General features: G+C 50.2%; 2 protein-coding genes and 1 long non-coding RNA gene across 3 annotated transcripts; 1 reads left to right on the top strand and 2 right to left on the bottom strand.

Moving 5' to 3' along the window:
• Positions 1–90,899: 90,899 nt before the first annotated feature.
• On the bottom strand, positions 90,900–221,392 carry LOC146336844 (heparan sulfate glucosamine 3-O-sulfotransferase 4-like). The gene is made up of 4 exons (XM_084819171.1): positions 221,216–221,392; positions 220,878–221,089; positions 94,552–95,227; positions 90,900–92,091 (listed from the first exon to the last, which is right to left on the bottom strand). Exons 1-3 carry the CDS (start codon positions 221,390–221,392, stop codon positions 94,591–94,593), a joined length of 1,026 nt encoding a protein of 341 aa, XP_084675297.1. The 3' UTR covers positions 90,900–92,091; positions 94,552–94,590.
• On the bottom strand, positions 194,590–198,163 carry LOC146336845 (uncharacterized). Its single transcript, XR_014785644.1, has 3 exons — positions 197,933–198,163; positions 196,922–196,971; positions 194,590–195,157 (listed from the first exon to the last, which is right to left on the bottom strand). It is a non-coding gene; the product is annotated as an uncharacterized LOC146336845 (long non-coding RNA).
• Positions 221,393–223,203: 1,811 nt separating the features above from the next.
• LOC146336843 (uncharacterized) lies at positions 223,204–227,321 on the top strand. Its single transcript, XM_084817891.1, has 2 exons — positions 223,204–223,585; positions 226,982–227,321. The coding sequence occupies exons 1-2, from the start codon at positions 223,204–223,206 to the stop codon at positions 227,191–227,193; spliced, it is 594 nt and encodes a 197-aa protein (XP_084674017.1). The 3' UTR covers positions 227,194–227,321.
• Positions 227,322–287,465: the final 60,144 nt, after the last annotated feature.

Below are 287,465 nucleotides of genomic sequence, written 5' to 3'. Positions count from 1 at the left end.
TACATTAGAACATGTATCTTATTTAACTTGTGATGAATTCAGTATCCTATACGCAATGGCTATTGATTCCCTTCTTAATCCAGTCTGATTGGCTGTCTTCAAATTTGACCCTACCTCCAATTTACTTATAAAGGTCTTTTGAATATCTAGATCTAGATCATCTGTCAAGTATTTATCATTACTTCTTCCATTCCTGACTGCCTGTTTCTTCATGAATACTTGCCTCATCATTTAAAGCTATTACTTCTACATTTTGTATATCAAGCTAATCAAAAACATTCAGCAAACTCTCTCTTTCTTGTCTGGTCTTCCTCTTATACTTGAATGAAATTTTAAAGGGAATATGCCAGTTATATTCAATACCTTATTTAATTAATATTCCTGTCAGAAACTTAATTCCATCTCTTCTGTAAAGTTATTGGTAGTAAATCAGCGAAAAGTTGTAATTCTTGATCTCTAACTTTTAATTTAGGATTCTCCCATGCTGCTTTCATGAGACATTCTTTAACATATACCCTTTGGAATGTAACTAAAATATCTCATGGTAATTTCTTATTTCTGGTTGCATGTGCTGAAATTCTATAAGCCTTTTCAAATACAATGTTTTCTTCAAAATCAGATCCTAAAATCCTGCCAGTGGAGGTGAGGTTCGTTCCCCGTCTGCTGTCCTTACACTGGCAGGCAAAGGCCTTTTTATTCAGTCAGGTCTTTGGAATGTAAGTGGGTCTCTTGGGTTGGATGTTGTTTTTATTCTGTTTTAATGCATTTGTTTTATTATTGTTTTAATCACGTTTTATTTATGATTGTAAGCCACCTTGAATGCCATTTTTCTTGGTAGAAAGGTGGGGTACAAATAAAATAATAAATAAAAATTATCCTAAATATGTCAAATTCTCTCCCTGTTCTTGTTCTTTAAGTCCTCTTATCTTCATATTACAACTTCTTCTGCTGTTATCCAGTTCTTCTCATTTGTCTTCATTATTTGTGCATCTGTCAAACATTTATCATGTGACATACGAACAAATCTATTTTCTGATTCATTCTTTTTCCATCTTCCTAAAATTTCCTTCTGGCTACTTTGAGTACTTTCTAGTTTCTAGGATTGCTGTTGAATTGTTTCTTTAGACTCTTCAAGGTCTGTAATACATTTTTCAAGCTGTGCAAACCTACCATATATTCCCTTTTTTATCTCATCTATCTTAGCTATAATTTTCTCCTCAGGAGAAATCAATTTGTGTGCAGGTATGGTGGCGGAAGGAGTAGAAGGTGTAGTCAGGTAGACCAGAGTACATGAGCAATTCCCCCAGGGCTGTGGATGCATTACAGGCTTGGGGTGGAGGAATGAGCTTTGATCAAGTTTCCCACTGAAGACAGCATTGAGATCCCTACCCAGAATCAATTCTCCAGTTTGGAAGTGATTCCGTTTTTTAACACGAGTTTTAACTTATCCAGGGCCCCTAAGGTTTGAGCACTTAATGTTGCTCCCATGAGCTATCACCAATTCAGGGCAAGACAGTTCTCTTCCCCCAGTGCAATAATTCTCACTCCTTGTCAGAAAGACAAAACATAATGCAGGTTTTCATTTCATTTGCATGCTGCCTTTTCACAAAATGTGCCAAAGCGGCTCACATCATTGCTCACATCAGCAATACAAAAACAAGAATACATAAATTGCAATATTACATCATTAAAATAATAAACAACCCAAATAATTCATTTCACTAATACTAACATTTAAAAGTAATCACAAATTAAGAAATATCACCAATTACAACACAATATTATTATTTATCAGTAAAGGGTAAGCCAGAGCCAAATAAACCAAACCTTTCCAAGGCCTTGAGGCATTAACAAACAATGCAACCTGCAAAGAGCTACCCTCAAAGTACCAAATACAGGAAATAGCAATCAGATTTCTTACAGCCTGTAGCAGCTGATTGTTCCCATGACCCACTTTCTCATTCTGGTGCAGTTCTCACGGCTCCAGCAGAGACCAGGGTGGTGGTGTTTAGTCTCTTCCCCTGTGCTCTGGATGTTTCTGCTACTTCTGCTTATTTTAAACATGTAAGAAACACAGAACAAAATAGCCAACTGTGGGAAGTGGCATCTTACATTAGACTCTCTACTCAGTGGCTCAGATGTTGTTTAGGGATCTCGTAGTTTGCGCTTGTGCAAAACAAATAATGATATCTCAGGGCAAGTCTGTTACTTGAGTCTGAGGACTGAGCACATGATGAGCCTGAAATCTTGGCTGGAGAGCTGCAGGTCTGGGCAGATTTCTTCAAAATAGGTGAGCAGAAAGGTTATCATGTCACCCCCTTCTTCACATTCATTCCACCAGGCAATGGATATGCACATTCAACCACCTACTCCTGTTTTTCAGGTCCTCTGCCTTAGCTTGCAGGTCTTGTGTGATGGCTGCTAAAGTTTTTATGTTGTGATTTTGGGTGAGGCTTAGGTCCGTAGCTTCACCTGCTGTTTTGTTTAATGTTGGTCAGTATTACAGACTGGGAGGGGGGACAACTTTTCCTCCTGGTGCATGCCTTCTTTGCAAGAGTTCCCTACACTCCCAAGAACGCCTGATAGGCTGCCGACAGTCAGGATGAACCTCCTGACCCACAAGTGGTCTTTCCAGTTGCCTGGGAAGTGTCTGAGCCCTTTGTCCCTTCAGCCCAGCCCTCAGAAAAAATAAGGTGCTTTGGGAAAGAAAATCCAGAAACAAAACCTCAACAGAAACCTTGCAAGGCTCCTGAGGACACATAATATTTGTAATTGTGCAGTCCGTTGAATGGGAAAAGGTTTCGTGAGAATTCCCTTTTTAAACAACTCAGCCAGATGTCCAAATATTAAAAAAGAAGGGGGGGGGAGAAAAAAGGGAAGGAAAGAAAATCACACACACATACAGAATTTCAGATAAAATCAAGAAGTCAATCTAACTTAGCTAGATTCATATTACCTACTTGAGTAGAGTCTTGGGTTCCAGAGCATATACAGAGTTAAATGCATAAAAGATAGTCTGGGAGAGTGTATCATGGCTATCAGTGAGATGGTATAAGGCAGTCTTTCGGGGGGGGGGGCGGTGAGGTGTGAGGAAACTCTGACTTTTATAGGAATCTGAGGACAGTAAAAGCCAGCCCTTAAGAGAGACTGATTGTTGTTTTGGCCAGTCATGCATTAGCCTTTATTTCTGATGTCAGTGGCCTAGCCATCAAATCAGAAAATTACTTATTGCCTGAACTCCCCTTCCTAATGACTTTAAACTTACATCTCAAAAGACCAAGCCAGTTTGAACCAGTTAGCCTGTCCTGCAAAAGAGCTAGATAGAGCTATGTAAAAAAGATATGTATTAGGAAAGAAAGAGATGAAATAAGCCTATTCTGGCATCCCGGCACGGTGCCGATTTACCAGATGTTCTAGGGAGCACTGCTGAGCTACATCAGAACTGTTCTTGATGTGTTTGTCACAAGTCAGTTATACATCAATGGGCTGCACTGCTGTCACCCAGTTTTACTGGAGTTTGCTTCTGCTGGAAGAGATCTTTCAGGTTTTAATTGGGCTGGATGTCATCCTTAGTTTTGGTGCCCTGAGCTGTCTTAGAAGACATTGGCATCATTTTGGAGGTTTTGATTTTTGCTACGGAGCTCAGATTCCCTGGGTAAGAAGTATGCTGTAAGGTACCATTCCTTTCTGCAATCTAAGCTCTGTTTCATTATCTGTGGTAAGCAGAGCTTGAAGGAGTTGAGTGGGAGAAAAGCAGTTCTAAGCATCCATTTTGCCTTCATGCAGGCCATATCCCCAACTCACTGCAGTCTGTGAACAGTCTTCAAAGGCAGCCCCATGCACGGTGCTACTGATACACACAGCATAATGTCTTTGTGTGGCCAGGTGATGTCCCTCCTGGTTGCACTGTCCAGGGGTTCCCTTACCCCATTGCTTTTAAACTGCTGGACTCAGCTACTGTGACATACAATAAAGGGAAAGAAGCAGAAATTTCACATTGCTTCTCTCCAGCCCATCGAATTCCAAGGAGTAAAGACTGCATGAGTTCTTGCTGTCTGGGGTTGCTGGAGGCAGTGAGAGGCCTGTTGGGATAGCGCAAGGACCTCTCCCTTCCCCAGCTCTGTGACAACTGCTACTGCCTTGGCCATGCAGCCAAGTGCATGTAATGTAATTACTTACAATGAGATGTAAGTGCTCTGTGCAGCCTGACTGAGGCATCCCTGCCTGGAGCATTTGCGTGGGGAGAGTCCTGCCTGCCCTCAGGCCACTAGCATCACTGCCATGTCTGTGGCCCTGTGCAGCTGACAGCTGGCAATGTACAAAAGATTGCAACTCTGAGCACAATGCTAAGGGGAAAGTCCCACAGGACTGCAGGGGACGTTTATTTGTCGTTGTTGTTCTGTTTTCCTGCCCACTGGGGCCATCAAGGTGATGCACGGTTTAGGACAATAAATACACTAAAATCACAACAAATAAAAACAGAAACAGAACATTTAAAACAGGCCCAAACTAGATTGTTCTTGAGTAAAAATTTTAAGATCTTCATCACAATCCTAGATCAGTAATGCCACCCACTTTTTTGCCTCCCCTGTGGCGATGGGCACTGCAGGATGTAATGAGGGTCCATAGAGTGCTGTACAGAACCACATTTATAATGGTGCTTTCAGCTGGTCGTGGAAGAGCAGTGCCTCCGCAGCCGTCGAAGGCCCTAGTGTGGCAGCACCCAAGAGCCCATTCTGGGAATCAGCCATGTGGCTCATCCTCCAGGCCATGGGGCAGGGTGGGGGAGCTCTGCCTCTGGCATTCACCGCGCACACTGGCTGCTCCCCTGCAGGTTGCCTCAGCCCTGGCAGTCCCATCTTGACAGGATTACAATTTGATTTGACATGGCACGGGGGCATGGCTGGGCAGCTCTCGCACACCACACAATGGAGTGTAGCTTATTGGTTTCTCAGGGTGCTGGCAGGCGATCCAAGCACCCTCCTTTCTCTTCCGCCCAGACACACGCGGCTGCACTGTTGACTTAGCCGTCACCGTGATGGCTGCTTTTGGAGATATTCCTGTCTCATCTGTCTAGTGAAAATCAGGCGAAGGCTACAAACATCAGAGGAGACAAAATGTAAAAGCAATAAACCGTTCCACTGAAGAAAAACTCCTGGCTCTGTTCGAGCCTGAAGTCAGTCTGGTGTGACCACTGGCCTTGAAAGATTTTGCTGGGCTGGGGCGGGGGGGGGGGCAGTTGAGCAGAAGAAATATGAGCGTTGAGCAGCAGCTGCAGGACACTTGAGCAAAACCCACCGTTCCTGCCAAGCGTGCTGCTGTCTCCTCCCTGCCCTTGTTTCCAAATCACCTTCATCTGCCCTGGGGGGCAGGTTTGCCCAGCTTACTGCTCAGAAATAAAAGGCACCTGGGAGGGAATCGGTCACTTGTTTACATCATAGAACCTGTTGCAAATCAACTGGCTCCGCAAGTACCAAATCAGATCGCATTTTGCTAGCACTCAGAAGGGCTGGGCTGTGTGCCCCCGCCCCAGTCCTGGTATTCGGTCCTTGCTTAATGCGTCACTTGCATGAGGCTTTTAGAGTAATTGAGAATGAGCAGCCATCCTCCTTATTAATATTAATCCTGACATGCTTGGGAAACTCTGTCTCTGTGGAATGAATGTTTAATGAGCTTCATAATCTATTGCGTGGACAGAGAAGGCAGCGGGAGCCAACTACAGCCAGCATCTGAGTCCCACTTGGGAACTGGCACCTCCCGCCCCAAGGCAAACAACGGGGCATGGGCAAGAGGCAGCTGCTGTGAGGGGGGCTCAGCGGCAGCCCCCCATTTCAGAGCAGGTTGCTCTAGAAAGAAGGTCCGCAGCCCTGCTGGCCACTTGGCAGGCTTGTCGCTGAAACCGAGTCCTGGGGCCAAAGGCAGCCCCAGAGAGGGGGCCAGGGCCCCTGCGGCCAGGAGCTCGCCCCCACCTCACCGCCAGACCCTGTAACTACGCAGAGAGGCCCTCCTGATCGACTCCAGAGCGCTTCTCTCTGCCGTCATTGTCAGCACCATCCTCATCATCCCCATCCTCTATGAAGAGCAGCTCCCCAGGGGCTCCCTTCCGTCTGTCACCGACCGAACTGGACTTGGAAAGAGAACTGGAATGCTGGCTCTCCTGAGAACTGGGACATTTGGCTCTCCCATGTAGCCTAATTAAAATAAGGCTGCAACCCTAAACTGTCTTACCTAAAGTGAACTCCATCGAACTCAGCAGGACTTATTTCAGAGAAAATGCATTTAGCACGGGAGCATTCCTTTGGAATGTAGCGTCGTTTGTTCTTCAGAAATCTAACATGTGGGACAAAGCCCTCCCCAGAGAGTGTACTTTGCCTCTTCTGGGCATAGCGCTGCAGAGCAGGGCGGGGAACTGCTTTTGCTGGGGCTGAATGACGACAGTGGGCTGCCCCCCAAGTCCCTCCCCCTCTGCTGATGCCCCCCAGCCCCCCCAATTCCATAGAAGTCGCTTCCTCCGTGCAACCGCCGTGCCCCCCCACGGCTGGAAGAAGGCAGCCCCTCCCGAGTGCTGGGAGAGGAGACCTCTGCGGGGATCTCAGATCACAGAAGAGCACAGCTGGGGAAGAGCACAGGGCTCTTCCCCAGCTGCCTTTCCGAGTGCTGGGAGGGGGGCGGGGGTCACGATGGCCCGAGGCACCCGCCCTGCTGCAGAGCCCCCAAGTGGTGGAGGTGGGCATTGCGCTATTCTTGCAAGGCAACCCAGAATTCATCACTGTGAAGGGGCCTCTGTGCAATTTGGTGGAGCTGCGAGATGCATTTTACTGCGGCTGCTGGAATATGTTGAGGAACACACGAGTGCTTGTTGCCTTATGTGTCTTTCTTCTGCAGAACAGTCTGTAGTGCAGCACTCTCAAATGTCTGCATCCTCACGAAGCATGCAAGGGACCCCTGCTCATTGATTGCACCCTTGAATTAACTGTGAATAAGGCCAAGGGACATAGACCTCCACTGGAACAACTAGACCTTGAGCAGAAGTGGGACGTTTTGGACTTATGGATGTCTTTGTGCTTTTGAACGTGTAGCTAATCCCCTGTTGCTGCACTGCGGTTCGTTAACTGGGATAAATGGTCTGGTTTGCCCACATCTTGGATGTCTATGTGACTATTCCAGGTTTTCCTGGGTCGGTACTTCAGCCAGAACTTAATATAAAAGAAGGAGAATAACCTTTAGACACGAAACCCACCCCTGGGTGCAGACCCAAGGGTTACATTTCTCCACCCCTGATATTTGTGGAGGGGTTGGTGTTGCCACTGTCTGGGGCCCAACACCTCTCCTCACCACAGAGACAACCATCCATTCTCATTCAGAGACTGCCCCGTTCTGCCAACCCCATATGTCGAATCTGCTGGGAGAGACCAGAAATTTTCTTATGGGCAACACAGCTACCTTTTTTCTTTTCTTTTCTTTTTTTGTGAGACTGGGGAAATACTGTATTCAGCTGTTCCTCTACAATGGAGGAGGGGATTTTATACCACCAGAAGCTGGGACTTTATTCTGTGGGGTTCATCCCCTCCAACTACTAGGTAATGCTTTGTTACTATAAAGACTGTGCAATTCCTCTCTGTGATCCACTGGCAAAGGAGCCCATGTGCTTCAACCAGGATCGAAAACACTTCTGAGAATAGTTAAATGTTACATTCTTCAAAATGGGGGGTGCAACATTCCCCCCAGCCTTCTTCCCAGTGCAATCAGGGGCAGCATCACCTTCCTGTAGCCATCACATCACCTGCCGACCTGCAGACTCCTCCTCTCACACGACACCTTGGACTAGCTTGAACTTGCAGACAATGTGACTTGACCTCACCATCTAGTCCCCTTTTTTTGTTTTTTCCTCCCCATTTTCTCCCCCCCCCCCCGCCGCCGCCTTTCATGGCATCTTGCTTAAAGAAGAGGTCTGGGGATCTCAAAAGCTTCCACTATTTTTTGTGATCTTTTGGTTAGCCTACTACAGCCTTAACAGCAACATGGATTGTGGAATGCACCCCGTCTTCTGACGCCCGATAACATCCCGCCAGGCTCCACCCACCAGTGCAAATGGCAGGTCATGTTATGCAGTAAAAGAAAAGCTGGCTGTGTAAAGAACTGATGTAAATCTCACAGAGAACCTGGAAGAAGGTGTGGTGAAGGTGCGGGATAAAAAGCCTGGTGTGGTGAAGCCCTTAGTCTGTCATACTGCTGGCCAGCCCCCCTGTGGGGATAGCCCAGAGCCACTCAGACTTTCTGGACTGGAGCTGGTGGCAGTAAGGACTGCATTCCTTCATGGGTTTGGGTCCCTTGTATGGGACCATCAGAGCTGCTGCTGCTCCTGCTGTTGAGGCCTTTGATAACAGGTTTCTTGTGTTCTGGGAGAGAGTGCTGAGGTAGAAGCATAAATAACATCCACCTTCTTCCCACTCCCAGCGAGTCAAAGTGAAACTTCAAGATTCAATTACCATAATAATGATCTGACTGCTTCCAGCTCTTGTTGTTCAGTCGTTCAGTCGTGTCTGACTCTTCGTGACCCCATGGACCATAGCACGCCAGGCCTTCCTGTCCTGCGCTCTCTCCCAGAGTGTCTTTACAGCATCGGACTTTGTTTTCACCACCAGACACATCCACAGCTGAGTGTCCTTTCGGCTTTGGCCCAGCCGCTTCACTCTTTCTGGCGCTACTTGGAAATACCTTCTGCTCTTCCCCAGGAGTATATTGGACCCCTTCCGACCTGAGGGGCTCATCTTCCGGCGTCATCTCTTTTAGCCTTGTGATACGTTCCATGGGGTTTTCTGGGCAAGAATACTGGAGTGGGTTTCCATTTCCTTCTCCAGTGGACCACATTTTGTCAGAACTCTCCGCCATGACCTGTCTGTCTTGGGTGGCCCTGCACGGCATAGCGAGTCCTTCAATGAGATCAGTGTGACCCTAGAAGGTTCCTCATGAGGTTTGCAAGGCTGACGTTTGCTAGGAGCGTGCTCGGCTCGCACAGGGCTCCAGCTGAAGTCCCTGGAAGGTGGAAATGCAGCCCTTGCGGTGGGTGCTTGCCTTTTGCCCCTGAACGTAGAAGCCTGCCATTCCGCAAATCATGGCAACCTGCACAAAAGTGGATCAGGTTGCCACTCAGTCAGCAGCCTTGTCAGGGCAGCATGGAAAGAGCGCAGGATGAGAGGCAGGCTGGGTAGTTCTAAGGCAGAGCCTGGAACACGCGGACAGCTGGCCACTGGTGTCCAGCAAGGCGACCATCAGCTGAGCATGCCAAGCAGATTAGGAAGGGAGATCAGAGCCCTGTGCTGGCAAAGGCCTGCTGCAGCTCCCAGCGAGAGATTCAATCAAGCGAGCACAATGGGAAAACTTGGCCCACTCCATGGATCGTTGGCATACTTAACCCCTCCAGGGCACAAGGGCTTCAAAATGCAGCACGGGTGATTCTGGAGGTCCTCCCCAGGACCATTGGCCTGTTGCTGACCCTAACAACTTTGTGACACCAGGTTTAAATTATTTCATTTGTCCAGGCCTTTGAATGCAGGAGTGCAATGGTTTTATCTGCCACTACAAGATATGTTTCCATCTGTTACAAACATAGTTTTGCCCCTGAATGTCAGAGTAGCAGCCCTTCACTTTCCACCATGGTAAATAGCAAAGTCTTGCAGTGGTGACCAAAACATATCAAAGTGCCTATCCGTAAAATAAAAAAAAGAAATTTCTCTCTTTCCTTGAGCTAAATTAATGTCCAAAGCTACCACACAAGTATCCTAAAAATCCTCAACAGAAATTGGAGAACAGGGAACATTATGGGATGAATACACAACTCTGTTTGCTCATTGAATCAGTTTGTTGCAAACCTGTCTAGAGTCAGCTGTTCATATAAAAATCTGGAGTAATGACCACAATAAGCAATTAATTACACTTATTTCATTTGCCTTTTTTTTTTAGAGTTTTTTTTTTAGAGTTTTTAACTCTAGCAATAACTCTGCCTTCTCATTTTTGCTTGTTCCAAACTGGGCTGGCCACAAGACATTTTGATGCCTGACATGGAAGATAAGAAGTGGCATCCCCTCCAGTCTTAACATGGGACACAACCCTGTACAATCTTCAGCACAAGCCTCATTGACATGAACAAGGAACAGACAAGAATACGACAACAGAGCTGTGCAATTCTAGCAGGGGCCCCGCAGGAGAATTTCCCAGTGGATTGAGCCCCTGAGTCATAGGTGTCTGTCACCCACTCTTTCCCCCTTAATGGCAACTTAAATCCATTGCATGAAGTAGCCACCTCATCTTGCACATCATGGTGGAGTCACATATAGTTCTGGACTTGTCTTTGGAGTACCAGCTCCTGTATTTTCACAGTTCTCTTACTCCATTGTATCATAGCTTTGCGGAGCAACATGGTGTCCCTTGTCTAAGGATTCTTCCCTCTGTAGAACTCAAAGGCTCTGTACATCTTAGAACAATACCAGTATTTATACAGCCTTTTTCACATTCTCAAAGCACCCCACATATTTTATCTCAGAGCTACACATTATGCTGAATGTGTAGCATGCAGCTGCATTCCCCTCCCCCATCACCACTAAATTAATTTTTAGTGCAGGGGGAATACTTTCTGGGAATGCAGCATGTGGGAGGAGGAAGCTTGTGTCTTCACTCCCCAACTGGAATCAGAATGAAATCCCCACCACCACCAGGCATGGCTAGGAGGTTGAGAAAAAAGCTCCCACTGATACCAAGATTTTAGCAAGAAATTGAAGATTTAGAATAAAAACATCAAAATTAGGCTTAGATATAGATTGACAGAAATTAACTGCAACAAAGAAAATAACACACATTCAGAAAGGTTTTTTGAAAAGGGTAATAAGCCAGGTAAAAAGCTAGTACACTATCTCAAAAAAAGAAGACAGGGAATATAATTTCACCAGTTAAAGACAAAAAGGAGGAGTTGGTTGTAGTGAGAGACAAAGAGATCTTAACGGTATTTGAAAGGTACTATACTGATCTTTACTCTGCAGATAAACCAGACCAAGGATCCTATTTAAACATTTATTTAAGGTTTTTTAAAAGACCAATAGAAATAACAGCAGTTAGTGATGGGCTGTGGAACTGGATGAATTTCCATATGAGGTTTACAAAACTGTAAGTTTCATCAGAGAGTTTCTGATGAAAGTGATGAACAATATTATTGCCTAAAGCAAAATTCCACATTAATGGAAAGAAGCTAAAATTAGTTATTCCACCCCATGAGAAAAGGACCTGTTTTTACCATGCTTGTACTCTCCGATTTCTCCTTTAAATGTGACTACAAAAATTTGGAGCAGTAATAGCAAATACATTAGATCAAATTATGCAGTAGATTATACATCAGGAACAATAGGCTTTTATTAAACAAAGAAAGATGGTCTTTAAGAAAGTTTATAAATGTCATGGACTATGTTAAATGGAAAAAGATAAAAGTGACAATCCCATTTGTTGATGCAGAAAAGGCTTTTGACCACATTGAGTTCCCATCTCTTTTCTATTCAGTTGGCTTTTGGTCTGAAATTTAAACAATGGATAGCATCGGTTTACTCTTCTCCACAAGCATTTTTTTAATTAATGGGAAGTTGATATTAAAGTCTAGGCTGTCATGTGGTTCAAAGCAAGGTTGCCCTTCATTCCCATACCTGTTTAATTTATATTTATTGATACTGATAGCCATCAGACGTAACCATAAGGCAGACTCTGAGGTATGTCAGTCCCAGGCTTTAAAGTTAAACTGGCAGCTCCTGGTCCTCCTGCAAGACTGGCTAAATATGTTCCAAGTTCCTCTGTCTGACTCTACAGCTTCTGCCAATTCTTTGGCCCACCATCTTCTAAAAATTACTGTGATGTGTATGAAAACAAACATGCTACAGAGTACTGTTGCCATAATCATAGCCTGGAAACTTTTGCTTGAATCTGCCAATGTGGCTGGTGAGGCATGGGACAGTGACTGAGGGGGTGGGGGCACATTCTAACTAGAGGGAGATGCAGAGAAGCAACTGAGGCAAAGAGTTCTGTCAGAACTGTGAGGAGGTTCTGTCAGAAGAGGTTCCGTCAGAACTGTGTAGGTACCTGTCTGGTGAAGGGCCAACAGCCCAAGCCACCAATGTCAACAGCCCATGCCGTTTTCTGTTGGGCAGTCAGCAGCTGCACACGAAGTGCACAGAAGACTAGTCAGCATGAGAAATAGAGCTAGGGCTGCAGAAAGCCCAACAGGAGACAGTCTGGCAGTGCCTGGAGCAGCAGGACTTACCAGCGGAAGAGCTGCAGCAGCACCACTGATGGCCAAGGTGATGCTGTTGGGCTTGGCCATCAGCAGCGGTGGAGGAGCACCAGCAAGCATGGCAATGATGCTCCCACCTGCCCATGCATCAAGGTCTTAATTGGCTACCAGACCTGGACTGATGGCCCTCGAGAAGCAAAGCCACATGTAGGCGTGCCTGGAAACTAGGGATGGCAGAGAATTCCACCACGAATCTCGGGGAGGCTGAATGCCAGTGCATTCGGCCCCCTGAAATCTGTGGTGGAACGGCCTGCCCCCCCGCCCCCCGCGATTCCCCCCGGGACGAGACTTACCTGGGGCGGATCTTCCAGGCGGTGGCAGCTGCGGTGGCAGCTTCGGTGGTGGCGGCTGTGGCAGCTGGTCTTCCAACCGGCTGCCGCCGCCGCCATTTGCAGTTTTTTGGTTTGTTTTTTTACACCGACGTGATAGGCTACGTAAGTTTTTATGTAGCCTAAAACGACTGGGTAAAAAAAAAAAAAAAAAAAGGCGTACACAAATGGCGGTGGCTATGGCCGCCACCATTTGCGTTCCTTATTTTGGGCCGTCTTAGTCTACGTAAATTATTACGTAGACTAAGACGGCGAAAATAAGGGGAACGCAAATAACGTCCACTACGCTATTTGCGTTCCCCTTATTTTCGCCGTCTTAGTCTACGTAAATATTTACGTAGATTAAGATGTCAAAAATAAGGAACGCAAATGGCGGCGGCCGTAGCTGCCGCCATATGCGTACGCGTTGGTTTTTTTTTCCCCCAGAGCCCTCCGCGGCCGGAAATCCGGCTGCAGACGGCTCTGGCCTGGCTGGCCAAGGAGGATTCCGGGGGGGAGGAACAGAGCGCCTCCCCCCCGTCCAGGATTCCGGGGGGAGGGACGGAACGCCTCCCCCCCCCCACCATCAGCATAATCCGTGAACAGGTAAGTGATTTTCATACATCCCTACTGGAAACATATGCCCCACAATTGGGGGCTGTCATCTTTGTATCCTGGGAATTTTCAGCTGAAGGGGGTATAGACAGATGTTTTAAATAAAGAAATGTCCAGCATATCATCATGGATCCGCTTATCCTTCACCACACCCACCCTTCCTCTCTCTCCTTATATGAGCTGGTTGTTTGGGTGTTTTCGAAATATATATTGTAAAATGCCTGGGAAAATTGGAATTAAAACAACAAGAACAAAAGCAAACATCTCACACAGTGAGGCCCTCTTCTGAATTCTATGTGGTGGGGAGGCTGGAGCAGCTTCCGGCAGGAGAAGGGTTTTTTCTGCAGCAGCCATGATGCCATGGAATTCTCTTCTAAAGTGACATTCAAACAACCTCTTCCCTGCTGGCTTTCCACAGACAAGTGCAAAGGGGGGGTTTGTTTGTTTTTTTGTATCTGTTGCCCTTTGGGAATTACCTCTGTTCTATTTGCATGGTTGTTTTCAGATCATTTTATATTACATTATTGTAATTTTATTGTTATTTTAATGGTAAACTGCTATAGAACTTTGGTGAATATCTCTATAGAAATACTTTTAATTCATAAATAAATAATGGATGAATAAATAATGGGAAAAGTTGCAAAGCTCTGCTTATTAGAGTTGCTCTCTTTCTGTTCTCTTGTTCTAGCAGTCTTCAGTTTACCCCTTAATGCCCTAAATAGTAAAAGTAATTCTTGCCAGGCCCAAAGCAGTGCTGTGCAGTGTGTGGGTGGTGGTGGTGGGGAGGAGGAGGAGGAGAATGGTTTCTCCTCTTCAGTATGGCATTTGTTGCTGGACTAGATAGATTTTCTCTATTTGTCTTTCTTGGTCCGCCTTTTGTCACTGTGTGCATTTCACAGGACTGCAGTGGCTTTACTGAGGCTGAGTTATGTCTGTGCTGGATGCTGTAAAAATCTGACTCCCTCTGTGTTCCTCCCCAGCAGGCCACAAACAACCCAAATTACCTCTTTCAGAGGACTAATCCCCTGTCTAATGCTTTATCAGTTAGCCAAGAAAGACTTAGACTGACCTGCCAAACCATACAGAATATATTGAGAAAAGCCATATTGCCCAATCCAGCACTCGTCTATAATTCATGAAACAGCACCACTAGTAAAATTCTAATTCTTGTTTTCCATAATGAAATGTTTTCCATCGCTGAAATTTCTCCTTCCTTCCTTCTCTCCCTCCCTGCAATAGTTGCAACCAAACGTTTCCTCCAAGGGGGGGGGTGAGGCAGGGCCGGCCTCAAATGTAGGCATGGCTGGGCACCTGCTGAGCGCCCACACCACAGCAAGAGCCCACTGTCACCCCTGGGGGGTTGCTGCTCCCCCTCCTCACTGTTGAAACTTGTTCATCGGCCTCTCGCTCTGGCCCACCCAGGGGGCGAGAAGGAAGAGCAGCCGAGTCCGCTGCCCGCCGGCTCACGGCATAACCCAATCCATCCTGCGTGTGTGCTGCCTGACAGTTTTGAGCGTTGCATGTGCGGTACCTCTCACGTAGCGCATCACACGCGCCACTCCATTCCAGGCACACTGAGATGGCTTGGCCACTGTCCTGCTCAGGATGCCCACGGCTGCAGCCATGTCTGGTCTGGTAACTGTTGTGATAAATAACCGCTTACCGATCACCCTTCGATACTGCTGATGATCCGGCAGTGGAACGTCATCATTTTGCCCCTGTGGTCATGGGAGTCTTGACCCCCTTCGTCTCTGCCATTCCAAACTCCAGCAGCATCTCCGCCCTTCTCAACCTGCATACTCGGATAGGGCGCTATTGGGCCCAGGTCCTTGACTTCAAAACTCTGCTTCAGTCTGAGCATAATTTCCGTGCCATTGCTTTCCCGATCATAGCACAGGACCGAATCGCCACATCCACCAGCGTGTATGCCCACCCACCCCGCTTCTGCCTGGTACAGCGGCAGGGGTCTGCTTTCCCCTTGGTGAAGCCCAGGTTTACTAGAGCCCCATTAATTTTTCATTCCAGGCCCTGGTGGCCTGCTTGAGTCCGGAAATGCTTTGGTGCAGTTTGCATGCTTTGCTTGCCCCTTCTGGATCCGCAAACCCTGGCGGTTGCACCATGTACAGGTCTCCCTCTCTGTACAGGTCATCATGTACAGGTCTCCCTCTCCCTCCCTGGCAGTCCAGGTCCCATTTTCGTGTAGTGAATCCATCTCTTCCTGTGCCACCTTCTTCCACCTATCTGCCTCATCCTTAGGTCCTCCCACCTCGCTGGCTCTTGGAACTGCTGTGCTCTGGCTGCAAAGTAATAGTAGCCATGCCTGGCTGGCAGCATACCTTTGCTGGTCCTCTCCAACCTCCTGGGTTCCTGCTGCTCTGTTGCCTTCAGCTTGGGCTCCCCAGTGTCACTGGCTCACTGTTGGGTTCAGGTGTGTTGTCTGCCCTCTTGTCTAACTTGGGCGCCAGGGCTCCCCTCCTCCATTCTCAGGTGTGCTCAGGTTTGCCTCCATTGGATCCATTGTTCCAGGCCTCGCAGTCTCATCAAACTGCACACTTCAGCTGACTGTGATGCTGCAGTCTTGGGGATAAGGATTCTGTTGCCTTTACTGTGGGGACTGTATCCTGCCAGGACCCCTTCATCGAAGGCTCTGTCAGCCAGCTTGGTCCTTTTCTGTTCTGGGACGTGAGCATAGGCCTTACACCCAAACACTCTCAGATAGCTCACCTTTGGCTTGGCCCCATGCCACAGTTCGAAAGGTGTTTTACTAGTGGCCCTGGTTGGCAACCTGTTCTGTATGTAGGCTGCCGTAGACACCGCCTCTCCTCAGAATTTAAATGGTAGATTTGTATCTGACAGCATGCTTCTTACCATGTCTAGGAGTGATCTGTTGCACCTCTCAGCCATGCCGTTCTGTTCCAACGAGTAGCTGACCATCTTCTGGTGTGTAATGCCTTGGGCCCAGAGGTATGCTTCCATCTCTTTTCCAGTGTACTCTCCTCCATTGTCAGTACGAATGGCACCCAGTGTCTTGCAGAGTTTGTTCTTGGTTTCTGCGATAAACTCCTTCAGCTTGCTCAGTACTTGATCCTTACGCTTGATGATGTACACTGTTGTGAACCTGGAATAATCATCAATGACAGTGAGGAAGTATTTATGCCCTCCAGGGGTTATCACCTCCATAGGTCCACAGAGGTCAGAGTGGATGAAATCTAGTGGTTCTTTAGCTCTTCTCTCACTTGCCTTGGGCAGTGGGGCTCACATGGACTTGGTCTTGATGCAGCACACACAGCTCATCCTTGGCCTGCACGCTGGGATCTGTAAGTCTGCAGTGAGTTCTTTGGTCCCCAGCTCCTTCACTGCCTCCATGTTTCTGTGCCCCATGCATCTGTGCCAGAGGTGGATGCAACTGTCGTGGGGTGTGTGGTCTGCCCTCTTGGCCTCTTCTCTGCTGCCAGCAATCTCATACATAGAGTTCCTTACCCATTGCCCCACAGCCTTCCTTCTCTGGAGATGGTATCATATCTCCCCTCTACTGAGGGGAGATATGATAGCGCTCTTCAAGTACTTGAAAGGTTGTCCCAGAGAGGAAGGTCAGGATCTCTTCTTGATCATCCCAGAGTGCAGGACACGGAATAATGGGCTCAAGTTACAGGAAGCCAGATTCTGGCTGAACATCAGGAAAAACTTCCTGACTGTTAGAGCAATACGACAATGGAACCAATTACCTGGGGAGGTGGTGGGCTCTCCCCCACTGGAGGCATTCAAGACGAGGCTGGACAGCCATCTGTCAGGGATGCTCTGACTTGGATTCCTGCATTGAGCAAGGAGTTGGACTCGATGGCTTTATAGGCCCCTTCCAACCCTACTATTCTATGATTCTATGAGATTACCATTCATCTCCTTCAGAAAGTAGGACAAAACCATCTGCTGTAAGCTTTCTTACTGAAAGCAAGTTCCCTTCCAGGTCTGGCACAAACAAGACATCTTTTAGCTTTGTTTTCCCACCATGTGGTGGGCTACAGTCTATGGTGCCGTCTCCTATTCCAGCTGCTTTTATCTGTTTTCCATTGGCCAGGTAAACATAACCTTGCTTTTGGTGATCCAGTTCCTCGACGAACTCCCTCTGGCGAGTCATGTGGCTGCTGGCTCCCGAGTCCAGCACCCAAACTAGGTGGTGCCTCTGAGCTCTGGTTACTCCGAGGTAAACAGACAGGCAGGCATGGGCCCCTTGTGGCTCATAGTTTGCTCTGCCTTGCCCTTTGTTGCCCTTTGGCTCCTGCTTGTGGCCATTTTCAGGACAGCCTCTCTTGAAATGTGTCTTGGCCCCACACCCGTAGCATTCCTTTGTCTTTGCCTTAAGGGCTTGTTCTGATTCCCTCTTGGCCTTTGCCTTTGTCCTCTTACATGAGGCATCTGCTGTGTTTTCCATCCTGTGATTCCACTCACTAAAAAAGGCCTGGCCTTTACATGGTCCTTTTTTAGCTCTGCTTCAGGGCGTGCTTCCAAGGCTGTTATGCAGGATCCATAGGAGTAATGTAGGCTGCACAAAATGATGCCTCGGCATCCTCCTCTGGAGTCTCTGAGCCAATTGCTCGCAGCTCCTCAACAACTTGCAAGACAGCATTTACATGGCAAGCTGGCTCCTTTCTTGAGCCTCATTTTAAACAGCTTCCTCTTCAAGAAGAGCTTTGCATTTATGCTAGTAGGCTGGTGCACCATCCGCAGAGCCTCCCACACTTGCTTGGCTGTTTCCTCATTTCTGATGTGGCGCAACTGGTCATTTTGGACTGATAGAGCAATTGTTGCCCTTGCTTTTTCCTCCCTTTTATCCCAATCCTGGGGGTTTTCTGCAGGGCGAGCCAATTCCAGAACCTCCCACAAGTCCTCTTTTACTAGCACCATTTCCATCTTGAACATCCATATCTGGTAGTTCCTGGTGCCTAGTTTTTCCATGGCTGCACGTACATTTCCTTCAGCCATCATTCCCCCCTCCGAGATTTTTCTCCCTTGTCTATCCAATGGGCAGTACTACTCGCAGGTTTCCAGGTGATTCCTTGCAAAAGCCTTTTTCTTCTTTATTGGCTGCTGGGCCCATAACCTGAAGTCTGAATCAGCTCCCAGTGAGTAGCCACAGATGTAGACAAAACACACTCGAGTGGTAGGTTAAGGCCAGACTTTACTTGAGATAGAACAAGCTTACATCTCGAGGTAAGTTGGCTGAGGTCAGCCTCATGGCCAGCCTCCCTTGCAGGAGGAAGTAGGAAGAGTAAGAGGAGAGTAGGGGGAGGAGACAAGGAAAAGGTAATACGATCTCCCAGAGATCCATTCCCACCCAACTCAGGTACATATACATATAGGTACATATAGGTACATGTACATATACTTCAAGTTCAGGTTAAGTGACTCATGACCTGAGTCCCTCCAACATATGGGCCCTTTCAGTGCAACAGTGCCCCTCAGAGGGGGCAGAAAAAGAGCATCCCTTTGGCTGCAGTTGGAATTTGCTATCTCAAGATGGGGGGACAGCCACCAACATATATGGCTTCAAAAGAGGATTAGAAACATTCAGTGGCATCTGGTCCTAGTGGCTGTACTTAACCTCCAGTGTTGGAGGCAGCAAGCTCTGAACACCAGTCACTGGGGAGCATAGCCTTCCTGCCTGATATGTGGGCATCCTGCAGACATCTCGCCAGCCAATGTGGGGAAGGGGATGTTGGACCGATCCTTATGTCCTTAAAAAGACAGTGCGAATGAAAGGGGAGAAGCCTGGCCCCAGCCTCCAGGGTCAAATGGAGAGCCGAGATCCCCCCTCCCCCAGCAACCATCAGAGACCCAGAAGGTGGAAGAAGCTGAGATGGCCCAGGGACCTCCAAGGCCTTACCGATTTCCAACCCTCCAGGGGCTCTGGGCAAGAGAAAAGATCAGTGGCAAAGGTGGGAGCTTGTTTTCAAATGAGTAAGAGGTGAAACTCAGATAATTTGGTGGTTACTAAAGAATTCCTTTATCGACTGGAGGATTAAAGTGCCACTAAAACCAAAGTACTGCTGATCACTTGAGATTCTCGTTACTATGAACGCGAATAATCCCCAAAGGGAGGGAGGGAGGGCACTGAGCTGCCTCCACCCACCAGTCAAATGATCTGTTGGAAAAATATTTTATTTTATGTATTCATTAAAACATTTTAAACTGCTCTTTATCCTTACAAAAACAACAAGTCTTGTGGCACCTTAAAGACTAGATATTAATTATGCCAGAAGTTTTTGTAGACAACAGTCTATTTCATCAGATGCATCATCCTTGCAAGTGCCAGGACTGTGTACAAATGTAAATGAAAATGGGACATAAGGCAATAGTAACATTAAAGCCACCCCAAGATGACAAAGACAGCAAATAGAATAGAACAGTCAAAATCAACTGATAAACAAACAGAGGGGCTGAGCTGGCACCGAAAATATTGCCATGGTGGCACCAGCTGCACATCCATAGGCTGTGTATTCCACAGTCAGGGCACCACAACTGAGAAGGCTCTGTCCCTTGCTGACACATACTGTACCCAAGGAAATGAAGATTGCCTCCCTTGACAGTCTTCAGTCACAAGCAGGCTGGTGCAGGGAGAGGAGCTCCTGCAGATACTCCAGCCCCAAGCCATTCTGGCCCTGAAAAGGAAGCACCAGCACCTTGACTCAGGCTTGAAAGCAAATATGCAGCTAGTTCAGCTCCTTCAGAATCGATGTAATATGATTCTGCCTGGCTGTACCACTTACAGTTCTGGCTGCTGCACTCTGCACCCTTAAAGGCAGCCCCACTGTCACAAGGACACCCCCTCCACCAGGCAGTCCGGGAGGTGTTGGGGTCCTGAGCCATGTAGAGCTTTATAGGTCAAAACCAGCACTTTGAATTTGGCCTGGAAACAAATTGGCAGCCAGTGTCGGCAAGCCAGGACTGGGCTTATATGTGCACATGGCCTCGTTGCAGCTGCTGAATTCTCTAAACCATCTTCAAAGGCAGCCCAATGTGCAATGCATTGCAGTAATCTAACCTGGAGAGTACCAAAGTATAGACCACTGATACCAGGCTAGCCTCAGACTCACAGCTGGGCTACCAGCCAAAGCTGGTAGAAGACGCTCTGTGCCACGGAGACCACCTGAGCCTCCAGTGACAATGATGGATCCAGAAATACCCACAAGCCGCACACCTGATCCACCCACTTCCCTCATCTGGACAGAAGAACCACCCACCAGCACACCCTCTGTCTTTTTTGGAGTGAGCCTCAGTTTGCTGTCTCTCAGCTAGTCCATTCCCAAGGCCAGACACTGGTTCAGCACATCTCCTTCCACACCTGTCCAAAATGAAAAGGAGAATCATAGAATAGTAGGGTTGGAATGGGCCTATAAGACCACTGAGTCCAACCCCCTACTCAATGCAGGAATCCAAGTCAAAGCATCCCTGACAGGTGCCTGTCCAGCTTCATCTTGAATGCCTCCAGTGTGGAGGCACCAGCCCAGCACCAGCCCAGCACCTGTGCCCAGCACCTCCCTAGGGAATTGGTTCCATTGTCGTATTGCTCTAACAGTTGGGAAGTTTTCCCTGATGTCCAGCCGGAATCTGGCTTCCTGTCATTTGAGCCCATTATTCCGTGTCCTACACACTGGGACAATTGAGAAGAGATGCTGGCCTTCCTCTCTGGGACAGCCTTTCAAGTACTTGAAGAGCGCTATCCTATCTCCCCTCAGTCTTCTTTTCTCAAGGCTAAACATGCCCAGTTCTTTCAGTCTCTCCTCACAGGGCTTTGTTTCCAGTCCCCTGGTCATCTTTGTTGCCCTCCTCTGAACCCTCTCCAGCTTGTCTGCATCCTTCTTCAAGTGTGGTGCTCAGAACTGGACACAGTACTCCAGATGAGGCCTAACCAGTGCTGAGTAGAGGGGAACTAGTACTTCCCGGGATTTGGAAGCTATGCTTCTATTGATGCAGCCCAAAATAGCACTGGCCTTTTTTTGCAGCCACGTCACATTGTTGGCTCATGTTCAGCTTGTGATCTACAACAATTCTAAGATCCTTCTTGCTTGTAGTATTATGAGCCAAGTATCGCCCATCTTGTAACTAGGGGTGCACGAAAGTCACTTACCTGGACTCGCAGCTTGCTTCACGGTGGGGGGGAGGCGCTTCGCTGCTCCCCCCGAAGTTCAGGCCGGGGGGGGAGGCTTCCCTCCTCGCCCGGCCGAAATTCAGGCCGGGGGGGAGGCTTCCCGCCTCGCCCGGCCGAAATTCAGGCCGGGGGGGAGGCTTCCCGCCTCGCCCGGCCGTGAAATAAAAAGTTAAAAAAAAACACACGCCCCCGTGATAGGCTACGTGACGATTTACATAGCCTATCACAGCTAGATCTGCAAAGTCAGCCGTGATAGGCTACGTTAATCGTCACGTAGCCTATCACGGGTGACTTTAAAAAAAAAAAGCGTGTACGCAAATGGCGGCCCCCATAGGGAGCCACCATTCGCGTTCCTTATTTGGTCACTGTAGTCTACGTAAATCTTTACGTAGACTACGGCAAAAATAGGGGCAACGCAAATAGCAAATAGCGTTGCCCTTATTTTCGCCGTAGTCTACATAATCTTTACATAGACTACAGCGACCAAATAAGGAACGTGAATGGCGGCTCCCTATGGGGGCCGCCATTAGCCGTACACGCTTTTTTTTTTTTAAGTCACCCGTGATAGGCTACGTGACAATTAACGTAGCCTATCACAGCTGACTTTGCAAATCTAGCCATGATAGGCTACGTTAATCGTTACGTAGCCTATCACAGGGGCGTTTTTGTTTTTGTTTTACTTTTCTTGTAATGGTGGCGGCGGCAGCTGGTCGAAAGACCGGCTGCCGCCCCCGCCCCTGACGAAGACCTGCCGAACCGCCGCCAGGACCCGCCGCCTGGAGGGACATTCGGGAAAGGTAAGTCCCATCCCGAGGGGGGGGGGCGGAGAATTTCTCCCCGAAACTACTTCAGGGGGCCGAATATGTTGGCACTTGGCCCCCCGAAGTTTCGGGGAGAAATTCTCCCCCATCCCTACTTGTAACTGTGCATTTGGTTTCTTTTTCCTAGGTGCAGAACTTGGCATTTCTCCCTATTAAATGTCATTCTGTTGTTTTCTGCCCAGCGCTCCAGCCTGCCCAGATCACTTTGAATTCTGTTTCTGTCTTCCAGGGTATTAGCTATCCCGCCCAATTTTGTGTCATCTGCAAATCTGATAAGCATTCCCTGCACCTCCTCCTCCAAGTCATTAATAAAGATGTTGAAGAGCACTGGGCCCAGGACTGAGCCCTGCAGTACCCCGCTTGTTACCTCTCCCCACTTGGAGAAGATCCCATGGATAAGCACTCTTTGAGTCCGATTCTGTAGCCAACTGTGGATCCACCGGATCATTGTTTCATCTAGACCACTTTGAGCTAGTTTGCTAATCAGGATATCATGGGGCACTTTGTCAAAAGCTTTGCTGAAGTCAAGGTATGTTATGTCCACAGCATTCCCACAGAAGTAGAGTTGTGTCATCAGCACACAACCAGTGACAAGCCCCCCACAACTCCACATGACTCAGTGGTTTCATGTACCTGCTAAAGAGCATGGGGGATAGAATGTACCCCTGCAGAACTCCACCATGCAGGCTCCCTGGGATCGAGCAACATTGCCCAAGCACCACCCTCTGGAAATGACTGTCCAGATAAGAGCAGAGCCACCGCAAAGCAATGCCCACAACCCACAACTTGGACAGCAGCTCCAGAAGGGTACCATGACTGATGGTATCCAATGTCACTGAGAGAGAAAGGTGTATCAACAAAGACTCACACCCTGACTCTCTCCCAACACAAGTCATCATAAATGGTGACCAAGGCAGTCTCGGTACAAAACCAGGCCTGACCCATGATTGTCTGGATCTTTTATTAATTTCAAACACCTGGGTTTGGATTGGTACCCTGCTTGTTACCTCTCCCCGTTGGAGCAGATCCCATTGATAAGCACTCTTTGAGTCCGAGTCTGTAGCCAACTGTGGATCCACCAGATCATTGTTTCATCTAGCCCACTTTGAGCTAGTTTGCCCATCAGGAGATCATGGGGCACTCCTGCAATGTTTTTTTTTTCTAATTCAGGCATGATCTTCGAAGATTCAAAGTTGTGAAGCTTCACAACTTCGAATCTTTGAAGATCATGCCTGAATTAGCAAAAAAAAATCGTGGAGAAGCCCCAATTCTGCGAGGATAACACGTTAATTTTAAAAAAAACATCCGGAGTGGGGGATAGGAGGGGGTAAAACTTGGTGTCATTTGAAAGGATAGAACAACCCCCTGCTCAGTGCAGGAAGCCTGATTCCCAGGCAGTCACCCATCCAACTACTGACCGGGGCCGACCCCGCTTAGCATCCAAGATGAGACAAGTGTGCACAGGAAAACAGCAGAGCGCCCGAGTGTGAACCGAGCTCGTGCATTCGATGAAGCACTGCAATGGGGAAAATGGGTGAGTGTGAATAATCACGTTTTAATGCGAGAGCGTTTAACCCGACGGGACACCGAATTCATTGTGATGGCGGATGCAATGTAGACCGGCCCTTTGTCTGTCTTGGGGTAATGACAGAGACAGAGTTGCCAACCAGGAGGCAGGCTGGCAGCCACATACGCACTACTGATATTAGACTTGCTTGTCAGCCTGCATCTGGTCTCTCTCTCCATGCCTCCTCCTCCTCTGGCTTCTGGGGGGCAGGGGATGAGATAAACAGAGATGCTGACCAGTAGGCATGCACACATGCGGATTAGTGGAGAAAGAGGGAAGGGGGAGGGAGGCTGGCAGGGGGTGGCCATATTGGGGGTTGGACTCGATGGTCTTGTAGGCCCCTTCCAACCCTACTATTCCATGATTCTATGGTCCTCTGCTCCTGCCACACCCACTTGCTCTGGCGCCACCCACTTTTGGCTCTGACCAGGCCCACTGCTGGAATGCAGGCCCCCACAAATGCCAACTGAAGTGATGTGGAGGTGAACAGGGAGAAGGTTCGCCACCGAGCCTTAGGGCCTCCTGACGCTCTCTCAGTGCCAGCTGAATGCGGCGCTGCTGAGGCGCAAAGCCCTGCGCTGAGGGAGGGGCCACGTTTGTGGGCAGCATTCCAGGACTGGGGCATCAGCGTGTATCACAAGTTCACGGGGCCTGACTGAAGCTGGGAAAGCCGTTTGGGTCATCCCAGGTTGACAATGGGGAAGAGGGAGGGAAAAGAAAAGGCCCCATAAAGTAGGAAGCAAAGCTGTAAGGAGATGCTTCTGCTCTGGGGTACTTTGCCATAGGGCAGTGAAGGGCTGGCTCCAGCAAGTCTTCCTGGTGCAAAGTGTGTTCAGTTAGGATGCACATTGAATAGTGTTTAATAGGCCTATTAATTTAGCACCTGTTCACATAAGTGGGTCACAGAATTTCTGTTGGCTTAGAGTATAAGGGCTTCCTGTTTCCCATGAATTGTTATTAGCTCCTGTCTGGGCTGGTGATGATAAACCATTAGCAGGGATTTGTTTGAGCACCATTTAGCTGTGAAACTGTAATATTAATGACTGCCTTATTTATGGCCATATTACCCCAGAGCAAGGCCTTGATATTACCCAGGGAACCATGGTGGACTTCTGCTTGGGTCATAAATCTTTGCCCAGTGCTGAATCGAAGGAGATTTCTGGCTAACCACCAGGGCTGAGCTGGAATAGGGGCCCAATTCAGGAAACATTTCACATATGCACACAGATACATGAAAACAAAAGCCTGTTTTGGCAAACTTTCAGGGGATATGTGAAAAGGAAATAAAATGTTTTCTTCCTTTAAAGTGGATGTTGCTGTTTTTAAGAAGATAATTCACAGTGCAAGTGCCATGCCAGGAGAGAGGGGTCAGGGTGGGGGCAGCACCATTTTACAGCAAAAGGTGATATTTTTTCTAAAGAAGCATGGCTCATTTCAACAAAACTGCACTCCCCCACCCCCACTTTCCTTGTGCATAGCAAACCCCATCAAAATGCATGCAGCCCTTCTAACAGCAGAGTGCTGAGTGCCTAGAATCATAGAATGGTAGGGATGGACGGGGCCTACAAGGCCATCGAGTCCAACCCCCTGCTCAATGCAGGAATCCAAGTCAGAGCATCCCTGACAGATGGCTGTCCAGCCTCGTCTTGAACGCCTCCAGTGTGGGAGAGCCCACCGCCTCCCTAGGGAATGGGTTCCATTGTCGTATTGCTCTTACAGTCAGGACGTTTTTCCTGATGTTCAGCCGGAATCTGGCTTCCTGTCACTTGAGCCCATTATTCCGTGTCCTGCACTCTGGGATGATCGAGAAGAGATCCTGGCCTTCTTCTCTGGGACAACCTTTCAAGGACTTGAAGAGCGCTATCCTATCTCCCTTTAGTCTTCTCAAGGCTAAACATGCCCAGTTCTTTCCATCTCTCCTCACAGGGCTTTGTTTCCAGTCCCCTGATCATCTTTGTTGCCCTCCTCTGAACCCTCTCCAGCTTGTCTGCATCCTTCTTCAAGTGTGGTGCTCAGAACTGGACACAGTACTCCAGATGAGGCCTTACCAGTGCTGAGTAGAGGGGAACTAGCACTTCCCGGGATTTGGAAGCTATGCTTCTATTAATGCAGCCCAAAATAGCATGTGCCTTTTTTGCAGCCACATCACATTGTTGGCTCATATTCAGCTTGTGATCGACAACAATTCCAAGCTCCTTCTCGCTTGTAGTGTGGTTGAGCCACGTATCCCCCATCTTGTAACCGTGCCTTTGGTTTCTTTTTCCTAGGTGCAGAACTTGGCATTGATCCCTATTAAATGTCATTCTGTTGTTTTCTGCCCAGCGCTCCAGTCTGTCAAGATCACTTTGAATTTTGTTTCTGTCTTCCAAAGTATTAGCTATCCCGCCCAATTCTGTGTCATCTGCAAGTCTGATCAGCAAATTTGATCAGCCTAGGTGAAACACTGCAAGAGATGAGGAGGCTGGGGTCCCTCTGAGCCCCCGCCCCCATAATTCCAGCAGTGACCTGTGCTATAGAGCCATAATGCAGCCCCCTGGCTGAGCCAGATTCAGCTGAGACCCTGCTTTAGTGTGGTGTGTAGGGGAGATTTATTTAGTGCACAGTTGGGAGCACAGGTTAAAGTAATTTCATAATGAGATCCAGGTGGTTCTCACCACATTTAGTGCCCTTTAATTGTTATTTTACTTTAATGGTCAGTCTAGTTTTTATTTTAAACACCTGAGACCTGCTGCTCTCCCTGGAGGCCTTTAATAACCCGAATGCAGGGTTGGGTTTCCCTGAGTTGCGTTTGTCTCTGTTCTGAGTGGCTCAGTGTCGTGGATCACTCAGCCAGCAGCTTGTCATCATTGCTGTTTGCATTTCGTAGTCACCTTTCTCTTAAACAAGACTTAGGGTAACTTACAGCTAAATTAAAACATACAATTTTAAAACAGCTGAAACGAATTTCCACTAAAATACCACAACTAGAAAATCAGTGACAACCAAACATTTCAACGGATGCATTAAAAAGCACAGCCCCTGCCATCCAGTGGAAGCTGGTGGCTCCAATTTCAGTGGGGCTATAATTCCATTCCGGTTTCAGTCAGAACCAGCCAGAATTCTAAAGGAGCTGTCCAAGCTACTGAACTTATTTGGGGGATAGGGTTCAGCACTTTGGATAGCTTCTTTAGAGCTCTGGCTGGTTCTGACTGAAACTCGGGATGGCTTCACAGCCCCACTGAAATCGGAGCCACCAGCCTCCACTGATGCCATCCACTGATGGGACAGAGATCCTCGTTTGAGAGGAGACTGAGCCAAAATAGGAGTTTTCCAACTTTTCTTTGTCACCTTGTCAGCATTTTGCCAACTTCACTGAACAGCTGGTCTACCATTACTTTAGTCCTTCTTTTACTTCCAACATATCTGCTAATTCTGAACTTTAGCCTTCCTGATACCATCTCTGCAATTCTGGACTATCTGCCTGTACACTTCCTTAGCAATCTGTCCCTACTTTCACATCCTATATATGCCTTTTTTTTATTTTCAGAGCATCACTAAGCTTTTTGTGTAGTTATATTGACTTCTTCTGTTGTCTTCCATTTCTTTTCCTCATTGGGATTGTTTCTGATTGCACCTTTGTATCTTCTTTTGTTAGGAACTCCCATCTGTCTCGAACTCCTCTTCCTTTCAGGTTTTCCTGCCATGGAATCCTACTTATCATTGCTCTGCGTTTATTAAAATCATCTTTCCTGAAGTCCAAAGCACATGTTTGACTATACTCAGCTTACGTTCCCCTTAAAATCAAGTACTTGAGCATTACATGGTCACTTTCCCCCAAAGATCTTGCTCCTTGAACCCAAGGATGTCTGGGGCATCTGCAATGGAACCAAATGAGTTTGGATTTTTATGACTCTGACCTGCGGATTCTGCAGTGGACTGGCTTTCCCCCTATTGGGTGGATTCCATGAACTTGTGGACTGTTTTTCTAACCTTCAAGAATTTTGTGCCAATTTTGTCATAGAAGAATGCACGCACGCACGCACACACACACAAACATGGCCGAAAATGCACATTTCCCCATAGTCTAAAGTATGAAAATGTGCATTTGGGGGGATTTGCAGTTTTGTATGGGCGAATTTATGCACATTTGCATTTGCACAAATGCAAGTTTGCACAAATTTGGAAACTAAAAGAAAATCCAATTCCGTTGATGGGCGGATGACAGAAGAGAAGGTGCCTGACAACCCGTGAAGCACAGATGCAACAGGTTTTACACAATCTGTACATCCCTGCTATCACCTCATCAGCTATCATCACCTCTTTCCTATTGGTCAGAATCAAGCCAAGGATGGCTGGTCCCCTCTCTCCTCCCTCCATCATCTGAGAAAGAGAGCTGTCAGCAAGGCAAGCCAGGCACTTCCTGGAGAGGCCGTGCTTGGCAGAATGGTCTCCCAACAAATATGAGGGTAATTAAAGTCTCCTATTACTGCTACTTAATGCTTCCTTGTAGCATCTGCAATTTGCTGTTAGAAAGTATCCTCCACATTCACTCCTTGATTGGGTGGTCAGTAGTAGAATCCAGCCACAATACTGTTTTCATTTCTTCTTCCATTTATTCTGATCCAGACATTTTCAATAGGGCCCCCATGTTCATTCTCTTGAATTTCCATGCAGGTGTGTACATTTCTAACATATAGTGCAACTCCTCCCCCATTTTTATGGCTTCTGTTACTTCTTGAACAAGTTATATCCTTCAGTTGCTATGTTCTACTCATGGGAGTCATCCCAACAGGTCTCAGTTATACCTATTAAGTCACATACTTACCTTCTTGAATCAAGAGTTCAAGCTTGTCCTGTTTATTTACCATACGCCGAGCATTAGTATAAAAACATCAAAAGCCAAGAGCTTTATACTCCAATGACCTCCCTGCAATGTTATTGCTTAACAGGCCCCATCACAGCTGCTCCCCAGCTCCTGCTACAGTGCATGAGCCCTTGTCTATAGTCTTCACCTCTGCGCTTTCATCTCCATTCCCCACAGGATTCAGCTTAAAGCCCTTCTGATCAAACTTGCCATTCTTCAGCAAACACCATCTTCCTGGCCTTTGTGATGTGCAGTGCATCTCTTGCCAGCAGCCCTTCATCCAAAAAGTGTAAACCATGATCCCAGAAACCAAGTCTCTACCAGTGACACCATAGCCAGTTGTTCACCCGCAGAATTCTTTCCCTCTCTAGTCCTCTTCCATGGACTGGAAGGATGGATGAGAAGACCACTTGAGCTCCAAAGTCCTTGAGCTTGCTTCCTAGAGCTTCATAGTCTGACACAATGTGGTCATAGCTCTGCTTGACATACCATTCATTCCCACAGGAATAAGCAGGAGAGGATAACTATCAGTGGACTTGGGAAGCTCTTCCGTCACATCTCCAGTTCCTGCTCCCAGGAGGCAACATACTTCTTGAGCCAATGGGTCTGGTTGGTGCACATATCCCCTTCTTTTCCTCACAGTAGGGAGTCACCAACCACAACTGCCCCTCTGTTCCTCTTGCTGCAGGGAGCAGTTCCATCCCCTCTGATCTGTAGGCCTCCAGCATCTTGCTTCTTGTCCTGCAAGGTTTGTTGTAGATCTTGTTCTGAAGGCTCAGAGCCACTCTCTTCTTCAAGAGCCTCAAAGTGATTCCTTAGTGTCAGAGGTGCAGAGGGCCTTCCAAATCTCTTCCCCCAGAGTGTCACTGCTGTCCATGCAGGTTGCTGCTCCTTTCATTCCTTCTGCTCCTCTTTCTGAGTGGCCCCTACAGTTGTCCTTGCAGCACCTCCTGTGTTCTGTCCTAGAAGTCTTCAACCTCTCTTATCCATTGGACTATGGCACTCTTACCTTTTCTTCTAGTAGTGCAACCAGCTTGCACTTGCTGCAGTGTGCACCATCTCATGTCCAGGCAGAAAAACAAACATACTGCACATTTTGCAGACTAACACAGCTGAATTGTATCTGTCTTAAACTGAATCCCATGGGGAAGGGAGATGTAAAGTTGGGGGTAACAATGGATGAAGACTCATGCACCGCAATGGAGAGGACAGCTCTAATAGCACCTAATAATAGTCTTCAGACACATGTAGGAAGAAAGCCAGACCATGAAGCACGTGGTCTTCGATGTCTGTACACTAATGCCCAGAGTATGGGAAACAAACAGGACGAACTTGAACTCTCAATACAGGACGGAAATTATGACTTGATAGGTATAACTGAGACTTGGTGGGATGACTCTCATGACTGGAATACAGCAACTGAAGGATATAACTTGTTCAAAAAGAACAGGAGGAACAGAAAGGGGGTGGAGTTGCACTACATGTTAAAAATGGGGACGGGGTCATTGTGCCACGAAATACAGGTTAGGATCGTGGATTGTATCCAATATTAGTCCTACTAATTATTTAAATAAATGGGACTTGTTAGTCATGACCAGCTTACACCCCATTCCTTTCAGTGGGTCTACTTTTAAGTAGGACTAACATTGGATACAACCCATTGGAATCAGGTGCACTTGGAGAAATCTATAGCTTACTCAGAGTTCTTAGGTATCCCTGGGCTTGAAAAAGGTGGGCCTTTTCTGCTGTGGCACCCCAGCTGTGGAATGAACTCCCTAGAGAGGTTTGCCTGGCACCTACATTGCACTTCTTCTGGGGCCAGGTGAAGAACTTTTTATTCTCCCAGTATTTTAGCATTCTAGTTTCCTAATCTTTTAGCTCTGGTGTTTTAAATCTGTCTTTTTAATCTCTGCATTGCTGCTAGGTTTTATTCTGGCTGTACTGTTAAATTGTGGGTCTAAGCTTTCGTATTTTATTTTGTTTTATGCTGCACTCTGTGGTTTTCATTTTTGTCAACTGCCCAGAGAGCTTCAGCTACTGGGTGGTATAGAAATTCAATTAATTAATTAATTAATTAATTATCTCTTGGCATTGATCCCTATTAAATGTCATTTTGTTGTTTTCTGCCCAGCGCTCCATTCTATCCAGATCACTTTGAATTTTGTTTCTGTCTTCCAAGGCCATCCCGCCCAACTTTGTGTCATCTGCAAATTTGATCAGCATTCCCTGCAGCTCCTCCTCCAAGTCATTCATAAAAATGTTGAAGAGCACTGGGCCCCGGACTGAGCCCTGCGGTACCCCACTCGTCACCTCTCCCCAGTTTGAGAAGGTCCCATCGATAAGCACTCTTTGAGTCCGATTCTGTAGCCAACTGTGGATCCACCGGATCGTTGTTTCATCTAGCCCACTTTGAGCTAGTTTGCTCATCAGGATATCATGGGGCACTTTGTCGAAAGCTGTGCTGAAGTCGAGGCATATTATGTCCACAGCATTCCCATGGTCCACAAGGGAGGTTACTTGATCAAAAAATGAGATCAGATTCGTCTGGCAGGACTTGTTCTTGACAAATCCATGTTGGCTTCGAGTCATCACTACATGGTTTCCAAGGTGCTTCCAGATGGATTGCTTTATCATCTGCTGTAGAATTTTCCCAGGGATTGATGTCAGACTGACTGGTCTGTAGTTCCCAGGTTCCTCCTTTTTGAAGATAGGGACAACATTAGCCCTTCTCCAGTCATCTGGCACTTCCCCCGTCCTCCATGATTTCTCAAAGAGAATAGACAAGCGGTTCTGAGAGCTCTTCTGCCAGTTCCTTCCTACATGTGTCTGAAGACTATTATTGGGCGCTATCAGAGCTGTTCTCTCCATTGCAGTGCATGCGCCTATGTCCATTGTTACCCCCAACATTACGTCTCCCTTCCCTGTAGGGTTCAGTTTAAAGCCCTCCTGATGAAGTTCTTCATGCTGTGGCCAAACACATTCTTCCCATCCTTTGTGAGGTGCAACCCATCCCTTGCCAGCAGTCCATCTTTCAGGAAGTATAGCCCGTGGTCCCAGAATCCAAATCTCTCTCGTCGGCACCACCTTCGTAGCCAGTCATTCACCCAAATGTCCAGGCCAGCTCCGCTCCGCGGCAATCCTGTGGAGCCAGCCACCGGGTCCTCATCGCTGGTGATATGGCCGGCTGCCATTGCTGTGCCGTATTGCTGGGCTAACTCCGGATGCAAATAGCATCCACTACACCATTTGCGGCCATAAAGCTGTTAGGTTAACCTAAATGCAGCCATTGAATCTAACGGCTTTACGGCCGCAAATGGCGTCCACTACACCATTTGCATCCCTGTTTTTTCACGCAATAGGCTACGCAAATATTTACGTTGCAGAGCCTATCACATGAAAAAACAGGGACGCAAATGGCGTAGTGGACACCATTTGCAGCTGTAAAGCTGTTAGATTAACCTAAATGCAGCCGTAAATGGCTACATCTAAGTTAACCTAACAGCTTTACAGCCACAAATGGAGTAGTGGACGCCATTTGCATCCAGAGTTAGCACAGCAATACGGCATGGCAATGGAGGCCAGCCGTATCGCCAGCAATGCGGACCCAGCAGCTGGCTCTGCAGGATTGCTGCATGGAGCAGCCGGCCCAGATGGATTCCGGAGGGAGGCAGAGGTGAGTGCCCCATTCCACCACGGACTCCAGAGGCCAGATTCTTTGGAATCCGGCCTCATTGGGGTCCGTGGTGGAATTCTCCGCCATCCCTAATGAGGAGAGAGTGAAAGAACTGGGCATTTTAGCCTAGAGAGGAGAAGACTGAGGGGAGATAGGATAGCGTTCTTCAAGTCCTTGAAAGGTTGTCCCAGAGAGGAAGGCCAGGATCTCTTCTCGATCATCCCAGAGTGCAGGACACGGAAGAATGGGCTCAAGTTCCAGGAAGCCAGATTCCGGCTGGACATCAGGAAACACTTCCTGACTGTTAGAGCAATACGACAATGGAACCAATTTCCTAGGGAGGTGACGGGCTCTCCCACGCTGGAGGCGTTCAAGACGAGGCTGGACAGCCATCTGTCAGGGATGCTCTGACTTGGATTCCTGCACTGAGCAGGGGGTTGGACTTGGTGGCCTTGTAGGCCCCTTCCAGCCCTGCTATTCTGCTATTCTGTGATTCCGTGACTCCTTGATCTTCCCTGTGGGTCCCCCTTCTTTGCTCTGGTGCACGGGTCCTCCCTTCTTCTTATTCCCTTAGCTGCTTAGTTGGCGGGCCTTCCTTAGCATGCACTGTCCACTCACCTTATGGAAAAATCTTGTTAGGGAGCGCCCTCCCTGGGGGCTGGCCGCTTATATACCTCTGGCCTGATTGATGCAGCCTCTGCTGGCTAGCAGGAAGCAGCCCTCCCATCACAGACAAGGAGCAATCAAGCAGCTATTTCAGGACACCCCCTTTTCAACTCTCACAGCTGAGCACACGGCCCATCAGAGCCCACGGCCCCTTCACTCTTCTTGGGTCTGCACCTGCACAGCTTCCTACAGAACTTCTTGGGGGTGTCTCCAGGAGCGATTTACTCTGAGCCAGCTGTGTGTGGAGTTCACTAGGGATACATGACGTCGTGGCCATCCAGCAGCCACCCTGGAGCTTATCAGGGAACAACCGGATTTACTGAGACTGCTTGCAGTCCGATTCTTTTCCTCAAGTCGGGTTCTCCCCGGTATGGTTGCTGTGGGGCCCAATCCCTGCATTGACCTCAGGCATGCTAGCCCTGCCCAGGGGTGTGCCTTTCCCCTGGTCAAGGGGTATCTCCTGTGTGTTTCCTGTCCCTGCACAAACCTATTAGTGTCTCCTCAGAAGTAACTCCCATTGTGCTCAATGACGCTTGCCCTTGAATGCCCATATCAGTACTTATAGAGATCCCCTCAAATGAAATAACACATCTTAAAGCACTAATTCCCTGAAGGCTGTAAAGCGCTTTACCAAGCTGCGGTTCTCCTTTGTTTGGCTTGTTGCCTTCAGAAGTCACTAATTCAGACCTTCGTTTTGTGCAGCATCAGGTTAGAAAGGGGGCTAGTTTCCCCTCCCTTTGTTTCCCCTCCCTGTCTTTCCCAGCACAAACATATGTGTGTCTACTCAGAAGTAACTCCCATTGTGGTCGACGAGGCTTGTTCCTAAAATGCACACCGAGGTTCCCACGAATCGAATAACCCATTTAGACAGCCTTGATGCTGAAGCTTCGAAGCTTCAAAGCTTCGCTTGATCACAGGAGGGCCGCTAGAACACTGTGTCCTGGAAAGGTTTGTTTATTTAAGGAAGTAAGGGTGGGGGGAGAGAGTGAACCAAACAAGCTCTGTCTCTTTCATAGCCATGGCCATGCACCAAGGGTGGTGTCTAGGTCCTGAAGAGCCTGCCTCGGGCTTCGCAGTACTGGCTACCTGCCCCTGCATTCTTAGCTGCTCCCAGTTCAAGTGCCTGAGCCTGACTTAGCACACCCATGGGCTTCACCTCAAATGCTACAGAACAGCAGCCTTGCCCTCCTCAGGCGAACCAAGACGCCACAACCAATCTGCCAGGAAATGCTCAGTGTGCCGGTGGATTTATCGACCATCTCTCCTCCGGCATATGGTACTGGGGCCAAAGCAGGGCACATCCTCTGCATCAGGGTTCAGTGAGAAAGGGGTTTCGCTGTTGAGGTCCAGATTTGCAGGGTCATGAGATGTGCTTGCACACGTGGCCTGGGGGAGGCTATTGGTATCTGAGTCCTGTGGCTTCTGGGAAGGGCATTCTGGGCAGCCCATCAAAGGGAAGCAGGAAGCTGCCTTATACCGAGTCACACCCTTGGTCTATCTAGCCCAGTTTGTTGACACGGCAGCCATGGCTCCCCAGGGTCTCAGGCAGGAATTTTTCACACCTTAACTGGAGACACCAGGGATCAAACCCGTGACCTTCTGGATGCAAAGCAAGGGCTCCACCGCTGTGCTACAGCCCCTCCCATTAGAGGCCACCAAGCCAACGAATGTGACCGAGAGGCATCCTGCCCCACCTAATGTGCTCAGCACAGCAGCCAAGCCTTTTCATCAAAAACTCTGGTGAAAATCAATAGCATTTGAGAGACCCCGGGCTCTGCTCCATCACACTTCCCAGCCCACAAATTAAGCATTCATCAGGGAGCAAATTGCACAAAAGCATCTTCACCTGAGGAGTGCGGGTGACAAACTCATGCAGAGAAAGCTTTGCTTCCCCTCCCCACCAGTAAGCAAACAGGACGGTCACCGTTCAGCCAAGTATCCCATTTTTTTAGACGACTGTGTGCAAATCCCACCACTCATGAGTTCAGAGTGAGGGATTTTCAGTCTAATCTGCTGTTAACAGAGCTGTTAAAGAAAATGTTTAAGCTGCAAGGATCTAACTGATTACAATATTTAATCGTCTTGCTCCTAGACAACTTTAGGGAAACAATCCCAGCAATACCCAGAGATCTCCTGCCTGCAGCAACAAGAGGCTGCCTGCCAACTGGCCCTGCAGACCCAGGCAACGGAGGCTGAGGGCGCCAGACGCCCTGAGCACATGCCCTGAGCTTACTAGTGAGGCGTCCTGCGGAGGGAGCCTGAGGCCCATTGCTGCCTCCCCTCCTAGGGAACCCAGCGGTCTTTACCCATGAGAACATCCACAAAGGGGGGAAGGGGGTCACCCCCTGATGCGCTGCAAACTCTGGGTTCCCATCTTCACTGTGAAAATGGCAGGTCTCCAGCCCTTGTAGGATCTGAGATGCAAGCAACAGGTGCAGCCATGGGTGGAAAGACACTGCCTGGACACCAGGTCAACCTGTTGACGGGCAGCAGGTCTGCCCACTGAGAGACTACGGAGGGGTCGATCTGAGACACGATTGCCTCAGAGGCCAGGCTGATCCCCCTTGGGAGACCTGGTGCCCAGGTTTCACTGCTGTGCTATCACGGAATATGCCAGAAACAGCAGGCCTGTTCTCTGTGGCTAGTTGTGCACATACTTTGCCCCCCTCCATCCTGGAAAACCCCCTGTGGATGCTGTGCTCAAGGGAAGCTGGATGCTCTCCCTGCAGATGCTGGAGGTGAGGAACACGAGTGGGTTTTTCTCACTCCTGCACAGACACCCAACTTTCTGCCAGCAGGGGCCAGTTTTTGTCTCTTGAGCTGCTCTGTGGTTTGCAGGAGGTGCTGCCGAGGGACACTTCCTGGAGATTCTCCAGACCCCCCCACAGCCACAGTCTCGTGGGTTACTTGTCTGCGTCGGGTAAATAGGTTTGAGATTGGACTGTGCATGTGATTAGTTTCAGTTCAACTTGCCTGCTTGGGGTAGGTTTTCTTCTGCCATGACGTCTCACTTGAACATTGAGATCTCAGAATGATGTTCAGGACACAGGTTTTCTGCTCAAAATTCACATAGCAGCATGGCCCAGCAGCGGCCCATTTCCAGTGCTGGTCCCACCTGTTTTTTTTGAGGGGGAAGATATCTGAAGCCAGGCTTTGCTAATTTGTGCTTTGCTTCGGTATATGCACCGTCTTTCCTTACATGCCCAGGGAACATTCTGGAGTTTGAGAGGTGAGCCAGTCTGGACACATGTGAGCCTTTAAACAAGAATTCCAAAAGAGCCCTGAGAACTCATGTCAAAGGCCCAGGTGGCCTATTGTTCACCTCCCATGATGGCCGATCGGGTGCCCCTGGGAAGCCCTTCCCTGCCGCGGCCGGCCCACCAGCAGTGCATCTGGAGGCCCAGGCTGCCTTGGGAGGCTCCAGTTAAGGGCCATCGAGGGCACCTCTCATCAGGAACCGCCTCAGCCATGTCTTGTGGTGGCATATCCCACACGTTGGTCACGTGCTGTGTGAAGATCTCCTGGATCTCCTGACCATTACTGACCCTGAGTTCCAGGACTATGAGATAAGGGGGGAAACCTCTCTCCCCCCTTTCGCCACACCACATCAGTATTGTGCATGGAGAAGCTGTTGTCTGAGGCAGATGAGCAGTTGGAAATGTGATGCATGCTGTGATACTGGGATTGAATAAAAACTCTGGCAACAGAAATACCTCTCGGGTGAGCTCTGACAGGCCAACAGCTCTCTTGAATTGCATGCAAGAGGCTCCTGGCCTGGGTGGGCAGGTAGAAGCAGCAAACACATCTCAGGAGACTGTGAACTTGCCAGCAACAGAGTAAAACAAACCCAAACTGTAGCCCTGAGCTATTGTTTGTATTCTCTGAGAGATATTAACTGTAGAAAATCGGAGGTCAAGGCAGTGTCATATAATTTCATGGTTGAAGACGCTGGGCCTCAGCAAAGCACTCACTGATAAGGCGTTCTGCTGCACTGGCAGGGAAATGTCATCTGAGCAGTTCCGAGCGCAGCTGGGGCCAAGGAACAAAGCCCCAAATGCACTGAGTATGGCTCCTGCATAAGGCCTGGGGAAGGGGAAGGGGAAGGCCGGTGGTGAGAAGGGACAGCACCAGGGAAGTTTCCTGTGACCAGGGGGGCAGGGCGTGCTTTTGGATATCGTGCAAAGGGAGAACACGTCCTCGTAGGAATGATGGAATCTGCAGCAGCCCCGCCCGCAAGAACCCTCCGTGTGAGGAATGAGGCTATGCAGCTTCCTCCTAATGTACACAGCCAAGGCGGCAGTGTCTTCATCTGAGGATGAGCAAGGAGCATTTTCTTTTGCAGGTGCTGCGTGCTTTGGCCACCATGCCAGGCTATTCCAGTCAAAGCCTGAGAGCTGCCCTGGGGCAGAGTTGAAGGTGTCCAGATTGCAAAGGACCCAGGCTCCATCCTTGCCTCCCTGCGTGTGAAAGCTGGTGCAGAGCCCTGTTGCTATGCTGGGTTCAGTGGTTAATTGATAACAAGCAGAGGCGACAAGGGGCTTCATCACACAGAGCTTTTATCCTGCGATTGAGATTGCCCCTTCATGGAAGTTTGCCGACTCTTTACATGACGCCGTGACCCTGCCGTGACCCTCCTGCACGAAATGCCCTCTGTTCCGTTTTGAAATAGATCGCAGATAACGAGATATCAAATTACCCCGCTGTATTCTGCTTCAGCTCCCTCCGTGAAAAGAGTTAAAGTGGCAAGAAGAGGAGCGAGTTCAATGAAAGATAATGGGAGACTCAGATATGGGGAGAAGAGGGGGGAAGGGGAGGGCGTGTAAAAGGAGTCAGCTGTGATCCTGCATTTAAAACAGAAGCAGGAAGCCCCCTTTTAAATGCAGGATTTTAGGCTGGTGTAGAGATGCCCCGGGCTTCCCCAGCGTGTGCGCATCAAGAACAGCACAGACACACACACCACATGGCCCTCATCTATGACAGGTCATGGTCATGATATTCCAGAATAAATGGGGATGGGATATCAGAGGCAGGAGAAATGCACCAAACCACCCTTCAGATTTCTTTGTGGATCGTTTCTGCTTATGTAGCTAACCAATACTGGATGCACTTGTTTCTTACAACAAATGGCCCCAAGTGGAGAAGAAGATAATTAGAGGGAGGGGATGGACCAAGCATGTAGACCTTTGAGAAGCCCAGCTCCTGCATTATATTATTCCTGGATGGGAGTCTGGGCCACAGAGCAAATTATGGCAACCCATGAGAGTGCCACACGGATTCCCTATATCCTTTATTTCCCCCAGTGACAAGAATTACAGGCCTCTGACATATATAGCTAACATATTTTCATGCCTTGACTGGAGAGGTGCTCAGTGGTCCAGTGGCGAGATCTGAAATAAAAGTGGTACAAGCAAATACAGAACTGTGCTAGCCCTGAAGTGGAGAACAACGTGGCACTTCCTGGTATTCTAGTCTCGCATCCCTAGCAGGGGTGGGTGGTGCTGCTTCCCCAGCACCACGGGCTGTTCCCACGGGGGGCAGTTTTGTGTCCCGCTTCTCCCTCCTTCGATCCCATGAGGGCAAGCCCTGCTGTGGGAGTCATTTCCTTTCCCCTGCCGGCTTGATCTCTCCGCTATTGCGCTTTATGTTTGTGCTACAGGCGGGCGGGGGGGGCTGTCATTGAGAGGCGAACAGTCCTGCTGAAGCCGCGTAGTGTGTGCAGGAGCCGTGGCGCAGGAGCCCTTCACTGCGTTGCTTCTGCCCAGCAGCTGGGGCTCCGCTTCGGCCCCGGGTGCTGAGTGGCCATGGGTTGCGCTGTGCCCCATGAGCGAAGCCCCATCTTGCTGCTTGACAGGCGGCACAAAACAGGATCTGCTGCAGGTGTGGCGAATGATTCGCTGGCAGGGTTCCTGGTGAGGTCTCCAGCAAGTCGCATTAGAACGGTCTCCTGGGCTGTTGTGGAGCAGCATCACACATCCTGTGGAGTCTCCACAGCTGCCCAGATGCGCTTCCTCTCCAAATCTCTTACTTCCTCCAGGGATCAAGAGCATAGGAAAAACCATGCTGGAGGATCAGACCAGAAACCCAGCTCACTAGCATTCTGTCCCCATGGTGGCCAGCCAGCTTCCTCTGGGAAGCCCATGAGCAGGACGTGAGTGCCACAGCCCCCTCCCTCGGAGGGTCCCCAGCCACTGGCACGCAGAGGCCTCCTGCCTCTGATCCTGGAGGCCGTGTGTGGCCATCATGATTGGCAGCCACTGATCACCATCTGAGCCACTGATCACCCTTCTGAGCTGTATTCCAGCTGGATGCCTTCGGAGGAGCTTCTGAGCCTCTGCAGGGCAGTTAGAGACTAGCGGACAGCCCAGGAATAGGCGACGCAGCTGCAGAGAAGATCGTGCCTATGGGCATCTTTGGAGGGCCTGTTGCTCACTCAGTGGGATCCACCATCCAGCCTTTCGGTGCACAGGATCTAAGAAGGTGCCAGGGTGGAAACTGAGCCCATAGAGCCCCAGAGCAGTTCTGATTCTGAGGAAGAACAGCTATCTCTGGGAGAGGAGCTCGCTCATCTCTCACAAGCACAGCAGCTGGCAGAAATTCCTCCCGCCAGCATTCCTGGGATAGATAGTGGCCCTGGCAGCAAGAGGGTGCTGGAGGGGGGCTTGCTGGATGCTCGGCGCAGGTGCAGGGAGCGTCAACAGGTGGAGGGCGCCGAAAGGAGGCGCTCTGCTCATTTGGTGCTCAAACAACGGTCGCGTCCCGAGGACCCAAGGGAAAGAACGAGGATCTCTCCCTAGCCCATAAGTTCAGGGTCTTCCCGTGGTTCCCCTTCAAACGGGGACCAACTGTCTTACCTGGAGCTAGGGCTACTCTGCTATCTTTCCCAATGCTGTTCCTTGCTTAGTCGCTGGTGATTAGCATCTGAAAGAGTCATAAAGGAATAAAGGAATAAAGCCTTGGAAAGAATCCTCATCGTCTGTGTCCTGAGTTGGCTATTGGAAGGGACAGCAAGAGGCAGCTAGGGCGCTCCTGACAGCTTGGTCCCTGTTCCTCTTTTTTCTCTCTCTCCCTCTCTGCTCCTACTGCCTCTGGAGGCTGCCATGGACCCAGCGGTGCAAGCTCTCATGCAAGAGAACCAGGCTCTTCATGATCAAGTGGCTCAACTGACGACTGCTGTACAGAGTCTGCAAGCTGCGGTTCAACCCCCACCATCTCCGATTCCCCCCCCCCTGCCGCAAGTGCCTGGTGGCTCTGCCAGATAAGTTTTCTGGTGAGAAAGAACTTTTTCAGATTTTCCGTGCCCAGTCGGAGCTGTACATGCGCCTACGACCTGAGGATTTCCTGACAGAACGGGTTTGTGTGGGCTTCATCATTAACCTACTTTCAGGAGTGGCAGCTAGATGGGCTTCAGGACTTCTCGCTAATATCCCCCTGCTCGGGGGTTTCATGACAGCGATGGCCAGATTTTTCAGTGACCCCCTGCGCACGCAGATGGCTTCTTGGGAGATTCGCAGCCTCAGGCAGGGCAAGGACTCAGTTTCCAGCTATGCGACAACTTTTCGCTTGCTGATGCAGGATTTACAGTGGAATGATGCCGTGCTCAGTTTTTGGACAGTTTGAACGACGAGATCTTGGATGACTTGGCATGCACTCCTAGCCCGCCTACTTTGGAGGACCTCATCCAGACCTGCCTCCAGATAGATAGTCAGCTAGATGGGCACCGGCAGACCCGGCGGGGCGCCGGGGGCCGAGGTTTCCCTCCTCCCATTCCCCCACGTTTCCTGCCCCCTCCCCACCCGCTGCCTCTGTGGTGGGGGCGGAGGAGACCCCGATGCAGCTGGGAGCTACCTGAGCCCCACTGCCACCGGAGGAAGTAGAGCGGCGGCGCGCTGAGCACTGATGCTTTCGGTGTGGAAAGCTGGGGCATTTCACCAAAACCTGCCACGCTAGACCTGCAGCTCCTCTGCCTCCCCCTCCTCTCCTTCCTTCTCCTCCTCCTCGCCCCCAGGCCTAACTAGGCTGCCCCCCAAGCCTGTTGGGGGTCTCCAGTGTGGGGGTCGGTTCCACACCCTTTGGGTGCCTTCCGCAACCCCCCCACCCTCCCATCTGCTATTGCATGTTCACCTCCGCTCCTCCCAGTGGGGTGGGGTGGAAGCCCTGGCTTTAGTGGACTCGGGGGCTATGACCAGTTTCATGGATGAAAACTTTGCCCTCTTTCATAAGATTCCTACCCTGCCTCTTCCTGCCCCCTTGGCAGTGGAGACCATCGATGGGCATCCTCTTTCTTCGGGCACGGTGACCCAGATTACAGCTCCACTCACTCTGCGCACCCAGTCCCACCTTGAGCAGATTCAGTTTCACTTGGCCAAGGTTCCCCAGTACCCACTCATGCTGGGTGTTTCCTGGCTCTCTAAGCACAATCCTCAGATTTCTTGGGGGCTTCAGCAAGTGGAGTTTGCGTCTCCCTACTGCTGGGAGCATTGCCTCCTGACCCAGGCGCCAGTCCCAGCCCAGGCCTTAACCCTTTCCTCCCCCTCCTCGTCTGCTTCTGGCAGTTCTTCAGCTACCGTGATCCTCCCAGATAAGTATGCGGCTTTTCGGGATGTTTTCGACAAGAAGGAGGCCGACCAGCTCCCCCCACCACCGCCCTTTTGACTGTGCCTCATTAATTACCCTCATTCCGGGGGCGACCATCCCCACCAGCCAGCTGTATTCAATGTTGGAACCAGAACTTCAAGCTCTGCGGGAGTTTTTGGACACAAACGTCAGACGTGGCTTCATTCGCCCCTCCTCCTCCCCCGCCTGCGCCCTTACCATGTTTGTACGCAAAAAATCGGGAGAACTCCACCCGGTGCATGACTTCCAAGCATTGAATTCAGTCTTGATCACTGACAAGTACCCCCTCCCGCTCATACCGGAGATGCTGGAGTGCCTGGGGCGAGCCAAGATTTTCACAAAGTTGGACCTGTGTGGCGCCTACAATCTGATTCGCATCCAGGAGGGGGATGAGTGGAAGACCTGTTTCAGCACCTGGTACGGAGCATATGAATACCTAATGATGCCGTTTGGGATCGCCTGCGCCCCCCCCCCCCCGTTTTCACGTTTTATGAATGCCATCTTCTGGGAATATTTGGACACTTTCCTCATTGTGTATCTCGATGATTTACTTATATTTTCTGAGGACCCCCACGCCCATCAGCACCATGTCTCCACTGTCCTCCAGCGCTTCCGCAAGCACCATCTTTATGCCAAGCTGGAGAAATGTGTGTTTGAACTAACCTCTTTGGACTATCTCAGCTACATTATCTCAGCTGACGGTATCTGGATGGATCCTGCAAAGGTCCAGGCTGTCCTCTCCTGGCAGGCTCCATCCACCAAGAAGGACTTGCAACGTTTTCTGGGTTTTGCAAATTTTTACACGGTGGGGCCTCATGGGAGCGGGGATGATGTCAGGGTGAAAACTGAGCCCATAGAGCCCCAGAGCAGTTCTGATTCTGAGGAGGAACAGCAATCTGTGGGAGAGGAGCTCACTTATCTCTCACAAGCACAGCAGCTGGCATAGATTCCTTCTGCCAGCATTCCTGGGATAGATAGTGGCCCTGGCAGTGAGAGAGCACTGGAGGGGGGCTTGCTGGACGCTCGGTGCAGACGCAGGGAGCGGTGACAGATGGAGGACGCTGAAAGGAGGCGCTCTGCTCGTTTGGTGCTCAAACAACAGTCACATCTTGAGGACCCAAGGGAATCATAGAATCATAGAATAGTAGAATAGTAGGGTTGGAAGGGGCCTACAAGGCCATCGAGTCCAACCCCCTGCTCAATGCAGGAATCCAAGTCAGAGCATCCCTGACAAATGGCTGTCCAGCCTCGTCTTAAAGGCCTCCAGTGTGGGAGAGCCCACCACCTCCCCAGGTAATTGGTTCCATTGCCGTATTGCTCTAATAGGAAGTTTCTCCTGATGTTCAGCTGGAATCTGGCTTCCTGCCACTTGAGCCCATTATTCTGTGTCCTGCATTCTGGGATGATCGAGGAGAGATGCTGGCCTTCCTCTCTGTGACAACCTTTCAAGTACTTGAAGAGTGCTATCATATCTCCCCTCAGTCTTCTCTTCTCAAGGCTAAACATGCCCAGTTCTTTCAGTCTCTCTTCATAGGGCTTTGTTTCCAGTCCCCTGATCATCCCTGTTGCCCTCCTCTGAACCCTCTCCAGCTTGTCTACTTCCTTCTTAAAGTGTGGTGCCCAGAACTGGACAGAGTACTCCAGATGAGGCCTAACCAGTGCTGAGTAGAGGGGAACTAGTACTTCCCGGGATTTGGAAGCTATGCTTCTATGAATGCAGCCCAAAAGGGCATTTGCCCTTTTTGCAGCCACATCCCATTGTTGGCTCATATTCAGCTTCTGGTCTACAACAATTCCAAGATCCTTCTCGCTTGTAGTGTTGTTGAGCCACGTATCCCCCATCTTGTAACTGTGCATTTGGTTTCTTTTTCCTAGGTGCAGAACTTGGCATTTATCCCTATTAAATGTCATTCTGTTGTTTTCTGCCCAGCGCTCCAGCCTATCGAGATCACTTTGAATTTTGTTTCTGTCTTCCAGGGTATTAGCTATCCCGCCCCATTTTGTGTCATCTGCAGATTTGATCAGCTTTCCCTGCACCTCCTCCTCCAAGTCATTAATAAACATGTTGAAGAGCAGTGGGCCCAGGACTGAGCCCTGCGGTACCCCACTTGTTACCTCTCCCCAGTTGGAGAACATCCCATTGATAAGCAGATGAGGCCGGATGCTTTTCAGTTTCAAAATTCTCCACACCCCTTGAGTGATCTGGAAATGCAGGGGCTTGGTCCACCCCAGCCCTCAGCTTACTTCCCAGCAAGGGGAGCATTTTGGAACCCAGTGCTGGAATTCCCCTCTGAGTCTGGCATGATCTGGAGCCAGAGGAAGGCCAGGCCTCAGAAGCAAAGGCCCAGCAGCCAGCCACACACCAGTGGCCAGTCCTCCATTGTGGAAGCAGCAGCAGCAAGTCTTTGGCCAGTTCCTTCTGAGGCGAAGAGAGCAGGCTCAGCTTCAGTGGGACTGGGACCAGCATGCTTTGGACCTGCAGGCAGAGCACCAAAGACTTGATGGAGGAGCATTGAACTGGGCTTACCTTTCTCTGCCACTTCGCTGTGATCAGCTCCCAGCCTGGACTCATGGTTGGCTGGGAGATATATATTCATTTATTTTTACATGCATACCCTGCTTTTTCAATAGTTTTCCAAGTAGCTTACCAAATATAAAAATATAATGACTAAAAAACACAATTAAAAATACAAATTTTAAAGCAGCAAAATCAAAAAGCACCCTCCCCACAAAAACCCTTTAAAACAACAGACATCAATAATAGAATACCTTCCAAAATAAAAATGTGTTCAACACCATTCTAGAAACAAGAAGAGAATGTGCTTTTTGGATTTCCCCAGGGAAAGAACTGGACACCTGAGCCAACACTACCAAGAATGCCCTGTCCCTTGGGGCAGAAGGAGGTGTTCTTGGTCACACACATTGGATGATGTTCATTCATGCTTGGCATTTCAGCCCAAATTGCCAGATGACCTCTCCCCACAGTTTCACGTCCTTGTTTAAAAGCACTGACCCCTGTAGTACACCACAAGCCAAATGGCACAAGGGGGGCAGTAATCCTCTAGCACACCTTCTGAAAATGACCCTCCAGGAAGGAGGACAGGAGCCACTGTAAAATAGTGCCTCAAAGCCCTATCTTGGCAAGGTAATTCAGAAGGACATCGGGGCTGATGGGTCAACAAAGAACCCCTTCCACCACATGCACTCAAACCTGGACATTCTTTTTGGACCCATGGTCAATATCCCAGGACTACCTCATTGCTTTTTGCTGGATTACCAGCATTCTTGCCTTCCTATGGACAACCTCTCTTGGGTTCCTTAACCGCAGTGGCTGCCTGGAGACCCACAGAATGTCTCCCCAGGCCCCCAAATACCTGGAGGAATACCTCCTCAGAGGCTGGCACCCCCCAAAAAGGAAACACCAAGTTGCAGCAATGAATCACTTGAAATGATGTTTCCAAAGTCATCTGGGCAATACAAAAGCTTGCTTCCCTGTTGGCTCACCTCCTCTCCTACCCTAGTTCCCAATACATTTGTTTGTTATAAACTTTGCCTTAATTCCATGTTCATGTTTACGAATATACAAAAACACAGACACATGTAGAGCTACCAATTGGACTCTGAGAAAGAAACAAGAGAAGATGAAAGTGGATGGACTGTTTCCTTCTGACAAACTGAGTCAGAATCAGAGAGTATAATGAACAGGGATGAACTCCTTGGCAGATACATGCAAGTTTTGAAGCTTGTCTGGAAAATGGAAACCATCATTCCAAAAACTGCAGCTATCCTTCCTTCCTTCCTTCCTTCCTTCCTTCCTTCCTTCCTTCCTTCTATGATTCTTTGCCCTTGGTTTGTAAGGTAATTTGGATAACCATTAACAAAGCCCAGATTCTATCCAACCATTGGTGAATAAAGGGGAGATGGTTATTTTTTCCATTGCATTATTAATGGAAGCCTTGCATCAATGTTCACATATTAACAGCTCCTAAAAGAGTGATAGAAATCCAGGCTTTTAGCCGAAGGTGTAAGAGCTACAGCACACAACCATCCAAGTTTGAAAAACATGGTTGCAGTTTTCAGATCAAAGAGAATTTAGCTGTCCAGACTCATAACAAAATATTTTAGAAAAGCATAAAACATAGCACAAAATGTAAATTAAAAAAACAATTCTGTTGCAGTTGTCTGGTCCCTTAATTCAATAGCAAATAATTGCACAGGAACACTCCTTCCACCCACACCCCACCCACTCCTGAGCCTCCAGATTTCTGTCCTAATTTTATAGCAGGAATTGAAGAATGAGAATGTCTACTCCCTCCAGTCTTGTCTTTCATACCGTAAGGTGTGCCCCCCCCCCCCGCGTGTGCTTAAATCTGCTGGAGTTTAATATTCAGCTCTGTTAATAGGAATTCAATTATCCCTGAAGATTACACAAAGATGATCAAAGTTGTAAACAGCCAAATATGCTCTAAGACCAATGAAGCACAACAAAGACCATATTTAACGGGAGGAATAAAAGCACAGATGTGCCAACAAATGCTGACAAGCAACCAGGATGTCACACCATCTCAGGCGGAAGGTTAGAAAGTAATTGAAATCTCGGTTATAGCACAATCCAGTCCAGCACACAGCACCGCAGCCTGGGAGCTGGTTTTCATTTCCATATGGAAATGAAACTCACACCAGAGCAAGTGAACAGGGGGAGCAAACAGGAGTTGGCCAGGGGAGTTGCAGTAGTTGAAGAGACAAAGGAGACAAAAGCTAAGAGGTAAGTGGGCTGCAGGAAGCCCAGGGGGCTGCCCTTTATCCTTCTGAGTGGCTGTGAGCTCACCAGGTGCTCCCGAGAGCATTGGGGGGTGGGTGGCCTGAGTACTCCCAGCAGCTTCCATCTGTTTCCCGCCTCCCAGCTGAGCAGAGCAGAGCAGAGCAGAGCAAGCTGCTCCAGCTGGTCCAGGGACTACAGAAGCAGGCAAGCTCCCAGAGAGCGAGCGAACAGAGCGAGCAGACAGGGGGAGCAAACAGGAGTTGGCCAGGGGAGTTCGGCAGGGGAGGTCCAGGGGGAGGCCCCTAACATGTTTTTTTCATTTTTTTATTTTTTAACTAACTTTTTTCCATTTATTTGTCTTGTAACACACCCTTCCACACCAGTGGGACTCTGCTTTTATCCTCTACTGAGTAGAGGAGCAGGCACAGCCTAATCTAGAACAATCACAAAGCTAGACACAAAAAGGGAAAAGAGGCAATGGAAGGACAAGACTCTCCAGTGGTGGTGACCTGCAAGGGGTGTGCAATGTTTGCTTTCTTGCCTAAGAACAACATGGCCTACTCTTGCAACAAGTGCAAGTTGATCACGCTGCTGGAGGAAAAAGTAAGTGGACTGGAGCGGCGACTGTCGACCCTCCGGGGAATAAGAGAACATGAAGAGTTCTTGGACAGAATGGGGGAACTACGGCAGCAAAGGGAAGACCAGAAGCTTGAAGAGCAACAGCAAGATGAGGCAGAAGTGGGAAATGCTGAGGTGAGGAAAAATGGAGTAGAGGATACTCCTTGGAAAAGGGTGACAGTTAGGAGAAGAAGAACTAGACGCTATTCTGCACCAGTGGAAGCAGTGGAGCTGTGGAACCGATTCCAGGTACTTGCGGATGAGACTGGAGGACAGCCTGCAGAGGAAGAATCACAGGGGAACCTACATGAGAGTGAGCAAGAGGCTGAAGGTCAGTCAAACCAAGGCGATGAAACCCAGGCCTACAACAAGAAGAAGAGAAGAGTGGTAGTAGTGGGAGACTCCTTGCTGCGTGGGATCAAGACCCAAGTATGTTGCGAAGACCTGTGGAGTCGCCAGGTATGTTGTCTCCCGGGAGGTCAGATTAGAGACGTGACTGAAAGGTTGCCTGCACTCATAAAGCCCACTGACAGGTATCCCTTTCTTCTCATCCATGTGGGAACAAATGATACCGCCAAGCGGAGCTACGAAGAAATCACATCAGACTTTGAAGCTTTGGGGAGGAAACTCAAGAACTTTGGGGCCCAGATAGTTTTCTCATCCATCCTTCCAACAGTTAGTAGAGGAATAGAAAGGGAACGAAAAATACTCCGGGTGAATGACTGGCTACGAAGGTGGTGCCGATGAGAGAGATTTGGATTCTGGGACCACAGGCTATACTTCCTGGAAGATGGGCTGTTGGCAAGGGACGGGTTGCACCTGTCAAGGGCTCCTTGGAGGACTCTCTCAGTCTAATCCAGTAGCCAAGTCCAGACACAGACAAAGGGATTCCTTTCAAAGCTTTATTCTTCTTTTACAACTTAACAACTCTACAGGTAGTAACTAGATCTGAGCAGCAGAGTGCCTATGCCCTAAGTTGGAACAGTTGGTCCCCATTTGAAAGGGAATTACTGGCAGACCCCTGAACTTAAGGACTAGGGAGAATCCCTCCCCTTTTCCCTTGGATCCTCTGGGTGCAGCCATTGTTTGCGCGCCAACCGGGCACTACGCCTCCTTTCTGCGCCCTCCATTTGGCGCCGCTCTTTGCGTCGGTGTCGCGTGTCCATCAAGTCTACTTCCCGTGCTCTCTCATTCCCTGGACTGCTATCTAATCTAGGAATGCTGGTGGGAGGAATCTCCGTCAGCTGTGGGCCCTGGGAAAGAGGAGCGCGCTCCTCTCCCAGAAGCGACTGCTCTTCCTCAGAATCAGAACTACTCTGGGATTCTATGGGCTCAGTGTCCACCCTGACATCACCTCACAAAGGATGGGAAGAATGTGTTTGGCCACAGCATGAAGAACTTCATCAGGAGGGCTTTAAACTGAATCCTACGGGGAAGGGAGATGTAAAGTTGGGGGTAACAATGGACATAGGCGCATGCACTGCAACGGAGAGAACAGCTCTGATAGCGCCCAATAATAGTCTTCAGACACATGTAGGAAGAAAGCCAGACTATGAAGCACATGGTCTTCGATGTCTGTATACTAATGCCCAGAGTATGGGAAACCAACAGGACGAACTTGAACTCTTAATACAGGAGGGAAATTATGACTTGATAGGTATAACTGAGACTTGGTGGGATGACTCTCATGACTGGAATACAGCAACTGAAGGATATAACTTGTTCAAAAAGAACAGGAGGAACAGAAAGGGAGATGGGGTTGCACTGTATGTGAAAAATACATATGTCTGCACAGAAATACAGGAGGATGAGCTTGGTTGCCCCATCGAGAGCATCTGGATTAAAATAAATGGAGCAAAGAATAAAAGGAACCTGGTGGTCGGAGTCTACTACCGGCCACCCAACCAAGGAGAAGACAAGGATGAAACTTTTGAAAAGCAAATAGCCAATGTTTTAAGGAAGCATGATGTAGTAATAATGGGGGACTTCAATTTCCCCAATATTTGTTGGGAGACCAATTCTGCAAAACATGGCCCCTCCAGGAAATTCCTGACTTGTGTGGCGGATAACTTCCTCCTACAGAATGTAGAGGAAGGAACTAGAGGATCGGCTATCCTTGACTTGATCCTAACCAACAGAGATGACTTAGTGGATAAAGAAGCAGTTACAGGAACTCTGGGGGAAAGCGAGTTCTTGAGTTCACTTGAGTTCTTGGTTCTAAGGGAAGCAAAAGCAGAGTGTAGCCAAACGCGTACCCTGGATTTTAGGAAAGCTGATTTTAATAAACTCAGAACAATGATCAGTAAGGTCCCATGGCAAGCGACGCTAACGAGAAAAGGAGTCCAAGATGGATGGGGGCTTTTAAAAAAGGAAATTCTCAAGGCACAATCACAAACAATTCCAACAAGAAGAAAAGGTGGAAGACAACAGAAGAAGCCAGTGTGGCTTCACAAAAAGCTTAGGGATGACCTGAAAACAAAAAAGGACACATATAGGAAGTGGAAAGAAGGCCAAGTAACAAAGGAAGAGTACAGGCAGATAGCACAGAATTGCAGGGATGGCGTCAGGAAGGCTAAAGCTGAGAACGAGCTGAGGTTAGCGAGGGAGGCTAAAAACAACAAAAAGGCTTTCTTCAGCTATGTGCATAGTAAAAGGCAGAGGAAAGAAATGGTGGTTCAGCTATTAAATAAGGATGGCAAAATGATAACAGATGACAAAGAAAAGGCAGAGGTGCTCAATTCTTACTTTGGCTCAGTCTTCTCCCAAAAGAGGGTCTATGACCCCCCTGGCAAAGGCGAAGTGCAGGCTGAAGGGGCAGGATTGCAGCTTGGGATCGATAGGCATATGGTCAAGGAACACCTAATTACTTTGAATGAGTTCAAATCTCCAGGGCCAGATGAACTGCATCCTAGAGTAATAAAGGAACTGGCAGAAGAACTCTCAGAACCGCTGTCTATTCTCTTTGAGAAATCATGGAGGATGGGGGAAGTGCCAGATGACTGGAGGAAGGCTAATGTTGTCCCTATCTTCAAAAAGGGTAAAAAGGAGGAACCTGGGAACTACAGACCAGTCAGTCTGACATCAATCCCTGGGAAAATTCTGGAGCAGATCATAAAGCAATCCATCTGGAAGCACCTTGAAAACAATGCAGTGATGACTTGAAGCCAACATGGATTTGTCAAGAACAAGTCCTGCCAGACAAATCTGATCTCATTTTTTGATCAAGTAACCCCCCTTGTAGACTGTGGGAATGCTGTAGACATCATATACCTCGACTTCAGCAAAGCTTTCGACAAAGTGCCCCATGATCTCCTGATGAGCAAACTAGCTCAAAGTGGGCTAGATGAAACAACGATCTGGTGGATCCACAGTTGGCTACAGAATCGGACTCAAAGAGTGCTTCTCAATGGGACCTTCTCAAGCTGGGGAGAGGTAACGAGTGGGGTACCGCAGGGCTCAGTCCTGGGCCCAGTGCTCTTCAACATTTTTATTAATGACTTGGAGGAGGAGGTGCAGGGAATGCTGATCAAATTTGCAGATGACACAAAATTGGGCGGGGTAGCTAATACTTTGGAAGACAGAAACAAAATTCAAAGTGATCTGGATAGACTGGAGCGCTGGGCAGAAAACAACTGAATGACATTTAATAGGGATCAATGCCAAGTTCTGCACCTAGGAAAAAGAAACCAAATGCACAGTTACAAGATGGGGGATACCTGGCTCAACAACACTACAAGCGAGAAAGATCTTGGAATTGTTGTCGATCACAAGCTGAATATGAGCCAACAATGTGATGTGGCTGCAAAAAAGAGAAATGCTCTTTTGGGCTGCATTAATAGAAGCATAACTTCCAAATCCCAGGAAGTACTAGTTCCCCTCTACTCAGCACTGGTTAGGCCTCATCTGGAGTACTGTGTCCAGTTCTGGGCACCACACTTTAAGAAGGATGCAGACAAACTGGAGAGGGTTCAGAGGAGGGCAACAAAGATGATCAGAGGACTGGAAACAAAGCCCTATGAAGAGAGACTGAAAGAGCTGGGCATGTTTAGCCTTGAGAAGAGAAGACTGAGGGGAGATAGGATAGCGCTCTTCAAGTCCCTGAAAGGCTGTCACAGAGAGGAAGGCCAGGATCTCTTCTGGATCATCCCAGAGTGCAGGACACGGAATCATGGGCTCAAGTGACAGGAAGCCAGATTCCAGCTGAACATCAGGAAAAAGTTCCTGCCTGTTAGAGCAATACGACAATGGAACGGATGACTTAGGGAGGTGGGGGGATCTCCCCCACTGGAGGCATTCAAGACGAGGCTGGACAGCCATCTGTCAGGGATGCTCTGACTTGGATTCCTGCATTGAGCAGGGGGTTGGACTCGATGGGCTTGTAGGCCCCTTCCAACCCTACTATTCTATGATTCTATGGTCTGGAAGACAGTTCTACTTCAGGAGAACTGGTGGCTGCCTCAGCGTGTGGGGAAGGACTTTTTTCTCCCAAGGAGATCTCAATTCCCTGACTACCGAGTGGGGGGAGCCATCTCATTTGAGGGATGCTGCCTCTCCCAGGAAGGAGAACCCACCAGATACAAGTGGTAGAACGTCTGCATGCTACTTTCTGTGTGGAGTTTGTGCAGCATGGTCAAGCCACACTCTGCCCCGATTAATATCACATTCCATGTTTCTTGGCCCCTTGAGATCCAGCCAGAATTCCAGCCTTGGCATCAGAGTGTGGCCTGCAGGAATAGGAAAGGGTTTATAATGGCTTAGGATCTCAGGCACATGAGGCAGAGCCCCAGGCCAGGATTTCAGCTCAGCACCACTCTGTGATTTGTGCCCTGGACAAAGCAGGACATCCTGACTGGGCGAGGGGCAGAGCGTTCTGGCCCTGTTCCTTACACTTGCATACAGGGTATGCCCAGATGAGGCTTTCATTGCCCATCACCCTGGCTCATTCACAGAATTTTGCAGGGGGTGGGGTGGGGTCCTGATCATGTGTGTCGCTCATAACCCTCTTGTGTTTCCCCACCACTTCTGTCTTTTTTCTACTGAAGAAAATCCATTAAGGAGAAAACCATGGAATACCTACGAAGGACCTGCACATTGGTAGAACTAGGAGCCCCCCTTCCTTCCGGAAGCATCACAGCAAACAAGGCCTCGTTCACAGTTGGAGCTTGATCTACTTATGTGTTGATTTGGGTCCTCTTAGATGCTCTTCCTGCTGTGTGTGTATCGCCATCTGTCAGCAGCTCAGTAGAAAAGCTGCACCTTGGGCCCTTGCCCATGAGGCTGGGTCACTGAAGCCACATGGGAGCAGCTCGCTGGAGAATGTCTAGGCAGCACCTGATTCAAGTAAGGATGGATGCTACAGACCCTTTGGGAAGGCTTTGCTTTTCAAAGGTATAGCCGCGTGTGCGTGCGTGCGTGCCCAGTTCAGCTCGCGGAACGGAGGGTTTCATTCCAGGAAGGGTCAAGGTCTGAGTGCAGAGGACACTTCTGAGTCATTAAAGGATGTGAGGGTGTCACAGCTGCAGACTTTGGAAGCCAGGCAAAGGCTGCCATCCAGAATGGAGTCTGGGGTTCCAGATGGCCCATGTGCCTAGCCAGAGCCCCCTGTACAGGCCAGCGGGCCTCATCAAATATGCACTAACCTGACTGCTTTATGTTTATTTGGACAAGCATTTCAGAATACCTCTTAAACTGGCCATTGTTCTGCCGTCTCTTCCTCTGCTGTGATTGATTGATGCTCTGACTTGGATTCCTGCACTGAGCAGGGGGTTGGACTCGATGGCCTTGTAGGCCCCTTCCAACCCTACTATTCTATGATTCTATGATTGGCGCTTCCTGCCCCCCCCACAACTCCATCTGCGAACATGTCCACCTCATCAGACCCCTTGTTTCTTACCGTGCACTGTATATATTTAGCTTTTTTAACAAACAAAAAACCCCAAATCTAAATGCAACCCGAAGAAAAGTCCACCACTTCCACAAAGAGGGCACACAGAAATGTGAAGAGTGTATGCTTCCAGACAGATGGCTCCTAGCACTTCTAGTCAAAAGGGCTTCAAGGCATTGCACACCTATTCTGTGATCATCTTTTCCTCCTTAATGGGTAGTTTGTGGGAAGAAACAAAGAGGAAGAAGCTTTGGGAAAACAGAGGAGGATTACAAATTCAAGATGACAAGTGTTTGGGCTCCCTGTGAAATTCTGTGGTTGAGGCAGGGTGATGGCAGAATAGAAGCCTCATGTGGGAGCCCCGTGTGTGTGTGTGTGTGTGTGCGCGCGCACGCGTATGCGCATGCGCGTGTGTGCAAACCATCCCCCAAACATGGCAAACTGCTACATGGGGCTGTGGGTCAGGTGTTGATCTGTCTCCTGTGCCCCAGCAGTCTTGATCACTGGACCACAGACCTGGGCCCCATCAACACGAGACATTTACTCCGGGGCCACTGCAATTTGAGGTCCTTCAGGACATATGACACAGTCACCACTTTGCAGCCTAACCGTGGTTTTCACCTGGAAAATGCAGATGTCCAAAGACACGTTTTGCTGCGATGTTTTCAGTTTGCTGCGGGTTTCCCACGGTTGCGAGCTGTCTGTCCCTTCCCTGAACCGACTTTCCATTTTGCGGTGGGTGTGTGGTAGGCGTGCCTAGTGCTTGTGTCACTCTGTGATGCCCCTTCACTCCTCCCCATTCCTTCGTGGCTGCGCAGTACAGAGGCCATAGGGAAGCGTGCTCATTTCTTCAACCACACTTTTGCGCACCTTCGCAGCCTCGTATCTTCGCAATGGCTGCTTTGGAGTCGGTGGCCAAGGGCTGGGGGGTCTCGGGGGAGCTGAAGGTCCAGGACCAACTTTGCTCCAGCCACCATTTGGGGATGATGGGTAGGCACGTCCCTCGCATGGGCACATGCCTCGGCGTGTGTGAACCATCGCGAGAGTCTCAGGTGGAGAACTGCCAAACACTTGGCATGGTAACGAAGGAGCAGACCGCCCACATTTTACCTCACGAGGAACAGACACAAAAGAACCCCTAAACCCCAAAGTGTCGCACCCCCACCCTGCGCAGCTGCTCAATTGAATTCCATGGTTAAAAAAGGGCAGCACAACTGCCGCAGTTTACTCCGCTTCAGCGGCCGTGTGCCAGGGCACAGCGGATTCTCCCGCCGGAGAGGTCCACAGTCAATCACACATGTACCGCAGCAGCAGCTAATTCGCAGCTGCGATGCTGCGCAGTGACGACGGAGTGATGGTTGACAGCGGTGCTGTATCGCTGGCCCCCTGGCTGCTGAAGCATTCCCGTGTGTGTGTGTGTGGGGGGGGGAGGCGTGGCTAACTCCATTTCTCTTCCACAGTAAAATGGGGCCATCCATTTCCTCCCCACTGCCACCACTGCCAATCTTTTGCCTGCCTTCCTGCAGGTATGATTGTACTCCTGGTGTTCTCACCTTCCATGTCCTGTAGTTTCCCCTGTCACTTGGAATGAGATTCAGCCACCTGCTTTTGCTTCCCTTAATATATTGCTGCTATAATACCAAGCCTACCAGAACAATGAACTTTACAGGATGGAAATACCAGGTCTCCTGCTTTGCAAACTAAACATAATTTGTACTTGCAATCAGATTTGTGGTCGCTGCAGTTGGTGAGTGATGGTGGCAGCAGCAGAGAGCGAGAGAATGTGAGAGCAAAATATACAGCCAGGAATGGGGTCTGTGTGCGCGTGCACCTGTGAATAGAACTCCCTGGATGCAGTCACATGTCTGGGAGTGTCATTCTCTCTGGGGCACAGCATACAGCAGACTGAGGTGTGTGCCTTGGTCCCAGTAGGTAAAAATGACACCTTAGGATGGTTGCATGGGCAATTTACAACACACACACACCCCCAACTGTAATATCGCTAAAGGGTTATTTGCAGAGCTAAGGCGTGGGCGGCCGAAATCCTTTGTGTATAACCCTTTGTATTATACACATTGAGTGGGTTTGCACATCACAATAAACCACCCTGAAAATAAGCCAAGGTGTCGCTCGCTAAGCCACAGTACTCCTGACAGACAACCCAGTGCTCCGTGGCTTGCTGTGGCTGGTTTCCCCCTTAGCCGCATGGCACAAAAGTGTTTAGTAAGCCAGGGTGGCTAGTTGGGCACCCCTGCTCGCCTATTACCATTCTCTGAGCCTGACAATGGTGGGTGGCTGGTGTGGTTCACAAGCCATCCAAAGCCCATGGCTTGCTGTAGGGTTGTGGGGTGGTTTGTTAACCAGCCAGCCAGCCACCCTTGCCAAGTCTGGATGTCACAACAAGCTGCACCCAGCGAAGACATTTAGGTGCATTGGGTGGCATGCAACCGGCCTGCACAGGGGTGCCTGACAAGCCACCCTGGCTTCGCAAGCACCTTCGTATTGCGCAAACGGGCCTGTTGCCCGCAACCCCCCAACAGGAAACTGGACACAGCTGTGGTGACAACTGAGGGGCCGGCACAGCCACTCATGGCCAGCAAGCCCGGTGCTCTGTCCATCTAGCCTGGCTCTGCCTTCTCGGACAGGGAGCAGCTCTCCAGAGAGGGGTCTCTCACGTGCCCCTTGTCTTAACCGGACATGCTGCCAGGATTGGGCCTGGACCTTCTGCATGCAAAGCAGGGCCTTGGCCTCGGAGCGCAGGGCATGCCCCTGGCTTGCTCTGCATGTCTGCAGTGCTGCCACCGCTGCCTGTCCCCACGAAGCCAGCAGCACACGTGCACGCACCTCCGTCCGTCTCCGTCAATCCCAAGAGCGCACTAAGGCCACGGTCCTGCACACGTGCATGGGGACGGAAGCCCCACTGGACAGGATTACACTCTCAGGCTGCTGCCTACCCTGCACAGCCTTCCCCAAGCTGCTGCCCTCCAGATGCTTTCCACTCAAACTCCCATCAGCCCCAGCCATGGTCGAGGTGCTGAGAATTGTGGTCCAAGTCACCTAGAGGGCACCAGGCTGTGAAAACCTACTGTACATTTACCTGGGGGTGAATCCAGTTGAACTCAATGGGGCCTAGTTCTGAGGAGACATGCCTAGGATTGCACTGTCAGCCAACCACCTTGGAGTATGCCTTATAGAATCAGAGAATCAAGAGAATAGCAGGGTTGGAAGAGACCAAAAAGGCCATCTAGTCCAACCCCCTGCTCAGTGCAGGAATCCAAGTCAGAGCATCCCTGACAGATGGCTGTCCAGCCTCGTCTTGAATGCCTCCAGAGTGGGAAAGCCCACCACCTCCACAGGTAATTGGTTCCATTGTCGTATTGCTCTGACACTCAGGAAGTTTCTCCTGATGTTCAGCCGGAATCTGGCTTCCTGTCACTTGAGCCTATTATTCCGTGTCCTGCACTCTGGGATGATCGAGAAGAGATCCTGGCCTTCCTCTCTGGGACAGCCTTTCAAGTACTTGAAGAGCGCTATCATATCTCCCCTCAGTCTTCTCTTCTCAAGGCTAAACACGCCCATTTCTTTCAGTCTCTCCTCACAGGGCTTTGTTTCCAGTCCCCTGAACATCTTCGTTGCCCTCCTCTGAACCCTCTCCAGCTTGTCTGCATCCTTCTTAAAGTGTGGTGCTCAGAACTGGACACAGTACTCCAGATGAGGCCTAACCAGTGCTGAGTAGAGGGGGACTAGTACTTCCCGGGATTTGGAAGCTATGCTTCCATTGATGCAGCCCCAGAGAGCACTGGCCTTCTTTGCAGCCACATTGTACACAGTTGGGCTTGTTTCTGAGTAAACATACATAAGGCCAGTGTGGTGCAGTGGCAAGGGTGTTGGACTGGGACTTGGGAGATCCGGGTTCTAGTCCCCACTCGGCCATGGAAGCTCACTGGGTGACTTTGGGCCAGTCACACACTCTCAGCCCAACCCACCTCACAGGGTTGTTGTTGTGAGGATAAAATGGAGAGGAGGAGGCTCATGTAAGCCGCCTTGGGTTCCTTGCAAGAGAAAAAAGGCGGGGTATAAATGCAATAAATAAATAAAATAAAATAAGGCTGCACTGGAAGTTTCAAGCTCTTCATTGATTGAGTCACTGACTGCTCCCCCCCCCAACTGCTGTAATGTCCCCGAATCACTCCCCCACCCCACCCCACCACTGCTTGGTTAAGGGAGTGGTGGAGCTTTGACTGCTGGGTCACTTGACTCAGGCTGTGGCTTGTGGGTGGGCATGCCAGCTCTGAGGCCAAGCTCTCCGTTTCCTGGGTGAGGGTCAGCAAATGGGAGTTTGGTGTGAGAGTTTAGTGGGACAGCTTGTGGGAGAGTTCATGGAAATGGCAGTGACATTTGGAATGTCTAGCCCTATGGAAACAGAGGGAATTTTTCCAGGGACCAGCAAGATGTGTGCCATGTTTGTTTTCCTTCCTGAGGACAACAGGAACTGCAACTGCATCAAGCTAGTAGCTCTCCTGGAAGAGAAAGTGATGAGACAAGAGGCCCTCCTGAAAGAGCAGCAGAAGGGCGAGGTTTCCAAGGAAGAGGACGAAAACAAAGGGCAAGAGGTAGGGGAGTGACAGAATGTGACACATAGGCCAGAAGAATCAGAAGACATTCTGCACCATTGCAAATACACAACAGATACCATGGTCTTATATGCCCCTTCCAACCCTACTTTCTATCATTCCCATGGAGGGTGACCCTGGGCCACCTGAAGATGGGACACCACCCTGCACTCCACAGAACATTCAGGAAGGCACTCAGGCCCACATGAATGGGAGGAACAGACAAGTAATAGTGGTTGGAGATTCCGTACCGAGAGGGGCGGAGGCAGCTGTCTGCACACCATACATGACATCTTGGGAGGTCTGCTGCCTTCCTAGGGCAGACATTTAAGATGTGATGGAAAAGTTACTGAAATACATCAGGCCAACTGACTACTATCCTCTCCTGTTGATCCATGTGGGAATAAATGATACAGCCAGCAGAAATGTCAAATGGATCTCTAAATGCAATGAGGCTCTGGGTAGGAAAGTGAAGGTTTGAAGGCACAAGTGGTGATTTCATCAGTCCTTCCTGTCAAAGGTCAAGGCATTGGTAGGGATAGGATACTGAAAGTGAACAGCTGGCTATGCAGATGGTTTTGTCAGCAAAAGGCTGGTTTCATGGACCATGGCCTATGATACCCATAGGAAGGACTCCTTGCAGATGATGAGGTACATTTCATGGGGACTGGGAAGAGTGTTTTTAGCACAAGCCCCCCCTGATCAAGAGGGCTTTCAACTAACTCCTGGGTGTTGGGGTAAAAGCCCTAAGCCAAGTAACTACTGAGCCAAGTCTTAGGGAGAAGAACACAAGGAACAAAGGAGGAGACAAGACAGTGGAGATGGATCCCAGTAATTTGCAGGTAAATACAGGAGGGAAACTGAGAAGTTGCAACGTTCATGGCCTCCAAGGTCTAGCACACAGAACATGGGAAGCAAGCAGGATGAACTTGAATGAGCAAGTGGGCGAGTATGATCTAATAGGTATCACTGAGACTTGGTGGGATGAGGCTCACAAGTGGAATGCATCAATGGAAGGGCATAAATGAATAGACCCTACAGGAAGGGGCAGGGAGTAGAGTAAGATGTAAGGAATGTGTACACCTGTGTAGAAATTCATGATTCTGGGAATGGAAGTGTGTGGGTGAAGACGGAAGGAGAAAGAAGTGTGAAATTGTTGTGGTAGTTGAGCACAGACTAGCCAGCCAGCCAGAAGACATGGATGGCAGGGCTGTGCGTGGACCCCCAATCTGCTTCGGGGGCTGCTTCAGGGCTTCCAAGGAAGGCCTGACTAGCTTTGGGCTGATTCAGGGCCCCCTGACCCGCTTCAGCCTATGGCGCCAAAGGGGGACTTGGACATCCAAATCCTGCTTCACCCTCTCTCCCCCACGCATCGCCCAGCCCCCAGCTCCTTACCCGGGCCCTTACACTACCAGCCATCTTATTCTGGGGGGGGGGGGCCACCGCCACTGCTACCGGGGGGCTGGCACTGCCATGCCAGGGAAGCTGACCCCGCTGCCACTGCCAGGGGAGCCGGACCTGCACCAGGAGAGCTGGCGCCAGTACTAGGGAACCGCCACCAGCTCCCGGGCCCTCCGAACATGTGCCAGCTGCTGTCTTGCTGTTCCGGGGGGGGGGGGGATTTTTAAAATGGCTCCCCGCTCCAGAACAACACGGCTGCTGTCACACATCCAGAGGACCCAGGTAAGGAGCTGGGGGGTGACGCGCAAACCACACCAAAGCGCTTTGGAGCGACCCGGCCCACTTCGTGCCACTTCGTGCCCCTTCCACCTTGCTGTGGAGGCGTCCTGAAGTGGCCAGTTGCAAACTGGAGATTGGGCTTTGGGCCAAAGCACTGCACAGCCCTAACGGAGGGTGCGTTCCTGGAACAGATGACAAAACCTTCATAGAGGCAAGCAATTAGAGTAATGGGGGAGTTCAGCTATCCTGCTGGATGTCCAACTCTGCTAAGAATGGAACATCCAATACGTTTTTGACTTCAATCAATCAAAGCTTTTATTGTTTCAACCAGAGGTTACAACAAGCAAAATAATAACAAAGATAAAACATACATAAAAGAAATCAAACAAATCATATTAATTTTTAATTTCCTGCAAGATCATAAAATTAGCTCTATGCGATTGGGCTGTGAGAACAAAATTGGCCAATGCCAATAAGACTGTCTTACTTTTCGAAGTAAACAAAAAGTGTATTCTGTCTAAATCGGACCAGCTGGACTTTTTTTCCAAGAAAACAATGCAAATATTTACAACGAATTTGGGAATAAGGAGATCGTTACCTTGTTGTGGTGCTGGAGCTTGAGCACCTCAATGACGTCATGAGCTAAACCGTGAAGGGACACCCAAGACGGGAAGGTCATGGCAGAGAGGTCAGACTAAATACGATCCCTGGGGAAAAAAACGCCAACCCACCCCAGTATTCTTGCTGTGAAAACTAAATGGATCAGTACAACCAGAGATATGTCGGTATACCATTGAAGATGGAACTCCCAGGTCGGAAGATGGTCAAAATGCTACTAGGGAGGAACAGAGGATAAGTTCAACTAGCTCCAGATGTGATGACGCAGCTAGCTCAAGCCGAAAGGACGGCTAGCAGCCGATGGTGCTGGTGGTGAACGACGAATCCAATGTTCTAAAGATCAACACACCATAGGAACCTGGAATGTAAGATCTATGAGCCAGGGCAAATTGGATGTGGTTATTGGGGAGATGTCAAGATTAAATATAGACATTTTGGGTGTCAGTGAACTGAAATGGACTAGAATGGGTCACTTCACATCAAATGACCACCAGATCTACTACTGTGGACAAGAGGACCACAAAAGAAATGGAGTAGCCTTCATAATTAATAATAAAGTGGCTAAAGCAGTGCTTGGATACAATCCAAAAAATGACAGAATGATCTCAATTCGAATTCAGGGTAAGCCATTTAACATCACAGTGATCCAAATGTACGCCCCAACCACAGATGCTGAAGAAGCAGAAGTAGATCAGTTCTATGTGGATCTGCAGCACCTACTGGATAGTACGCCAAACAAAGATGTTATTTTCATTACAGGAGACTGGAATGCTAAGGTGGGTAGTCAAACGACACCCAGAATTACAGGCCAGCATGGTCTGGGAGAACAAAATGAAGCGGGACATCGGCTGATAGAATTTTGCCAAGACAACTCACTGTGCATAACAAACACTCTCTTCCAACATCCTAAGAGACGACTTTATACATGGACTTCACCAGACGGTCGACACCGAAATCAGATTGACTACGTCCTTTGTAGTCAAAGGTGGCGGACATCTCTGCAGTCGGTAAAAACAAGACCTGGAGCTGACTGTAGTTCAGATCACGATCTTCTTATTGCACAATTTAGAATCAGACTAAAGAGAATAAGGAAGACCCACAGATCAGTTAGATCGGGAGGTTCCCCTCTTACACCTCAATCAGCATTAATAAAAGAAACTGAAGAATTGAAGAGTTGGGCAGAAGATTTAATAAAATCGGCAGTGACCCTTAAAAAGATGTGTTCTCACAAAAAAAAGGAGAGGCGAGCTCGTCTACTGTTCAAGACTTGCACCCCCTTGAGATGTATGTCAAACAAAGAAGGAAAAGGGTTTAAAAAAAAAAAAAAAAGATTCAGAACAGAGAGAGAAAACAGCAAAAAGCTCAAGGTCGAGCTGAGAGGAAAAAAAGAACAAGATCTGAGGCTGTTAATTAGAAAAATGTTGCAGGACAGTCTGGCTTTTAACAAAGCGTGGGAGCGTGGGAGTGTAAGGCCGAAGAAGTGTAGTGTAGTGGTGAGAGTGACGGACTGGGAGCCGGGAGATCCGGGTTCTAGTCCCCACTTGGCCATGGAAGCTCACTGGGTGACTTTGGGCCAGTCACAGACTCTCAGCCCAACCTACCTCACAGGGTTGTTGTTGTGAGGATACAACGGTGAGGAGGAGGATAATGTAAGCCGCCTTGAGTTCCTTGCGAGAGGGAGAAAGGCGGGGTATAAATGCAATAAATAAATAAATAAATAAAAAGTAGCTGTTAGCCTAGCGCGCCGAGAGGGGGGGCAGGAAAATTGCCCACAACGTTCTGAGTTGTGCAACATCATCACCTCGCCTAATTGAGATGAAATCCCTAAGAAATGGAAACTGAAAATGAAGACCCAGAAGATGAAGGCACAAAATGGAGAATAAAGGTGAAGAATCAGCCCCCAGGGCACAGGCTAGACCCCTCTTCGAGTGAAAAGTGTGCCATAAGACTGTCCCAAAGCAGAATGAAGCGGAGAGACCACGTTGAAGATCTCTGTCAAGGTAACCGTGTTTAGCTTTGAACTGTGTTAGAATTGCATAGAGCCTGTAGCTACTGACCATCGGCTATATGATTTCTGAAGAGCGTAACCATTAAGCTTTTGCCGTGGGATTCCCTGCAATGAAGAAATCTCACTGATTTGAGAGTCCGGTGTTACACTGCCTGAGTGTGTGTGCTGAAGAGACCGAGAAACCAGACAGCATGTTCCTGGCCAAGCCAAAATCGCGCTACTACCATGCTCCTGGAAGCTGCAATAAACTGTGTAAGCTGAGAGACCCAACCTGATTGAGAAGAAAAGAAGATATTGGAGCAACTGTCTTAAAAAACAATGAGATCTGTGTAGCTGGCTGGCTGATGCTGTCAGTGATGTTACAACTTTAAATTAAGACTGTTTTCCTGTTTGAGACCGCAGCGAAGAAAGCTGACCCGAGTTATTTGTTGCCCGTGCCAAAGCAAGAATTTGGCTGCCCTGTACCTCATCTGTCCTGTTTTAAGCTTGGGATTTACAAATACAAACAAACTGAGAAGCTTGCCTCTGAAGTCCTGCAAATCACCCCACCGCCTCCCCGAAGATTAATGGCTGCCTGAAAAATGCAAGTATAAGGTGATGCCCATCACCCCCCAGCGTCCTGAGTTTCGGCACTCAGTGTTTCAGTGCTTTCGTTTACCAGGTTAGAAGGGAAAAAAGAGTAAGTTTTTAAAATGTCTCTGAGAACCTGACAGAAGTAGAATAAAATTTACAGAGGAGTTGCCCAAGTTAAAGCGTCACGGCTAGAGAGCTGAGCTGTGCCGCTCTGTTTAGACAGAGGCCTTGCTAAAAAGTTAAAGGCCCTTGTCTGTCAGAAGGGGTGTAGGGCCACACTTTCCCTTTTTAAACTGATGCAAAAGTGGAGAGCCTTTGCTGGAAACATCTCATCTTCATTGCCCAGAGCCTTCTCTGTTTGCCTCCATCATTGTCTGGGCTTTTTAGAGACACTCTGCACATGGACTAAAATTTTAAATTGTCAAAGACTTGCCATGGACAGTGCTGTGAAGCTTTTGATAAACTTGAACTCTCATCGCTGTAGACTGTGTGTCTGTGTTTGTAGTCAGCTCAGTGTACAGCAGGCTGAGTTTGATCTATGACTTTTAGATTTCCTTCTGCCAGAACTCATGCAGCATAGAGTTGCCGATGCAAAAATGGTGACCTAGAACTCTGTGCGTGTGCGAGTATGCCCGTCCCTTGATTTTAATGGGCTCTGAGCATGCCAGAAAAGCAGTATAATTGCTGGATCTGCTCCATCATGCCTTACCGTGCTAAAAGTGCTTTCCATTCATTGTGTTAAATTGCAGAAAAAGTTTATTGTGTATATTTTATGATTTCTTAGATAGCATAAAATATACGTGATATTTGCAGATTAGTGTTAGTTGCAACTCCAAATAATACTAAGTGTGGTTCCCAATGGATGACAAGGAGAAAAGACAAAGTCAAGTAGAGAAAGACAGAAGCAAGTAGAAAAGAAGCAATAGAGAAAGTAGAAGACAGATAGAGAAGGGGGAAAAAAAGAAGAAAGAAGAGGCAAGAGGGGGGAAAAAAAGAGAAAAAAACATTTGTAGAAAAGAAGCGTGGCCATAGTTGCCCCCAGGGGAAATTAAAAGCAGCTGATTGTGCCTGGAGCTTATTACCTGGGGTAAAGTAGCCACAATAATGTAATAGTTCTTTAAGATGAAGAAACATGATCTGCAATACAGGCAGATCAGCAAGAAAAAGAAAGCAAAAGAAATAGAGATTTCTGTTCCCATACTAATGAATGAAAGTGTTATCAAGCACTTTGGGAAGCGAAGTTGTTTACAGGAAGCTGTGCCTGAGAACCAAACACTTCTAGCCTATGCTGAAAATGCTTGCTAGTGTTGTGCTGCCTCATGGGTAACATGTATGGTATAAAACCCATTTAGCCCAATAGCTCGTGGTTCAGAGAAGCTGTCTGATCCAACCATTAAGTACTCCTGTGTGCTGTAAGTTACCCAATAAAGTCTCCTTGTAAGTAACCCCCCCCCCCCGCTGGAATCCCAAAACACAAGTGGGGCTAGAGCGCCTCACCCAGTATCAAACCCTGCTGTTAGAAGCCATGAAAGCAGGTATGAAGAAGTCAGTTAATATGACCAAAGTGTCTAAAGTGCTGCAAGGTGCCACCGAGGCCCTAGAGCGTACTTGGAGCGTCTTTCAAATGCCTATCGCCAGTATACCCCCCTCAACCCAGAGGCCCAAGAAGACGTGGATGGAAGAAAAGAAGAAGAGCCGGCAGAGGCAAAAGATTCTTAAAAAAGAACCAGTGTGCCCAGTGTAGACAAGATGGACATTAGTGGCATGAATGCCCAAATAAAATAAATCAAATACACAAAAAAGAAAACCAAAGGGGCCAGAATGGGCGAAGAGGGAGACAGCTTGAGAGGGGCCGTGACATTGACTGTGAGGGGCCATGACATTGACTTCATGATTGACACTGGAGCGGCATCAAGAGCAACCAAACGTTAGCCTTAAACAACAAGTCCAAACACTGAGCAAAGTTCTTCAAGCCCAGCGTCGCTTTGTCTTAGAAAATAAGCCATTCCCATCACAGAAGTTCATCCTTTCCAACCAAGAGTTAAAGTATGAGTTAAAGAGGGAAAAATAACCCTTTGACTCCCAGATGGAGAGGACTGAGAACTGTCATACTTTCCACCCCCGCAGCTATGAAAGCAGCTGGAGTTAAACCCTGGATACATTGGACACAAGTCAAGAGAGCGAGAGGGGGAGAGTAGACTATAAACAGAAATCCTGAAAATCCTTTAAAAATCATTCTGAAAAAGCAGTAAGAAGACTCAGGCTAGACCTTACTGTGGACACACCGGGAGACTGTCCCCCTGCATACGGTCAGATCCCAAAGAAGATCAAACATGCGTGTTGTAGTGTTAGTAGTGTTGCATTGTGTCTCCTTAATAAGGTGCAAAAAGGGGGGTCTGCTCCTGGAAGAAGTTTGTCCCAGTGATTTGCTGATAATTACTGGCTTCACCTGGCTAACATCACGAGAGTAAAACATTTTTGTTTGCCAAGAGATATACCTGCAAACAGGCTTATTAGCTCTTGCCTAATACCTGTCTGTAGACATCCTGGGAAAATTCAAAAAGATACCATGTTAAGAGTTTATGGTGTAAGTTTAACTTATTCCCAAAATGCTAATTGGGGCGTGGTTGCAAAGATCCTACCCCCTACAGAGTTCACTCTACGCACCCCCATCGTTGCTGAAACAAACGCTACGTGTGCACGAATGCTTAATTGTCAAAATTTTTTCCAGAAAATATAAAGCTATCCCTGGCCCCCTTCCACTGTAATAAAATTCAAAACGTATCTTTTAATGATGCCCACATGCTTTTGCCTCATGGATGGTTTTAGACATGTAGTTCCTGCACTTGGTCATTCATTCCTGCCAGCTTGTCTAATAACCACCCATGTTGCCTCAGCCGCCAATTGAACTGGTGCCAATTCTTCCCCTGTAGCCCGAGAAAATCCGTCGACGGCAGCCTCGAGCACTCCAACTAACTAAGAATTGTAGTAGTCATGTGCAGTTATATTCTGACTCAGAAAAATTGGCCTTAGCAATGTCACTGGTTGGGGTTCCAGGTTTAGCCTTGGCTGATGGTCTGCAGATCGACCGGTTAGCTTGCAGCTTAGCCAAAAGCAGAAATGCCACCTCACGAGCATTGTCATTGTTAAATAAAGAGTTGCGTGATCTAAGAGGTGCAGTTCTAGAAAACAGAGCTAGTATAGATTACCTCCTCCTTCTTCATCATTTAAGTTGTGAGACACACCAAAAGCTCTGTTGTTTTAACTTAACCGATAATGGCAATGCTGTAGATGAACAGATCAACAAGCTGCACAATATAGTAGCTAACAAAACAATTAGCTCAATTGGTTAGCCCCTTGGCTTCCAGATCTTAGCTGGTTTAAAGCATTGTTCATCCTAATTCTACCAGTGTTGTTCATAAGAGTTCTGTTATGTCTCTGCGTTCCTTGCCTTATGCGCTGTTTAACCAATCTGTTTTATGTCTCAGCTAGTAAAACTGCTGCCCTCTACGCTCTAATAGCCCAACAAGAGGCTAAGTAATATGTATGTCACAAAAAGCTTTGTATGGTTATCAGAAATACTATAATTGTAATGAAATTATGCATTTAAGGGGGGAATGTAGCAGCCATATTGGGGGTCAGACTAAGTAGCCTCATGCAGTCTCATGCTTCATGTTCTTGCTGAGCTCTTTCTCCCTTGAATATATTGTTGTAAGCTGACGAGACACAGTAATTCCTTATCTTGTCAAAGGTCATACAATTGTATATCTTGTTCTCTGCTGTTCTCTCCTTATCATGGCTACCCTATAACCCAGTTCTTGTATTATAAACAATGGTGCTAGGAGAAGAAATGTTGAGGACTGCAACCCCACGCGGGAGGGGGAGGAGGAGCCGTTTCATATGTGTCACAATGTCTATAAAACCAATGTGCTGATGTATTTCGGGGCTTCTGGCTCTTTGGAAATGATTCCAGCCTCAAGCCCGTGCATTAAAGAATCTCTTTTTCCTTCACTCCGTGGTCTCTCTGACTCTGGTCAGAGAGACCACGGAGTGAAGGACGATACTTGCTCAATAGGGTGGGTGTTTATTCTCCATTTGTGTAATAGGGATCTATGTCCAAAGACCATGACTTTGGTTTTCCCATAATTTATAGATAGTAAGTTTTTATGGGAATATTCAGCCAATGCTGATAGTAATCTCCATGAACCTATCTGGGTATATGAAATGAGAATCAGATCATCAGCATAAAGAAGAAAGGACAATTTCCTTTTTTCTAATTTTGCTGGGAAATAGAAGTCACCAGTCAAATCAAAAGCTATATCATTTATGAATAGATTGAAGAGAAGAGGGACCATGACACACCCGTTTAACTCCTCAAGATACTGCGATATTATCTGTCATGTGTCCAGCAGTAGAAAATCTCACCTGAATGTTTGAGTTTTCATGCAACAGTTGTAACAGAATCAAGAGACGTCGATCTAAATTTAAGTCTGCCAGTTTTGCCCATAAGCTGTTCCTATTAATTGAATCAAAAGCTGCTTTGAAATCAACAAATGCTACATACAACTTTGATTTTTTTTATTTTTATACTTATTAAGCAGGTGGTCTAGTACAAAACAATGGTCCTTGTACATTTTTGACTTGTCTTGCTGACAACTTCATGTCTCAGAAGGTGAAAGATGGAACGAGGGGATCTGCTGTCCTGGACTTAATCCTGACCATCAGTGAAGAACTGGCTGATGAAGCGAAAGTGGCAGGAACCTTAGGGGGAAAGTGACCGTGGGCTTCTTCACACGGTGCTATTGGGATGGCTCTCGCTTGGAAGTTTGTGGGCTCTTCAGATGATGCCGTTACCCTCTAGGATGTCTCCCGCCATTTTCCCCAGCCTATCCCGTGTTTTCCCCAAATGCAAAACATGTGGTATTTTTTCCAGCCCACGGAACAGGAGCGCCATGACCTCATGGAGTGAAATTCTCCAATAGTGAGAGAAGCCGGCTGTGGGCATTTGTTTTCAGTTGTTGGGGCGTGGTCAAGATGATGAAGGCATTGAGAAGGGGCTGCCAGCAGATTTGACAGGCCTGAGGGCTTCCTCCCTTCTGTGCAAGGAAGGGAGGGTGCACGGTTTGAGGGCAACTCCTGCCTCCACTCAAGTCTTGCTGAGGAAGGAAAGATCTGCACCCAACCCTCTACCCGCCACCAGCGATTTTCCCCTTTGCTTCAAGGTGACCCCCCCGCCAAACTGCCTAAATCCTGGCCGCGGTGCAGCACGCCACCCGCTCAGCAACAGCAGCACCCAGATGGCACCAAAGTGCACTGCTCTCAAACTCGGTGTCTGCCATGTAAATGCTTGAGCACATGTCTTGACTGGAGGGAGGAGTGGGTAAAATGCCTCCCTGCTCTGATACTCGGCCCCACCAAGCTCAGAAGCAACGTCCTCTGTTGATTCAGAGCGCCCCATTAAGTTCAGCGGGGCTTACTCCCACGTAAGTGTGCCGAGGGCTGCAGCCTTACAGTGTGTCAGTCCCCATCCACCAGTAACATGCAAGGGGAGGGGAAGGGGCAGGAACCAGGGAGGAATTATCGCTACACCCAGAATACCACCCCTGTGAGAAGGAAAGAAATGAAAAATAATGTGACGGTGGCAGCCATCTAAAGAGAATGACCCAGTCCTGCAGTGATGCTGGATGGGGAAAGAACTGGCCTTGATGTGGAATTCTCTGCCTGTGTGATGGAGCCCCGTGTCATCTTGAATAGAGAGGACTGTGAAAACTGAGCCTAGTCAGGCACATACCTTGGACTTTAGGAAAGCCTATTTCAAAAAGCTCAGAGAAAAGTTGGGTGGGATCCCATAGCTAGATATCCTAAAGGAGAAAGAGGGTTCAAGAGGCACGGAAGATCCTGAAAACTGAAATACTGAAGGCACACTCCCAAACTATTCCCATGAGAAGGAAAAACGGGGTTCATCTAAAGAAGCCTGTGTGACTGCACGGGGAGCTCTCCAATGAGCTGAGACTCAAAAGGGCCTTGTACAGGCCACAGAAGGACATATCACCACAGAGGAGTGCAACGGAGTTGCCTGAACCTGTAAGGATGGCGTCAGTAGGGCAAAGGCCCCAGATGAGCTGAGGCTGGTGGGGGATGCTTTAAACAACAAATATCCTTGTCGCCAAATGGTAAAATGTGGGTTGGACAATACTAAAATTAGGTGGATCCACAACTGGTTGAGCACCCCTACCCAGCGAGGGCTAATGAATGGCCCAGCATCTTCCTGCAGGGAGGTCTCTCTCGAGTGGAGTGCTGCGGGTCTCTGTCCCAGGCCCTGTCCTGTTTGACATTTTTATAAATGACTTGGATGAGGGTGTAGAGGGGTTGCTTATCAAACTTGCAGATGGCACGAAGCTCAATGGGATAGCCAACACCATAGAAGACAGGATCAATATTCAAAAGGACCTCTACAGGCTGGAACACAGGGCTGAATCCAACAAGATGAGATGCAAGAGAAATAAATGTAAAGTCTTGCATTTGGATTCAAAAAATCAAAGACGCAAGGATAGGATCGGGGAGACTTGGGCTGGCAGCAGCACATGTGGAAAGGATCTAGCTGGCTGGGGCATGCTGGGAGTTGTGGGGCTTTTTTCTGTCTAAACATGCATGGGATTGCATCCTTAGTGGCTCACAAGCTGGACAGCTAATACATTCTTAGGGCTGAACTAACAGAAGCACAGGGTCCCAGTCATGGGGATTATAATAGCCTGCGTTAGTCAGGTCGCATTTTGGGCACCACATTTTAAGAAGGTCAGTTACAAAGTGGAGCATTGTGATTCTACGATTTCCTTGGAGAGTGGGAAGGTCTCAAGATGCTCTCAAGAGAGTGGCTTTTATAGGATCAGTTGCTTTGAGAGAAGAGAGCAATGTAGACGTATGGTTGCTTTTGGTAATAAGGTGTTCATTTACAAATGTAAAAGTTGATGAGAGGGACAGGAAGAAAAACATGTAGCAAATCATGGGCCCCTCATAAGCATCAGCACATCGAATGGATGCCAAGGCTACTTCTTGCTGGCCAGGTGTGAAAATCACAAGAAGTCTTTTCCTTTTGCCTTCCTGGTTTAGTCCACCCACTGGTTTTAGGCAGCTGGGGAGAGAGTGGCATTCCAGGTTCCAGAAGCATCAGCTGACAACCAACCTTTAGCTGCCAACCTATGTTAAAGCCCACAGAGATGGCTGCCCCTCCAATATCCACGGACAGGGAGTCAGGAAGTTATCTGGGCAGAGCCTCTTCCAGTTTGCCCCAGGACCCCGGCTGGCTGGCTGCCCACCTCCCCTGCTGCCCCAGGCCTGGAATCTCATTCCACTTCTTTCGTTCTCACCTTGCCCTCTACTTACTTCTGCTTTAATCTGCATATCACCTCTCGAGTAATGCCTGCCAAATGATACCTGCTTTTACAAAACCCTCCATGCTATTCGATCTTGCCGCCTTCTAATTTGTGTTGGCATTATAACTACGCATCGCTAGACAAGCAGTATTACGTTAAGAACATGATAAAATGCCAGCAGCCCCATAACGGCTTCAGCCAAATGGTAGCTTCTGCTTCAGAAATTGGTCATTTACGTTGCTGGTCCAGCCCGATGTCCGAATGAGATGAAGTTTGCCAGGCTGCAGAACCGAAAGCACGCGCCCCTCTCCGGCCAGCCCGGCCCGCACGCCGCGCTTGACGGCCCCCACGACCCTCCAGACGGCCTCCGCCTCGAGGGGGCGCCCCTTGTGCCGGGCGCTCGGGGGGCGGCGGGCAACATCCTCCGCGCTCCCGCAGGCGCGCTGCAAGCCGCAGTTGGCGGGAGCCGCCTTTCCCCGCAGCAAGGGTGCGCCGGCAGGGTCCCGCGGCCGCCGCCCGGCGAGCGCCTCTCCCCGCGGCCTCGCGCGCCCTCCGCCCCGGGCGCCGCCCCTCCGCAGGCGCGGAGCGGACGCCGGGCGAGCGGGCGAAGAGGCCGGAGGGCTCCCCGCGCGCCTGCTCCCGGCCGAGCGCCGGCGCCCCTGCCCGCCCGCCCCGTCCGCGGAGACGCCGCCCAAGCGACCCCGCCTCCGCCGGGCCGGGCCGGGCCGGGCGCGCGTCGCCGTCGGCGCTCCCCAGAGCGGCGCAGGCGCCCGGGTGCTGGGAGCGCCGGTCCCCGCGCCGCGGCCGGCGAGCGAGCGAGGGCGTCTCCAGCTCCCGCGGGGAGGGACGCGGACGAGCGCCGCGGCTGGCCCGCGCGCGCGCCGGGCGGGGCGGGGCGCGGCCCAGGGCGCCGACGGGCCTCGCTTCGGCGGGAGCGTGCTCGGGGCTGCCTGCGGGGCGGGGCGGGGGCGGGCCGCGGCCAAAGGGGCGGCGGGAGCGGCGGCCGCTCCGTGGGCCCCGCCCGAGACCGCTCCTGGCGCCGGGCTGGCCGCGTGGCGCCCCGGGCCGGGCCACATTGGCCGGCGGCAGCGGAGCTGCGCGGGAGCCGGCCGCGAGCAGGCCGCGCCCAGCCTCGCCTCCGGCTGGCCGGGGGATGGCCCGGAAGCGCCGGCGCTCGTCGCCCGAGCGGCCTGGGCTCCCGGCCGCGGCACGCGCTCGCCGGCCCCGGCGGCGTCTCCCTCGCGGCTGGCGCGGCGTCCTCCGCCGTTGCGGGCCGCGCTGGACCCCGGGCTGCGCCTGCCCCGCTCCGGGCGCGTCCCCCTGCCGCTCGCGGACCGCGGCTCCGCGCTGTCTCTGCCCGGATCCGCTCTCGCGGCTGACCGCGGCTGCGCCGAGGCGCCCCGCAGGTCCGTCCCCGCTCGGGCGCTCGCGCGGATCAGCGACGGGCGGCCGTGCGCGGGCAGGGCAGGGCAGGGCGGGCGCGGGCCGCGGGAAGCCCAGGCTGGCCCTGCCTGTCGCTCTCCTGGGGCCGCGAGCGGGCGCCGGGCGCTTCGCTCCGCTCCCTGATGGGGACCTTGTTTGAGCGCTCCTCGCCGTGCGGCTGGAGCCCTTCTTCTCCCCCGCCGCCCCGCCCGGGCCTGGGCACGGCTGGCGCAGGCCGCGCGGAAGGCGACGGACCCGAGGCCGGCGTCGGCATGAACCCGGAAAGCGGCCCGGCCTGGCCTGCCCCCCAAGGGCTAAAGCGCCTGGGTCGGCCACCAGCAGCAAAGGAACTTTCCCTGGGCCTGGAGAGGAGTCCTGTGGCACCTACTCCTAGCGGCTGCCTTTATGGGCCACGTTGTTCGTGTGGTCGCTTGTTCACTGAACTGTGGCCACCGCACCTGCCCCGGCCCAGCAGCTCGCAAGAACCGCAAGTTCAAAGACAGTGGTTGGACTCGATGGTCTCGTAGGCCCCTTCCAACCCTGCTGTTTGATGAGTGGCAAAATAACAGTAACCCTACCAAAACTAGAAAATGGAGAGTCAGCCACCCTCTGTGGTTCTTTGCAAACTCGTTCGCTTGCTCAGCACTTTGCCCCAACGGGCCCACCGAAGCCTTGGCAGTGCGGACGGGGCCTCGGAATCTGCTTGCTTGCGTTATGCAGCTTCATCTGCTCCTTCCTTGACCTTTCTGGGAAAGCTTTCCACTCTTGGATGAGCTTGGGAAGTATTTGCATTGCATATACTAGCAAGAATGATTTGCTCAAGTCAAGGTTAAGATGTTCTGCCAGACCGGAAGTACCCAGCAGCCCTGGGGCTTGCCCAGGCCCTGCTCTCGGAGCCACAGGCGCCCATCCTGCCCTGCCCTGCCCTGCCCTGCCCTGCCGGCTCTAGCGGGTGCTGTGCATGTGCTCAGCTGGTCTGGCGCGCATTTGAGACTCCCCACCAGCAAGCCCAGGAGAGCTTCAGCCACTGCATGTGATTCCAGGCCTCCACGGGGAGCATGCTGTGCACTAGAGCCCCTTTCTTAGACTGTAGCAGTGCCCCACTGGATAGGTCCCACGACTGCTGGGGGACAGGCAGGGCACCCGTAGCTGTGCACTCGGTTCTGCCAGGTAACCATAATCCTACTCCGCATTCGTGAGACCCCTTCAGTTTAAGAGAAGAGTTTAAGCCGGCACTGGCTAATTCACTCGTGCTCCAGCAACTGCAGTCCAGGCACTAGAGCTTAACAGTTAACGCGTCCTGCACCCTCACATATCGTGCTTGCTTGCAGCTTTGCCTCTGTGTGCCTACACTCTCCCTTGGTCCTTCAGCCCCAATCCACACATACCCACACAAGCACTCACGAGCCCTAAACACTTCTCTCTCACCCCAACCCCAGGGTCACACACACAGCTCCTCCACCCTGCTTGCCAGCGAGCAGCCCCCTTCAAAGTTGGTGGCGTCCATCCTTGTCCAGGCAAGAGGCTCCACCCAGAAATCAGATACTGAGCAGCCGCTGCACTGATGCACCCTGACTGAAAGCGCATCAAGGTGTGACAGCTCAGAACTTGATAAATACGCAGTGGCATCTTCTGCCTGGCTGGCAAAATGGTCACAGATGCAGAAAAATGCACAAAAGAATTTTGAACTGCTGTATCCCAGCCATTTCCTAACATACCTGTCCAGAATTTGGTCAGTTTTCTCCAGATACTCCATGCCAAATTCGACAGTTTAGACAAATCTTAATTTTACAAACACTGAGAATATTCAGGGCTTCTAACGGTGGGGCTCAGTTTGACCCCTCCATGAGGCACTCCTTTCTCTGTGGCGCATTCCATTCCATTTCCTCTGTGTTCCAGAGACCGCGCTGGCCCTGTGAGCGTCCTTGCGGGGATGCACGCAGCTGGGCTCCTGATGAGCAGGCAAGATAGTTTGTGCCAGACCAGCTGCCGGCAGGCACCATGTTTGGGGGTGATCACAGATCCACCGTTTTCACTGGATGCTCAAGCAGTCTCGGGGGCATGAAGCGCCTATTGCCAGACTCTGGCCTCTCCAGAACAGAGATCACTCAGCCTTAGTCACCCATGCATTGGTATCATGCGTTGGTATCTTCCGGGTTTGGTTACTGCAATGCACCCAGTGTGGGGCTGCCACTGAGGACAGTCCAAAAGGTCCAAGTTGTCTAGAATGCAGCTGCTACACTGCCAGCAGGGGCCAGGATGCGGAACACAGGAGTGCAGGAAACGGCCTCCCGCTGAGTCAGCTCCTGGGTCCGTCTAGCCAGCGTTGTTGGCACAGACTGGCAGCAGCAGCTCTCCAGAGCTTCAGGCAGGATCCTTTCCCAGTCCTGCCTGGAGATGCCGGAGATTGAACCTGGACCTTCTGCAGGCCAAGCAGGTGCTGTGCCACAGATTACGTTGTGCTTGTTTCGAAACAATGCGATTGGCTCCTTGTTGCTTCAAGGCTCGGTTCAAAGGGCTGGGCTGGAGCTTACCTGTCAAGCCCTGCGCGCCTTAGGACCCAGGAATCTGCTAGCCATCTCCTGTATCAATATGCTAACTTGAAAAGTTTTCGTCTTGAGCTGCTCTGAGTATTTATTGTAGTTTTATCTTTATGTTTTTGCAATTTATGTGTTTCTACTCTTTTACAAGCCACCCTGGGGATGCTGATTGGCCATTGAATGATGGAGCCTAACTTTCACAAAATAAATATATTAAAATTATATGCTGCTTTTTGGCCCAAACAGCCCTAAATGCAACTCAGAGCAATAATAAAACAATAATTTAAAACAACAATATATATTAAAAACAGAAAAAACATAAATTAAAAGGCACCTGGCCTTAGCACTAAAAATCCACACAATGCCCAGTCCATCAGAATAGGACAGCCTTCATTATTTTTGCAAAAGGTGACAAGGGACTAGATGGGCCTCCTGGTGGGGCAGTGCTGCTGCTGCTGGTGGTGGTGGTGGTGTGGGAGTTCCAGGATCTGGACATCACAGCTGACATGGCCTAAGGGAAAAGAAGCACTGAAGTTCTCCCAGGGCTGCCTTTCAGACTTTCTCTGCCTGGGGCACTCCCTGGAGAAGGTGATCTCCCGACATGAGATGTCTTGTAGGACCAGTGGATCCTGCCTACAGTCCCAGCCCTTGGTGCCCCCACATTGCCTGCACCCACCAAGCACAGCAGAAGAGAACCCAGACAGCTTCCCTTCATCGGAGAACTGAATTCCCTCTGCGACCAAGCTCCTCCTGGAAAGAGGTTTCAGCCTGTCCCCCTCTCTCCTTTAGGGTCTGCTCCCCCCTCCCCCCCACTCTTGCAGTTTGTCCCAATGGGGCGCAGGCACATCCCCCCACCCTGCCGCCGCCGCTGCTGAAGCAGGTGTGTGGTTGTATGTTTGCCTTGGGCTGAGACTGCGCTTGCTCCCTTTGCGCAGCCGTCTCACGACCGGAAAGTAAAGGATGCAGATTAGCTGCGTAACTGAAAAGCAGCACAGTAATTAATTCAACAGAGTCACTGTTCCACAACATCAAAAACCTATGTGGCAAGACTGCGATGGAATTGGCTTGTGCCTAAAAGTGTTTCCTTGGGGAAAAGAAGATGGCACAAATGGATTAATATTTTATAAAAGTTCAATTTTTTCATTTGCTCACCTCAAGAGCTCTCAAGTCAGCTGCAGGTTCCTCAGAAGAGATGCAACTGCAGAAAAGTAACTGGCCTGGATGGGAGGAAAGCAGGAGGCCGACGTGCGAATAGGGAGCACTGAAAGGTCGAGAAAAGACAGAGGCAAACAGGACTTCACAAAGGGTCCGGCCGCCATTTCAGAAAGGCAGCCCAGGCAAGGCCTGGTGGCAGGGTGGCCGTGTACCCTAATTTACGGAGGACGCAGCTCTCTATGTGACGGACCAGTGAACCCTCATCGTATGCTCGGTGTCGGAGCCCAACCCCAGCGTGGCAGCGCGCCCTATAGCTGACAGTCAGATTTGGATCAGAAGTGGTCCGGAGGGGCCCTGGACTTTGGCTAGGCCTCGTCACTCGTGGAATGGCCAGAGGAGGGGAGGGGCTGGTTTGGGCCTGTTCAGCCAGTGGAATGTCAGGCTCTGCGTGAACGTCTCTCTGTCCATGCTCTCAGGAGAGCGGGCGGGAGTTCGGTTCCTCCCATCCAGCTGCTGGCTTCGACCTTGACAGGGGAGGGAGCGGGCAGCCTCTGCGAAACTAACAGAAGAAGTGAGGCTGGGGGCGGGGGGGAGTCGGAGGTGTCACACAGGTTGAAGCGTCCACTCAGGGCAGAACAGAAGCACCCTGTTTGGGCTGGGGCCTCGTCGATGGGCAAAAATCTGGTCGGTTGGTTGTTCAGGAGGGGGGCCATCGCAACCGCACCTTCGCTTTTAAGCAGATGCCCAGGCTGGGAACCCTTGTTAGGACGTTCTTATCTTTACTGCCCCAAATCCTCTATGTTTGGAACTTACTACTGTCTGAACCACTCAGAGAACTCTTCACATGGACTCTCCATCCAATTTGAACCCTTGACTCTTTGATCTTGTTAAGAACCTGTCAGAAAAGTATTGTTGTATTTTTCATAGATCTTGAATTCTGGTTTGCTAAGGATCACTGCCTTGTTGTGGCGAAGGGGCTTGCGTAACTCAGTGAAGCCATAAGCTATGCCATGCAGGGCCACCCAAGACGGACAGGTCATGGCAGAGAGTTCTGACAAAATGTGGTCCACTGGAGAAGGAAATGGCAACCCACTCCAGTATTCTTGCCAAGAAAACCCCATGGAACGTATCACAAGGCTAAAAGATATGACGCCGGAAGATGAGCCCCTCAGCTCGGAAGGTATCCAATATGCTACTGGGGAAGAGCAGAGGGTATTTCCAAGTAGCGCCAGAAAGAGTGAAGTGGCTGGGCCAAAGCCGAAAGGACACTCAGCTGTGGATGTGTCTGGTGGTGAAAAGAAAATCCGATGCTGTAAAGAACAATATTGTTTAGGAACCTGGAATGTCAGATCAATGAATCAAGGTAAGCTGGAGGTGGTCAAACATGAGATGGCAAGACTGAACATTGACATCTTGGGAATCAGCGAACTAAAATGGACAAGCATGGGCGAATTTAATTCAGGTGACCATCATATCTACTACTGTGGGCAAGAATCCCTTAGAAGAAATGGAGTAGCTCTCATAGTCAACAAAAGGGTGGGAAAAGCAGTACTGGGGTACAATCTTAAAAATGATAGAATGATCTCAGTACGAGTCCAAGGCAAACCATTCAACATCACAGTAATTCAAGTCTATGCCCCAACCACTGATGCCGAAGAAGCTGAGGTTGATCAGTTCTATGAAGACCTACAACACCTTCTAGAACTAACACCAAAAAAAGATGTCCTCTTCATCATAGGGGATTGGAATGCTAAAGTAGGAAGTCAAGAAATCACCGGGATAACAGGCAAGCATGGCCTTGGTGTACAAAATGAAGCAGGACAAAGGCTAATCGAGTTTTGCCAAGAGAACATGCTGATCATAGGAAACACTCTTTTCCAACAGCACAACAGGCGACTGTACACATGGCCATCACCAGATGGCCAATATCGAAATCAGATTGATTATGTCCTTTGCAGCCAAAGATGGAGAAGCTCTATACAGTCAGTAAAAACAAGACGTGGAGCTGACTGGGGCTCACATCATGAGCTGCTTGTTGCAAAATTTCGGCTGAAATTGAAGAACGTAGGGAAAACCACTAAACCATTCAGGTATGACCTCAACCATATCCCTGATGAATATACAGTGGAGGTGAGGAATAGATTTCTGGGATTAGACCTGATAGACAGAGTGCCTGAGGAACTATGGACGGAGGTCCGTAACATTGTTCAGGAGGCAGCAACAAAATCCATCCCAAAGAAAAAGAAATGCAAGAAAGCCAAGTGGCTGTCTGATGAGGCTTTACAAGTAGCTGAGGAAAGAAGGGAAGTGAAAAGCAAGGGAGAAAGGGGACGATCTATCCAACTGAATGCAGAGTTCCAGAGAATAGCAAGGAGAGACAAGAAGGCCTTCTTAAATGAACAATGCAAAGAAATCGAGGAAAACAACAGAATGGGAAAGACTAGCGATCTCTTCAAGAAAATCGGAGATCTCAAGGGAACGTTTTGTGCAAAGACGGGCATGATAAAGGACAAAGAAGGCAGGGACCTAACAGAAGCAAATGAGATTAAGGAGAGGTGGAAAGAATACACAGAAGAACTATACAGGAAAGATCTGAATGTCCCTGATAGCCATGATAGTGCGGCCACTGAACTTGAGCTGGACATTCTCGAGAGTGAAGTCAAGTGGGCCTTAGGAAGCATTAGTAACAACAAAGCTAGCGGAGATGACAGTCTTCCAGCTGAGCTATTTAAGATCCTAAAAGATGATGCTGTTAAAGTGCTGCACTCAATATGCCAACAAATCTGGAACACTCAACAGTGGCCGCAAGACTGGAAAAGGTCAGTTTACATTCCAATTCCAAAGAAGGGCAATGCCAAAGAGTGTTCAAACTACCGCACAATTGTGCTCATTTCACATGCCAGCAAGGTGATGCTCAAAATCCTACAAGGTAGGCTTCAGCAGTATGCGAACCGAGAACTACCGGAAGTACAAGCTGGGTTTCGAAGAGGCAGAGGAACTAGAGATCAAATCGCCAAGGTTCGCTGGATCATGGAGAAAGCAAGAGAATTCCAGAAAAGCGTCTATTTCTGCTTCATTGACTATGCTAAAGCCTTTGATTGTGTGGATCAGAACAAACTGTGGCAAATTCTGAAAGTGATGGGAGTACCAGACCACCTTACCTGTCTTACACCTGTACAGAAACCTGTACGAGGGTCAAGAAGCAACAGTAAGAACCAGACGTGGAACAACCGATTGGTTCAAAATTGGGAAAGGAGTACGACAAGGCTGCATATTGTCACCCTGCTTATTTAACTTATATGCAGAGTACAACATGAGAAACGCCGGGTTGGATGAATCACAGGTCGGAATTAAGATTGCCGGGAGAATTATCAACAACCTCCGATATGCAGACGATACCACCCTAATGGCAGAAAGCGAAGAGGATCTCAAGAGCCTCTTGTTGAGGGTGAAAGAGGAGAGTGCAAAAGCTGGTTTGAAACTCAACATTAACAAAACGAAGATCATGGCATCTGGCCCCATCACTTCCTGGCATATAGAAGGGGAAGAAATGGAAGCAGTGACAGATTTTACTTTCTTGGGCTCCAAGATCACCGCAGACAGTGACTGTAGCCATGAAATTAAAAGACGCTTGCTCCTTGGGAGGAAAGCTATGGCAAACCTAGACAGCATAGTAAGAAGCAGAGACATCACCTTGCCGACAAAGGTCCGTCTAATCAAAGCTATGGTTTTCCCAGTAGTAACGTATGGCTGTGAGAGCTGGACTATAAGGAAGGCTGAGCGCCGAAGAATTGATGCTTTCGAACTGTGGTGCTGGAGAAGACTCTTACGAGTCCCCTGGACTGCATGGAGGTCAAATCAGTCAGTCCTAAAGCAAATCAACCCTGAGTGCTCATTGGAGGGACGGATACTGAAGCTGAAGCTCAAGTATTTTGGCCACCTAATGCGAAGAGAAAACTCTCTGGAAAAGACCCTGATGCTGGGAAAGACTGAAGGCAAAAGGAGAAGGGGACGGCAGAGGATGAGATGGCTAGATAGCATCACCGATGCAATGAATATGGACTTGAGCACGCTCCGGGAGAGAGTGCAGGACAGGAAGACCTGGCGTGTTATGGTCCATGGGGTCACGAAGAGTCGGACACGACTGAACAACAAAGGATTAGGTATCTTCTGTGTCAATTAGCCCAAAGCACCCACTGGCTTGGACTGTTCATGACTCCTGGACATTTATGTGCCTGGACCCATGTAGCGTGGGGACACCAAAGCAGAAGCTAAGCTTGTCAAAATCTCTCTCTGTGTGGGATTACTTTGGACTTACTTTTGAACCTGTCTTGGCTCTTGGATTTGATAGGCCTTGGCCCATGTAGCATGGAGGTTCCAGTGAAAAGTTCAAGGTTGGACTCTCTCTCTGGATTTGTTTCAGTCTTTTCCCAGAACCCTTGTCTTGGATTGTGTGGGATGGTTTATGCCCAGAATCATCCAAGCCCCTTGCCCTGTACTCTGAGCCACAGAGATTGCAGTGGGGAGAACAAGTTGTATGGCTCTCTGACACAGTTATGGTTATTAGCTTTTGAGTGTTACAGAATTACATATGGAGCCTATAGTTAATTACCAGCAGCTATATGATTTCTGAAGAGCGTAACCATTAAACTTTTACTGTGGGATTTCCTACAATAAAAAAGTCTCACTGATTTGGGGTGTCCTGTGTCGGAATGCCAGCGTGTGTGCTTGGAGGATCAGGCCCATGACCCTCAGCCTGTATATGTGTGTAAATAAACCTTATATCACAGAAAGGGCATGCGTCTCCAGTAGCCTCCTCCTAAGGAAACTCAACCCTAAGTAAGTGCTGGAACCCCTGAAACTTCTCACTGCTCAGAAGTGGGGTGCACAAGTGTAACAACATTATCTCTTGGAGCACCAAGAGGACAAATAAGATCTTTGGCATAACTAGATGAGTGGCCAAAATGGCGTCCTGTCGCCATATGTTTGCTTGATGGAAAGACTGAGGACATTGGACTGTGGGCGGTGGACGTGGCACCAAGCGCTGGCCTCCTTTTGTCTTCCATGGATATGGGTGATGGAGATGGAGGGAGGTGGGAATAATAATCACAAACGCCATGCTTGATGGAAGGCATTGCAGAGTCCATCCCTGTAGCATAAATCCTCCCTGATTGCAGTCCACAGTGTGCTTCTTTTGAGGAAGTTGGGAGAGCCCAAGCTGGACCCTCCCCCCATGGCGAATATGAATGAGACAAGCGTTGCTCTGCTTTGCATATGGAACGTGTCTGGAATGCTATTAATTTGGCATCTGTACTCATCAGCTTTCAGGAAAGAACGCACTCTGCTTTACTCAGACAAGATTTCATAATCCTGTATCTACATACAGGAGCTCTCTCCCTGCCCCCCCCCCCCGCCCCAGACTGAAAACAACTTTGTTCAACGATGTTTGTAATGCAGCACCATGAAAACCAGTATGAGAACTTTTTATTGAAAAGTAATATATGAATATTCTAAACAAACAAAATGACTGGTACTAATGATTAATAATAAATGCAACACGAGAGTCTTTAAGGGATTCCTCCCTTTCTGCCAGAGGGGCATAAAACAACATGGACTGTTGAATTGCCCCATCAGGGGTTTATGATCATCTGAGACTGTTCTCACAGCTAGGAGGGCGTTGCTGGGCAAAATGCTACAGACACAGAAACAGCAGTTAAGTTGCTGTTTTCATGCAAATAGTTTTCACAATAAAGAAAGTCATGAAAATATGCATTAGGTGCCGCCAACAGAATGGCTTCTCCCCCCCCCCCGGGGGGGGGGGTTATGGGCATATTGTCAGACTAGAGCCCATTGTGCTTAATGGCTTTTGCCTTGAAATACAAATAGCTACATCTCCTTGAACTGTTTGCTCCAAAAAAATGTGTACACTGGGGGAGCAGTTGGGTATTAAATCACTGTTTAGTGCAGGAAGCTACCACTGAACAGGGATGGCTACGTACTGAGTACAGGAACTCCAGCTCCCCTCTACCCTCCCTCCCATCTGTTTCAGGCCAGGGGGGGATGAAGGGAGTGGTTCATGACTAGGTTCAGCATGGGGCCATTCTTAGACCGGAGGTGTGATGCCAAGGGATCTACGGGCTTCCAGTCTGTGGTATACTGAATGTGTCTTTAAGGGGTCTGCAGTGGGAGAGCCCAGCTTCCCCTCGGACACTTGCCTGCTGTGGGTCAGTCTCGTTAGGTATGGCTCTCATTTGTTCCATGCCTCTGTGTGTTGCACTATGTTGGAGCACATGGTAGTCTGCATAAGCAGCTTTGCTTTGCTTGCAAAGGATGATGTTTCCATGTGTTGTTCTTTAATAATAATAATTAATAGTAATAATAATAATTGAAGCTGGTTATCACACTGGTGCTTGCTGAGCGTTGCCCCGAGAGCGGAATCCATTGTGGCCTGGAAGCCAGAGCGAGTGCTCCACCCCGGGACCCGCAGGCAAATGGCAACGTCTTGCCTATGGGGGAAGAGTGCCTTACAATACCAGTTCACCTGCGTGAGGTGTGCGGCTTGTGGGCGCGCCTGGATCCGCCCTTCGCCGGAGGCTCAGCTGGCCTCCGACGCACAGAGTGGCTCCACCAGCTTCTGCCCATTGCTACCGTATCTGGACGGGGCTAGCCTGGCATCAGTGGTCTGTGCTCTGGTCACCTCTAGGTTAGATCACTGAACGGTATTATACGTCGGGCTGCCTTTGAAGATGGTTCAGAAACTGCAGCTAGAGCAGACTTTGCCAGCTCAGATTAGGCGATGTGCGCATATAAGCCCAGTCCTGGCTTGCTGTACTGGTTGCCAATTTGTTCCTGGCCCAAAATTCAAAGTGCTGGTTTGAACCTATAAAGCCCTACATGGCTCAGGACCCCAATACCTCGAGGACCACCCCGCCCCATAGCGACTTGCCCAGTCCCTGAGGTCAGCTTCAGAGGCCCCTCTCTGTGTGCCCCCTCTGAGAGATGCGGGGAGGGGGGACAGGAATTTTCTGTGAAAGCCCCACGTTTATGGAACTAGTGCTATGCCAACATCTTTTGTGACCATTCCCACTCACTTTAATACAAAAGAAACTGCTTTCAAAAAGAAACTCAGAGGAGGAGAATATTTCAGAGAAAGCCTCTTGGGCTCAGTGTTCTTGCGCTTACCTCGCCTGTGAGGTGGCTGAGGAGTGTGCGCGCGCGTCCGGTCTTTCATTGTCTCTCCGGCAGCCTGAGGCCTCCTTGGCTTCCTGCACTTCAGTTAAAGCCCAGGGGAAGACAGCATGAGGTCATTCCTCCCACAGGGCTTTTTCGGATCAGGCAGTGCAGGCAGCCTGGGAGGCTGCAAAGCCATGGAGAGATGTGTAACAGAAAGAAACACACACGCTGCACTCTTGGCCACTGCCAAATTTTCTCCACCATGTTTGTGGTTGTCCCCTCCACCCACACACGATGCCCTTGGATGACACAAGGTCTGGGGCGTGGTGGAGGGTGCAAAAAGGGGCCCGGCTGCCAACACATCTGCTGCTGTCGCCACTTGCAGTGGCAGCATGAAAACAAAAACCCCCGAGGAAAAAAGGGAGAGGCTGCGCTGCAAACGCTGCAAATGGTGAGCGCCGCCTATGAGGAACTGTTTGGGAATGTCTCCTTCCTCTGGAGAAATTTGGTGAAATCATCCCCCCAATTTCTCTGCCCGCAAATGGGACAAAGAGTTTCAAGATGCCATTTGTGCACAGTTCTGCACAATGGAACCCGCTCCCCAAGGAAGGTTGTCTAGCACTGACAGTGATATGTTTTTGGTGCCAGGCAGACCTACTTCTTTTCCCAGGCATTTGGACAGTAGTTATGGCCCAATGTTTGTGCGCAACTTTTGTGGTGTAGAGGGGGTGATGATTTTGTGGCTGAACACTTTTCATATTGTATTGTTTTTAGGGTATGTTTTATGGTTTATTGATTGATTGATTTGATTTGATTTATTAGCCACCCATCTGGCCGGCTACCTGGCCACTCTAGGCAGCATACAATACAAATAACAACACAAAATACAAAGAATTTACATAATCAACTGAACAAAACAACATTGCTCTAAAAAACCCTAACCCACCCCAAATGTGTAGTGCATGCCAGGTCTGCACCCTCATCCTGGATCATGTCGTGGATCAGAGATGTTTTATGAGCAATGGACTTGGCAGTACACAGCAGCAGACGAAGGCTAGAGGACGGGGTCACGCATCCCCCAGCCATCCTTCGGCTCTGGACAGGCCCAGAACGGGACAGACATTACGTGTCTCTCCCTTGCTCTCCTTACCTGGCATGGCCTGCCACAGCACTCCGCCAGCACCTGCTGCCCAGCCTCGCTTGGTATGTTCTGGCCCCCAGAACCCTCCTCACTGCCTCTGCCAGGTGGACACATGCCTCCCTTGCTTCCGCCTGTCAGGTGGGCACCCCACCCCTAAAACCACAAACACAACCCCATAAGCCCGCCGCCCACCAGCAATTTTTAAAAGCTACAACCCAGCCCCTCCACTCCCTTGTGGCTCCCCTGAGTGGCTCACCCAAGTTATAAGCCTTTCGGGGTCGACTGAAAGCTGTGTGCTCTTTCTAGCTGGGAGGGGCGGAACGAGTTCCCTGCAGCTCCTCCCTCTCTGGCCGATGTGTAGGACCAGGCTGGCCTCCCCCCGTGATGATGATCTTCCTGGGAGGCAGGAGGTGCAGCCCCCCAGTGGCCCTTGGTTCTCCAGCCAATGGATGGGGCCAGAGCCTGCAGTCCCAGGGAACTCAATAATATTTGTATTATTGTGCTGATTATAGTGTATATTGATTTTTTTCTGTTTTATTAATTATGGATTTCTGTATTTATGTGTTTAAGTTGTTTCGAGACTGCTTTTTGTGGTGGGAAGTGGCACATACATTTAATCAATCACAATCAATCGAATTTCAAGCAATATCTCAAGGGAGCAGCTTGCTGGCCTTGCTGTCTAGGAGGGCTGCCACATCTCCAATATGCAACCCACCATGCTGAACATGGCCTACCAGCCATGAACGGGCAGACTCCGTGAACGTTCTTGATTGGAATGCCTTTTGAGTGACTGCCAAAATTGGTGGATTGATTGTCAAACTTCTAACAGGCCACAATCCAGGGCTGAAGGGCTGTATTCCGTTTGGCGAGTTGCTAGTTATATACAGTCAGGGCCAGAAATATTGGAACAAGGATAACTGTTTTGGCAGTTGAAAGGAAACACACCCAGATGGGAGCAAAGTCAGGACTTTCAGCTGTAATTCAAGGGGTGTGACAAAAGTGGGGCACTAACCATTCAGGAAGGACAGCCAGTGGCATACACACACACACCCATCGTTGGTGGCTCATAAGTAATGGAACGAATGGCTGACAAGCAGCTGCATGGCCAGGGGTGGCCTGTTTCCAGGGCACCCCATGACCAATCAAGCAGATAAAAGGCCTGGAGGCGGTTCTGAGTGTTACATTTGGATTTGGTAGCTGTTCACTGGAACCCCCAACATGAGTTCCAAACAGGTGTCCATGCAAGTGAAGGTGGCCATCATTAGGCTGAGGAAACAAAATAAACCCATCAGAGAGAGAGCAAAAACATTGGGAGTGGCCAACACAACAGTTTGGAACGTCCTGAAAAGGAAAGAATTAACTGGCAAGCTCAGCAACAGCAAAAGGCCTGGAAGACCACTGAAGACAACTAAAGTGGATGATTGCAGACTTCTGCTCATGGTGAAGAGGAACCCTTTCACAACATCTAGCCAGGTGAAGAGCGCTCTTGTGGAGGTAGGCATGTCACTGTCAACATCTACAGTCAAGAGACGGCTTTATGAATGTAAATACAGAGGCTTCACAACAAGGTGCAAACCACTGGGAATGCTCAAGAACAGAAAGGCCAGATGAGCCTTTGCCAGCAAACACCTAAAAAAAGCCTGCCCAGTTCTGGAATAAGATACTTTGGACTGATGAGACCAAGATTAACTTGTACCAGAATGATGGGAAGAGAAAAGTATGGAGAAGGAAAGGAACAGATCCAAAGCATACCACATCTGACAAACATGGTGGAGGCAGTGTTATGGCATGGGCATGTATGGCTGCCAATGGAACTGGGTCACTGGTGTTTATTGATGACCTGACCCGATAAAAGCAACAGGATGAATTCTGAAGTGTATAGTGCTATACTTTCTGCTCAGATTCAGCTGAATGCTGCCAAACTGATAGGATGGCGCCTCATATTGCAGATGGATAATGACCCAAAACATACAGCAAAAGCTACCCAAGAGTTTCTCCAAGCAAAGAAGTGGGATGTTCTTCACTGGCCAAGTCAGTCACCTGATCTCCACCCAACAGAGCACGCTTTTCACTTGCTGAAGACAAGACTGAAGGCAGAAAGACCCACAAACAAGCAGCAGCTGAAGGCAGCTGCAGTAAAGGCCTGGCAAAGCATCTCGAGGGAGGAAACGCAGCATCTGGTCGTGTCCATGGGTTCCAGACTTCAGGCAGTCATTGACTGCAAAGGATTTTCATCCAGGTATTGAAGGCGATCCTTAAGTTTGAAATGGTGTTGGTTTGTTCCGTTACTTATGAGCCACCAACGATGGGTGTGTGTGTATGCCACTGGCTGTACTTCCTGAATGGTTAGTGCCCCACTTTTGTCCAACCCCTTGAATTACAGCTGGAAGTCCGGACTTCGCTCCCATCTGGGTGTGTTTCCTTTCAGCCTCAATGTGGTGGTGTACAGAGGCCAACAAGTTATCCTTGTTCCAATATTTCTGGCCCTGACTGTAGACTTGCTGTATAAGGAAAGCTGCTGAGATGCTTGACAAACCTCTGAGAATTCTTGGCTTCCCTTATTCTCGTATGTAGAATGCATTTTGGCCTAAATCCTCATTTCTTTTAACTGGTGTAGCAGCAGATGGTACTTGACTTTAGATTTGTGGTGAAGGACAAGGATTAATGCTTAATTAATTACCTTTAGGAGGATACAGTTATAAATGGCTACTAGTCATGATGGCTATACATTACCCCCAGCATCGGAGGCAGGAGGCCTCTCAGCACCAGTTGCTGGGGAAGACAAACAGGAGGGGCTCTTGCACTTGTAGGCTTCCCTTTGGGACAACTGCTGAGCCACTGTGGGAAACAGGATGCTGGACTAGAAAGGCCTTTGGTCGGATCCTGCACAGGTCTCTCTATGTCCTTGTTTGTTTGTTTGCTTGTTTGTTTGTTTATGTACTGCATTGTAAATTCACTTTTCAGATATTTGTAGAGCATTTCTACATGAAGCATTTATTGTGCACTCATCACTCCTTACTCATGGCTGTTTATGGGTTCTTGAGATGATGCTGTGACCCTCCACTTTCACTTCTGTTAAGAGCATGTTCCTGTTGTTGTTTTTTAAAGCAGATAAAATGGAGTATTATTTCTGAAAGTGAAAGAAAATGTATTTTCCTACTTGTGTAAATGTGTTATTCTGCTATAGCACAGCACCACCTAGAGGTTATGTAGTGGAAAAGCAGCTAAGAAAAAGCCCTTTGTGCAGAGCTCAGATCTCAATTCTGTGACAAAACTGAAAGTAGATACAGCGGATTAACAGCCTTGTGTAGAAAGGCTCACTGTCTCCCAAAGCTTCAATTAAAGAGAGAGAGAGAGAGAGAGAGAGAAGCTCTCCCATTGGGATTCCAAACTAGAATGCCAAAACACACAAGGAGGGAAAAGGAAGAGGAGGGAGGGCAGTTTTTCATGGCTAGAACACGTTGGTGGGCTAGAGGTGGGCCTTTAAAGGCCCTTCAGGCTGGGCTGCTCTTCCTGTGCTGGGGCTCCTGCTTGAGCAGTGACTGGTGGCTCTTGTTCCATCGGCCAATGGATGGACGGACAGGGCCAGTGGTCTCCGCTCCTCCTGCTGCAGTCCCAGCAGAGTCTTTCTGGCAGGGAGGGGGAAGCCCCTTGGCCAGGTGTTCTTTGGGGAGGCGAGGGTGCAGCCTTGTCCTTCCCTTCTGTGATGTTAGTAATCAGTGCAAGTGAGCCTGTCCATCTTTTGACTTGTGACCAACCCATTAAAACCAAGCGGGGGGCAGGGAGACGAGCAGGGGCCTGCTGGCCAGAGGTGGCTTGTGGAGCCTCCCTAACCAGTCCCCACCCCTGTAGCAGCAAGGCTTGAAAAAAGGCTCCCTGGGCTCCAAATGTGGGGGAGGGGGGCTTTCCCTAGCCTTATTGCCATGCAGGGGGCATTTGGAGAGGGTCACTCAGGGAGGGAAGGATTAACCCCCTTTGCACGCTGCACTCCCATCCCCCTCAACCTCTTCCCCACTCAATTAGGCTTGGAAAAACCTATTTTTCCAAGCGTAATTGTTGTATGGAGTGTGTGTGTGGGCGGGATGCAGATAAGGATTAACCCTTTCCACTTGTGATGACTCCCCCCAATTGCTCCACAGGCTGCAATTTGGCTTGAAAAAGAGGGTTTTCATGCGTGTGCATGTCTCTGATCTGTAAGAATGGGGGTGGGGTGGGCATGCCATGTGTTGTATGAATGGGAAAAGTGTGTGGCTGCTGTTGTGTGACTGGGGGAAGCATGTAACCTCAGTCCCACCCACTCCTGGCATTCTGCCACTGGAGGGTTACCCAAGAGGCTGAAAAGGGCTCCCTACCCCTGAATTAATTGTGTCACTTGGACCTTTGTGGGACAGGAAGCCGTTCTCTCCCTGTCCCATCTTTGTACACTCAAAATGCCGCCCAGCACGGCTCCGCCTGAGCACCACCCGTTCGGTTCTTCTGGCAGGCACTACCGCATCTGGCTTTCTTACACACGGTAAGATACCAACGACCAGTCTGAATGCCGATTACTAATCTCCATTATAATGGAGGTGGTTGCTTATAGCCGAGCATCAAGCAGTGCTAAGGTGAAAAGAACTGTGTGACCGAACACACGTCGTGCTGATGTGTCTGCACTAGATGAGGCAAATCTCGGAGGAAACATCCATTCCCGACCGAGGGGCTGAGCAACAGAAGCAGCGGCTTGTGTGTCTTCACCAGTGTTTCTCATACCATGCACAAAGCAGAACGGAGCACACACTCCAATCAATGTTGCCTTTTCTTTTGATTCTTCAGTGTGGGGCATTTCACTTGCCGCTGCAGTTTGCTGTGGGGTGGGGGAGCGTGGAGCCCTCTTGCCGTTAACAACCCCACACGCTTCTGGGCAAAGGCTCCATCTGCAGCGCCCTGATCCAGGGAGGGACACCAGGCGCAGGTGGAGAGGCACACTGGCGGAGAGGCACCACTGAAGTGTTGGTGATGACTGCAGCTGGACACGACCACCCGCCTGGACGTTTGTGAACTGCCCAGAGCGCTTCGGCTATTGGGCGCTACAGAAGTGTAATGAACAAACAAACGGACAAGCATCTTGGCCAGCCTCCCCTGCAGACATGTTGGACTGCAACTCCCATCAGCCCAGCCAGCAGGGCCCATGCTAACTGGCCATGCTTGGAGTTGCAGTCTACCACCTCTGGAGGGCACCAGGTTGGGGAAGGCGGCTCGAAGCACACAGGGCTGGCTTCCCCAGTGCTCAGCAAAGAACTTTCTGTCTCGTTCCTTTTTTCATCGTAACTCTGCAATTATTTTGTGCAGCTGCAAAGAACCATCCAAATGGAGCTTAAAATCTCACTCGAAATAGTAATGCCAAGGGGTGAGTCAGTTTCCTCGCACAGCAGTATCATAATTTAAAAAGCAAAACAAAAAACCTATCATAATTTGAACTTTAACTGTTGTGAATCGCTCAGAGAGCTACTGCTATAGGGCAGCATATAGGGCTATATACAGGAGAGGGCTATAGGGCAGTAATAAATGAAATAAGTTGATCGTTTGATGACTTCTAAAATATCTGACAGAGGGCTGAGGCATGAGGTCATTTTTGAACCGGGAGCCTCAGCGCCGAAATCCTTTTTATCTGCCTGCTAAGTATTCCACCCTGCCATGGTAACACCCACTGCTAATGGTGCTTAATGGTGCCTGTAATTGGTGTCTCAAGTTATTTAAAAGTAAATTTACTAGAAAATAATTAGCAATTTTATAGTTCACTACTTCTCATTTTGTTGATTAAAAAAAATCCAGTTGCTTTTATCAGATGCCACAATAGCATGAGGCTGTGAAATAAAGTATCCCAAACTACTGGATGGGGACATGTTCATGCCAGCAAGGAAGCCCCCTGACCTATTTCCCTTTTCATTATGCAGCTGGAGGGGGCAGGAGGCTGCAGGCTCCGTAACGGAGATGTTGAACTGAACTGGCCAGGCTCAGGGTGAGGTTGAGAACTCTTTCATTTGGGCCAGGAAAGCACGACAAAACACCACAGCGGCATTCAAGAATGTCACATCAAACCATGGTTTGTTTTCACGTCTGAACTCATGTCAGCTTGTAAGTGCACAAGCAGCTGCCAAATCAGGGTATCAGTGTGAGGCTCATCGGCACTAACTGGTTTGTCGTTATGTCTGAATTCACAAGCCACCGTTATGGCTGCTGCATTCTCCATGAGGCTGCTGCACCAGGAAGAAAGAAGTGGAATTATCAATGAATGAAGCTGAGTGCTGAGCAAATGGAAAAAGAAAGCTCTAAACCATGGTTTGCCTATTGCACATTTGGAAGCTCAAACACGATTTGGGTTCTTAGCTGTGGTTAGTACAACAAGCCAGGCCTGGGTGTGATGCTTAAACTGAGCCTCATTAAGAGGAAGGCACCTTTTCTGGGCTGTACAAGGAAGGCAGCTGCCCTGCTTGTGCCAGAAATGGGAGAGGCAGTGCAGTGTCACCACTAGGCTTGGACTGCAAGGCCTGGATTCAAATCCCCACTCAGCAATGAAGCTCCCTAAGAGGACCCTTTGAGACAGTCAGTATCACTTAGACTAGACGACTTCACAGGGCTGTTGTACTTTGCCTGAGTACTTAGGCGGGAGGATGGGGTACAAATGTGATACATACATGTTGGAATTGTTGTCATATTCCCCGTTCCCTAGTTCTGGACCCAAGAACCACCGACATCTGGCTAAGACACAATAGAGTTAAGAGCCGAGACTTCCTTTTGCTGGTAGGAGTAGCTCTGGCTAAAATTAAAATGAGTGTGTAAGAGATTTGTGTGCTCCTTCACTACCCCATATTTGATGTGCACTTCCTTGGGCAAAAGAGGGAGGGCCTCTTGTCAGTTCTGTGGCCTCTGTGGTGGTTGAGAAAGCCCCTCCCAACCTGGAAACAGGCTGGTATACCAACTACGCCCTTATCTGGACAGAGAGAGCCTAGCGACAGTTATCCATGCTCTGATCACTTCTCGTCGGGATTACTGCAATGCGTTATATGTGGGGCTGCCTTTGAAAACGGTCCGGAAACTTCAGCTGGTCCAAAATAGGGCAGCAAGATTGTTAACAGGGACTGGCCTGCGAGCTCATATTATGCCAGTACTTTTTCAGCTGCACTGGCTGCCAGTCCATTTCCGGGCCCGATTCGAAGTGCTGGTATTGACATTCAGAGCCCTTAACGGCTTGGGGCCAGGTGACCTGAAGGATCACCTCCTCCCATATGTGTCTGCCCGGACCTTGAGATCATCCTCGGCGGCCCTCCTCCGTGAGCCCCTGCCAAAGGAAGTGAGGCGGGTGGCTACTAGGAGGAGGGCTTTTTCTGCTGTGGCACCCCGGCTGTGGAATGAGCTCCCTAGTGAGGTTCGCCTGGCACCTACATTGTATTCCTGTCGGCACCAGGTGAAGACCTTTTTATTTCCCCATGTGTTTTAGCTTTCTAGACTGTTAGCTTTGCTGTTTTAAATCTGTATTTTAAATCTCTGCATTGCTGCTAGGTTTTATTCTGGTTGTATTGTTACACTGTGGTTTTAACGTTTTATATATTTTATATTGTTTTATTGTGTGCTGTTTGGTTTTAATTTTTGTGAACCGCCCAGAGAGCTTCAGCTATTGGGCGGTATAGAAATGAAATGAATGAACAAACAAACAACAGTACAGAATACATCAAGCCCCCGCCTGCACAATCAATACACATGATCAACAGAGCAGAGAGCTGCAGCTGCTGTTACACGGTTTTATTGTTTGGCTCCAGATTTGCACTTCATATTTCCTTATCTTTCAGGTAGAGGGTGATGACACAGACAGAGGGGTGGAGGTGATGGAAGGGGGGAGCAGCGTAGCAATTTCGGGATGAATTCTTCTATTGTCAGTCTCTCAGCTAAAATATCCCCAGCTTTCCAGGACAATGAGTCATCCAGTCTCTGTGAGCAGAAAATTAAACATAATTTATGCTTTGCTAATTGAAATCAAATACAAAATTCAATCTCCTGTGTGCTGGGATGCTGACATTTAAATGGGGGAGACGAAAAGCAAAATTTAACTGAATGCTTTCTGAGTGGGTGGCTTCCTCAGAAGAGATGCCATCTTCTTGTACTGCAAAAGCAGCACACTTGAGCCATGGACATTCACAGCTGTGGTTGGTGTGTTGCCACCCACTAAACAAAATAACTCCCACAGGAATCAGCTTTTTGTACTGAGAATGGCCCGGTCTGTCTAGACTTCAGACATCCCCTCTGCTGCAGTGATGCAGAGAAAGGGTCACACAAACCGTTTAAAAAACAAACAGCAAACAGAAACAGCCCCACCCACGTTTTGTGCTTGGGAGGAACACTGGGATGGTGGACAGATTTCTTGAAAGGGTCCACGTCCACAGGGCAGGCCCGCCTCTGAAGAGACCCAGGCTGGCCTTCCCTTCCTTGGGCTTCTTGGAGCCCCACTCAGTCTCAGTAGTACAACCCATATCAAAAATAAACATCTGAAAAGATGGTGCAGGATGCAGGGCGCATGAAATGGCTCTTCTTCCCCGCTCCCACTGAGAGGGCATTTCCTGGCGTAGCCGCTGCTGCCTCATGCAGAGAGGGCCGCCCGAAGTGATCGAGGCTCCCAGCATCCCTTGCCGGGCTCTTGGTTCCTTCTCCTCTCTGAGTGCACGAAGACCCTGGCTTGCTTCCACAAAGAGTGTGAAGGGGGCCAGAAGTGCCCCTGGATACATCCTCTGCTCTCACAGTCCTGCTGGTCTAGAAATGTGGGATGGAGAGAAAAGCGACAGTCCTTCCTCCAGGTGCGAAAAGGAAGTTTTGGCTCCCACGTGTGTGTGCTGAGCAAATTCCCTCCAAGAATGGTGGCAGAGTCTGGTCTTGGATTCCAGGGCAGGCCAGCCAGGCCCTTTCCCAGCCTCAGGCAGATTCTGCATGGAGGGAAAGAAGAGGCGGCCCGTGGTTAGACAGAGCAGCCAGGCCCACCAGGCACCCAGCTCTGGACCCCCTTTCCCAAAGGCTGGGCGCGGTGTGCTTATGTAAGCTGGGCGGGGGGTCGGCACGCCCCTTTTCCCTGGGCAAAAGCTGTGGCTCATTTCAGGACGAGCTGATCTGTTTGGCTTGAGAATAAATCTCAAGCCACTCGATGTCTCCTTTGTCCTCCTCAAAAAAGAACCGTTACCTCCTGAGGAAACATGTGGCACAGCGCGGCCCTGAGCAGCTCTCCCCATGTGGTGGCCTCCAGGTGTTTCCCCTCAGCTCCAGCCAGCCTGGCCAATGGTCAGGGGTGAGGAGTCATTGTCCCAAGCCTCGGGGGGAACCAGGGTGGGGACGGCTGTTCTAGACACCGCTGCGGTGCCAGCGATTCCCCAAGGGCCTTTTGTCTTTGAGAGCGTCGCGCGGTTTTCTCAGGAGGAGAGGGAAACTTCCCTACCCTTTTGGGCTAGCTAGGGCAGGCTGATCACGGAGGGTGAGGGGCCATGCACCACGGGCGGGCCATCTTGCTGGCGTCGGTGACCAAGCTCCTGCTTGAGCGCTTGGCACTCGCTTGTGCAAGTGGCAGTGAGCAAAGAGAAGGGCTTCCTCGGGAGTTGCCCTCCGCATGGCTTGGTCCTGCCCTGGGCTCAGCGTGGGGGACTGATGCTGAGCTGCCCAACAGGGCGCTGTTTTGCTCAACAGATCTTCCCTCCAATGAATGCTGCGGCCACAAACTCTCGGAGGGGTGGGGTGTCCCCCAGTCAGTCAATGAGGAGCTTTGGTGTTGGCAAGATTTAAAACACAATCCTCTACCTGAATCCATTAATCATTGTGAATTAAATTGCATAACAACGTGGTTCTCATTTAGCTGAGGAAATGACAGTTTAATAATATGTGAAACAAGTTGAAGTCAGCCCTGGTGCGTATTTCAGGTTTTCACGTAGTAATAATTTTGTGGTTTGGAGGTTGGTGGGGGGAAAAGAATGTTCTATGTCAGATGCTGTTTTTACACCTAATTGGGCTAATATGAACTGACATTTACTTGTGTGGAAACAAATGCTCCCATCCTGGCGCCCAGCCTTCTGCCAACGCTTGACAGATGAATTCAGCCCTTTGTCCTGATGCCAGGCTCCGGAGCCACTTGACTGGGTGATGAAGCACATGACGGCTCCGGGCCCCACCGTGGCTCAGCCTCGCTGCAGTGTGCTTCAGTGGGGCTTCCTGCTGCAGCTAGTCGAACCAACCAGGTGTTCTTGCTGCCAGAACAAAGCTCAGCCTGGCTGTAGGTTGGCCATGGACATCACGCGCATCACCAGTGCTGTGGTGAGGTCAGTTGGCGGACAGTGGGAATCGGAACAGCGTTTGTCTGGCCAACTGTGCATGGGTCTCCAACTCTCTCAAAACTAAGATGGCACCCAAAATGGACAGATGTGGAAATGCAATTCCAGTACTGATTTTGGGGAAGGTGAACCGCCCCCGCCCCCACCACTGAAACTAGTTACGGAGCTCAGGAACGGCATGTCCAGGAGACGTGCTTCCTTGTGGACACGGCTAGGGAAAAGGCTCTGTCAGGGGGAGGGGGCAGGTAAGTGTGGCTGGCTGGAAAATGGGTGACCTAAACTCAGGACAGTTCTAGCAGCAATGAGTGGCTGCAGAGAGCAAGGAGCTTCCTGAGGGAGGGCTGGCAGCAATCATGAAACCGTGTGCCACTGTCCCACCGTTTTCTCCTGAGCAGATTGTTCTGCATTAAGGAGAAAGATGGAAGAAGCCGTGAAGAAACACAGGAGGCTCACAAGCGAAAGACACCGTCATCTGGGCCCCCTAAACCTCTGCCGATGCAGCAGGCGGATGGCACCTGGACGGCCTCACTAGCTCCGAGGCCAACTGGCTTGACGTTGGTGGTCTCTTAAGGATGGGGGTGCAAAAGCTGCCCAGTGCGGAGGAGGCAGCGGCGGCGGCTGGCAGGGCACATTTTCACCGTGGAAATTGAGCAAACTCGGGTCTGTAGCGTGGTGGTGACCACATGCTCCCCTGACAAGGGTCCCCAGGCCAACCTTTGCTGTCTCCGGGAGGGCTGGGATCTGGCCCGCCTGAAACCTTGGGGAGCCGCTGCTGTCCATCAGTTTAGGCAATACTGGGCTAGAGGGACCAATGGGCTGGCTGGGCACAAGGCAGTCTCCGAGCCAGAGCACTGCGTGCAACCAGAGTACACGAGAAGTGCGTCATCTGCAGAAGGGAGCCTCAAAGGGCCGCCCGGCTTCTGGAGAAGGGACATGTGGAGTCTTAAAGGCCTCACCTAGTGTGAAAGTCTTGCAGTCACCTAAAGCCCAGTTTTGCAGCTGGCTGTCCCTCCCCTAGCAGGCCGTGCGTGGGGGTGGGGGGTGTCATCATTTTCCTGAGGATAATCCATTTACCTCTGGAGAGGAGACAGTTTCTTCCTGCCTGCCTTGGCGTCACTTATCACCCTCTTCCTGCTCCCACTGGAAATCCTGGCCCGTCATTTGGTAAAACATGACATTGAACGGCTTGTAAAATCTCCGCAGCCTCTGGATCACGTCCCGGTCAATTTTGGGGTGAGGTCGGCCCTTGGACTTGCCCAAGCACCGGGGGGTGCTGCTGTCCTCTGGCTTCTTCAGGCAAGGGAACCCCTTGGTCTTATTGAAATGGAAATACTTCTCCGTCACAATGCGCTCGAGGCCCAGGAAGTCCTGCACTTTGGCCATCTCCCCCGCGGGGTCCTTGATGAGCCGCTCCCCACTGACGAAGTGGATCTGGGAGAGCGGGAAGTACTGGAGCCAGCTCTCCAGGTGCAGCGCATAGATCCCAATGCGGATGGCACTCCACGAGGCATCGATCAGCCCGAGGGTCCGATTCTTGAAGGCCAGCACCTCGAACGTGGCAATCTCTGGCTTCTTGGAGAGGGTCTGGGTGTAGTCTGAGATGGCCCTAGTGACGGGGTCACGTACAACCACGATCAGCTTGGTGTCCTTGGCCATGGCGTGGATGCGCTTCGGGGCCTCGTTGGTGACAAAATAGCTTGGCGTTTTCTCCATGGTGAGCTGCCCGTCCAGGGTCTTGGGCATCATCTCCCTAGAGAAGGAGAGAGAGGAGGAGGGGTCAGACCAGCTACAGACCCAGAGGTCTGCCACCCTGCCCCAGGATCAGGGCAAGCACAAGCAGAGCAGCCACCCTGCCATCATGGGGGGCAGGAGGCGGCGCCACGTGGCTTTCAGCTCCAGGATATTGCAGGCGCCACAGCTGGTCCCGAGAAGCCCATGTACAGGCAAGGTGCACTGGCCTATGTGGACAAAAGCTAACTGACAATACACCTGGCCCGTACCTGCTTGAGCAGCGAGCCATCTGCTCAGTTAAGCCTATGCACTTCAGAGCTTTGTACCACAGTGGTACATTTAGGATTGCGCAGGACCTTTTTGTTACGATGACATGCTTTTAAATGTCTCTGCTAATAAAACTTAATGCAGACAGAGATCCCCTGCCTCTTGTCCTATAATTACATTTATTTACTATCTTGCGTGCAAGGAGGAATGACTCTTCTTTTATCTCTAATGCACATGCTCTGTCAATAATTAACTGCTGCTGGGTTTCAAGGTTCCCATGCAAGTGCTTTTTATTAGGCAGGAGGGACTTGCCTGCCAGTCAAGTTGGCACGGAGCGGCACACGGTGTTCGCCTGTGCTGCAAAATGAAGCGACCCATGAGGTGAAGGTGTTTGTGGCCACCAGGACACCAGCAAAGCAGTGGCCGCCCCAAGCCCGCAGGGGACCCCAAAGCAGCGGCCCTCCAGCTCCCAGCGCGCTGCACCCGAAGCAGCACCGGCATCAGGGCAGCCTGGAGCAGCCAAGGGGCTCTCCGGGGACCAGAGCAGCTTGCCCTCAGCCAGCTGCCTCAGCATCACTGGGCAGCAACCAGAGGAAGTGGCTCCCAGCTCAGCTACGCATACCAGGATGCTGTTTGGGGCTCTGCCTGGCGGCAGCTTTCATACAAATCGGTCACCTCCTTGGCAGCGGCTCAGAAAGCGCCCCACTGACCAACGGCTGCTTGTGGCCATGGCCGGCAGCTGCTGGGGTGACGCCTTGGCTGCACTGCTCAGATGCCAGCAAGGCCAGGCTGGGGGGACAGCCCGCTGGAGTCCTCGGGAAGGGAGGGAGCAATCCGGCTCCAAAATGGCCACACTGGTGCTGGGGGGGGTGCCGAGGAGTCTCATGAGGGGGCTCGCATTAGTCCCCACAAAGCCGCAGTCTCCGCTCTCCCAGGCTGCGGCCGTGAGCCGTGCCGCCAGCCTTTCCTCTTTTCCCAGGCATCTGGCAGCACATGATGAGTTTTAATCGATCCTGGACTTGTTTATGGTTTGCCGAACGCTCAGAGTTGCTTTTCGATATGTGTTGGTCTCTGTGTGCACGGTCTGTGTGTGTTTTTGTATTTTACATTTTGCATATTGTACTTCTAACGTTCTAACCTTTGTGAACTGCCCAGAGAGCTTCAGCTATGGGGCAGTATAGAGACGTAATGAACCACAAGCGCAACCACCAAGAGGCTCGTGTGTTCTGGCTAAGGCTGAGCCCTGGAGCGAAGCGGCCCATTGAGGCGGCTCTGGAAAAAAGAAACTGTGACCAGCAAGGCAAGTTACACCCAGGAGAGGTCACGGCAAGGCAGAGAGCCCCAGCGCCTTGGGCAGCGCTCCGTGGGGGCTGTTGCTCTGGCAGCAGCCCTCACAGAAAGGCGCTGCTGCTCCCACATGGGGCTGGCCGCAGCAGAGGAGGCCAGCCAGCTCCCGCCTCTCGGAAGCTCGGCCTCCCACCAGGCCTTGGCTGCAGCCTGGAAGGGCCGTGCTTATCCCCATCGCCTTCTGCAGCCTACGCGCCAAGGGGCCGAGAGGCGTGGGGAGGGCCATCCTTGGAGGCCGAGGTTGATGGGAGGGCCGTGTCCTTGAATCCAGGGAATGCCAGGGTTCTGAGGGCCCTCCCAGGGTGGGGCAACCAGCATCTCTCAGGGCTTAAGAGCCCTCTCTGGAGTGACGCTGAGCTTCCAGACCCAGGCCATGGCACTGGGAGGGAGGGGGCCCTTTCCATGGCAAGAGATGCAAGAACAGGAACAAATGTCTGGCAGGATGCTCGTCCCAAGGCCAAAGAGGCAGCTGTGAGGCAACATCACAACAAGACACGTGAGTCAGGATTTCTGGGGGCTCCCATTCTGCTCTGGTGTTCCCAAATCTCCCTGCAGTACAGCAGACTATTCTTAAATTCACTTGGCTACAGGAGCTTAGCTGCTTTCTATCGCTATTCACTTTGAGTTTTGTGGAGATCTGGTGTCATGCCACACTGGTTTGCAAACAGCAGAGCAGTCCAGGCCAGCTCCAGCTCCCCCCGCTCCTCTCAGACCCAGCCCTTCACGCAAAAGACCCGTGGAGGATCAGCTGCTGGCTCCACGGAGGGGCGAGAGAGACAGGACTGAGCTCAGGCATGTCACCCCTGCTGTGCATCGTGAAGGGGCAGCCGATGGGTTTGTGGCATTTACGGTGCCCTCCTGCTGCCCGGCACTGGGCCTGGCTCACCTTGCTCCTAGCCCAGCACGAAGGTGCGCGTGAATAAGAGAGAAATGGCCAGCGAGCAGAAACTGACATGCGCTCCTGCCTGCCTTGCCACATCCTTCCCTGCAGTGGTCATGAGTTACTGGGGAAGGTCCTTGGTGGTTCTGGCTAGTCAAATGGTTATGTAGGGCTGCAGGAGCTCATCCCCTTCATGGATCACTGCCTTGTTGTGGCGAAGGGGCTTGCGTAACTCAGTGAAGCCATAAGCTATGCCGTGCAGGGCCACCCAAGACGGACAGGTCATGGCAGAGAGTTCTGACAAAATGTGGTCCACTGGAGAAGGAAATGGCAACCCACTCCAGTATTCTTGCCAAGAAAACCCCATGGAACATATCACAAGGCTAAAAGATATGACGCCGGAAGATGAGCCCCTCAGCTCGGAAGGTGTCCAATATGCTACTGGGGAAGAGCAGAGGGTATTTCCAAGTAGCGCCAGAAAGAGTGAAGCGGCTGGGCCAAAGCCGAAAGGACACTCAGCTGTGGATGTGTCTGGTGGTGAAAAGAAAATCCAATGCTGTAAAGAACAATATTGTTTAGGAACCTGGAATGTCAGATCAATGAATCAAGGTAAGCTGGAGGTGGTCAAACATGAGATGGCAAGATTGAACATCGACATCTTGGGAATCAGCAAACTAAAATGGACAGGCATGGGCGAATTTAATTCAGGTGACCATCATATCTACTACTGTGGGCAAGAATCCCTTAGAAGAAATGGAGTAGCTCTCATAGTCAACAAAAGGGTGGGAAAAGCAGTACTGGGGTACAATCTTAAAAATGATAGAATGATCTCAGTACGAGTCCAAGGCAAACCATTCAACATCACAGTAATTCAAGTCTATGCCCCAACCACTGAGGCTGAAGAAGCTGAGGTTGATCAGTTCTATGAAGACCTACAACACCTCCTAGAACTAACACTACAAAAAGATGTCCTCTTCATCATAGGGGATTGGAATGCTAAAGTAGGAAGTCAAGAAATCACTGGGATAACAGGCAGGCATGGCCTTGGTGTACAAAATGAAGCAGGACAAAAGCTAATAGAGTTTTGCCAAGAGAACACGCTGATCATAGCAAACACTCTTTTCCAACAGCACAAGAGGCGACTCTACACATGGACGTCACCAGATGGTCAATATCGAAATCAGATTGATTATGTCCTTTGCAGCCAAAGATGGAGAAGCTCCATACAGTCAGTCAAAACAAGACCTGGAGCTGACTGTGGCTCAGATCATGAGCTGCTTCTTGCAAAATTTCGGCTTAAATTGAAGAACATCGGGAAAACCACTAAACCGTTCAGGTATGACCTAAATCATATCCCTGATGAATATACAGTGGAGGTGAGGAATAGATTTCAGGGATTAGACCTGATAGACAGAGTGCCTGAGGAACTATGGACGGAGGTCCGTAACATTGTTCAGGAGGCAGCAACGAAATCCATCCCAAAGAAAAAGAAATGCAAGAAAGCCAAGTGGCTGTCTGATGAGGCTTTACAAGTAGCTGAAGAAAGAAGGGAAGCGAAAAGCAAGGGAGAAAGGGGAAGATATACCCAACTGAATGCAGAGTTCCAGAGAATAGCAAGGAGAGACAAGAAGGCCTTCTTAAATGAACAATGCAAAGAAATCGAGGAAAACAACAGAATGGGAAAGACTAGAGATCTCTTCAAAAAAATTGGAGATCTCAAGGGAACGTTTTGTGCAAAGACGGGCATGATAAAGGACAAAGAAGGCAGGGACCTAACAGAAGCAGATGAGATTAAGAAGAGGTGGAAAGAATACACAGAAGAACTATACAGGAAAGATCTGAATGTCCCTGATAGCCATGATAGTGCGGTCACTGAACTTGAGCCGGACATCCTAGAGAGTGAAGTCAAGTGGGCCTTAGGAAGCATTAGTAACAACAAAGCTAGCGGAGATGACAGTATTCCAGCCGAGCTATTTAAAATCCTAAAAGATGATGCTGTTAAAGTGCTGCATTCAATATGCCAACAAATCTGGAACACTCAACAGTGGCCACAAGACTGGAAAAGGTCAGTTTACATTCCAATTCCAAAGAAGGGCAACGCCAAAGAGTGTTCAAACTACCGCACAATTGCGCTCATTTCACATGCCAGCAAGGTGATGCTCAAAATCCTACAAGCTAGGCTTCAGCAGTATGCGAACCGAGAACTACCGGAAGTACAAGCTGGGTTTAGAAGAGGCAGAGGAACTAGAGATCAAATCGCCAACATTCGCTGCATCATGGAGAAAGCAAGAGAATTCCAGAAAATCGTCTATTTCTGCTTCACTGACTACGCTAAAGCCTTTGATTGTGTGGATCACAACAAACTGTGGCAAATTCTGAAAGAGATGGGGGTACCAGACCACCTTACCTGTCTCCTGAGAAACCTGTACGAGGGTCAAGAAGCCACAGTAAGAACCAGACATGGAACAACCGATTGGTTCAAAATTGGGAAAGGAGTACGACAAGGCTGCATATTGTCACCCTGCTTATTTAACTTATATGCAGGGTACATCATGAGAAATGCCGGGTTGGATGAATCAGAGGTCGGAATTAAGATTGCCGGGAGAATTATCAACAACCTCCGATATGCAGACGATACCACCCTAATGGCAGAAAGCGAAGAGGATCTCAAGAGCCTCTTGTTGAGGGTGAAAGAGGAGAGTGCAAAAGCTGGTTTGAAACTCAACATTAAAAAAACGAAGATCATGGCATCTGGCCCCATCACTTCCTGGCATATAGAAGGGGAAGAAATGGAAGCAGTGACAGATTTTACTTTCTTGGGCTCCAAGATCACCGCAGACGGTGACTGTAGCCATGAAATTAAAAGACGCTTGCTCCTTGGGAGGAAAGCTATGGCCAACCTAGACAGCATAGTAAGAAGCAGAGACATCACCTTGCCGACAAAGGTCCGTCTAATCAAAGCTATGGTTTTCCCAGTAGTAATGTATGGCTGTGAGAGCTGGACTATAAGGAAGGCTGAGCGCCGAAGAATTGATGCTTTCGAACTGTGGTGCTGGAGAAGACTCTTACGAGTTCCCTGGACTGCAAGGAGGTCAAATCAGTCCATCCTAAAGGAAATCAACCCTGAGTGCTCATTGGAAGGACAGATAATGAAGCTGAAGCTCCATTATTTTGGCCACCTAATGTGAAGAGAAAACTCCCTGGAAAAGACCCTGATGCTGGGAAAGACTGAAGGCAAAAGGAGAAGGGGACAGCAGAGGATGAGATGGCTAGATAGCATCACGGATGCAATGAATATGAACTTGAGCACGCTCCGGGAGAGAGCGCAGGACAGGAAGGCCTGGCGTGCTATGGTCCATGGGGTCACGAATAGTCGGACACGACTGAACGATTGAACAACAACAACAGCAGGAGCTCATGGCCTTCGCCTTGGCAATCTTTCCTCCTCCATCACATCTGGGTCTCTCTCTGGGAAGCCTGCCTCTGCCCAAATGAGAGCTGGGAGCCTGGCTGTCAGTCCTCTTGACATGTCCTTGGTATCACTGGGGTGCCTGACGGGGCTTGTGGTGCCACCCCCCGACGTGCAGCACACAGGCCTCGCTCGGCATTGCCCTTGCTGCAACCAGGGAGACTGGAGGAAATAATTCCTCTTACGTTGGAACATGCGGCCTCTCTGTTCCGTAAAGGCACATATTATTTATCGGCAAGCAGCAGGAAATTTGTCTTCTCCCATCCCTGGTTGCAGCAAATGCCTCGGAGGGGAAAAGAAAAAAGATGTTTGAATAATGGCTTTTAACTGTGAGCGTCAAACAAGCTCTTAATTTTGAAAGGATACATCTGATAAATTTGTGAATTTGCATGTGTCTTCCCCCCACCCCCCATGGCTTGTTTAAATAGAGATGATCAAGTTTACTTCTTCTGTCACCACTGCATAGGTAGCCCCTTCAGTACAAGGTGGAGGCTTCCTGCAGTCTGCTCAAAAGATACCTTTGCTGATGGTATTTTTATGCCTTCACTATATAGAAGTGAGAAGTTTTATGCCAGCTCCTGCCACAGAAGGGAAGGCCTCCCATGGGTGCCTGCCAGAGGTGGCTTGCTTGCCTCCTCCCAGCCACATGGAGCCAGCTGCTCCCCCATGCAGGACAAACATCTGTTTTCATCTTTAGACAAGAAGCACACACACCATATTCCTACCGTTTCTGCATTAACATGTTCTGCTGTAACTGCTGGGCTCTCAACAGGACCCTGTTAGTATCCCAGTCAGACAGGGAAGGGATTTCCAAGGGGCTTGAGCCTGCTGGCTGCCTGCCTGCCATTAAAGGCAGCAATCTGCATGAAAATCAAAATCTATTTGCTGTAACCCCCCCATCTGTTGAATTTGCTCAACAAAAAAGAAAAGGAAGGAAGGAACAAGGAACGAAGAAAGAAAAGAAAGACCCTTTTCTGCTGGAATTTGCATAGATGTAATGTCTTGTAAATCTCTTTCTGGTCTCTGAATCCATATTCAAGCCTGAAAGCATTAACACTGAAATGTTGTGCTTAATGCTGAAAATCATGTTAATCTCTCCAAAGCCCCACTGCCAAGGCCTGCCCCCAATCCCTTTGAATAAGCAACACAAGCCCTGCAGCTGTCACTTGGTAATGGGTGCATATTGCTCTAATTCCCCCCCCCCGGGGGGGGGGTTAACAAACCTGAAATGTGGCTCCTCAAGAGCTTTGCAAAGGGACATCCTGCTGACCCACAGGCTTCTTTGGGGCCACAGCAGAGAAGTACAGTGATGGTGCTCCTCGCAGGGTGAGCCTGCTGGTGTGACCTTGCAGGAGGAGGAGAGGCACAGCCTGGCCTGGGGGAACTGCCAGGCCGGGGCAGGCGTCCTGCTTATGCTGCGCTCCCCCCACGTGGTGGGCCGTCCCTGTGACAGGAAGGACCAGGGCTGAGGCTTCTGCAGGTGCGCAGCCACCCTAAGAGGGCATGGGCGATCTGTGCGCCAGACACCCCTTCCCCGAGAGGGCTCTTCCGTGCTGCTGAGGCAGGGAGGGGGAGGGGGAGGGGGGGTTAAACGGGTGTCTATCTTGATTTTCAGCAGCTTTCCAAGGCAGTGAAAGCATTTAACTAAAATGGAAAATCAATGTTTATCATCAAAGCAATAAATATTAAAAATCACAAAACAGCAGCAAGAGTGGCACTAAATGCTGAGCAGCAGCAGGAATCAATGGAGGCTCATGGCTCCCATGTCAGCGGGGCAGTGAATCCACTCTGGGTTTCAGTCAGAACCACCCAGAACTCTAAAGGTGTGAAGGACGGACGCTGGAGAGCTCCTTTAGAGTTCTGACTGAAACCCGGAGTGGATTCACCACCCCACCGACATGGGAGCCACCAGCCTTCGCTGGCAGGAATAAGGTAAGCCATGCATCAAACCGTTGGGAGAATAACTCTGCCTTTGCCTGGCACTCAAAAGGCAAGTCTTTGGGGGGAGCATTCCACAGCTGGGCAGCCCTGCTCTCTTCTCCACCAGCCACTTCACACCTGATGGAGCAGGCTCCTCCGTGGAGACCAAAGCCCAGGCCCCAGTGGGCAGCTGATGGTCCCGGTGCAGGACAGCAGAACCCTGCAGCAAAACCCTATGTGTGTTTACTGAGAAGTGATTCCCACTCAGTTCAATGAGATTTACTCCCTGAAACTGTTCAGGAATACAGAGTGCAATCCTATACACACCGACCTGGGAGTAAGACCCACTGAACTCTGTGGTGCTTACATCTGAGTAAACATGCGTAGGATTGCCCTGATTGCCTCCAATCAGTCAAGGTCTCCCCATTTGAACCCTTTTCCTCCTTGCAGCCAGGTTTGCTCGTTCATTTCCAAACTGGCACAATTCTGCCCTAGCAAAATGAATGAAATATTTTATTTAATTTTATTTGTGCACTTGTACTTCAGCAAAAAATTTAAATAATATATTATTTATTTTATAACCCAGCTTTCTGCCAAAAATTGTGCTCAAGGCAGCTAACTATAATAAAATACAGGTGAAAAACAAAAAATTAAAACATAGCAACAGATCCATAAAACACAGTTAAAAAGAACCCCTGCATGAACTGCATAGAAGGGAAAGGCTGCATGGCAGAATGTGGCAATGCCCGAGCAGCCAGGAAAGGCAGGGCAAACAAAGGAGAAGGGTGTGCGGTGTGCGGAGCGGAGGCTCTTCCATGAGCTCCACCAAATGGGCATCAGGACAGCCCTGTGGACACGATCCTCCCCAGCCCGCCCCGCTTGTCTGCATGATGTGGCCGTCCATTTCACCAGGACACAGACTCTTGTTCTGACACGCTGGGGCTTGTCCTGCTCTCTGCCTGTTGAAGGGCAGGATTCCTCCACCAGCTCCCCCCCCCCCCGGTCAGTCCCACAGCCCATTTTCTGGCTTTGGGGTCTTTAAGTCTGGACTTCGTAGAAGCTCCCCACCCCACCCTGACTCCCACACTGCATCTTCCACCTGAGAAACAGTTTAACTCCTGACTCAAAACAACTGCCTTTTGCTCTGGCTCTTCCGTAGCCACGGACCACAAGCTATGGGCTGCTGGTTCACCTTTGGCAAGTACACGACGCTAGAACGTTTCACCCAGGAGGGGATGGCAGCCCCCGATCGTTCTGGGGTGTAGCGTGGGTTTGTTTCCAGCAGTAAGCTGGAGCAACTGATGCCTATATAATCTGACTTACGAAGTAGGTGCTGGGAGAAGAACTCCCTGAAGGACGAGGGCCCGCGAGAAAGACAAAATGAAAAATAGTTGCATACGATGTAAAACACAAGGGCTGAAGGCCCAAATCTTCTCCCCCCTCCTCCCCTCCCTGCACCGACAGTCTTCTCTGGTTGCCCCAGGGTTCATCCAAGCATGGTCCTGTCACCAACTGACCAGCAACAGCCACTCTGCTCTAGACCCTGAGTCCCCAGGCCGGGACTGCAAGAGGAGATCCCGGACCCCGCCCGCGCCTGGGCAGCTCCTCTGCTGAAGGAGATTGCCCCTGGACGTACCAGAGGGCGGGCGGCACTTCCGGCCATTCAGGCATCTACTGCGTTCTCAAAAGAAGGAATGCAACGTAAATACTATTCAGTACCAATTTCTTGCAGAAGTCTCTCCCTGGAAGGAAGTGCCTGGCCTGAAGCCCCCATGCTGAACGGGGGCCTTCTCCTGCAGAGCAGGCCTCCTCCTCCCCCTCCTCCTCCATCACCTGGAGACTGGCACCCTGACACCTCCAGGAGGTGGGCGCCACACAGCACAGCGGCCGCTTCCTCCCTGCCCCCAGAGTGGCAGCGGGCGCGTGTCTGAGCGCGTCGCCCTCACAGCCGAGGGGCTGGCATCCGCTGCAAACCGACAGGATCAGGAAAGAGGAGGGAGGAAGAGAAGGAGCCAGTTGCTACAGCAACTGGAACGTGGATTTGGAGAACCGTCAACAGCCAAGCTATGGAGGGGATCGCCGAGCAGAATGGAGGCTCTTCCGGCTCCAATGGAAATAGCTCTCAAAGGGGGACCCGGCCTCAGATCCCCGCCTGCGTGCCAAGCGTGCCGTGGGCCTGCTTTAAAGGGTGCTTCCAGGCAGACGGAGAGAGAAAGGGGGAGAAGGCCTTGTGCAGCAATTCTGTCTTTTCTCTCTCAGTGGAGTTTCTGCAGTAAGAGAACGGACAGAAGCAGCAGTGGGGGAACTGCTGGGCCCTGTAAAATTCTGTGACACCAGGCAGGCGAGGGTGCTGTAGAAGTGCCCCCGCCTACGACACGGCATCCATAAGCACCGGCTCTGCTACGGGCCTGGAGTGAGCTGGGCACTGGCATATGCAAGGCAACAGCGCAGCCCTCTCCCTGGGGGGCACTCCAGCAAGCCCGAGGCAGCATAGGTCCACGGCCCCTTGAGGAGCGGGGGATCCTTCCCCTACGCAGCAGATTCAAGCTGATGCCCGGAACTACCTGCCCACCTGCTGCCGAATGGTCAAGTCTCTGGTGGGAGTGCACCCATGCCACAAATGCCCAGCAGCTCTGGCCAGGTCACAAGGGATTCCTGAGAGTATGCTTAAGGCAGAGCAGCGCACTGAGGCTCTTAACAGAGCCAACACAAACCCTACAGCACTGGAGGACAGGGCAGCAGCCTCTGCAGGCCACTCGGGGTGCTCCTGCCAGCACCATGAGGAAGATGGGAGTCCTCCCAGTGCGTAATCCCAGCATCTCCGGGGCTTCTGGGACACAGTCATGAGTTGGGCTGGAGGGAGCCACAGGCAGCAGCAGCAGCCCTGGGCTCCATTCATCCCGCTGCCCCCATCCCTGCTTCCCCTCCCTAGCACTTGGCACGCTGCACTGGAGGGTTTGCCGTCCGAAGACTGTGCTCGCTCCCTCTTCCCTAGAGCACCAGTGTGCTCAAGAAGACTGTGTGGGACGAGATGCCTTGGGCAGGCTCGGGACGTTCCACAGGGCTTGGAAGAAGGCCTGAACCGCCAGCATGATTGGTTTGTTCCAGAAAGTGAAGGGACCCCCCCACTTTTTTTCAGAGTGCAACAGAAACGGTGTTCCCAGTCTTCCCTGTTGCTTCTCTACGCGGGACAAGATGGCCTTTCTCTCTCTCCCTCCCATCTTATTGCCAACTCTTCTGGGCCCGCGAAGCCCTGCCACTATGGGCATTCGCTCCCTCCCCTCTCTGCTTCTGCCACACACACAGCTGTTAATCACTGCACCTACTTTCAGTTTCATTGTAGAATTGTGTTCCGAGTTCTATACAAAGAGCGTCTCCTTTCCTGCTTTTCTGCTACATAACCTCTAGGTGGCGCTGCGCTATAGCAGAATAGGGCAAATACACCAGTAGAAACGGTGCTTTCAGAAATAATACCCCAGTTCCCACCCCCAAGCCAGGAAAGTGCTCTTACAAAACAGAAGCGAAACTGGAGGGTTACAAGGTTAACGAGGGATAGGCTCAAGTGACAGGAAGCCAGATTCCGGCTGAACATCAGGAAAAACTTCCTGACTGTCAGAGCAATACGACAATGGAACCAATTACCTGGGGAGGTGGTGGGCTCTCCCACACTGGAGGCGTTCAAGACGAGGCTGCACAGCCATCTGTCAGGGATGCTCTGACTTGGATTCCTGCACTGAGCAGGGGTTGGACTCGATGGCCTTGTAGGCCCCCTCCAACCCTGCTATTCTGTGATTCTATGAAGAACACCCCCCCATAAACAACTGTGAGTAAGGAATCATGAGCGCATAATAAATGCCTCATGTAGAAAAGCTCTAAAGCTGTGAGACAGGCAGGGGACAGTCATTCAGCAGGGTTCCCAAGAGGCCGCTCAGAACTCCCCAAGGAAAAGCAGAGGAACGGGGGTGCAGGGGGCTGCTCCTGGCAGGCGCTTCGAGGAATGGCTGGCTATGAAAGCCCAGGGGCCAAAGCAGGCCCCTGCTGCTCCTTGGGGGCGAGGCACAACTCCCCCACCTGGTGGGCACAGGGTGTGGGACGGGCTCCCAGATGAAGCTTTTCTCCTGCAGTCGCCCTGCCTCGTTCACAGGCCACATCCTCCTCCATGTGCATCTCTCCTGTTTCCCCACCCCTCCGGTCTTGTTTTTTTTACCCACAAAAATCCATTGAGGAGGGACAGACAGAACAGCTGCATGAGGCCTTTGGACGGGTAGCGTGAGGAGCCCCCCCTCTCAAAGCACCCCAACTCTTGAGAGCATAGGCTGCTGGCCACAGAATTCTGCTGCACTGCAAGAGGAAGGCCACACCGTGGCTGGCAATGGGTGGGTGCAATTAGCATTTCCCCACCTGCCCCATATCCAAGCCGAGGGAATGTGTGAAGGGCTGTGCTGCAAAGCCAACAGGCTGGGCAGAGGTCAGGGCTAGGAGGGCAATTCCCAAGCAGACGCTCTTGATACAATTTGTCAACATGCAACTGTACTTTCTCCTCATCTGAAATAAAAATGGTCACAACAGTTCCAGTTATGGGCACTGCCGGGTTCAGGGAATAGCGCAATAGTATAGAATTTGGCAAGTTAACCTATGCCATTATTGACTCAAACCATTTAGCAACATGACTGAAGCAGGTCCCTCACAATGTTAAAACACACACTTTAAAAATGTGCCAATTTGAGAATGTGTGTGCAACATTTAATTCTATGATTGTAGCAGCGGAAGAGCCCAGCCTCCACCCTCCGGCCCTGGGGTCTCCGAGGCCAAGCGGCAGCCCTGCAGAGGCCTTGGGAGATGGTGTAGTGTGCCCCCCTACATCCTGTGGGCCTGGTGAAAGCGCACGGGGCTTGTCATTCAGCAGCCATCCCAGCTGGTGAAAAGGATGCACTTGTGGCGAGATGCCTCCCCCCGCCTCACAGGGTCCCAGGGCAACAGCCAGAGAGGGAGGGCCATTCGGAGGGCCAAAGTTGCAGAGTTTTAAAAGCTGCGCCTCTTCTTTTGCTAAATGGCTGAGGAGCTTTGAGAAGCCTGTTCTGCAACCGCTCGCATGCATCGGCTAAGGGGTGTGTGTCCCTGTGTGGCCACGGGCACTTTGTCCCTTTTAATCCGAGCCGTGCTGTACTTTGCAGAGCCTCAGTGGAAATGCCTGGAACACTGCGAGTCTGTAGCCCCTTCTGGATCCCTTTTAATAGTCTCTCGACCCGATTGCTGTCCTGAAACCCACATCCCAGCCATACGGAAGGGCAGAGGCAGGTTCAGTGACACCGAGAGGGAGAGCTCTCAAGTGTGAGGGCCGGGGGAGAACTGTGCTGGCAGGAGGGGTGGCTGGAGAAGGAAAATAAGCCAGGGGGTCCGGCACGGTGGCATCCTCTTCCTTCTGGGTGAGGCATGCGGAGAAATGCAGGCCCCCAGGATAGCTGCCTTTCACGCAGGAGTGCCCACAGGGGGCTGCTAATACCCAATATTAGTATTACAGGTTAAATTGCTGGGGAAGCCCGTTTGAGCATGTAGAGTGATACAGCCGAGAGGGCGAGGGAAACAGGGAGGTGTTGTTCCAAACCAGGAGAAAGATGGATTTGACTCAATTGTGCAATTTAGCCTACTCTGGTCCCACCCCCAAGAGCTGCTGCTGTTTCTGAGGAGAGGGAGAGGGAGAGAGGGGAAGATTGTCAAAATGGAACATTCAAAATGTGACACCGTAGAGCTCCGTGGTGAAGAATTCAGTTTCATCTTCAGGGGAATTTACTCCCACCAAAAAGAGCATGTGAGAAATAATGGGCCTCTAAATGAAACCGCCCCTGCTGGATCAGCCTACAAGCTTTTAGGAGGAAAACGGTAAATAAATTCCAGCACTGAACTGTGGATATTATCCTGACGCGGCACAAATGGCCAGAGCAACAGTAATGGGGAGCCGTCCGTAGCGAAACAGATTGCAGCTACTGAGGGAGAGTGGCAGCTTGGACTGATCTGGAGCAGGGCGGGGCAGGCGGGCCCACTCACACTCAAGGTCAGCTCCTGTGAAATCCCTGTTCTGGAGGCAGCTGGAGAGGGCAGGGCGAGAATGGTCCGCCATCATCACGTTTGGAGGGATCTTGTGAAAAGCCATTTCCGGGAGGCAGAGCCCCCACTGACACCCACCCACATTCAGCTGGGAGGGAGCTTCATGCCAGCAGGTTTCCCACGCAGTTTGAGTGGCGAAATGAAGAGGCCCTCCGTGGGAGGGGGCTGGCAGGAGGAGAGCCAGGGGGCCAGCTGGCCCCGGTCGCAGGGGAGGAGCACCTGAGCCATCCTCAGCCTCCTGCCAGCCTGTATGCCCCAGGGACACGTTTAGCAGGATGACTCACCCCTTTGCCCAGAACATCCCTGGCCCAGTGCACTCTAGCCCTCGCCTCCTCCCTCTGCCCACCAGAGTAGCCCGCGGGAGGGCCAGAGTAGCCCGCGGGGATGCCAAGGCAGCCTCCTCACACTGGCATGCCCTTGCCCAGCGCAAAGGGATCTCAAGGTGCGACAGGGCTACAAGCCCATGCTAAGGCAACCAGCTGCCTCCAGGTACAAGACCCCCCCACACACACACCGCAGCCGTGATGTCACGCAGAAGCACCTAATCTCCTGGGCCAGGAGGCGGCTGCCCATAGCTCAGCACCACGGCGAATGCCGTCTGCGGCTTCCTGGCCTGGCTCCTGCCCGGGCGGAGAACCATTCATTGTGCGTGCAAAAATGGCAATTCCCCAGCATGTGCCTGTGGCGGTCCAGCCCTCCCATTATTCACAGCATCCCCCCCGCTATTGACTGGCTGCCTATGAAGGCCGCCGCCTCTCCACTGTTCTGCGGGGCGCTTCATTGTCCCAGGGGTGCAATCAGAGCCAGCAATATGCCTGGTGATTGACTGAATGCGAATCACTGCCAATGCAGGAGAGCAACAGGGCCAGCTGGGAAAGGGTGCAGGGACGAGGAGAAGAGCAACCTGCCCCAGATCCTTGAGCGGTGCGGTGCAGGGGGGGGGGGCCCTTCTGGCAAGATGCACAGGGCATGCGCACTCACACACAGGGTGACAGTCTGGGCATTAACATAGATAGAGTACTATTTATATAAGTTTGTACATTTAATCAGCTTTTTTTGCAATTTTCAGCAAGACTCCATCCCTGTCCAAGGCATTTGGTCCAAATCAGCTGAGACAGAGAATAATCAAGATTTATGAAGCTCATTCCCACTCCGGATCACACAGTCAGTGCGGCTGGAAGAGCTCCGCTTCCTCTCCCAAAGCCTGACTGTCGTATGCTTCACTCTCCCTTGCTTGAGCAATTTAACGTCCATCTCGAAAACTGTCAAAGCACGTTTGCTGCTGCAGATCATGGCAAAACGGCCCCGCTGTTCTCCCCCTCTCCCCCAGGCGAGGCGGGCCCCGTGCCGAGGAGCCTCCGCCAGCAAAGGGGCCTGTGCCAGAGCAGCTGGCAGGGCAAACACTCCCCAACACGGCTCTTTGAGGAAGATACCCCGTGAGCTGGGCCCAGCCAAACTGGCACCATGGCCTCTGCTTTTGAGTAAGGCACCCCAGGAGAAGCCCCTCGGCTGCCAAGCCAATGCCCCAACCCCACCCTGACAGATCCCTTTCTCAGCAGAGGTGCTGTGGGATGGTGGGCAGCGTCAGGCTCCGCTGTGTGGATACAACTTCCATGCATACAGTAGCCACAGAAGGCAATCCACAGCAGGCCACATCTTCGCAGGGTCCCTACAAACCTTCCTATTTGCAAACAGGGCTCATCACACTGGCCTCTAAACTCCTCTGGGGAACAAACACATCCCCAAAGAGGCCAGAAGTGACACAGTGTGATTTTATTTTTCCTACTCTTTTTCAAGTTGTCTTCCCTATATCTCCTTATATCCATATATATTTCCCTTAAGGTTATATCTTACTTTTATTAATTTCTCTCATTTCTTAAATCCACCTTTACTTGATTTCTGTCAATAAAGGTTGCTTCCCTCCATAACTTCTCTCCCTGCTCCTAGCAGATTACACTTCAGATGCCACAATGAACTCTTGTCCTCTTTTGAAATGTAACAAATGTGGTATGAAGCAAACAGAATGCGAAATTTGACCAGGAGTATAGATTGAAGGAGGAATACTATGACGAGGAGGTGCAGGGAATGCTGATAAAATCTGCAGATGACACAAAATTGGGCGGGATAGCCAATACTTTGGAAGACAGAAACAAAATTCAAAGTGATTTAATAGGGATAAATGCCAAGTTCTGCGCCTAGGAAAAAGAAACCAAAGGCACAGTTACAAGATGGGGGATACGTGGCTCAACAACACTACAAGCGAGAAGGATCTTGGAATTGTTGTCGATCACAAGCTGAATATGAGCCAACAATGGGATGTGGCTGCAAAAAAGGCACATGCTCTTTTGGGCTGCATTCATAGAAGCAACGCTTCAAAATCCCAGGAAGTACTAGTTCCCCTCTACTCAGCACTGGTTAGGCCTCATCTGGAGTACTGTGTCCAATTCTGGGCACCACACTTGAAGAAGGATGCAGACAAACTGGAGAGGGTTCAGAGGAGGGCAACAAAGATGATCAGGGGACTGGAAACAAAGCCCTCTGAGGAGAGACGGAAAAAACTGGGCATGTTTAGCCTTGAGAAGAGAAGACTGAGAGGAGATATAATAGCGCTCGTCAAGTACTCGAAAGGTTGTTACAGAGAGGAAGGCCAGCATCTCTTCTTGATCATCCCAGAGTGCAGGACATGGAATAATGGGCTCAAGTGACAGGAAGCCAGATTCCGGCTGAACATCAGGAAAAACTTCCTGACTGTTAGAGCAATACAATGGAACCAATGACCTAGGGAGGTGGTGGGCTCTCCCACACTGGAGGCATTCAAGACGGGGCTGGACAGCCATCTGTCAGGGATGCTCTGACTTGGATTCCTGCACTGAGCAGGGGTTGGACTCGATGGCCTTGTAGGCCCCTTCCAACCCTACTATTCTATGATTCTATAAATTTGGCAAGTTCTTGGTGGGATGGGGATACCAAGTCATCTTGTCTGCCTCCTGAGGAATCTGTATAACGACCAAGTAGCAACGGTAAGAACAGACCACGGAACAACGGACTGGTTTAAGATTGGGAAAGGAGTACGGCAGGGTTGTATACGCTCACCCTACCTATTCAACCTGTACGCAGAACACATCATGCGACGTGCTGGGCTTGTTGAAGCCAAGGCTGGAGTTAAAATCGCTGGAAGAAACATTAACAATCTCCGATATGAAGATGATACCACTTTGATGGCTGAAAGCAAGGAGGAGCTGAGGAACCTCATGACGAAGGTGAAAGAAGAAAGTGCAAAAGCTGGGTTGCAGTTAAACCTCAAAAAAAACCAAGATTATGGCACCAGCTTGATAGATAACTGGCAAATAGAGGAAGAAAACGTGGAGGCAGTGACAGACTTTATCTTTCTAGGCACAAAGATTACTGCAGATGCTGACTGCAGCCAGGAAATCAGAAGACCTTTACTTCTTGGGAGGAGAGCAATGACAAATCTTGACAAAATAGTGAAGAGCAGAGACATCACACTGACAACAAAGGTCCGCATAGTTCAAGCAATGGTATTCCCCGTAGTAACCTATGGCTGCGAGAGCTGGACCATAAGGAAGGCTGAGCGAAGGAAGATAGATGCTTTTGAACTGTGGTGCTGGAGGAAAATTCTGAGAGTGCCTTGGCCTGCAAGAAGATCAAACCAGTCCATGCTCCAGGAAATAAAGCCAGACTGCTCACTTGAGGGAATGATATGAAAAGGCAAAACTGAAGTACTCTGGCCACATAATGAGAAGACAGGACACCCTGGAGAAGATGCTGATGCCAGGGAAAGTGGAAGGCAAAAGGAAGAGGGGCTGACCAAGTGCAAGGTGGATGGCTGATATTCTGGAGGTGACGGACTCGACCTTGGGGGAGCTGGGGGTGGCGACGGCCGACAGGAAGCTCTGGCGTGGGCTGGTCCATGAAGTCACGAAGACTCGGAAGCGACTGACCGAATGAACATGATAGCTTGAATTGTAAACATCCTGAATGTACCCAAAACACTTAAGTGTCCATTGAGAACATCATGAAATGTGAAAAGGTTAACTTTTAACCATTACATGTGTTGTGCATATGAAGTATTCTAGCCCAGGTCCAGAAGGGGAGGTGTGAATGGAGAATGAATGGCTCTGTTGCAGGAAGGCCAAATGGGGGTGCTCTGGAATGTGCTGAAGATTGCCAAAGTATCAGTTACGGAAGATGGAAATGGGCCAATAAAAGAGGAAACCGTCACGTTATGACCACAGAAACAACCTTGAGAAATGTTGGGGAGTTGGAAGAAGGTGCCAGTCTGTCTTCAACAGTTGTCAATCCTGGAAATTGGGAACATGATGTATGATCAACAAAGAACATACTAAACCCCTCTTTGATGCCATAGGCCCCAATGAGGGAAAAGGGTATAAAACCCCTGCATCTGCCATTGTTCAGGAGGGGCGCGGTTGCATCTGGATTGTTTGTATGTGCACATACCAACAGGACTCTTGATCCACAGGACACGCATTGAGTGCTCTGGCCAAGTACTTGATAGAGTGTGGTGAGTATGTGTTGGATAGAATTCAGGGAAAGGATTTCACTGTCTGGGGCTTAGATAAGGCGCAGCTATCTTTGTTCTGTCATACTTACTGTTTGGGTTTGGATGTAAGACAGCAGGCGTAGGCTTGGGCCTGGCTGACACTGTGTCACCGTTGCCTCAGTGGGCCAGTTGTGGCGTGGACCAATCTGGAGCTGAGCAACAAACGGGGGCTAACTGTATATGCAGTCATTTAATGCACCACATTTGGGCAACTAAGATTTGACCAAGAAGTGTGTAGCTTCTTGAGACTTGTTTTGTGTTCAGCTTGCACCTGAGAGGCATGTAACCTCCTAAGCCTCAGACAGCATGCAACTCTCTGAGGAGGCTCCACTTTTGCTTATTTCTTTTATTTCAATAGATCTCTTTTTCTTTCATCTACATTGGTTGTATGTGTGCTTTTCTCTGCCTCATAAGATCCCAAACCACTCAGCCTAATCAACTGAGTGGTCCTGGGCAAATTGAATTCCTTATTTCATAGCAGCAGCATAGGGCCAAGCAACATGCGGTGCGCCATCCTGCCACGACACGAGCGTGCTTGGCGTGTTCTGAATGGAAAGCAAGCAGCTGCTGGGAGCTTGGAGGGGCAGCAGTGCACGGAGGACCGCATCACCCTTGCCTGGCCTGCTGTTCATCCGCACAGCACAGCTGCTTTCCTGTCTGCAAAGGGAAAGAAATGGCAGGGTGCGGAACTCCCCGCCAGCAGGCCTAACTCGGCATGCTGGGGGTCCCAATCCATCCTGCAGAAGTTCCCTCCCACACCCCACACCCTCCACGGAGGAGGAACCTCTGAAGTTATCTCTGACCCGAGGGAGCACTGAGGATTCCCCTTTGCACACCGCGTACTCCCCACATGGGGACAGCAAGCGGTACACCATGAAGCTGCCTGACTCCAGAGAGGAGCTGCCCCTCCATGCGCCAGCCAAGCAGTGCACTGCTCCATGCGGATGGCGAGCGACAGGCAAAGGAGGTGCCCGACTCAGATGATGCATGGAGGAGCCACTCCCGCACATGCTGGCCGAGTCCCTCGGTGCTGCCTGGCCCACGTCCTCTTCATCGCAGGAAGGCATGAGGCGGGCGACGCCACCTTGGTCAGGGCAGCTTTGGTGCATGCCTGACCTTCTGGGGCCAAGGAAAAACCATGTGCAGAAAGTCCAGGTGCCGGGCCAGCCGGAGGAGCGCCAGCCAGCGCACTGCGTCATTTGGCCCACGATGTCATCCAGTCCCCACCCAAGAGAGGTTTGACACCCTTGAGACTGCACATTTTTCCCATGTGGGAAGGAAAGCAGCTGGTGGAGGCAATGCTGAGCAAACAGCAGGAAGGAAAAGGGTGAAGCAGCCCGCCCTGGTGCCCCCACACCTCTGCTTTGATCTCAACTCTGCAAGCAGCTGTGCTTAAGGGGGGGCTCTGGGCCAGCACTGTTACACTTGTTACATGTAGCTTGCCCTTTTCTTGACACAAAAATGTCTGCTGCTGCTCTGCTGCAAACATCTGTACTCTTGCACTTCCTAAGTCAGGTCAGGTGCTCAGCTGTCCTGACACTGGGGGCAGGGGCGACCTTCCTCTCTTCCATTCCCTGCTTTGCCCCAGGAAGTCTCAGCTGGTTGTGGAACCAAACTGTGCCAACTTACAGACATCCCAGGTTCATGGCCATGGCAGGGAGGAAAGGCTGAAGCAAATCTCCACATTAGTGTCTGATGTTCACAGCACTACAGAGAAGCCAAAATTGTCCTTGGTGAGAAGGGAAACCAGCTTCCAGACTTAAATGCCATTTTTTCCATTTTTTTGTTCATGAAAACAGAGCATTCAAACCCAAGAGAAAGCCAGGACATAAACTGCCAAGCCCTATCTTAGTGCTGGTTTCCAGAATCACAGCATGAGGACAGGCTGAACAAGCTCACTGCCTTTCGGAGAGGCAGCTGGACGGATGCAGTGCCTGGAAAAGAGATCTGGCCGCACAGCTTTTCCTCCTGTGGCTCAGTTTTCCCCACTGCCATCCCAGGTCCACCGTGAGCCCTGTATCCTGTGGGTGGGATGGAAGAGGGCTTGACTCACACCTTCCTTCCTTCCTTCCTTCCTTCCTTCCTTTCTTTCTCAGAATGTGTCAAGTTCACAGTGTGAGAAGCAGGAGCAATTCCACCTCAAGCCAATACAATAAACGGAGCCCAGTCTGGGTAAACAGAGTGAGTGGTGCCAAAGAGCCCTGGGCACCGCTGCACATACTGATTAGCATAAATGCTCAACACAAACCAATTAACACTCTCTAGCCAGCTTATCCCATGTCACTTAGCACAAACACAAAGCTCAACACTAAACACACATTGATTTCCCCATAAAGCCCAGCATCATTAACCCCTAACTCAGCAAAGGTGAAGCTGCCTTCCCTACTGAAGCAAGAGGATGATGGCTGAGATGAGTTTTACTTGTACTCAGTGGTGCTGAGGCCACGACACAGTCCAACCCTTCTCTATGGAGCTGCAGCTCATACCTCACAAGTCCCCTCCTATAGCCAGTAGCAAACACCATGAAGGCCTCAACCACACATGCTGCACTTAGGTACAAAAGAAATCAAAGGCACAAGGTTAGGATGGCAGCAAGGTCTAGATGTCTTGGTTGATCATAAGTGGAATGGGAGCCAGCAGTGCGATGCAGCTGCTAAAAAGGCTAATGCAATCTTAGGCTGCATCAACAGAAGCCCAGTGGCCAGGCCGGGGAAGTCATCATTCTGCTCTACTCTGTGCTGGCCAGGCTGCATCCGGAGTACTGTGTCCAGTTCTGGGCACCACATTTTAAGAAGGACATTGATGGACTGGAGCACATCCAGAGAAGAGCAACCAGGATGGTGCGAAATCTGGAAAACAAGTCCTGTAAGGAACGTGTGAAAGACCCAGCAGGGAGAAGACAAAGGGGAGATGTGATGGCGGCCTCCAAACAGCTGAAAGGCGGCCATGCAGGCGAGAGAGCAGGCTTGTCCTCTGGGGCTCCAGAGGGCAGGACTAGAACCAAGGGGGTGGACACTGCAGGGGAGCAGAGTTTGGCTAAAGGTTAGGAGAAATGTCCTAATGGCAAGAGCCATGAGACTACCTTGTGAGGTGGTGGGCTCCCCTTCACTAGAGTATTTCAGCAGAGGCTGGAGGGCCACCTGTCAGGGATGCCATAGCAGTTGCATCCTGCGCTGTATATCCTGCACTGACTGGGGGTGGGTGGGGGTGGACTAGAGGACCTTCAGGATATTTTCCAGCTCTAACGTTCTAAGATCCTATACTACTCCAGCCCCGGTGGCTTGGTGTTGCTTTCTGGCTTGGGAGCAGCTTAACGGGGAGGCAGAGATCCTCCTTTCCCGGGAGCTTCACTGGAACAGGCCCCTCAAATAATCCCCTGGCACCCCCTCCCTACGGCTTCAACAACAGATGCATGAACAAAGGTGGGGCCCTTATGCTGACTCCAGTTCAGAGGCTGCACACCTCTTGTCCCAGGCATGCTCTCCCCACTTCCTTGGCACAAGCTGGCAATGCCGGGGAGCGTGATCTCTGCTTGGGCCGCCCCCCTGCCCCAGGCCCTCCACATCTCAGCTGTTCCACACCCATCTGCTAAGGAAAGGAGGAGGGGAAGGCAGAGAGGATGGGGAAGGGGGAGGGAGGCAGCATGAGGTGACGGAGAATGGGGGAGGGAGAATGGGGCACGGGGCGCTCGGGGGAACCAACATGCCTGATGGGGGAGCAGGTGGACGTGAGCAAACGGGTTGTGGACACGGTCTTGCCCCCATCCCCGTCCCTGCTGGAATCTCGCCCCTGCCCCTGCCCCTGGCTTACAGCCCACGGCAGGGCGTGCTGCCTCAGGCCGGAAAAGGCCGGACAGCCTGGCCGGAGCCCTGCAAGTGGGTACAGCAAAGCTGGGCACATGCCCCTAAGCAGGGGACTGACAGGCTGCCTCTCTCCATCACGGACTGTGCCTGTGGCTTCCTCTGGGGTGAGCAGGGCCAGGCCCCCCCGTCCCAAGCAGAGGGGAACTCAGAAGGAGCAGCCTGGGGCGATCAAGCATAGCGGGCAGCTCCACGGGCATGAGGAACGTACCACCTGCAGACACGCCACAAGGCGATGGACCCAGACTTGCTCCGCCCTGCCCGAGCTGGGGTACCTCCGGAGCTCAGGCCTGCAGGCACCGCCTGGCACCCCAAGGGCTGGCAGCACCAAGAGGGGCCACCCGGCCCGGCCCGGCCCCAGCGGCCTCCACACAAAGGCCCGCCCGCCTGGAGGGCGTCAGGGGCTTTGCGTATTGTGCATGCGCACTGCGAACCCGGCCACAGGAAAATCGCGTTCTGTGAAGTCATTTCAAAGACATTCTGGAGCATCTGCCTGCCTGTTTTGTTTTTAGAGCCAGAGTGGTTTGGTGGAGCCCTGCACTGGCTGCATTTCCCCGAGCTCTCGGTTCCCAGGACTCAGGCCGTCGGTCCCCTTCCTTGCCTTGACTCCGGCCCGATGGCAGCCACGTTCCGTGCTGCTGGAAAAGCCCTTGCAGGGCAGAGCTTTCACAATCCTCGCCTGCAGGATGGGAGCAACAGTCAGAGGGCTGGGGAAGAGAAGCGAGCTCAGATGGCCAATACAGAACGCCGATACTTCGGGAATGAAGAGCGCTTCTGTGGCAGGGGCCAGAATGGAGGGGTGATGAACCTGAGGGAGGGGATGAGGGAATCCGACACTGCTGCTCAGCCCCTACAGGGGTGCCAAGGAGCCCGCCATTTCCCTGGTGCTCTTCGGCCCCTTGCGCAGAAGGGGAACTCCAGGAACCCCCTAATCCAGGAACGCCAGGGGTGAACAGGAAACAACTAATTAAAGGGACAGCAGACCGGAAAGCTTCAGCACTGCTTTGCCAGTCTTCAGCAGGCAAGGTGGTACTGCACTCACCATAAATCAGGGCCGAGAAAGGCAGGAGGAACACTGGAATGCAACGGACGGGCAATCACATGGTGGGGTTCTCCATAAAGCTGAATGAATGAATGTTGTTCATTTTAGAGGAATGACTAGCGTGGAAGTAACTATGGTGATGGGAAAGCAAAGTTGGTAGCTCTCTTCCAGACAACTCCTGCGGAGGGACCCGGCTGCCATGGCCAGGGCTCCCGAGCCGTCCCCTTCTCTGTCTGGCAGCTGGCCAATAATTGAGTCGCTCCAGAATGTTCGCACAGGGCCATTCCAGCTTTCCATTTGGATACCTATATGCAAAATAAGCTGATTAAAAGGCAGGCAAGGCCCTAGAGACTTCCATCAGAGCAGCTCTTCCTTGCTTCAGCTGAAGCCAGAGACGCCCCACTGGTTAAAGCCTCTGCTGCTCAGAAGAAGCACCCGCAGGAGGAGGGGCGATGGCCTTTACAGTCGACGTTCTCAGAATTATTAATGGTGCAGCAAAGCAGGGGTGAAGCTCCGATGAGGCAGGGAGAGGGTCAGCTCCCAGCATCCTCCAAGGCACCACAGGTCTCAGCGGGGGCTGCTTCAGCCCGTGGGACAGGTGGCAGTCCCATTCTCTAAGTCAGACTGTCCTCCAAGTTAGACTCCCGCAACGGACGCCACATGAGGCTGCCTTTGAAGGCGGTTCAGAAGCTCATTCAAAACGGGGCAGCTGGATTGATAACAGAGAAGAAGACGATCCAAACTTATAACACCAATTCTGGCCTGTTTGCACTGGCTGCCTGTATGTTTCCAAGCCCAATTCAAGGTACTGGTTTTGACCTATAAAGCCTTACAAAGCTCAGGATCGCAATACCTGATGGAGTGCCTCTCCCAGTATGAGCCAACCTGTATTATACACCCATTGTCTCAGGCCCTCCTCCAGGTGCCTCTTCCAAGGAAGGCACAGAAGGGAGAGGGCCTCCTTCGTGGTGGCCTCCCCAATCGTGGAACGCTCTCCCTGATGAGGTCCGCCTGGTGCCAACATTGTTATCTTTTGGCACCAAGTTAAGACCTTCCTTTTCTCTCAGGCATTTGGCAACATCTGATGAGTTTTTAATCAGGTCCTGAATTCTTCCTACTGTTGATTGTTTAAAATTGTTTTAGATATATGTGTGCCTCTGTGTGTGCTGCTGGTTTATGTTTGTATGCAAATGTTTTTTATAATGTATTTTAAGGTTTTAATCTTTGTAAACAACCCAGAGAGCTTTGGCTATTGGGTGATATAGAAATGTACGGAATGAAATAAAATTTGGTGTGGCTGAGTGGGAGGCCCACAGCCTGAGAATCAAGGCCTTCCCCTCTTAAAAACAAACAAACAAACACGCTTCTAGTCCTGATGGTGTTGGCACTGCCAGGTGCCACCTCCGAAGACTGGGGTGGGGGGAACAGCTCACTGTATCTTGTTCTAGATGATGAATATGACGATAATAAGAAGACAACGTGATACTAACGACTCAAATACCTACAAGTTCACATAACTTGCATTCATTCACATGGCACAATTTTGCTCTTCTTGAGACACCATTTGGGACTGGCTGGGGTTTTGGTTTGGTTTGTCTTTTAGTGTGGAACATTAACAGGCCAGGCTAAATCAATGACCATAGCCTTGATTCAACATTGCCCACCTAAGGCTCTATTGTAGGCACAGTGAAACACCAAGGATCTGTTGCCAGAATCAGGCACATGGCAAGGTGGCAAGCAACTAGCCCCATGGGAGGCTTCCAGACTAAGGAGGAACTGCAGCTTTGCAGAGGCGCAGACCAATGAGCAGCTTCCTGGGAGTCACCTGGCCATGGGGCTGGCCTGGTTGCTTGTGCCTTCTGCCCCATCTGGGAGAAGGGGGCAGGTCAGGGGCAGGGTTGAGCGGTCTGCTTAGCTGCCTCACGGCAGGGGCTAATTCTGCCACTGGCCAGGTGTTGCTGCCAGCAACAAGGTTAATAGAAAATGTGGGGTGCAGCTGCCCACAGCTGCTTGCAAGACAGACTGGCCAGAAGAGCTAGGAAACCAGCTTGGAGCAATGCACAATTTGGTTCCAGCACTCTGCAAGCATTGATTAAAAATAATCTCCCTTTGTTTTGGAATCTGCCAGTCAGCTCCTCTTTGTAGGTGGAATCTATTTTAAAAAATCATCCTTCTGCAAAGATGCTCAAGTATTTTTGACGGTTAGCAGCTTGCATCAAGTGATGACGGGGGGCGGGGTGAGAAGGACTCAGAGGCGCTAACTGGGGCCAACTTGCCCAGGTTGTGGGTTGCCATCTAGAAGCAACGCTGCGTCAACACGTCGATGACTCAGGCTGGCCCATTCAAGCTCTTCTCCAGCTGGAGAAGGAAAGACGTTTCGTCTTCATGCTAATGAAAGGTAATTGAAAAGCTCCAGTTGCAGTTGTGCCTTGCCAAACAAAGCCTAGCTGCGCATGCCAGGGACTCCGGCAAGTAACACGCTAGTGAGGCCTTGTTATCTCCACAGAGCCCAGCCGCGGGGGAGGAGGAGTGGGGGGAGAATTCCCTTCCATAAAAATTAGCACTTTAGCATGGAGCCAAATAGTGACAGTGAATGTGCTTTTGAACGAGATCTACATTTTATTCATAAGCAATGGCGCCAGGTCTAAAATAACATTTTTATGGACACTCTTGAGCATAAACAGCCCTGCTGACTCCAAATCAGAAAATGGAGTTTCAGAAGCTAGCAACTCATTCATTTGGAACAATTTGAGCAATTGCTCCTGATAACAAAGAAAGCATTTTTCTCACACTGAAATCTGCTTGCCTCCAAGGAAACCTGTCTGCTGGTGGGCTGGCAGCCAACTGTTCCAGGCAGGGCACTCCAGAACGGACACAGCGTGCCCACGAGGACTGGAGCCCGCCACAATTCAGCCGCTGCACCACCACCCCGCTCTGAGAACCGGAGGGAGACCAGCAGCCGCTCCAGCCAGGGACGCCTCCGTGCACCAGCCGCGGCAGGACGGAGAAGGCGATCCCAAGGCCCTCCAGGCTTCTGGGCGAGGCGTGGTCGTGGTCCTGACCACAGTCTGGCTGCTGCTCCTCATGCTGGCTACAGGCCTCTTCTCACCTGGCCCAGGCCCCCAGCTCAGCTGCCGTTGGGTCCGCAGTGAAACCCACCTGTCTTGGAGCAGCGCTGCCCTAAAGCACAAGGCCAGGTGTGGGGAGCAGAGGCCTGTGCCGCGGAGTGCACTCGGCCTTCGGCAGAAGCAGGGCCTCTGCAGGGGGAGGGGGGCAGGCTGGCCCTGGTGGCTCCAAGCTGCTGAAAACAGGAAGGATTTCTGACAGAAAGAACCACCTCCCTGGGAGCAGGCGTGCCCTAGGATTCGCACAGGAGAAACTGGCCAGGGCTCGGGGAGTCTCTGGAGCCCTCCCACTTGGCAGCTCTTCTGGCAGCAGGAGCTGCAGGGGAGCAAGCAAGGCACAGCCAGGATGCGGGGAGAGGGTCCTGCCCTGGGGAGGGGCCCGGGCACCAGGGCAGCATCCACTCTTTCCTGGCTCCCAAGGAGCCTGACCCCGCCTTGCCAGCAGGAGAAGTGACGGCCTGTGCTTGGGTCGCCGTCAGGAGGCCTTCCGGGAAGGGCTGGGATGGCGGGCGCTCACAAATCCGTATTTCCTTAGCACGTCAGCGACCCTTTGGAGACCCACAGTTGTAAATGAATCCTCATTAACTGAGAGTAATTGAATTCACTCACAGGCAGTCTTCCACTCGCTCCCCTCAGCAAAGGCAGGGCTCAGGATGCTTCTCTTAAGGGCTCCCAGGGGCCAAAGCAGCAGGGAAGAGCCCCCTCGCACGCCCTGGCGAGCAACACGGCAGCCAGCAGGATCCACGGGCCAGAGGAGGAACTGCTGGCAAGAGACGGGCTGCGTCTCACGAGGGCCGGGGAGAATGCGTTTGGCCACAGCAAGAGGAACTTCATCAGGAGGTCTTTAAGCTGAATCCTGTGGGGGAGGGAGACGTAAAGTTGGGGGTAACAATGGACGAATGCTCATGCACCGCAACGGACCTCTGATAGCTCTGATAGCGCCCCAAAATAGTCCTCAGAAACATGCAGGAAGAAAGCCAGACTATGAAGCACATGGTCTTCGATGTCTATATACTAATGCCCAGAGTATGGGAAACAAACAGAACGAACCTGAACTCTTAATACAAGGGAGAGAAATTATGACTTGATAGGTGTAACTGAGACTTGGTGGGATGACTCTCATGACTGGAATATAGCAACTGGAGGATATAACTTGTTCAAAAAGAACAAGAGGAACAGAAAGGGAGGTGGGGTTGCACTATATGTTAAAAATACTTATCTCTGCACAGAAATGCAGGAGGATGAGCTTGGTAGCCCCATCGAGAGCATCTGGGTTGAAATAAATGCAGCAAAGAATAAAAGAGACATGGTGGTCCAAGTCTATTACCGGCCACCCAATCAAGGAGAAGACAAGGATGAAACTTTTGAAAAGCAAATAGCCAATGTTTCAAGGAAGCATGATGAGTAATGGGGGACTTCAATTTCCCTGATATTTGTTGGGAGACAAATTCTGCAAAACATGGCCCCTCCAGGAAATTCCTGACTTGTGTGGCACATAACTTCCTCCTACAGAAAGTAGATGAAGGAACTAGAGTATCAGCTATCCTTGACTTGATCCTAACCAAAAGAGATGACATAGTGGATAAAGTAGCAGTTACAGGAACTCTGGGGGAAAGCGACCATGTTGTACTTGAGTTCTTGGTTCTAAGGGAAGCCAAAGCTGAGTGTAGTCAAACGCATACCCTGGATTTCAGGAAAGCCAATTTTAATAATAATTATTATTAATTTTAATGATAAGTAAGGTCCCATGGCAAGCAACTCTAATGAGAAAAGGAGTCCAAGATGGGTGGGACTTTTGAAAAAGAAAATTCTCAAGGCACAATTACAAACAATTCCAACAAGAAGAAAAGGTGGAAGACAACAAAAGAAGCCAATGTGGCTTCACAAAAAGCTTAGAGATGATCTGAAAACAAAAAAGGACACATATAGGAAGTGGAAGGAAGGTCAAGCTACAAAAGAAGAGTAAAGGCAGGTAGCCCAGAATTGCAGGTAGTGTCAGGAAGGCTAAAGCTGAGAACGAGCTGAGGTTAGCGAGGGAGGCTAAAAGCAACAAAAAGGCTTTTTTTCAGATACATGCATCGTAAAGACAGAGGAAAGAAATGGAGGTTCAACTACTAAATAAGGATGGCAAAATGATAACAGATGACAAAGAAAAAGCAGAGGTGCTCAATTCTGACTTTAGCTCAGTCTTCTCCCAAAAGAGGGTCTATGACCCCCCGGCAAAGGCAAAGTACAGGCTGAAGGGGCAGGATTGCAGCTTGAGATCGATAGGCATATGGTCAAGGAACAAATCTCCAGGGCCAGATGAACTGCATCCTACAGTAATAAAGGAACTGGCAGAAGAACTCTCAGAGCCACTCTGGTGTCTGTCTCTTCATTCCTCACTTCCTTCTCCATCTGCAAAAACCCAAAGAGAGTTTCACTAGCAGGTGGGGCGGGGGGCACTTGAAGGCCTCCCCTATGTCAACATCGTCCATGAAGGGAGCAGGAGCCTCTTGCTTTGGGAAGCCTGCGAATCAGGGCTCGGTCATCTGGAAGTGGGATCTGCGACTCAAAGAGCCCCTTCCCAGCTGCAGGCAACTCAAGCTGTGCTGCCTCTGGATGGGGCCTTGTGCTCGTGCTTAGAAGTCCAGCAGCAAAGGAGAGGATTTCCAGCTCAGCGGAACCTGGAGCCCCTGTGGCCTGCCGTAAATTCCGCACACACTGCAAGGAGTGGCTGGGCCGTCGGGGAAGGAGTCTTCCTTGTGTCTCGCTTCTTGTAAGCCACGCAGAGCGCGGGTGCGTTGGCAAGAAGAACGCGGCCCTCCCGCCTCGGCCTTTTCAGCGGGGCTTGACAATGTAATTTCAAAGGGAACAGCTACTGTTTAAAGACGAGGCCTTTCTGGCAGCTCCCTCCCTGGCAAGCACTTATGCTTTTCCAAAGGGAAGAAAAAGTCCAGAGACGTAGAGGCGCAGGTCCTTGCACGTGTTGAGCTAGGAGGTATGGAGCAGGAGCTAAAGCAGAAGCTGGTCTGCATGCAGCGGCAGCAGCAGAAAACAGCCAGAAAGCGGAGGCTCCCGGCCCTTGGTGTCAGCAACCAGAGCAGCGTGGTGTCAGGGCAATCATGCACAAATGCCTGCTCCGTGGAGGCCTGGCAGGCCGCTCTGGAGCCACAGTGGTGCTCCCATGGCAGAACGTGGGGCAGACCACCCAGCGGGATGAGTCACAGGGCCTCCAAACTCAACCGAGCTGGCCAGCCACATTTTGCAGTGAGGGAGGTGATGCGCGTTGCCACTTAAAGGGGGGTCACTGTGAAGCCATTCATCCCGTGGTCTAACGGCACCACGGGCCAAAGGCACAGACGAGGGGATACTTCTGGAGGTTGGAGCACCTGGGGACACCGAAGGTGTTAGGAGGGCCTCCCGTTATTTTATTTCTAAACCCCCCAATAGCCAAAGCTTCCTGGGCAATTCACAAAAATTACAGCCCACAAATACAAAATAATAAAAATAATATATTTCAACTTCAGCAAAGCTTTTGACAAAGTGCCCCACAATATCCTGATTAGCAAACTAGCTCAAAGTGGGCTAGATGAAACAACCATCAGGTGGATCCACAGTTGGCTACAGAATCGGACTCAAAGGGTGCTTATCAAGGGGATCTTCTCCAACTGGGGAGAGGTAACAAGCGGGGTACCGCAGGGCTCAGTCCTGGGCCCAGTGCTCTTCAACACTTTTATTAATTACCTGGATGAGGTGCAGGGAATGGTTATCAGATTTGCAGATGACACAAAATTGGGCGGGATAGCTAATACCCTGGAAGACAGAAACAAAATTCAAAGTGATCTTGATAGACTGGAGTGCTGGGCAGAAAAAAAACAGAATGAAATTTAACAGGGAAAAATGACAAGTTCTGCACCTAGGAAAAAGAAACCAAATGCACAGGTAGAAGATGAGGGATATGTGACTCAACAACACTACAACAACACTCCCGCCTCCCAGCTGAGCAGAGCAGAGCAGAGCAGGCTGCTCCAGGGACTACAGAAGCAGGCAAGCTCCCAGAGAGCGAGCGAGCAGGGGGAGCAAACAGGAGTTGGCCAGGGGAGTTGCAGTGGTTGAAGAGACAAAGGAGACAAAGGAGACAGAGGCTAAGAGGTAAGTGGGCTGCAGGAAGCCCAGGGCGCTGCCCTTTATCCTTCTGGTTGGCTGTGAGCTCACCAGGTGCTTCTGAGAGCTCCAACTGAATTGGAGGGGTGTGGCCTGAGTACTCCCAGCAGCTGACTGGGCGGGAAGCTTCAGTCTGTTTCCCGCCTCCCAGCTGAGCAGAGCAGAGCAGAGCAAGCTGCTCCAGCTGGTCCATGGTCTACAGAAGCAGGCAAGCTCCCAGAGAGCGAGCGAGCAGAGCGAGCGAGCAGCGGGAGCAAACAGGAGTTGGCCAGGGGAGTTCGGCAGGGGAGGTCAAGGGGGAGGCCCCTAACATTTTTTAAAATTATTTTTATTTTTTATTTTAACTAACTTTTTTCCATTTATTTGTCTTGTAACACACACTTTCACACCAGTGGGACTCTGCTTTTAACCTCTACTGAGTAGAGGAGCAGGCGCAGGCTAGTCTAGAACAATCACAAAGCTAGACACAAAAAGGGAAAAGAGGCTATGGAAGGACAAGACTCTCCGGTGGTGGTGACCTGCAAGGTGTGTGCAATGTTTGTTTTCTTGCCTGAGAACAACATAGCCTACACCTGCAACAAGTGCAAGTTGATCACGCTGCTGGAAGAAAAAGTAAGTGGACTGGAGCGGCGACTGTCGACCCTCCGGGGAATAAGAGAACACGAAGAGTTCTTGGACAGAATGGGGGAACTACAGCAGCAAAGGGCAGACCAGAAGCTTGAAGAGCAACAGCAAGATGAGGCAGTGGGAAATGCTGAGGTGAAGAAAAATGGAATAGAGGATACTCCTTGGAAAAGGGTGACAGTTAGGAGAAGAAGAACTAGACGCCACTCTGCACCGGTGGAAGCAGTGGAGCAGTGGAACCGATTCCAGGTACTTGCGGATGAGACTGGAGGACAGCCTGCAGAGGAAGAATAACAGGGGAACCTGCATGAGAGTGGGCTAAAGGTCAGTCAAACAGAGGCGATGAAACCCAGGCCTACAAGATGAAGAAGAGAAGAGTGGTAGTAGTGGGAGACTCCTTGCTGCGTGGGATCGAGACCCAAGTATGTCGCGAAGACCCATGGACTCGACAGGTATGTTGTCTCCCGGGAGGACAGATTAGAGACGTGACTGAAAGGTTGCCTGCGCTCATAAAGCCCACTGACAGGTATCCCTTTCTTCTCATCCATGTGGGAACAAATGATACCGCCAAGCGGAGCTACGAAGAGATCACGTCAGACTTTGAAGCTTTGGGAAGGAAACTCAAGAACTTTGGGGCCCAGATAGTTTTCTCATCCATCCTTCCAGTAGTTAGAAGAGGGATAGAAAGGGAACGAAAAATACTCCGGGTGAATGACTGGCTACGAAGGTGGTGTCGACGAGAGAGATTTGGATTCTGGGACCACGGGCTATACTTCCTGGAAGATGGGCTGTTGGCTAGGGATGGGTTGCACCTCACAAAGGCTGGGAAGAATGTGTTTGGCCACAGCATGAAGAACTTCATCAGGAGGGCTTTAAACTGAATCCTACGGGGAAGGGAGATGTAATGTTGGGGGTAACAATGGATGTAGGCGCATGCACTGTAATGGAGAGAACAGCTCTGATAGCGCCCAATAATAGTCTTCAGACACATGTAGGAAGAAAGCCAGACTATGAAGCACATGGTCTTCGATGTCTATATACTAATGCCCAGAGTATGGGAAACAAACAGAACGAACTTGAACTCTTAATACAGGAGGGAAATTATGACCTGATAGGTATAACTGAGACTTGGTGGGATGACTCTCATGACTGGAATACAGCAACTGAAGGATATAACTTGTTCAAAAAGAACAGGAGGAACAGAAAGGGAGGTGGGGTTGCACTGTATGTGAAAGATACATATCTCTGCACAGAAATACAGGAGGAGGAGCTTGGTAGCCCCATCGAGAGCATCTGGGTTGAAATAAATGGAGCAAAGAATAAAAGGAACCTGGTGGTCGGAGTCTACTACCGGCCACCCAATCAAGGAGAAGACAAGGATGAAACTTTTGAAAAGCAAATAGCCAATGTTTTAAGGAAGCATGATGTAGTAGTAATGGGGGACTTCAATTTCCCTGATATTTGTTGGGAGACAAATTCTGCAAAACATCGCCCCTCCAGGAAATTCCTGACTTGTCTGGCGGATAACTTCCTCCTACAGAAAGTAGAGAAAGGAACTAGAGGATCGGCTATCCTTGACTTGATCCTAACCAACAGAGATGACTTAGTGGATAAAGTAGCAGTTACAGGAACTCTGGGGGAAAGCGACCATGTTGTACTTGAGTTCTTGGTTCTAAGGGAAGCAAAAGCCGAGTGTAGTCAAACGCGTACCCTGGATTTTAGGAAAGGTGATTTTCATAAACTCAGAACAATGATCAGTAAGGTCCCATGGCAAGTGATGCTAGCGAGAAAAGGAGTCCAAGATGGGTGGGAGCTTTTAAAAAAGGAAATTCTCAAGGCACAATCACAAGCAATTCCAACAAGAAGAAAAGGAGGAAGACAACAGAAGAAGCCAATGTGGCTTCACAAAAAGCTTAGGGATGACCTGAAAACAAAAAAGGACACATATAGGAAGTGGAAAGAAGGCCAAGTAACAAAGGAAGAGTACAGGCAGGTAGCACAGAATTGCAGGGATGGCATCAGGAAGGCTAAAGCTGAGAATGAGCTGAGGTTAGCAAGGGATGTTAAAAACAACAAAAAGGCTTTCTTCAGCTACGTGCATAGTAAAAGGCAGAGGAAAGAAATGGTGGTTCAGCTATTAAATAAGGATGGCAAAACGATAACAGATGACAAAGAAAAGGCAGAGGTGCTCAATTCCTACTTTGGCTCAGTCTTCTCCCCAAAGAGGGTCTATGACCCCCCTGGCAAAGGCGAAGTACAGGCTGAAGGGGCAGGATTGCAGCTTGAGATCGATAGGCATATGGTCAAGGAACACCTCATTACTTTGAATGAGTTCAAATCTCCAGGGCCAGATGAACTGCATCCTAGCGTCATAAAGGAACTGGCAGAAGAACTCTCAGAACCGCTGTCTATTCTCTTTGAGAAATCATGGAGGACGGGGGAAGTGCCAGATGACTGGAGGAGGGCTAACGTTGTCCCTCTCTTCAAAAAGGGTAAAAAGGAGGAACCTGGGAACTACAGACCAGTCAGTTTGACATCAATCCCTGGGAAAATTCTGGAGCAGATCATAAAGCAATCCATCTGGAAGCACCTTGACAACAATGCCGTGATTACTCGAAGCCAACATGGATTTGTCAAGAACAAGTCCTGCCAGACTAATCTGATCTCATTTTTTGATCAAGTAACCTCCCTTGTAGACCGTGGGAATGCTGTAGACATCATATACCTCGACTTCAGCAAAGCTTTTGACAAAGTGCCCCATGATCTCCTGATGAGCAAACTAGCTCAAAGTGGGCTAGATGAAACAACGATCCGGTGGATCCACAGTTGGCTACAGAATCGGACTCAAAGAGTGCTTATCAATGGGACCTTCTCCAACTGGGGAGAGGTAACGAGTGGGGTACCGCAGGGCTCAGTCCTGGGCCCAGTGCTCTTCAACATTTTTATTAATGACTTGGAGGAGGAGGTGCAGGGAATGCTGATCAAATCTGCAGATGACACAAAATGGGGCGGGATAGCTAATACTTTGGAAGACAGAAATAAAATTCAAAGTGATCTGGATAGACTGGAGCGCTGGGCAGAAAACAACAGAATGACATTTAATAGGGACAAATGCCAAGTTCTGCACCTAGGAAAAAGAAACCAAATGCACAGTTACAAGATGGGGGATACGTGGCTCAACCACACTACAAGCGAGAAGGATCTTGGAATTGTTGTATATCACAAGCTGAAGATGAGCCAACAATGTCATGTGGCTGCAAAAACGGCAAATGCTCTTTTGGGCTGCATTCATAGACGCATCGCTTCCAAATCCCGGGAAGTACTAGTTCCCCCTCTACTCAGCACTGGTTAGGCCTCATCTGGAGTACTGGGTCCAGTTCTGGGCACCACACTTGAAGAAGGATGCAGACAAGCTGGAGAGGGTTCAGAGGAGGGCAACAAAGATGATCAGGGGACTGGAAACAAAGCCCTCTGAGGAGAGACTGAAAGAACTGGGTGTGTTTAGCCTTGAGAAGACTGAGGGGAGATAGGATAGCGCTCTTCAAGTACTTGAAAGGTTGTCACAGAGAGGAAGGCCAGCATCTCTTCTTGATCATCCCAGAGTGCAGGACACGGAATCATGGGCTCAAGTGACAGGAAGCCAGATTCCGGCTGAACATCAGGAAAAACTTCCTGACTGTTAGAAGAATACAACAATGGAACCCATTCCCTAGGGAGGTGGTAGGCTCTCCCACACTGAAGGCGTTCAAGATGAGGCTGGACAGCCATCTGTCGGGGATGCTCTGACTTGGATTCCTGCATTGAGCAGGGGGTTGGACTCGATGGTCTTATAGGCCCCTTCCAACTCTACTATTCTATGATTCTATGATAATATAAATATTTTTAGCATTCAAAATGTTAAAACAATGTAAAACAGCTAAAAGCAGTTACAGTACGATGCCAGTTACAGTGAGCATATAACAAGCCCCAGCCACACCGAAAAGCTCCGCTGGATGTCATACAGAGGATGCGACAGAGGTAGAGCTGTAATGTTTCTTTGCGACTTTCACTTCCCCCGAATAAGCCTGAACTCGACACGGACCAGAGTTCAATTCCACCCATGCTCAAGCTGCCCCCCACCCCGCCAGCTTATCGCTCTCATGAGGTGAGGTGAACACAGGCCTGGTCCCGCTCTGGGACCAGCTCTGCAGCTACACAAAGGAAGCCACACCCGCCCGAGTCACCATGGAGGAGAGGCAGTTTGGGACCCACCTGGGAGCATAACTGGGAAATGCCACGGACAAAGGTCCACGGTCCCACAGGAGGTGAGGGGGAGCCAGAGCACAGCAGCCGCCAAACTCGCCTGCTTGATGAGGGTCGACTGGAGCTCGATTTGCATCATGGCTGGTATCCCGGGTGAAAAAGGAGAGCCAGGGGAAGGTCTGGGGGGTGGGAGGAAGCCCCTGGAGACCACAGGGAGTGTCTGCTGACTAGCTGCTTGAAGCAGCCCCTCCATAAACCAGCGGCAAATCCACCGAGATGCTGTGTTCTCAGCTCTTCGCAGAAATGGCACTCGCCCCTCTCAGGAGGAGGGGCTCGCAGTGCTGGGGGCGAGAACCAGAGCTGCTTGAATGCCCCTCGAGGGAATCCCTGGAATCTCCACACGGTGCCCGACGGGGACGGTAATGCAGAGATGGAGCGTGCCCCCACGGAGCCCAGAGACACCTTCTGACCCACAGCGCACCCAAGGCTCCAAGCAGGGGGTGTGGAGCAGGCGAAGGGGCAGCCAGCGCGGATTCTCGTTTATTTATATGGCACCGACAGCTTACATGGGCCCGGGCACAGCACCCTGGGGAAGCAGGATGACCCTGCCCCGAGAACCTCGCCCTCGCAGTGGAACAGAGGGGGGCCCAGGCTGGGTGCAAGCCAGATGCGCCGAGTGCAAAACGCCTTCCTAATCCCCCCCAGCCCTCCTCGGTGCCTCCTACCACAACACTCTGCATGCCTCTCTGGGTACACCATGGCACGGCCCCTGGGAGAAGGAGTGCTGGGGGTGGGGAGACATCGCTCACGTGCCATGAAAAACGGCGCTTTCCCCCCAAGACGAAGCGATCACAGCCTTGCGGTTTTCTCTTCAAGGACCTCGGCACCTCCTTCCACGCAGCTATGTGGCCATTGTGGGGGCGATTCAGCAATGAAATGTGACTGGCTTCGTCACAGGCAGAGAGGTGCGCGGCAGCCCTGAAATCGCAGGCTGGCGCACACAGGAGAGGTGCAATGCAGGCACGTCCTTGCCCCGAGCATGATGGCGCCACAGGAGGGGATGGGGGTCGGGGTGGGCAGACCTCAGGCTTGTCGCTTCCCCCCAGAGCCCCCAGCCAGAGCCAGGGGCAACTGGACTCCTCCCGTGCTACAGCCAGGAGGCCTTGAGCGCGTGTTCCATGCTTTCCGCGTCCATGGACTTTTTTCCCGGGTAAGACAAAACAAAACAGGTGGGAAACCCTGGCAACAAATGGGAGGCGCCAGTGTCTGGACCTCCTGTAAAATTCTGTATTTGAGGCAGGGTGAGTGCAGGACAACAGCCTTGTCTGGAAGCCCCCATGCGCTTCAAACTGAAGAACTTGGCACCTCTGAGCACATTCCGAGTGTTGGGATTTGCTTTCAGCACGAGGACTGGACTGAGCTTCCACAGCTCAATTCTGCTGGCTTTCACTTTGTTTTTCTACTGCAGTTCCATTCTGTTTTAAATATTACGTTTTCTTATGTTATCCAGGGGTCACCAATGCCCACGGATGCCTCCAATGGTACCCATGAAGCTCTCCTTCCCCTGCCTCCTTCAAAGATGCGTTTTCAATACATCAGGTTCTCCTTCCTGTTCCGGAACCTGCTGCTGCTCAGCTGTTTGGTGGGCTGAAAGAGCCGGGAAGGGCTCCCCCTCGCCCTGCCAACCTCCCTCCTCCCACGCAGACCCTTCGGTCTCCCTCCCTCCCCCGGCCCCCAGGCTCTCGCCTCGCGATTTCTCTCCCCTCGGCCTCTTTACCTTGCTGTTTCTCCCCCAGCCTAGCTTCTAGCCTTGCTCTTTCTCTCACTGTAGCCCCCTCCCTCCTAATCCCTGGCCTTGCTCTTTCCCTCCTTCGATCTCTCTATGGTGGGGAACAGAGAGGCTGAGCCTGGGGTCAAGGTAGGGAAAGCGGTTTGCTTCCTCTTGGGGCCGGGGGCGTTTCCCTTTCCTTTGGGTCTGGAGAAAGGTGTGTGCATGTGGATTGGATGAGCAGAGCAATTGTATGTAGGCCTACCCAGAAGTAATTCTGACTGAGTTCCATGTAAGCAGGCCTAAGACTGCAACTAGGGCTGTGCATGGACCCTCCCCCCCGTCAACTCGGAAGCTGCTTTGTGGTTTACAAGGCCGGCCTGATTCAGCTCGGGCTGATTTGGGGGCTCCCCGACCCGACTCCACCCTGAGCCCAAAGCGGGATTGGGATGGCCGAGTCCCGCTTCGGGGCCCCCAACACCCCAGCTCCTTACCTGGGCTGCCGCCGCCGCTCCTGAGCCCTCTGCTCACAGACAGCCGCCATTTTTAAAATGGCGACTGCCTGCAACAAGAGCCGGCGCGCGCCCAGGGCTCAGGAGCTGGCGGCAGCGGCAAGGGCGGCGGCGGTGATGACAGCAGCAGCAGGGGAGGCCGTGGCGACAGCGATGGCAGCGGCAATGACAGGCAGCTCCGGTAAGGAACCAGGGCGCCAGTGCAGCTGGGCCACAGTGCCAAAGCCCTGAAGCGCACCGAAGCGCTCCGGAGAGGCCCCGATCTGCTTCAGGTTGCGCCGTGCTCCTTCCACTTCACCTTAGAAGGGGACCGAAGTGGCCCGAAGCAGCCTGCCTCGACTCAGGCTTCAGGCCTCAGGCTGAAGTGGTGCACAGTCCTAATTGCAACCTTAAACGGATACTTGCTTGTTCTTCTGTGGGGTGAAATATGTGGATTGGCTTTGGAGTTCAAACTCTTCCTCTGCTTGTACTCAGTTCATTGGATGAATTGTCTTTTGACTACTCAGGCCTCCACAGCAGCCATTATGTGACTAGCCACGTCCTCCATGGGAGCCATTTTGTGGTGGTGCCCACAGCAGTTTCTCAAATTCCCAGATGTGCCCATGGGTACAAAATGGTTGGGGAGCCCTGCGCTGCTCTTTCTTATGCTTTTCAGTTTTGTTTTGTGAACTGCTCAAAGTTTTGGCTATTGGGTAGTATAGAAATGTAATAAATAAATACATTCCACTCTTGGTTATCCCAGGTTTTCTTCATGTCAGCCAGCAGCTGAACATAGGGAGGAAAAGTCATGTTGTTGTTGTGGTTACTGGGCAAGGATTGTGAGTCAGAAAGAAAACGCCCGCTGATCTACTGCAAATCACCCAGAGATCTGTCAGTCGATCCCAACTCGCCTTCCACCCACCCGCTGGCACAAATGGTCTTGTATGGGGGCAGGTATCCAAGTGTCCCTGAATTCTGCTCTCTTGCTCTGAGCCCCCATGAGCCTGGAGAGGTTCTCCTTCATGTTGGCAGACATGAGTCTTCAGGACACCGTGAAGAGCTCCGAGATCACCGGGGAAGGGATCTGCTGCTCAGCTGCTTTAGGAGGCTGGAGGGCCACGGAAACAGCACTTGTGGATCTGCGTTTGCTGGCTGGAGGGTTCTCACAGGAAGCCACAGTCAAGCATTTACTCACTGGGGCTGCTCTCTCTTCCCAAGCTCTGAGCAAACCTTGCTCATTGCCCTGACCCCCTCCCTCCTCGACATCTATGGAAGCTGCTGGAAGGTTAGGGCCCTGTTGGGCTGCTGGCAGGCCTGATCTGTAATCGGAGGAGCCTGCAAGTACCTTGCTGAGTGAAAAATTATGGGATGAAGATGGCAAACCATGGCAGAGGAACGAAGAGACAGGGGCCGCCCTCTGAAATGGAAGTGCAAATGCCAGTTGGGCTGAGGAACCCCAAGTCAGGTTAGACACCATCCTGGAAGGTGCGGCTCCTTCAGCAGGAAACCCCAGCTTCTTCTGCATGCTGGCATGTCCCCCCATCTGATATGGCCATATTTTCATCCTTTACAGCTGGCTGGCTGTCATTGGCGAGCAGGCGCATCAGAGGTGCCAGTCTAGGGTCAAGCTGTGGCAGGACAGGCAGCTCCTGAAGCTCCTGGAAATAGCAGGGACCCGACCTTTCCTTGGGAAGGAAGTTCCTTGACAGGAAATCTTTGCTGCCATGTGCACGGGCTCTTGTTTGAGGAGCTTGATGTCCCTCCAGAATGATGCTCAATGCCACCCTGATCTCCCTCTGCCATCTGGAGTGTCTAACCTTGTCTGATTAGCGGAACCATCTGCATATTAATGCTGGGTCTTTCTTGGAACTTCCTCTAAAAGATAACAACTGGCAAGAAAGCACTGGAGGTTTCTGTGGTGACATTTCCCTGGGCCGTCAGGCAGGCAGCTTGGGGCAAGAAGCCCAGGGCGCCTCTTGGGAGATGATACAGCATGTGCACCCTGCCACCGAGGAGGTGGTGGACAAGGCCAATCTTGGGGAGGGGGAGCAGGGAGAGGCCGGGGCAGAATTCAGGGTACTGAGGAGCGCAAAGCGAGAATGCGGCTCCCTCCCACTGTCCCCAGGGAGCCAGGAGGGGTGAGCCACCAACAGCAGGGAGCCACATTCTGTGGCCAGGTGTGTGGGTGTGTGCGGCCAGAGTGGTTAAGGGCTTCCAGCTCCAGCAAGGCCCATGTGGAAGGAGGGCTTTACTGGAGGGAGGGGGTTCAGGAACAAGCTCACCTGATCTGCAGCCACCACACTGATGCACGGCTTGGGACATGGTCTGCTCCAGGACCCACATCCCTGCTAAATCCTTCAAGGTGGTCCAAGAGCTGCCATTTAAACCATGCAGCGATTTTTAAATTCCTTTTTCTACCAGCTTGTTGCTGCCAGAAAGCACAATAGCTGCAGTGCAGGCTGAAAGGCGACCAGACCGTTCCTTGGGTATCTTCTTTAAGGGAGCACTTGGACTCCCTCATGAACGTGTAAGTGCTTTGGATTCTTTTTCTTCTCAAAGAATTCTGTGTAGATTCAAAATGGGACAGACTGGACGTGATGTCATTCCTGAGCAAAGCTGAACTGAGTCCCCATCTCACCGTCCCTAACATGAGGCTAGTTCACCTTCTGGGCACTGCCCCTCCGTCCCCACGGCAGACGACACCGCCACGGGGGTGAAGCAGGGCTGCGGTGCGCCTGATGGGGCACACCTGGGGCCGGCCGGCCGCAACACAGCCTGGCGCATCCAGCCGTGCGCAATAGGGAGAGCAGCACATCGCGCTGCTCTCCCCGCCCAAAGGGCCCCCCGCCATCTGCCTGGCCGGCCCCCCTCCCTCCGCACCATGCCACCAGCTCCTCTGCTGCCCCCCACCCCCTGCTCCCCAGCCAGTCTCCCGACTGGCTGCTTTCGCCTTCTGCCCCAGCTGCGGGGGCCTCCCGGCAGTTGGCAAGATACTGCAAGAAGCCCCTCTCGTGAGAGTTGGGCTGGCTCTCCCAGGAGGCCCCCGTTGCCGGCAAACGGGGAGGGAGGGGGAGGAGCTGGCGCCCACCCCCCAGTTGCCAGCTGGACAGGAGGCCGGCCACTGCCATCTTCTTCCCCAGCCACAGGGGCTCCTTGGCGGAGTTGGCCGAAATTTCACGAGAGGTCCCAGACCTCTTGCCCTTCTTTGGCCGGCTCTCCCAGGAGGTCCTTGCAGCTGGCGAGCAGGGAGGGAAGGGCGGAGAGAGGCGCTGCTGGCACCACTACCCTCCGGAAGAAGCGGGGGCAGCAGCAGAGGCTGCGCGGCGCCTCGCTTGAGGCAGCAGGATGCCTTGGGCAGGACAGGCCCGGGGAAGCACTCTGGTGCCCGCCCCACCCGCGGCGACAGCAGCAACAGGAGGTGGTCTGCTGATCTGTTTTGAGCCTGCATTAGTTGGCACAGGTGTATAACTAGGACAGAACGAGAAAGGAGCTGGGTGGGGGCGCAGGGGAGATGACAGGAGGAGTGGCCGGACAGCAGGCAGGCAGGCAGGGCAGCTGACAAGCCCCCACGGCGGAGACGTGGCTGAGCTGCTTCCCAGCCGTGTGTGTGAGGGAGGGAGGCAGGGAGGGTCCCCACCTGCCACTGCAGGAAGCGCTGCATGGCCCGTGGCACGACAGCCATCTTCCCAGCACATTAATCCAGCCACTGGGAGGGCTACAGGGAGCAGGTGGGCCAGGCAGGCAGGTGGCTAGTGTAGAAGAGCCTCTGGACACTGGGGACAAGGGGCTGGCCTGAACGTGTGGGATGGGCAAATAGCCGGCCTCCATTTTGCCGAGAGCTGCCACCACCACCACAGCCCCCCATTTCAAATTTTAATAACATTACATTCCAACCCCATTAATGGACACAGCCAAGGAGGAAGGTGGCACTTCGCCAAACAGCAAACGGCTCCAGCATCGCCAGGGAGCCAACATCTCCCCAAGGCCCAAAAGCCGGAAGCGAGAGCTTTTCAGACAGGAGGTGAATACTAAATCCGTGGGGGGATGCGGCGGGGGGGTGTCACCCCATTCCCTCACATGCTGAGAGCGGTGCTTCTGTGCTAGGCATTGAGCTCAGAATCACCGCTGTTTGCTCACTCAGTTCTTACGGATCATCGATGGTGAGGGGCTTCCAGAAGAGGAGAGGCTCCCTGTGCCACCACTGAGAAGGTCCTGTGCAGCTGCTCCACCCTTTCTTCCACAGTATGAAAAAAGATGGAAGAAAAGATGGAAGGGGAACATGGGAAGGCCAGAGTTGGAGACATAGTTGTCTGGACCCCCTTGAAATCCCATGAAGAGGCACTGGGGCTCTGAAAACCTCACCTGGAAGCACCCTGATGACGCATTCATCAAGCCACCATTCTTTTGTTGCCACCCATCTTTTGTCCATGTCTTTTGGAAGCTCATTTATTCCTACATTAAATACAAGAAAACAGAAAAGCACAAACCTGGCCAATGCACACCACTGCAGTGCTAAGCTCCATCTTCCCCGCTCACCCTTACAGTCCCCACCCCGTCCCCCCACTCCCATGCTGCGCTGAAATGCAGGTCAGGTAATCATTCTTATTTCCCTGGGCCCAGAGTTTGCAGGGGGTGGGGGGACTTCGTGTCCCACTGAGCTGGAGGGGTCTGCAAAACAGTGGTTATGTTGCTGTTTCCCGAAGTACTCTGAGGCTCAATGCCAGAGGGCAGGATTTCCTCCTCTGCCCCGCCCTTCCTGTGACTCATGTAGAGCTTTGAATTCTCCCTCCCTTGCATGTGGCCAGCTTGGAAAGCAGCAGGACCACTTGCCGCTTCCAAAGTTCCGCAGCTCCAGGTGGGTCGCAGGGGGAGGGGTGATGGGCAGGAACTTCTCAGGCGGGAAGCAGGCAGGGCAGCTCCTGCTTGCACCAAAGCTGAGCAGCAGGACAAGACAATCCCCGCCGCCACGGCTGGGAGGCGCTCCCTCTTGGGCCAACGGGTGGCCGCGGGGGCCTGCTCCCCAAGGTGGGCAGTTCGCTCTCAGGGCTGGGTGGTGCCAGCACGCCCGAGCGGGGAGAGAGGCCCGCCTCTCGACATGCCCATGGGCAAGCCGGGGCAGACCTGCCTTGCTGAGGCGGGAGCACAGGAGACTGGCTGAGGTAAATGCTGCCTGTCCTCCACCCAGGACACCCTGGGGGCTTCTTCACCGGCCCAAAGAAGGTGCTGGTGGGGGGGGGGGCAACAAAGCAAAGCAAGAGGCAATTGCTGCTCCCCTCCTCCTGGAGCCCTTCCCTACTCTAGCTGGGCTGGGCTGAAGGAGAATCCATGCTGGTTCCTACTCCAGGGAGGCTCATCTGCTCAGGGAGCACAGCATGTCCCAAGAAAGTGAGCAACTCTGGGCTTCTCCCCGCCACCTTAAAAGCTGCGAAGCCCTAAATGTGCTTGTTAAACAGAGAGCCTTCCCTGCACTTGGGCAGCTCGGCTGTCATCTCAGGTGAGTCAGAGCCAAAAGCAACTGTGCTCACCAGGTGATGCACTTCAATGAAACCTGCTCTACAGGCCTCGGGGTGCTGCCCATGGCTGCTGTGAAGAGAACGCAGAGTCCTGGACTGCCTCGGGTCGGGCGAGGCGGACAGAAAGGCCTCGAGCAGCGGAGCGGCCAGAAGGTCGCCCCCCTGCCCGCCCATGCAAAGGGAGGGCTCCCGCGCCAGCCCTGTCCTTCTGCATCAGAAGCCAGTGCCTTCTGCTGCATCAGAAGAGATGGAGGCAAAGCAGGAGGGGTGCCTCACAACCGGCTCGTCTTCCACGGGGGTCTGCACTCGGACTGGAGCTCCTCGGGGGGGCTTCCACCGGCATTCTGGGCTGGGCTCCCCGTCAGCCCCTTGCCTGCTCCTGCTTCCTTGCATTGTTCAGTCACAGCAGGACCCAGATCAGACCCTGGAATCCAGCCGGCTTCCCAGTCCAGCAAGAGGGAGCAACCGAAGAGCCTGGCCTGCGCACTGCTGCATGTGGCTCAGGGAATCCTGCATGGCGGTGGGGGGCAAGGAGAGCGGGCTTGGCAGATTTGCTTTTTTAAAAACTCAACGGTGGCTGCTATCCAGCAGTGGGTCCCTCACAGGACCTGGGGCCAGTCATGATGCTGGCCTGGCGAGTGCTCCGGTGGCTCTGGCTGGCCCCGGGAAGCTCAGCGCTCAGGTGACAGGCCAGCTAGGCGCAGAACATGCAATGGGTGTGTGCAGGAAGCCAAAGATTTCTAATGGCCCTGTTAGCCAAACCAAAGCATGTGGTGACCCTGTCACTCACTTGGCCATGGGCCTCAAAATGGGGTGCAAGGGCAGGTCCCCTCCCCAGCTTCAAGGCTGGAGCTCCTCCGAAGCACCGGGCAGCTATGGAGACAACCCCTGCCCCACTCCAAACAGCTTGGGAGTGCAGCTCCAAGACAAGCCCCCCACACAGAAAGAAAGCCTCCAGCCCTCTGGCAACCGACGAAGCATCCCTATGGGGTGCGGACCAAATAAGCACAGCAGTGCCTGCCAGGTGCCCTGGGGCTCTTTTGGTTGCCCTGCTGCAGCAGAGGGGCAGGAATCCTCCTCTTTACATGCTCCTCTTTACACAGCCATCTCCCCCTGGGACCTCCCTCAGCAAGAGGGGTCCCCAAAGGCGAGAGGCTAGGCTTCCAGGGGCCACAGCAGCCTGGTGGTAGGAAGTGGACTTCCTTGCCTTCCGCGCCCCCAAGAAAGTCTTACTGAAATGCAATGGGCCTGTTCTTATGGAATTTCACTCTTTCTGAAAATCTTTACTTGCAGTACCGTTTTGAGGTTTGACTTCCTTTTTTTGCTTCCTTGTAGGGATGTACGAAATGTACTTACCTTTCCGCGGATTATGTTTATGGGGGGGGGAGGCGTTCCGTCCCTCCCCCCGGAATCCTTGACGGGGGGGGGAGGCGCTCCGTTCCTCACCCCCGGAATCTTCGATGGCCAGAGGTGCTCCGCGGCGGGTCCGCGGAGCAGCCGGCCAGGCCCAGGCCAGAGCCGTCCGCAGCCAGATTTCCGGCTGCGGAGGGCTCTGGGTAAAAAACAAAACAAAACCACGTACGCAAATGGCAGCGGCTACGGCTGCCGCCATTTGCATTCCTTATTTTTGGCCGTCTTAGTCTACGTAAATATTTACGTAGGCTAAAACGGCGAATCAAAAAGGGACACAAATAGCGCCCGCTATGGTATTTGCGTTCCTCTTATTTTTGTATTTACGTATATCGTATCGTAAATATTTACGTAGACTAAGATGGCCAAAAATAAGGAACGCAAATGGCAGTGGCTGTAGCTGCCGCCATTTGTGTACGCGGGTGTTTTTTTTTACCCGCCATGATAGGCTACATAAATCTTTACGTAGCCTATCACATCTTGAAAAAAAAACCAAACCCACAAGTCTGCAAATGGCGGTGGTGGCGGCCGGTCGGAAGACCAGCCGCCGCAGCTGCCGCCGCCCTGAAGATCCGCCCCAGGTAAGTCTCGTCACAGGGGCGATCCGCGTGGGGGCGGGGGGGGGTGGCAAGCCATTTCGCCACAGATTTCGGGGGGCCGAATGCACTGGCATTCGGCCTCACCAAGATCCGTGGCAGAATTCTCTGCCATCTCTACTTCCTTGTGCCTGTCACACGCGCGCGCGCGCACACACACACTTTTTTGCCTTTGGAAGTGTAATTTGTCACAAGGCAACCCAACTCCCGCACAGGTGATCAGACTCTGTAATAAAAGTTGGCCTCATTGCTTAGAAGCAGAAGCAATTTGCAGAAAGTCTACTCAAGAGGCAGGTTGGCCACAGTTTTTTCCAGAGCACAAAACATGGCAATGGAAAAAAATGTGGCTTCTCTGCATTCCTCTTGGCTCACAAACCCAAAGAGCAACGCAGCCTTGAAGGGCTTCATTTCTCTCACACTCAAAGCCTTTGAATCTAAATCCATTTTCCTCATGAGTGATATTGAAGACACATTAAAACAGACCTTGATTATAATTTGGTGGAGCTGTTGGGGGCAGATGGAACTGCTTCATCGGCCAGATCCATCCATCCTTTCTTTTCACAATGGCCATTTGGGAGGAGATCGTGGCTTCTCTCTCCGTTCTTTGTAACCCCCGTTGCAAGGACCGCGAACATGTTGCTGGACTACAACTCCCATCCAACCTTACCCTTGACTATACTGCCTGGGGCTGATGGGAGTTCCATCAGCCCCAGGGCCACCTATTCCCTATTCTGTTCAGCAGTTCTGGCCTGAGTCAGAACTGCTGACTCAGGCCTGGCTTTAGGGGAGTGCAAATGATGCCGCAGTAAAATAGATAAATCAGAGTTGTGGCTACTATAAAAGTGCCGTGAAAATCTGGCTGGCAAAGCCAGCTGTTCCCTTTCAGGGCTCGGAGGATTTATGGCCATAAGAGGTGGGGTTGTCATTGGCAAATTGGCTTGTAAAGGTTTGGGCTCATTTTGCCCTTGATCTGAAGACTTTTTTCCTCGGAGGACCCTGCGTGTCATGGGTGCCTGAACTGCCTCGTGTTTTTAAGACGCCTCCAGTGACTTTTGAGCCTCGAGTTGCCTCTTACTGAGGCACTTACGGCATTGGAAGCCATGGCATCGCAGGGAGTCTGTGAAAGAGCGTCAGTGCAGAACATTTTTGTGGTTCTGACATTGTGGGACCCTTGCAATGCTGTGGGGGAAGCCCAGTCTCTGGCCCTCCTCTACAGGCTTTGTAACTTTGTAACAACACCTCATTGCCCACATCCTGGGAACTGCTGCCCTTTCAAGAAACCTGCACGTTGCCTGCTTTAAAGGTGTTGTTCTCTCAGACGGGGTGGGAAGCAAATATGTGCCAGCACATTTTTCTCCAGGCCATTAGCCATGATGGCCCTATGGCTCTTCCAGAGGCAGCAACAACAGGGAAGGGCAATTGCCTTCTTGCCCCACTTGTGGGCTTCCTGTAGCCATCCGGTTGGCTACTGTGGGAAACAGGACGTTGGACTAGGTAGGCTGCTGGTCTGACCCAGCTTCAGGGCTCTTCTTGCATTCCAGCATTCTTCAGTTCAAGCGTGGGCAGTAAATACAGATTTCTACGTTCTAGGACTTGTTCTTTCTGTGCCCCCACAAATCTGTTGCAGTCAGAGCTGCTTTGGTCAGGGGCTCGTTCTCCGCTCTCCTGTGCCTCAGAAGTGGTTGTTCTCTGATTTCTTTGGATTTGATGGCATAACCTTCTCCCTCTCCAGTATATCATGAGTCCAAACAGATGTGCACTTGTGACAGTGGCAGGAGGGGATGAGTCACAGATATGCCAAAGGAGTGGCACAGGATGTTTCCCCAAAGAGCTGTGGCTGGACGACCTCACAGATCCCCTAGCTTTCAGGGTCCAGAGGTAGCAGCCAGTGCATTGCCCCCTCTTTTAGCTTCCTCACCAATAGGGCAGGGATAGGGAATAGGTGGCCCTCCACACCATGCATAATTTTGTATACATCCATCACGTCTCCCTTTACCCTCCTTTTTTCCAAGCTAAACTATCCCAGCTGTTGCAACCTTCCCTCATAGGGGAGATGCTCCAGCCGCTTGATCATTTTCACTGCCCTTTTTTGCACCTTTTCCAGCTCTACAATATCTTTTTTTAGGTGTGGTGGCCAGAACTGGACACAGTATTCCAAGTGTGGCCACACCATAGATTTGTGTAGGGGCAGCATGATCTTGGCAGTTTTATTCTCAATTCCTTTTCTAATTATGCCTAGCATAGAGTTTGCCTTTTTCACAGCAGCCACGCACTGGGCTGACCTCTTCATTGAGCTGTCCACCACAACCCCAAGATCTCTTTCCTGGTCGGTAACAGCTACCTCAGATCCCATCAGGCTGTACGTGAAATTGGGCTTTTTTGTCCCAACACTGTCAAGGGTGACGGCCCGCTTTCCACCCTAAGGTGGGGTCAGGCTGTCACGTCAGATGTAACCACCTGGGATTGTGTGTAATCTGGAGGCTCCTCGGCTCTTTGCCCAAGGCCAGGCGCCCCCCTGCTGACTCAAAAGTGCCAACCGCTGGAGTTGGTGGGGAGTCCCAGCCTCTCGGAGGCCAAAGTGGCCCACCCAGGGGCTGAGCCCGAGGCATGGGGTCTCCCTTCATCCTGGTGGTCCTGGACCTGCAGACAGCTGGTTGCTATCTGGGGAGATCCATACTTAGGTATGCAAGGATAGGCCAGGTAGATTTATTATTTTGCTTGGGTGCGCGTTCGTGAAGCTCTGTTTATAGTTGAGTGATTTAGCTTTGTACCCTCTGTGTAACTTGCTACTTCCATTCTTCCCTTTCCCTCTACCCTTTATTTTGATCTTAATAAACCTTTATCCAACCTTTAGCTGATGTGATCTCTCTGCATAACCTCAGTGCTAATTTCAGTGCCTCTTGGCTTAAGAGGGTGGCTACCGGGTATTTTGGGGGACTGAAAGGCCAGCTTTGGCCAGTCCTGTTTTTGGGACGGGGATCCTAGGATCGGGTCCTGAGTGGTCCTCCCTCTCAGGGAGGTTGGGGCTGGCCCTGGTGGGATCCTTCCTTCACAAACGTGCATCACTTTACACTTGCTTACATTGAACTGCATTTGCCATTTAGATGCCCATTCTCCCTGTTTGGAGAGATCCCTTTTGGAGCTCCTCACAATCCTTTTTTGTTTTAACCACCCTAAATAATTTGGTGTCACCTGGAAACTTGGCTACTTCACTGCTCACTCCGAATTCCAGATAATTTATGAACAGGTTGAAAAGCATTGGTCCTAATACAGATCCCCGTGGGACCCCACTATTTACTTTCCTCCATTGGGAGAATTTACCATTGATTCCTCCTGTCTACTTTCTGTTCTTTAACCAGTTACTGATCCATAAGAGGACCTGTCCTCTTGTTCCATGACTGCTAAGTTTGCTCAGGAGTCTTTGGTGAGGGACTTTGTCAAAAGCCTTTTGGAAGTCCAAGTAAACAATGTCTACTGGATCACCCCTGTCCACATGTTTATTGACACTCTCAAAGAACTCTAAAAGGTTAGTGAGACAGGACTTACCTTTGTGGAAGCCGTGTTGATTCTTTTTCAGCAGGGTTTTTCCTTCTATATACTAATTTTATCTTTAATAATGCCTTCAACCCGGAACAGATGTTAAGCTAACCAGCCTGTAATTTCCTGGATCCCCCCTGGATCCCTTTTGAAAATTGGCATTACATTGGCCATTTTCCAGTCCTCTGGTATAGAGGCTGATCTTAGGGACATGTTGCGTATTTTGGTTAGAAAATCAGCAATTTCATATTTGAGTTCTTTGAGAACTCTAGGATGGATACCATCAGGGCCTGGTGATTTATTTGCTTTCAGTTTATCAATTAGTTTGAGAACTTAATCTTTTGTCACCACTATTTGCCTTCGTTCCTCAGACTCCCTTCCTGAAAACATCAGTTTCAGGCACAGGTACCTGTCCTATATCTTCTGCAGTGAAGATGGATGAAAAGAATTCATTCAGCTTCTCCACAATCTCCTTGTCCTCCTTCAGTAGTCCTTTAATTCCATTGTCACCCAACTGTCCAACTGTCTCCATAGCTAGTTTTCTGCTTCTGATATATTTAAAGAAGGCTACTGGTCCTGATGGCTATACGCTACCCCCGGTATCAGAGGCAGTGACCCTCTGTGCACCTGTTGCTGGGGAACATGGGCAGGAGGGTGCTACTGCACTCATGTCCAGCTTGTGGATTTCCCATTGGGGCATCTGGCTGGCCACTGTGTGAACAGAATGCTGGACTAGATGGACCCTTGGTCTGATCCAGCAGGGCTCTTCTTATGTTCTCAGGTTCTTATGGTATCTGTCAGGTGCATTAAATGCTGGGTTGTTCCTTATGCACGGGATGTTTCTTGGGGCTTCCACTCCTCAGATTGGCTTCCTCACCCACCACTCTTGCTGACTGGGGGTGCACATCTGCCCCATCTCCACCCCACATCTAGCTGACGGGGCTGCCCTCCAGGCTCTGGTTGGACTAGGCTGAATAGAACAGGGGGTCAAGCAAGAAGCTTGATGTGCTGGGGGGGGGCAAGTGCCTGGCAAAGCACCACCCACGAAGGGAATCAAGGGCATGTTTGGCTCCCTTCCTGGGGCCCTGGGGGTTTGGCAATGGTGGGGGAGGGGGACGGGAGAAGAAGACTGGTGTGAGCAGGCGTGCCTCCCTGTCCAAGGTGACATGGTTCCTTGGGAGCAGCAGCAGCCCCTTGCAACCTGCTGCGTGGGAAAGACCGCTTTGCACTATCAATTATTGGGGGTCAGAAGCAGAAAAAAGAAAGAGCTCCTGGGAGTGCAGCTCTAGCCCCAACCAAAGGCTAGGGTGTCTTGGGGAGGGCTGGGACGCGCTGCCAGGGGCCCCAGCCGAGCTGGGAAAGCATGAGAGAAGATGGGGGGGCTGCTGCTGAGGCTCACCATTTGGCCGCAGATGCTCAATGGCCGCATAGTTCAGCTCAGAGCAGGGCTCCCCCAATTTTGGAGAGGCTTATGCATGCCAGGCCATTCTTCCTGCTTTACTCTCTGTTCAGCTGGGCACACATTTCCCCATTTCCCCCAAAGGCCAGCTCTGGCCTCCGACAGCAGCCTCCGTCCCTGCTCTGAAGAAACAGAAGCAAAGCTAAAGCAGGACTGGGTGCTTGTTTCCCTTTTGTAGGCCATGTAGCAGCTGGCGGGGAAGGGGTCGGGGGCATAACTAGAGCCCTGCTGTCCAGCCCAGTATCCAGCCCCCCCACACACACACAGGACATGGGGGCGAGATAGAGCACCCTCCCTTTTGTGCCCTCCCCGCAATGAGCATTCGGAAGCAGGCCGCCTCTGACCCTCGGGGCATGCAGCCCGCAAGACCACTGACCAGTAGGCAAGGCGGAGGGGGCAGGAAGGAGGAGGCTTTCTGAGCCTCTACCTGTTTCAAGGCTGCTGGCATGCTGGACTGGCTCTCCAAGGAGGGCAAGGTGGGCAAAGGGTTTCATCTCCATGCAGCTGCAAAAGGCAGGGAGCACCAGGTCTTTCTGGATGAGACGAAGACAGCCATGGCCGCAGGCCACCACATGAGGCCCCTTGCTGACGCATGGGCAGCCTGGTGGCGGCAGCGGCACACTTAGCAGCACGCTCAGCCCCTCCCTTTTTCCGCCTCCCGCCCCCTTTCCCAGCAGAAAGAGCACTCTGGTCCCACAGCCACTGCCTGTCCCAGACCTAGACCCTGCCTGTGCATTGTCCACGACCAGGCTACTGGGAATATTGCTTCTGGTGACTGGGTGCCACAGAAAACATCAGGAGATGCCAGGAGATGCCTTGGAGCAGGAAAAACCCCTCTCCTGACCAGAAGTGAGAGCCAGCGTGGTGTAGTGGTTAGAGTGCTGGAGTAGAACCTGGGTTCAAGTCCCTCCTTGGCTATGAAACCCACTGGGTGACTTTGGGCCAGTTACTGACTCTCAGATTAATCTACCTCACAGGGGTGTCGTGAGGATAAAATGGAGAGGAAGAGGAGCATGTATTTGGGCTCCTCGGAGGACAAGGTAGAATATAAATATAACTAATAACTAAATAAATAATAAATACAGTACTAATACCCCACGGATTTCATTTTTTCAGAAGCCCTACGCCTGGAAAGTGTTACACAGTCTCAAGAGAATGGGCAGGGAGTAATGAATGCTAGGCCCGTATTGCTCCCTGGCTGATGTTCCAGGACCACGGAGAATGCAGCTTCCTCATCTGCAGACACCAGGGGCATCCTTAGAGAAGTCTGATTCCTGTGCACAGGTTGTTTCGGAGTCCACCTGTGTTCTCCCCAAGAGGCCGCTTCTACCTTTGTGCAAAAGCTCAGAGACACTGTTGCAGGAGTGGGCTGCAGACATACAGCACCAACGCCTCAAAGGGTTTGGGAAGGCTGAGAAGCAATGTGGCTACAGTTGGGGCAGCAAAGATCAGCAGGATGACCATCTGCCTCCTCTTTCAGGGCAGGCTACACCCGTGGGGCAGAAAGGAGACCTCTCCAGGCAAGGGTCTGGAGACTTGTGTGTGTGTGTGCGCGCGCACGCACATGCACTCTCCCCGGGGGTGTAGATTCTTAATCCCCCTCTGTGCTACTGGATCCATTATTTATTTACTCTGCTCCTCTTTTCTGCCCATGAATAATGCACACTTCTCTATAATAACCAGCCGCTGCTCTGACTAAGGAAACAGGAGGTGGAGGATTTGGCGCGCCAAATAGACAGCACTTCCCTTAGGTAACAGATCCCTCTTAACTCCGCTTCAGCAATATTCTCTGTGTGTGAGAGAGAGGGAGAGAGAAATCTCGCCAAGGAGAAAACCCCTTGCAGCAGAGCTCCTTGCCCACTCCCCCAATTAGCTGCAGCAGCCAGGGTCATGCCTGTTATCTGACTAGAAAAGTTCCTGCCTACGAGGATGGTCACTGCTGACAAATTTTCCTCCTGGGGAAATGGGCCAAAGATGCTCTTCCCCAGCATCTTTGGCTCGGCCTGTTGAGGCTGATGGGACGGGGGGGGGGGAGCACATGGATGGCTCTGCCTGCCAGCAGGCGCTGCACATTGGTTGCCATGGGCACCTTCGCCCTCTCAGGTTCCAGCCCCATGACTTATGCAAGGACAGGGTGACCCTGTGCCCAGATGGCTGAGGGAAAAGCCCAGAGTCCTCAGGAACATGCACAACTCCAGTGCTGATCCAGTCTGCTTGTGGGAAGTGCAAGAGACACCATCCGGCCTTCAGCACGGAGGACGCCTGTCCCAGGGGCTCGGAAGAGTTCCAAAGCGCTTCAGGCGCAGGACACAGGTGCACGGAGATGTCCAGGAGAAGAGCCAGAACTGGCCATTCAGTTGCTCCTGGACCACTTCTTTCCTCTGGTGCTGCTGCTTACTGGCAACAGACACACAGGGATTAAGAGCAGGTGCTACACAGATGACGTTTCGGTATAATAAAGTTGTATCTCACATGTCTGATTGTGAGAAGCCCAACAAAGCCTTAACATTACAAACAAACCAGCTGGGGGGCTACAAGAAATTGTGTGGACAGAGGGGCAGAATAAACAGCGGGAAATGCCCCCTGCTGCCCCCCCGCCAGCACTTGGCTTTGTGGCTGGGGTTGTCCCCTTCACAGTTCAGAATCCTGAGCGAGATGAGCTGGAATCAGAGGAGGCGCTTCCCCCCCCAAACACAAAGGATGGTTCAAGCTGTGGAGAAGAGACTCTCCAACAGCTGACAGGGGCGGGGGGGCCTGGGAAACCACTGCTGACCCAGCCCATAGAGGGCTTGTGCCTGCGCTCTCCAGTCCCCAGCCTATGAGCGTTTCCACACCAGGCTGAAATCCCGCAACTTTACGGGGCCTGCTGCTCCCGTTTTAAATGCAGGATTGCGACGGGCTCCTTTTGCCCGCGCTTCTCCCCCCTGCCGCTTACCTGTGTGTTCCATACGTTTTCACTAGGCATCCACTAGATGGCACTGTGGTCCAGTGCCTCTGATGGCGCGGCACGGCGTGGCACGGCGCCCTTTCTCCCAGGCACGCAGCCTGCTGCAATTTGATAGCGCGTATCTTTTAGACAATGGGATAAAAGTCACTGGGCACAGGAGATGCCCCAGAGGTTCATGGCCTCGTGTAAAGGACCCACAAACCTCCATGAGTAACCAATCTCAACTGCAGGATAAAAGCCCTGTGTGGAGATGCCCTTTGTCTATAGCTCTCAGTCAGCTAATGTTGGGATTTCTGTTTCTCTCCTTTAAAGACGACTATTTCTCTGCATGTCCGGGTTTACACACACGGTATGCCAAAACTTCTCTCTTGCCTGTGTGTGGTTGCATTTTGCTGTTCACCTGGTTGGCACAGGACACACCCCTTGTACTATTAAATGATGTAACACCGCAGTCATACAGGGCTTTTCGCCCGGTAAAGGCCACCCTGCCTTGCTTCTACCTGCCACTCGGGCTTTTCCAGAGATTCTCCTGCAAAGCTCCTAGGCTACCCGTGGTGGGCACTAGAGGTGTCATGGAGGGAGGGCTCACAAGGATACAGCACTAGCACTTCTGGACTGTCAAGGACACTGATGCCATCTGCCCCCACCCCACCTTCCCTGCTCCCTCTGAGCTGAGCTGCGATCCTTGGGGTTGCTGGGGGGAAACGCGTATTTCCAGCCACACTATAGGGTTCCCTGTTGTAATGCAAAGCCTTTGGGGGTGGCTTGGTCTGGAATGGGCCATGCAGACCCGTTGGCTCTACAATGGGTCTGCTCCTGGTGGAGAAAAAACTGCTAGAAACTGCTAGTTGGCGTGGACCCACATCACTGCCACGTTCTGGACTCTCCCACGGGGACAGTTGTGAGGAGGGTCTGCACCTCACCGCTCGCCACCACACTGCTGGCGGGAACCCCAGGGCCTGTGTGTCACAGCAGCTGGCCCTGTGCCACAGCTCCAAGGGCCTCTTCTCTGGCGCAGGGAGGCTGTTGGGATTGCCAGTCAGGCCAGCCCTCTGCCAGCTTCACAGGTTTGGGGCCGCCTTGCCACTGCTGCCAGACGGGGCCTCTGCTCTGCCCATCAACATTTGTTAGCACCGGCACACTCAGAAAATGTGTCCACGGCGCAAGCAAAGGGTTCATGAGCCCCCAGACTCCCTGGACACAGCCTGCGCTGTTGCCCCCCAGTGCCTGTAGGTGGCACTCACAACTCCAAGCTGACTTTCAAGGGGGCAGCTGCCAGCCTGGCTATCTCACTCATGCCTGGCGCCAGGGCTGGGCAGACTTCGGGTCTGAAGGGTCTGCTTTGTCTGGGACTAGAACCAGGAGACCCACCAACTGGAGCCTGGCGCAGAAGACAGACACCAGCATTCTGAGCCCAGAAACTTGTTTTGAATACCAGAACTAAACAGAGCTCTCCGTCCTTCCACACATAATCCCACCCTTTGTTACCCCAAGCTTACTTCATTCCAGCGGTATGATTCAGGGGGAGGTGGTGGGTGCATGTGTCATTTTGTTCCTGTTATTTGGGAGTCAGAGATCCTTGCTGATCTGCTGCAAATCACCTGGAGACCTACCAAGAGATCCAGATCTACCTCCTTCCACCCACCTCTGTCTCACACCGCAAGGGGAAGGATGGCCATTTTATTTGTGTGGCATGGGAGGCCAGGAGAGAGCAAAGGCCAAAAGGCTCCTCCCTCAACCTGCCACATAGCTTGGTGGGGCCCACTCAGCTAGATGCTCGCTCTCACACCATGCTCAGTGGTGACTGTACAACAGAAAGCTTGGCCCTGGCCACTGTGGCAGGCCAGCGGATGCAGCACCGCCCTTTCTGGCACAGAGAGTCTGGGCTTATCACAGCCCTGGCCCCCGCAGCTATGCCCCTGGCTGAAAGAAGCCAGGCCCCAGGACATGACGATGGCGGGAAGCTTACGGGGAGCAGGGGCGCCCCCGCCCCCTTGCCTCCAGCTCAGTTTGCACCTTTTCTGGAAACTCCATCAGGAGGCACTTGGGCTCAGAGAAAGAGCAGGACAAAAACGTCATGGTGGTGGCAGTGTTTGAAGACATACGCTTTTAACGAGCTGTGGCCGCTTCTGACCCCCCGGCACATGTCTCAGTGGTGTATACGAGACTGTGCTCTTCAGTTTTAACAGGAGCCTGCAAACATGTGTGCTGCACAGAGGGAATGACATCACCAATGAAGGAGACTTAATAAAGAAGCACTTTCAAATGCATAATTTACACACAGGGAAGATGTATCATGCCAAATGTCCTATGTCAGGCCAGTCGCTGGGCAGCATCAGCTGTCACAGCTTCAAAAGGTAAGGTGGCAGGAGCGATTCCCAGAGTAGGGAGGTGACTATTACTATCAGGGAGCTTGTTCACATTTTAAATGATGCCCTAAAGCTGTTTGGGAATGGACGGGTTTTGCAATACGGTATTTGCCACAGGGGGACTGTACATGGGGAGAGTCCTGGGCACCCCCTGCTCAGCCCGACTTTCCTGACTTCCTCAGATCTGCAAGGACTGCTTGCACAACAGTTTGGGCAGCACTGCGTGGGAAAGTCAGTGGGAAGGGTGGGACTTGCAGGACTTTTCCCTGTCTGAACATGCACAGGATTGTGACTTTAATGAATCAATCTGGACACGAGTGGACCAGGGCTCCATGACCGCCCCACCTGTTGGTTACCCAGCCCAGATGGGGACTACAGCCAGATTCCCTCTATTAGTCGAGTTTGTGTCTCAGAATCAGAAATCTCTTTTTTTCATTAGGTGGTGCTTATGCCTAAAATGCTATGCTGGCTATTAAAAAATAAACCGAAATCCATTTGGGGGCTTGAAATGCCTCCTCCTTCATGTTGTCCTGTCACTTAGCTACACTGCAGGCCTGCACAGACAGTGGGATCTTGTCCTGTTGCTTGGGACTGGCTGGTCAAGTTCTGACCTCAGCACTCTGGGCGGAGGCATAAGCCTGAGATTAAGGATCTAAATCTAAATCCAAATTGGTGTTTTATGTCTTCTTTTCTTTGAAACAACTATCGTTTCACACTTCCCTGATCTCTACTTCTCCCATCATTGCTCTAGTAAATTTCTAGCTTGTTTTTATGGTCATTAGGATTCTAAGTGCCAGGGGCTCTAAAGGGATGTTAAACTGAGCTAAACAAATCTGTTCCAAGGAGGCAAAACATCCTACCGCTTGGTGGCCAATCCCAGAACGTCCAGGGGCTCCCACTGTGTGGATGTGCTAAACTGAGGCAGATCTGGCAACAGCCCAAGAGGACCTGGCTCATTTGTGGAGGGGCTTTTTGCCAACTGAGGCCAACTGGAAGTCAACAGAGCTGGTGCTGAGAGCAAAGGAATCACTCAAGGTCCATGGGGCCTCCAAGGCTGCTGCCAGGCACTGCACAGCAACCAGAGGGAGGGCCTGGGTGGCCAGAAGGGCTACCTTCCAAGGGTCAGCTCTGAAATGAGAAGTTAAGCTCCAAGAAAGGGTCCCAAATTTATTCTAATGTCAACTCTCTCTCTCTCTCTCTCTCTGTATGTGTGTGATTCTGGAAGTTTGCACATGCACAGATGCTCTCTTGTCTGATTTGATATATTTCAGGGAGGCACCCCGGGAAGTCTTCCCTGAATTACTATATCCTGTTACCAGGGAGCTGGCTTGCTTGCTCCCACTTTCTCTGCTAGGATGTTTCTTCGCTTGCACTATCACTGTGCAGTAATCTCAAGGGCACACGTTTGGCACACGAGGGGAGTGCAGCACAACCCCCCCACCCCACCCACAGAAATGCTTCCACACAAATTGAAAACTGCCTTCCATTGCTGCAGAAGCATTTCATGGAGCGTGACCAAAAAGGCAGATGAAGTGACGAGTCTGGCGCCTGTTCTTTGATACCAGATCCAAGCAGGGGTGGGGGTTCTTTGGCAGTGGGACAGCCAGGCTGGGAGGAGGCAAAAGCTCTCCATCTCAAGCACCCGGACAAAGCTTTTGCGATGTATGAAACAACTCCATGTTCAAAAACACTTTGTGATTACAGAATTTGGCATGGAACCAGCAAGGCTGCAGGAGATCTTAAGCTTTGCAAATGCAGAGATAAACCATTAGCCAGAGAGATGCTTCTAAATCAGGGGTGAGAGGCTTATCTTCCCACTGCCACACTGCCAAGGGGGGCTATCAGCACTGGCAAAACACCTGCAAATACACAAGCAATAGGCAAGGAGGGCCTTTCCAGAGTCCACAATGACAAATCGTTCCAATCCACTTTCTTCAGAATAAGAAACAAATCAAAAGTGGGCTATCTAATTATTAATTAGAAGGAATGGGGACAGGAGGGGGAGTCTGTAGCTGTTGTAAGGGAGGCCTTTCTGAATGAAGCATCAAAGGCATGAAGAACAAAGGGCTTCACTTGATTGCTGGAGGAGGCAGCAAAAGGTAGGGTGTTGAACGAGCCATGCAAGAGATTGAGTGGATCCATGTCCACATTAACAAGCTATCAGTTTAAAAGGGGCTGGCTAACTCAGGCCCAATTCAGTATCCACCTTCCAGAGGCAAGTTCCAGGAAATTTGCTTTCCCCATCACACCCCCTGAAGGAAAAGAGAGCACTCCTGCTAGTGAGGCTGAAACTACAAAAACAAAGACACACGTCCTGGTGTACGGTCAAGATCACCCCACCCTTTTGTTCTGTTAAACAGATCCACACATACCCAGGGAACTGACATCCTATTCATATATGCCTGGCTGGCAACTAGTTTTCTCAGAAACCCCCTTTGGAGGAAGGGTCAAGCCAATTCCTTGCCCCCCGCAGCAGCTGCCTGGTGAGAGCCCCACATTATTTTCTCTTCCCGTACAGGCTCCTCTTGCCCCTGGGTAGTAGCTGGCATAGGGGTTGGGGAGGGACAGCCGTCAGGTATGACCCAGGGCAGGTATGACCCAGGGCAGCCGAAGGATCTTGGCGGTCCTGCTTTCATTACATCCAGGTTAGATTGCCATAATGTGCTCTACATGGGGCTGTTCTTAACAGTCAGCACAGAAACTTCCATTGGTGCAGAATATGGCAGTGAGAATGTTTGTAGGAACTCGGGGTTGGGATCACATCACACCTATTCTATGCCAGTTGGATTGACTGCCTATTCTTTTCCAGGCACAACAGAAGGTGCTGGTTGTAACCTTTAAAGCCTTAAACAGCCAGAGACCAGGTTATCTGGAGGACACCCTGCACCTCTATCAGGGCGGGCACAAAACCTTGTGCCACCCAAGACAAGGAGAATCCGCCATCACCCACCTTCCCCCAGATTTTGTGGGTTCGTTAGGTCCCCTTGGTGCCACCCCTCCCCAGGCTCGGAGGGTGTGCCACAGCCCAAATAGTTTTCTGACTGCTCTTGGGGATTTCTCTGTCCCCTCAGCAGGAGTTCTGAAGCTCTGGTTGGATTCTTGAACGGGGAAATGGACTGGCCAGTTGCCACAATTGCTCCCACTGAGTAGAGCCCAACACGCTCCGTGGTTTTTAAGGGAGTTGGGGGAATGAAACGAATGCTAGAGTGAAGTTGGTGGAAAGCTCAGTGAGTCTGGCCAAACATGGGATAGAACCCATTTGAAGGCTTTCTTGGTGGTGGTGAGAACAGTGAAGGAATTATTCTTCTCCACCAACATCGCTTCTACAAAGAGTCACCCAGTGGCAACTCCTGGGTGGTCAGAGGCCCACGAGAACAACACGCAGACCACCCAGTAGTGTGTTGTGACCAATCTGCACAACACTTTGCAGATAAAATCGCTCCTATCCATGCCAACCTGGATGCCATCGTTCAGCAATGTTCGGTCATTCTCAAGCAGGCGCCACGTTGGCTCCAGGCAGCACTGCTGACAGCTGAGACCACTTGGGGGCCTTCCTCTCCATAAGCCCCGGCCAAGCGGCGACATGCACCAGGCCTGCCTGGAGGCCTGTCTGGGCTGCTCCTCCTCATTCCCCTCCACTCTGCCCAAGCAAGGCCTCATCCATCTGTCACCAGGCAGGCACATTCTGACAGGCTCACTGGGCCCTTGGACTGGGATGGATCTTCCTCTCGTCACTGGGAGCGCTCAGCTCAGTGCGGCAAAATCACCTGGCCCAGGCCCGTGTTGGTCTCTCTCAGCCACGCATTCAGTTCCCCTCCATCTCTGCTGCCTGCATGGTCGCTCTTTGCCCCTTGGGCTCCTCCCCACAGCTAGCTGGCTTATGGCTCCCGAGCACTCCACCCTCCCCCAGCCATCTGACCGCTGACTTCCCAACCCTGCATTCTCTGCCATAAGCCCAGATCACAGCAGCCGGCCTGCCACTAAAGCAGACAAGACATCACAGGAGAGCCCCTGGAGAGGGTGAGCCGCTGCTCGTGGAGTGGGGCACTCTTGAGGTGATTGGGAGTCACGAGCGGCCCTGGGCCTTGCAGTGAAGAACACAGCCGTGGGCACTGCAAGTCCAGGGGATGCAACTTCGGCCTCCGCTTGTCCAGTCAGAATGGGTAATTTTCAATCTGTGCAAGCAGAGGATGTGGACAAGATCTTTAGAGAGGCGAGATCCACCCCACGTGCACTTGACCCTTGTTCTCCCTTGGCTTATAAAAGCGACACATGCTTCAGTGACATCTTGTCTGGACTACTGTAACGTCACTGTATGTGGGGCTGCCTTTGAAAACTGTTTGGAAATTTCAGCTGGTCCAAAATGCTGCAGCCAGACTATTGACTGGGGCTGGTTACAGGGAGCAAGCCACTCCTTTGTTAAAACAGCCTCAGTGGCGGCTGGTCTTTTTCCAGGCACTATTCAAAGTGCTAGTTATGATCTATAAAGCCCTACACAACTCAGGACCAGTCTATTTGGGAGATGGCATTCTCCCTTACGGTCCTGCCTGGATTTTAAGATCCCTGGGAGAGGCACTTCTCTCTGCTTTGCCACCACTGGAGGCATGTTTAGAGGGCCTCCTTGGTGGCTGCTCCCCAGGCTCTGGAACTCCCTGCCAAGAGAAGCCAGACTAGCTCCATCTCTGTTGCTGCATTTTAAAGATTGTTTTCTCTGTGCCTGCTAATTTAAAAGTTGGTCTAATGTTGCTGTTGTTTCAATCAACTGGAATTTTAGTAGATTTTTATATGTGACTGATCATGTTGTGAGCTGCCTTGTGCGGGGTAGAGACTGGCACATCATTTTGTGAAATAAGTGCAGATCCCCAGTAGGGATACAAGGGGCCGGGCCATTTAATTCTCTGCGTGTCCCTTGGGGGGCGAATCTGCACGAGGGAAGCGGCATTTGGTTAGCCTGTTCCTGACACACAGTTGCAAACCGATTATAGCTCGAGGAGGTTCCAGAAATATCACAGCTGCAGAACAAAAGCCTCTAAAAGGAGGTCCAGCTTCTCTCAGGCAAATCCAGCAAACCCCTGGGCAGCTGAGGAGGGGGAGGAGGGATCCACAATGGAGGTGGGGGCTCGGAGCACCGTGTGCTGCAATCCAAGCCACGCGGCGTCCTTGGTGCTCCGGATTCCATCCTCCCAGTACCCTCAGCTCTGTGCATCTCGCTGGTGAGAGGAGGAGCAGGTGGTGAGCATGTGCACGCTGCAGGAGCAGAGCGGATGCATGGGGGCCAGCGTCCTGGTGAGGCACAGGAGAGGCAGAGCCAGCTGACGGGGCGGCGGGCACTTTCGGGAGGGGAGCACCAAGCGCTCGGAGTTCCGCGGCTTTTGCCCAGACAACCAGGCGCACACGGTGCAACCTCCAGGGCCACAGCCCTCGTCTCACGCTGACCCTGTGAGGGGCAGGCTGGGTGCCCCTTAGTCCAAGGAATCCAGGAGCAGTTGTCTGACATGTGAGCAGGAGGCGGGAACCAGCAGGAGCTACCCCTTTGCCCCAGGACCAGGAAGCCATGTTCCAGGGGAGCGGAACGCTGCTGCTTTGGTGACTTATCAGCGACTGTCGCGGCCAGGCAGCAGAGGATGGTCTGCTCCCACCCCCCCGGGGAGGCGACACACAGTCTGCCAGCGCTTTGCCTGCTGAAATCCCACGGCAGGCCTAGGGGCTGAGACCTGGCCGGGCATGTCGCATGACTGCCCCGCTGGCGGGCGGATGCTGGGCCCGCCACGCGGATGGCGGCCTGAGGTTTCGGTACAACACAAGCTGTAACTACTTGTTGTGGGGAGCCTCCTGGGAAAATGCTTTGGCTTTGATAGAAATGTGTAGCAAAGGCTCAAGAAAAGATTTCACTCCGCTCCACGTGGCGGAGGATGTAGAGCGTGCTCTGCCTTCTCCTGCAGTGTGCAGACAGGCTGGCTGGCCTGAGTCACCTGGAGCAGAGGGTTCGGGCAGAGGAGCGGAAGAGGAGAGGCGCAGGTTTTGTCCCTTCAGCACAATGAACAGCACCAACAGCATATTTGTTCTTAAAAAAAAAAAGCAGGAGAAACCAGGAAACGCTGTTTCCAAGCCAGCAGGGCCCAGAGGACACTGCTTGAAATGTTGTGGATCACCCAGCCACTCATCCTGCCTCCCTCCTGATCTTGGAACACTATAAAGCAGCCTTCCCCAGCCTGGTGCCCTCCAGATGTTTTGAACAACAACTCCCATCAGCCCCAGTTAATGGCTGGGGATGCTGGGAGTTGCAGTCCAAAACATTTGGAGGGCACTGGGGTGGGGAAGGCTGCGATAGGGTTTCAATCCGTTTCCATGGGCAAAGAATTAACAGGGACTGAAGTTTTCCTTTTAGGGCCAATCTGCATGCGGTGCTAAACTTGGAATCATGCAGGCTTTCTTGAAAAGTGTAAATAGGGGCTGCTGGAGGACTGAGACCACAGGGCTGAACCCTTGAGCCTTCCTGAGCATATCTACTAAAACAGAAAGAAGAGAGATAAAAATACATAATAAATATGATAAAAACCCTTATCCCCCCCCCACCCACCTTGGTCTTGACTAAAATCCCTCCCCTAGAAGCCACTATTCGTCACAGAAAGGAAGTTCCCATTGGCACCCAGGGGCCCTTCCCTTCCAGGCCAAATAGCATGGGGCGGGGGGGGGGGTTGTTGGGACTATGGCTTGGAAGGGAAAAGATAAGCCCAGCCCCACCCATGTCTCGACGACTTTATACATGGACGTCATGTAAAAAGACATGAAGACGGTTGACACCGAAATCAGATTGACTACATCCTTTGTAGCCAAAGGTGGCGGACATTTATGCAGTTGGTAAAAACAAGACTTGGAGCTGATTGTAGTTTAGATCACGATCTTCTTATTGCACAATTTAGAATCAGACTAAAGAGAATAAGGAAGACCCACAGATCAGTTAGATATGAGCTCACTAATATTCCTAATGAATATGCAGTGGAGGTGCAGCATAGATTTAAGGGACTAGATTTAGTAGATAGGATCCCAGAAGAACTATGGACAGAAGTTCACAACGTTGTTCAGGAGGTGGCAACAAAAAACGTCCCAAAGAAAAAGAAAGCCAAGAAGGCAAGATGGCTGTCTGCTGAGACACTGGAAGCAGCCCAAGAAAGAAGGAGAGCAAAAGGCAACAGTGACAGGGGGAGATATGCCCAATTCAATGCAAAATTCCAGAGGTTAGCCAGAAGAGATAAGTAATTATTTTTAAACAAGCAATGCGCGGAAGCGGAAGAAGAGAAGAGAATAGGAAGGACAAGAGACCTCTTCCAGAAAATTAGAAACATCAGAGGTAAATTCCAGGCAAAAATGGGTATGATCAAAAACAAGATGGCAAGGACCTAACAGAAGCAGAAGAGATCAAGAAAAGGTGACAAGAATATACGGAAGATCTGTATAGGAAGGATAATAATATCAGGGATAGATTTGACGGTGTGGTCAGTGAGCTAGAGCCAGACATCCTGAAGAGTGAGGTTGAATGGGCCTTAAGAAGCACTGCTAATAACAAGGCAGCAGGAGATGATGGTATCCCAGCTGAACTGTTTAAAATCTTGCAAGATGATGCTGTCAAGGTGATGCATGCCATATGCCAGCAAATTTGGAAAACACAAGAATGGCCAACAGATTAGAAAAAATCAACCTATAACCCCATACCAAAAAAGGGAAGCACCAAAGAATGTTCAAACTATCGAACAGTGGCACTTATTTCACATGCCAGTAAAGTAATGCTCAAGATCTTGCAAGGTTGTTGTTGTTGTTGTTGTTGTTCAGTCATTCAGTCGTGTCCGACTCTTCGTGACCCCATGGACCATAGCACGCCAGGCCTTCCTGTCCTGCGCTCTCTCCCGGAGTGTGCTCAAGTTCATATTCATTGCATCGGTGATGCTATCTAGCCATCTCATCCTCTGCCGTCCCCTTCTCCTTTTGCCTTCAGTCTTTCCCAGCATCAGGGTCTTTTCCAGGGAGTTTTCTCTTCGCATTAGGTGGCCAAAATATTTCAGCTTCAGCTTCAGTATCTGTCCTTCCAATGAGCACTCAGGATTGATTTCCTTTAGGATGGACTGATTTGACCTCCTTGCAATCCAGGGGACTCGTAAGAGTCTTCTCCAGCACCACAGTTCGAAAGCATCAATTCTTCGGCGCTCAGCCTTCCTTATAGTCCAGCTCTCACAGCCATACATTACTACTGGAAAAACCATAGCTTTGATTAGATGGACCTTTGTCGGCAAGGTGATGTCTCTGCTTCTTACTATGCTGTCTAGGTTTGCCATAGCTTTCCTCCCAAAGAGCCTCTTTGAATTTCATGGCTACAGTCACTGTCTGCGGTGATCTTGGAGCCCAAGAAAGTAATATCTGTCACTACTTCCATTTCTTTCCCTTCTATATGCCAGGAAGTGATAGGGCCAGATGCCATGATCTTCGTTTTTTTAATGTTGAGTTTCAAACCAGCTTTTGCACTCTCCTCTTTCACCCTCAACAAGAGGCTCTTGAGATCCTCTTCGCTTTCTGCCATTAGGGTGGTATCGTCTGCATATCGGAGGTTGTTGATAATTCTCCCAGCAATCTTAATTCCGACCTCTGATTCATCCAACCCGGCATGTCTCATGATGTACTCTGCATATAAATTAAATAAGCAGGGTGACAATATGCAGCCTTGTCGTACTCCTTTCCCAATTTTGAACCAATCGGTTGTTCCATGTCTGGTTCTTACTGTTGCTTCTTGACCCTCGTACAGGTTTCTCAGGAGACAGGTAAGGTGGTCTGGTACTCCCATCACTTTAAGAATTTGCCACAGTTTGTTGTGATCCACACAATCAAAGGCTTTATCGTAGTCAATGAAGCAGAAATAGACGTTTTTCTGGAATTCTCTTCCTTTCTCCATGATCCAGCGAATGTTGGCGATTTGATCTCTAGTTCCTCTGCCTCTTTGAAACCCAGCTTGTACTTCCGGTAGTTCTCGGTTCGCATACTGCTGAAGCCTAGCTTGTAGGATTTTGAGCATCACCTTGCTGGCATGTGAAATGAGCGCAATTGTGCGGTAGTTTGAACACTCTTTGGCGTTGCTCTTCTTTGGAATTGGAATGTAAACTGACCTTTTCCAGTCTTGCGGCCATTGTTGAGTGTGCCAAATTTGTTGGCATATTGAATGCAGCGCTTTAACAGCATCATCTTTTAGGATTTTAAATAGCTCAGCTGGAAGACTGTCATCTCCGCTAGCTTTGCTGTTAGTAATGCTTCCTAAGGCCCACTTGACTTCACTCTCTAGGATGTCCGGCTCAAGTTCAGTGACCGCACTATCATGGCTATCAGGGACATTCAGATCTTTCCTGTATAGTTCTTCTGTGTATTCTTGCCACCTCTTCTTAATCTCATCTGCTTCTGTTAGGTCCCTGCCTTCTTTGTCCTTTATCATGCCCGTCTTTGCACAAAACGTTCCCTTGAGATCTCCAATTTTCTTGAAGAGATCTCTAGTCTTTCCCATTCTGTTTTCCTCGGTTTCTTTGCATTGTTCATTTAAGAAGGCCTTCTTGTCTCTCCTTGCTATTCTCTGGAACTCTGCATTCAGTTGGATAGATCTTCCCCTTTCTCCCTTGCTTTTCGCTTCCCTTCTTTCCTCAGCTACTTGTAAAGCCTCATCAGACAGCCACTTGGCTTTCTTGCATTTCTTTTTCTTTGGGATGGATTGAGTTGCTGCCTCCTGAACAATGTGACGGACCTCCGTCCATAGTTCCTCAGGCACTCTGTCTATCAGGTCTAAACCCTGAAATCTATTCCTCACCTCCACTGTATATTCATCAGGGATATGATTTAGGTCATACCTGAATGGTTTAGTGGTTTTCCCTACGTTCTTCAATTTAAGCCGAAATTTTGCAACAAGAAGCTCATGATCTGAGCCACAGTCAGCTCCAGGTCTTGTTTTGACTGACTGTATAGAGCTTCTCCATCTTTGGCTGCAAAGGACATAATCAATCTGATTTCGATATTGACCATCTGGTGATGTCCATGTCTAGAGTCATCTCTTGTGCTGTTGGAAAAGAGTGTTTGCTATGATCAGCGTGTTCTCTTGGCAAAACTCTATTAGCTTTTGTCCTGCTTCATTTTGTACACCAAGGCCATGCCTGCCTGTTATCCCGGTGATTTCTCGACTTCCTACTTTAGCATTCCAATCCCCTATGATGAAGAGGACATCTTTTTTTTGGTGTTAGTTCTAGGAGGTGTTGTAGGTCTTCATAGAACCGATCAACCTCAGCTTCTTCGGCATCAGTGGTTGGGGCATAGACTTGAATTACTGTGATGTTGAATGGTTTGCCTTGGATTCGTACTGAGATCATTCTATCATTTTTGAGACTGTACCCCAGTACTGCTTTTCCCACCCTTTTGTTGACTGTGACTGCTACTCCATTTCTTCTAAGGGATTCTTGCCCACAATAGTAGATATGATGGTCACCTGAATTAAATTCGCCCATGCCTGTCCATTTTAGTTCGCTGATTCCCAAGATGTCGATGTTCAATCTTGCCATCTCATGTTTGACCACCTCCAGCTTACTTGATTCATTGATCTGACATTCCAGGTTCCTAAACAATATTGTTCTTTACAGCATCGGATTTTCTTTTCACCACCAGACACATCCACAGCTGAGTGTCCTTTCGGCTTTGGGCCAGCCGCTTCACTCTTTCTGGCGCTACTTGGAAATTCCCTCTGCTCTTCCCCAGTAGTATATTGGACACCTTCCAACCTGAGGGGCTCATCTTCCAGCGTCATCTCTTTTAGCCTTATGATACGTTCCATGGGGTTTTCTTGGCAAGAATACTGGAGTGGGTTGCCATTTCCTTCTCCAGTGGACCATATTTTGTCAGAACTCTCTGCCATGACCTGTCCATCTTGGGTGGCCCTGCACGGCATAGCTTATGGCTTCACTGAGTTACGCAAGCCCCTTCGCCACAACAAGGCAGTGATCCATGAAGGGGATATCTTGCAAGGTAGACTCCAGCAATTCATGGAACGAGAATTGCCAGATGGACAAGCTGGGTTTCGAAAAGGCAGAGGAACTCGAGACCAAACTGCCAATATCCGCTGGATAATGGAGAAAGCCAGGGAGTTTCAGAAAAACATCTATTTCTGTTTTATTGACTATTCGAAAGCCTTTGACTGTGTGGATCATAACAAATTGTGGCAAGTTCTTGGTGGGATGGGGATACCAAGTCATCTTGTCTGCCTCCTGAGGAATCTGTATAACGACCAAGTAGCAATGGTAAGAACAGACCACGGAACAATGGACTGGTTTAAGATTGGGAAAGGAGTACGGCGGGGTTGTATACGCTCACCCTACCTATTCAACCTGTATGCAGAACACATCATGCGACGTGCTGGGCTTGTTGAAGCCAAGGCTGGAGTTAAAATCGCTGGAAGAAACATTAACAATCTCAGATATGCAGATGATACCACTTTGATGGCTGAAAGCGAGGAGGAGCTGAGGAACCTCATGACGAAGGTGAAAGAAGAAAGTGCAAAAGCTGGGTTGCAGTTAAACCTCAAAAAAACCAAGATTATGGCAACCAGCTTGATTGATAACTGGCAAATAGAGGGAGAAAACGTGGAGGCAGTGACAGACTTTGTCTTTCTAGGCGCAAAGATGACTGCAGACGCTGACTGCAGCCAAGAAATCAGAAGACCTTTACTTCTTGGGAGGACAGCAATGACAAACCTTGATAAAATAGCTAAGAGCAGAGACATCACACCGACAACAAAGGTCCGCATAGTTCAAGCAATGGTATTCCCTGTAATAACCTATGGCTGCGAGAGCCGGCCCATAAGGAAGGCTGAGCGAAGGAAGATAGATGCTTTTGAACTGTGGTGCTGGAGGAAAATTCTGAGAGTGCCTTGGACTGCAAGAAGATCAAACCAGTCCATGCTCCAGGAAATAAAGCCAGACTGCTCACTTGAGGGAAGGATATTAAAGGCAAAACTGAAGTACTTTGGCCACATAATGAGAAGACAGGATACCCTGGAGAAGATGCTGATGCTAGGGAAAGTGGAAGGCAAAAGGAAGAGGGGCCGACCAAGGGCAAGATGGATGGCTGATATTCTGGAGGTGACGGACTCGACCTTGGGGGAGCTGGGGGTGGCGACAGCTGACACGAAGCTCTGGCGTGGGCTGGTCCATGAAGTCACGAAGAGTCAGAAGCGACTGACCGAATAAACAACAAACAACACCCATGTCTCATGGTCCTGATAGAGGCCCCCAGGGGCTTCTTCTTGGCCTTCTAATAAAGATTCAGACAACTCCAGTGACCCATTTCATGTCATGTGCCACTTGGCCATTGGCCAAGAAAGGCAACAAAACCTGCCCTCCGTGGGGGAGAATGGGCTCAAGCATTCCATGGTGCCCAACTTCCATGGTTCTTTGCTCCAGTCCTCTGGACTGCTGGGTATTCAGAGGCCTCAAGCCAGCCCCTCCCCGCCCCCCACACACGAGGAAGTTCTTTAAGGCCAGGACGCTGGCCCGGAGAGGCGGGACTCGCCGCTGGCCCTGGAACCGCAGTGCTAGTCAGTGGGGCAGCGCAATTCCCACCCCTGCAGCTTCCCTGGAAGCACCGCAGCCTGCTTTTCTTGGTGCGGCATCACGTGGAGGCAAGGGCTCCGGCACTCTCAGGGCTCTGTCCTCGAGCGCATGCCGAGAGCCACTCCAGCCACCTGCGGCACCATGAACAAGCCCCTCTGCCGGCTGGCCTGGCAGGCGAATGCCCTCGTCAGTCAGCTGCGCCATTATTCTTGCAGCTCTCAGTCACTGGTCTCAAACACAGCCAGGCTGTGGATGGTCAAGGCTTCGCAAGGGAACCCACCATCCAAGCCTACAGGATGGGCCTAGCAGCTGCCACAGAGATGGTGGTGTGGGGCTTGGAGCACCTCCAAGACAGCACAAGGAGGCAGCTGAGAGCAAAAGGACACAGGGCGCCCAGCCCGGACAGCCTCCCTTCAGCCTGTGGTCGGACTACGCTGCGAACGCCTTTTCCTAACTCACTGATGGCGCCAACCCCAACATGGTGCAGCCTTGAACTACCTGCTTTTCATTCTTTATTAGAAAGACCACTTGCCATATTCTCTTCACAAATGAAGAGGCACCATTATGTACTTTGACCCCCAAACAGTTAAATTTATGCTCATTTAAAGATCAATCTAAGAATCAGGGTTTCTTTTTTTAATTGTTTGCTAGAGAAAAGAAATATAAAACTAGAAGCCTTGAGGGTTGCCACCTGCTGAATGCCACCTTCCCAAAAAACAGTTTTATACATTTTAAAGCATCACAAATGGGAACAGATTGTTGGAGGCAACAAATAGTTGGACCACCAAGACAGAAGCGGCACCAGACATGGGCACTGGAATCGGACTTCAAACGCTCCGGAACAGGCATGCCAGAGCAATAGGCAGCCGTTGAGCTGCCTCCTCAAGAAGAAGAAAAGGGCAGCTGAGCAACTTTGGGGCGCTGCAGTGCTGGCAGCAGCGGAGGCAGCTTAGGAGACTGCGCTGCCAGGAGCAGAGAGCACATTTAGATGGAGAAACTTCCCTGAGAGTGTCACTCTGTCCGGCCCCTTGAAACGGCGCATGGCGTGTGCGCCCCTTCCCTCCATTGCTTTACACAGCCTGGAGCTGACTGACTGTGGTGGAAGCAGCTTTGTGCTTTGGAGCCCTGGGGAGGGTGGTGCTCTGTGGGCACCATGTCCGCTGGAGGAGAGAGCACTGCCGCCGCCGCCCTTGACCTCTTGGCCTTGTATCTCGCAGAGGCAGCCACAACAGGATGCCTTGTACTGCCCTTCCTGGCTTGGGGGAAGCCAACTTTTCCACAGACGGAGGTACCCAAATCCAGCCTTGGGCTACACTCCAAAAACACGTACTAGAAAGCAAATCCTATTCCATGTGAGACTTCATGGCAAGCAAGCACGTGTTCAAGTGCCGTGTGCCCAGCAAGGAGGAGGCCTTCCACTGGGGGTGCTTGGGACCACCCTCTCTCGAGGATGGCCTGCTCCCATATGAACTTTCCAGTGCTAAGGCTCTTGCTTGGGACCATCTGCCTGCTGAAGGCCAGGCAAGCAAGGATGGGGAAATGGGCTTTTTCAGTGGAGGCCCAACACCTGGGGAACCCCCTCTATATACCTGGCACCTCGTCTCACCAGTGTTCAGTGCCAGGTAAAACACTGTTCTTCATGCAGGTCTTTTAATCTAGTATATCGTTGTTCTGCTGCCAATTTTAGATCTGAATTTTTATCTGACTTGTTGGCATGCTGCTATATTTTCTTTAGTCTTGTGCTATTCTTATCCTATTTGTTTACTCAGAGGGTATGTTTACTTTTATGTTTATTTAACTTGTAAGCTGCCTCAATAGTTTGCAGAGGCAGGATGTAAATGTTTTAAATAGATAAAATGAAGAAACCGAGTTTATTGTCCACAAGAGTTGAACAAGATGGGGATCTGTCAGAGCCAGACTCTCTGTATCTTCAGGGGTATTCAATTTCTGGTGTCTCACCTTCATCAGTTGCTCACCAGCAACAGCCCAAAGAACCCCTCTGCAACTGTGAGGGGCTTCTCTACCACCACAACAGCTCAGTCTGCAGCCCTGGAAAACTCCTCTTTCCACCCATGGTGGGTGACCTCACTACTTAGAATCACAGAATCAGTTGGGTTGGAAGGGGCCTACAAGACTACCGAGTCCACCCCCCTGCTCAATGCAGAAATCCAAGTTAGAATATCCCTGACAGATGGCTGCCCAGCCTCGTCTTGAACGCCTCCAGTGTGGGAGAGCCCACCACCTCCCTATTGTCATATTGCTCCTAACAGTCAGGACGTTTTTCCTGATGTTCAGCCAGAATCTGGCTTCCTGTCACTCGAGCCCATGATTCCGTGTCCTGCACTCTGGGATGATCGAGAAGAGATCCTGGCTTCCTCTCTGGGACAACCTTTCAAGTACTTGAAGAGCGCTATCCTATCTCCCCTCAGTCTTCTCAAGGCTAAACATGCCCAGTTCTTTCAGTCACTCTTCATAGGGCGTTGTTTCCAGTCCCCCGATCATCTTCGTTGCCCTCCTCTGAACCCTCTCCAGTTAGTCTGCATCCTTCTTCAAGTATGGGGCCCAAAACTGGACACAGTACTCCAGATGAGGCCTAACCAGTGCTAAGTAGAGGGGAACCAGTACTTCAAGTGATTTGGAAGCTATACTTCTATTAATGCAGCCGGAAATAGCACTGGTCTTTTTTGCAGCCACATCATATTGTTGGCTCATATTCAGCTTGTGATCCATAACAATTTCAAGGTCCTTCTTGCTTGTAGTATTGCTGAGCCACGTATCCCCCATCTTGTAACTGTGCCTTTGGTTTCTTTTTCCTAGGTGCAGAACTTGGCATTGATCCCTATTAAATGTCATTCTGTTGTTTTCTGCCCAGCGCTCCAGCCTATGAAGATCACTTTGAATTTTTTCTCTCTCTTCCAGAGTATTAGTTATCCCGCCCAATTTTGTGACATCTGCAAATCTGATCAGCATTCCCTGCACCTCCTCCTCCAAGTCGTTAATAAACATGTTGAAGAGCAGTGGGCCCAGGACTGAGCCCTGCGGTACCCCACTCATTACCTCCCCAGTTGGAGAAGATCCCATTAATAAGCACTCTTGGAGTCCGATTCTGTAGCCAACTATGGATCCACCGTTGTTTCATCTAGCCCACTTTGAGCTAGTTTGCTCATCAGGACATCATTGGGCACTCTGTCAAAAGCTTTATTGAAGTCGAGGTACATTATGTCCACAGCATTCCCACAGTCCACAAGGGAGGTTACCAGATCAAAAAATGAGATCAGATTCATCTGGTAGGATTTGTTCATGACAAATCCATGTTGGCTTCGAGTCATCACTCGAATGAATTGCTTTATCATCTGCTCCAGCATTCTCCCAGGAATTGATGTCAGACTGACTGGTCTGTAGTTCCCAGGTTCCTCCTTTTTGCCCTTTTTGAAGATAGGGACAACATTAGCCCTCCTCCAGTCATCTGGCACTTCACCTGTCCTCCATGATTTCCCGAAGTGGTTCTGAGAGCTCTTCTGCCAATTCCTTTATTACTCTAGGATGCAGTTAATCTGGCCCTGGAAATTTGAACTCACTCAAAGTAATTAGGTGTTCCTTGACCATATGCCTATCGATCTCAAGCTGCAATCCTGCCCCTTCAGCCTGTACTTCGCCTTTGCCAGGGGGGTCATAGACCCTGTTTCGGGAGAAGACTGAGCCAAAGTAGCAATTGAGCACTTCTGCCTTTTCTCTGTCATCTGTTATCATTTTGCCATCCGTATTTAATAGCTCAACCGCCCTTTCTTTCCTCTATCTTTTACTATGCACGTATCTAAAGAAAGCTTTTTTGTTGCTTTTAGCTTCCTTGCTAACCTCAGCTCATTCTCAGCTTTAGCCTTCCTATGCCATCCCTGCAGTTCTGTGCTACCTGCCTGTACTCTTCCTTAGTTGCTTGGCCTTCCTTCCACTTCCTGTATGTGTCCTTTTTTTGTTTTCAGGTCATCCCTAAGCTTTTTGTGAAGCCACATTGGCTTCTTCTGTTGTCTTCCACCTTTTCTTCTTGTTGGAATTGTTCGTAATTGTGCCTTCAGAATTTCCTTTTTTAAAAACTCCCATCCATCTTAGACCCCTTTTCTCATTAGAGTTGCTTGCCATGCATCCTTATTTATCATTGTTCTGAGTTTATTAAAACGGGTTTTCCTAAAATCCAGGGTACGCGTTTGACTACACTCGGCTTTTGCTTCCCTTAGAACCAAGAACTCAAGTACAACATGGTCGCTTTCCCCCAGAGTTCCTGTAACTGCTACTTTATCCACTGAGTCATCTCTGTTGGTTAGGATCAAGTCAAGGATAGCCGATCCTCTAGTTCCTTCCTCTACTTTCTGCAGGAGGACGTGATCCGCCAGACAAGTCAGGAATTTCCTGGAGGGGCCATGTTTTACAGAATTTGTCTCCCAACAAATATCAGGGACATTGAAGTCCCCCATTACTACTACATCAAGCTTCCTTGAAACACTGGCTGTTTGCTTCTCAAAAGTTTCATCCTCGTCTTCTCCTTGATGGGGTGGGTGGCAGTAGACTCCGACCACCAGGTTCCTTTTATTCTTTGTTCCATTTATTTTAACCCAAATGCTCTCGATGGGGCTACCAAGCTCATCCTCCTGTATTTCTGTGCAGAGATATGTATTTTTAACATATAGTGCAACCCCACCTCCCTTTCTGTTCCTCCTGTTCTTTTTGAACAAATTATATCCTTCAATTGCTGTAGTCCAGTCATGGGAGTCATTCCACCATGTTTCAGTGGGCGGTTCACTTCCACCACAGCAGGAACATTTGGTCCTGATGGGTCTTCACTGCTGACTTCTAACTTCTTGCACCCTCCTTAAGTAGTCAACTTTCTTTCTTAAAACCTTATTTGCAGGGAAAGAGGCAGCGGATGGCATCAAAAGGTGACATTTCACAATGTCCTCCTACTCCTTGTGCACTGAGCATTAGACAGAACTATTTTCTGACCTTCACCAGAAGAGTTATTTCACAAAAAATCAGTAGATGGAGCCCAAGCAGTGGGCAGGTGGGAAGAACCTGAAGGCCATATGTGTGTGTCACTGGCTGCAAGACAGCCCCATTTCGCTGTGCTGCTGTTACGCCACATTCATCCTCCAAAAAGAAAACCTCACCTTTCATTACAAAAGTGAAACAGCCAGGGCTCCTTGGGGACACAAGCAATCCTTTCCTGCAGCCAGGCCCAGCAATAACTTGGGCCCAACTTGGGCTGTTGCATCTGACCTGAAGAGTAAATGGTGCTGGGTCAAGTTGCAGAAATTGAATACATTTTAAAAACATGGGGCAAGATCAGTACTAATAACTCAGTCCCAGCATTTCCCCTTTGAAATGCATCAAAGGAACTTCAGTAATCAATCAACACTTTGGATCTTTTGAAATATGGCTGAAGTAGGATGTGAATCAGGGTATTTTCCAAAATCCACAGTAGGACAATACCTTGATTTTTGTGAACTGCCCAGTGAGCTTCGGCTATTGGGCGGTAGAGAAATGAAATAAATAAATAAATAAACAAACAAACAAATAAATAAAATACGTACATATCTGGGTAAGGGTAACAACTGAATTGTATATTTTCAAAAATGCTGAATCAACCATTCCGCATTTCTTTGTCCCAGTAATCCCACGTGTGACCTGAAACCTGCACAGCGTACCTAGTCATGTCTATGCCAACTAAGTCTGCAACCCCTCCCTACCCTCCATCTTACGAGAATGATCAAATGCAGAACACACAGCTTCAATATCAAGCCAGCTTCCCATCCCCCACCCCCACGCCCTCCCCGGCCCGCTTTGCTTATCATCCAACCTGATGAAGAGTTCTGGAGAACTCAAAAGCTTGCTCACTATTTTGTGACTTCTTGGCTGGTCATAATAAATATATTGCCCGACCGTGCATTTTGGAATTTTTCTTATGGACCCACATATCTGCTTTTGCTTTTAAGGACATTATCAGTGATGCCATTATAATATCATATGGTACTTATGCAAAGAGTGTTTGGGCAACATGCATTTTACATTTTGCAGATCTACCCTTGTATATAATTATCTTGTATTGTATGTGTGTGTTGAAGCAGGTACATATTATTTGATAAAATCTTAAATAATAATAAGAGAACAAAGGGGGGGAGGGACTAAACAAGCAAAGTTGGCACAGAAAAAATCAGCCTTGGAAACCAACAGGCAGGGCCTCATAGCCAAGATGACAATTGGGAGCCTGGGGAAGACAAGAGCCAGGCGTATGCAACTGAAGAACCTGGACTACAGAGGGAGGTGGAAGAGCCAGGGAGAGCTGGGACTCTGCCCTGAGAAGATCCAGAGCCCCACCAGAAGGCCTGGAGAAAAGCGGTCCAAGGGTGTGCATCTTCTACAAATGGCTCCTGAACCAAGTATGAAAATATGGGGCAGATTTTGCCCGGTAAGATGGGCACCCAAGGAAACATGGTGCAAAAGAGAACTGTGGTTTGTGCTTCAGCCTTTCTCTGGAGAGATGCAACCGCTGAGGTTCAGTCCTGGGCCCAGTGCTAATTAACAGCTTCATGCATGCCTTGGAGGCATTGATGGGATGTCTCAAATACAGAAGAAGAGCCGCCTACAGCTGCAACAGTCCTTTTCTGAAGGGCAAATTCCAGCACCACTTTCTCTCTTCACCACTCACCTGAAAATTCCCCTCCTCCCACCACTCTGCTGGGAAAGGCAGGTAGGTGGAAGAACCAAGACTGTGTTAAAGGAATCTGTGGCTGTGCATGGATGCACCTGTAAAGAGGCATGCGTAGGTCTGATGATGGTGATGCAGGGGGAACTCCACTTCTCCTCAAGGGACTCGCTTACCTTCCTCCCAAGTGAATGCTGACAGGCACTCCCCTCCCTTGCCTGCTTCAGGGGGGCTGTTTGTTTTCTTTGTGTGCATTCCCATAAGCACCCAGTCAAAGTTTGGTACAGTGCTTAATACACAGTATCAGCTTGGGGTAGGGGAGGAAATTCGCTTTGTGGCCAACACAATGGCCACAGTCAGTCAGTGCCGTGCAAATCCAGCTTCATCTCAAACCGGCAGGTGAACAACCAGACTGCAACGGTGAAGAGGAAAAGCAACTCCAGGGGCTCTTGTCCCTGGCCCCTGCTGGGGTGCGGCCCACTGGCTGGTGCCCGACCACACCTACCCTTGACGCTGGCCCTGCCCCTGGGCCCAAGCTGCTTAACACTGTTCATAGGAGGCGGCCTCATTCGGAGTCAGACTCTGGTCCATCTGGCCCAGTACTGCCGACACTGACAGGCGGCCGTGGCTCTCCGGGGTTTCAGGCAGGCTTTTTTCCAGCCTCCCTGGAGATGCTGCCGGGGACTGAGCCAGGGACCTTCTGCATGCAAAGCGGGGGCTCTGCCACAGAGCCACGGCCCCTCCCCTATACAACAGCTTTCCCCAATCTGGTGCCCTGCTGGTTGAGAATCATGGGCACTGCAGTCCAAAATACCTTATTTGTTTGTTTGTTTATTTATTAGCTGCCCATCTGGCCGGCTACCCGGCCACTCTAGGCAGCGTTCAATACTAATAACAAATTTGCATAATCAACTGAACAACAACAAAAGCCATAACAAAACAACACTGATCTAAAGAACCCTAACCCACCCCAAATGCCCGCCTGAACAGCCAGGTTTTTAAAGCCCGGTGGAAGCTCATCAAAGAGGGTACCAGGTTGGGAAAGGCTGCTGTACAAAAAGTAAACTGAACCCAATACGGGGGGAAATGTCCTTTAAACATTTGCCTTCCCAGGGATGAGCTGGTATCAGGAGCGTCCTAGCTTCGCCGGAAGGCCCTGCCCTGCCCTGCCCTGCCCTGCCCCCTCTGCTGGGGAAGGGAGGCTGCCCTTTCCAGCCTGCTTCGGTACCTCCACCCCCACAAATCCCATTGTACCTGACATTCAATGGCTGAGGAATTAAGAGGGTCCCAACGGGCCTCCATTTGTATACAGAGAGCATTTCCAAGCCTGCCATCCTTCAGCACCACTGGATCTATTCAGCCGTGCTATTATAGATTGCTAGTTCCCTTTAAAGGTCAGATAACACAATACAATTGAATCATATTAGCGAGCAGAGCATATCTCAGCTGGCTATATTATTACGAAACCCCATAAAGCAGGTTGGTTGTTGCAGTGAAACATACATTGTATAATAAAGTCAGTGTAATTGTCTCCAGAAACAAACAATCCGTTTATGAGAAAAGCTGCCTGTAATTGCAAGGCCCCCAAACAGCTGCTTGCCAAGCGAGGGGCCGGGAGCGAGACTATCGGGGGCAGCAAATATTACATGGAAGCGTCTTGCAGAATTTAGGTACAGGACCTAAACGCCTCGCAGAAGGACAAGCCGGGAAATAAACAACTTCCAAGAGCACTGTTGCGAGACAAATATTCAATACGCCACTTAATGTATGGATTGCTGTTAGTGGTTAATCTAAGGCAATGGGGGCGGGGGGGAGCTGCTTCCACACAAGCTGCTATTAAGGAAATGCAGAATTGATTTCAGGAGTGATGGAAGATTTCTGAGGAGGGCAATTCCCAAGCCAACCAGCCCCCTGTGCTACTTTTAAAAATGTGTCTGTAATCTGCTCTAGCAAATCCTTTTTATCATGTTTATTTCCTTGCCACGTTACCATCAGTTTGATTAATTGCTTAACTTGGATGTCTTTCTCATCCCATTCTATAGCCTAATTTTTCATCTGGCTGTTAAACCGCTTTCCATCCTAAATGGACACTATTTCTTTGTAGGATTTGTCACTGTGTTAGGTTATTAACAGAAGCTTCCAATCAGCTGAAACCTAGTCCCAAAGATATTATTGTATTGTGTCTTCTACCTGGATTAATCTACAGGAGGCCAATATAATTTGTCTCTCCTGTGTCTGTTACCACACCATTTGTGCTCTCTCCCTCCATCTGTGATGTGTCCCTTCCCAAATTCAGGTGATCTCTCTCAAAATACAGCCCAAGCAACTATGTCAACCAAAATTTCCACTATGGAAATTTTCTAAGAGTTGCAATGGAAAAGGGAACATAGATCAAGTGAACCAGCGAGAGTTTAAAATCCATGTTGAAAGCTTCTGAGTCACAAAGAACTCAAGCATGAAAAGAATAGACTAAGAGTTGGAAGATACCTTGGAGATCATCTAGTCCAACCCCCTGCTCAGTGCTGGCTCTGCAATGCAAGATGCAGCATCCCTGACAGGTGGCCCTCCAGCAAAGCAACCCGCCCCCCAAGGCAGTCAGTCTATCCCACTGTCAAACAACCCTTTTAGGCATTTCTCCCAGATGTCTCCTAAATCTGCTTCAGTGCAATTTCTACCCGTTGGTTCCACTCCTGCCCTCCTGAGCAACAAAGGACAAGTCTTCTGCATGACTCCCTTTCCAATATCTGAAGACCACCGTCATGTCTCTGCTTTCCAGCTCTTTCAACCTTTCCTTGTAGGACCCAGTTCAAAGTTCCCTCACCATCCCATTTGCTCATCTCTTACACGCTCCAGTTCATCACTGTTTTTCTTGAAATGTAGTGCCCCAAATGCAGCCTGACAAATGCAGGCTATTAATTCCCATGATGAGGACCCTCTGCTTTCGTTAATACAGCCTAAGATTGTACTAGCTTTTTAAGCAGCTGCATCACACTACTGGCTCACATTCAGGTTGTGATCCACTGAGACACCTAGGTCCTTTTCACGTGTCCTGCTGCAAAGCCAGGTCTCCCCCATCCACCATTTGTACCTTTGATTTTTTTAAATGTTTGCACCTAAATGAAAGATTTCACATTTCATTTCATCTTGTTAGTTTCAGTGCAGTGTTCCAGCCTGTCAAGATCCTTTTCAACCTTGAATCTGTCTTCTATGGTATTGGCTACCCCTCCTAGCTTCATGTCATTTTCAAATTTGAGAACTGTGCCATTTGCAAACCACTCTACACCCTCAGCCAGGGCATTTATAGAAATGTTGACCAGCACAGGGCCCGAGGCAGATCCCTGCAGCATGCCGTTTAAGGCCTCCCTCCAGGAGGATGCCGGGACATTCATTAGAACTTTTTTAGTTGATTTGCTCAACCACCTGTAGATCCACCTAACAGTACTGGGATCCAACCCATATTCTACCATATCATCAACCAAGAGATAATGGGAAATTTTGTGAAACACTTGGCAGAAATTAAGATATACTATACTTATGACATTCCTGTGGTCTAAACTAGCAACTCTTATAAAAAAGAAGGTAAATTTAGAGGATCATTGTTCTGAGCCATCCACAGACTCAGAGGACTCCAGCCATGAAGACAGTAGCATTCCACAGCCACCCAACTTCACTGCAGCCTGAGGCTGCTAAAACAGACCAGGCCCCTTTAAGAGTCAGTGTGGTGGCGGGGCTAGCCAGCCTGAAGAAAGCCAAACCCCTACTTAAGGCTCAGCCGTCATCCGTTGCTTGCTGGAGCATCATACAGACAAGTTTATCTGGCTTCCAGCCCCAGTGCCACTCAGAGGTCTTCATGGTGCTGTCCCATCAGTTTTTCTCACTGGCCCACCACTCTCTTGTCAGCACACCTCCTATATGGGGAGGGGGCAGGCTGCCCCTAGGCCCCCTCTTCCCACAGTTAGAAAGCGTAACATTGAACCAAATGGAATAATGAAGGGAGCTCATTTTAATGCCACAGAGGGAATTGTTTTATTACTAAAGCAGCATATAGAACTAATTGAATCTGCAATTTTAGAAGAAGAGGAAAAGAGAGGGAGGGGGGAAAGGTAAAGACAGCAGACACAAAGAGAGGGCAAAATGAGGCCTGAATATTCATAGGCCAAGAAGCTGCAAATCTTGGAATGCAAAACATCCTCAGAAATGGTACTGTCGCCAGAGGGAAGGCATGCCCAACTCTCAGAAGACGCCCACCTGGCACAAATCAGGTGCCATCAAGAGGAATATGTAGCGGGGGGGGGGGGAGGAACTCTTTTTGCACTGGCCCATCAAGGCCAGGCAACAGAAGCCCACTTCCTCGGCCAAGAGATACCAAATCCAGGAGACATTCCACAACCAGGAGATACCGATCCGTGTGGAAGGGAAACATCCAGCAGCCGAAGAGTCGGCACAGGAGCTCTCAGGGCGAAGCAAGGCCAGAGGCAGTGGCATGCGTGTCTGCCCAGCATTCCACACCAGCAGCGGGCGGTGGAAACCAGAGCTGGAGGTTCAAGGAGAGGAAGAAGTGGCTGGTGTGCTCACGCAATGTGCTGACCCGCCACAGACTAGTGGGGCAGCCCACCTCCTGGGATCCCCTGGCCATGCAGGGCGCACAAAGTAGCCACAATGCCCCTCCACTCACATACAGAATCGCCACACCCAGCACCACTCCTCAGCGCTCTGCCTGGCTCCGTCCTCGGAAAGGGGACTATTCAGATGTACAAGGAGGAAGTCCCTTCTCCAACTGCAAACAAGATCACAGCCACATAGCCGGAGCTCTTTGGAAGAGCTCCCACAATCGCTTCGCCCAATCTGCCTCCTCCTGAAGATGAGGGAATTGTGACACTTCACAACATGGCCCAGAGGTAACGAGTGGGGTAATGCAGGGCTCAGTCCTAGGCCCAGTGCTCTTCAACATTTTTATTAATAACTTGGAGGAGGAGGTGCAGGGAATGCTGAACAATTTTGCAGATGTCACAACATTGGGTGGGAAAGCTAGTACCTAGGAAGACAGAAACTAAATTCAAAGTGATCTTGATAGGCTGGAGTGCTGGGCAGAAAACAACAGAATGACATTTAATAGGGATCAATGCCAAGTTCTGCAATTAGGAAAAAGAAACCAAATGCACAGTTACAAGATGGGGGAGACTTGGCTCAACAACACTACAAGCGAGAAGGATCTTGGAATTGTTGTAGATCACAAGCTGAAGATGAGCCAACAATGTGATGTGGTTGCAAAAAAGCCAAATGCTATTTCCGGCTGCATTAATAGAAGCATAGCTTCCAAATCCCGGGAAGTACTAGTTCCTCTCTACTCAGCACTGGTTAGGCCTCATCTGGAGTACTGTGTCCAGTTCTGGGCACCGCACTTTAAGACAGATGCAGACAAGCTGGAGAGGGTTCAGAGGAGGGCAACAAAGATGATCAGGGGACTGGAAACAAAGCCCTATGAGGAGAGATGGAAAGAACTGGGCATGTTTAGCCTTGGGAAGAGAAGACTGAGGGGAGATAGGATAGCGCTCTCCAATCATGGGCTCAAGTGACAGGAAGCTTCCTGACTGTTAGAGCAATACGACAATGGAATGTTGTATACCTGACCAAAGAATGAGATCAGATTTGTCTGACAGGATTTGTTCTAGACAAATCCATGTTGGCTTCGAGTAATCGCTGCATTGTTGTCAAGGTGCTTCCAGATGGATTGCTTTATGATCTGCTCCAGAATTTTCCCAGGGATTGATGTCAGACTGACTGGTCTGTAGTTCCCAGGTTCCTCCTTTTTGCCCTTTTTGAAGATAGGGACAACGTTAGCCCTCCTCCAGTCAGCTGGCACTTCCCCTGTCCTCCATGATTTCTCAAAGAGAAAAGACAGCGGTTCTGAGAGTTCTTCTGCCAGTTCCTTTATGACTCTAGGATGCAGTTCATCTGGCCCTGGAGATTTGAACTCATTCAAAGTAATTAGGTGTTCCTATCGATCTCAAGCTGCAATCCTGCCCCTTCAGCCTGTACTTCGCCTTTGCCAGGGGGGTCATAGACCCTCTTTTGGGAGAAGACTGAGCCAAAGTAGGAATTGAGCACCTCTGCCTTTTCCTTGTCATCTGTTATCATTTTGCCATCCTTATTTAATAGCTGAACCATCATTTCTTTCCTCTGTCTTTTACTATGCATGTATCTGAAGAAAGCCAGTGTGAGAGCCAGTGTGGTGTAGTGGCTAGAGTGTTGGACTGGGAGCCCAGCGATCTGGGTTCTAGTCCCCACTCAGCCATGGAAGCTCACTGGGTGACTTTGGGCCAGTCACAGACTCTCAGCCCAACCTACCTCACAGGGTTGTTGTGAGGATAAAATGGAGAGGAGGAGGATCATGTAAGCCGCCTTGGGTTCCTTGCAACAGGAAAAAAGGCGGATATAAATGCAATTAAAAAAAAAGCCTTTTTGTTGCTGTTAGCATCCATCGTTAACCTCAGCTCGTTCTCCTTCCTGACGCCATCCCTGCAATTCTGTGCTACCTGCCTGTACTCGTCCTTTGTTGCTTGGCCTTCTTTCCAATTCCTATGTGTGTCAGCTTTCCTAAAATCCAGGGTATGGGTTTGGCTACACTCGGCTTTTGCTTCCTTTAGAACCAAGAACTCAAGTACAACATGGTCGCTTTCCCACAGAGTTCCTGTAACTGCTACTTTACCCACTAGGTCATCTCTGTTGGTCAGGATCAAGTCAAGGATAGCTGATCCTCTAGTTCCTTTCTCTACTTTCTGTAGGATGAAGTTATCTGCCACAGAAGTCAGGAATTTCCTGGAGGGGCCATGTTTTGCAGAATTTGTCTCCCAACAAATATCAGGGACACTGACGTCCCCCATTACTACTACATCATGCTTCCTTAAAACATTGGCTATTTGCTTTTCAAAAGTTTCATCCTCGTCTTCTCTTTGATTGGGTGGCCGGTAGTAGACTCCAGCCACCAGGTTCCTTTTATTCTTTGTTCCATTTATTTTGAGCCAGATGCTCTAGATGGGGCTACCAAGCTCATCCTCCTGTATTTCTGTGCAGAGATAAGTATTTTTAACATATATTGCAACTCCACCTCCCTTTCTGTTCTTCCTGTTCTTTTTGAACAAGTTATATCCTTCAATTGCTGTATTCCAGTCATGAGAGTCATCCCACCAAGTCTCAGTTATACCTATCAAGTCATAATTTCCCTCCTGTATCAAGAGTTCAAGTTCATTCTGTTTGTTTCCCATTCTCTGGGTGTTAGTATATAGACATCGAAGGCCATGTGCTTCATGCTCTGGCTTTCTTTCTACATGTTTGTGAAGACTATTATTGGTTGCTATTGGAGCTGTTCTCTCTGTTGCGGTTTACTTGGACTTCCAAAAGGCTTTTCACAAAGTCCCTCACCAAAGACTCCTGAGCAAACTTAGCTCAGGTCCTCTTATGGATCAGTAACTGGTTAAAGAACAGAAAGCAGAGAGTAGGAATCAATGGTTAATTCTCCCAATGGAGGGAAGTAAAAATAGCGGGGTCCCACAGCAATCTGTACTAGGACCAATGCTTTTCAACCTGTTCATAAATGATCTGGAATTAGGAGTGAGCAGTGAAATGGCCAAGTTTGCGGACGCTTAAATTGTTTAGGGTGGTTAAAAGAAAAAGGGATTGTGAGGAGCTCCAAAAGGATCTCTCCAAACAGGGAGAATGGGCATCTAAATGGCAAATGGGGTCCAACGTACGCAAGTGTAAAGTGATGCATGTTGGGGCAAAAAAGCCCAACTTCAAGTATAATCTGATGGGATCTGAGCTAGCCACAAGAAAGAGATCTTGGGGTTGTGGTGGACAGCTCAATGAAGAGGTCAACCCAGTGCGTGGCTGCTGTGAAAAAGGCAAACTCTATGCTAGGCATAATTAGAAAAGGAATTGAGAATAAAACTGCCAATATCATACTGCCCCTACACAAATCTATGGTGTGGCCACATTTGGAATACTGTGTCCAGTTCTGGCCACCACACCTAAAAAAGTTATTGTACAGCTGGAAAAGATGCAGAAAAGGGCAACGAAAATGATCAAGGGACTGGAGCATCTCCCCTATGAGAGAAGGTTGTAACAGCTGGGATTGTTTAGCTTGGAAAAAAGGAGGGTAAGCGGAGCATGACAGAGGTCTACAAAATTATGCATGATGTGGACAGTGTGGATAGGGAGACATTTTTCTCCCTCTCACATAATACTAGAACCTGGGGTCATGCTATGAATCTGGTTGGAGATTCAGGACAGATAAAAAGAAAGACTTCTTTGCACAGTGCATAGTTAAAGTATGGAAGTTGCTACCACAGGATGTAGTGATGGCTACCAATTTGGATGGCTTTAAAAGGGGACTGGACAAATTCCTGGAGGAAAAGGCTATCGCTGGCTATTAGTCCTGATGGCTCTGTGCTACCTCCAGTACCAGAGGCAGTGAGCCTATGTACACCAGTTGCTGGGGAACATGGGTGGGAAGGTGCTGTTGCACTCTTGTACTGCTTGTGGGTTCCTGGTCAACAGCTAGTTGGCCACTATGTGAACAGAATGCTGGACTAAATGGACCCTTGGTCTGATCCAGCAGGGTCTTCTCATGTTCTTATGACTAACCAGCCACAGTTTTACTGGAACTATCTGATTTTAAAGTTTTAATTCTTTATGTGTTGTAGTTGTTGTTATTTCCCTTTTATTGTTCACCACCCTGATATTTAATTGATGTAGAGTAGTGTGTAAGTAAGTAAGTAAGTAAGTAAATAAATAAACAAACAAACAAACATTTATACATATGCCTATTTGGGACTAAAATGGACAAGCACGGGCAAATTTAATTCAGGTGACCATCAAATCTACTACTGTGGGCAAGAATCCCTTCGAAGAAATGGAGTAGCACTCATAGTCAATAAAAGGGTGGGAAAAACAGCACTGGGGTACAATCTCAAAAATGATAGAATGATCTCAGTATGAATCCAAGGCAAACCATTCAACATCACAGTAATTCAAATCTATGCCCCAACCACTGAGGCTGAAGAAGCTGAGGTTGATCGGTTCTATGAAGACCTACAACACCTTCTAGAACTAACACCAAAAAAAGATGTCCTCTTCATCATAGGGGATTGGAATGCTAAAGTAGGAAGTCAAGAAATCACCGGGATAACAGGCAAGCACGGCCTTGGTGTACAAAATTAAGCAGGACAAAGGCTAATAGAGTTTTGCCAAGACAACACACTGATCATAGCAAACACTCTTTTCCAACAGCACAAGAGATGACTCTACACATGGACATCACCAGATAGTCAATATCGAAACAAGACTGATTATGTCCTTTGCAGCCAAAGATGGAGAAGCTCTATACAGTCAGTCAAAACAAGACCTGGAGCTGACTGGGGCTCACATCATGAGCTGCTTGTTGCAAAATTTCGGCTTAAATTGAAGAACGTAGGGAAAACCACTAAACCATTCAGGTATGACCTCAATCATATCCGTTTTGAATATACAGTGGAGGTGAGGAATAGATTTAAGGGATCAGACCTGATAGACAGAGTGCCTGAAGAACTATGGACGGAGGTTCGTAACATTGTTCAGGAGGCAGCAACTCAATCCATCCCAAAGAAAAAGAAATGCAAGAAAGCAAAGTGGCTGTCTGATGAGGCTTTACAAGTGGCTGAGAAAAGAAGGAAAGTGAAAAGCAAGGGAGAAAGGGGAAGATCTATCCAACTGAATGCAGAGTTCCAGAGAATAGCAAGGAGAGACAAGAAGGCCTTCTTAAATGAACAATGCAAAGAAATCGAGGAAAACAACAGAATGGGAAAGACTAGAGATCTTTTCAAGAAAATCGGAGATATCGAGGGAACATTTTGTGCAAAGACAGGCATGATAAAGGATAAAGGAGGCAGGGACCTAACAGAAGCAGATGAAATTAAGAGAGGTGGAAAGAATACACAGAAGAACTATACAGGAAAGATCTGAATGTCCCTGATAGCCATGATCATGCGGTCACTGAACTTGAGCCGGACATCCTCGAGAGTGAAGTCAAGTGGGCCTTAGGAAGCATTATTAACAACAAAGCTAGCGGAGATGACAGTCTTCCAGCTGAGCTATTTAAGATCCTAAGAGATGATGCTGTTAAAGTGCTGCACTCAATATGCCAACAAATTTGGAACAATCAACAGTGGCCACAGGACTGGAAAAGGTCAGTTTACATTCCAATTCCAAAGAAGGGCAATCCCAAAGAAGGGCAATGTCAAACTACTGTACAATTGCGCTCATTTCACATGCCAGCAAGGTGATGCTCAAAATCCTACAAGCTAGGCTTCAGCAGTATGTGAACTGAGAACTACCGGAAGTACAAGCTGGGTTTTGAAGAGGCAGAGGAACTAGAGATCAAATCGCCAACATTCGCTGGATCATGGAGAAAGCAAGAGAATTCCAGAAAAACGTCTATTTCTGCTTCACTGACTACGCTAAAGCCTTTGATTGTGTGGATCACAACAAACTCTGGCAAATTCTTAAAGAGATGGGAGTACCAGACCACCTTACCTGTTTCCTGAGAAACCTGTACGAGGGTCAAGAAGCAACAGTAAGAACCAGACATGGAACAACCGAGTGGTTCAAAATTGGGAAAGGAGTACGACAAGGCTGCATATTGTCACCCTGCTTATTTAATTTATATGCAGAGTACATCATGAGAAACGCCAGGTTGGATGAATCACAGCTCGGAATTAAGATTGCTGGGAGAATTATCAACAAGCTCAGATACGTAGACGATACCACCCTAATGGCAGAAAGCGAAGAGGATCTCAAGAGCCTCTTGTTGAGGGTGAAAGAGGAGAGTGCAAAAGCTGGTTTGAAACTCAACATTAAAAAAACGAAGATCATGGCATCTGGCCCCATCACTTCCTGCCATATAGAAGGGGAAGAAATGGAAGCAGTGACAGATTTTACTTTCTTGGGCTCCAAGATCACCGCAGACGGTGACTGTAGCCATGAAATTAAAAGACGCTTGCTCCTTGGGAGGAAAGCTATGGCAAACCTAGACAGCATAGTAAGAAGCAGAGACATCACCTTGCCGACAAAGGTCCGTCTAATCAAAGCTATGGTTTTCCCAGTAGCAACGTATGGCTGTGAGAGCTGGACTATAAGGAAGGCTGAGCGCCGAAGAATTGATGCTTTCGAACTGTGGTGCTGGAGAAGATTCTTGCGAGTCTCCTGGACTGCAAGGAGGTCAAATCAGTCCATCCTAAAGGAAATCAACCCTGAGTGCTCATTGGAAGGACTGATACTGAAGCTGAAGCTGAAATATTTTGGCCACCTAATGCGAAGAGAAAACTCCCTGGAAAAGACCCTGATGCTGGGAAAGACTGAAGGCAAAAGAAGAAGGGGATGGCAGAGGATGAGATGGCTACATAGCATCACTGATGCAATGAATATGGACTTGAGCACGCTCCGGGAGAGAGCGCAGGACAGGGAGGCCTGGCGTGTGATGGTCGGTCAATGGGGTCACGAAGAGTCGGACATGACTTAATGACTGAACAACAACAACAACTATTTGGGACATTAAAGAAATGTTTTTCCAAATAGCTTCTTATTGCCCTGCAGCAAGCACTGATCCTGTTCTTGCAGATCACTACCAAAGAAAGCCTCTGTGAACCACACTTCCCTCCCTCCCTCCCCATTTGCCTGTGAATGGGACTGATGGAGGAAAACAGGACTGGGAGCCAGCTGCCAGTTGTTGCCTTTCCTTTGTACTCTGGGACACGGTTCCCTCATATCAGAGGTGTGGTGATGACCCCAGGATTTTAGTGTGCTGCAAAATTATTTTCAGCCCACGTATGGCCCACCCCCACCCCCTCAACTCAGATGGAGGCTGCTCTGGTGTGTGGAGGAATCCAGCCAGCCCCCTCTCTGTACAGCGGAGCATTTAATGACTAAACCCTTTCAGCATTGCACACAGCCAATTAAACTTGCCCCTCGCTTTCCTGACTCACCACCATTTATGACCCTCCATTTCCAACGGCAACACAAATATTAATTACAACACAAAAACTTGCATTAATGTAACACCAAGGTTATTCATTAAACACCAAGGAGTCAAGCAATAAAAATGCACAGGGTCTCAAGCCTGCTAACAAAGAGGAATCAACGTACTTTGTGGTCTGTACGTGAGAGCAGCACTGCTGTATTTAGGCATCCTCGGTTAGAGGGAGAGAAAGATCAGGAGTGCTGCAGGAACATGGCAGCTACCCTTTCTCAGAAGGACCGAGCGGCCCTGAAGGCAGCCAGGCCAACCACCCCGTCTCTGCCCAGCCCCTGGCTCTTGCAACTGCCCTCACAACACACTGTGGAGGGGGGTGGGGGGATGTCATGCTGCTTCTCTGCCTTCAAGCATTTTGGCCTGGCGCGCTGATTTCACAGAAGGCTGTGCTCGCACACACACTTAATTCAGCTAACAAACCCTTCATGTGCTTTCACTGAGGAAGAACTGAACAGAACAGGGAGGGGTGGACAGCAGACTGTCCTTTGAAGAGTATGGAGCAACATTCCTGAACTAGCTGATGCTGTCCTGCACGTGCCCACCCGAAACGCCCCACAACACACACACACCCATTCCCCAGGCAAAGTCTTCACTCAGCCAGCACCTCTTTGCTCCAGAGATCAGGTGCTTCTCGATCCAAGACCACCTTCCTCTGCTGATGTACACGCAAGCTGCCCCAGGGCCCTCAGCCCACAGCGGCAGGAAATGAAGGGGTGATCGCAGGAGCACTGCAACAGGGGCAGGGGAGCGGCTGGCTTGGTCAGCTTTGCCCTGACCCACATGCCACGCCAAGGAGGGGAAGTGAGAAGAGGACTTCCCGCTGCACATTCCACCGTAAGTCGGTCGGCCACCAAATCATCTCCCCGCCTCTCTTTCGCTGAATGTTCGCAGCTTCCAAAAGTTGCAGCACAATTTGTAAATCTGGGGTGGGCATTTTTTAAGATTTGGCTCACTATTTTTAGTGTTCCTGAGCATGATTAATCCATCTTGACTGCAACAATACCAGCACCCGCACCACTGCTTGAAGTCACGAGGCAGCCTCTGCGTTCTCAGAAGCCCACGGGCAAGAGGTGTTGTGGGCTAGTTCAGCCCTCATGGCTTCTTTGTCTTCTCTGGCTCAGAGCCTCTGAACTAGCTCACTCATCTGGGTACTCTTTTCCTCCCAACAGGACACCCCAGCCTGGCGGCACAGAGAGACACAGCCCATGGCTCACACGGGATGCTTCTTTGGCCTGCTCACTGTGCCTCACCTTCTTTCCCTCGGGGCTCTGGGTTTCCCAGTGCCTCCTCTTCCTCTTTCCTCCAGCTTCCCCATCTCTAGCCTGTGTCTTACTCTCCAAGAGCAGAGAACCCTTGGCCTGTTCTTGGCCATTCGAGTGGCATTCACCAAAACAGGCCACAGAACAAGGGCCGACGTCGGCTCCCCTATTCCAGCGCCGGCCCCAGCAGGCCTCAGAGGCAGGCACGCTCCTCGCTCCTCCGGCTACAACTCGCAGCACAATGGAGGGACTGAGGAGCAGAGGAAGTGGCCTCAGGCTGAGTCAGAGCCTTGGCCCACCTAGCTCAGTCTGGTCAACACTGACGGGCAGCTGTGGCTGTCCAGGGGCCCAGGCAGGGAGGGTGATGCTTGGAGAGGCCAGGCGCTGGCGCTGGGACCTTCTGCAGGCAAAGCAGGTGCCCGATCCCTGAACTATGGTCCTTCTTCACTTTTTATTCATTTATTTGAAATATTTCTAGGCTGCCTTTAACAGCAAAAGCCCTCCAAAGACAGTTTACACAATAAAATCCATACAATAAAATCACATTCAATGATAAACAGCAAAAAAATCAAAACATCAACAAACACCAGCAATCAAACATCAAGTCCAGACAGTAACAAAATCTAAAATACAATTGCAGCTGAAAAACAAACAAACCCAGAATAATCCGGTGAAACCAACATGGGGAAAGTCCAGAGAAAACAGATGTCTTTGAGGTCTTTGAGGCCTTCCTAAAAGCTTGCAAGGATGAGGCCTGACAGATGCCAGATCGCTACCAATTCAAGAGTGTGAGGCCACTGCAGAACAGGCCCTCTCTCAGGTACTTGCCCATTTAACTGTTCTCTAAGTTGGGCAAGTGAGAAAGGCCTCTGTTGCAAATTTTAAAGTGTGGGCACCTGATATAGGGTGAAGGTGGTCCTTTAAGTAAGACGTTCCCAAGCCATTAAAACCAACACTTTAAATTGGGCTTGGAAATGCACCAGAAACCAGTGCAGCTGGTACAGTCTAGGTGCCATGTGATCCAACTGCCTTGCCCCCACCAACACTTGGGTGGCCGCATTCTGTAGCAATGCATGTTTCCAAATCATCTCCAAAAGCAGCCCCATGCATAGCACATTACAATGGCCCAGCCTGGACATCAGTAGCGCATAGGGATGTACGAAACACCTACCTGGTTCTGCGCTGGGGCATCCGCGCTGGGGGGGAGGCGCTTCGTCTCTCCGCCCAGAATCCTCCCCGGCTGGCTCTGCTCCACGGCAGGTCCGCGGAGCCGCCAGCCGGGGCCAGCCGCAGCCAGAGTTCCGGCCGCGGCTGGGCTGCTGCGGCCGCAAATGGCGGCCATCGTAGCGGCCGCCATTTGCATCCTTCCAGGCTGCCGTGATAGGCTACATAAGTATTAATGTAGCCTATCACAGCAAAGAGCAGGGACGCAAACGGCGGCCGCTACGTCATTTGCATGGCTACCTTTACCGTGATAGGCTACGTAAATACTTACGTAGCCCATCACAGCAAAGAGCAGGGACGCAAACGGCGTAGCAGCCGCCGTTTGCGCCCCTGCTCTTTGCCGTGATAGGCTACGTAAATACTTTTTTATAATGTATTTATAAAATACGACGGCCGCCATTTGTGGCCGCAGCAGCTGGCCAAGAGACCAGCCACCGCTGCCGCCGCCCCAGGTAAGCTTCGTCCCAAGAGGATTCTGCGGGTTGGCGGGGGGTGGGAGGCTGTTCCGCCACGGGTTTCGGGGGGTCAAATGCCAGTGCATTAGGCCTCGCTGAAATCCGTGGCGGAATTCTTCGCCATCCCTAGTAGCGCATGGAACTCCAAGGCACGGTCCGCTCTCCCCAGACAGGGCCACAGCTGGTGCACCAGCCCAAACTGGTAAAACGCACTCCTGGACACTGCAGCCACCTGCCTTCCCCAGCGCAGGGTCCAAGAGGACTCCCTAACTGGGCAATTGGTGTTTTGGGTGAATGAAAAGTCATCTAAAATCAGTTGCAAACCTCCATCGAGATTATTAGGTTTCCTGACCCACAGTACTTCTGTCTTGTCTGGATTATAGCCCAAGAGCCCAGGTCAACATACTTACATCTTAAGGTACAAAAAGTCTGACTATGTAAACATCTTACAGAAGTCGTGGCACCTCCAAAACTTCCAATCTTATGAGCAACTGCTGGGGCATTAAGGGAGTGTCAGAGCTCACCCCCAATCCATTTCTGGGCCCAATAATTACATCACAAGCTACATGGATGAAACAAGCGGTATCTATTGGGGCTCACTCGCTGGATCGTCACCTTGCTGTGGTGAATGGGTTTGTGTGTTCCAATGAACCCTGTGAGCGAAGCCGTCAGGAGTCATGTACTCCCAGCAGGGTCACCCAGGGCGGTCAGGTCAAGGGGGAGGAACCAGACAAAGTACGATCCAAGAAAGTCCTCAACGGCAGAACAGGTGGAAGATAACAAGGTATACGTTACAATGGCTGACAAGGCAGATGAAGGCTGCAGCAGATAAAGGACCACCAATTGACATGCCATTGGATTAGAGCCTTTTTCTGTGAAGACTGTGTGTTGATCATTGTGCACTGATCTCCACACATAAAACAAATTCACGCCCAGGCGTCTTCCAATCTAAACCCAAACCAACCAAAAGTCCCACGGCGATCAGCGAATGTCAATGGGGGCAGGACTGTGAAATCCGGAAGCCCCTAGTCATGGACTAGGGTGGTGGATACAGATTCGGTCATCCTGACTCAAGGACCGAGGCAGTTGAGTAGTTCGGCAGCTGTATCCACGACTGAGCAGTCCTATTCAGGATCCACTCTGCTCACCACGTATGGGGAGGGGGCTAGAAAAGGTGCCCTATAGTCTGCCTCATCTTCTCCCTGACTGGATTACCGCGTCCAGTGGGGTCACCATTTAGAGGTCACAAAAGACAAATGAACTTTGGAACATGGAATATACGGACACTGCTGGACAATACAGATAGTGAACGCCTTGAACGCAGGACTGCCATCATTGCAAGGGAGCTGAGACGTTTTAACATTGACATAGCAGCACTCCAAGAAACTTGAAGACCAGGAGAGGGACAACTGAAGGAAGAAAAAGGAGGTTACACCTTCTTCTGGAAAGGACTACCTGAACAAGAATGACGAATACATGGAGTAGGCTTTGCTATTAAAAATGATCTTATGAAGCTCTTGTCAGAAGTTCCTACTGGCATTAACGAATGACTCTCAACCCTCCGAATAAAACTTGCCAAAAACCAGCAGGCAACTATTCTAAGTGCCTATGCACCAACATTAGATGCTGATGAAGACATCAAAGAAAATTTTTACTCCCAACTGGACACCATCCTATCAGAAATACCTAAGGAGGGCAAAATTATCCTCCTGGGCGATTTCAATGCAAGAATTGGGCGTGATTCTGATTTGTGGCCGGGGACCATTGGGAAAGAAGGAGTTGGCAATAGCAACCAGAATGGAATTTTACTTCTGACTAAATGTGCAGAGCATAATCTTGTCATTACCAACACACTTTTTCACCAGAAAAATAAATTTAAAACATCATGGAAGCACCCTCGGTCGAAGCACTGGCATCTTCTAGATTATGTAATTGTCCGTGCCAGAGATCGCTGCGATGTTTTCCTCACCAGAGCCATGACGAGTGCTGACGACTGCTGGACAGACCACCGATTAATTCATTCCAGGATGGCCATTAAGACTGTCCCTCAACGTAGGCTCCAGGGAAGAAAACCAAGATGTAAAATGAACACCCAAGTCCTTCAAGATCCTATTAAGCGAGCCTGCTTTCAAACAACTCTCAAGGAACATCTATCTATGGAAACCCCTGAAAATGTTGAGGAACACTGGAATAAACTGAAGACTTCCACTATCGCAGCCTGTGAACAAACTATTGGATACCAAACTAAGAAACATCAGGATTGGTTTGATGAGAATGATAGGGAGACTGAATATATCATTGATAAGAAAAGGAAAGCCTTCCAAATATGGCAAAAAGACATCAACTGTGCCGCTAAGAAAAAAATCTACGCCACTGCAAAGGCTGAGGTCCAAAGAAGAACTAGAGAACTTAAGAACACCTGGTGGATAAAGAAAGCTCAAGAAATCCAGCATTTTGCAGATGCCCACGATGCACGGGGCTTTTTTAATGCCACAAAGGCCATCTACGGACCAACAAACCATGGTACAAACCCCTTACGCTCAATAGATGATGCCAAACTTCTAAACAACAAAGACTCTATTGCACTGTTGGAAAGAGCATTACCACAACCTTCTTAACCATAACTCTATTGTGGTTGATGAGATTTTCTCGCAAATCCCACAAAAACAAACCAGAGATGAGCTTCCTCCCTAGTTTGGAGGAAGTCAGTAAAGCCATTAACCAAATGAAAAATAATAAAGCTAGTGGACCCGATGAAATCCCTGTTGAAGTCTTTAAAGAAGGAGGGCCTGAAGCTACACAACAGCTTCACAAGCTTATTGAAAAAATCTGGACGAGGGAGGAGATCCCAGCAGACTTCAGGGATGCCATAATTATCACTCTCTTTAAAAAGGGTGATAGAACAGATTGTGGAAACTACAGAGGCATCTCCCATCTAGCTAAGGCAGGCAAAATCCTGGCAAGGTTCCTTGCAAACCACCTTCTACCTATCTCAGAAGACATCCTCCCTGAATCCCAAAATGGCTTCCGCCCTTCCAGGGGGACAGTGGATATGACCTTCACTGCACAACAGCTCCAAGAAAAATGCAGGGAGCAAAACCAACCCCTGTACATGGCATTTATTGATCTGACTAAGGCCTTTGACACAGTAAATTGTACTGCTTTCTGGACCATCCTTCTGAAAACTGGATGCCCTAATGAACATCTTGTGGCTCCTCCATGACGGCAACAATCTTGGATAACAATGGCTCTCAGTGATCCATTCAAAGTGGGATCAGGGATCAAACAGGGATGCGTCATTGCTCCAACCTTATTTACTATCTTCATCGCTATGATTCTACACCTTGTTGAAGGGAAACTTCCCACTGGTGTAGAAATCATGTATCGAACAGATGGAAAACTTTTTAATCTCAGTAGGCTGAAAGCAAAAAGTAAGGTAATTACATCCTCTGTCATAGAACTTCAATATGCTGATGATAACGTAATCTGTGCACACTCAGAAGAAGATCTCCAAACTATCCTAAACATCTTTGCAGAAGCATATGAAAAGCTCGGCCTCTCGCTAAACATCAAAATAACCAAAGTGCTTTACCAGCAAGCACAAACCAATCCCTCTGTAGCGCCATCAATCCAGCTTAACGGTGTGATGCTGGAAAATGTTGATCACTTTTCCTGTTTCCTATTTTGGCAGCCATCTCTCCACAAAAGCCAACATCGATGCTGAAATTCAGCATCGCCTGAGCTCTGCAAGTGTAGCATTCTCCCGAATGAAGCGTAGAGTGTTCGAGGATCGGGACATTTGCAGGGAGACCAAAATGGCTTGTTTACAAGGCCATTGTACTACCAATCTTACTGTATGTCTGTGAAACATGGAGCTCTATAAAGGCCACTCCCAACTTCTCAAAAGATTTCACCAATGCTGCTTCCGAAAAATTCTGCAAATTACTTGGGAAGACAGATGGACTAATGTCAGCGTACTGGAAGACGCAAAGACCACCAGTGCTGAAACAATGATTCTCCAACATCAACTTCGCTGGATCGGCCATGTTGTTCGAATGCCTGATTATCGTCTTCCAAAGCAGCTACTCTATTCCCAAATTATGAATGGAAAATGGAATATTGGTGGACAGCAAAAGAGATTTAAAGATGTTCTTAAAGCTGATCTAAAAAAATGTAACATAAGCATTGGGAACTGGGAAGCCCTAACCCATGAGTGTTCCAACTGGAGGTCAGCCTATATTAAAGGCGCTATGGACTTTGAAGAAGCACAGGTACAGGGTGAAAGGGAGAAACGAGCTCAGCGGAAGGCACGTCAAGCAAACCCTCATCGTGACTGCCTTCCACCTGGAAATCTATGTCCTCACTGTGGGGGCTGTGTGGATCCAGAATTGGCCTTCACAACCACCTGCAGACCCACTGCTAAGACTCTGTCTCTGGAAGACAATCTTACTTTGTCACGAGTGATCACAATGATGATGATCTGTTGGGGAATAGTATACATAATTCCAGACTGTCAAATCTGACTGGCTTCGTTGGGGCATACCCCCTTGGTATCAAAAGTCACTGAGAAGTTCAAAAGAACCAATGTTGCACTCCCCCCATCCATTCTCTGACATAAGTCATCAACCAGAGTGACTAGGGCTGTTTCCATCCCATAATCAGGCCTAAAACCCAATTGTAATAGATCTAAATAATGAGTATCACCCACCACAGACTGGAGGAAAGAGCCCACCACATGTTCCAGCACCTTCCATGAATGGAAAATCTGACACTGGGTGATAATTATCCCAGATCAGAGGCTCTTAATTTGTCTTCTTCAACAGGGCCTTCACCACTTCTTCTTTCAAAGCTGGAGGGACCTCAATCCCTCAAAGAGGCACTGACTACCCCAGAGGTCCAAATACCCAGCCCAGCTCTGGTCAGTTTCACAAACTAGGATGGGCAAGGATCTAAAGAGCAAGCAGTGGGCCTCAGGCCATCCAGGTCCTCAGGTTGCACAAGCTGAAAGGCATCTTTAACAACGTGACTAGATAGTTCACTAGCCCCACCCATCTCTAACTCTGTCAAGATAATGGCATCCAAGTCAGCATGAATGTGAGCAACATTCCAAGGTCATGGCAGCCCTTTGAGGGCTCAACCCTAACAGCCTTCAACAACAACAACACCCCCCCAAAAAACCCTCCATTTGAGCAGATGTAATGGTAGTGGCAAACTACAGTTCTACCACAGAATAAAACTGCAAACGGATTTTAACTTGCATTGTATTGTATTCATTAGCAATCTCCCACCATTTGCACTCTATTGACCATGTCACTTCATTGCCCTCAGCTCCTCAAAATACCAAGGAACTGACATGGCAGGCTGAGGAGGTTTGGGAGGATCGTCTCAACAGCTCAATCTCCTCATTCTAAGTGGAGACCGGGGCCTCAGCAGGACCACTGGCTAAGCCTGCAGGAAAATCCTCAAGAGACCACAAGAAATCCATCCGGATTCATCAGCCTCTGGGGGCAGACCATCAGACTCAGCCCCCCAACCCTACAGTGGTTACAGGTCATCTGGAGGTCAAAACAGATCAGACAATGATCTGTCCATGCCAATGGAGTCACTACTGGCTCTCCCCACCCCAATGATTTTCTCCCAATCCTGTACAGAACAACAGGTCCAAACTGTTTCCCGCTGTGTCAGACCAGATGTTATCTGAGTCAGGCTCAGGGTTGATATGGCAGTCATGAAACCTTGAGCTCCTCCTCCTGACAAAGTACCCTTGACATGAATATTAGAGTCCCCAAGCTTTGGATTCCTCAATACTGCATTCGAGACCACCTCAGTCCGCTCAGGCAGGGAGACTGTTGGGCAGCGGGGTGGGCGGTACACCAACAGAATCCCCATCCTGTCTTGGGTGCCCAACACTAGGTACAGACACTCAGAACAGGCTGACTATTGAATAGGTAATCTGACCAGGGGGATGGAATCCCTATAGACCAAGGCTACCCCCTGCCCCACCCATCTAGTCAAGCTTGGTGCTTGCACAAGAAACCCTGGTGGGCACATGTGGGAAAGGTTAACTCCTCTCCCTTCATCCAACCAGGTTTCCCTGACCCAGAATAGGGGAACATGAGTTCAGAGACAATCAGCTACCAGCGTCAAGGAAGTTTTAATGTTTCCCGCTTCAGAAACCATTTTTGTGAATTTGAACACTAGAATTTCCATAATGTGCTTTCCCATGACACATTTTTTGTGTCTATTTAGTGATTTTGGAGCCTTTCGGTTAAAAAAAAAAAAGGCAGGGGGAGACAGACATTTGCTGCTTGCAAAGAAGGACTAAAGATGTAGGCAGTAGTGCTTTTTAAAAATGATTCCACATACCAGGAATTGCTGCTAACTTTGACTTACATGGTTGCACATGCAGGTATGTACGCAGGGGCAATGTGCCACTGCTTCTGTGGAGCACACGGGGGGGGGGGGTGAATTGTGTAAAGCAGCCCTTAGCAGAAAACTTCAGCAAACATTAATGGGAGGCCCCAACAACATTTGCTCTAACATCATCAGTACAATTTAGGAGCAATAAAGCATCTGACCCAAGTCGGCACAAATAAGCTTTCAGCTCAGGTTGCAAAGTTCAGCCCGTTAAACAAGGCCAGCTGCCACCTCCCCACAATGAGTAATGATGCAGAATCCCATTTAGGGAGAGATAAAACCCCTTCTGCATAGGAATGAGCAGCATGGCTTGCTGGATCTGCCCATTCTGTGTCTGGAGGTGTTTCTTTGCCAACGAAGTTGTGGTTCCAGGCATACCTCACGAGTGCTTTGATTTGTTCAGGCTTCCAGAGGATTTAGAGCTGAGTAAGGAACCTTGACTATTCTTGGTCTATTCGCGTGTGGAGTGCCACAGCACCAGACATAACCCTTTTCAGCAGCAAAGGGACTGACTGATGGAAGTTCAGGCATTTGGCAGCTCCACAGCTCCCACTCCCATCAAAAGGCAGCTCTTCTTGGGAATTATGTATGCATTTGCGTGCATACACACACACAGAGGAATATACACACTCACATACACACACACCAGCAAAAAAATCCCATCTGTACGTTGGACAAAGGGAGACTGGGCTGCCACCAGGCACACCTACATCATGCTAAGTTAAGAAGTTATTTCCACAGGACACCTGAATGCATCAGCAACAGGGCCAAGCCAAACTACTGCGTTTTGGAAACGGACTCAGCAATGCCAAAGCAGCGCCCTCCTCTTCCCATCCTTTCCCAGCAATGGAGGCGAAAAGGCTCGCCAGTTCATTTACATGTCCCTCTCTTTCAACCGGTTCCTTTTGCCTTCAGTAAAGTCACCATGTAACATAAATCTGATTGGCTCTGTGAAGCCAATCATGACATTGTCCCATTCACTACAGGATCGCCAATTGGCTGGGACTGCCCTAGTGACTAATCCAGGAAGCTGAAAAAAGCAGCAGCTAGAAGCAGAAGAAAAAGTGGCACCAAAGCAGCAGCAGCAACTGTGACGGGATCCAAAAGATTTCATCAGAATGCAGCAGGTTGGGGAAAATATTTCTAGCCCAAAGCACTGTTTTCATCCCAAACATCAAACACAAGAGAATATCTGGTGCGGTCCTAGTCATTACACATCAGTCTCCAAGAGAAATTAGATCTTGCAAATAGAAATGTGAAGGCCCAGGGAAAAAACGGACAAATCTGGAAAAAATCCGGGGGGTTTCTGAGGACCATTTTTATATTTTTCTGAAAAATTGAACAGCTTTGGATTATGAAATATTTTCTTTTAGAATTTAAGGCAAAGTATTTATCTATCGTTACTCAGCCTTTACTCCCCCCAAAATGATTTCTAAAACTATGTAATAAGAACACTTTTATAGAAAGACTAGAGATGTAAAATGTCTGGAAATAATGGGGAAATTTTTTTAATCCTCTCTGCAAGATTCCCAGCATAGTAAGTTGTTTCTTTCCTTATTAAAATTATTGATCTGAAGCATATTTTACTGATAGACATTTATGCTCAGTTTCCCAACAGTTGAGTAGAGTCACCACTGAGCACTCTTGACAGTAAATGTACATTCTTGACAGCTTGGGTTGTGTGCTATACTGTCCTGTGTTTCTGGTGCTGTAGCAGTCATTTAATGTAGTTCGAATCTATTCAGACGATAATTACAAATTTACTAACTGAGTTTACTTTTAAAAGTAAACTAAGTCATCCATAAAATAACATTAGGAACAGAAAGGCTGCTTTATTTTCCTAAAGCAGCCTTCCCCAACCTGGTGCCCTCTGAATGTTTTGGACTACAGCGCCCAGCATTCCTAACCATTCACCATGCTGCCTGAGGCTGATGGAAGCTGAAGTCCAAAATATCTGGAGGGCACCAGGTTGGGGAAGGCTGTCTTAAAGCAACAAAGTGACTAAAAGTGCTAAAAAGATACGCATTGCTTATTTTTCAATCTTCCCCAAACTTCCAATTTTTCTGAAACCTCCAGGAAAAAACCAGTTTTTTTCCACGGCCTCAAAAAAATTTCTGGAAATTTTACATCTCTTCTTGCAAACAGGACAACAGAATGTTAACCCCACGGGGCACAGCAGTATGTTAACAGATGTTTGATTTGTTAATTGCTGTTGTTTTATGTTTTACATCTTAGGTAAACCTTCCTCAACCTGGTGCACTCCAGATGTTTGGACCATGACTCCCATACTTCCTGATCATTACTCATGCTGCTTGGGGCTGACGGGGCTTGAAGTCCCACACATCTGGAGGGCGCCAGGTTGGGGAGGCTGGTTTAGGTGGGCAGATGGCTCTGGGGTGGAGCCAATGCCAGTGCTGTCAAAAGCTGCGGGGCACCAACCACAACGCGGTGCCCAGGACTGCCAAGGGGCTCTAGACACTGCTTCCGGGCTTTCTCCCCACACCCCGCTAGGTGCCAACAGTGTGAGTTTTTTGCACTGGAAACTGTAACGGGGCAAGGGCACTTCCTCAGGATAGGCACCCTATATGACACTGCACACCTACACTGGCTACATGCAGTTTAGAGTCTTGCCACTTCCTGGATTTCTGGAAAAACTCAAGATGGAGACTTGTGAATTTCCATTTATTTCCCTTCATCTCAGGAACTGGACTGCAGTGACCATGAGGATAAGAAGATAGTCTCAAGGTTAAAAGCAAAAAACAAAAAGGATTCCTGAATCTCTGAAAGCACAGACATAAAAGGAGTCTGTGCATCACTAACATCTCCTTTTCTCAACCCTCTTACATTCCCCAAAGACGACTAGCGTGAGGAACAGCAACACTAAGGGCAAATTCATGCATGTTTAACGTGCAAGTGAGACAAAAAGAAAAGGTAACTGTGTTGATTGTGTTAGTGTAATACTTTTATTAAGCCAACCAAAAGGTCACAAAACTGTGCATGCCTTGGAGATCACCAGATCTCTTCATCAGGCAAGATGTTACAAAACGCAGGTTGGGGTGGGGGGTGAGGAACAGGAGAAAGAAAAGGAGATAAGAGCTGACAATGCCGAAGTCATGTTATGTTCACACAAAACAACTGACTATAGCAATGAACACTGCTTCTCACCTGCTCACCACTTCCACTTTGCATCTGCTTTCAGCAAACCATGGTTTGTTGTTGGGTTAAAACTCTGGGTTGCTTGTCCCTCAACAATCCAGAATTCCAGGTTGGCACACTGCATCAAACAACCCAGGAACGGAGTATTCCTGGGTTGCTGATGAAAGCAGATGCAAAGCGGAAGCGGTGGGTGCACGAGAGGCCCATGAACTGACATTATATCCAAGCTTGGTCATGGTGTTTGCATGTTCACAATCTTGAGATGGGATGGGAGAGGTAGGATCTGCGGATATTCCAAAAAGGCTCTAGCAGGTGGTGTGATGGTTTCAGGTTTCACCTGGAACTGCCCCTAGAGTTCCTGTGATGAAGAAAGGCAGGTAAATACAAAATCCAGCTGTTACTCAGAATTGACTGGCTTCCATTTCATTAACTGTTCCTGACTAAGGGAGCAATCCTGTGGCTGCGGAGGCAGCACAGAATGGCCCTGTGCTCCGTGCTCCGTGCTCAGAAGAGGAGCATGGAGCAGCCAAAATGGGGCTTTCCAGGGGGCATTCTGGGGCAGGGAAGGTGGAAATGCCCATATGATGCATCCTATGTGTCATCCAGCAGCCTCCCCCGCCCTGCTCCGCCCTCCCGCGGCTAGACAGCCGAAATCAGCTGTCCAACCACAAATGCAGGGCAGGAGAAGCGCGGAGGGAACGATCCCCTCCATGCTTCTCCTGCCCTGCATTGGATAGGCAGTCGCCTCCGAGTTTGGAGGCAGCCGCCTATCCCCATAGGATTGTGTCCTAAGATGCTGTTACATGCAGGTGAGGCTAGCCACCACACCTGCCTCATGCAGCCTGGCCAGTGGGAAGTGGGCTCCTGCATGCTAGGAAAAGCCAGGACCCAGTTCTTTGTCTTTTCTCCTTATTCCCCAGTCTGGATGAAAGGGTCTTTTTTACAAGCACCTTCAGCCAATAGCACACCACAAGGCAGACAGTAAAACAACTAATGAAAATAAGTGGCTTAGGAGTGTCAGATGTACGTGCTGAGACACCCTGAATGAGGCTGGGATTAATTTAGTTCAAATAAATAGTTGGGAAATTATCCAAAAGGTGAGAGCACAGACTTTGCATGCAAAAAGCGCAGGATCAATGCCTGTCCATTTCCTCCTGGAAAAGAGTTCATCGTCAACTTCAAGAAGAGCATGAGAACCATCGCAGAGCCAACAGACTTTTCCTGTGTTTCCTAGACAGCTTATTCACCAACAGTGCTGAGGATGAACCAGGAGATGCACCTTGCAAGCTTTGCTGGGGAACGGAAGTGGTCCAAGCAGGTTGTGTCAGATGGTCAGATGTTAAAGAGAAATGGGGCCCCTCGATATTGAATTTTCTTTGGAAAGATGGGGCACAGAAGCTGGAATTGAGGCACATATTGGTTTTTCCTGATTTCTGTTGAGAAGCAACGTCAAGTAACAAGGTGTTTCTTGACATGCAGTGTTGATTGGGAGTGAGCACTGCACCCAGGTGCTGCCCCCACCAACTCACTATCTTTCTGCTAATGAACAGTCTCGTTCTTGGTTCTTGCATCCCCTCACAGAAACACCCCTCTGCCCTCACACATCATTACACGCTCTCAGGCCACACTCCCCACCCGCCACCCCATAAGTGCAAGTTTGCCCAAAGGAATCTTTCAGTCTTTTTTTTTTTTTTGCAAGTCCTCTGGGGATAACATGAGGACCAGACACTGAAGAGGGCAATATGCTAACAATGTGTATAAACGGTATGCCATTTCACCGGATGGGTTCTGTTAGCAAACACTAGAACTGATGCCATTTTTATTCAAACGTGTCCAAAACTCATCTGAAAAAGTGACATCACAAAATGCCCTTACAGGAATTGTTGTCCTGCATGACAAAAGGCATACATCATAACAGTTATGGGTGAGCAGTCAGATGGCCAAATTTACTGATTACACCAAATTACTTAGGGTGGTTAAAACAAAAAGGGACTGTGAAGAGCTCCAAAAGGCTCTCTCCAAACTGGGAGAATGGGCATGAACATGACAAATGGGGTTCAATGTAAGCAAATATAAAGTGATGCACATGGAGGGGGTCACCCAACTTCACAAATGCACTGACCGGGTCTGAGCTGGTGGTGACTGACCAAGGATGGGATCTTGGAGTTGTTTCTGTGGAAAAGGTAAAATCCATGTTGAGGATCATTAGGAAAGGAATTTAGAATAAAACTACCAAGATCATACTCCCCTTATACAAATCTATGGTGCCACCACACTTGGAATACTGTGCACAGTTCTGATTAGGACATCCCAACAAGGATAGTGCCGTACAGCTGGAAAAGGTACAGAAAATGGCAACCAAAATTATCAAGGGGCTGGAGAAACACCTCTATAATTCACCTCTTAATTTTACAAAAAATTCAGAAGACAACTTCCTGAATTACAATAAAATCAAACATTAACCATTTATCACAGAAAAAATTAACATCAATATTAGACAGCTGCCAGTTGCCCAAGCACCAAAGGGAGGCTGGGGGACATGCAAAAAGGGCCTCAGAAGATGTCCACTTGTTTGGGAGCAGGCTGTCTTTAGGACACCCAACTCCCAAACCATAAAGGGCTTTAAAAGGTCAGACACAGCACTTTCAAGAAGCCAGTGGAGAGATACCCATCAGTCATCCAGCCACCATGTTTTTCATCAATTAACATTCCCAGGTAGTCTTCAAAGTTTGCCCCACATTCCAACACCATATTTCAGTAATCTAATCTGGATGTTCCCAGGTCATGGACATTTCTAGAGTATCTGTAGAGCCAATGATAGGTGGGAATAGTGCCATGGTTGTTATGGCAGCCATGAAGTCCTGTGTTTCCCCAAAAGGCAACCTGAGCCTGGAAGTTGAGATCCCTCAGAACCAGCGGCCTGGGGGACCAAACCCAAGACTGCTGCTGCCAGCTCAGAAAGGGAGACTGTCAGATGGTGGGGTGGTTAGTATATTAACACACCTAATCAGTCCCAAGTGCCCAGCACCAGCTACAAGTCCAGGATTTAGCCATGCAGGCAACCTGGAGAAGGAGAGGGAATCCTACTAGGCTGCCACCTCTTCCTGTATTCCTCTGAGGTAACCAGACTAACCTTTGGCCGCAAGTCTTGTTGCAGCTTGAATACTCAGAATAACTATTAAGTGAACAAGTCCTCTGCAACTCTATGCACAGAATTTTGCTCGGGAATGATCACCCAGACCTCTAGAGAAAACACCCCACAACAGCCGTTGGATGTGCCCTCCACACGGGCCCCGTGGGCCTAGCTCCAGAGCTCAGCATCAGACCTGAGCTCCTGGCTGCCTCCCTCCCCACCACTGGAGTCTCGGACACTTTCCCTGCACATCTCTCGGGCCACACAAGCACAATGCAGACTTGGAGGCGTAACATGGCTTTAAAATATACCACGAATTTTAGGTACATTCTTCTCCTGTTTATGTTGCAAAATAAATTCTTTAAAGATGCTGGCATACTTTGCAGGAGTTTGTCGAGGTAAATGCCTTCATTTACATAAAATGTGGCTGGTGATTGTAATGTTGAAGTCATAAAGAGCCGAGGGGTTTATGATCCATCCCTGATGCTTACAGGATGTAAAATCTGATGGGGGGGATGGGGGGGGGACACAGTGACTTCCCCAGCATTTACCAGTCTGCTGCAGATACTCTAGGGAAGGAAAAGTATAAGATTTACAAAAATAGCCTTCTCTTCATAAATGCACATTCTTTCTCCAGCTTTTAAATGCTTTGCCTTTTAAAAAGGTTTTTCTTTCTCCCACTTCTACTTCTGAGATAAAATACATAAATAAAGAGAACTGCCAAGCTTAGAGCTGGATTGAAATAAAAAGCCCTGACTAATGCTGCGCTCACAGAAAAGGTAGCGGGGGCTTCTGCAGGGAGCCGCTCTGCCTCCAAGTCATCTCAGGTTTTCAAACACGGATGGCCTTTGGGCAGCTGACAAAGGGCAAGACAAAAGACAAGCAGCAGGGTCCAGCGCCAGCAGTGCCTCGGGGACCCCTGTTTGACTACAGGCCACAGAGAGGCTGCAGAGTTGCTCCTCCTTGTCACCAAAACTCAAATGGCTATCAAAATGCGCAAAACCCATATGAGACCACTATGGAGCCATTTCCCAGGAAGCTCCAGATTTCCCAGGCCGAGTCACCTTTGATTCCCAAAGTAGCTCCACTTCCATCACCTTCCCATTCCCACACATTGTCTTCGCCCTCCCAGATCCTGTTTCACCTAGCCGAACCCCCTTTGGGGTACGATTACGAAAGAGAAGGAGAGCTGGTTTTAAAGGAGGATACAGATATTGTAGCAGTAACGGAAACCTGGTGGAATGGGGAGAACCAGTGGGGCACGGTCATCTCTGGATACAACTTCTATAGCAGAGGTACAAAACATGTGGCCTGCCAAGCCATTTCTGTCAGCCCGTCAGACACACACACACCCCCGCATCTGCCACAGCAATCCCTGATAAGCGGGGCGGGAGCTGCAGCCTCCTCCTCCCCTCCCCAGCGACCCAGGCACATCCTGGATTGTTGCTCCAGTGCTACTCACGGCAGCGTGAACGAAGCAATCCACTCAGGGTCGCTGGGGAAGGGAGTGGGGGAGCTTCCTCCCCACCCTCCCCAGTGTGTATGTGTGAGTCAGTGTTTCCCCTCCATCCCGGTGTGTGTGCATGCGTCCACGTGTGCAGTCCTCAGGGACCCCAGCAAACCTAATTTGGCCCTTGAGATCAAAACAGTTCTGCACCCCTGCTCTATAGGGGGGATATCCACCAGAGGTGAGGTGACCTTGGACTTAATCCTAAGTGATGCCCAGAACCCAGTGCAAGATATTAGTGTTGTTGAACTGATTTGAAAGTGAATATAGCGCTATCAAATTTTATTCATATTTAAGTGGAGAACCGTCAAGGAAATCCAACGCAGTCACACTCAAGGGACGAGGGGGGGCGCAAGGTCTATAGGAATACCATCTCCCTCTCTAGGCTTTCTGTTCATTCAAGTGTGGGTCCCAAGTGTCTGCACCTTGTGTTGGGTACCTGGGACAGATTAGGGATTCTGCTGGTGTACCACCCACCCGCTGCCCATCAGACTCCCTGCCTGAGCTGACAGAGGCGGTCTCGGCTTTGGTGCTGAGGATCCCTAGGATGATGGTCCTGGGGGATCTCAACTTCCATGCCGAGGCCGCTGTATCTGGGGCAACTCAGGACTTCATGGCCGCCATGGCAACCATGGGGCTGTCTCAACATGCCATCGGCCCAACACATGTAAAAGGACAAACACCTGATCTGGTTTTCTCGACTGGGCAGGAGGATGGTGATCTGAAAGTGGGGAATTAACATCTATTCCCTTGTCATGGACGGATCATTTCCTACTGAAGTTTAGACTCTCAGCAACCTTTCCCCGCTGCAAGGGTGGGGAACCTATAAAAATGGTCCACCCCCAGAGGCTAATGGATTCCGATGGATTCCAAAGGGCTCTGGGGGATTTTCCTGCTGGTATGGCTGGCGCTCTTTCGAAGCCCAGGTCACTCTGTGGAATGCAGAGATGACTCGGGCAGTCGACACAATCGCACCCAAGCACCCTCTCCCTCTGAGCAGAGCCCGGCCAGCTCCTTGGTATACACCTGAGCTGAGGGTAATGAAGCAAGAGGAGAGACAGCTAGAATGCAGGTGGAGGAAAACTCGTCTGACCAAAAGCAGGTTAGAGCTCATTATCGAGTCTACTCTGTGGCGGTGAGGGGGGCAAACAGACAGTTCTTTTCCATCAGCATTGCATCTTCTCAGTGTTGTCCAGTGGAGCTTTCCTGAGTGGTTCATGCCCTGCTACACTGGGCCAGGGAGAGAAATGGTGGAACCCTCAGTAGCTCGCTGTGACGAGTCTGCATGGCACTTTGAAGACAAGTCACTCAAATTCGTCACGAATTGGACACCACAATTAATGCACTTCCATCAGTACAGGCATCCAGAGCACCGTCTGGTCAGTTTTATTGGATGAGTTTCAGTTATTGAGGCCCAAGGATGCAGACAAGGTGGTTGGCCAAGTCTGGTCGACCACCTGTGTGCTTGCCCCTTGCCCCTCGTGGCTTATCACATCAAACAAGGAGGGGATGTGTGGCTGGGTCCTGGAGGTTGTAAATTGCTCCTAGAGAGAGGGAGTGGTGCTGGTCTCTCTAAAAGAGGCAGTAATCAGGCCACTCCTGAAAAAGCCTAACCTGGACCCAGAGGATGTTAACAACTATAGGCCAGTGGCCAACATCCCCTTCCTGGGCAGGTGCTTGAGCGGGTGGTTGCAGGACAGCTCCAGACATTCTTGAATGAAACGGATTATCTAGATCCATTTCAATCAGACTTCAGACCTGACTTTGGAATGGAAACTGCCTTGGTCGCCCTGTGGGATGACCTCTGCCGGGAGAGGGAGAGGGGGAGTGCGACCCTGTTGATTCTCCTGGACCTCTCAGCGGCTTTCGATACCATCAGCCATGGTATCCTTCTGGATAGGTTGTCTGGGTTGGGAGTTGGAGGCACTGCACTGCAGTGGTTCTGCTCCTACTTGGATGGCTGACTCCAAAAGGTGGTGCTGGGGGATTATTGCTCTGTGCCGTGGCAATTATGCCATGGGGCGCCACAGGGCTCTATTTTATCCTCCATGCTGTTTAACATCTACATGAAACCATTATCCAGAGGGGTGAGGTGTCATCAATATGCAGATGACACCTGGCTCTACCTCTCTTTCTCATCAAAACCAGGTGAGGGAGTGGCTGTTCTGAATCAGTGCCTGGGCACGGTAATGGACTGGATGAGGGCCGATAAACTGAAGCTCAATCCAGACAAGATGGAGGTACTGTTAGTGGGTGGTTCATCTGCCCAGCTAGGTGATGTTCAACCTGTTCTGGAGGGGGCTGCACTCCCCCTAAAGGATCAGGTTCATAATCTGGGAGTTCTCTTGGACCCATAACTGCCACTTGAGGCACAGGTGGACTCGGTGGCACAGACCACCTTTTATCAGCTTAGGCTGATATACCGACTACACCCTTATCTGGACAGAGAGAGCCTAGCTGCAGGTATCCATGCTCTGGTGACCTCTCTTCTGGATTACTGAAATGCGTGATACATGGGGCTGCCTTTGAAAACGGTCCAGAAACTTCAGCTGGTCCAAAACAGGGCAGCAAGACTGTTAACAAGGACTGGCCAACGAGATCGTATTATGCCAGTACTGTCCCAGCTGAACCAGCTGCCAGTCTCTTTCCAGGCCTGATTCAAAGTGCTGGTATTAATATGCAAAGCCCTAAATGACTTGGGGCCAGGTTATCTGAAGGATCACCTCCTCCCATATATACCTGCCGAGACCCAAAGATCACCTTCAGGGGGCCTTCTCCAGGAGCCCCTACCAAAAGAAGTAAAGCAGATGGCTACCAGAAAAAGGGCATTTTCTGCTGTGGCACCCCAGCTGTGGAACAAACTCCCTGGAGGGGTTCTCCTGGTGCTTACGTTGTACTCTTTCCTGCACCAGGTGAAGACCTTTTTATTTTCCCAGGCATTTTAGCATTCTAGTCTTTTAGCTCTGCTGTTCTAAATCTGTATTTTAAATCTCTGCATTGCTGCTAGGTTTTATTCTGGTTGTACTTTTCTATTGTAGTTTTAAGCTTTTATATTTTATATTGTTTTACACTGTACCTTGAGGTTTTAATTTCTGTGAACCACCCAGATAGCTTCGGCTATGGGGCAGTATAGAAATGACATAAATAAATAAAATAAAAGTTGACTTCAAAAGAGCAAACTTCTCTAAAATGAGGGAATAGTCAAAAGGAAGTTGAAAAGAAAGTCAACAGGGTCAAATCTCTCCAAAATGTTTGGGAGTTACCATAACAGAAGCTCAACCGGAATACATACCACAGGTCAGGAAAGGTAGCACCAAGTCCAAGAGGTCGCAACCAGGTTAATGAGCAAGAAGGAAGTTTTAGAGAAAAGGAGGATTCCTTCAGAAAATGTACATTTGTCCAGGTGAGAACAAAAACAAAAAGGAAAAGAATGAGCCAGCAGACATTGTGTACTTAAGACTTCCAAAAGGCGTTTGACAAAGACCCTCACCTAAGACTCCTGACAGGCAAACTTAGCAATCACAGCATGAGAGGACAGGTCCTTTTATGAATCAGTAACTGGTTAAAGAACAGAAAGCAGGGAGTAGGAATAAGTGGTAAAGTCTCCCAATGACAGTGAACGATAAGGGGAAAAGGGTGGAATTACTGCACAATGCCTTCTTGAACATCAGTGCTAGGAGCCCTCCCCTGGAAGCACCCTTTACAGTGCCTCCAGCATCAGAGTATATCGAGTGCGCCTCGGGGACATGAGCCGGCAGGGGAGGTGCTGTTGGGCTCATGTCCTGTTGTTGGTTTTCCACGGGCATCTGGTTGGCCACTTTGAGAACAGAATGCTGGACTTGGTAGGCATGTGGCCTGATCCAGCACAGCTCTGCTTATGTTCTTTAGAGGGGCAAGGAAGTGGAGGGACCAAAGCTCCACGGCGGAGTACCTACTTTGCACGCGGGAGGCCACCAGTTCAATTCCTGACAAGCATCTCCAGTGAGAAGGATCTCAGGTCACAGAGCCGGGAAAGGCCTCTCTGCTCCTTGGCCTCTGGAGAACTCTTGCCAGTCCGAGAAAAGAGCACTGGGCTAGATGGGCCCACGGTCCGATTCGCAGAAGGCAGCTTCCTACGCTGGCATGGATGGAGGAGAGCAAATGGCATGTGAAGGGACAGGCTCAAAGTGCATGTTCCATGCAAATGGGTGGAGCAGTAGTTCAAGGGCCCATTCTGAGTGAGCAAAAAGCTGCTTCCAGTAGGGTGATCAGGAGTGGAGAAGTGAGCTAGGGGGAGAAGCAGACATAACAGTCCCCCCACCTGTTTCCCCATTCCAAATCAGCAGTTTCATACCTGTGCTTGGCTCTAAATGCAAGGTCCCACATAGTACTATATTACTCCCATTTTGCAGATGGGGAACAGAGAGAGAGAGAGAGAGAGAGACTAAGCCTCCCTCTTTATCCACTGGACCTCACTGGCTCTCCTGGGCTAGGTCATAGGGACAGCAGGTGTCTTGAGTCTTCATGCCAGGCTGGCAACAGGAAGAAAGGGCTGCCCTGCTAGCTGCGACTTGTCCCACTGTCACCATGTTCATGGCAGAATCCCAATTTCCAGCAGCAAAAGGGTGTTTCAAGAGAACAGGAGGACAAGCAGACTTCTCCTCAGAAAGAACTGCCCCCCTGGAAGAGGGCAGAAGATCCTGAGTGAGCCCATCACTAGGAGTGGTCCCCAGATGGTAACTTTCCTGATTCTCAAGGGCCCAAGGAGAGGCAGGTTCCCAGTTCTCCACAGCCACTAAGCAGCAGCGGGTATGAATCACAGGATGAAGGTTAAAACTTTGGATGGTGGCCGGATAGTACAATAAATGGTCAAAGAAGCTTTGGGGATTATTAGGGACTCCAAGCAATACATTTCAAAGAGGACAGAAAAGCAGCTTTCAAAGGCAACGTTAATACATGGTGGGCTGTTGCCTATTTACGTAGTGCCAGCAAAATTATAATATCCAGAGTGAATGCTTGAGAAAGTTTGATCGTGTGTGTCTCTCCCTAGGTTTTGGTGCTAAAAGCCTAGCCATTCATTCAAACTTGTACCCTTCTCAATTCACTGAAACCACTTCAAGCAAAAATCATTTGAAAGAAATTACCACTGCACCACAAGCAGTGAAAAATGTCCCACGTGAGCCTCACCAGCCCCAAAAGCAATAAAATTTCTGCTGAAGTGCACAATATAATAACTCAGGGAAAAGAAGTCCCCATGACAACAAGAGGGGAAAGAAAGCCATGAAAAGCAGAGGATTCAATCCTCTCTCAATACAAGGTGTCACCAATTTGTGCTGCTGCCGTTCTCACTTGGAGAATCAAAGGCCTTAGATTCTCCAGAGGGAAGCAAGCTCCCTCTCCCAGGTGGGGGGAAGCAAGCCCTACTTCTTGCATATCTAAATGCATGTTAATTGACTTAACTGCATGAGACTCTTAACTTTCCCACTGCCTAAACCCATGACTGTCTTAAAATACTCAAAAATGTGTTGGAGCATTTTAAGACAGAAGCAGCATTGGAAAAAATGTTATGACATGTTTGGAGAAAGATTATGCAGCCCCTGAGGAAGGAAAGTCCTTTCTGAAATATGTTGGGTGTAATAAAAGTTTTTCAGGCACCCGAGAATATTTTCTCTTCTGATTTGGGGCACATCGAGTGCCTTCCCCTCTTGCTGGTTCCTCAGTTCCCCAAGGAGCCAAATTTTAAGTTTTGATGCAGCTCAGCTGGGTGCTTTATTTTAAGAGCCAACAAGAGTGACCTGGTTTGGATGACACAGAATCATAGAATCATAGGGTTGGAAGGGGCCTACAAGACCATCGATTCCAACCCCCTGCTCAATGCAGGAGGCCTGATTCCCAGGCGGTCTCCCACCCAAGTACTAACCACGGCAGCCCATTGTGGATTAACTTGCCCTTGAGGAGTTGCGGTGCATGCCAGCCGCCATTATGAATATGGAGCAGCCAACTAGGGGTTCTCATGTCATGCAAACCCAGCTGGCAGGTGTTATTGGAGGGCTGAACAACCCTCTCATAACCCACCTGTGGCCATTTGGAAGGAGGGCCCATTTCTATGGAGGGAGCAGGGCACCAGACTGCTTTTGGATAGGTACTCATTCCATACACTCATGAGAAATACTGGGGCTCTTGCTATTTGCTGTGGAGCTGCTGCTAAGGGGAGGTTGCGGTAGGGCAGGGGGAGGATTTGTAAGCAGGGAATTATCCCAGGCAGTTTCAGCCCCCACCCCCATGCGTAGTCCATTTGGAGAAGGTATCTACAGAACATTTTGTAAGGCTGCAGTCACCTTTTGTATATTGTACTCTTATGGCTTTGACTATTTGGAGAGGATCCCTAGAAACTGTGTTAGGGGTCATAGGAGTTGTTTGTTAAAACCACTCTGCAAGGAAGCGTTTTGATTAGGAGTTGTTTTCTAAGAACAAGAAAAATATTTATCTCTTGCAGGCATTTTGATTTAGTCCTTAAAATCTTCCAATGATTTCTATGGCCATTAGGAAAGAACCAAGGCATTTCAATGGCCATTCCATGCCCTTCTTTTTGATATGTCCCCACAGTGAACCACTACATGCCCCTGAGGAGCCCACAGGCAGGGCAGAGAGACTGAAGAGCCCCCCACCACCCTCCCTTTGTCCCTTCTAGCCACAGGTCACGTACGGCACCTTGGCTCTGCATGCAGCCATCATGACCAGTGATTAGGAGCCAATGATAGCTTTAACCTTCTACTTGAATTTGTCTAATCCCCTTTTGCAGCCAACCAGCCAAGTTGGTGGCCATCACTACATCTTGGAATAGCAAATGCCATCGTTTAACTATACACTGTTTGAAGAAATCATCTTTTTATCTGTCCTGAATCTCCCCACGCTCCGTTTCAATAGGTGACCAGTAATGGATGATCTAGTAATATAAGACACAGAAGAAAAACTTCTGTCTTGTCCTCTTTCCTCGCCTTTTTTCAAGGCAACGAGTCCCAACCATTGTGGCCTTTCCTCACAGGGGAGTTGCTCCAGCCCCCCGATCAAATGAGCTGCCCCTTTCTGCCCCCTTTCCAGCTCTACAATCTTTTTTTTTGACATGTATTCCAAGAGTGACTGCACCATAGATTTGTATAACAGCATGATGGTTCTGACAGTTTTATTTTCAGTCCCTAGCATGGATTTACCCTTTTCACTGCTGTCCCACATTAGATTAACATTTCCACTAGGCAATCTACCACGATCCCAAGAACTCTTTTGTGGTTAGTCACCACCAGTTCAAATCCCAACAGTGGATATGGCATAAAGAGATGCACTGCTGGAGCAGACCAACAAACCATCAGGCCACAGAACTCAGGAGCCCATCTGTTGACATTGTTTGGGCTGGCTAGTCACAAGAAGGGCAAGAGGAGAACTTCCTTCATGTGCTGTTGAGTCTGCAGTAGCCAGCAGCTGGCGCCTCTCCAGGGGTGGGCCTAGAGAATGGCCAACGGGCATCGGACCCCGAAATTCATCAGGGCTTGACCAGGCTCTTCATGGGAGACCCACCACAGGCTGCTCCAAACACCTCAAATGAACCAAGAATGCTTGCATGAGCACGCACACACCACATCTTCTCAAAGTTGGGAAATTTGGCTGGCTCTAGTCCATCAAATCGGTGAGGAAGCACCTGGAGATCTAGGAAGGAAGTTGTCCTAAAAGCTCAGTGACCCCATCCTCTCTGCTCAAGAGTTCTGGGGCAGCTGCATCCTTCCCCTTTCTCACTGAACACCATGCATGGGGGTGCTGAACATCCCAGGACAGAAGGAAGGACTCCAGACCCTTGCAATTCACATTTGCGCTCCCTCACCAGTGCAGCGGCCGCAATTACCTGAAGCACCCCCTCCACATTCAGAAACAGCCATCAGGTCCTGGAGACATAGGGATGGAGGACTTGTCATGCTCAGCTAAGGTAGGAAAGTAATCCTTACATACCCAAACCTCACGCACCAGGGAGAGGGTAGGGGCTGGAAGAGCTGAGTACCTATGAATCCTGGGAAGGAGTATGTATGCACAGCCAGGAAGGAAATACAGTCTGGTTTTGAGAAAGCGATGAATATTCAAGGGGTCTCTTTGCAACCAGTGCAGAAGGGTGGGCTGCACACTCCAAGCACTTAGGTGGCGACACAGATCTCACTAAGGAGCTGAGCTGGCCAAGGATGGCAAATATGTGCATCCAGGGAGGCACGGAGACCAAGTCCTATGAGGAAAGTCCGAAGGAGTTGGGTATATTTAACCTGGAGAAGTGATTATTAAGAGGGAGTATAACGGCCATCTTCAAATATCTGAAGAGCTCTCACAGAGATGATGGGGTACATTTGTTTTCTTTTGCTCCAGGGGGAAGAAGCCAACCCAACTGACTCAAGTTACAAAACAGGGGATTTCCACTAAACTTTAGGAAAATTTACTGGTGGTATGAGTTGCTTGACAACGGAGAAAGCAGCCTTGGGAGGTGAAGGATGCTCCTTCATTAGAGGTTTTTAAGCAAAGGCAAGATGGCCACCTATCAGGGATGCTGTTGCAGTGGATTTCTTGCAATGGCAAGGGTTGGACTAAGTGACCTTTGAGGTCCCACCCAACACTATGGTTCAACTGGCCAGCCCTCCGTCAGTCCCCTTCCTTCTGTAGGTGTAAAATCCTACCTCAAAAGGAGAAATTTGTGTGTGTGTGTGTGTATCCCACCCCCCACCCTGCCATAATCTGGCTTTGAGTGATGAGGAAGTGTCCTGCTACAAGAGCAGAGCCATGAAAGTTTCCCCTGGCATTTGGGCGGCTTTTTGTTTGCAGCCCAGAGTAGTCTCAGCACAACAGATCCACAACCCACAAACAGCACCTGAAATCACTCCATTTCAGTGATACAGAACTCTCAGCAGGAGCCAAGAAAATCAATAGTCTTTCGTGAAGATATAAGAAGTGCGAAGGACACAGCACACAAGATGCACCCGCAAAACACAGGAACTGCCAAGGGTCTAAATCAGGGGATACCATCAGGAAGAAAAACCCACTGCCCCAGCCCAGACTCTCTCCCACATTAAGAAGGACCAGGCACTGCACAATGCAACCCTTCTGGTTGCCAAAGCCAAAAGACCCCCGAGTCTGTTTATCCCAACCCATTAAACAGGACCCATTAATGACAGAAAATGGGTCCAGTTCTTCCATCTTGCCCATTTGCTTTCTATGTCATGACTCATGACTAGATCCAAAATAAGTCATTTTGCAAGCTAATGAAAGAGTCATTTGGGCAGGAGCACACACAGAAAAAGTGAAGCAATGCCTTCTGGGGTGGAGGCAACATTTTAGACACTACATAGAAGTAATATTTTAAGCCACACAGGATTATTGCTCAGACTGAATGAAGCCTCAGCGGAATTTGGGGAAGCAGGCAGGGGGCAGGGAGGGAGGGGAGATGTTAAGATTTGGGCCTTTACTCAGACACCTCGTTCAGGAGATGTGTGTGTCTGTTTCCCGCCTCCCAGCTGAGCAGAGCAGAGCACAGCAGAGCAGAGCAGAGCAAGCTGCTCCAGCTGGTCCACGGACTACAGAAGCAGGCAAGCTCCCAGAGAGCGAGCGAACAGAGCGAGCAGACAGGGGGCGCAAACAGGAGTTGGCCAGGGGAGTTGCAGTGGTTGAAGAGACAAAGGAGACAGAGGCTAAGAGGGAAGTGGGCTGCAGGAAGCCCAGGGGGCTGCCCTTTATCCTTCTGAGTGGCTGTGAGCTCACCAGGTGCTCCCGAGAGCATTGGGGGGTGGGTGGCCTGAGTACTCCCAGCAGCTTCCGTCTGTTTCCTGCCTCCCAGCTGAGCACAGCAGAGCAGAGCAGAGCAAGCTGCTCCAGCTGGTCCAGGGACTACAGAAGCAGGCAAGCTCCCACAGAGCGAGCGAACACAGCGAGTGCACAGGAGGAGCAAACAGGAGTTGGCCAGGGGAGTTCGGCAGGGGAGGTCCAGGGGAAGGCCCCTAACATTTTTTTTTATTTATTTATTTTTTAACTAACTTTTTTTCCATTTATTTGTCTCGTAACACACACTTTCACACCAGTGGGACTCTGCTTTTAACCTCTACTGAGTAGAGGAGCAGGCGCAGGCTAGTCTAGAACAATCACAATGCTAGACACAAAAAGGGAAAAGAGGCAATGGAAGGACAGGACTCTCCAGTGGTGGTGACCTGCAAGGTGTGTGCAGTGTTTGTTTTCTTGCCTGAGAACAACATGGCCTACACCTGCAACAAGTGCAAGTTGATCACACTGCTGGAGGAAAAAGTAAGTGGACCGGAGCGGCGACTGTCGACCCTCCAGGGAATAAGAGAACACGACGAGTTCTTGGACAGAACGGTGGAACTACAGCAGCAAAGGGCAGACCAGAAGCTTCAAGAGCAACAGCAAGATGAGGCAGTGGGAAATGCTGAGGTGAAGAAAAATGGAGTAGAGGATACTCCTTGGAAAAGGGTGACCGTTAGGAGAAGAAGAACTAGACACCACTCTGCACCAGTGGAAGCAGTGGAGCTGTGGAACCGATTCCAGGTACTTGCGGGCGAGACTGGAGGACAGCCTGCAGAGGAAGAATCACAGGAGAACCTGCATGAGAGTGAGCAAGTGGCTGAAGGTCAGTCAAACAGAGGCGATGAAACCCAGGCCTACAACAACAAGAAGAATGGTAGTAGTGGGAGACTCCTTGCTGCGTGGGATCGAGACCCAAGTATGTCGCGAAGACCCATGGACTCGCCAGGAATGTTGTCTCCCGGGAGGTCAGATTAGAGACGTAACTGAAAGGTTGCCTGCACTCATAAAGCCCACTGACAGGTATCCCTTTCTTCTCATCCACTGGGGAACAAATGATACCGCCAAGCGGAGCTACGAAGAAATCACGTCAGACTTTGAAGCTTTGGGAAGGAAACTCAAGAACTTTGGGGCCCAGATAGTTTTCTCATCCATCTTTCCAGTAGTTAGAAGAGGGATAGAAAGGGAACGAAAAATACTCCGGGTGAATGACTGGCTACGAAGGTGGTGCCGACAAGAGAGATTTGGATTCTGGGACCACGGCCTATACTTCCTGGAAAATGGGCTGTTGGCAAGGGACGGGTTGCACCTCACAAAGGATGGGAAGAATGTGTCTGGCCACAGCATGAAGAACTTCATCAGGAGGGCTTTAAACTGAATCCTACGGGGAAGGGAGATGTAATGTTGGGGGTAACAATGGACGTAGGCGCATGCACTGCAATGGAGAGAACAGCTCTGATAGCGCCCAATAATAGTCTTCAGATACAGGTAGGAAGGAAGCCAGACTATGAAGCACATGGTCTTCGATGTCTATATAGTAATGCCCAGAGTATGGGAAACAAACAGGACGAACTTGAACTCTTAATACAAGAGGGAAATTATGACCTGATAGGTATAACTGAGACTTGGTGGGATGACTCTCATGACTGGAATACAGCAACTGAAGGATATAACTTGTTCAAAAAGAACAGGAGGAACAGAAAGGGAGGTGGGGTTGCACTGTATGTGAAAAATACATATCCCTGCACAGAAATACAGGAGGAGGAGCTTGGTAGCCCCATCTAGAGCATCTGGGTTGAAATAAATGGAGCAAAGAATAAAAGGAACCTGGTGGTCGGAGTCTACTACCGGCCACCCAATCAAGGAGAAGACCAGGATGAAACTTTTGAAAAGCAAATGGCCAATGTTTCAAGGAAGCATGATGAGTAATGGGGGACTTCAATTTCCCCAATATTTGTTGGGAGACAAATTCTGCAAAACATGGCCCCTCCAGGAAATTCCTGACTTGTGTGGTGGATAACTTCCTCCTACAGAAAGTAGAGGAAGGAACTCGAGGATCGGCTATCCTTGACTTGATCCTAACCAACAGAGATGACGTAGTGGATAAAGTAGCAGTTACAGGAACTCTGGGGGAAAGCGACCATGTTGCATTTGAGTTCTTGGTTCTAAGGGAAGCAAAAGCAGAGTGTAGTCAAACGTGTACCCTGGATTTTAGGAAAGCTGATTTTCATAAACTCAGAACAATGATCAGTAAGGTCACATGGCAAGCGACGCTAACGAGAAAAGGAGTCCAAGATGGGTGGGAGCTTTAAAAAAAGGAAATTCTCAAGGCACAATCACAAACAATTCCAACAAGAAGAAAAGCTGGAAGACAACAGAAGAAGCCAATGTGGCTTCACAAAAAGCTTAGGGATGACCTGAAAACAAAGAAGGACACATATAGGAAGTGGAAAGAAGGCCAAGCAACAAAGGAAGAGTACAGGCAGATAGCACAGAATTGCAGGGATGGCGTCAGGAAGGCAAAAGCTGAGAATGAGCTGAGGTTAACAAGGGATGTTAAAAACAACAAAAAGGCTTTCTTCAGCTACGTGGATAGTAAAAGGCAGAGGAAAGAAATGGTGGTTCAGCTATTAAATAAGGATGGCAAAACGATAACAGATGACAAAGAAAAGGCAGAGGTGCTCAATTCCTACTTTGGCTCAGTCTTCTCCCAAAAGAGGGTCTATGACCCCCCCTGGCAAAGCACAGGCTGAAGGGGCAGGATTGCAGCTTGAGATCGATAGGCATATGGTCAAGGAACACCTAATTACTTTGAATGAGTTCAGCTCTCCAGGGCCAGATGAACTGCATCCTAGAGTAATAAAGGAACTGGCAGAAGAACTTTTAGAACCGCTGTCTATTCTCTTTGAGAAATCATGGAGGATGGGGGAAGTGCCAGATGACTGGAGGAGGGATAATGTTGTCCATATCTTCAAAAAGGGTAAAAAGGAGGAACCTGGGAACTACAGACCAGTCAGTCTGACGTCAATCTCTGGGAAAATTCTGGAGCAGATGATAAAGCAATCCATCTGGAAGCACCTTGACAACAATGCCGTGATTACTCGAAGCCAACATGGATTTGTCAAAAACAAGTCCTTCCAGACAAATCTGATCTCATTTTTTGATCAAGTCACCTCCCTTGTGGACCATGGGAATGCTGTAGACATCATATACCTCGACTTCAGCAAAGCTTTCGACAAAGTGCCCCATGATCTCCTGATGAGCAAACTAGCTCAAAGTGGGCTAGATGAAACAATGATCCAGTGGATCCACAGTTGGCTACACAATCGGACTCAAAGAGTGCTTATCAATGGGACCTTCTCAAGCTGGGGAGAGGTAACGAGTGGGGTACCGCAGGGCTCAGTCCTGGGCCCAGTGCTCTTCAACATTTGTATTAATGACTTGGAGGAGGAGGTGCAGGGAATGCTGATCAAATTTGGAGATGACACAAAATTGGGCGGGATAGCTAATACTTTGGAAGACAGAAACAAAATTCAAAGTGATCTGGATAGACTGGAGCGCTGGGCAGAAAACAACAGAATGACATTTAATTGGGATCAATGCCAAGTTCTGCACCTAGGAAAAAGAAACCAAAGGCACAGTTACAAGATGGGGGATACGTGGCTCAACAACACTACAAGCAAGAAGGATCTTGGAATTGTTGTCGATCACAAGCTGAATATGAGCCAACAATGTGATGTGGCTGCAAAAAAGGCACATGCTCTTTTGGGCTGCATTCATAGAAGCATAGCTTCCAAATCCTGCAAAGTACTAGTTCCCCTCTACTTAGCACTGGTTAGGCCTCATCTGGAGTACTGTGTCCAGTTCTGGGCACCACACTTGAAGGATGCAGACAAGCTGGAGAGGGTTCAGAGGAGGGCAACAACGATGATCAGACTAGAAACAAAGCCCTATGAATAGAGACTGAAAGAAGTGGGCCTGTTTAGCCTTGAGAGGAGAAGACTGAGGGGAGATATGATAGCACTCTTCAAGTACTTGAAAGGCTGTCACAGAGAAGAAGGCCAGGATCTCTTCTTGATCATCCCAGAGTGCAGGACACGGAATAATGTGCTCAAGTGACAGGAAGCCAGATTCTGCCTGAACATCAGGAAAAACCTCCTGACTGTAAGAGCAATATGACAATGGAACCAATTACCTGGGGAGGTGGTGGGCTCTCCCACACTGGAGGCCTTCAAGACAAGGCTCGACAGCCATCTGTCAGGGATGCTCTGACTTGGATTCCTGCACTGAGCAGGGGGTTGGACTCGATGGCCTTGTAGGCCCCTTCCAACCCTACTATTCTATGATTCTATGAATGACTTGTGGCAATACTCATTTTTAATCACTATTTTTGAGCCTTGACAAAAAGAGGCTGCCCAGCCCTCAGTGGGTTATGAGGATCTTGAGACTCAGGAATAAGCATGCAACACAGACACCTCCCATGCCAGAGCCTGCAGATTGCTTGGAACAGCCACCAGCCGGGAACCACGTGGCCCCTTCCCAAGAAGAGAGCTGTGCAGGCAGCTAAACTGGTGGCCTGTTTATTATTTCAGGCGAGGGCAGATGGTTGATTTGGATGTACCAATGATCAGCAAGGGTCTCAAACTCCCAATTATTAGCAATGGGTGCAACAAGCCCCCCCTCAAGCTGCCCCAAATTATGAAGTTCAAGTGAAGAAAGCTTGAGGCAACTAGAAGTGAGTTTTTGTTTGGAAGGACTGAGGGTTCAGTTCAGTTCAGGTACTGAGAACACATTTCTGGGATCAGAATTCTGTAATTCAAAGTTTGTCTTTTGTACCAAGCTCCAATTTGTGGATCTCAGGGTTCTAGTAAAACACAAAGCCGGGCCAGCAAGACTGAAGTCTGGCCCCCGCCCCCAGCATTACTTCACTGCTGAGGAGTCCAGGTTAGATTCTCCACCCAGCATACTGCCATGGCCCTCTGCTAATTTATGCACTCAGCCCTGAGGGAATCCCAAGCAACGTCTACGATTCACTTTTCTTCAGTCGCTAAAATCTGAACTACAGAGCCAGCATCACCCATCTGTAGCATGCTCAATATGCAAGCCAAGAAACACACACATACATCCTTGAGATGATTCTGAGCAAATGTTATAGTGGATGACAAAAACAACACTAGATAGTAAAAGTCTGAGCCTTTAAAACTTCAGGATGACCAATGGCTGATGGCAGTAGGAGATGGATGGCTCAGGACCCTGCTAAATGTCGAGAAGGTGATTCTTGGATTGGTAAGACTTCCGAGGGCAGCAGGAGATGAGGGATAAGAGAGGACCCAGGGATTCCAAGGGAGGCGTAGCAGTATTTTCCACGGAGGTCGCCAGCTGTCCGTGAACAGAGAAGTCTCACAGGCCAGAAGGACTTTCTCGCGGCCCAAGGGGCTTGCTTCTCCGCTACCCGTGTGCACTTCCTGTGGAGAATCAAGAGCTGCCATTGCCCAGGGCAGGATCTGGGTGGGGCCGGGATATAGTGGATGGGTTGCCCTATGTAGGGCTGGGAAAAATCTCCCCCACATCACACTAGCTTGTCATCCTTTCTCCCTGCAGCTCAAGAGCACCTCAGTCACCTTGGACCCTTTCCACAGCATTGCATGCCTGGTACTGCTATGTCCTCGATAGTGTGGGCTGATGGCAGTGGGGAGGGAGATGGGTGGCTGGCAGAATACAATCACGTGGCACCTCTGGGGTGCTTGGAACTATCTCAGTGACCTGTAAAACCACCCTTAAGGTCACACAATGTTATCTCCCTATATGTTACAGACGTGGGGCTGAGGCAATTGGACTGTTCTTGAAAAACTGGAACGCTGGAAGCTGCCTTAGACAAAGTCAAACCCTTGGTCCATCTAGGCCAGTACTGTCAATACTGACTGGTAGCCATGGCTCTCCAGGATTTCAGGCAGGGATCTTTCCACCCATACCTAGAGATGAATTTGAGGCTTTTTGCATGCAAAGCAGGAGCTCTACCATTGAGCCACAGCCCCTCCCCTCTACAGCAGGGGCCCCTAATACAGTGCCCACAGGCCCATGGCACCTGCAGGCACCGTCAATGACGCCCACAAATGGGTCCCCAACATGGTGCCTGCGAGCACCCAAAATAGATATATACACACACACACACACAATTTCATTTTTAATATACATACATGGATTTGTATCAAATGCATACAACTTCCCAGCAATTATACATGGGCTGCAACAAAAGTAGACCAAATATCCAAAGAAGTATCCATTTGAAGGTGATATCTATGTACCACCTGTTCAAATATTGAAAGTGTTGTAAGGTCCTCAGTCCATTGCATTACAGGAGGTGAGTGTTTATCCTTCCAATATTGTAATATTAGTATTTTAGCTGTCAAAAGGGTGCAAATAACACATTTACACTGACCTTTTGTAAATTTCCAGGAAGCAGGTAAATAATTTAAAAGAGTGCGCACATCAGTGAATATTAAAGGCTACTGGTCATTGCCAAAATATGTTTAAAAGAAGCACTGGATATATTGCACCGCCAGCAATTAGCCGAATAAGACAATCCCTTATTAAAGAGATGCTGCAGTGTCCAATAGCCTTGAAGCAAAGGTTTTTGCTGAATAAGACGCAGCCTCAGATCCACAGACACGACAGGGAGACACCAAAGCGGCAATCCCCTGATGAGGCATTTTGTGGCAGTGCCCACGGCGTGGTCTCAAATTCCCAGATGAGCCCCAGGTCCAAAATGGCTGGGGACCTGCTCTAGAGGCTTGCACCAGCCCTCTTCATGGGCAAGGTTTAAACTGGGCGCAGAAATCGCAGCTCACACTCAGCTCCTACACCATCTTATCACTGTTTCAGTTATATGCTTGCCACAGAAAGCAGAGACTATTAAATACAAATAGGGATGGCCACTGAAAAGCCAGAGTAAGATGATGCACAACATCTTCAAATAATTAATTTTTTAGAAAAATCCAGCCATCTTAGATTTAAAAGGTCTGCTGTGGCACCCAGTTGTGGAATGCCCTCCCCTTGGAGGCCCAATAGGCACAGACATTGGTTTCATTTGGGCACCAAGTGAAAACATGGCTTTTTACCAACACCTTTGAGGGCTAAATACATTCCCTAAAGTAGCCCACTGTTTTATTGTTTTAGATTTTAACTGGTATTAGTTTAATGGTTTAATGTTTTTAGGTGTTTAAATTAATTGTTTTATACTATTTAAATTTATTTTATCTGTACGCTGCCCTGAGATCTTAATGATATAGGGCGGGATACAAATGTTTTAAATAAATAAAATAAATAAATAAAAATCCACCCAGGCACCGTCATAAAAGCCTGGGCCAAACAGGCGTGGACCAATGTGCTCACCATGGTAAACAGGGCGCTGCCCTCTGTGACGTGGCCGTGGGGGCTTGCCCAGGGATGAGGCAGGCCTAGTGCCTAGTTTTGAGCATGGCCAAGGCCAGCCAAAATTACAGGACCCTGCAAAGAGAGCAGCCTTGGCCAGCCCGTGGAAGCCCTTCAGTGGATCGTCTTGTGGAGCCTCTCTGTGGAGAGCAGTGGAGAAGAGTCTCCCATGGGCATGGCGCAGCCTCGCTGGCCAGGAAGAGAATGCTGCTGTGCCACGGAGCTGTGGTCCATATCCGGCCTGTCTCTTCATGCAACATGACATGAGAGATGCTGGCAGAATTCCTCCCAGGACTCAGACAGACCTTTCAGGGGCTCGTGAGGCTGGCCTCAAACAGGAGGGTAGCATTAGCAGCCTTAAAGGCTTCTCCAGCTCAGGTTAAAAATCAAGCCCAAGAAGAATTCCCATCCAATCCCCTTCCCATCCACCCAAACCCCCTTCTCTTTAAATCCCACTTGCCTGGCTGGGGCAGCAAATGTCAGCAAGCTACCTCAGGGGGAGGAAAGGGGGGCGGTCGTCCCCCGCCAGCACCAAGACACAAGGCCTTAGCGGACAGTAGGAAATGCCATTTTCTCAAGGGCTGCTGCTGTGTCAGCATGCTTTCCGGGCGCTCGCCAGGGCCGTGCCCCCCCCCCCAGGTGCACTCTGCAGTCCACCAGGCCCCAGGGAGCGGTGCAAAGGAGAGACTCCCTTCCTCCGCTCGCTCTCCCTGTGGCTGCTGCCGGATTTGGACTGGCTCAGAAATAAGCCAAACTCATTTCCCAGGGGGGCTGGGGGGGGGGAGCGTGTCAATCTCATGTAAGCCGCTGGCAGTTTACCCATCTCTAGCTGTCATCTAAAGTTGGTCTGTTGCTCACATGTAACCTGCTGCTGCCTTCAGGTGAAGCAAAAACAGTCATTGTATAGGAATTTGTTACACGTTTGGTCAGATGAACAGCTGTTACACATTTAATTCCCTATGAATCAAAAGGTTGTGTATCCTGGAAATCTGATTTGTGGTATTATGGGACATGCAATTGTAAGAAACAGCTAACAGCTTCGTTTTTCAAGCTCAGGCCTCTGAGTAAACCAACTGAGTTTGCCCTCATCAGAACAGAAGTCTGTCCAGGGGCCTGTCACTGACTAGGTTCGCATGATCACAGAGGGGGAAACAAGCCACAGTGGCTTATCACCCCCTCCCCCCATGTGCTGGTTGTGTGCTGGGGGGATTTGCATATCACCCTTGAACCTTGCCCACGTTGTGCGGACCCAGCTAGGATGGCATGTTGAGGTGGGTAACAAACCAGGAAGAACCCTGTTGCGTGAGGTACCTACCCCAACAAGTCATTCTCGCCAGGTTTGCATGACACAAGAAGCTGCCCCACCAAAGGCAGTTACATGAATCCAGCCAGCACAGGTGGGGTGATTAACAAGCCACAGTGGCTTGCTAACTATCCTGTGATGATGCCAGTCAGGCCTCTGTCTTTTCATTAGGGAGGAGGAGGAGCGCGGGGGAACCCTGAGCCACGAGGCCTGGAGCAGAGCCACTTTTGTGGACCGCAGGGCGCTGGGAACCTAAGCCCAGGAGACGACACCCCACCCCCGCTTGTGAGTGTCTCAGTGCAACAACCTTCAAATGTGTTTGGTGTGCGGGGGGTGGGCCTGAGGAGAGCACACAGGAGGGGAACACAGCTGGCTCCACTTCCGCACATGCTCCTTTCCACAGAAACTTTGGCCATTGGGACAAGCGCAGCAGTCCTGAAAAGCCAGTTTGCCCAAGGCTTGCACACAGCTTTAAAGGCCATGACCCATCCAGAAAACCATTCACATTTTTCTGCAGCTTGCAGAAAAAGCCAGACAGTTGAAATCAGAAGCCAAGAATTCCAAGGCACTTAATTATAATCTGCTCTAAACTGAACCAAGATTAGCCACACAAAAAGCAAATGATAGAGAATATAAGATCAACAGCCAAGAGGGAGAGTCACTGAACAAGTAGGGAAGCTGAAATGTGAGGAGGAACACAATGAGGGCAAGGGCCTGGCTGCTGATCAGCACTAAGGGCAGAGATTGCTACTACGACTAACATTAATAATAACAACAATAATAATACATAAATATAATAATTCAATTTATGAGTTGCCCTACAGCCAAAGCTCTCAGGGTAACATAAATAACAGCTCACAGCTCCTTGTTCTTTAGTTAAAAAAAAAAATCCATCTACTCCATTGCACAAGAACGGAAAGATGCTCTCCAGAGGGGCAGCCGTGGCAGCAAAAGGCAAAGTCTCCATGGAGGGATGCTGTGGCGTTCTCAGCTGGAAGGCTAGGGGCCAATACGGCAAGCCACCAATCCAATGGGGTACACCGTATGCCTGCAATCGGAGCGGCGAAGCAGACGTGAGCATCTTTGCATTAGGGTGGCCATTAGCTGGGGTCAGAAGGAAATCCCCTACTGGAGATGGGCACATTATGGCATTTGAAGGCTTTTTCTGGGGCATCCGAGGCTTGCTGTCTTTGGATGCCCCAGGAGAAGGCGTAAAGCTATCCAACAGAAACGGAGGCAGGAACTCGGCCACAGCTGCACCTGCAGGCCAACACCGGAGGTCCGGCCTTGATGCCAGCCGACACACACGCCGCCACGCTGCAGCTCCTACTACCGGGCACCATCTGCCAGAGCCTCTTCCTGCAGCTCTCCGGCCGGAGCAGAGCCCGGCGGCCGCTCCCCAGCCTGCTCCCGCCGCCCGGCTCCCCGCTCCTTTCGCCATGGCAACCCGCTGAGGCTCTCCCGCGAAGCAGCGCGCGGGCTGTTCGGGAGCACAGCACAGCACGCCCGAGGGCCCGCCGGCTTCCTTCCCCGCCCAAACCGCGCGAGGGAAACGACCGCAGCCACCGGGCGCTCCTTCCCAGCACCAGCGGCCTCCGCGGCCTCCCCTCGCCAGGCCCTGGGGTCCGGCGAGGGGGGGCACATGACCGGGCGCGGCGGGGCGGCAGCTGCCACATCCACATCTCCCCCAGAAAACGCCTCCCGAGATGGAGACGCCTTGGTCCGCATCGCTCTCCGGCTCGTCAGGCAGCCTTGCGGGACTGCCTCGGGAAGGGCCTCGGAGGCCCCGGTCCGCGAGGGCTGAGCGGGGCGAGGCTCTGCTGCACGGGGAGGGGTGGCGAGTGCCCCTGCCGGACGCGTCCCGGTGCCCGAAGGCCGCGCTCTCGCGAGCCGGCCGGCCGGCCGGGGTCTTCCCCAGATCCGGCAGCCGTGTGGATTTCGCTGCTTTCACGCACGGCGGTTTCCGGAGGGGAGGGGAGGGGAGGCGAGGGAAGCCAAATCCAGAGAAGCCAAATCTGCACCGCGCGAACGGCTTTCGACAGCCGGCCATTCTCGGCCAGAAGAGGCCAAGGCTTCCCGGGATGGAGCCCAGGGAAGGCAGGCTGCGTCACGTGGGCTTAGCCACTGCCGGGCTTGGGAAACGGGAGAACATTCCCGCGCGCTCTGCCGGCGCGGCGCAGCCCTTTGGCCCCCCGCAAGGTCTGCGCCAAGCGCCGGGCCCTTCGGCCCACGCCTGGCCCCCTGGCTTGAGGCGCCCCTGACCGCCCTGCTCCTCGGCCTCCGCTCCTGGGGGGCGCCTCGCCTGTGCCGGAAGACCCTTCAGCCGCCCTCCCCAGCCGAGCTCAAAATGGATTTCCTCGCTTGCAAGTAGCTCGACTGGCATGTGGAAGGAAGAGGCGCAGAACCATCCGGCCGCAGCACCGTGCGCCCACTCAGAGAACTTCCTTCTCCTGGCGGCTCGCCGACGACTTTCAAACCGGTTCGCCCTCAGGCTGGCGGGCAGGGCGACGCGCGCAAGCCCACCGCCCGCCGCGGCCCAGCCAGGCCCTGCCCCGGGGGTCGGGCGCGCAAAAGGCGGGCGCGCTGCTCCGCCGAGGCCCTTCCCTCCGAGCGCCGCGGGAGCCACTTGGGGCGGCGCGGCTCCCGGCCGGCGACCGCCCCGCCCCGCCCCGCGTTCGAAGGCGCGGCACTCGGGGGCAGAGCGCGCACAAGGCGCCCTCCGCGCAAGCGGGACATTCGGCCGCCTCGCTCCCGCCCGCCAAGCCGAGGCTGCTCAGAGGCCGCCAGGTCGCCCCAGACCCGCCGTTCCATCCTGCCCACGTCCCCAGCGCGGGGAAAGGGCTGCTGGCGCCGCCGGCTCCGCACACCCTCCCGCCCACGCCCCTTACCGGTACCAGCCGAGGCCCTCGCCGTAGTTTCGGTCGAAGAAGTGCGGCTCGGTGCCTACGGCACGTACGTCGGGGTGCGCGCGGAGCGCCTCCAGGAGGGCGCGTGTGCCCCCCTTCTTCACGCCGATGATCAGCGCCTGCGGCAGCCGCTTCTCCCCGTAGTCCGGAGTGGCAGTGGGGCGGTCGGAGCCCGCGGCGGCGGCACCAGGTTCCTCCGCGAGTGGGCCCAGGTCCGCGGCCGCGCTGGTGCTGTCGTGCTCAGAGGCGCCCCTCGGAGCGGCTGTGGAGGGTGGCGGCGGTGTCCGGAGGCGCGACGGGCTGCCGTCGCGGGGAGACGCGGGGGCGCTGTCCGGCGGCGGGGGCGAGGAGGGGCTGGGGGCGCCCTGGGTGGCGAGCGGGGAGCGGACGGCGGCAGGGCCCCCCATGAGGCTGTAGCAGGCGTAGGTGAGGCAGAGAGAGAGGCTGCACATGCAGAGCAGCTTGCGGGCGGGGGGGCCCTTAGGCGGGGGGGCCATGCCGCCTGCCCGCGCTCAGCGCCGGCCGCATCCTGTCAGCCGCCCGGCCGCCGCCGCAGCCCCCCCGGCTGCATGGGCCGCCGCCCGCCAGCCCCGCCGCCGCCCGCGGGGAGCCCCGCATGGCACAGCCGCCTCCTGCGCGCCGCCCGGGCGGGCCCCCTCGGCTGGCCAGGCGCTGCCGCTCCCGCTGCCGCCGATGCGACTCGAGCGAGGGAGTCCCCGCTAAACTTTGTGCTGGATGCCGAGGCGGAGGCGGCGCGGCGCGGCGGGGCGGGGCCAGGAGGGGCGGGGAGCCGAGGGCGGCGGCGGCTTGCTGACGCCCGGTGGGTCGGCCGGCCGGCGGTAGGAGGGCGGGGAAGGAGCGCGCTCCCAGCCCCGCCCCCAACCGCGCGTGCAGGCGGCCTGGCGGGTCGCCCCAGCGCTGCCGGCCGGGGCCCTGGAAGAGGGCTTCTGGGGATGTGCAAAGTGCCACGGCCCGCTCTGGCTGGCGGCCTCTCCGATCGCGGAGGAGCGCATGCCCCGCTCGTCCCCGCCGTGCCCGCGGAGGAGGAGCAGCCGGCGCGCGGGCTGCGGCGCAGCAGCACCAGGGCCCCTGGGGCTGGATCTCCGGCCGCTCTTCACGCCCAGCACAGCCACGCTTCGCGGGAGGGGCCGGGAGGCTTTCCAGGCGTGGGCCGCGGGCAAGCACGGCGCAGCGCGCGGCCCGCGCCGCTCTCCGCGGCGTCGGCTCCGAGTGGCGGGGCGCCCTGTCCGCAGCCGCCTCCTCCCCGGCCCCTCGCGAGGCCGGGCTGAGTGGCTGCCTCGGCACAGCCCTGGCGCAGAAGCCCGGAGAGGCCGCGAAGGCTCCCCGGTCTCCTCTCTGGGGTAACTTGTCCAGAGCCGGGGAGGCGCTGGCCGAAATTGCTTGGCACGGAACTTCTGCGGTGGACGCCAAGCATCCGCCCGCCGCCCCGGGAGGGGACTCGAGGGCCCGGCGCTTCCGCTGGCCTTGCCCTCCGCGCCTCCAGCGGCTGGCGTGCGTGCCCGGCCCTTCAGCTGGCCCAGGCAGGGGAGGCCTGGAGGCAGGCTGGCGCTTCCCCCTGGGGCGGCGCGGGGGGCGGCTTTCACCTGCCCGCCGTCTCTCGTCCGTCTCCCTGCTGTGTTGTGGGAGACGCGGGGCGGGGGGAGCTTTAACTTTCTCCGCAGCAACCTCGCCGGGTAGGCCACTGTTCCCACTTTACAAATGGGGGCATGAGGCTGAGGGACCAGCTCGTGTGGCCTTGGGCAAGTTGGGCTCCCTCCGCCTCCGTCCCCCGTCCGTTTGCGTGGGGGTGGGAGATCGGTGGCGGCGGTGGGGACGTCACTCGTTGCTACGTGTGGGGCGAATATCTCCTCCTCCGCTGCCTTTCCCGAGTGGCCTCGGTGCTTTCCACAGGATCTCGAGAGTCCGCCTTGCAGGACAGGCCGAAGGCCACGGGGGGGGGGGTCTGCACACAGCCCCCTCTCTTGGCTACGACCCTCCGGGCCGGCCGCCGGCTGAAGAAGCGGGCTGATGCTGGGGACGGGCCGCCCGCCAAGCGGCGGTCGCCTCGGGCTGCGTTTCATCTCTGGCACGCGCAGCGCTCCGGGGGAAGCGAACGAGCGCCGCGACCCGCGGCGTAATCGGGGTCTCCCCGGCTGGCTTCCCAGGCCTGGCCGAGGCAGCTGGAGGGAGCTCGCCCGCTCCCTCCTTCCTTCCCGCGCAAGCCGAAGCTCGCTGCTGCTCTCCGCTGGACGAGAGGCTCCGCGCGCTTCTCGCCCAGACAAAGGCTGCTCCTTTCTGATACGGGCCGATGGCCGCCCGCAGCCATCTGAAGCAGGGGTCTGGGCGCCCCGTCAGTCGCCCCGCCGCTGCCGGGCTCCCTCGCAGCCGCCCGGCCAACGCGGGCCAGACAGCCGGGGGGCGGGCGCGGCCGAGGCTCCTCCCGCCCTTCAGAAAGGCCAGGCGGGGCGAGGGGGCGGGCCCCGGGAAGCCCGCGGTCGCTTGCCCGGCCTTCGGCGCGCTTGCCCCGGGGCTGCCCGGCGCGGGCTCGCCCTCTCGCCGTGCAGGCGGCGGCGCGCTGCCTTCGGGAGCTGGCCCGCCAGCGCAGCTGCGAGCCTGGCGCCGTGCCGGCGAGCGCCGAGGCCGCCCCCGGTGCTCAGGTCGGAGGTTTCAGCCGCCGTTAGCCGCTCCAGGTGGGTGCGAGTGGGGCGGGGTGATCCTGACCAGTCCTACGCCTGCGGCAGAAGCCACTTCACGTCTCTTGGAATTGGGGAGTGGAGCAGAGCCCGCTTCCCTGGGCGTGCTGCCATGGGGGGGCGGGGGGGGCCCAAGCAGTTGCCTCTCTCTCGCTGCACGTGCCCAGTGGCAACTGCGTGTGAGGCCCGGGGGAGCGCGGCCCCTGGATAGCCACCCTCCGAACTCAGCCGTGGCGGCCCTGTGCCGGGCCGTCGTACAGGCCTGGCCGTGTGCTGGGAGGTGGCACCTCCTCCAAGGTCCCCGCCTTCCGGGGTGGGACAGCTGGTGGAGTGGTTGGGGCCATTGCCTGGGCTGGGGATACTTAACTGGCATCAGCCACACCCGTTCCTGTCAGCAGGAGTCCCGCTTGGGTCAGCCGATGGTCCCCTGCAAGTAGCCCTTCTGGTCCATCCCCAGGTGACCAAGCTGAACAGACCACCCCTGCCCCCCCATGGCATCCCAGTTACCCCCATTGCCCCCCTTCCCCGCCCTCCCTCCTGGACTGCCTTAGCAGCAGCCCCCATCCAGGTCGTTCTCCTGGGCAGCAGGGATGGACGAAAGTCCCTTACCTGGTCCCGCAGCTGTTTTCGGGGGGGCACTCTGTTTCTCCCCCTGAAATTCTTGGCGGGGGGAGGCGCCCCATCCCTCCCCGCCCAAATTCTGGCCGGGGGGGAGCGCCCCGTCTCCCCGGCCGCGAAAGAAAAAAGTAAAGTGTAAAAAAAAAAAACAACCGTGATAGGCTACGTAAAGATTTACATAGCCTATCACAGCTAGATTTTCAAAGTCAGCCGTGATAGGCTATATAAATCTTTACGTAGCCTATCACGTTTTTTCTTTTCTTTTTTTACACTTTACTTGGAAATGGCGGCAGCGGCAGCAGCCGGTCGGAAGACTGGCCACCGAAACGCTGCCAGGACCCGCCGCCGCGAGGGACATTCGCGCGAGGTAAGTCCCATCCCGGGGGGGGCGGGGGGTGTCAGAGAATTTCCCCACCAATTTTGGGGGGCCGAATGCGTTGGCATTCGGCCTCCCGGAGATTCGTGGAGAAATTCTCCAACATCCCTACTGGGCAGTGAGGTCCCCTCACAGTCCTTGGACTCCCAAGGAGAGGCTTCTGCCCCTCTGTGCTGGTCAAGGAGCCAACCCTTGTCCCTGGACTCCCATCCTGAGGCCAACTCAAAATGGGGGGGGGAGCCCCTGTCCACCTGTCCTTGGCAAAGAAGACACCACACTTGTTCCAAAGTCAGAGCTTTTGTTGAACAGCAGGAAATGGAAAAGATCCTTCAAGGAAAAGACACCCATGCAGGGTAGCCAACCAGTCACAAAAAGGCATTGCAAGGAGCTCCAAAAGGATCTCTCCAAACGGGAAAGGGCATCTAAGTGGCAAATGTGGTTCAATGTAAGCAAGTGTGAAGTGATGCACATTAGGGCAAAAAAAACCACCCAACTTCAAGTATAACCCGTTGGGATCTGAGCGAGCCGCGACTGACCAAGAAAGAGATCTTGGGGTTGGGGTGGACAGCTCAGTGAAGATGTCAACCCAGTGTACAGCCACTGTAAAAAAAGGCCAGCTCCATGTCAGGCATAATTAAAAAAGGGATTGAGAATAAAACTGCCCACATCATACTGCCCTTGTACAAATCTATGGTGCGACCACACTTGGAATACTGTGCACAGTTCTGGTCACCACACCTAAAAATCGATACTGCAAAGCTGGAAAAAGTGCAGAAGAGGGCAACTAAAATGATCAAGGAGTTGGAGCATCTTCCCTATGAGAGAGGGTTACAACAGCTGGGATTGTTTAGCTTGGGAAAAAGGGTGAGGGGAGACACGATAGAGGTGTACAAAATTATGCACAGTGTAGAGAAAGTGGAGAGGGAGACATTTTTCTCCCTCATAATACTAGAAGCTAATGGGGTCATCCCATGAAGCTGATTGGTGGGAGATTCAGGACAGATTGGTGGGAGATTCAGGACAGATAAAAGGAAGTCACTTCACACAGCACATAGCTAATGGAATTTGCTACCACAAGATGTAGTCAGGGCCACCACTTTGTATGGCCTTAAAGGGGAACTGGACAAATTCCTGGAGGAGAAGGCTATCAATGGCTACTAGTCCTAATGGCTATGTGCTACCTCCAGTACCAGAAGCAGTGAGCCTATGTACACCAGTTGCTGGGAACATGGGGTGGCGGTTGCTGTTGCACTCATGTCCTGCTTCTGGGTTTCCTGTGGGCAGCTGGTTGGCCACTGTGTGAGCAGAATGCTGGACTAGATGGACCCTTGGTCTGATCCAGCAGGGTCTTATGTTTTTATTCCCTGTAACACTGACTACAGTCCGCTTCCACATATTCTGGATTCTAGGGCAATCCAGGGGTGCCTTGCTTCCAACTAGGCCCCTGTCTCCCTGGGAATAATGCCCCTGCTCAGTTGGACAACTAGAAACAGTGCTGAGAGGTGTGTCGCTCAGGTTAAAAACAGCCATTGCTAGGAGTGGGCAAATTTGGCCTGGAGCCACATTTGGAGTTGCTGTCAAAGCAAACTCCTTTGGCTGGGGTGACAGCTGTCCCCTCCCCCTCATAGCGTCACAAGAGCTTTCCAGCCTCACCTTTTATGGCGAAGTGATGGATGCAGGCCCCACATGCCTGGCCATTCCTTCTCCATGATGCAGCGAGTGACAAATCTGGAACCTGAAAGGAGACAATGTCAACGATGAGGAAAGAAAACACTGCCGTCCGCCTGCCACCAACTCCTGAAAGTGAAAAAGCATCCTGCTGGGCTGGACTTGGAATCTGACATGTTGTGATTCCCCAGTCCATCACATGGTGGACTGGAAATGGAGGGCCCGTCTAGCCTGCTTCAGCTTCCAGCAGCTGAACTCCAACTTCGAGCACTGGAGCCCTCCTGTGGAAAGCCAGAAAAGACCTTGCAGAGTGAGGAGGATGAGCTTCTCCTAGCAGGAAGGGTGGGATGGGACTGGAAAGGGGACTAGGACAACAAAAACTGATAGGGGAAGTTGTCGCATCTTCAGCCTTACAGATATCGCTGCAAATGCTTGGCTCCCAGCCTCCTTCAACTAAGTGGATTTTGAAAGCTTAATGCAGAATAAATGAATAAAATGGGGAGATCTTCACACTCCAGAAGTGCGGGGGGAGGGGGCAGCTCAGTGGCAGAGCCCCTGCTTTGCATGCAGAGTTCAAGCCCCAGTATCTCCAGGTAGGACAGGGAAGGAATCCTGCCTGCTGAGATGATTGGTTGGCAACCCCACAGCATATGCCTCAGAATCTCCTCCATCTCAGACACTGATCAATAAAACCTTGGACGTTCCCACACATGTTGTTTCTTTGTTGCTAGGGAGTGGCAGATTGGGAACCCTTTCCCGCACCCTAGTAGGATCTGACTTCAGTCAAGAGACACAAGGAAGTGACCAGCAATGGGCGTGGCAGGAGGACAAGGAGATGGGTGCTTCAGCATGCTGCATGCTCCTCACAGAGCATCTCATGTCGAAGAAGCATGGCCATGTCATACCACCACATCATGCTAGAGTGACTAGCCAGTGGGAGTAAAGGCATGACTTTGGCATTCACAAAGTCATGTGAAACATTGCTAGCTGATTTTTTTCTTTTAATGTAGCAGATTCTGCCTGCTCTTTTTGCCATTGCAATAAATATACAGGAGCCTTTTCCAGCTCAGCAACAGGAGCCTTGCTTAGTCTTGTTTCTGCCTTTGATTTATGACATGGCTGGAAATTTAAGCATCTCTGGAGGTCTCTGCCTTTCTTGAGTGATGCTGGAGTTACTGCCTTTATATGGAAGAGAAGGAAGCCACTTTTCCTCCCAGAAAACAAGGCAGCAGTGCTGAACAAGGCAGGACTGAGCTGGCAGGAATCACTACCACCTGACACTGATCACACTTCAAAAAAAAAAAAAATCATGCTCATCACCAGTTTCATTTTGAAGGAAAAGTTGCCATGAAGCCCCAATCCAGATCAGGGGCAAGGCACCAGATTCGGGATACACAGATGCTTTTCTTTCAGAATAAAAGTGGCAGTATTATGCCCACAGAGTCTGCCAGGAAAACAACACTTAGGAGAGCAGGAAAACCCAGCAAATGTAAAGGTTGACCCTTGGATCCCTTGATAGCTGCTGGGCCTCTAGGTCACTGAGGTACAGGAGGGAAGGGAGAAGAGCAAGCCCATGTTTATAAAGTGTGCATGTGGTTGTGAGTGCGCACGCATGCACGCATTCATGTGATCTAATCTTGGACTGTATTTGGTGGAGTCCCAGCCATTTTGTGCAGCCTCCCTGGTCAAAGAGTGGGAAGAATTGTAGCTGGGACACCTTTTTGCCCCTTCTGCTCCCATTCTTCCCATCTACCTATTATCAGGTGGTGGGAATCCCTGTGGCAGTTAAGAAGACTGAAATAGTCATCAAGAAAGACTGTTAAAGGGAGCAGTGCTAGAAATTGGAGTGACTGTGTTTTGAGCTCTAGGTACCCATTCCCCCACCCCCAGCCCCTTTTATGACTGTGGCCATGCACCAGGAATAGCTTGAGTGTGCCACCTCTTGTCAGGACAACCCTCTTTGAAATCCTTTTCCTCCTCCTCTCTTACAAGCTCACTCCAAACCTTTCTTTTTCTCTCCCAGGAGAGTTAGGGACTCCGCTTTGCTTGATCGCCAACTTTTTAACCTCTGCACACTCACAAGCCCATCCTAGGTCGGCCCGGGCTGCTCACACCCATCCGTGGCCTGGCTTTAAGTACCAGCGTCCTCGAATTCAGCTGCTGAGAGAACTAAGCTGCTTATTTCCTCAGAATCCAGCACACTCTGCATCTGCTGAGGTTTCTTGCATGTTTATGTAAGTTTATGCTTGTTTGATTCATGAACACTCTACCAAGTTAATTTCCCTGATTAATTAGTGCATATTTTAAATTCTTGCTCATGCTTAATAAATTTCTCTCTTCTTGAAGAAGACTGTGCGTACGTGCGGGTGGGTTCCTCCTGCCAGATGCTCTGTTGCCAACATTGAAAGGTCCCTTAATGAATGTGTGTACTGAGAATGCAAGAGGTTTGTACACATGTAAATATATTTGGTGATATATGCAACAGGTGAAGAAGGCAGCAGAGAGCACCATAAGGGACCTGCCCCCCCCACCAAGGCCCAGGAGGCCTGCTGAGGCGACTGGCTGGCACCCCAGGCAGGTTGCACCCTCTCAGGACCTCCTCCACCCCACAGGCTGCTCAAGTGAAAGCTCTGAGGTTGCCCCATGTGGGGTTCTCAGGGAGCGGGGACAGTGCTGCTCCTGCCCATTCTCCATCTCCAGCTTCCACCTGGTGAAGCTGAGAAGAAAACCCCCTCAGGACGCCTGCCTCCGCTGGGTCAGTTGTCCTTGCTGGCACACAGAGCTTCAGCCCCTTTTACTCTCTGGCTTAAAGAGACACCCAAGATGCCTAACTGGTTCTCTCTACCCAATACAGGAGAAGTCACAAGGAAATAGGGTTTGTTTGTTTTGTTTTTTATTTATTTTCCATTTCTGTACCCCCCAATAGCCAAAGCTGTCTTTTTCTAATGGTTGCACAGCAAGACAAACCAACATGTAGGATGTTGTAGTTAAAATAAATATTTAATACAAGAAAAATTAAATATTATGATTAATCAATCTATGCTTGGTCCTAACCTGTCTACAGTCAGGGCCAGAAATATTGGAACAAGGATAACTGTTTTGGCAGTTGGCCTCTGTACACCACCACATTGAAGTTGAAAGGAAACACACCCAGATGGGAGCAAAGTCAGGACTTTCAGCTGTAATTCAAGGGGTTTGACAAAAGTGGGGCACTAACCATTCAGGAAGAACAGCCAGTGGCATTCACACACACCCCATTGTTGGTGGCTCATAAGTAACGGAATGAATGGCTGACAAGCAGCTGCATGGCCAGGGGTGGCCTGTTTCCGGGGCACCCCATGACCGATCAAGCAGATAGAAGGCCTGGAGGCGGTTCTGAGTGTTACATTTGCATTTGGTAGCTGTTCACTGGAACCCCCAACATGAGGTCCAAAGAGGTGTCCATGCAAGTGAAGGAGGCCATCGTTAGGCTGAGGAAACAAAATAAACCCATCAGAGAGAGAGCATTGGGAGTGGCCAACACAACAGTTTGGAACATCCTGAAAAAGAAGGAATTAACTGGCAAGCTCAGCAACAGCAAAAGGCCTGGAAGACCACAGAAGACAACAGAAGTGGATGACTGCAGAACACTGCTCATGATGAAGAGGAACCCTTTCACAACATCTAGCCAGGTCAAGAGCGCTCTTGCGGAGGTAGGCATGTCATTGTCAACATCTACAGTCAAGGGACGGCTTTATGAATGTAAATACAGAGGCTTCACAACAAGGTGCAAACCACTGGGAATGCTCAAGAACTGAAAGACCAGATTAGCCTTTGCCAGCAAACACCTAAAAAAGCCTGCCCAGTTCTGGAATAAGATTCTTTGGACTGATGAGACCAAGGTTAACTTGTACCAGAATGATGGGATGAGAAAAGTATGGAGAAGGAAAGGAACAGCTCATGATCCAAAGTATACCACATCTGACAAACAGTGTTATGGCATGGGCATGTATGGCTGCCAGTGGAACCAGGTCACTGGTGTTTATTGATGACCTGACTGCTGATAAAAGCAGCAGGATGCATTCTGAAGTGTATAAGGCTATACTTTCTGCTCAGATTCAACTGAATGCTGTCAAACTGATAGGACGCCGCTTCATATTGCAGATGGATAATGACCCAGTCATACAGCAAAAGCTACCCAAGAGTTTCTCAAGGCAAAAAAGTGGGATGTTCTTCAATGGCCAAGTCAGTCACCTGATCTCAACCCAACAGAGCACACTTTTCACTTGCTGAAGACAAGACTGAAGGCAGAAAGACCCACAAACAAGCAGCAGCTGAAGGCAGCTGCAGTAAAGGCCTGGCAAAGCATCTCGAGGGAGGAAACAGCATTTGGGTTCCATGGGTTCCAGACTTCAGGCAGTCATTGACTGCAAAGGATTTTCATCCAGGTATTAAAGGCGATCCTTAAGTTTGAAATGATGTTGGTTTGTCCCATTACTTATGAGCCACCAACGATGGGGGGGAGGGTATGCCACTGGCTGTACTTCCTGAATGGTTAGTGCCCCGCTTTTGTCAAACCCCTTGCATTACAGCTGGAAGTCCGGACTTTGCTCCCATCTGGGTGTGTTTCCTTTCAACTTCAATGTGGTGGTGTACAGAGGCCAACAAGTTATCCTTGTTCCAATATTTCTGGCCCTGACTGTACCTACTCTAGGGCTGTGGAGGGCTGGTCAGTCAGGTGTTCTCATGCAAGCAACACCAGCTGATATTCCCTCTTCCACAGGGCCATTAAAGGTGCAGGAGCCCTCTCCTCTTCTCCACCTGGCCACCTTAATCCACTTCCCAAACTGCTGTTGGCTTGGATCAGTCCTGTTCCAGAGTGTGGCTGCGCTGCGCTGGTGCTGGGAGAGGTGCCTTTGCACGTACATTAGCTGCTCCTGCTCGCGTAAGCTCTTGCTTCTGAGGGCTTCGTAGGGGTGCTCTGGAGAGCCCAGAGGTGTAGCCATGAGCATTTGGGTGTTCTGATCACCTCTGATCAACTGCCTTTCAGTGCCAGTATTCCTTGGCTCCTATCACATCACATCCTGTTGGGCCTCTGGGTCTTTGTTTGCTCTCCACAGCCCCTCTCAGGCTCCACCTTCTCCTTGGTAAGCAGAAGCCTCCAGGGGGGCGGCCTCTGGCCGGGGGTAGGAACCCTTCTCCTCTCTGCATGGTGGGCACATGGCCTGTGTTGGCACCAGCTCTGTGGGTCGTGAGGCCCCAGCAGGCGAGTATGCTGGCCCTTGCTGGCCCTGGGCTTCGGAACTGCAATCTCCGATTTGGGCTTGGGGCCTCTCAGCTCAGGGGCGGTGGCCTGTGGCACCTTGGGCTCAGGGTCTCTGGTTTGGCAGGGGCGCTTGGGCCCAGTGCCACGTCCATCAGCAGCACTTCTTCTGCGTTCATGTCTGGGTCACAGCTGGAGCCCCATCCAGACTGAAGACACCGTGGCATTGTTCTGCTGATGACCAGGCTGAGAAATCCAACTTGCAGCAGAGTGGATTTCTCCTTGACGGGCCTCCCAGGTCAGATGCCCAGAGCCACTGCTGTGCTGCCCCCACTGGCACTGACTGCCGCAGTTCATCCAGCTCTCCCGGCAGCCGAGTGCAGTCAGAGCTGGACCGGGCTTCCTGTAGCGTGGAGGCCGCTGGAGTGCTGAAACCTCCAGAAGGTGAGACCATTGCAGTCATCTTGTGACTTGCATGGTCAGCCAAATCAGCCCATAATAGGTACAATAAAAAGTATTTTATTTGTTGCATTATATCCCACCTTTCCCCCATGTTGCTCACAGTGGCAGGCCTGGCTTCCCCTCCCCAAGTTTATTCTCACAACAACCATGCAAAGTACGTCAGGCTGAGAGGGAGAGAGAGAGAGGCTCAAGTTCACCCAGTGAGTTCCTGGCAGAGGGGGATTTGAATCCAGGTCTCCCCAGTCCTACTTTGATACTCTAACCCACTCCAGATGCTGCTGAACTCTGACTCCCATCAGCCCCAGCCACCATGACCAATGGTCATGATTGATGGGAGTTGTAGTTCAGCAACATCTGGAGGGCCCCCACTTCCCCACCCCTGCTCTAACCATTACACCGCCCTGTAATGGCGTTACATCTGCTTAACGCCTGTAATGGCGTTACACGTTCCATCTGCTTCCTCTTTGCCTTTCCTTTCACTGGGCTCACCTGGGGAACCATCACATTTACCAGAAAGCAAGAGTTCAGTTAGGTGGCGGTAGCCAGGCCAGGATCTCTGGGTGATGTGCTGATTGTCACAGGCTGGTGGAGGACACAGACACCTTGGGCTTGTGTTCTGGTTATACTCAAAGCTAAGGTCCCTCCAGTCTTGGGCGAGCTGGATCTTCTGTGTAGAAGGGGAAATCATGCATTCCCGGGGCTTCCAGCTTGCTTTGAAATCGTTATGTTATTTCAGCAGCTGCTCGATGTGACAGTCACAGCAGACGCCACTTAATCCTTACAAATTAGGCATACATACATATACATATACATATACATATACATATATATATATATATATATATATATATATATATATATATATTCTAATTATTTAAAAAATGCAACCATGATACACTCTGGAATACTCGCACAGCCCGCTCGACAAAAGCCTCTGACACTGATGAAGGCCCCGTTCCATATGGTCTGACATAAAAATTATGCAAATCTGTGCAAATGTTACTTGGCACCAAGAAGATACAATAGAACTAGTGGCACCTTATGGCAGTCGTTTCGAAACGTCATTTTGCCTTTGCTCGTTCAATTACTGCGTAAAGGGCTGCTTGGATTCACCGCTCGAGGGCTTTGCAGCCCTGCCCCCGGCTTGCTGCCCTTTGAGCTGGCTCAAAAGCAAGCGGGGTGCCAGCGGCCCCTGCAGCAAGGGGGGCAGGAGGAGCTGCCTCGCAGGCCCCAGCTGACCTCTCCAGGACTCTTCCCAGTTTGGTGGCATCCGTGAGAGACCAGCCCCACCGTTCAAGGCTAGGTTGAGGCATCAGAGCTCCCCCATAAAGGACCCACACCTGGGAGTTTTTAGGAGGCGCAGTCAGCACATTCGCTTGGAGCAGCCCAAGGACACAACCAGCCCCCACCTCGCTGCTGGTGCTCACTGGACTCTTGCCCCCATGTCAAGGGGGTCGGGATTGAAAAGGGGTGTGGCAGTGGCCTTCGAGAAAGAGCCCCTGCCCCAAAGCCCCAGCCTGGTCAACCTGGGTGCCCGCAGTCCGGGCCCGACAGCCCTGGAGACCATTCTGAGGGGCTCGATGTCTCTGCCCCGCTAGTCCAGTGCGGCACTTCGCCCAGCAACGGTACAGACGCGCTTCCTCCACCTCGAGGTTCGGGTCCCTTTCTACGCATCCACAGCCCTGAATAAGCATACAAAAACCTGTGAGATGTTTCCGAAAGTCAGCAAGTGGGATTGTGCAAACTCTGGGACCTACCACTTCACAGTGTGCAACTTCCTCCTTACAAAAAAGGTGCTGCTGGGTGGGGCTGCTGCGGAGCCAAAGGTGAGAGGAGGCCCTGGTCAGGGTGCATCCGCGGTTGAGGGCACTCGGCCCGTGGAGGTGGTGCAGTAGCAGGACATGGGCTGGGTGGGACACACTCTGGCCTGTCTGTCTCGCCTGCACAGAGAGCATCCCTGGAAGATGGCGCCTCTTTCATTCAGTAGCACTTTAGTCTGTGATACACGGAATCCTGGAAGGAGGGCCTTCATCAGTGGGAGAACCAGGGACGAGGTGTGCATGCGCCAGGTATTTGTATACATCCAGTGATATGCCGCACAATAAGCAGTGTGAGTCTCCGCATTTCAGAAACAGGGGGGATGCTCCCTGTGTGGCCTCATGTTATGCCTTAGGAGGACCAGTCCCAGTCTGGCTTTACCCACTAGGCACCCTGAGTCACAACGCACCATGCTGTACATGAGTGGCGGTAGGCTCCCCTTATCATCTGTGCTGAACACCCACCTGGCAGCAGGAGTGTGCTCTCTGGGGGGGAGCCCCTCTCCCCCTCTTGGCCTGTCCGTGCCTTCAGGTTCCCTGGGCCTCCTCTGGCAGCTGCTCCGAGAGAGAGGTGCGGAGGGCGGGGCTGGACGCAGATGACCCCGTCATGCTTCCGACCCAGTCATGCTTGCCAGCCACACAGCTAAAACCCCTGGCTTGGCGATCATAGAATCATAGAGTAGTAGGGTTGGAAGGGGCCTACAAGGCCATCGAGTCCAACCCCCTGCTCAATGCAAGAATCCAAGTCAGAGCATCCCTGACAGATGGCTGTCCAGCCTCGTCTTGAACGCCTCCAGTGTGGGAGAGCCCACCACCTTCCTAGGGAATGGGTTCCATTGTCGTATTGCTCTAACAGTCAGGAAGTTTTTCCTGATGTTCCGCCCGGAATCTGGCTTCCTGTCACTGCAGCCCATTATTCCGTGTCCTGCACTCTGGGATGATCAAGAAGAGATCCTGGCCTTCCTCTCTGGGACAACCTTTCAAGTACTTGAAGAGCGCTATCCTATCTCCCCTCAGTCTTCTCTTCCCAAGGCTAAACATGCCCAGTTCTTTCAGTCTCTCTTCATAGGGCTTTGTTTCCAGTCCCCTGATCGTCTTTGTTGCCCTTCTCTGAACCCTCTCCAGTTTGTCTGCATCCTTCTTAAAGTGTGGTGCCCAGAACTGGACCCAGTACTCCAGATGAGGCCTTACCAGTGCTGAGTAGAGGGGAACTAGTACTTCGCGGGATTTGGAAGCTATGCTTCTATTAATGCAGCCCAAAAGAGCATGTGCCTTTTTTGCAGCCACATCACATTGTTGGCTCATCTTCAGCTTGTGATCGACAACAATTCCAAGATCCTTCTCGCTTGTAGTGTGGTTGAGCCACGTATCCCCCATCTTGTAACGGTGCATTTGGTCTCTTTTTCCTAGGTGCAGAACTTGGCATTGATCCCTATTAAATGTCATTCAGTTGTTTTCTGCCCAGCACTCCAGTCTATCCAGATCACTTTGAATTTTGTTTCTGTCTTCCAAAGGATTAGCTATCCCGCCCAATTTTGTGTCATCTGCAGATTTGATCAGCATTCCCTGCACCTCCTCCTCCAAGTTATTCATACAAATGTGGAAGAGCACTGGGCCCAGGACTGAGCCCTGCGGTACCCCACTCGTTACCTCTCCCCAGTTTGAGAAGGTCCCATTAATAAGCACTCTTTGAGTCCGATTCTGTAGCCAACTGTGGATCCACCAGATCATTGTTTCATCTAGCCCACTTTGAGCTAGTTTGCTCATCAGGAGATCATGGGGCACTTTGTCGAAAGCTTTGCTGAAGTCGAGGTATATGATGTCCACAGCATTCCCACGCTCCACAAGGGAGGTTACCTGATCAAAAAATGAGATCAGATTCATCTGGCAGTCGAGTAATCACTGCATTGTTTTCAAGGTGCTTCCAGATGGATTTCTTTATCATCTGCTCCAGAATTTCCCCAGGGATTGATGTCAGACTGACTGGTCTGTAGTTCCCAGGTTCCTCCTTTTTACCCCTTTTGAAGATAGGGACAACATTAGCCCTCCTCCAGTCATCTGGCACTTCCCCCGTCCTCCATGAATTCTCAAAGAGAATAGACAGTAGCTCTGAGAGTTCTTCTGCCAGTTCCTGTATTACTCTGGGATGCAGTTCATCTGGCCCTGGAGATTTGAACTCAAAGTAATATGGTGTTCCTTGACCATATGCCTATCGATCTCAAGCTGCAATGCTGCCCCTTCAGCCTGTACTTCGCCTTTGCCAGGGGGGTCATAGACCCTCTTTCGGGAGAAGACTGAGCCAATATAGGAATTGAGCACCTCTGCCTTTTCTTTGTCTTCTGTTATCTTTTTGTCATCCTTATTTAATAGGTGAACCACCCTTTCTTTCCTCTTTTGCAAATAATATATGCATTTTACCATGCATATACCTGAAGAAAGCCTTTTTGTTGCTGTTAGCATCCCTTGCTAACCTCAGCTCATTCTCAGCTTTCGCCTTCCTGACGCCATCCCTGCAATTCTGTGCTATCTGCCTGTACTCTTCCTTTGTTACTTGGCCTTTCTTCCACCTCCTGTATGTGTCCTTTTTTGTTTTCAGGTCATCTCTACACTTTCTGTGAAGCCACATTGGCTTTTCTGTTGTTTTCCACCTTTTCTTCTTGTTGGAATTGTTTGTGATTGTGCCTTGAGAATTTCCTTTTTTAAAAGCTCCCACCCAGCTTGGACTCGATATTCAGGCTTAGTATGGAGGGCCTGCTGACAAGCTCAAGTGCTGCTCTGAACCCCACTGGCCTTGCTGTGATGCAGTGTTTCCATGGAACCCACAGTGCGCACGCGCCTCAGAGGTTTGCATGTGGTCCTGCTATGCTGAGTGGCCGCTGACACCAGTGTAACGTCGCCATAAAGTGGTTGTGATCCTGTGTACTCTCGGCAGCAAAAGAGAAAGCAAAATTAATCCGGAACAGGGAACATAGCAACACTGGCAGACACCCCCAGTTGCCCATGGCCATTTGGTCACCATCCAGCATAGAATCTGAGCTTTGGAGGGGCCTTAAAGGCCATCTAGCCCAACCCTCTAGATGCAAGAACAACAGATGGCTGCCCAGTTTCTGCTTGAAGTCTTCCAGTGAGGGAGAGCTCGCCACTTCTCCAGGTAGTTCCATTACGAAGCTGCTCTCACCATCAAGAAGCTTCTCCAGCTGTTCCATCCAAATCTACCATCCTGTAAATTAAGGCCATGAGATGTAGCTCTGCCTTTTCTGCACAGTCTTTGCCCTTTTCTCTGTGACCTCTGCAGGCATTTGAAGAGGCCCATCATGTCCCCCACTCACTCTTCTCCAGGCTAAACATATCCAGTTCCTTCAACCTTTCCTCATAAGACTTGGTTTCCACATCACTGAACATCTTTGTTGCCTTCCTCTGAACCTGTTCCAATGTTTATGCGCTACATCCTTCTTAACGTGTGGTACCCAGAACCGGCTCGGTGTTCAGTCCTGCCGGCCACATGGCCACGGAAGCGTCTTCGGGCAGCACTGGCTCTTCGGCTTAGAAATGGAGATGAGAGCCACCCCCTGGAGTCGGACACAACTGGCTGGGGACACCGTTACCTTTTACCCAGAACTGGACACAGCACTTGAGGCGCAGGTGCCCAGACCCCTGCCTGATCTCCCAGCCCCCCTTTCCCGCAGCTCACATGTGCATCTGGCAGCCCCGCCAAGGGCTCGTTTCCCTGCCCAGAACTCCTTTCTGACCGAGGGCCAAACTCCATTCTGGAGAAGCAATCAGGGGCCACATTCCAGGGGTGGGCGGGGCCCCAAATGAAGGCCCATTTTGGCTCCAGGTGTCTCTTTCTGCCAGTGAATAATCCCCAAGAGAGGCACCTCAACGTTGTAGCATGCGGGGGGGGGGTGCACAAAAGTTGGGAAGCAGCCAAACACTCCATCGGGGGGCAGGGAACCATACGGGAGCCCTGGAAGGCTGGACCGAGACCCCAGGAGGGCCGGCTTTGGCTCCTGAGCCTGGGGCCCTGCCCCCCTGCTCTGTGAGGTTTACGTGCTGCTGGGGGCGGGGTGCTGTGATGGGCGACACCACATCCTGTACCCTGATGTGGGCAGAGCAGCCATTGACGCAGGGTGGCATCCTGAAATGCCCCATCTCCCTCCCACTGAAGCCAACGTTAGGGGCACTTCCTGAACCGGGCCAGGGGCTGGTGTGAAATCCTGCCCTTGCTGGAGGCCGTGACCTGAGCGGGGATCAGAGGCCACTGTGGGAGTGAGGGAGGCATGCTCCTCCCCTGGGCCACCCAGGTCCTGCCCAGGACTCCGCCCCGTATGGGCCATCCGGCTGGTGTATCTGGGATGCTCCACAGAGCATTTTTTGGGATGGTGGCACATTTCAGATTCCACCATCATAATGGGGCTTCTGCCAAACCCTAAGGCCCTCAGCCAGCAGATCTCAAGTGTAGGATTGCTCCATAAACCTTTTCAGTAAATTATATACGCAACAGAAGAGAGAGAGCCCCTGGGGCAGTGCACCCTAGCTCAGAAATGCCCTCGCAAGGAGTCTTCCCTGATGCCAACATGGCCAGCTTTTTGATGCCAGGCAAACCCCTTTTCATTCACACGGGCATTTCAGAATTACTTTGGTAATGTGTTTTAGGGTTGCTCTGGCTGTTTTATCTGCTTCTGTTGATGTATGCCATTGCATTGTATGGCTGTGTTTTGTGTCACTGTAATCCACCCTGGAATTTAGATAACGAGGGGCTGTTTATAAATATTTTACATAAAAATAACCAAAAACACACACAAGGAGGACTGGAGAGCACATCTGGAAGCATCGCCCCACACTGCCTGGTAGCCCTGTGGGACTGCACTCCGCAGCGTGACCGGGGCCGGGCGGGGTGGGGACTGAGCCCAAGTCCCCACACTGGCCACCGTGGTGGGCTGACTCAGCAGGAGGTGATTCCCCACAACAATAAAATATGCTCATTGGCCCTCTTTATATGCTAGAAAATGTCACCCCTGGGAAAACTGGTCTTACTGGTGGTAGCCAGGCCAAGTCTCAAGGCTGTCCAGAAGGGAAGAGGTATGCCCTGAAGCACTGTGTACTCGTTTGCTTTTTTCTTTGCTTTTTACAGTTGTTTGTTTCTTGGCCAATGGTTGGATGATCTGACTCTCAAGAAGGCAGATGGTAGATAAAGCATTCAACTTCTAAGTGTTCTGACCCATCTATTTTGATACCTAGGACAGTGGACAGCTTTCCTTGCCCTGCTGTTTTCATGTCTTCTGTATTTCTTTGATGTTAATAAAGGGACCGGATTATTTAGACGGGGCGGGGGGGCAGGAGCAGAGACGGGAAGCAGGCCTCCGTGGTGTGGCAGGGATCAATTTCAGTAAGTCAATACAAAATGCTTGTCTGCAAACAGAGGTTTGCAAACAAACGCTTGCCTAAGCAGACTGTAACTGATGATCATGGTGTTCAGGGTGACTCCAGGAGGAGCAGCGAGTTGTGCAACGGTGCCTGGACCAGCAAGGATGCTCAGAGGACTGTAGCAGGGCTCGCGGCATGCCAAAGCGCCCCGCTTCTTGCTTCTGAGCTCAGAAAGCAGTGGGCTGCAGGCAGTTTGGAGGGCTCTCTTTGCTGCACAATGGTTACATGTGTGATAATTTCTACGTCAAGTATTTATGTCAAGTATTCTTGAAGGATGGCAAAAAGTTAAAACAATAAAACTCAAACAGTTTACTTTTAGATTGTACATTGACTGTGTGTGTGTGTCATCGAAAAGACAACATTTACTCAAAAGCAAGTTGTGCTGGGCTCAGTGAGTCGGTGTGCTTAGGGCTGCCGCTTCAGTGGACCACCCCGACGTGTTCATAGCATGGCTCTCAAGGAGCAATGGGCCTCAGTGGGATCCGTCTGCGAGCATTTCCTGAAGCGAGGCAGAGGGACCACAGCCAAGGGCGGGTGGCCCCCCTCTGGTGCGCCAGCCCCCACAACGAGGGAAGAGCAACAAAGCCCGCACGCTGCAGCTCCGATCAGGTGAGGCAAAATCTGCAGCAAATCGGGGCAGGTGAGTGTCTAGCTTTAGAGAGGGCAGTCACATCTCTGGCTTTGGGCCATTTCCTGCCCTGGCAGCCCTGGGTCAGCCTGGGGCCTCTCAACTGGTGAAGCTGCGCCATGAGGAAGAGGTGGCATCCAGGTGCTCAAGGAACAGAGCGGTACTTGTTTATCACTCACTGCAGGCATGAACTACTTCCCTGGCTCCCAGTTCCGCCACAGGAAAAACAATTTATCACTCCAGACTGGCTGGTTCTGCTGCTGAGGCACTACACGGCAACTGCCACAGCCCGATGCTGTCTGACTGAAGGGAATACGATAGATACCAGGGCAATAATCAATCAATACTGTTGCTTAGGCCCTTGTCTATCAGCCTGGCATTGTGTGGACTAATTAGATGATAAAATGTGATGAATGTGTATTAAAGTCAACTTCTCCCTGTTAGCACTCCAGGGACCCTTTCCATTTTCTCGCTGACCTTTTAGATCTCAGCTTTATTGTACGTGAATGCAATTAAATCCATTTGTCAGATATTTGCATTGCACTGGCTTGTTCAGAATTCAATTAGTCGGTGTCACTTCCCCGTCCTTGTGAGCCTCTGGAACAACAGAAGCAGCAGCTGCTTATTTTTTAAAGAGCTGTGTTAAAAACACAGGGCCCCTTGACTCACCAGCAGCCTCTTGGGGGGTGGGGGCAATTAAAACCAAGCCTTTCTCAAGCCCATCCCTTGCCTTTTACTCTGGCTCCTGGAACCACAGAAAGTGCGAAAATGAGCAACAGATGCAGGAACGTCCCTCCAAACGAAAGATAACCGGTTGGCGATCTTTCACGCAAAAGTAGGGGAAAGCAAGGTGCCACCAGGAGAGGCGGGAGAGACATGCTAGAGGTTTATGGATAGCACAGAGAGAAATTACAACACAAAACTCATGGATCATCTAATTAAAGTGATTGGCAGTAGGCTGAGGACAAACAGAGGACAGTGCTTCTGCACTGAATGGCTGCATTCAGATGTCACACCCAACGGTGGTTTGTGTTACATCTGAACACAATTCACAAAATACAGTTTATGAGGGCTGACAAACCATAATAACTAGGGACAGTTTAAAACTGGTTTAAAAAAATCTCAGTTTGCGCTAATGTCTGAATTCACAAGCCACAGTTACAGCCATGACTTCATCTCAAGAGTCTGCTGCACCAGGGAGAAAGGAACGAACTCATGAAGCTGAGTGCTGAACCGATGGAAAAGGAGCGCGGTCAGGCAGCTTTGAGCTTAAACCAAGGCCTGAAGCCTCCTGCAGCAGCCCAGATCACAGCCGCAGGCCCACCGCTAAAGCAAGCAAGACAAAGCTCGAGAGCTCCTGCAGGCCGCAAGCAGCTACTCCAGAGTGAGAGCGGGGAGAGCCGGGATCGGGGTGGCTGGGCGCTGCCAGCGTCCCCGGGCCTGGCAGTGGGGAGCACGGCTGCAGATGGGCGAGAAGGGCGGCTGGGCTCGCTGCGATGCCCTGCCCGTGAGCTGCCCTGCTGCGGCACTTGCCCCCTGCGCCGTCCCCACTCTCCGCACTGCCAGGAGCATTTTCCCTCGGCAGCCGCAGCAGCAAGGCCCTCTTTGAGGGAGATTCGGAGCGCTGTGCACTGGCAGACCTTGTTCTCCTGGGGAGTGGAAATGAGCGCCACTCTCCCCCAGCCCAGCCCAGCCCCTTGGTGCTGCTCATATCCAGTCCCAGCTTTCCCCAAGGGGAGAGACCCCCCCATGCTTGCATGGAACGAAGAGCAGCCAGGGCCACCCTTGCAGTAATTTTCCTTCCTGCTGGTGTGAAGTGATGGTTCTTTTATTCATATTTTATCACACAGTGAGAAACTCAAAGAGCTTGGATTCAATTGCTGGGTTTGCAGCCACAGAAATCTCCATAAAATTGGCACCTGTCCATTCTCAGAGGGGTGATGAAAGACCAAATGGCTCCTTCCAAGCAGTGGTGTGCAGCAGATACAGCCAAATCTTGAATGCAGCAATGAATTGGGTCAATGTGGAAAGACAATGTCCCAGTCGAACTGTGGGTCCTCCAAAATGGACCACGTCGAACCTGAACTCGTCTCCTGCAGATACGGACTGTGGTGTGTCTGTGTCTGCAGGAGTCCCTTTCTCCCCAAGCTCTCTAGATCATGAAATGCCGTAGTGAGGAGAAGAAGGGGGTGCACTTTTGTGACTGACAGCTCTAGCTTCTAATCACAGTGAATTATTTTACTAGTGTTTGGGGATCACAGTGTTTTGGGATGGGATGTTGAAATAAAGACATCACAGGAGTGATTTAGCGTTCATTGCTTTTTTGCTAGTTCGGTCTTCCAGGAGTAGGGATGTTCAAAGAGTTTTGGTGGAGTCTGTGGAGGCCCTTTTTGCCTTGAACATTCTTCCTAAAGTTTTCTTTCCAAATTTCCTCAATCCTTTAAAGTCTATCTTTTCCTAAACCCTTTGTTATTCCTTGATTCTTAAATTTTCATACCCTCCAAAGGGGCAACTACACCTGCAAATGTCATCCGGTTCATCCAAGAAAATGTTTAAAAAGTGATTAGTAGCTGCCTTTAAAAAAAAGAAGAAAAAAATTAAAATTACCTAGCACAAAACCCCTATACCCATTTCTCTGAAATTTGGCAGATTCACCTCCTTAGAAGGGGAGAGGCTACTATTTCTGCATATTTCATCCAATTCTGTCAAAAAGCAAAACAGTTGCTTTTAAAGGACTGTTCATTGAATGACTATTCACTGATTTCCAATGACAGTCAGTGGGAGGAACGAAACTTAGGCTTCCCAAGCAAGATTCGCACCCGAGTCAAATCCAGCAGCCTCCAAATTGGTCCAAGCCAAATCATCGTGTTTTCCAAATCACTGAAGCAGAGTCTGAACCAAATCTTGTGGTTGGTGCATATCCCTGCTCACAGGGCTGGGTGGCACTGGGTGAGTGAATCCAGCTGGCCTCCTGGCATGCATGCCCGGCCTCTCCACTCACACCCATGCAGCAGAGTTGCCACTGATGTGGAGCAGAGGCAAACAGTTTGCAGCGGCTTCCCACGGGCAGAACTGAGAGGAGGGAAGAGGTGACATCCTTGCAGTTGCTTCTTTCCATGGTGCCAGGAGCCCAGTAGGCCTCTGGACTGTGCTGCTGTATTGCGCAGAGTAAACAGTAGAACTTCCTCCCTCCTGGTTGTGTTATGTATGCATGTCCACAACATGGAGCATCTCTACACCAGCCTAAAATCCCGTAAAACGGGGCTCACTACTTCCGTTTTAAATGCAGGATCACGATGGACTCCCTTTACACGTGCTTCGTCCCCCCCTCCCTTTCCCCCTAATCTGAGTCTTCCATATGTTTCATTATACAGCCGCTTGCTGGAGCTGTGGTCCAGCTCCTCTTATTGTGGCTTTTCCGTTTTCAGGAGGGAATTCATGCAGAACTCAAATGCTGTAATTTGATAGCTCATTATCTCCAATCTTTTTTAAAAATGGGATAAAGGTCATTTAATGCAGGAGACGCCCTGGAGGTTCATGATGTCAATTAAAGGACCTGCAAACTTCTGCAAGTAACCAATCTCAATAGCAGGATAAAAACTCCATGTGAAAAAGCCCATGGCCACAGTAAATCTCCCCCACCCCCAGCAGCACTATAGACACACATCACAGCCCTTATGGCTACAGCTGGTCATAGCGCAAAGTCAGAGCCCCCCAGGTTTTAGGCAGAACAGAAAAGGGAGCATGACTGTGTGGAAGGCTTTCAGATCTGTATACCCAGGAGTGCCATGGCACCACCTCACTAATGGCAGCTCCCACCAGCTGGATCCTGGCCCCAAACCTGTCTCTGCAATGATTTGTGATGACTGCAAACCTTTGTGCCCTGCAGAAACAGGCCTACCAGACCCTTTCCCTGCAGTGGCATTTGGGGCTTGTGGCAAACCCTGCAACTGCAAGACACCCCTTGTTATCTTTTTAACCACCCTTGATGATTAAATCTAAGCATGAACTCATGCGCGGTTCAGATTCTCCACTCATGGAGAATGGCAGGCTCCTTTTCTAGAGCTTCCTTTGACCTCCCTGAAAACTAAACTACCATGCTGTCCTACAAGTGGGTGAGACTCACCTAGGCTAGGCAAAAGAACTAAAATCAACTCCAGTTTCCAATTCAGTTATTCAAGAACAAAGCAAACATTCAGAAATGGCCAGCTGCTTTCAAAAGAACATGAAACAGAATTAGATAACTAAAATGCACTTATCAGGAACCTGAGTCCTAAGAAGAAGTTATCTTACACAGGAACACAGGAAGAAGCTTCCTTATACTGGGTGCGAACACTGGGCCATCTTGCCCAGTACTACTGACAGTGAACAGCAGCCCCTCTTCGGGCGGGGGGGGGGGGGGATCTTCACGACAATGGAATGAGAAGCACGTTGGAGTAAGATATGGATTTTCATGGAATCAGCTTTGGTCCGTCAGGGACACACAAAGCAAGATAAGCCGAGTGCGGCATACCTTTAAAATCTGGTTTTCAGTGCTCCAAAGGAACATACTTCTGGGTGGGGTGCAGGGAGTAGAACTGGACATCATCAATCTGGCAGGAGCTGCTCAACCCATGAGAAAGGCTTGTTTCCCGCCCCTGTCCAGGCTCCTTGCTGCTACTGCATTATGAATGGAGAGCAACTAATTTTCCCCATCTGTGCAGAAGAAACAAAATCCCCAGTTCTCCAGTGCAGCATCTGAAGGCTCCTGAGAACTTCCCCACCCCAATTTCACTGCATCACAGCAATATTCTGCAGTTATTGCTTCCACCCCATCTTCCTCATGTGTGCACTTTTGCCTATTGCTTCTAACCCCCCTTTCTCCCTTTCTCCTCTCTGCTTGCAATGAGAAGCTCCTGGAAAGCCGAAAGGTTGTTACTGCAATAAAAGTTACTGTGATAAAGCAGAGAAGGGACTTTACCTAACAACAGAGAAACTACAGAACATCAAAGACACACAACATGGCGACAGGGATTCAAGAGAAGTGAAAGAGTGCTTTAGGGCGAGTTACTGAAGTCAACCCAGGGGATTAGAGATCCTAATCAGAAGGTGTTTAAGGTGACCATTAGGAGGTCACTATCCCTAATCTCTGGTGTAAGTTTTTTTTGAGGTGCAAAAAACCTCTTTCCCCCTACTTTTCTTTTCTGCTCTTACATGCCCACAGTTGGGAGTTTGCCTGCAATGAAATTTTGAAGAGGGAGAAGGACGGGAAGAAAGAGCTCCATGTGAAATACTGGTATTTCACACAGCATCTGACTTTACTTCCCCAAACTGGAACCTTTGGATTCTGCAGAAGTTTAGTAGCTTCAGTGCAGCAAAGGATCCAATCAGCCTCCACAAACTTCTTTCTCCACCTCCACTTTAATTTCTCCTAAATGGCTGTAGGACTCAAATTATTCCAAAAAGAGGGTTATGTGGCATCATGATCGAGGAACTGCTGGGGCTTTTAAATAGGTTCTACAATTTTAAAAAAGATAGAAACATCCCTCAGCCACCTCACCTCATAAAGTTCATTTAAGTACATGCAATCCTTACAAACCCTCCACAGTCTTCTAAATTCCTCTGAAGTACCACCTCTCTGAAAGGAGCCACTTGGCTTAGGGAATTCTCTCTACCCCCACTCCCGCGCACATTTCCAATCACGATTCTTCTTTTCTTTTTCCCTCCCCTCCCCTATCCTGTTCTTTCTTTCTCTTCTTTATTCCACCCAGAGCATATATTGGGGAATCCTTAAAGAGAATTCCCTTTGGCAGGCAAGAGAAGTTCTGAACAGTATTTGACTTTATACAGACAAGAGTGTTTGTTCTTCTCCTTCTCCTCACTCAAGTCTTTGAGAAGAGCAGGTTCACATGGTTGCAGAGAAACACATCTAGGGCTGTTTCGTTTGTCAGTCGCCATTATCCAGCAGTAGGAAGGGCCGTAGCTCCGTGGCAGAGCCCCTGCTTGGCCTGCAGAAGGTCCCAGGGTTCAATCCCCAGCATCTCCAGGTGGGGCCAGGAAGGAATCCTGCCTGAAACCCTGGAGAGCCGCTGCTGCCAGTCAGTGTCGACAATTCTGCACTAGATGGACCCAAGGTCAGTATAGGGCAGCTTCTTATGTTCCTTTGAACAGAAACCTTTAATTTAAAAAATGCGGGGGGTTGGTTTGTTTTTTAAGTGGAGGGGAGATAAATATTGCTAATTTGTGCAATGCTATGTATGCCTACTGAGAAGCCCCATTATGTTTAATGAGGCTTACCCTCAGGAAAGCATGCATAGGATTCCAGCACAAGTTACTTTTGCAAGGGAGGTTTACACCCTGATGTTCTGCATGTTTACTCAGAAATAAGTCCTGAGTTGTGTGCATGGTACTGCAGGCTTAATACAGTGCCTAGCCAATTCCAGTCTAATGAATTGACTACCCTTTCAGCTCGGTTCTATGCATGTTTTGACATTTGTGTTTTTTTCATTTTGCATGAACTCTAGCTTCAGTGGTGAGGGAAGGGAACTTAGTACATGCTCAGTTACTCCATAACTTAGCCCCAGTTTTGAAAACAGACTCATTGGCTGAATCCTGGTGAACTCTTGGCACAAATAAAGTTATGGGGAGGAAGATACAATGAGAGCTTGTGCATAACAAGGAGGAGGTAGAGGAGAGTTGCACAAAACAAAACATCTGTTTTTATGAAGAGCTGCTGGAAGATGAAAGAATGAGGAGGGATTGTTGTATGGAGGGGAACATAATGGATAGTGGAAGATTGTAAGTGCTCAGTGGTGAAAGAAAAGCATTCTGCACATGCTCAGAGGCAGTCTATATTTAAGAACATAAGAAGAGCTGTGCTGCATCAGACTAAGGTCCATCTAGTTCAGCATTCTGTTCACTCCGTTCTCTCCCGGAGTGTGCTCAAGTTCATCTTGTTCCCCTACTGCTAACATTAGTGAAATGTAAATAAATTCTAGTAATTCTAAATTTGCATGCATGTATATCCTTCAGGAACTTTGCAGATTTCTTGCCTGGGGGACACCTCTAATGACCTGTGCATTTTCATACAAAGTTACCCAAAAACTATTGGGGGGTGTTGAAGGGAAAGGAAAGCAAATCACTCCCTCCCCCAAATTGGAGAACTCCCCTTCCACATGAACTGCTGCACCTATCCTTCTGAAACTTTGCTGGTTTCTTACTTAGGGACAACTGTAGGCTGTCTGTAACTTTCAGAACAATGGTCCACAAGGAACATAGGGAAATAAGTATGTTCTCTTTTGGAGACCTCAAAATGTCAAGGCCACCCTTGCACAAAACCCCTGTGGTTTCTGAAATTTGGCAGACATGACCTCTTCTGATGGGGCAATGAATCCTGAAATTTTTATTCAATTCTTCCAAGGAATAAAAATGTTATTGGCAGTTCCCTTTAAAAGAAAATCAAAATATAACCCCTGCACCTATTTTTCTGACATTGGGCAGGTGTAATCCCCCTCTGGGGCTGCGGTGGCTTAGTGGTTAAGACGCTGAACTGCAGACTGGAAGGTTGGCAGGTCAGCAGTTCGAGACCCGAGTGCTGCGTGACGGAGTGAGCTCCGGCCTTCAGTCCCAGTCCCAGCTCCTGCCAACCTAGCAGTTTGAAAGCAAGAAATTGCAAGTAGATAAATAGGTACCGCCTCGGCGGGAAAGGTAACAGCGTTCCGTGTACCTCAGTGTTCAGTCATGCTGGCCACATAACTGCGGAAGTGTCTTCGGACAGCGCTGGCTCTTCGGCTTAGAAACGGGGATGAGCACTGCACCCTAGAGTCGGACACGACTGGTTGGGGACACCTTTACCTTTTACCTTTAATCCCCTTCTAGGGAGCTACTATGCCTGAAATTATCATCCAGTTCTGACCAAGAGAATAAAGTTACAGTTTTTTTCTAATTTCCCATAGTAGTCAACAGGAAGCACAAAGACTCATTTTTCCAAATCTTGTCTCAGGTTTGGTGCTGAGCTGAAGTGGTCCGACTACAAATTGGCCTGAGCAGAAGCGGGATGTTTTCCAAAACACTGAATCGAGGTCTGAGTTGAAGTGGGGTAGGGGGTCAGTGCACACTTCTTATGTATGTATGCATGTAATCTATACACACATGCAAGCACACTGCGTGCACACACCACACACACACAAACACATATATTAGACATGCGCTTAGACATATATATACACACACATTTGTGTTATGGGCCTGTGTCCCTGATATTTTAAGAACCTAGCAATGCCCCTGCTGCTGGCCACCACAGCAGCAGAAGGGGGGGGGGCTGCCACCATTATTTACTTATGGCAGGGCAGGTGGCTGGTTTGTGCCAATTTTTACGATTTATCACACAGTCCTATGCGTGTTTACTCAGAAGTCAGTCCCACTATGTTCAATTGCCAGTTGGGCTTTCTCTCAGGTAAGTGTGCACAGGACTGCAGCCTTAGCTGCCTTCCGAGATCTCTGTAAATTTAATTTGAAATAAACACCCGCTGGATTGCACTGTTAATTCTTGAACATTAATTTCTACAGTAAGCAGAACTGCCAAATGCAACCTGTTCTGTCTGCTACAATTTTTGGTACAAGGCTGGCATGTACCTGGGCCAACAAACCCTGGTGAAGGGAAGGGAAACAGAAAAAAATCAGTTTGGGGTGGGGGGAGAAAGAAGGGTGTGTGTGTGTGTGTGTGTGTGTGTGTGTGTGTAGTTCAATCCAGCTGGGTGTGTGGCCATTTCTGTTGCGGGACAGGAGAGGTATAACAAAGGAGCTTAAGGAAGGCTAATGTGTACTGTTGGGGCGCTAAGGGAGTGTGCAAGGGTGCTGCTTAAATGGGAAGGGATCTGCCCATGAGGGCTGAGTTGAGAGGGTGAAGCTTCCACAAAGTAACATATTTTGAAAACCTAAAACGTTTGTGTGTGAGTGAGTGGGTGAAAAAGACTTTAACACCCTTGCCTTTGTTCTCAGAGGTCCAGCTGAAATACCCCTTGCAGTGGTTCCGCTTCTACCTGGATGGCCGACTCCAGAAGGTGGTGCTGGGGGATTATTGCTCTGTGCCATGGCAATTGTGCCATGGCGTTCCACAGGGCTCTGTTTTATCCCCTATGCTGTTTAACATCTACATGAAACCACTGGGGGAGGTTATCCGGAGGTGTGGGCTGAGGTGCCATCAATATGCGGATGACACCCAGCTCTACCTCTCTTTTACATCAAAACCAGGTGAGGCAGTGGCTGTTCTGAAGCAGTGCCTGGGCACGGTAAGGGACTGGATGAGGACCAATAAACTGAAACTCAATCCAGACAAGACGGAGGTACTGTTAGTGGGTGGTCCATCTGCTCGGCTAGGTGATATTCAACCTGTTCTGGAGGGGGCTGCACTCCCCCTAAAGGATCAGGTTCGTAGTTTGGGGGTGCTCTTAGAAGCATAGAATCATAGAATAGTAGGGTTGGAAGGGGCCCACAAGGCCATCGAGTCCAACCCCCTGCTCAGCGCAGGAATCCAGGTCAGAGCATCCCTGACAGATGGCTGTCCAGCCTCGTCTTGAACGCCTCCAGTGTGGGAGAGCCCACCACCTCCCCAGGTAATTGGCTCCATTGTCGTATTGCTCTAACAGTCAGGAAGTTTTTCCTGATGTTCAGCCGGAATCTGGCTTCCTGTCACTGGAGCCCATTATTCCGTGTCCTGCACTCTGGGATGATCAAGAAGAGATCCTGGCCTTCCTCTCTGTGACAACCTTTCAGGGACTTGAAGAGCACTATCCTAACTCCCCTCAGTCTTCTCCTCTCAAGGCTAAACATGCCCAGTTCTTTCAGTCTCTCCTCAAAAGACTTTGTTCCAGCCCCCTGTTCACCTTTGTTGCCCTCCTCTGAACCCTCTCCAGCTTGTGTGCATCTTATTAAAGTGCAGTGCCCAGAACTGGACACAGTACTCCAGGTGAGGCCTAACCAGTGCTGAGTACAGGGGAACTAGCACTTCCTGGGATTTGGAAGCTATGCTTCTATGAATGCAGCCCAAAATAGCATTGGCCTTTTTTGCAGCCACTTCACATTGTTGGCTCATATTCAGCTTGTGATCGACAACAATTCCAAGATCCTTATCGCTTGTAGTGTTGTTGAGCCATCTTGTAACTGTGCCTTTGGTTTCTTTTTCCTAGGTGCAGAACTTGGCATTTATCCCTGTTAAATTTCATTCTGTTGTTTTCTGCCCAGAGCTCCAGTCTATCAAGATCACTTTGAATTTTGTTTCTGTCTTCCAAGGCATTAGCTATCCCGCCCAATTTTGTGTCATCTGCAAATTTGATCAACATTCCCTGCACCTCCTCCTCCAAGTCATTAATAAAAAGGTTGAAGAGCACTGAGCCCAGGACTGAGCCCTGCGGTACCCCACTTGTTACCTCTCCCCAGTTTGAAAAGGTCCCATTGATCAGCACTCTTTGAGTCCGATTCTGTAGCCAACTGTGGATCCACCGGATCGTTGTTTCATCTAGCCCACCTTGAGCTAGTTTACTCATAAGGATATCATGGGGCACTTTGTCGAAAGCTTTGCTGAAATCGAGGTATATGATGTCTACAGCATTCCCACAGTCCACAAGGGAGGTTACATGATCAAAAAATGAGATCAGATTTGTCTGGCAGGACTTGTTCTTGACAAATCCATGTTGGCTTCGAGTAATCACAGCATTGTTGTCAAGGTGCTTCCAGATGGATTGCTTTATCATCTGCTCCAGAATTTCCCCAGGGATTGATGTCAGACTGATTGGTCTGTAGTTCCCAGATTCCTCCTTTTTACCCTTTTTGAAGAGAGGGACAACATTATCCCTCCTCCAGTCATCTGGCACTTCCCCCATCCTCCATGATTTCTCAAAGAGAATAGACAGCGGTTCTGAGAGTTCTTCTGCCAGTTGCTGTATTACTCTGGGATGCAGTTCATCTGGCCTTGGAGAATTGAACTCATTCAAAGTAATTAGGTGTTCCTTGACCATATGCCTATCGATCTCAAGCAGCAATCCTGCCCCTTCAGCCTGCACTTCACCTTTGTGATAGACCCTCTTTTGGGAGAAGACTGAGCCAAAGTAGGAATTGAGCACCTCTGCCTTTTCTTTGTCATCTGTTATCATTTTGCCATCCTTATTTAATAGCTGAACAACCATTTCTTTCCTCTGCCTTTTACTACGCACGTAGCTGAAGAAAGCCTTTTTGTTGTTTTTAAGCATCCCTCGCTAACCTCAGCTCATTCTCAGCTTTAGCCTTCCTGACGCCATCCCTGCAATTCTGTGCTACTTGCCTGTACTCTTCCTTTGTTACTTGGCCTTCTTTCCACTTCCTATATGTGTCCTTTTTTTTTGTTTTCAGGTCATCTCTAAGCTTTTTGTGAAGCCACATTGGCGTCTTCTGTTGTCTTCCACCTTTTCTTGTTGGAATTGTTTGTAATTGTGCCGTGAGAATTTCCTCCCACCCATCTTGGACTCCTTTTCTCTTTAGTGTCGCTTGCCATGGGACCTTGCTGATCATTGTTCTGAGTTTATTAAAATCAGTTTTCCTAAAACCCAGGGTACGCATTCGACTGCACTCGGATTTTGCTTCCCTTAGTACCAAGAACTCAAGTACAACATGGTCGCTTTCCCCCAGAGTTCCTGTAACTGCTACTTTATCCACTAAGTCATCTCTGTTGGTTAGGATCAAGTCAAGGATATCTGATCTTCTAGTTCCTTCCTCTACTTTCTGTAGGAGGAAGTTATCCGCCACACAAGTCAGGGACTTCCTGGAGGGGCCATGTTTTGCAGAATTTGTCTCCCAACAAATATTGGGGAAATTGAAGTCCCCCATTACTACTACTCCAACCACCAGGTTCCTTTTATTCTTTGCTCCATTTATTTTAGATAAATAAATGGGAAGGGGAGGGGCAGCCCCACACCTTGAGCATCTCACAGTCACATCACAAAGGCACGCCCAGGAGTTAATGCGGAGGAACACTGCACACTGCAGTGGAACCACATGAGAACTGCTTTAACTGAAAAAATCTGGAGTAAAAGGACTTTCAGATAATGCGGCTTTTCAAGATGGAAGCTGCTGGTTGGCAGCACAGTGGCCATGATGATATGTGCTACGAACAACTTCAAAATGCTCCCAATCTGCAGGAAATCCCCTGTGAAGACAGCTCCTCAGAGAATATCTGGCCCAAAACATGTGGCAGGGCACACTTTGGCCCTGGTTTTCTGTGCTGGATCGGGAGAAAATGATCTGTGGGCGGGGGAGCCAGTAGTGATGCCATTGGCATGGACAGATCATTCTCTGATCAGTTTTGACCTTCAGGCCACCTGTATCCTCGGGTGGGGGGGACCAAGTTTGATTGTCTGACCCCGGAGGCTGATGAATCCAGATGGATTTCTGAGGTCTCTTAGTGATTTGCCTGCAGCTTTAGCCAGCTTTCCTGCTATGGTCCTAGTCACTGCTTGGAATGAGGAGTTGACCAGGGCTAACTATATGATTGCTCCCACACATCCTCAACCTAGTCTTAGAACCATGGGGGAGATCTTCACAGAAACAGAATGAGAAGCACTTTCTGGTTATATCTGGATTTTCTTGAAATCGCTTTGGTCCGTCAGGGGCACACAAAGCAGGAAAAGCGGAGTGTGCAGCACCTAAAAGCCCACTTTCACGGGTCACATGAAGGGACTTCTCATTCTGGGTGGGCGGAGTAGAACTGAACATCAACCCCATCAATCCTGCTCAGAGAATGAGAGAGGCTTGCTCCCCACCTCTGTCCACATTCCCGGTGTGTGTGTGGGGAGGGAGGCTTTCCTGAAGAAACAAGAGTTCGGAGCTGGGAAGCAGAGGCTAGCAGAGGGAAGCAACTCCAGTCCTTTCCCTCTGTGCAGGATGTCTGTCCTTGGGCTAGCCATTCACAAGATGTTGTGCGCACATGGGAAGGCAAGGGGGTGACCAGTACCAGGAGCGGTATTTTGCAGTAGTGTTGCTGCAATCTGCTGAAAAGTAAACAATACGGGAGCAGAAGGAGAAGGGTTGGCCAGCACCCAGAACGCCCCCCCCCATATACACACTTTACTTCCATGTGGCTCAGTCCTATGTGTGTGTATACGTGGAAATAAATATCATACCAAGGTGTCATCCTGCACCTTTTTACTCAAGAGGAAGCCCCATTGTTTTCAGCTGGACTTACTCCCTGGGAAGAGCACAGAAGATCGCAGCCTTGGCCTGTCTGCATTCCCTTTCCATGGCTGGAACTTATATACCACAAACCTCCCACCCCCACCACCATTTTCTGTATAGCTTGCGATTGCTGGGCGTGTGTGATGTTGCTCAATCTCATACCAGGATCATATTCGAACTTAACTGACTGGAGGCTGATTGGGAAGGACAGGAAGTGCTGAAACTAAGCTCAGTGGATGCCCCCCCCCAGCTCCCTCTCCCCCTTGGCAAGAGGTGCCGCTCAGCAAATGAGAGAGACTTGTTTCCCGCCCCTGTCCAGGCTCCCCACTACTACTGCGCTCTGAAATAAGGCTACATACTGTGAATCGCGAAAGCTACTATTGCACAATTGTGAAGGCTAGACACAGCGCTGTAGCGCTTTTATGAATTGGAAAGGCAGGCTAGTTACTCTGACTGGCGAAAGCAACAAGTGCACAATTCTGAAACCTTGCTGTAATACTTTCATGAATGGCAAAGGCAGGCTAGTTACTCTGACTGGTGAAAGCCACTACTTCACTATCCTAACTGCGAAAATGTGCAGCTGCGGTGTTCTGAATGGGAAACACAGTCTGCAGACTGTGCACCCTACTGCCAATGGGGGAAAATAGTGAATGGGGGGCAGGGAGAAGGCTGGCCCCACCCCTTGACCATGTCACTGCCAGGTCACAGCCACGTCATGGGGGGCACACTGCAGCGGAACTGCCTAGGAGCCGCTTTAAGTAAAAAATACAGACTTAAAGGACTTGGTAAAATACAGCTTTTCCAGGGGGAAGCTGCTGGTTGGCCGAGGATTGGCGACAGTGTCACCTGTCACCAGTGACCCTTCTGTGCTCTCCCTCCACATTAAATTGGCTCTGTAGATTGGCTCCATGTCAGCTGCTTGGTATTCTGAGGAGCTGAGGATGATGAAACCACTGTGTTGACCATTAGAGCGCAAATGGCCATTTGCAATCTTATTCTGTGGTGCTGATGGGAGCAAAGAAATCGTATTTCTCCACCACCATTGTATCTGCTCAGTGTCATCCAGCAAAACCCTTTCATGTGGTTAAAGGCCTCTTGGGTGTAGGCTTTAGAAACAACTACCTGAACCCGCAAAGGCCCACTGTGAACAATTTGCTAGAAATTTTGCAGATAGTCACTCATTTTCATGCCAACTTGGATGCCATTGTTTTGACAGGGTCTGGGATGGACAGGAATAGCATACCTTCTAGTCATGTTATGGATACCTTTCAGCTTACACAACCTGAGGATGTGGACAAACTGCTTGGAAGACTGAGGCCTCTTTAAATCCTTGTCCATCCTGGCTTGTGAAATCTGCCAGAGTTGGACGGGGTACCTGGACCTCTGAGGTGATTAATGCCTCCTTGAGAGACAGTGAGGTTCCCGCAGCTTTGAAAGAAGCCACGGTGTGGCTCTTGTTGAAGAAATCAAATCTACATCCTATGGCTTTGGATAACTACTGCCCTGTATCAAATGTGCTATTTTTGTGCAAGATGCTGGAGCATGTGGTGGCCTCACAACTCCAAGCAGTATTAGATGATACTGATTATTTAGATCCTTTCCACTCAGGTTTCAGATCTGCTTATGGGACAGAAACAGCCTTGGTCATCCTGGCTGATGACTTACACTAAGGAACGGGTGCAGGGAGTGCAACCTCTGTTGCTTCTTATGGACCTCTCAGTGGCTTTCCATTCTATCAACCATAATATCCTTCTGGATTGTTTATCAGGATTGAGCTTGGGAGGCACAGTATTAGTGGTTCTGATCATTGTTGAATGATCATCATCATTCTGATCATTAGTGGTTCTGATCAGTGGTTCTGATCTGATCATTCTGCACCTAGGAAAAAGAAACCAAAGGCACAGTTACAAGATGGGGGATACATGGCTCAACAACACTACAAGCAAGAAGGATCTTGGAATTGTTGTCGATCACAAGCTGAATATGAGCCAACAATGTGATGTGGCTGCAAAAAAGGCACATGCTATTTTGGGCTACATTCATAGAAGCATAGCTTCCAAATCCCGGGAAGTTCCAGTTCCCCTCTGCTCAGCACTGGTAAGGCCTCATCTGGAGTACTGTGTCCAGTTCTGGGCACCACACTTGAAGAAGGATGCAGACAAACTGGAGAGGGTTCAGAGGAGGGCAACAAAAATGATCAGGGGACTGGAAACAAAGCCCTGTGAAGAGAGACGGAAAGAACTGGGCATGTTTAGCCTTGAGAAGAGAAGACTGAGGGGAGATAGGATAGCACTCTTCAAGTACTTGAAAGGTTGTCACAGAGAAGAAGGCCAGGATCTCAATAATCCCAGAGTGCAGGACACGGAATCATGGGCTCAAGTGACAGGAAGCCAGATTCCGGCTGAACATCAGGAAAAACGTCCTGACTGTAAGAGCAATACAACAATGGAACCAATGACCTAGGGAGGTGGAGGGCTCTCCCACACTGGAGGCGTTCAAGACGAGGCTGGACAGCCATCTGTCAGGGATGCTCTGACTTGGATTCCTGCATTGAGCAGGGGGTTGGACTCGAAGGCCTTGTAGGCCCCTTCCAACCCTACTATTCTATTCTATGATTCCTGGAGGAGAAGTCTCAGAAGGTGGTGCTGGGGGACTTATATTCCACCCCACGGCAAATAGCCCGTGGGGTGCCGTAAGGTTCCATCCTGTCCCCCATGCCTTTTAACATCTATATGAAACCGTTGGGGGAAGTCATCAGGAGGTTTGGGCTGAAGTGACATCTGTATGCAGATGATACATGTACATGTACATGTCATTTCCATCTACACATCCCAGGGAGGCTGTGGAACTCTCAAACCAATGCCTGGAGGCTATTTTGGGGTGCATGAGGGTAAACAAGCTGAAACATGATCAGACAAGACTGGGGTACTGTGTGTTGGGAAACCAGTTACTCTGAATGACAGTTTACAACTGGTCTTAGGGGAGGTTGAACTCCCCCTTAAAGACCAAGTGTGTAGTCTGGGAGTTCTCTGTGATTCTATGCTAATTAATGTTATGGCATTATAATACCTCTAACTAAGATTTTAAAGGACTGGCTTTGAACGAAGAAAATAGATACAGCTGCCCTTTACAAACAGCTTCTGCAGGGCAATAGCAAGGTCACTGTGAACTGTGTTTGCAGAGCTGCTGATAGGAGTGGAGGAATGGGGGAACTAACGCATACTCAGATACCAACTAGGACAGAAAAAGCCTTGTTAAAGCAGATCACGTTGCGCACCTGCACAGATAAAAGGATGCTGAAGAAGTCCTTACTCAATGCCTGCTGATTTGGTTTGGAGTGCCATAGGAATAAGCATGAACTTTAAGCATTAGGGCATGTATGACCGAAGATGACCGTAGGTTCAAAGAAGATGTACCGGTCTGGGGAGAAACACATCCATCAGCATATGGTGCCCAGACCACTAGCAACATTTTAGGAAGTCTCAGATTAACCCATTAGTGGTAATGCCAGAGAGAAACGTGAGATTGTTGGGGGATAGCTAGACATCTCACTTCTGATTGGTGAATGGGTGGTCTAACCACCCCTGCACCCCGGTTTGATTGGAAGATGGTTGTCTCATCACTCACTGGGGCCTACGTGCCTGGCCAGAACACGGGTGCATGAAAGCGCAGGTAGCAAGAGTTCTCAGTCACTTCTGCTGCTGCTTCATTTCACTCTCTTGCCACTTCGCCTCTGATCTTTGCAGGACCAAAGGACTTGGGTAATTATGTTCCTCTCTAGACTCTTGGACTTCGGAACAAATAATTTTAACCCTTTACATTCTGAAGTCAGAACTTAAGACTTTTTTCTGGACTTGGGACTTTGTCTTATTTCTGAAAATGAGACTTGGAATCATTTCCAGAGTTGAAGTTATCTTAGAACCAAACTTGGTTAACCTTTTAAATCCCAAATTTGGTTAACTGCTCAAATGCCATTACATTTTAGGTTCTAGAACTGGTGCAAAATTTGGATTTAACATTTTTGACATGATGCAATATTTTTGTAACTGATGCAACTAGAATTAACCCCTTAAGTCCCAGAAACGCTCTCTTATTTAGACACCTTAATTTTCTCTTTTAGTCATTGGTTCTTTTTAGTTCTAGCTTCTTCATTTAACTATATAGATGTCAAGTTTAATTCTTCACATGCCTACAGGAACTTAATAATGCTTTAGCTTAGCTTTTTACATTCAAATAGTGTGCAGGAGGAAGTCAGAGAGAACTCAGAAATTTTAACATGTTTTAGTTTAGCTTTAAAATGCAGGCAGTGTACAGGAATATGCCAAGGAGGAATCATATTATCCAAACAACAATGCTAGGAGCTGAGTTTGTTATCTTGTTCGTTACATTCGTAGTGCTAATTTTGTCACCTGCAATCCTTTTTGTTAATCTTAATTTTTTTTTACATTCTCTTTCACTGCTAATAATGTCATCATAAAGAAGCTTCTGAATTATGCTCATGTAACCACCACACTAATTTTCTGTACTTTTCTTACTTAAAATGTTTAACTCATTTCAGTTTACTTTTGTTGCTGTGGTGATGTTTGTCTGCTTGCACTTGGCTTGGTTACCTACTGGGTTGTCTTGAACCCAATTGGTTTAGGGTGCAATCCTATGCATGTTTAGACAGAAAAAAAGCCCTACAACTCCAACCATTCCCCAGCCAGCATGGCTGGCTAGGGAATGCTGGGAATTGTGGGACTTCTTCTGTCTAAACATGCATAGGATGGCGCCTTTAGGTCCTGGAGCTAATCAGGAACAAATTATCATGGGGGATCCCCTGGAGGGACCCTCCATGCCTGCTTCATTCACTGCAAGTTGTTTAAAAAACATTTGCTAGCTGCAGACAGAACAACAGGGCAGGATGACCTCCTGTAAAGACTACAGGGAGCTCTATCCTGCTATCATAGAGTCGTAGGACAGTAGGGTTGGAAGGGGCATACAAGACCATCGAGTCCAACCCCCTGCTCAGTGCAGGAACCCAAGTCAAGGCATCCCTGACAGGTAGCTGTCCAGCCTCGTCTTGAACGCCTCCAGTATGGGAGAGCCCGCCACCTCCCTGGGTAATTGGTAATTGACAGCAATGACTTTATCCCAAGGAATGCCTGGGGAGGGAAGGCACTTCAAGAACACCTCTTCCCTCCCCTTCCCTTCTTGGCTGCGGTTCCGGCCAGATCCAGCTCTCCGGGGTTGCTGAGGCAGCAGTGGCTCTGAAGGATGAGCCCAGAAGAGGAAGTGCCCCTTTGCCCAAGGCCGTGGGGATCAGGAGTGCTTCTGGTGCCACTTGTGGGGGTGCACAGCAGGAGCGTGCCAAGGGCTTCTGGCCTCCTTTAGAGGCTCAAAGGTGTGCCTGCTCTTCCCTATCCAGAAGGATAGCGCGCGCGCATGCACACACACACACACACACACACACACACCATTTCAGCTCTGCCACTCCAGCTGTTGCCCTGTGTGGGAATGTGTCCAGAGATCACAACTGCTACTAGCAGCAAGGCTCCTGTTGGGCAGTGCACCTTCTCCGCAGGATCAAGGATATCCTCGGCTCCTCCATGGATTGTGGGCCATAGAACCCACGGGCCCCCTGCCCCTCCAGCTCACCCATGTTCTCTGCAATGAGATGCTAGTAATGGAGCGACTGCAGCCAGGGCTCTCTTCGAAGTGACCCAGCCAGTCATGCTGCCTGCCCACTGCAGCCCGTGGGATCGCGTGTGTGGCACAGCACCATTTCTCAGAGCCTTTTGCAAAGGACGCAGACTCTGCCCTGCCCAGCGAAGGCTCTTCGTATGCCACAGAGGTAAGCAAACATTTTCTCAAGGTCGAGCTGTCACCTCCCTTTGCACAGCTCCATCACGCCACTCCTGCTCGTCCCTCCTCCACAGCACTCAGGCACACATTGCGACCGAGGGGAGAACCGCCGTTCTGCCCCAGGAAAGCAGGCAATGCAGCTATTCATTCTGGCACCGGGACTGCAGGTGCTCCTGCAGCACCATGGCTGAACCCATCCAGCTACCGAAGGGTGGAAGAGATGCCCATGATTCCGAGCCAGGCTCCACAGGCTCAGAAAGACGTGGGGGTATCGGCAAGCTATTCAGAAGGCTCTGCCTCAGGCCAACCAAAAGTGGGAACGTCCTAAGACTTGTTGCCCAGCTTGAGCCTACAAGCTATACGGCTGCAGGGCAGAGGGGTGCAGAGAATGTCAGCGCAGTAACTCCCAGGTAGAAATTGGCTCGTGGCGCCCTACTGCCGGTCCTGGGGGATGCAAACAGTTCAGGATGCCTGAACTGTTTGTATCTGAAGTCCAGAAGCAGGAACTTCCAGCAAGCACAGAAGAGATTAAAATGTGGGGACAAGTGTGAGCTGTGCTGAGGGGGCGGGAGGGTGCCCAAGACAGTTGGAACAACATTTCAGGGAAAATGGGATCCATTGAAGGAGTTTTCCAGTTCAAAATTTAGATTTTGAGTTCAATACTGAACTTCAAAGTTCAAAATGTGGGTGCTTAGAGTTGGACAGCCTCTAGAAGGCTAGAAGGAAACTCAAGAACTTTGGGGCCCAGATAGTTTTCTCATCCATCCTTCCAGTAGAGGGATAGAAAGGGAACGAAAAATACTCCGGGTGAATGACTGGCTACGAAGGTGGGGCCGACAAGAGAGATTTGGATTCTGGGACCACGGGCTATACTTCCTGGAAGATGGGCTGTTGGCTAGGGACGGGTTGCACCTCACAAAGGATGGGAAGAATGTGTTTGGCCACAGCATGAAGAACTTCATCAGGAGGGCTTTAAACTGAATCCTACGGGGAAGGGAGATGTAATGTTGGGGGTAACAATGGACGTAGGCACATGCACTGCAATGGAGAGAACAGCTCTGATAGCGCCCAATAATAGTCTTCACACACAGGTAGGAAGAAAGCCAGACTATGAAGCACATGGTCTTCGATGTCTATATACTAATGCCCAGAGTATGGGAAACAAACAGGACGAACTTGAACTCTTAATACAGGAGGGAAATTATGACTTGATAGGTATAACTGAGACTTGGTGGGATGACTCTCATGACTGGAATACAGCAATTGAAGGATATAACTTGTTCAAAAAGAACAGGAGGAACAGAAAGGGAGGTGGGGTTGCACTGTATGTGAAAAATACATATCCCTGCACAGAAATACAGGAGGAGGAGCTTGGTAGCCCCATCGAGAGCATCTGGGTTGAAATAAATGGAGCAAAGAATAAAAGGAACCTGGTGGTCGGAGTCTACTACTGGCCACCCAATCAAGGAGAAGACCAGGATGAAACTTTTGAAAAGCAAATAGCCAATGTTTTAAGGAAGCATGATGTAGTAGTAATGGGGGACTTCAATTTCCCCGATATTTGTTGGGAGACAAATTCTGCAAAACATGGCCCCTCCAGGAAATTCTTGACTTTTGTGGTGGATAACTTCCTCCTACAGAACGTAGAGGAAGGAACTAGAGGATCGGCTATCCTTGACTTGATCCTAATCAACAGAGATGACGTAGTGGATAAAGTAGCAGTTACAGGAACTCTGGGGGAAAGCGACCATGTTGTACTTGAGTTCTTGGTTCTAAGAGAAGCAAAAGCAGAGTGTAGTCAAACGCGTACCCTGGATTTTAGGAAAGGTGATTTTAATAAACTCAGAACAAAGATCAGTAAGGTCACATGGCAAGCGATACTAACGAGAAAAGGAGTCCAAGATGGGTGGGGGCTTTTAAAAAAGGAAATCCTCAAGGCACAATCACACACAATTCCAACAAGAAGAAAAGGTGGAAGACAACAGAAGAAGCCAATGTGGCTTCACAAAAAGCTTAGGGATGACCTGAAAACAAAGAAGGACACATATAGGAAGTGGAAAGAAGGCCAAGTAACAAAGGGAGAGTCCAGGCAGATAGCACAGAATTGCAGGGATGGCGTCAGGAAGGCTAAAGCTGAGAATGAGCTGAGGTTAGCAAGGGATGCTAAAAACAACAAAAAGGCTTTCTTCAGCTACGTGCATAGTAAAAGGCAGAGGAAAGAAATGGTGGTTCAGCTGTTAAATAAGGATGGCAAAACGATAACAGATGACAAAGAAAAGGCAGAGGTACTCAATTCCTACTTTGGCTCAGTCTTCTCCCAAAAGAGGGTCTACGACCCCTCTGGCAAAGGCAAAGTACAGGCTGAAGGGGCAGGATTGCAGCTTGAGATCGATAGGCATATGGTCAAGGAACACCTAATTACTTTGAATGAGTTCAAATCTCCAGGGCCAGATGAACTGCATCCCAGAGTAAGAAAGGAACTGGCAGAAGAACTCTCAGAACCGCTGTCTATTCTCTTTGAGAAATCATGGAGGACGGGGGAAGTGCCAGATGACTGGAGAAGGGCTAACGTTGTCCCTATCTTCAAAAAGGGTAAAAAGGAGGAACCTGGGAACTACAGACCAGTCAGCCTGACATCAATCCCTGGGGAAATTCTGGAGCAGATGATAAAGGAATCCATCTGGAAGCACCTTGACAACAATGCCGTGATTACTCGAAGCCAACATGGATTTGTCAAGAACAAGTCCTGCCAGACGAATCTGATCTCATTTTTTGATCATGTAACCTCCCTTGTGGACCGTGGGAATGCTGTAGACGTCATATACCTCGACTTCAGCAAAGCTTTCGACAAAGTGCCCCATGATCTCCTGATGAGCAAACTAGCTCAAAGTGGGCTAGATGAAACAACGATCCGGTGGATCCACAGTTGGCTACAGAATCGGACTCAAAGAGTGCTTATCAATGGGACCTTCTCCAACTGGGGAGAGGTAACGAGTGGGGTACCGCAGGGCTCAGTCCTGGGCCCAGTGCTCTTCAACGTTTTTATTAATGACTTGGAGGAGGAGGTGCAGGGAATGCTGATCAAATTTGCAGATGACACAAAATTGGGCGGGATAGCTAATACTTTGGAAGACAGAAACAAAATTCAAAGTGATCTGGATAGACTGGAGCGCTGGGCAGAAAACAACTGAATGACATTTAATAGGGATCAATGCCAAGTTCTGCACCTAGGAAAAAGAAACCAAAGGCACAGTTACAAGATGTGGGATACGTGGCTCAACCACACTACAAGCGAGAAGGATCTTGGAATTGTTGTCGATCACAAGCTGAATATGAGCCAACAATGTGATGTGGCTGCAAAAAAGGCACATGCTATTTTGGGCTGCATTAATAGAAGCATAGCTTCCAAATCCCGGGAAGTGCTAGTTCCCCTCTACTCAGCACTGGTAAGGCCTCACCTGGAGTACTGTGTCCAGTTCTGGGTGCCACACTTGAAGAAGGATGCAGATAAACTGGAGAGGGTTCAGAGGAGGGCAACCAAGATGATCAGGGGACTGGAAACAAAGCCCTAAGAAGAGAGACTGAAAGAACTGGGCCTGTTTAGCCTTGAGAAGAGAAGACTGAGGGGAGATATGATAGCACTCTTCAAGTACTTGAAAGGTTGTCTCAGAGAAGGAGGCCAGCATCTCTTCTTGATCATCCCAGAGTGCAGGACACGGAATAATGGGCTCAAGTTACAGGAAGCCAGATTCCGGCTGAACATCAGAAAAAACTTCCTGACTGTAAGAGCAATACGACAATGGAACCAATTACCTGGGGAGGTGGTGGGCTCTCCCACACTGGAGGCCTTCAAGACAAGGCTGGACAGCCATTTGTCAGGGATGCTCTGACTTGGATTCCTGCATTGAGCAGGGGGTTGGACTCGATGGCCTTGTAGGCACCTTCCAACCCTATTATTCTATGATTCTATGATTCTATGGATTGTTTGGTCTTTCTCAAGTATTGCATACTAAATATCATTAAGTGTATGGCCGAGAACCAGAAATATATCTCTTCAGAAGAGGAGGAGTCTGGGGAAGCCATGGGACCCAAGATGCAGGACCTCACCTTGGGGCCGTCCTGTGGAGAATGCTTTTTCAGGGCTTGTTTTAATCAGAGGAGAAGTGGAGATACACCTGGGCACCAATCCACCCACCACCAATCTCCAGGCTCATTGTTCTTCCATGCTAACATCTCGTTTCAGAAACTGACATTGGTCCCTGAGGTTCTGCTTTCACCACTACACCACGGATGCTTCACCAGAGTAAGTGACTTGGGGCTAGAATGGTTGCACTTACCTGTGAATTATGTTTCCCAGGGAGACGGGGCTCAAGCCACAGACCTCTCTGTAGCATCCACTCAGAGTTCAACTGGCCTTCACCAGTGCTAGAGCAAGAGTTAAGGCTGCCTCAGTGCTGCGCCCAGTTCTGAATCTAGTGACTCTGCACTCTGCTGCCTCTTCTGTGGGAACCCTGTCTCACAGTACCGGTGCCACACACAACACCCAATGGAGGAGCTCCATGGAGGCCCAGCAGGCCAAGCTCTGCAGAAAATAATAGTGCTGTGCCGAAAATGTAGGTTCTTCCATTTTTGGCATTTCAGGAGGGCGGGGGGCAAAACAAAAACTTTGGTGAAAGAGGCTGGGAGAGGTGAGAATTTCGGAGAATTTTCTCCTTGGGGAGGGGGACAGGTTTTCCACATACCTTTTTAAGAGTAGGCAATTCTTTCTATTTTTTTTTTAAAACACCCCCTGCACTTGCAGAATGGACTCTTCTCCAGCAGAGAGTTATTTCTGAACTCCCAGGAGACCATGTGACCTCTCCCTCTCTATCCAATAGACATTCAGGAGGAACTGCTGGGCTGGAGAAGAGTCCTGGGCTCCTGCAAGTGCAGGGGGTGTTTGAAAAAAAGAAAAGAAAAGATCACTCAAGAATCGCCTACACTTTTAAAAGGTATGTGGAAAACCTGTCCCCCTCTCCAAGGAGAAAATTCTCCGAAATTCTCTCCCTCCCTGCGAAAGAGGCAAAAAAACCATGCTTCTTTCACAGGGAGAGAAAAAGTTCCCAAAAATAAGGTTCAGGGTTCAGCACAGCACTAGAAAAGAACATGAGACAGAAAGGAGTTACACCAATGGGGGTCCGATTTGGCCTCCATGGGACCAAATGGGACCCCACCCCCACCCCAAGAAACAAAAAAGAAAAAATGTATTTAAATATTCAATTGCATTAAATTAATCATTTCAATATTTCTGTGTGACCTCACTCAAGAATCCTGGTTTTCTTTGGATTGCCAGTCCCATTGCTTCTCTCTCATGCCCAAGTCTCTAGTTTCAAGGTGGCTGTTCATTCAGGCCTCTCTCTGATCCTGTCAGGGCAAGAAGGAGAGGCCTGCAGACAAGAGACTCACACGCCAAGGCTCCCGGCTCCAGTCTCCTCAGTTCAGGGAGGGCCAAATTACGCATTCTGCTCTTGGGCGCCTCTTCGCAGGGAATTGTCAAAGCGTTCAGCCATTGCAAAGCCATTTTCAGCCAATTACATTGATCCCATGAGCCTTGAGTAGGGCCAGCCCCTCGGATACCTCTTGGCTACCATTTCCCTCCAGTGGGCTGACCTTTCTTGATTAGGGTTGGGCCATATAGGGTCCCATTGCCATATTAGGGAGAGAAGGCACACTTCAAAGAGCAGGTCCCCCCGATGAAACACTTCAGATCCCTTCCCAGCCACGGAGCTGGATCTCTGGGTGACCTTAGGCCACTTGTTAGTTTAATGCAAGAATGTTCTTAAAAGTATCTGCTAGGTTTGCCACCCCACCAGGATTGGCCTGGAGTCTCCAGGGATCAGCATTCATCTCAAAGAAAGATTAATTGCTGAAGGCAATTCTGGAGATTTGAGCAGTTTGGTATCGTTTCAGATCTCTGGACCTGGCAAAGGACATCTCCAGGCACAATGCCAGTCTGTCAGAGGGAAACCTTATTCTGCCCTGGGGTCCAGGGAGGGCTGTGCTCAGTCTTGTTGCCTCATACAGCCCCAGTATGGAGATTGCTTATTGGACTGTGCGGATACTGAAAGGCTCTGAGCATGAGCAGAGCACACCGTGGAAATGGGTCTGTATATTTATGCAGGAGAGACTTCATCTGTAGGAAATATGGAAAACGGAATTAAGTTTGGAGAACAGTATTTGTACAAGCTGAATCCCGCTATGGGTTGACAGTTCCCAGGGCTGCGAATTGGGCTGTTTGCCTGTCCTGGATGGGGTTGCAACTGCTCTGAAGGAGCAGGTCTGTAGTTTGGGGGTGGACCTGGATCCATCTTTGTCACTGGAGGCCCAGGTGACCTCAGTGGCCCAGAGCGCCCATCACCAACTCCACTTGGCATGCCAACCACGCCCATTCCTGGATAGGGATAGCCTAGCCATGGTGATCCACACGCTGGTAACCTCACGATTAGACCACTGCAGTGTGTTTCATGTGGGGCTGCTCTTGTGTGTGATTCAGAAGCCACAGCTAGTGCAGAATGCAGCAGCCAGGTGCTCACTGGGGCCCCAGCTGTTCCACGCTAAAAGAACTGCACTGGCTGCCTATGGGCTACCGAGCCACGCATAGTCACGCCATTGTGGCACAAGGCCCAAACAACTCGGGGCCAGGAAAACTAGCAGACCGCCCCATGCACACCCAGGCAACCTTCAAGATCGCCAGAGCAGGCCTTGCCGATCATTCCGAAACGGACGGAGTGTCACTATGCAGCACCCCGGCAGAGGGCTTCCTCGGTACCAGCGCCCGCCCTTTGGGAACTCCTCCCCCGGGCAGAAAATGTGGCATCTTTCAAATGTCTCCCGAAAACACACATCTCCCCCGGGCTGTAATTGAATTAATCCGTCCTGCTGCTCCACCCTACTGTTCCTTGCCTTGCTTCTATTGTAACTGGCATTGCTTTGACGTTGTGTGTTCAAACATGGTATTTTAAATGTGACTTTAATATTGATATGGGAACCGCTTAGAGATTTCATTATATTTAGTGATATATAAATATCACAAACAAATAAAGAAATGAGTAATGTCGTTATATACAGTTTGGAAATAGTATTTATATCATTATGGGTATTATATAATACTAATCGGTAATTATATATAATAATGTAATTATTATATATAATTATTAATTAATATTTATAATGTATTTATATAATAAGTATTTTATAAGTACTTCACTGGTATAATTTCATTCACCATGTAAAAGTAAGCTAACGTGGGTTACTTGGTGAAATGGAGTAAAGTGCCAGATGACTGGAGGGCTAATGTTGTCCCTATCTTCAAAATGGGCAAAAAGGAGGAACCAGGGAACTACGGACCAGTCAGTCTGTGGGAACGCTGTGGACATAATATACCTCGACTTCAGCAAAGCTTTCGACAAAGTGCAGTCTTTGGCTCTGGAGGCATCATTGCTCAGCCTCCTCCTTTCAGGAAGAATTTGCTGATCCAGATGCTCTACGTTGGGCGTGCTCACGGATATGTTTCTTGGCACCCACCAGGCCATCTGCCTCACCTGGTTTTAGCTTTATTTCATGAGATTATTATAAATTGTTTTTAACTGGGAGATTGCCATGCTGCAAAGCAAAGTGCTGCCCTTTATTTGCGTTCAAAATTCAGGTTCAAAAATGTGGTGTTTTGTTTTTGTTTTTTTAAGGTTTGAGCTCAGACCCACCATCTCTGCCTTGTACTTAGGTTCTTGGGCTAGTTACTTTTCTATTAGTCTCTTCTTGATCATCCCAGAGTGCAGGACACGGAATAATGGGCTCAAGTTACAGGAAGCCAGATTCCGGCTGAACATCAGGAGAAACTTCCTGACTGTCAGAGCAATACGACATTGGAACCGATTACCTAGGGAGGTGCTGGGCTCTCCCACACTGGAGATATTCAAGACGAGGCTGGACAGCCATCTGCCAGGGGTGCTCTGACTTGGATTCCTGCATTGAGCAGGGGTTGGACTCGATGGCCTTGTAGGCCCCTTCCAACCCTACTATTCTATGATTCTATGATTCAACTTGAGGGGAGCCATTTTCAGTTAGGGATCAGGGATCAGTATCAGTGGCAAAACCTGCAGTGGTTTGTGAGGTATGGTTGAACTGAACACACAAAAGCTGGGGAATCACTTTTCCAGCCATAACGCCAGCCCCTTTCAAACCACGTGCTGTGGGCAAAGGGGCCAGCGCGTGTGTGGCAAGTGACGAAGGGCAGGAGTGTACTGGGATGTACATGAGACTGCTGAACCGTGGGACTCTGGGACCTGTCAGTCAACAGCCTGAGTGCTCGGACCGGTGAGATATTGTGCATGCCAAGCCAGAGCTGCCCCCTCATTTCATGCTGATTAGTCATCTTTGGGTGTCTGCTTCTGTACCTGAACACTGAACTCCTATAGTCCTGTAGCAGCAAAGGGGTTATCAGCCTGGGTCCTGGTTAGCAGAGCGGAAGCTGGGATACAGAGAGAAAGCCAGCCACCAGCAGCACAAGGGTTAACAGTTTGGCCCCCATTGGGCTGCACCAGCACTGCGGGGGTTAATGGCCCCTCTAGCCTATGCCTCTCCTCCCTCTTCACTGACCCGCCGCTGCCGCCCACCCCACTCGCCACTGGATGGCCCAGTGAGCGCCATGGGCCCCCTGCCCCCTTAGCGAGCCACCATTTTGTGTAACGATGGCAGTGCGTTATCCTGTGCAAATGGCGGCTGCAGAGCCCAGGCATGGGTGTCCAAGAGCACACTCGGCATCAGAGCCCAGGGAACCAGCCGGAACTGCAACTGAGGAGCAAGCCCGCAGTCGGAGCTGTGGGACAAGCGGAACCAAAGCAAGCCCCTGGAGCTATGGAACTGGACCAGAAGTAGGACCAAAGAGCAGTGGCACACTGGGATGCACCAGACCCAGGAAGAATCTGTTGCTCCGGCAAGGTTCCAGCCCAAGCAGGAAGCCTTTGGTAGCCGCCCTTTCCTGCCCAGGAATGCCCAGTGGCAGGCTTGGGTGAGGGGGGCCAATCCGGGGCTCGGAGTCAATTGCCTGAGGCAGATCACCTCTTCAGCCCACAGCTCTGTGGCTCAGCATGTGGGGCAGACTCACATAGATCCAAAGGCGCTCAGTTTGAGCCTGGGCAGCTCCTGACACCACCAGACTTTGGCGGGCGGGCTTGAAGCACAGCCTCAGTGGAGGAATGAAGCCCTCAGGCATGCTCTGGTGGAAGCAAGCAATTCTTGACATAGTCTGGTCCAAGGCTCAGGGCTTTAAATGTTGAACCCAGCACCATGAATTCAGCCCAGGAGCAAATTAGTAACAAGAGTGTCTGAGGTAAGAGCAAAGTAATCTGATCTGATTGACTCCAGTCAAAAGTCTGGCAATCTGTGAACCAGCTTCAAGAATGCAGCATTCTCCGTGCACAGAGCAGTGGTGTCCATTGGTTCTGAGAGGTGTAGGAAGCTCCTTCTGAGCACATAAGGCAACACTGAGGCTGCTGGGACCATCTTCACAGGGTCTTTCTCATGACAAGGGATTTATGGCTCATAGAACAGTGGGGTTGGAAGGGGCCTATAAGACCATCGCGTCCAACCCCCTGCTCGATGCAGGAAGGGGGATTGCCCCACCCCACTCTTCCTAAGGACTGGGCAAGGTGGACTTTGTGTTCTTGTCTTGTTCTTTGTGGCCCTGTCTTGTTCTGCTTGTTTGGGGCACACTCATGATGTCTGGAGGGGAGCACTCTGAACACCGCAGCAGACAGACATCAGCCACAACGTGGAGCATTTGTCTCCCCTCACATCAGCCTCAACACCTAGTCAGAGGTGCTAGGAGGAGCAAAGTGGCTGCAGGAGGCACCCTGGCTGGGCGGAACAGCCTGTTTTTACATGCCGGAGGCCTCTGGTCTGAATCCAAGGCACCACCCCCACTAGCAAAGGGGAAGGGCCCCCACACTCAGGCACACGGAAGTCAAGCAGGAGGACCCCTAATCTGGCTCCTGCAAGGGCCACTCAGGCCCTGTGGCCTATGCCTGCTTCCTTGCAAGCCATCGTGAATTTGGTCCAGTTTAGTTTGTCAGTGCTTCTTCCTGATTTCAGAAACTCTAGAACAATTGCTTTCAAAACAGCCGGTTGGGTAACAAGTCTGTGTAGACCAAACTCAGAATTTAATGAGAGTGCCTTAAACACTTTATTTAAGAAAACTACCGAATCAGATAGTCAGCAGGGTGGTTAAATGAGCATAATTCAGAAGCTTCTCTGTGATTTCAATATCAGTAGTGAGAGGACACGTAACATAAATTTGTGATTAGCTAAATGGCAGTTGGCAAAACTGGCACTGCAAAAGTAGCTAGGAAAAGAGTTCATTGCACCACCAGCGTAGCTGGTGAAATGAGATGACTTCTCTGCAACACTGTCCTCCACGTCTTGCATTTCAATAGCTAAACTAAACATGCTAAATAATCTAACTGCCCCTTGACTTCCTCCTGCATACTACTTGAACAAGCTAGGCTGAAGCATCACTGATTTGCCCTAGGCGTGTGAAGGCAGAACCTGGTACCTAAGTGGTTAAGTACAGAAGCTAAAGTGGGGGTGGAGGGACTAAACTTCCTTAATCAAAATCTAAAAGGTTTGAACACGGAAGGAGTTCATTTTATATGTCAGCACTGAAAGTGTTAATTCAACCCTAAACCCAAGCCCCACATAAGAAGAGCCGTGATTCTGGATCAGATTGAAGGCCAGCCCAGCCCAGCGTTCTGCTCACGCAGTGGCCAAGCAGCTGTCCGTGGAAAGCCCACAAGCAGGACACGAGTGCAATAGCACCCTCCCACCCATGTTCCCCATCAGCTGGTGCAGTTAGGCACACTGACACTGGACCTAGCATAGATCCATCAGACTAGAAGCAACTAGGATCAAACACAGATTTTATGGCCCATTTCATGGCCTATTCTGTGGCTGCGACAGTGGCAAAAATAAAGAAGTACTTCACCACCACAGCTGCATCTGCCCGAGGCCCACCGACGGAGCTGTCTCAGGTGGCCGGGCACCAGCTTGGTCAAGGCCCGGTGGGGCAGCAGCTGCGGCCCCACGAAAGCCCAGCATGAGCCATTTGCGTTACATTCTGCAGATAAAAGGGTTCATATTCACCCTGGCTTGGATGCCACCGTTCTGAGATCATCAGAGACGGATCTGATGCCACCGTCTGACCCTGCCATTGGGTGTATTTTTCAGCTTGTGCAGCATGAGGATATTGATACACTGCTGCTCGGAGGACTAGATCCTTGCCCCTCCCAGCTATCGCGTCTGCCATGCTGGACTCCCAGTATGAATACCAGAAGTGGCCAATGCCTCATTAAGGGGCGGGGTCGTTAAGGGGCGGGGTCGTTCCAGCAGTCCTGAAGGAGGAAGTAAGAGAACCGCCGCTAAACCCACCCAACTTGGTGGCCATCAGGACATCAGAGAGAGCAATCCTATGGCTGCTAGAGTGTCCGTGATGGCCACAGATGTTTTGGCCAGGGCCCCAAGCTCGGTTTCCAGAAATCTCACTCCCCTCCCCTTCCCCCTTGTAGGCAATGTGGTTCTCCCCCGTCTCTGTGCTCGTAACTGCCGCACAGAGCAAGCAAAAAGGGGGCATTCCGGGGGGGCCCCGAAGAAGTGTCGTTATGATGCTTCCTATGTGCTGTCCAGCCTCCCCATCCCCCTGCTCCGATGTCCCCAGTTAAACAGCCAAAATCGGCAGTCTAGCTGCAAATGCAGGGCGGCCAGAGCGCGGAGGAGAGGGTCCAAGTTTGGAGGCGGCTGACTCTCCCAACAGGATTGTGCCCTTATGGAAGTGAATTCCATAGTGTGACTCTGTGCTGCATGAAGAAGCCCTGCCTTTGATCTGCCCTGAATCTCCCACCACTCAGCATTGTGGGGTGACCCCACTGGGATCTAGTGTTACGAGAGAGGGAGAAAGACATCTCCCTCTCCACTTCCTCCACACCCCCTCGCCATTTGCTAAGCTGAAGAGTCCTCCACGTTGTGACCTTTCTTCATAGGGGAGGTGCTCCAGCCGCTGCAGCGTCTGAGCAGCTCCTTTCCAGCTCAGCAGTGTCCTTTTTCAGATGCAGTGACCAGAACACTGTGCAGTGTTCCAGATGTAGTCACACCATAGATTTGTCTGAAACTTGATTTTTAACTTAAATGTTAAAGGCACTTAAGATTGTACAAAAAGAGTTAACTAAGAGTCGGACACGACTGAACAACAACAACAACAAGGCCAAAAGAGATCCATAGTTACCCAGATCCCTGGCTCCGATGGTGCAGTTTGGTGCACAAGTTGCCATTTATGGGGTGCGGTGAAGGGGCTCATGAAAATAAATCTATCAGTCACTCTTTTTTGTTCATTCTTTCACACCTGCACACAGCCATTGCAAATTAATTGTAACTGAAGTGGAACAATTGATTTAGGATATCTGGGGGAGGGGTGTTAATTAATTGAATAGCTTATTTTATTTGGGGTGATTTTTTTATTTATTTTTTGTATTTATAACCCACTTTTTCCTTCAAGGAGCCCGAGGCAGAGCACATGAGTCTCCTCCTCTCCCTTTTATCCTCACATCAACCCTGTGAGGCAGGGTAGGCGGAGAGTCAATGGCTGGCCCAAAGGCACTTGGTGAGCTTCATGGCTGAGTGGCAATTTTAACCGGGGTCCTCCCAGGCCCAGTCTAAACTCTAACCGCTGCACCACACTGATTTGGAAGGGAAATCAATTGACTGGCTTTACCTTCTGTGAAATTTGAATAGACAGTTGTAATCATTTCTTAATTTGCATATGCTGATTTCTGTTTTATGCAGACCTGTGTCTTAGGTCCCTGGGCCCTGAACCTTTTAAGTGCCTAGCAATGCCCCTGCCAGCAAAACCGACCCCCAGCCCATCAGCCTCCATGCCCCCCCAGAACCAATCCTGGGGCCAGCTAAAGTCAGTTCCTCTGGGTGAGGGAAAGGGTCCCCCTCCACCTACTCCCAGACAACCCCACCTGGAGCAACCTCAGAGCTTTTACTGAGCAGCCTCTGGGATGGAGGAGGTCCTGAGAGGGTGCGACCTGCCTGGAGTGCCAGCCAGTTGCCTCAGCAGGCCTCCTGGGCCTTGGCAGTAGCTCCGCAGGTGGCGGCAGGGCAGGTGCCGTGTCCCTCATGGCGCCGGCGCCCTGCGAGGAACACCGTGGCCCGTTGCACAGCTGCCTGTCACAGAGCACGCGAGGCTGGAGGGGCCTGCTGGAGCAAGCTGGCTGTCACCCCACGGAGCCCGAGCTGGGAGCACCCTGCCACTGCTGCTGGCCATGAGCTGGGCCTCCCTCACAGTCTGGTCAGACTGCACATGGCCCAGATCCTGCACTTTGGGGGAACAAAGGCTTGTGGGAAGCAAAGGGAGACACAGAGGGAATAATGAGCACTATGCACAGCTGGCCGACATCGCTGATGCTCAGTATCATACGGGCATCTAGATGATATGATGCTGATACGGGCATCTAGATTGCTCATTAACATATATGTATTTGTCAAATGTAAGTTGTTTTCTGTGGACTCTTTCTTTCAATGTGCCCCACACACCAACCACCAGGAGATACACGAGTCTCATATATGTGTTTGAACAGTTTTGTTTACTTCTTAATTTACACTAAGAACCAGGGGGAGGGGGGATGGTCTGGGACTAGCTAGAATTGACACCCCCAGTCCCTCTCCTGTTTTTTGTCATCATAAAAAGTAGCAGCTCTGGGTCGCTTTTTCCAGCCATGCTGTCCTCTTACAACTGATGCATAAAGAAGCTTAGAAGTGCCCGACAGGAGCGGATCCTGCTCGATGATAGATGTGCTAACTCTTGCAACAGGGGTGGGAACCTCCAGGCCATGGGGCAAATCTGGCCCACAGAGGAGACTCTGTGTCCCTTCCCTGAGGCTCCACCCCCAGGCGCTTGGAGGAGCTGCTCCTGTGCCAGCCAAGTCACCCGGTCAGGATGGCACAAAGCATGCAACGGAGGCACCCGACTCAGCCAGTGCCCAGAGGATGGGCTCCTCCCAGCACCAGGGGAGCCCCTTTCTCTGCCCAGAGTAAGGTAAAATGGGCGGGGGCGGATGACATCAGTGGAGCATATGGAGCCCCAGGGTGCCACCCCCAGCATCATCCAGCCCACCAAATTGGTCCAGGGATACCATCCAGCCCTGGACCAAAAAGGGTTCCCTGCCCCTACTGCAAGGATCTGGGTTTCACTTCGCTATTTATTTATGTTATTATTTTATTTATTACATTTATATCCTGCCTTCTTTCCTCCTTAGGGAACCCAAGGCAGCGTACATAGTCCTCCTCCGCCTCCGTTTTATCCTCACAACAACAACCCTGTGAGGTGGGTTGGGCTGAGAGTCTGTGACTGGCCCAAAGTCACCCAGTGAGCTTCCATGGCCGAGTGGGGACTAGAACCCGGATCTCCCGGCTCCCAGTCCAACACTCCTGCCACTACACCACACTATGGGTACATATATGGGCTGAGCCATCTGCAGATAAAGAAGTCCCTTAAACCGACTCACAACTAGGGATGTCAGAGAAATCCGCTGCGGATTCAAATGAGGCCGGATTCTTTGGATTCCAGCCTCAGGAATCCGCAGTGGATCAGGACCACTTACCTCCGTTCCAGGACTGGAGGCGGAACAGCACTCGGCTGCTTCTTGCCCCATGAATCGAAATAACGCATTTAGAGAGCCTTAATGTCAAAGCTTCAATTGATTGCAGCAGGGCAATGAGAACACTGTGTTCCTATACTGATTGTTGATGTAAGGAAGTAGGGATGAGAGAGAGAAAGAGTGATTTCTGTGGATACAGGGGAGGAAACCTCCCAGGATTTTATCAAAGGAGAAGGGGGGGAGCTTGGAGGGGGGAGCCTCTCTTATTGGTTGAGCAGTCCCTGCCCATCAGATGAACTGGTTGAGCAGCCCCTGCCCATCAAATGAACTTCACTCCAACCCCAACCCCACCCTACCTGGAAGTATGTTCTGTGAAGCGACTTTTACTGGTACGATATACTTGCTCATGGAGCCTTGCGCGGATCAAAGCCGGCTCCTTGAAAAATCCAGGCAAGCCACAGTTGGCTTCTCCTTCCATCTCCTCTTGTCATGGAGAAACCTCCCGGGATAGACAAGCTGAATCTTTGAAAAGAATTCACTTTGCTCCATTATGTAGCAGGGGCCAAACCAAGCAGCCAGACCAGACTGATAGACATTTGAAAATATATCCCGGTGTTACTCCTCACCATCTCCGTACAACAATAAAACACAGAGTTTCCTTGGTAGGAGGAAAAGAGAAGTAGAGAGTAACAATCACAGAATCATAGAATAGAAGGGTTGGAAGGGGCCTACAAGGCCATCGAGTCCAACCCCCTGCTCAATGCAGGAATCCGGTCAGAGCATCCCTGACAGGTGGCTGTCCAGCCTCGTCTTGAAGGCCTCCAGTGTGGGAGAGCCCACCACCTCCCCAGGTAATTGGTTCCATTGTCGTATTGCTCTGACAGTCAGGACGTTTTTCCTGATGTTCAGCCGGAATCTGGCTTCCTGTCACTTGAGCCCATTATTCCATGTCCTGCACTCTGGGATGATCGAGAAGAGATCCTGGCCTTCCTCTGTGGGACAACCTTTCAAGTACTTGAACAGTGCTATCCTATCTCCCCTCAGTCTTCTCTTCTCAAGGCTAAACATGCCCAGTTCTTTCAGTCTCTCTTCACAGGGCTTTGTTTCCAGTCCCCTGATCGTCTTTGTTGCCCTTCTCTGAACCCTCTCCAGTTTGTCTGCATCCTTCTTCAAGTGTGGTGCCTAGAACTGGACACAGTACTCCAGATGAGGCCTAACCAGTGCTGAGTAGAGGGGAACTAGTACTTCCCGGGATTTGGAAGCTATGCTTCTATGAATGCAGCCCAAAATAGCATGTGCCTTTTTTGCAGCCACATCACATTGTTGGCTCATATTCAGCTTGTGATCGACAACAATTCCAAGATCTTTCTCGCTTGTAGTGTTGTTGAGCCATGTATCCCCCACCTTGTACCTGTGCCTTTGGTTTCTTTTTCCTAGGTGCAGAACTTGCAGAATGACATTTAATTGATCCCAATTAAATGTCATTCTGTCGTTTTCTGCCCAGCGCTCCAGTCTATCAAGATCACTTTGAATTTTGTTTCTGTCTTCCAGGGTATTAGCTATCCCGCCCAATTTTGTGTCATCTGCAAATTTGATCAGCATTCCCTGCACCTCCTCCTCCAAGTCATTAATAAAAATATTGAAGAGCACTGGGCCCAGGACTGAGCCCTGCGGTACCCCACTCGTTACTTCTCCCCAGTTTGAGGAAATCCCATTGAGAAGCACTCTTTGAGTCCGATTCTGTAGCCAACTGTGGATCCACCAGATCGTTGTTTCATCTAGCCCACTTTGAGCTAGTTTGCTCATCAGGAGATCATGGGGCACTTTGTCGAAAGCTTTGCTGAAGTCGAGGTATATGATGTCTACAGCATTCCCACGGTCCACAAGGGAGGTCACTTGATAATGAGATCAGATTTGTCTGGCAGGATTTGTTCTTGACAAATCCATGTTGGCTTCGAGTAATCGCTGCATTGTTGTCAAGGTGCTTCCAGATGGATTGCTTTATCACCTGCTGCAGAATTTTCCCAGGGATTGACGTCAGACTGACTGGTCTGTAGTTCCCAGGTTCCTCCTTTTTACCCTTTTTGAAGAGAGGGAAAACATTAGCCCTCCTCCAGTCAGCTGGCACTTCATCCGTCCTCCATGATTTCTCAAAGAGAATAGACAGCGGTTCTGAGAGTTCTTCTGCCAGTTCCTGTATTACTCTGGGATGCAGTTCATCTGGCCCTGGAGATTTGAACTCATTCAAAGTAATTAGGTGTTCTTTGACCATATGCCTATTGATCTCAAGCTGCAATCCTGCCCCTTCAGCCTGTACTTTGCCTTTGCCAGGGGGGTCATAGACCCTCTTTTGGGAGAAGACTGAGCCAAAGTAGGAATTGAGCACCTCTGCCTTTTCTTTGTCATCTGTTATCATTTTGCCATCCTTATTTAATAGCTGAACCACCATTTCTTTCCTCTGCCTTTTACTATGCACGTAGCTGAAGGAAGCCTTTTTGTTGCTGTTAGCATCCCTTGCTAACCTCAGCTCATTCTCAGCTTTAGCCTTCCTGACGCCATCCCTGCAATTCTGTGCTACCTGCCTGTACTCTTCCTTTGTTACTTGGCCTTCCTTCCACTTCCTATATGTGTCCTTTTTTGTTTTCAGCTCATCTCTAAGCTTTTTGTGAAGCCACATTGGCTTCTTCTGTTGTCTTCCACCTTTTCTTCTTGTTGGAATGGTTTGTAATTGTGCCTTGAGAATTTTAAACGCTCCCACCCATCTTGGACTCCTTTTCTCATTAGCGTCGCTTGCCATGGGACCTTGCTGATCATTGTTCTGATTTTATTAAAATCAGCTTTCCAAAAATCCAGGGTACGCATTTGACTACACTCGGCTTTTGCTTCCCTTAGAACCAAGAATTCAAGTACAACATGGTCGCTTTTCCCAAAGTTCCTGTAAGTGCTACTTTATCCACTAAGTCATCTCTGTTGGTTAGGATCAAGTCAAGGATAGCTGATCCCCTAGTTCCTTTCTCTTCTTTCTGTAGGAGGAAGTTATCCGCCACACAAGTCAGGAACTTCCTGGAGGGGCCATGTTTTGCAGAATTTGTCTCCCAACAAATATCGGGGAAATTGAAGTCCCCCATTACTACTACATCATGCTTCCTTAAAACATTGGCTATTTGCTTTTCAAAAGTTTCATCCTCGTCTTCTCCTTGATTGGGTGGCTGGTAGTAGACTCCGACCATCAGGTTCCTTTTATACTTTGCTCCATTTATTTTGAGCCAGATGCTCTTGATGGGGCTACCAAGCTCCTCCTCCTGTATTTCTGTGCAGGGATATGTATTTTTCACATACAGTGCAACCCCACCTCCCTTTCTGTTCCTCTTGTTCTTTTTGAACAAGTTATATCCTACAGTTGCTGTATTCCAGTCATGAGAGTCATCCCACCAAGTCTCAGTTACACCTATCAAGTCATAATTTCCCTCCTATATTAAGAGTTCAAGTTTGTTCTGTTTGTCTTCAGACACGTGTCTGAAGACTATTATTGGGCGCTATCAGAGCTGTTCTCTCCGTTGTGGTGCATGAGTTTACGTCCATTGTTACCCCCAACTTTACATCTCCCTTCCCCATAGGATTCAGTTTAAAGCCCTCCTGATGAAGTTCTTCATGCTGTGGCCAAACACATTCTTCCCATCCTTTGTGAGGTGCAACCCATCCCTTGCCAACAGCCCATCTCCCAGGAAGTAGAGCCTGTGGTCCCAGAATCCAAATCTCTCTCGTCAGCACCACCTTCATAGCCAGTCATTCACCTGGAGTATTTTTCGTTCCCTTTCTATCCCTCTTCTAACTACTGGAAGTATGGATGAGAAAACAATCTGGGCCCCAAAGTTCTTGACTTTCTTTCCCAAAGCTTCAAAGTCTGACGTATAAACAAGACTGTTTATATATTTAACGAAGCTGAAGATAATTTTAGATGGTATACTAGGTAACAAAACAGAAGCCAAACTGGTAGCTCTACTTAGTAGTTAGAGGGGATGTGCCCTCAGAGGATGAAGTCCCAGCTTCAGGTGGTATAAATTCCTCTTCCTCCGATGTAGGATCACAGTGCTGAATGGCTAAATTTGGTATTCTCTAGGTCTCACCAAAAGTGAAGGTAGGAAAAAGTGAAGGGGTTGGCCAAAAGAAAAATTCCAAAAGAAAAACTCCATAATCCATTTCACCATAACACCTTTGTTGTTGTTGTTCAGTCGTTCAGTCGTGTCCGACTCTTCGTGACCCCGTGGACCAGAGCATGCCAGGCCTTCCTGTCCTCTGCTCTCTCCCGGAGTGTGCTCAAGTTCATATTCATTGCATCGGTGATGCTATCTAGCCATCTCATCCTCTGCCATCCCCTTCTCCTTTTGCCTTCCATCTTTCCCAGCATCAGGGTCTTTTCCAGAGAGTTTTCTCTTCGCATTAGGTGGCCAAAATATTTCAGCTTCAGCTTCAGTATCTGTCCTTCCAATGAGCAGTCAGGGTTGATTTCCTTTAGGATGGACTGATTGGACCTCCTTGCAGTCCAGGGGACTCGTAAGAGTCTTCTCCAGCACCACAGTTCAAAAGCATCAATTCTTCGGCGCTCAGCCTTCCTTATAGTCCAGCTCTCACAGCCATACATTGCTACTGGGAAAACCATAGCTTTGATTATACAAACCTTTGTCGGCAAGGTGATGTCTCTGCTTCTTACTATGCTGTCTAGGTTGGCCATAGCTTTCCTCCCAAGGAGCAAGCGTCTTTTAATTTCATGGCTACAGTCACCATCTGCGGTGATCTTGGAGCCCAAGAAAATAAAATCTGTCACTGCTGCCATGTCTTCCCCTTCTATATGCCAGGAAGTGAGGGGGCCAGATGCCATGATCTTCGTTTTGTTAATGTTGAGTTTCATACCAGCTTTTGCACTCTCCACTTTCACCCTCAACAAGAGGCTCTTCGCTTTCTGCCATTAGGGTGGTATCGTCTGCGTATCTGAGGTTGTTGATAATTCTCCCAGCAATCTTAATTCCAACCTGTGATTCATCCAACCCGGCGTTTCTCATGATGTACTCTGCATATAAATTAAATAAGCAGGACGACAATATGCAGCTTTGTCGTGCTCCTTTCCCAATTTTGAACCAATCGGTTGTTCCATGTCCGGTTCTTACTGTTGCTTCTTGACCCTCGTACAGGTTTCTCAGGAGACAGGTAAGGTGGTCTGGTACTCCCATCTCTTTAAGAATTTGCCACAGTTTGTTGTGATCCACACCATCAAAGGCTTGAGCGTAGTCAATGAAGCAGAAATAGATGTTTTTCTGGAATTCTCTTGCTTTCTCCATGATCCAGCGAATGTTGGCGATTTGATCTCTAGTTCCTCTGCCTCTTCGAAACCCAGCTTGTACTTCCGGTAGTTCTCGGTTCACATACTGCTGAAGCCTAGCTTGTAGGATTTTGAGCATAACCTTGCTGGCATGTGAAATGAGCGCAATTGTACGGTAGTCTGAACACTCTTTGGGATTGCCCTTCTTTGGGATTGGAATGTAAACTGACCTTTTTCAGTCTTGTGGCCACTGTTGATTGTTCCAAATTTGTTGGCATAATGAGTGCAGCACTTTAACAGCATCATCTTTTAGGATCTTAAATAGCTCAGCTGGAATACTGTCATCTCCGCTAGCTTTGTTGTTACTAATGCTTCCTAAGGCCCACTTGACTTCACTCTCGAGGATGTCCGGCTCACGTTCAGTGGCCACACTGTCATGGCTATCAGGGACATTCAGATCTTTCCTGTATAGTTCTTCTGTGTATTCTTCCCACCTCTCCTTAATCTCATCTGCTTCTGTTAGGTCCCTGCCTTCTTTGTCCTTTATCATGCCTGTCTTTGCACAAAACCTTCCCTTGATATCTCCAATTTTCTTGAAAAGATCTCTAGTCTTTCCCATTCTATTGTTTTCCTCGATTTCTTTGCATTGTTCATTTAAGAAGGCCTTCTTGTCTCTCCTTGCTATTCTCTGGAACTCTGCATTCAGTTGGCTATATCTTCCCCTTTCTCCCTCGTTTTTCGCTTCCCTTCTTTCGTCAGCTACTTGTAAAGCCCCATCAGACAGCCACTTTGCTTTCTTGCATTTCTTTTTCTTTGGGATGGATTGAGTTGCTGCCTCCTGAACAACGTGACGGACCTCCGTCCATAGTTCCTCAGGCACTCTGTCTATCAGGTCTAATCCCTGAAATCTATTCCTCACCTCCACTGTATATTCATAAGGGATATGATTTAGGTCATACCTGAATGAATGGTTTAGTGGTTTTCCCTATGTTCTTCAATTTAAGCTGAAATTTTGCAACAAGAAGCTCATGATCTGAGCCACAGTCAGCTCCAGGTCTTGTTTTGACTGACTGTATAGAGCTTCTCCATCTTTGGCTGCAAAGGACATAATCAATCTGATTTCGATATTGACCATCTGGTGATGTCTATGTGTAGAGTCGCCTCTTGTGCTGTTGGAAAAGAGTGTTTGCTATGATCAGCGTGTTCTCTTGGCAGAACTCTATTAGCCTTTGTCCTGCTTCATTTTGTACACCAAGGCCATGCTTGCCTGTTAACCCGGTGATTTCTTGACTTCCTACTTTAGCATTCCAATCCCCTATGATGAAGAGGACATCTTTTTTTGGTGTTAGTTCTAGAAGGTGTTGTAGGTCTTCATAGAACCGATCAACCTCAGCTTCTTCGGCCTCAGTGGTTGGGACATAGACTTGAATTACTGTGATGCTGAATGGCTTGCCTTGGATTCATACTGAGATCATTCTATCATTTTTGAGATTGTACCCCAGTGCTGTTTTTCCCACCCTTTTGTTGACTATGAGTGCTACTCCATTTCTTCTAAGGGATTCTTGCCCACAGTAGTAGATTTGATGGTCACCTGAATTAAATTCGCCCATGCCTGTCCATTTTAGTTCGCTGATTCCCAAGATGTCAATGTTCAGTCTTGCCATCTCATGTCTGACCACCTCCAGCTTACCTTCATTCATTGATCTTACATTCCAGGTTCCTAAACAATATTGTTCTTTACAGCATCGGACTTTCTTTTCACCACCAGACACATCCACAGCTGAGTGTCCTTTCGGCTTTGGCCCAGCCGCTTCACTCTTTTTGGCACTACATGGAAATTGCTCTTCCCCAGTAGTTTATTGGACACCTTCCGACCTGAGGGGCTCATCTTCCAGCGTCATATCTTTTAGCCTTGTGATACGTTCCATGGAGTTTTCTTGGCAGGAATATGGGAGTGGGTTGCCATTTCCTTCTCCAGTGGACCACATTTTGTCAGAACTCTCTGCCATGACCTGTCCGTCTTGGGTGGCCCTGCACAGCATAGCTTATGGCTTCACTGAGTTACGCAAGCCCCTTCGCCACAACAAGGCAGTGATCCATGAAGGGGAACACCTTTATTAGGTCAGCTCAAAGGTCACAAACGACAGTGCAAGAAGTTCAACTTCTCCAATGTTTCCTTCATCAGGCAAGCTGATAAACAAAGCAAAAAAAAGCTGGGGAAGGAAGAAAAGTGGCTGATGTTAAAGCTACTTCTCAATTTTTGATACGCTTCCAAACAAGCTAAAATGAAGTCTGTTTTCATAGCCCAGAAAACACCTTGCTTGCCCAATGTGGCCTGCCTGTAGGGGAAGGGGCGTACAAGCCTTCCATACACACAAAAAATCTGCTTCTCTGATCAATTTTTCACTATTTGCGATGCCAACGAGAGAAACCAGGCTGGTATTGTAAATTGAAATGGGTTGTAGCTTAGTATGGAATACTTCATTTGCAACCCAGTTAAAAAAGAGAATCAACATCAATACAACACAATTACATTCCTGGTCCTTTGAGGATTCTGTTATGAGGAAGACAACAATCTCCCGAAACACATTATCACAAAATGCTCCCTGTTCATGCCAAGACTGAACTCTTGTGAGTTGCATCACCAGAACAGAAACATGTTTAATTAAGCATCCCATTTTTAGAAGTCAATTTTATAGGAATCTTGGTGATCAAAAAGGAGCATCTTTAATTTGCAAAAAGTTAATGGGATCCCGCTTATTCTGGCTCTAGAAGACTGTTGTTGAGAGACACACTTGCGGCGGGGGGGGGGGGGCTTTGACTAGAATGCTGCATGGCTGCTTCTGCGCCAGTGGTTCTCTGCAGAGTAACTGCACTTGGTTCACTGGCTTTTTAAAGGGCGACACCAAATTATTGTCCTCCTGTTCCTCCCATGCTCCTTCCATCTTTTTCCAGACTGCAGAAAATCATCATCATCTTTTTTTTCATGGCAAGGTAGTAAAGTCTCCACAGTTGCGGTTTGTATTAGCGGCATCCTTCTGTCTTATTTTTTTTACATGTATCAGACAAGTGAGCCTATCTACAGCTCTGCACCGCCTATTCCTTCTCTGGTGAGCACCATTTTAGCCATGTATTTTAAAATAAAACTTTATTTGTGCCTTTACTGGATCTTTATTAGATCCATGCCTGGGAGTCTCCAAGCCTGAAGTCTTCTGAAAGTCCTGTGCCCTGCTGGGCTGCTGCTAGAAGGGTGAGAGGAAGACAGAGGGGATTTCGCCTCCCGCGCCACCTCCTCTTCCCCCAAGCAAGCCCCAGGCGAGGTGGGCCTTTCAGCCCATCGAGCTCACTCACTGGTGGGGTGGGCAAGAGAGAGGCCATAGTATTCTGTGGATCCTGGCTTCTCCTCTCCCCAGTCGTGGCTGGTGGCCACTGTGGTTGGTGGGGCAGAAGGCAGAGCCAAGGGATCATGAGAGAATTACCCCCGCCCCTGCCCCACACACACACTCCCAGGCACAGATCCAATATAATATTAAACTCACCAAGCAGCTCTGCTCCTTAAATAAAGCAGAATAGGCCTGGGAGACGCTTTTCCTCTCATATCCATCCATCCAGTCTGGCGCTGCTGCCTGTGCCTCCTCCCCCTTGGCTGAGGGAGTGCAGTGCAGACTGTGACCCAGTGATGGGAGGAAGGGAGAACTGGGCTGTGGAGCTGGGCTCCCTCCCCAGCACCCTTCCGACCCATCCCTTCGGGGAGGATCAGGGCTGGATCCAGTGGGCTGCCTGGCCCACGACGTGCCCTCAAGGTTCTGTGGGGGTTTTTAAGAGTACCCAGTTTGGGAGGGGCCAGCCCTCCAGGAAGGCAGGCATTTTTTTCTTAGATGGGTGGGGAGTGCATGCATGCACAGTCAGCAGAATGAAGCTGATGCTGCTGCTGCCGGACCAGGAGTTCCTTCATGGTCCACAGCACAGCAGCAGCTGGCTGGACAAAAGCAGCTGGCCTGGTGTGGCCTGGCCTCACAAAGGTGTTTTAAAGAAAGATGGGAGGGCTGGCAGGGGCAGGGCACTGAACACCCTGCCCTCTGATTCGCAGCACACTCCCTCCTCCCCTCCCTCCCCTGCCCACGGACTGGCCCCTTAGCGGCCTCTGCATGGCTGGCCGAGGTTGCTGTCGCAACCACGGAAAATGGCTGGAGTGGTTATTTCCACGGTGGCTGCAGAGGGAGGGGCAGTGCTCTGAACACAGAGCCGCCTCCAAGGCTACAGCACTCCGGAGGGGGATTTGGAAAAGTCCTTTGGTCCCTGGGACGCTCTTCCAAGACTACAGGATTGTGCCCTTAAAGTAAAATTTTTGTTCTACTTTTTAACAATGAAGAAAATGTGCAATAGTGCTGCAATGTTTAAGAAACACTTTGGCACAAACTTTAAAAAGTGATGTTAAAATCTTGATTTAAGAAATGGATAAAATGGCATGATCAGATGAATACCTTCATTCATTACATGTCTATTCATTTATTACATTTTTATACTGCCCAATAGCCAAAGCTCCTTGGGGGGCTTACAACGATCAAAACCATAACACTATAATATAATATATACGCATTAACATCATAGAATCATAGATTAGTAGGGCTGGAAGGGGCCTGCAAGACCCTCGAGTCCAACCCCCTGCTCAGTGCAGGAATCCACGTCAGAGCATCCCTGGCAGGGGGCTGTCCAGACGATCAGATGAATGATCCCTTTACTGCCAATATGTCTGTATCATACGCATTCATGAGGAGAGAACTAAGGAAGGTGCACACAGACGTACAGACCAAAACTGAAGTCTGGGAAGTTACTGATAATGCTGTATGTAGTTTACAGTGGCACTAGGAGCCACTGTCAGGAAGCCCCCGGTTCTCTGGAGTCTTTTGCTCGCTCTCTCTCTCTCATGTGCGTGCACAGACACACCCCGTCGGCCCCAAGAAAGATCAGGCATTCTCTGCACACACACCCCCAACCCTCCCCATCCAGCTCCGAGCCCTGAATGCTGCCCTCCTTCCCTTTGAGAGAAGCCCGGAACATGCCAAGGCACACTCACACTCTTCTTCTGAGATTTTTTATCTGTTTGAAATATCAATCTCTGCCTTGTTTCGTCAGGCTCATGTTTGTTTAATAGCCCCAGGCAAAAACTGAATAGGCCTCCTGCTCCCAAATTTGGTGCTACTGGGGAGCGCAGTGAAAAGCTACCTTTTAAATCCCATCTCTCTTGTGAGTAAGCTTGCGCAGTACAAATCAGGATAGTTGATGTGCATCCGGCAGGCTGCAGCAACTTGGAGGCCCTGAATGCATCCAGTTTCACAGTGCATCCTGGGAGCTGTAGTTTCCATGAGCAGCACAAACCTGGGCGCTTCTGCAAATGTGGCCTCCTGTGGCTTGCCCACTGTTAGCACTCTTCAAGTCCCTGAAAGGTTGTCCCAGAGAGGAAGGCCAGGATCTCTTCTCCATCATCCCAGAGTGCAGGACACGGAATCATGGGCTCAAGTGACAGGAAGCCAGATTCCGGCTGGACATCAGGAAAAACCCCCCGACTGTTAGAGCAATACGACAACGGAACCCATTACCCAGGGAGGCGGTGGGCTCTCCCACGCTGGAGGCGTTCAAGACGAGGCTGGACAGCCGCCTGTCGGGGATGCTCTGACTTGGATTCCTGCACTGAGCAGGGGGTTGGACTCGGTGGCCTTGTAGGCCCCCTCCAACCCTGCTATTCTGTGATTCTGTGATGTTAATGCTTATATATTATAGTCTTGTGGTTTTGATCGTTGTAAGCCACCCAAGGAGCTTTGGCTATTGGGCAGCATAAAAATGTATAACAGGTGAAGATGGCATTGTCCCCTTCTCTGCTTTGGGACAGTGCAAGTTGAATGCCTGCCTGTCCTGACAAAAATCAGGAGCACTGCCTGAGCCTTGCCAAAGGGAGTTGGGTACAGTGGTTAGAGCCAAAATGCTGTGTCCTGGGGGTTGCTGGAAGGGAATAATAAATGGTTAAACAGAAAAGAGGGGTGGGTCTTCTTGGCAGTTTCTGGGCGTTTCAAGAAGGGAAGTAGTGAGATACTAGACGCCTGGGCTCAGTTCTCTTTTTTGGCAGAGATGCTGCCACTTTGGTGTCTTAGAGTGGGAAACTTTATCACTGTCCCCAACTCAGACAGAGAAGTGTTGCAGGGGCATATTGGGGGCTGGAAGCCAGGACTCCTGAGTCCTTTCTAGCCTTTGTCCTGTGGAAACCATTTCCCGCTTGGCTCTGCCCCAAGGTAAGGGGGTGAGAGAACCAGTGTGCAGCATGGGGGTTGTGGGGGGGGGGGTTGGGTACAGGACACCGCGTTCCTTCTCTCCTTCCTTTTCTAGGGATGGAGGAAGCCATCTTCTCACTCCACTCCCCCCTGATCTAAACCATTCATTTCAACTGTAGTGCAATTAAGTAATTTTACACTGGACTTCATAATTTTAACTGCCCCCCTCTTTATATGGCTCCTGAGAGCTCCCCTATGCCCCAGTTTTGCCACATCCCAGCAATCTGCTGCAGAGTTTTTGCTCCCACCCCATTTTTCCCCATGTGTGCACTTTTGCCTATTGCTTCCAACCCCCCCCCCCCCATCTCCTTTCTCCCTGTCTACTTCCCCCTGCTCACAATGAGAAGGAAAAATTGTTACTGGGATAAAGTGGAGAAGGGACTTTACATATCAACAAACTACAGAACATCAAAGAAGCATAACCTCTGAAAAAGCATCTAAGAGAGCATCAAAAGAGTGCATTAGGGAAAGTTACTACAGTTGGCCTTTAACCCTTTCACTGCAGGGGAGCGAGATTTATTTCTCACCTCAGAAATAAATGCAGTGAAGTAGGGGATATGTTAAAGACTGAAAGCAGGCTATCTAAAGCGATTGAGTGTCCTGCTACTGCAGTAAGGTGAGGGGCCGCTGCTGCGCTCTGGGGTTTTTCTCAATGGGATTGGGAAATACTGCTTCCACTGCGCAAACAAGGGGGGATGGGCAAAGTCCGCCAGGAGAGAACTACTCCACCTGATGGTTCCAGCACCCCAGGTAAAATGAAATCCACGGGTCTGCGCATTTAGTCCTGTCGCTATTGCACTATTGCAGTTTGGGGGGGGAAATAAATTTTTAAAATGGGTGGGGGAGGGTCAGACATAGGCTGGGGAGGGCGGGGGCGCTAACACACACACTGGCCAGAGAAAGCAGAAGGGGTGGAACAAGGAGAGAGTGGCAGGGAGGGAACAGGCTCTCCAAATGATGACGAGGACGAGACTCCACCTGGTAGCCACCCAAACGATTTCCAGTAAACCGCCATGTGACCTGCCCCAGGCCAGCTTCGGGATAATCCGGGTTTTCGAGACCTGTGTCCCCCCAGACGGAGCAGATTCGACTCCAGTAAAAAGCGCAGCAAAGTGGAGAGCGAACTAAACCTGTCGCCGTGGAGATCCTGCCTAGGTGTCCCACCAAGTGCCCTGGCTGCTTGCACCAGGCACAAGGGCAGCCCCACATAGAGTGCATTACAGTAATCTAGTCATGAGCTTACCAGTGCATGAACCACAGTGGCTGGGCTGTTCCTACCCAGGAATGAGTGCAATTGTTGCACCAAAGCTGGCAGTGGGAGCTCCAAGCCTTCGGCGAGGCTTTTCTTTTCCTCTCTCTGACGCTGGGGTCGGGATGGAATTGGAGTCTGAGACAGTGGACATTTGGCACATGTCTACTCTTCCTATGTCACCACCCCATCATGCCCCCAGCTCTGCCCCATTTTGGCCCCCTGCCAGTAGAGTTGCACCAGAGGGGTTGCAACAGTGGGGGTTTCCGCTGGCATCTTCTACCACAGCCTCTGCCCCCACCCCCGGCTTGCATGCATGGGACAGAGGATTGGACCCTAATTGATGGAACTTGCTGCCACAAAATGTGGTGATGGCCAGTGGTTTATGCGGCTTTAAAGGGGGATGAGGGGAATTCATTGAGACACCTGTCAGCAGCTGCAACCATGCTGGCTGAATGGAGCCCCATGTCCCAAGGCAGTTTACAGACTCTGCCTTAAATGAAACCATTTCCCTTTCCTTTCTCGATGCATCTCGGGGCATCTCTACACCAGCCTAAAATCCTGCATTTAAAACAGGGCTTTCTGCTTCTGTTTTAAATGCAGGATCACAGCTAACTCCCTTTACACGCCCTCCCCTTTCTCCCTCTTCTCCCTATATCTGAGTCATCCATTATCTTTAATTGATCTTGCTCCTCTTCTTGCCGCTTTAACTCTTTTCACGAAGGAAACTGAAGCAGAACGCAGCGGGGTAATTTGATAGCTTATTATCTGCGATCTATTAAAAACGGAACAAGGGGCATTTCATGCAGGAGACGCCTTGAATGATCGTGGCATCATGTGAAGAGCCCACAAAGTTCTATGAAGGAGCCATCTCAATCGCAGGATAAAAGCCCGCTGTGAAGGAGCCCTCAGGCTCAGCTCCACTTCTGTATAACGGAAAGAATAACGATATTTTATTTGTCTGCCCTCACACCTGACACGTCTTGCCAGCCATGCAGGCAGGAAGTGCCCCCACCTGTCCCTGGAGGGTTCTG

This window comes from Heloderma suspectum, chromosome 12, assembly GCF_057233095.1.
Source record: "Heloderma suspectum isolate Gila_16-S chromosome 12, 16-S_ref, whole genome shotgun sequence".
Taxonomy (NCBI): domain Eukaryota; kingdom Metazoa; phylum Chordata; class Lepidosauria; order Squamata; family Helodermatidae; genus Heloderma; species Heloderma suspectum.
Note: the sequence above shows the minus strand (reverse complement) of the source record. Positions and strands in the feature narration are given on the sequence as shown.

Excerpts from the sequence above, each read along its gene's own strand:
- LOC146336844 (XM_084819171.1), bottom strand. The coding sequence starts at position 221,392 with ATGGCCCCCCCGCCTAAGGGCCCCCCCGCCCGCAAGCTGCTCTGCATG. Across the intron at positions 221,090-221,215 it reads CGCCGCCGGACAGCGCCCCC|GAACCTGGTGCCGCCGCCGC; the intron begins GCGTCTCCCCGC and ends CCACTCGCGGAG. Across the intron at positions 95,228-220,877 it reads GAGGGCCTCGGCTGGTACCG|GGAGATGATGCCCAAGACCC; the intron begins GTAAGGGGCGTG and ends CTCCTTCTCTAG.
- LOC146336843 (XM_084817891.1), top strand. The coding sequence starts at position 223,204 with ATGGCCGCCCGCAGCCATCTGAAGCAGGGGTCTGGGCGCCCCGTCAGT. Across the intron at positions 223,586-226,981 it reads GCCGCCGTTAGCCGCTCCAG|GGAGTGGCAGATTGGGAACC; the intron begins GTGGGTGCGAGT and ends CTTTGTTGCTAG.